The sequence below is a fragment of the Rhinolophus sinicus genome, linkage group LG03 (genome assembly GCF_036562045.2).
Source record: "Rhinolophus sinicus isolate RSC01 linkage group LG03, ASM3656204v1, whole genome shotgun sequence".
Taxonomy (NCBI): Eukaryota; Metazoa; Chordata; class Mammalia; order Chiroptera; family Rhinolophidae; genus Rhinolophus; species Rhinolophus sinicus.
Genome location: NC_133753.1, coordinates 8,039,971 through 8,314,368, shown reverse-complemented (window position 1 = coordinate 8,314,368; position 274,398 = coordinate 8,039,971). Strand labels below are relative to the sequence as shown.

At 48.7% G+C, this 274,398-nt stretch overlaps 2 protein-coding genes, 1 long non-coding RNA gene, 1 other non-coding gene and 1 pseudogene across 7 annotated transcripts; 1 reads left to right on the top strand and 4 right to left on the bottom strand.

Annotated features, from left to right (window-relative positions):
* Positions 1-28,644: 28,644 nt before the first annotated feature.
* Positions 28,645-28,777, bottom strand: LOC141570965 (U4 spliceosomal RNA; annotated as a pseudogene).
* A 3,652-nt stretch (positions 28,778-32,429) lies between these two features.
* On the bottom strand, positions 32,430-120,870 carry SYNE3 (spectrin repeat containing nuclear envelope family member 3). Of its 3 annotated transcripts, none has more exons than XM_019746262.2 (18): positions 120,552-120,870; positions 84,136-84,293; positions 76,188-76,360; positions 74,567-74,876; positions 67,223-67,384; positions 65,234-65,581; positions 62,563-62,699; positions 61,202-61,376; positions 56,141-56,323; positions 55,121-55,264; positions 54,187-54,321; positions 50,881-51,042; positions 50,555-50,727; positions 49,963-50,092; positions 48,315-48,476; positions 46,698-46,847; positions 45,608-45,646; positions 32,430-34,907 (listed from the first exon to the last, which is right to left on the bottom strand). In XM_019746262.2, exons 2-18 carry the CDS (start codon positions 84,277-84,279, stop codon positions 34,707-34,709), a joined length of 2,928 nt encoding a protein of 975 aa, XP_019601821.2. In that variant the 5' UTR covers positions 84,280-84,293; positions 120,552-120,870; the 3' UTR covers positions 32,430-34,706. The 3 variants fall into 3 exon arrangements, with proteins under 3 accessions (XP_019601821.2, XP_074183077.1, XP_074183076.1); XM_074326976.1 differs by lacking the exon at positions 120,552-120,870 and adding an exon at positions 108,268-108,916; XM_074326975.1 differs by lacking the exon at positions 120,552-120,870 and adding an exon at positions 87,418-87,534.
* An 11,309-nt stretch (positions 120,871-132,179) lies between these two features.
* On the bottom strand, positions 132,180-136,288 carry LOC141570505 (uncharacterized). 2 transcript variants are annotated; one of them, XR_012494538.1, is made up of 2 exons: positions 135,893-136,288; positions 132,180-134,804 (listed from the first exon to the last, which is right to left on the bottom strand). It is a non-coding gene; the product is annotated as an uncharacterized LOC141570505 (long non-coding RNA). The 2 variants fall into 2 exon arrangements; XR_012494539.1 differs by lacking the exon at positions 135,893-136,288 and adding an exon at positions 135,627-135,856.
* LOC141570911 (small Cajal body-specific RNA 13) lies at positions 135,077-135,351 on the bottom strand. Its single transcript, XR_012495353.1, has one exon.
* Positions 136,289-136,607: 319 nt separating the features above from the next.
* Positions 136,608-146,013, top strand: GLRX5 (glutaredoxin 5). The gene is made up of 2 exons (XM_019746277.2): positions 136,608-136,965; positions 145,349-146,013. The coding sequence occupies exons 1-2, from the start codon at positions 136,674-136,676 to the stop codon at positions 145,525-145,527; spliced, it is 471 nt and encodes a 156-aa protein (XP_019601836.2). The 5' UTR covers positions 136,608-136,673; the 3' UTR covers positions 145,528-146,013.
* Positions 146,014-274,398: the final 128,385 nt, after the last annotated feature.

Below are 274,398 nucleotides of genomic sequence, written 5' to 3'. Positions count from 1 at the left end.
TTTGCAATGGCCAAGATGTAGAGGCAGCCTGGGTGTCCGTAGATGGATGAATGGATAAAGAAGAGGTGGTACATATATGCAATGGAATATTGCATGGCCATGGAAGGGAATAGATTCTTGCCATCTGCGGTGGCATGGATGGTCCTGGAAGGTGTGCCGAGTAAAGTATATCAGACAGAGAAAGACAGATGCAATATGATTTCACTTATATGTGTGGAATCTAAGAGCAAAATTAACACATAAAACAAAAACAAACTCATAGACACAGAAAACATTTTGATGGTTGCCAGAAGGGAAGGGGGGTGAGGGGTGTGGGTGAAAGAAGGGGAAGGGATTAAGAAATACAAATTGATTGTTAAAAAGTAGTTATGGGGATATAGGATATAACATAGGGGATATAGTCAATAATATTGTAATAACTATGTATAGTGTCAGATGGGCAAGGTACTAGATTTGTTGGGAGTGATAGATGGGAAGGTGTTGGAGGGCAGGGTCAAAAAAGTGAAGGGATTAAAAAAGTACAAATTTGTAGTTACAAAATATTAATAGTCATGAGTGTGTAAAGCATAGGGAATATAGTCAATGATATGCTAATAACTAGGTATAGTGCCAGGTGGGTACTAGACTAGTCAGGGGGATCGCTTCTTAGATTATATAAATGTCCAACCACTGTGCTGTATACCTGAAATTAATATAAAATAATATTGAATATCAACTGTAATTGATAGATTTAAAAGGGGGGGAAGGGAAAGGGGAATAAGAGGTCCAAATTTCCAGGTATAAAACAAAGAAGTCACACAGATGTAATGTACAGCATGGGGAATATAGTCAATAATTGTGACAGCACAGTGTGGTGTCAGATGGTTGCTGGACTTACCATGGTGATGACTTCTTTAGGTATATAAATGTTGAGTAACAGTGGTGTACCCCTGAAACTAATATAATATTGTATGTTAGCTATATTTTTAATAAAAATCTTTTTTAAAAATGGGTAAAGAGATCACTGCATATTCTTTTTAGGGAACTGGGGCCCATCAGATCTCATCCTATAGGGTGTGACTTTTGTTGGTCTTTGTATTTTACAAATCGGCAGAGATGCTAAGTTGTAAAAAAATGGATAGGGATTCAAATGTTGTATGCCCATGGCTATGCAAATAAATGTTGTCAGGTAGAAAAGATAAATCTTTGTAAGGCAGATCCTCATGTGAACCAGTAGTAACTTTTCACTGGTTCCTCATTAATGAACGAGTTAGATAAAGTATTTGACTTGTATTCATTTTATATCTGGATGAGTCATAATTTAATTTTTTTTCAATTATCCTCTAATAATCTTCATTAACTTTCTCTCCATCACATTCTTAAGTCTAGACAATCAACAAAGCAATAAATCAAGTTCTTGTTTTCAGTGTTTGCCGATTTCTACGGTGTAAATATTCCTACTTTGATGTATTTCACTACTAATGTGAATGACTTTATTGAACATGAAGTTGGAGAGAGATGTGCAGTAGCACACCATTATATAATATTATCACCACACAGATGCAATAAATGTAAGTATCCTCAAGAGCATAGGTAATAGTAAAATGTAGTGAAATAATTAGGAAATGAGTTTTGAGTATTCATTACCTATATTTTAATAAAATTTACTTAATTAGAAGCTTATAAACCTAATTTTTATTGTATTCAACAATCTCAAAATTACTGTAAATTTAACAATGAGCTCCCTATGTGTCAAAAAACATCCCCATAGAAACAAAGAAATTCTTGTTTGTTTGTTTTTTTAAGACAAAATTTCCAAGCAGTGAATTTAAATAAAAGAACTGGGTAAAGGTGTGTACACAGCTCGATTAGGGTAACCCTTTGATCTCCACCTGATCAGAACCCAGGGTAGTGTCATTCCAGGTCTTCATCTACTGGGGACGCTTCCCAAGGTGACATGGCCAGGTGGGTGATGTCCACCTCTGCAGCCTGAACCACTCCTCCATAGCCTGGGGACTTTGGCGTAGAAAGAGAAACAGAGTCCTGCCTTGGTCTTGGGATCAGGAGACCTTGCTGGCGTCCCTTTCTCTGTGGATCTCAGTGTGCTCACAGGGGCGTCAGTCCTGAGCAGGTGCAAGCAGGCAGTACACGTATGAAAATCAGCTGGTGCCAAGATCACAGGGAGTAGAGGGCACAGGGTAAAAATGGGGTCCATGTGCCCTGCAGCCACATTCAAACATCTAAAACATCTATTTTTTTTTTTTTTTTTTTAGCAAGACTTGGCTGCCATTTTGAGACCCCTCAACTAGAGTATTCGTAGGACCCGTGTGGGGTGACACCAACCACCAGGGGAAGCCTCCCCCTTCTCCTGCCCAAGCTTCTCCTCCACATGCAGGAGCAGCCTCAGGAAGGGCTCAGGAAAGGTTTGCACACTAGCAGAGATGTAGCAATGCCACTGAACACGTTACACGGGGATATCCTCAGTGACTGGGAGTTTGCCACCTGAGGCTGTTTCAAACGGGAAACAAACCTTTGTATTAGATGTTCAGTTCCCCTCCAAACAGATGTCTGCATCTGTGGTAAGCCCCGGATAAAGGAGCTGGCTCATATTTCAGTGTCATAGGGCAGGAAAAATGGATGTCTTTAAGCTCTAGAGAAGCCGGGATGGCCAATGCTCCCACTGGGAGGGATGTCTGGCTGAGACGGGTGGAGCGCAGATTCAAGGGTCCTAACTGAACTCACTCTGTTTGCTGGGGGGAGCAGCAGGAAACACAAACGTGTCATTTGCATGCGTTGCTTCTCTCTCTGCAAGGCCCTGCAGGTGGCTTTGCCAGTTAAATGTATTTAGGTTACAGCTGCACTGTATAAGGCAAACAACCTTCCCCTTACAAAGAGTGACCTGTTAGAACTTTTGAGTACTATTATACTAATAATGTAATGTAATATGATAAAACATAATGTAATACAATACAATATAATACAATATAATATAATATGTCATATAAATATTTTTTAATCTCTTGCCAAAGACCCCCTTCTGTAACCTCAAATGTCTTCTGCCACTCTAAATTTGGACACTCATGCACCCATAGGGTTGTTACCAGATAAAATTTAGACCATGTATTTATATTGGAATTTCAGATAATGAATAATTCTTAGTCTAAGTCTGTCCCATGCAATATTTGGGAATTCTTATACCAAAAATGTTTCATTTTTTTTTGTCTAAAATTCAAATGCAACTGGGCGTCCTACGTCCTACATATTTATTTGCCAAATCTGGCAGCCCTGTGCTGTGCACACCTGTGCGTGTCCCTCCACACACAGACACCCGTGTCCATGAGCACAAACACGTGCCCCTACACACAGAAGACTGGTACTTCCAGTGCCCGTGGGCTCAGATGCGTGTACACGGACTCACACAAGCGCACACACACGCATGTGACACATCACCCTCCTCTGTCCCTGAGCACTGTTGTGTCCCCCAGTGCCTCAGAGTTGAGTTTACAACTACAGGGTCTGTGGTTGCTTCCTGAGGCTGTTCCTCCCACATGGAACCTGCAGTTTCTGTGGCCATTACTCTTTCCTGAAGTTCCCATGGATTTTACAGCCCTGGCCTAGTTGGGGAGAGAGTGTGGGCCTGGCAGCGGCTTCCCCTCGGTTCAGCCAGCCGACCTCCTCAGCCTCCCTTTCCCCGGGGCCTCCCTTTCCCTAATGGCGTCTCCATTACTTTCTGGCCTGCGGGCGGCTGGCTGGTGGCCTTTCTCCAGAGCAGGCCTCTTCCCTCCTGGCTCCCCAGCTGCTCATATCCTGGTTTACGGCCCCAGGGCAGCGCTGAGGGGCCTGCAGGCTGGATGTTGGGAGATTTTTATTGGCCTCTCCATCGAGATGAGGCCTTCCGGAGCCCCTTTATGGGAGCCGGCCTTCCAGACGGGCCGGGAGCAGCAACTTCCAGGGGAATCTGGTTTCTCTGCTGGGCCTGCGCTGTTTCCTCCGTGTTTGGCTTGGCAGAGCCCCGCTGGCTTGTTTCGGTCCTCACCTCGTGCTGGGCATTGGCGACCTGTCGGTGGATGAGGTGGTGGGGTAGCCATTCCCCCACAGCAGCAGGGACACAGAGTGTTGTGTCTGCAGGCGGCAGGTGGAGTGGAAAGAGTTCAGGCCCCTCCAGTGCTCAGGGGAAATGCTCTGGAGTTTGAAGGCGTTAAAACGCAAATAAAAACCACTCCAAATCGCCTGCACTTTGGGAACCCAAGCTCACTGCCCTTGTGAGAAGGTTGAATGGCTGGGCCTCAATTACTGCCAACTCCTTTGGGATCCGGAATAGGAAAGAGGCAGGTGGGATTAATATTCTGCAAGGGGATTTAAACTTAAAAACCCCAGTAGGGGTTAAGTTCACTGTCAGCTTTGAGCAACAGATGGCAAGAGTGTCCCTGCATGCGAGGCAGGGGAGGAAATGCTGAGGGAGAGAGTGCCAGCCCTGAAAGGCCCCTGTGGCATGTGGTTGGCCATTTGGTTGGCCCCCAAACCAAATGAACATTCAGCCTATTCTTAATAAAAGATTAAAGGTTAGTATTATGGACTGGATGGTGTTACCAAAATTTTTATGTTGAAGCCTTCACCCCTCAGTACTTCAGAATATGACTGCATGTGGAGATAGAGTATTTAAAGTGTGATTAAGAGGGCGGCCGGTTAGCTCAGTTGGTTACAGCACAGTGCTCATAACACCAAGGTCGCCGGTTCGATTCCCCCATGAGCCAGTGAGCTGCACCCTCCACAACTGGATTGAAAACAACGACTTGACTTGGAGCTATTGGGTCCTGGAAAAACACACTGTTCCCCAATAAAAATTTTTAAAGAATAAATAAATAAAAATAAAGAGGTGATTAAGTGAGGTCACTAGGGTGGGCCCTAGGCATGACTGGTGTCCTTGTAAGAAGAGGAGCTTAGGACAACCACAGGCACAGAGGGAAGACTCTGTGAGGACACAGGAAGGAGACGGCCATCTACAAGCCAAGGAGAAAGGCCGCGGAAGAAACCAACCCTGCCGACACTTTGAACTCGTACTAGCCTCCAGAATGTTGGGAAAATATATTTCTGCTATTTAAGCTGCCCGGTCCATGGGATTTTGTTATGGCAGCCCCAGAAAACTAATACAGTTAACACTAGAAAGAAAGTTACTGGGTAGAACTTTAATTTTATTTTCTATACTTGACAGATTCGAGGGGCAGCCTCATGACAGGGTGTGACAGTGGACTCTTATCTGTCCAGGGCTCAGGTGTTTAATTTTACGCCTACACAATTCCCACAGTTTTACAGTTCATCCTAGCTGTCCTTTGCGTTCATCATTCATCCACTCATAGTTTGGGTTCCCCTAGAAGTGGACCCTGAGACTTGGTTGTAAGTGGCTTTTTGGGAGGAGGTTCCGGGAAGCTCATGAGAGAATGGGGCAGGGAGAAATGTGAAAAAACAGTGAGTTAATGAGTGAGTTATTGTTGTAGGCAATGGGAGCTCAATTCTGGCGGGGACCCTCTGAGAGACGATTTGGAGCACCCCTTAGAATTGTCCCACTAAGGGGCAGGAAGCTGGAGTGTTTTTCCAGCCACCCCATCCCTCATGTTTGAGGGTTACCCCTCTGTATTTACTCCAGGGTTACTCCCACTGCTGGAGGAGGTGGCTAGCCCAGAGACACAGGAGATGGCTTATGGGGTCAGGAAATGTCTTCTTAGGGTAGACTGAGGACGAGGAGGGGCGCAAGGCCTCTGCTCTCACTGACCCCAGGACCTCCATGCGTGCTGGTTAGAGCAATGCTCTGGACCCTCACATGCTCGTAACACTTGGATCTGTCGACACGCGGTTTCTCCAGCACTCACCCTGTGCGGTCCCCCTTGACAGGAGTCCTCTCTCATGTGAGGACCTTCCCACTCCGGATGCCCTGTCTCCCCTGAGGCTATGAGGTTGTACCAGGACTAGCCCCCTCACAGGCGTAAAGCTTTTTCCCTCCCACATGTGGTGAGCGCTTACCAGGCAGTAGACATCTAGTGCCTGTTTTGTGCCCAGCAACATGCCAGGAGATACTGAGGGTTTCTGCTCTTGAGGAGCTCACGGTCTGATGGTGAGAGCCAGCTTTGCCCCACTTTCTCTGCAAATACCAGCCATCCCAGCCCAAACCACTCTGTCTTCTGAAAAGTCTAGAACTGTGCTGTCGATTCAAAGTATCTGCTGGTCACATGTGGGGACAGGAGCTGGTGGATTAAAGTCCTGCTTTGCTTCCTTCAGGCAGAGTTCCGTGGGGTGCTGTGTACGGATGCCTCTCGGAGGATCCCGTGGAATTGGGCCCCAGCCCACAGCAGCAGCGACCCCCACAGGGCTCCCAGTGTTAGCTCCTCCCTGCCCCGTCTCCTCTGCTTCCTGGGATCACCACCCAAATGAACTACAATCACTCCAGCTGCTTCACAGGCTCTGCTTTCAGAGAATGCAGTGAAGACCCCGTCGCTGTGCCCAGTGCAGGGTGTGACAGATGTGTGGCCCAGTTCTGAGTGCATCCGTGTGGCCAGCTTTGGTGGGGGAGGGGCAGTACGAGGGATGACAGCTGTGGTCGCATGGCTAATGGTGTTCTGTAATCTGGCCATTTCAGTAATGAACCTGGTTTTTCCTCCTGGATATGCTCAACTGTTTCCACATCCAAAGAAAGAGAGAAGTATGGTAAATTAGCATTTTCCCAAACTCCATTATTTATTTGTACAAATGAATATATGACTATCTTTTAACTTATTATTTTTAATCAGCTTTGTGGATGTATCCTTTACATGCAATTAAGGGCACAGTTTGATGAATTTTGACCTGAGTGATCTGAGAATACTGCCGTCACCTTAGGAAGTTCCCTTCTGCCTTATTCCACTCAAACACCCACACCCACCCAGCCTGGCAACTTCTAGCCGATTTCCATTAGCATACGTAGAGTAGTTTTGCCTCCATTGCAATTTCACGTGCACGGAAGCACATAGAATGCTTTCTCCTGTGACTGACTTCTTCAACAATTTTTTTTTTCGTTTTCATTACTGAGTCACATTCTATTGCGCAGTCATATGTTTTCATTTGTCTTGGGTAAATACCTAGGAGTAGAACTGCTGAAACATATGGTAGGTTTCTGGTTAACTTTATAAGAAATTGCGAAACTGTTTTCCAAAAGGTTTGCTCCTCGGTACCTTCCCAGTGATGGGTGAGAGTTCCCGTTGCGCCCCGTCATTTCTGGCACTTAGTACTTTCAGAATTTCTAATTTTAGCTGTTCTCATGTATGGAGAGTGATATCTCATCTCTATTGTATATTCATGTCTTGTTTCATATATTTTTTTCTCAGTCTGTGCTTTACCTTTCAATCTCTTAATGTTTTTGTTAAGAAAAACGCACAGAGCGTTTTCTTCTGTGGGTTTTCATGTAACAATTAAAAATATGTTGTCCAGCTGTCTGAGTTTTCTGACTCTGTTCTTTGCCCCAGCTTTCGTCTGCCTTTCTCTTTCCATCTCTTGGTTCCAATAGATGGAACATTCCGTTTTCATTCTTCTTCTAGCAGTTTCTTCTCAGTGTGGGGTCCAGTCCTGTGCTCTTTCTAATACATAGCTGGAAATGTGTAGACCCCTGACTCGGAATTCTCCCTGGGGATTTTGTGGACTATTTCTGCAGGTGAGATGCCTACACGTAATAACAAACAATAGATCGAAGGCAACGACTTCCCTGCATGTGTGACATTCCTCGCATGAGAAATGAGACAAACTACCCCAGAATAGGAAGGCAAGTTCAGCCGAGACATGCGGGCTAGCCAGGCTTTGACTTGAATTGAAAAAAAAAAAAAAAAAAGTGTCTAAGTGCTTTCCTTTAGGTGATGGTCTGTTCTGGAGCCCAGATTCGCTGGATTTGAATTGTTTAGGGCTTTCCACTGACACAGGCATGACGGTGCATTGTGGCTTTAAAATGGTTGCCGACCTGAGGATGATTATGGCTTCAATGATCTATTAGGCAAATACTGGGTGTGCGTCTGCTCTGCGCAGGCCTTGTGTTAAGGGCTGCAGATCTAGTGACAGACAAGACAGACTGTGTCTGCTCAGAGGAATTCCAGCCCTCTTCTCCTGCTCATAAAACTGAAACTGTATGCACATCTATTAAAATATTTCCAAGCCTCCGAAGTCACAGCGTTTGCTGTTGGGAACAATGACTCAGTGAGTTTAACCTTGTTGAAAGTGGAATCCTAACAAAAGGATACTTTCATGTCTCTCTTTTAAAATGCACACACAAAAAAACAAACAAAACAAAATATAGCATTCGCCTCTCAGTTTCTGGTTTTAATTTTCTCCTTTGGGGCCCAAATCAGATTTGCATTTCTAAGGCAGTTTATCAGTGGTGGTGGTAGAGTCGGGACGTTATTTTGCACGGACTGCTTCCATTTGAAGCCCTCTTCTTTATCGTCTGCTTTGGAGCAGATGTTTCTCTGATCTCCAAACTGGCCCATCATGGAGGCCTGACTCTATCATGAAAAGCGATAAGGGAGGCCAAAGGGTCCCCTTTATTGTTAAAGGGAATGCTAAAACTTCACAAGAAAAACATTTATTATCTGAGAACTTGTTGGCAGGATTTACAGCCCTTTGGGAAAGACGAGAGGGTCGTCCAAGGTCAATGTCTTGGTTTCCCTAAAACTAGGGAAACAGAAGACTCCAAAATAGGATCAGTTTATCAAATGGTGTCCTCTGGGTGGTTTCTGTCCTGAGTCTCTTCAATTCACTCTGTGCCAGGCACCAGGCTGCATTCTCCCAAGCCAAGACCGTCTCGTCTTTTAAAAGCAGGCCGAGGGGGGAGAGGAAATGAACGTTTATTGATTGTGGGGTTTCAGTCCTCAGAGCAACCCCAGAGATGGTCACAGGTGAGGGAATGGAGGCTCCCAGGGGCTGTCCAACATGAAGACAGAACTCAGGCCAGGCCTGTGTGAGTCCATGGCTCCTATCTAGAAAAGGCCTGGGCATGGGGAACAGAAGCCTCAGTGGCAGTCTCAGCTGTTCATAAAAATGCTGGGGGCAAATGACAATCTCACAGCAGATCCTGTGTCTCTGGTTGAAGGAGTCTGAACTACCCAATAGTTTCATATGATTCAAAGAAATTGAAGGTTGGGGGTGGTACTAATCATGGAGCAAAAAGAAGAGAGAGACCTGCTGCTTTTAAGGTGCCCAGAAGTGGGACTCAGTTTCCGTCCAGAAAACCCACTTCTCTCTTCACCTGCCTCTGTCCTCAGGCCCAGATTTTTTAGAGCAGGCCTCCGTTTTCCCACCCTGCCCTCTGACAGTCTCCTGAGGCTCACCTCAGCCCCTCCTGCAGTGAGCCTGTTCTGCCCGGGCCCGTGTGTGTCGGGAGGGAGGCTTGTCTGCTCCCCTGCCTCTGCCCCCAGAAAGAGAGTTTGCTCAGAGCTGTAATCTCCCCTCCAGCTGGTCTGTGAGCCTGGCTCTGTGCACTCAGCCTGAGCTCACCCCCATTCCTCTCTTGCACCCCTATTTCTCCTCCTGCCCCTACAAACCACACCGTTACAGCAGCCAAGGGGCATGGGGCTTGTCAAAGCATAAAGCTGATAGAGTAACACCTTGCTCGCATCCCTCCAGTGGCTCAGGCCTGGAATATGGAATAAACCCACGGCCCTCCCTGCAGCCTACAGGGCCCTGTGCCATCTCCCGCCAGCCTCCCCAAGAACAAATCCTGGAGTCCTGTTATGTGCCAGGCGCTGTGTGAGTCTCTGGGCACCCATCAGGGAACAAAACCAAGCCCCTGTCCTCCGGGCTGCCAATCCAGTATGGAGATAGAGTAACAACTGATGAACCTGTACGTTAAGGGATGACTTGAGCTGTGAAGAGAACTCCAGCAGTTTGGGGGTCTGAGGTGTGATGGCAGGGTGCTGTTTGAGAAGGGGTGGTCAGGATGGCCTGCCTCTGGGACAAGGGGACGGCCGGGCAGAAGCCTGAGGGAGGGAGGGAATGAGCGTGGGTGAGCTGGGGGTGCAGCAGCCGTCTGCTCTTCCTCAGCGGCTAAGCTGGCGCCCCCTGGGGCCCTGGCACAGCTGCTGCCTCCGCTCTGAACGCCCTCCCCCAGAGCTCCGTGAGGTCTCCCGGTACCTTCAGGTCTTTGTGAATCAGGACCTCCCCTGTCACATTCTCACAACCTGCTTTGCACATAAAAACTTAAGACTCCAGGAGGGAAGAACCCAGCCCAGGCTCAGCTGACTACAAAGCGTTTGAGCCACAATTGGAACTCATCCGGAATGAGCACTGTGGTCCCTGGAGTCCAGTTCTTGTCACCCCAGGACTGCCTTTTCTACAGGGACTTCAGGGAGCATGCCTGTGACCCAGGCCTCTGGCCCCTAGAAGCCCACCTCCCCACTTTGGCCACCTGCACCCCCACATTCCCAGGGTGGTCGTCATTTTGGCAGTCACCCATGCCCCTGCCTAACTGCTGCCTCCTATCTGTCTGGACCTCAGCCTCTGGACACCCCTTTTCCCTTCCTGTCAGCCCCATGGTCTCTCCTTGGACCCATCACTCCAGCCCCTGGGATCTCAGTGTCCTTTCTCCGAGCCCTCGTTCTGCAAACACCCAACCTCGAGTCCACCACCTCTCTGTGTTCTTTGTCCCTCCTTCGGCTGCTGAGGGCTGTCTCAGTGTGACTGGTGCCATGGAACATGCATGATCTCCGTCACCGGGGCCTCCGTCCTCTTAGTAATCATCTGAGCAAATCTCACTCCTTTGCCAGTGCTTCCAACATTCCATTAATCTACAAATTTCCTTTCCCTCCCAGCATCTCCATCGCAGGAGAAGACTTGATGCCTAATTCACAGAAAGAAAGGATGGGCTCCAGTGTGTCCCTCACACCCAGATGTTAGGCAGGGGTCTCCAGAGAAACAGAACCAATAAGACATAGATGCATAGAGAGAAAAAGATTTGTCATAAAGAATTGGCTCACATGATTACGAATCCCAGAAGTCCCCAGACCTGCAGTTGGCAAGCTGGAGGCCCAGGGGAGCCAGTGGTGTATGTCCAGCTCGAGTTCCAATGCCTGAGAACCACGAGAGCTGGGGGTGTAGTTGCAGTCTAAGGACAAGAGAAGACCAGGGTCCCAGCTCGACAAGAAGGCAGGTGAAGTTCCCACTTACTCAGCCTTTTGTGCTATTCAGGCCCTCAACTGATTGGTCGAGGCCCACCCGCATTGGGGAGGGCAATCTGCTTTACTCAGTCTGCTGATTCTAATGTTAACCTCATCCAGAAACACCCTTACGGACACACACCCAGAACATATTTGGCCAAATGTCTGGGCCCCCTGTGGCCCAGTCAAGTTGACAAATAAAATTAGCCATCACTCCTGGCCTCTACACACCTACAGCCTATGTCCAATGTTAGGTGTTGCTCCCTGTCACCTGTCATAGCAGAAAAGTCTGGGGCCATCCCTGCCTCTGTGCTCTGGATCTGTCTCCAGAAAGCAAATAAGCTAGCCCTTCTACTCCAATTACCTCAGCTGGCAGTGCAGGCAAACATGCCCAGCACGGGAGAGGAAGGTGACAGTTCTGGGAAGGCCATGTGCAGTGCAGGTCTGAGTCCTCAACTGATGGCCAGGTGAGTGGTTCTGAAAAGCCCCACCCTGAGATCTACACCAAACACCCCTCAGACAAGGCCATCCCCACAGTCCCCTGGGGACACAATCATTCTTCCTTCACGTGCTCCAGGCGCCCTGGGGATGCTCTTTCTAGAAGGTCTCACTGTTTGATCCCCTTCATGTCTACCAACCTTGTTGGGTTGAGCATGACTTCCTCACTCTGGGTGGCAGAATCTCAACTCAAACTGGTTAAAGTAAAAATGAGGATTTATTGGCTTGTGTAATTGGGAAGTCCGTGAATGGGTGGCCTGAGGACTAAAGTAATGTCATCGGACCTCAGTTTCCCTCTGTCTGTCACACACACACACACACACACACACACCTCTTCTTCCCTCTGTGTGTAGACCAAGTTTTTGCTACTGCACATGAGCTCCTTCATGCAGTGGTGGGAGAAAGAGTCATGGCTGCAGAGAGCTCCAGGTATGTCATTCCAGCTTGCCCCTGAAAGTCAAAGAGGCCACATGGAGAACCCCAGCTTGGGTGTGGTCAAACTGGGTCACCTGAATTTCCAGTATGATTCCCTTACAATGGCCAGAGGGATGGGAGGCTCTGATTGTCCAGGCCTGGGTCACGTGCCCACCGTTCTGGCCGAGGTACTGCATTGGCTGCTGTACTGGAATTACATGGATGGAGGGCAGAGCAGTTCAAGGAAGGAAGCGTCTATTTTAAGAAGACATGGGAAGGGATGCTGGGCAAATAACAACCGCAGACGACCTCCTCACTGCCTGGCTGGGCGGTGTAGGTGGGCAGGACGCCTTCGTTTTTCAGAGATATTTATATGGCTGTCTCACATTTCTATCCTCTCTGTATTTTCTCTGGCTGCTTCTGTTTTCCATCTTACTGTCCAGTAAGTGTTCTAGTACCATATCCATCTCCAGGAAAGGTGACAGGGTATAAATACAGGCAGAAATACAAAAGCAGACATTGCTGAATGGATCTCTCATGTGGGGTCCACACTGCCTCCCCCTACGCTGGGCTGGGAATACACTTATCTCCCCACTTCTGTTTCCCTTTTTCTGAAGTTGGTTGAGTTTCAGATTCTGTTAATATTAATTTAGTACCTACTAGGCACCTGATGCTTTCACATCTATTATCTCTCCTAATCCCTAGATTACAGTTGAGGAACCAAGGCTGAGAGAGGGGAATACCTGTTGTCTTAGTTTTCTAGGGCTGCTGTCACAAATTGCCACAACCTATGTGGCTGAAAAAGACAAAAATATATTCTTGTACCGTTCGGAAGGCCAGAAGTCCAAAATCAAGGTGCTGGCAGGGCTGGTTTCTTCTGAGGGCTGTGAGGGGGAATCCATTCTATGCTTCTCTCCAAGCTTCCAGTAACTGCCAGAAATTGTTGGCATTCCTTAGCTTGTAGCTGCATGACTCCAACCTCTGCCTCCATTGTCACAGGGTCCTCTTCTCGTGTCTTTCTGTCATCTTCTTATAAGGACACCAAGTATATTGGATTAAGAGCACACCCTACTCCAGTGTGACCTCATCTTAACTAATTACATCTGCAATGACCCTGTTCTGAGGTGCTGGGGGCTAGGACTTCAACATATCATTTTTGGGGGACACAGTTCAACCCTTCAAACCCACTGGGCAGTGACACCAGCCTCAAATCCAGGTCTGACTGCAGAGTTCATGCTCTTTGTGCCTGGAGGTGCTGATAATGACGGTTGGTATTTTCAAGGGGCTACTCTGTGCAGGCAATTTCTTACCTTTTGTTATTTTAAAATCACAGGAAGATAGGCATTGGGTCCATTTGATAGGTGAGAAAATTAAGGCATGGAGAGGTCATATGCTCAAGGTCATACAACTACTTAGGAGCAGGGTTGGGATTTGAACTGGTTTGCCTGACTTCAGGTCCAGTTTGGTTTTCGCTCCACCTTGCTGAGATAAGGGTACGATATAAGCAGTGGTAAAGCTCCTTGGGAAGCCGGGCTGGGCAGAGACCTCTGCTGCCTGCAGATGGGTGTGGAGCTGACGGAGGGGGCAAATCTGGAAATCCTTCCTGGAGGAAGTAACATTTTAGCTGAGTGCAGAAGCAAGGGTCAGACTCAGTTGTGCCGAGATGGCAATGAAGGAAGTTTGGGACAAGGCCGTGAGCAACAGAAGGACCAAAAGGCAGGAAAGTATTGGGGGAAACAAGAGGGTAGTTCTATCTGGCTAGTCCAGAGCCTAGATTTCCCCATGGGTGCAGAAAGAAAGATGTTGCTTTAAGACTCAAACAGAGTATTTAGTAGCCTCCAAGTCCCCACTGTTCTAGTGGAAACCCACTTCCAAAGCTGCTTTCCACCTAAGGACAGTGGACACGCCAGAAAGGCAGTGGAAGCCTGAACAAACAGGACAAGCTGAGGGGGCTCACTGTTCTTCTCCCCACATATCCACAGCCAACCCTGCCCCAAAAGCTCAGAAACCAGAGAGCTGTGGGGATGCCTGTGCCGCCTCTGTCCCCAGAAGGGCCAGCTGAGATCTGTTCTAATCCACTGAGTAAAAAGGTTTCCAGTGTGTTTACCGGTTGCCATGGTGTGCTTTCTACGTCAGGCGCTCTGTCACACATAACAATTGAATAATATTTTTATTTTTAGGCATGGGTCACTGCCTCTTTTCGTTCTACTGCTGGGTTCGCCCCCACGCCAGCACTGCAGGGAATTGGGCCTCTGGATGCCTGGGAAATGAATGGCTTCAGCGAGAAGCAGGGTGGGTGGTGTTCTGAGCTGGACACTGTGTCCTGGAGTGAGAAGACCTCATTCCAGAGGGAGTCCATTTTGTGTCTTGGCAGAGAGAGCATGGTGACTGCAGTGAGTGGTTCTTGGCCAGGACCAGGGTGCATCGTGCCCATGTGGCAAGGTTGGCACTAGGGGGGGAGCAAGTACGGGGTGGACCAACTGTAGGTGGTCAGAGCATGTCCACATGGTCAGTGGCATGTGGTGAGGGTGACAGGGAGCAGGTGGCCACTCAGGCAAATAGTCAGGATCAACAGAGAACCACAGGATGCCCAGAGGTAGGCAGCAGACATTAAGTGGAGGAAGGTACTCTCAGGGCTCTAATCAAAGGGGGGATTGAGAATAAGACCCTCATAGTATGGACCAGCTACAAATCAGGCAGGAACAAAGCTGGACCCCAGGCTTGCAGCAGAGTGCCCCCCCTTGGCACTGTTAGCATTTGGGACCGGATTGTTCTTTGTGGTGGGGGCTTCCTGTGCATTGGTGGGTGTTCAGCAGCCTCCCTGGCCTCTGCCCACTAGATGCCAGTAATGCTTCCTCCCCAGTTGTGACAACGAAAAATGTCTCCAAACAATGCCAAATGTCCCCAGGGCACGGGGCAAAATTATCCCTCGTTGGAGGCTGAATGCGTATGGGATTTGGGTGGCAGACTTAGGTGCTACAGAGTAAACAAAGATCCAATTATTAGAACCAATGGCAGCTGCTTGGCGTGCCCCTTACTGGTCAGGACCTTTGATGGCGAACAACGGAAGCCAATTCTGGCTAACGTTCCCAAAAGGCATGCACAGAAAGGCTACAATCGAGGAAGAGGGACAGTTCTCAAAAATATCAAGAGGATGGAAGAGTTGGCTTAGAAATGGGCCAGACCAAGACAGCCTCAGTTTCCTGATCTGTATAATGGGAATAATAGCACCTGCTTCATAGACGTATTATAGGGGTTAAATGACTTAATACTCATACCTGACACACAGTAAGCACAATGTAAGAACTAGCTGTTACAACTATTACTGTTGTTGTTCTATTTCTGTTACTTCCCGATTAGTGACCCGGCCGCTATCTTTCTTTCCATCTCCAGGTCTTGTCACCCTCTCCCTTGCCCCCAGACTCTAGCTGTCCTGTGGGGCCTCTCAAATGCTAAGCCATTTCACATTTCCACCCAGCTGAAGAAACTTGCAAGGGTTGTGTTTCAAGGTTCTGTTGATGTTGTCTTTCACGTGTTTAGATGGAGAACAAGCCTGGCACCTGGCAGTAGCAGGTCCCCCAGTTTGTTTCTCAGAGGAGGTGATGAAGTGTTAAATGCTAAAGAGCTTTCCTGAGAAATGAGGCGCTGCCACCGATGATTTGATGGGCAAGAGAACACCTCAGAGAGGAGGGGGGCAGGCTGGAGCCCGGGGCCGAAGCGGCATCACGGGCAGACGGAGTGGCCCTCTTACACTGGGCAGAGGTGGGTGTAATACAAGAAGACTGCCCCTCTTCTGCTTGGAATTCAGAAAAGGGAAAAGTCTAGGCAAAGGGTTAAGTAGTAAAGAGAACTGTTCAAAGCGTCCCCTGAAACTTGCTGATTGGGGAGCACAAGGAGCTCCCAACGGTGTGAGGAAACTGCGCCACCAGCACATCTCACCTCAGGATAGTGGGTGCTGACCTCAAAGGCCTTTCAGGGCGGAGAGGTGAGGTTTTCAATGTCGGCGCCACGAGTGGTGTCAGAAGGCTGCGGACAGGTACCTACCTGGCACTTGTTCCCATCAGCTGGAAGCGCCGCCGGTGAGGATACAATGAAGGACTCCGGTTCAGGACAGACGTGGGACAGCCGCCTCAGTCAGGGAGCTACGGGACCTGGATCCGCTGTGGTGTTTATTTTAAGCTTGCTTCATACTAAATCTGGGCTCGAAAGTGTTAGTCCCTGTGAGTAATTAAATGTGTATGCTCTTATTTAATAACAATTCCCATTTTAGTGAAGAAAGCTGATTTCATCAGTCCCCTGACACTGCTCACCAGTGCCTGGAGCAGGCCCCGCTTCAGGTGGGCCCAGAACACAAATCACTGGTCGCTAGGGGTGGCGCCCAGAATGTCACACAGAGGGTGGAGTTGGCCCTTGACCACAGCAGGCAGCATTTAGTGATGGATTGAGAGCTTGTGTTTGACTATCATGATGCTTCGGGGGGAGTTCTGGTTCCAGCTCAAACTTAATTTCTTAATTAGCAAACTTAATTGCTCTGAGCCTCACTTTCCTCATCTGTAAAACGGGCCTGAGGATCTCTGCCTTGTGGGGATGCTGTGGAGCTGAACCAAGGTCATGTGTTAATGGTTCCCAGACGTGATGGTATCAAGAGACATCTGGTTAAAATGCAGGATCTCAGGCACCTGAGAGTTTTCTAATGAAGTGAAATTACCTGAAAGCTCTGGGACCATCTGACAAACTTCCAGGTGATTCTCACCCCGGTATGTCAATAAGAAACACTACTGTCTGAAAAGGATTTAGTACTGAGCCCAGCACATAATAAGACCTCAGTACACGCCATTGGTCGTTGTTGTAATTATTGTTCTGTATCAGTTATCTATTACGACAGTAATGGTATGTGACAACCTATTCAAAAATCCAGCCGCTTAAAACAAATATTTATTTAGCACATGGACATGTGGGTCAGTGATTTAGGCTGGACTCAGCACAGCGGTTCTTTTGGTCTTGGCTGGGCTCACTTACTGGTCCAACACCAGCTGGCTGTCCACTGGAACCATGGGGGACGCTGGGCCACAAGTCTCGCATCCTCCAGCTGGCTAGCCTAGGCCTGTTCTCATGGAGGGGGCACAGGTACAAGTACTTCCAGGCCTCTGCTTACTGTCATGTCTGCTACCATCCCAATTGTCAAAACAAGTCACCTGGCCAAGCCCAGAGCCAAGGCATGGAGCGCAACCCAACCAGGGTGGGAGTGGGAGGGTCCTGATAAGTGACATGCCCACGGGAGAGGAGAGAAGGACAAGTGAAGGTTCGGGCCAATTAGTACAATCAATCCAACTCTCCCAAGTATCATTTTAGAAAATAGAATTGCACCTTATTTGTCTACCAAATTTCTTTCAATGAGCATGCGTTACATTTTTAATTTTTAAAACTCAGTTTTTTCCACTTTGAAACAAAAATAGTGCTTAGGAAACAGGAGAGAAGTGTTATGAGGATTAAACAAGGTTTAAATATGTCAATAGGTGAGGACGTGCATTGCAGAGTATGGGGAGCGCGGAAGGATGGGGGCCAAGCACCAAAGCCCCTCTCTCCCTTGGGCCTGCAGTCGGGTCTGGATCAGGCTAAGATGCTCAGACATTACCAATGGCGCTAGGATGAGATGGTAATGCCCTTTTGTAACCCCAGGATTCATGGCCAGTCTCAGGGGGCAAAGTTGCAACCTTCATTTCTCCTTCCTTTATCTAGGCCTTATCAAGTTATGTGTATGCTCTTGTCTCCCGCTAGACTGAGGGCTCCTCGGAAGATGGGGCCCTGTCCACCTAACACGTCATAAGAGTGGTGACAACAAAAACAAGAGCAACTGCTGTTTTTTGAGCACTTACTATGTGCCAGGCTCTGTGCTACGTCCTTTGTATTAGCTCATTTAATGCTCACAGTGACCTTTGAGTTTCCTATTGCTGCTGTAATAAACCAGCACATGTGTGGTGGCTTAAAATAACACAGATTAATTATTTTATAGACCTGGAGGTCGGAAGTCTGAAAATGGGGCTAAAATCAAGGCATGTGTGCCTTCTGGAGGCTCTAGAGGAGAATCCATTCTTTGCCTTTTCTAGCTTCTAGAGGACACATGCATCCCTTGGCTTGTAGCCCCTTCCCAGCAATGGCGATAAAGGGATGGATGGATGGACGGATGGATGGATGGGTGGGTGGATGGAGGGATTAATGGATGGATGGATGGATGGATGGATGGATGGATGGATGGATGGATGGATTAATGGATGGGTGGGTGGATGGATGGATGGATGGATGGATGGATGGATGGATGGAAATCCAGAAAGTCTTTTGTATCCTCTAGGTTCTCATCTCCATGGCTGAGACTTTTGGGAAGCATCTTTCTTTCCTACCCCCATTCCCTAGAGCTGTCATTTTTTTCTACCTCCAGCAGCATCAGGATGCTTCAGCTTCCTAGGGAAGACCTATTTATTCTCTTTACAAACCCCCTGCAGAACCAGTCCCCTCCAGTTATGAGAAAATAAGCTTGTTGCTTAATCACCAGTTATGTCAGTCATTAACCTTAAGCAAAGAGATTAGTTCTGCTTTTATTTGTTGGTACGATGGAGAGTATAAAATATTTAACAGCATTGTAATGCGGAACAGATGGGAAAGATACCGCCTTTCAGGGCCTCTCCATCTTTCCCACCTTCCACCACCAGCCAAAACCAGGTGTCCATTTAGGACAATTTGGGGGCTGGAAGGCAGCCAAGGGACTGCTTGCCTAGGGGCCTCAGGCACTGCCCAGCCCTGATAACCCTGCTGGGTTATTCATTGATGAGGATCAACTTACAATCCTCGTGAACATTGAAAATGCCAGTGGAGCGAGTTCTGACATTGGGTTCAAGCCCTTGCTAGCTTTATGCAGTTGTCAGTGTTTGGAGAGTGTTTTTCCACTAGAGATGATTATGTCATAGAATTTTCACCTGCAAAATTCAAAGCTTGAAAAACCACCAAGGAGTAGATTTTGGTCTTGTTATGTGATGTGCAACCTGAGGCAAGTCTGTCAGCTCTCTGAGCCAGCTGGAAGAGTCACTGTGAAGCCTGAGCGAGGTAATGGTTGACAGGCGTGCAGCGCTGCGCAAGCTGATCTCAGGCCACGTGGGTAAGTGACCAGGGTTAGAATAATGGGTCCACTGAGAAAGAGATCTCATGCACAGGGTCTGTGGGTCTGCACCTCACACAGAATTTTAGAATTTGTAAACTGAACGGAATCTTAGAGATTATTTAGATCAAAGGAAACAAAGTATAGGCCTATGGGCCACATCCAGCCTAAAGACACACACACACACACACACACACACACACGCTATTTCAAATACTTGAAATAGATTTTTCAAGTATTCAATTAGTTGCCACTTAAAAAAAACTTTAACATTAAAATCTGAACTCTTGCATGGTCTCAAAACTGTCAGACTCAGTACCCCACAGCTCGCATACCCACATGGCAACAACTGGACAGGGCCCCCAGACCTCCCTTCACGATATTTTTTCTGCTTGGTCTAGTCTCGCATGTGTGTTTCCTGTCTGGGTTCTGGAAGTATATGAGTTTATGGGCCCATGTTGAGAGCAAACCCCTCACTTTTATAGATAAAGAAACTAAGGCTACAGAAAGGAATCCAGACACAGCCCTCCTACCACCGCCATGTAGCCGTCACCAGGAGCTCTTGGAGCTCTTTGCTAACTCACAGCCTCAGCGTCCTTCTTAACACAGTGCTCTGGGCAGCCATTCAGGTAGCCAAGCAAGTACCTCCAGGCTAAGCGATTTTGTTTGAGATTCGCCAACTCTGTTCTATTCACTTGGAGGCCTTGTTCTTTCTTCTGCACTCAGTAGTCTTGGGGATTAGACACAGTAATACTTTTGATGTCTATTGTAAAAAAACAAATGAAATAACGCGGGTGGAGGCGCCCAGCAAGCTGTGAATACTGCATTTTTGTTTTATTAAGCCTGGTATGTATTACCCATAAAATGAAGGGCTCTCTCCCTGACTTCCCCCAACTCCTGGATATATTCGGGTTTTGATACATGTTAAAATGTAGCTTGTGGGGGTGGCCGGTTAGCTGTTGGTTAGAGTGTGGTGCTGAAAACACCAAGGTTGCCGATTCGATCCCCACATGGGCCACTGTGAGCTGCACGCCCCCTTAAAAAATAAATAAATAAATAATAAAATAAAAACTTTTTTTAAAATATAGCTTGTGGGAGGGGTTCTGACTGCTCTGACTATACATTTTGTGTTTGGGCCCCAGAATCAAGGTCGGGGACGTGCCTGTCAGCAAGAATGTGATTGTGAGATGTTTCTTTAATTAAATGCAATCTCTTTCTTTATAGCCTCTGCATTCCTGAGCCCCTCCGTGACCCCCAAAGGCAAGGCTCCCTCAGACGCTGGCTCTGATTCTCGGGCCCCACCTCCTCCTGGCCTCGCCCACCAAAGTGCTGGGAACCCACACAACCGGGTTTTTCTGTTCAAGCCCAGTTTAGGAAATGAGAAAGAAGTCCGTTCTCTCTTCCGGCATTGCTCAAATTATGCACAATTTCCAGAACAGAGAAATGGCCTCCAATTTAATTTCCTGGCTTCTGAGGAGCTGACTTAACCAGGATGAGATATCCAGGAGGGCTCACCCAGGGGTGAGCCCCAGAACTCGGCTGGGGCTCCCAGGCTACTGACCCAGTCAACAGTCGCAAAGGCTGGACAGAGAGAGCGTACGCTTGTCTGTGGGTCAGTGCATCTGTGGTGGGGGGGTGCCTCTGTGTGTGGTTTGCATGCATGGTCCTTGTGTGCGGTGTGTGTCTTTATTTGTATGTGTCTGTGTTTGTGGTGTCTGTGTGGGATGTGTGGTGAGTAGGTGTGTCTATGAGTGTGGAGTGGAGTGTGTGTCTCTAAGTGTGCGGTTCACCTGCACGGCTCATTGTCCGTGGTTCCCTGGCACTGCCCACTGCACTGTTCTCTCCACAGGTTCCTCATGGCTGTGGGAACAATGGTTTGAAGGATTGATGCTGTCGGGGGAGATCTCCAAAGTGAGTCACGTCTGAACTCCCTAATGGACAGATAAGAAATCCAAGGAGCAGAGAGGCAACTTGAGTGACCAAGAGTCACAAGCAAGTTGTGGCCATCACGGGGGCTGGAACCAATTCTCCCAATGCCCAGTCCATAGTGCTTTCTCCCCGGGCCCCTTCGGGGAGGGGGGGGGGTCAGGGCCAGCCTGCCAGGGAGCTGGTCTTACACAGAAGGACCTGGCTGGGACTGGAGTGGGGGGGTTGCAGCTTGGATACAAGAAAAGACGAGGCAGGAAATTTCTCAAGCAACCCCCGTGAGCAGGGCTGACAGACATTTCTGTAAAGGGCCAAATAGTAATTATTTTAGGCCTTTATAGGCAAAGGGGCAAAATTAAAGATAGTACGTAGGTACTTATATAACCATTTTAAAATGTAATTTTAAAAAATATAAACGTTTAAAAATAATTTTTATCTTCTTGGGCTGTACAAAGAAGGGCAGTAGCTAGCCCCTGTCCTAGAGAATGTGAGCACCAAAACAGACAAATCTGAACTTATGGAACCAGAAACGGGAGCAGACAAGTGGGTCAGAGCCAGCAGATGAGTGAATGGGACAGGGAACAAAGAAAGAGCAATGGAGGGCGTTGCATGAGAAGGTGTAACACAGTGGTCACAAATTGGCCTTCGGAGAGAGGGGTCAGAGTCTCAGATGTGTGAAGCTCAAGCACAGAGTGTTGTCAGAAGAGGGTCTGCGTCCCAAGACCACCAAGATGAGTCAATGGAGAAAAAGTCCATGGCGAGAGCCATCCTCAAGTGGCCAGGAGCCATGTCGGCCGAGGGGACCTCACCAGCGGCTGTCCAGTCTTTCCACGAGTGGGAACCTCACACTGTCTGATGCCGATGCCGTGGTCCCGTGGTAGAAGAGTGCCCAGACCTGAAGTCTTTGCCTACTGTCTTGTGGGTCACCCTGTGAGATGCACACATAGGTGATTCACACCCCAGGACACCAACACCTGCTGCAAACCCCTCCCCCTACACCCACCCCCATGGCCTCACCTGGAGGCCGCCATGACCAGTTGTCTTAGGAGAGAAGACTTTGAGCTCAGTGTATACATGGCCTAGGATGATACGATGGAACCAGCCAGAAGTATAGCACTACCGCCTACAGCCCTGCAGAAGGCTGGTGGTGAAGGGTGGTGCAGAAGGCCGGGACGGGAGTCCCCGGGAGCCGACTTGGAGCTGTACATTTGGAAGTCCATTTTTCCTGGAAGGAGAAGTGACGGGGGGTACAGTTCTACATGGAGTGGTGGGCAGGAGCCAGCACTAGAAAGCAAGCTCTGTGACGGCAGGAGTGTTGGACTTGTGTTTTGTTCACCGTTTTGTTTATACCTGACATATGGTAGGAGCAGCTCAGTAATACTCTTTAGTTAAATACTCTTTACTTAATTCTTGACTTAAGCATGGTCAAGGGCTTCAAAAGAACAAGATCTGGGATTGATAACAAGGAGTTCTGAGGAAGAGAGGTGCGCCTAGCCTCCCGTGGGCTTGGTGGCAGAGACGGCGGTGTTTAACCTTACAATTAAGTTTGCAGACTTCTGGACATCAAGTTAAGATTGTGAATGAACCAGAAGAAAACGGACAGAGCATAGAAATGGATATACTGACCAGTGAGACATGTGGCTAAGCGCACACTGTACAGAGATGGCTGCATTAGCCAAAGCTGGAATCCATTGTTTCGGCTGCCATTTTCATTTGGAAGTTTAGCTATGGAAACAGGTGTGCATGGATGCTAAGTCTCTAAAGATGTAGTCTCTGGGGCATACTACAGATTGGCTCATTCATCACCGTTAAACTCCTTGCAAGATGCCTTTCTGTCACACAAAAAGGGTTAAGCTAATATGACATCGCCCGATCCCTTTGCTGCCCAGTTCTGGAGGAGACCTTGGATTCACCCACTCAGATTCTCCTGCATGGCACTCAGTCTAGAAGAGAGGCACACAACAAGGCAGAATGACCTGCGGCCTCGGTCTAGCTGCTGTGGGTGGACGTGGAGACACAGACACTCTGCACTCAGCAGCAGCGGCTGTTTCCTGGTCTGGCAGCTCCTGAAGGGGCGGCGACCTCTTTCCCTCATGGAAAAGGCAGGGTGGTGCTGGGGCCGGAGCTCTTCCTGGAAACTCAGGCTAGCATCTACTCCTTCAGCCTTTCCAACAATTTTGTGAGCCACCTAATACCCCATAATAAATCCTTTTCTTCTTAAATTAGAGTGGGTTCTGTTGTTTGTAACTGAACCCTGACTGATTCTAGAATCTCCCTCCAACAAGCATCCCCAGGACCCTTGTAAACTCGAAGGGGACACCTGACCCCTACCAGCAGTTGCAGGGCAGAACGTTGGGCTCAACCTAAGCATCCTAGAAACTCCAAGCTCAGATGGCAAGAACCAGAAGCTCCTTCAGAATACGCCTAGCATGAGCGAGATGGGCGTTGAATACTAGCTCCCAGTTATTGAGTGTTACTATGTGCCAAGCACTGTGTAAGCCCTTTGCACTTACAGTCACGTTTATGCGTCCCACCACATCCTCTGAAGTCACCATCATTCAGGAGGATCGGAGATCTTTCCTGAAGTCAAATACCTCAGAGATGCAATGTTGCTGGGAGCCAAACACACATGAGATTGACTCTAAGCCTGGTCCTGGAACAGACTTGCCCCCATTTTTGAGGGAGCAAGGGCAAAAGAGAACCCTCACATTTTTTCTGAGGCCATAAAAAAAAACACTGAAAAAAATTTTTCTTTGGAGTATGTTAGAAAAATTGCAAAAATAGCACCAAGTTCCCATATACCCTTCAGCCAGTCTCCTCTAATGCTAATTAATATCTTACATAACCACAGGACACTTGTCAAAACTAAGAAATGAACACCGGTACAGAATTATTAATGAAACTACAGACTTCATTTGCATTTAACGGAGTTTTTGCTAATGTCCTTTTACTGTTTCAGGACACAGTTCAAGATACCGCATTGCATTCAGCAATTTTTTTATTTTTATTTTACTTTTTGTCATTCCATCACCTCCTTCCAAGGCAAAGGGGCCTCAATTATTTGCACATGCTCCGAGACGGGAAACACTTACCCGCCCTGTGAGAGGCTGCATCGCAGGACAATTTGGAACAGCTTTCCCCACTGGCCGTCAGTGCAGGAACTCTCCTGTTAGAAACTGGCAGCAGAAGGCCATGGTGAAGGGTGAGGGGAAGCTGGGAGCAGGGGCCAGGATGCATGCCAGCCTGCGACTGCAGCACGAAACCCCAGCAAGGGACACCCCAGCAAGTCAGGGTCACCCCTCTTGAAGCATAATTAAGGGAAGCAGGGTGGAGAAAGGTCACTGCAGATGCGGTGGGAGCCTGAGCTGGCCAGACGGTGATGGAAAAGGCCGACAAGGCCAAGTAGCTGAATAATGTTCTCACCAAGGGGTTTCCACGAAAGATGATGAATATCTCCAATTAAACACATCACGGCTGGGCTTGGAAGCCACAGATGAAAACAGAGCTAAGATAATTACTTCCATAACACGTCTGGCTGTGAAAAAAAAAAAAAAATCACATCATCATAAATACGAGTTAATCATTGAGCCAGGAGTAGGAGAGAAGGCTCCGTGAAGGTTTAGAAACTGCCGGTGTGTTTAATGGAACTTTCACAGTGGGTCAGGTTCCCAAAAAGGTGTGATATTAAAATGAGGGAGGCTGAGTCTAGTTTTCCCACCGAAACGATGTTTTAACACTGCAGTTCCTGACCCGAGGTTGGATGCCTCTTGTAGAAATAACGTGTATACCATGTTCGGTTACTATAAATGATACACTTTTACATTATATGGATTAAGGCTTTTTAAAATCAATTAAACAGGCCAACACTGTGACCAATCTCAGAGACACCTAAAGGGCAGAGAATCCCAGAGGCAAAGTTCTGTCTTCCTCCACAGAACACGCTTTGTTTTTTGGACAACTAATTAGAAGGTGAGGGGCCTGTGTGTCCCAGGCTACAAGATTCACAGGTAGCTGGTGCTACCCTCAGACCTTAGACAGTGGGTCCCCAGGTGCCTAGTAAACTTACTTCTTCCAGTTGCAAAATCCTTGTAACAAACAAAGGTGTTTCTTCCTGTCCTTTTGTCCTTTGACAGCAGCAGCTGTACCAGCTGTTGTGCAGATGATGTCATCACTTCACTTGCCATTAAACAAGGCTGACCAGTGGACACCTAGGACCCCTCTTGAGAGAACAGACTTGTCCATCTTTTGCTCGTTTTCGTCTGCAGAGCTGCTCCACCAACTCAAAAACTCAGAGAGCAATGTGAATGGTGTTGAACGCCAGGGCATGTGACATGGAACTGGGTCCCAAATCTAGAAGGTTCAGAGTCTTTCCCACTCACTGTTCTGGATGCCACTTAGATTAGGGCAGAGTTGAAAACTTTCTCTGCCTTTTACTCACCACTTGAGGATGAGGGATTACAGACGCATGGCTTCTCTCATGAGGGTCCTCTCTCTCCCCTCCCAAATGGTGAGCAGATAGCAGATGAATAAAAGTATTACATGTATTATTAAAATAATGGCAGGGTTTTGTTTTGTTTTAATTTGGGAGGGAATAAATTATGCAAGATGCAAAACCTTTCTATTTTAAATCCTGCTCATAGAAAGTGTTCTAAACTGAAGTGTATACTTCCATGCCTTTGTCAGCAGATTCTGGGCATAAATTGTCCTTTTCTTGGCCAGCCAGGGTCATTATTACGAGCCTGCATTCATGAGTGGCACGTCCTGGGTTCACTTGCCCATTTCTTAGCTCTCCCCACGCACATGGGAACAGTATGCCCCATTTGCCCTGAGTCTAACAGTGTCTCCGCCTTCTGCAGCTTCCAGGGGACTGTGGGTTGGGAAATCAGATCCCCAAAGCTAAGAACTGTTTGTTAAACAAATCTTCATAGCCAGGCTTTGACGCAGGGGGTTGGCAGCGACGTGCTACAAGGGCCTCCTATTATCAGCCTGGTACCTGGGTCTGTTTGGGACCGTCTCTCTACTTGGAGGGCATCTGGATTTTCAAAATCTGCTCTGCCTGCTCCTCTACCTGAGATTGTCACCCAGGAGGTCTGGGGAGACGCTGACAATGGGGTTAAAGGTGCTTCCCAGGTAATGCTTATGTTTACGTTGGATTGAGAACTGTGGTTGCCTTGAGTCCAACCTCTGCATAAACTGAGCACCAATTGTGCCCGCAAGTCAGAATTTAAAAATCAGCCGGCCTTAGTCACACGTCACCTTTCTCCTCATCACCTCTTTGGACAAACCTCTTTCTTTACTTCAGGAAAAGAATTTCCAAACTACACAATCTTTCATAGACCAAAAATATAGATTTTTATTTCCAAACATGAAGTAGACACATTCTAAAAAAACGTAAAGTAAGAAACAAAACCATCAGGCCAGCTTTGAGACCACTGGCACTTCTGGCTTGAACAACAGGTAGGGGACGATAGCATCAAGGTGACTTTAAAATACAGCACTGAGAAGAAACTGGAAGGTCCTTGCAGCCTGCCCCCCCTCGCCTCCTTGGCAGGAAAGGCTCTGGTGAGTTGTAGACTTGATATGAACTGAGATAACACATGCGTGTTCCAGCAGAGTCATTTGGCTCTGTTACTGCTTGCCTTCCAGAAAGCTTAATTTACTGCAAATGCATGTTTTACAATCACAAATAATATGACGGGAGTGGATATGGTCCCTGTGTATACTATTTATATGAGATGACATTTTAAACAATGGAGTTAGTTTGCGTTTGATGCCAAAACCCACTTATGGAGGGTACACACACACACACACACACACACACACACACACACACCACACACACACACACACACCACACACACACACCACACACCACACACACACCACACACACACACACACGCACACACACACCACACACACACCACACACACACACCACACACACACACACACCACACACACACACCACACACACACCACACACACACCACACACCACACACACACACACACACACACACACACACACACACACACACACACACACACACACACACACACACTCCCCTATGCCATTGCCTGGCTCATTAATCAGACCAGTACAGCCACATGAACAGCTGGCCTTTTGGACTTGAAATGGAGGGGAAAGTACTCATTTCTCCAAAGCTGCTACTGGACACTTGCTATTTTTTCCTGCTTTTGGCACCTTACGCGCTCGACAAATTCTATGACTGTCACAGGTCTCTAAAACACACAGACACACAGGCAGACACACAGAGCAAGAGAGACACGGCCAAGTTTAGGACACATCGAGCTGAGCCCTTGTTCACCAGCAAGCGATACGCAACCCCAAGAAAAAGAGAGGGCAGCATTCATCTCCAGACCAGGCCAAGGGAGTTTCCAGAAGGCAGAAAATCTCAGGGGTCAATGGACCCTCCTTTCATGTGGACATCAGCAGAGGGGACAGCAGTTGCTCCCATAGGAGGCACAAGACGCAGGAATCAGGGGAAACATCCTGGGTACAGAGTGGTCACCCTGAGGTGCCCACATACCACAGGCTGGTGGGGTCTGTTGTCCAGAAGCCCAGGGATGGAAGCAAGGGCTGCTCGCTTGTGCTTCTAGATGGAGGTGTACTATACACACAGAGAGACATTCACACACACACACACACACACACACACACCACACACACACACACAACTTCCGCTGTCCACTTCTTCCTTGTCAATAGAACTTCTCGAATATGCACAACCACTGCCTCTGGAGAGGAAACACCTCTTTGCCCTCCTGTAGGAGGAATCAGAACTGCGCGACAGGCAGTGACGTCACCAAACCGACGGTCCTCACCTGCCCTGCAAGAGGTGGCCTGTCTCTGTTTTTCCTGGCAAGGTAAGCACCGGCCTCCGTCCCCTGGCCCTTCACCCTGGTCTTGCCAGCTCCCGATGTCCGTGGGCATTGTAGAACTCCCTGGCGGGAGTGGGCACTGGAAAAGGACCCCACAGGGCCTGCTCTGGAATGTCACCCTCAACCAGTTACCCAGCTGCTGTGGCCCGGAAGCAAAAAACAGCAGCTGAAGTTCCATGGAGAGGCCTGGATCCTATCATCCCTGGGTTCGAGTCCCAAACAGCACTCACCAACTAGCTGGTGGCTTTCAGGCCAGCTGTTAACCCTCCCTGTGCTCAGGTTTTAGCGTCTAAAAACAAGATCATGATTCCCTAGCATGGACCTTTGGAAGGGCCCAGGGACATGTTACAGGCCCTCAGTTTATGTTCCTTCTGTCCGTTTGTCATCAGAACTGGAAGGAGGGCTGTGGGCCCGTGTCCCGGTTGCTGAGCTGAGAAGTGAGCATTCCTGAAAGGAAGTCCAGGACCCTTTGAGGAAACTAAGTTCCCTCTGTGTGATTACTGTCCCCAGTCTGGACAAGGTGGTTGGGTACCAACCTGTGAGCAGCTGTGATGTTACCATGACAACCAAAAGGCCCAGGTGCTGGGGATGCTGAATCAGCTGACTATTCAGACGGCTCTGGGTACTTTGCCATAAGATCTGTTTTCAGACCTTGAGATGTTTTTTGTTTGTTTGTTTCAATTGGCAATAATTGTGCCTCAGATAAACCTCATTGGCTATGATACTGCCACGGTGCAAAGCTGAGCTTTTGATTTTTAATTTTCTCTTAAAAACCAATTCCCCCTTCGTATTACTTTGACAGATAGAAGGCATTTCTCTTGTAATTGGAACCAAGGGAGGAACGATGGCTGGAGTAAGTCTTTGAAATCTGGCCCTCTGCTGGAGGCGCCATGGGTTCTCTCAACCAGAAGATGGGAGCCACCTGTGGCTATGTCCTCGAACTTTCCCTTTCAAGGCCTCAGTGGTCTGCTAGACAAAGGGGGGCCAACCTGGAAAAGCTCAGAGAGATTCTCTTTCCAGGATTTGTACCCAGGAGTTCCTCGTGTCCCAGAAGACATTTAAGCAAATATGAATTTCCTGGGCTGAATCCCAACACAAAGCAGGTGGGCCTACAAGTGTCTCAGGAATGGAAGGGACATCTGCAATTCCTTGGGAAGGGGGAGGGACTCGCAGGTCTCAGGGACCCTGTCAACTGGTGAGGCAGGTGGTGGGCAGGGGTGGAGGGTCACGCTCACACTTCAGCGATGAACTCCTCCAAGTTCTGCTGACTGAGCATGAGACCAAGACATGGAGGGTCAAGATGACTGAGGCAGAGACATCTAAGGGCCACCACAATCCCCTCTACCCTTCTTTCTTACTAAAAGAACCCCATTTTGTTGGGGGGCATGTTCCCAGACTCCTTGCAGATGTAGGGGACCCATGGGACACAGTTATGGCCAATGAGATGACAACGGAAGTCCGGGTGGCACTTCTGGGAAAGCTCCTGAAAAGGAGGGCAGGCTCAGCTAGCTCATCCCCTTCTTCCTACCTGGGAATCCAGATGAAAAATCGGAGGTAGAGCAAGCATCTAGGGCCATGAGGTGACCATGAGGTAAAGGAGTGAGAGATGCAGAAATCTGGGCCCTGAGGTAACGACGCCAACAACTACCAAGCTCTAGACGTCCCAGGAGAAGGGAAAACAAAGTCCCTCATTTGTTTAAGTCACAGTTGGTGGGATTCTGATATTTGTGACTGAACCTAGGGATTTCCCCTCCAGACAGAAGCCCACCAGCATCTTCCTAGACAACCTAACATTTCAGGTAGCACAGGTGTTTCCAGGACTAATTTCTCCTTTTACCAATGGTTGGGCGGAGGGTGGCAGGGAACTCACCAAAGCTGTTAACAGCAGAGCTCCATCTCCACCCTGAGCACTGAGCAGTGTCACTCTGTCATCTGATGGGTACAGAGATCTATCCCGCTTCTAGAACTAACTCGCTGAATCCACTGGGTGAATAGGTGCTGTTGGGACCTCAGTTTCCTCTCCTGTAAAATGGGCACAAGTTGGAACAAGGCAGTCTATAATAGCCCGCCCATCTCTCACAGCCTAAAAACCCCAGTAATTTAGCATTTCCTACTCCATTTTACTTCCCCTAAAAGTCCTATCTGGTAATTCATTCCAGCGCCAGCTTTTGGGGTCAGCTTATCTCACCCAGGTACTAGACTAAGGAAAATGCTTTTGAGTTAAGAATATCATAATTTTAAAATTAAAAAATGAAGAGGCCAGAAATGAGTTTTCTGACAGTAGTGGTATCAGGTACAAGGATGTCACACAGGTTTTTCGCACATGACAAATGTGATTGATTGGCAGTAACTGCCTGGAGTGGTTTTGAGAACTGTGAGGCCCATTCTGAATGGACAGAGGGAGGGGAAGAGCTCGGTGATCAGTTAGTGATGTCTGCCATGGATGCAGTCAGGTGAGTACATGTCCACATATTTAACCCTGTGCCTCTGCTCATAGCTCACAGACTCACCATCTCTCCTCTGTTGCTGACCCAGACTGGTGACAATCAGATTAGGATAAGGGAGAACGAGGAGCCCCCACTGGAGTAGCTGAGTTCCCATGAGAGAGGGAATTAGGGCATGATCCCGACTGTGCCAGGGACCCGAGAGCCGAGAGGCTAGCTCAAGGTTACTGTCCTGCTGCCAGTGAGACATTGCAATAACATATTCAAAGTAAGCCACTGGTGTCTCAGGATTCACAGAGCAGGCAGGGACTTCAGGAACAGCCTCCCTCCAGCTCTGGGGGTCTGGGGGGGGGGGTAACAGTAGGCAGGAGATGGAGAGGGGCAAGAGGTTATGCTAATCCACGGCCAAACTAATCTCTCGAATGTACACTATCAAAGCAGAGACTCTCCAGTGGGGAAAAGTAGGTTCTCAGTTTGATATTATATTTCCAACCACAAATTTTTATCATGAACCATGACTGCAGACTAATAATTGTGCTAGTAATAGAAATAACAATAAACGTCGCATTTGAGGGCTGGCACCCAGTGTGCGGGGAGCAATACACCAGGGAGCCCTCTGTTGGCAAACACGGCTCACATTCAGACTCTGACTGTCATTCTCCCTGTCCCCCCGCCCCTCCCACCCCCCAGCCGACTGCAAAGTGTCCCCATCTTCCTTCTGCTGAAGCAGCTCAGGAATAAGCACCCTGATTCTTGCTCCCTGCTGGGAACTCCACCCAGCTGCCCCAGGCAGAGGTTGCCAGGGGCGAGAGATGGAAGTGGGGTCACCCAGGACCCATTTTCTCTGTATCCAGGAGGGGAGCTAGATGTCAGCACACACACTCGCTGCATGCAATTCAACAAACCACAACTGAAGTTCCCGCCCCGTGCTCTGCACTAGGGTTACAGTGCCAGCGGCGGTGGCTTAGGACCTCACAGGACAGAGGGGTGCTCAACTCCCAGCTGAGCATGAGAAGTGACAGATGTGAAAATGACTGCAGCAACCCTTGGTGGTGACTCTCCAGAGCGGAGGGCCAGCCCCACGGGAAGCTGATGTGGAAGGCTTGCCGGCAGGCAGGGCTGCTTGCTCATGAAACCCATGCCCAGAGCCTGCAGCAGCTGCGCCCTGGTAGAACCCTCCTCCCAGCACGGGCTTCGGGAGGCAGACAAGTGTGGGTCCAAATCCCACTTCTGCAGGGGCAAGTGTCTTTATCTTTAAGCCGCAGCTTTCTCATCTCAACAATGGAAGACAAGGAATACCAAACCATGAGAGTTGCTGTGGGCATTAAATCAAATACGACTCGCAAAGTGCCTTCCAAGGGGCCAGGCAGCCGCAGCGCCAAAGAGAAGGCATTCTTTGTTTCTGCTGTGCTCGCTCCCTCTGGCCAGGCCCTGGGAGCCTCCTGGTCTCCTCTGCCACCCACACTCGCCCATCCCACCCCTCCCATCTTTTCTTTATAAACACCCTCCGGGTCCCACGTGTGTCCTTCTGCACTCAGAGATCAGACTCAGAAAAATGGGCAGGGGAGTGGGAGACAGCTAAGCAGGGTAACCAGCCGCTTTAACCATGCTCACTTGTGTCTCTCTCCTTGTCCTTCTCATCCTCCTGCCGCCTCCTCTTCCTACTTCCCTCCTCTCTCTGTCTCTCATGCTCTCTCAGTCTCTGTCTATGTCTGTCTCTCTGTCTTACACACACACACACACACACACACACACACAGTGATATTCACATTTCTTACCACCTCTCTCACACTTGGGGACAGAGGACAAATAAACACACGCAGGTCCCACCACGGCACCTTTCTCAAATGGCACTTTAAAGCTCTTTGCGGCTCTTGTTCAGGAAGCTGGAAAGTCATGAAAATCATAATTGTCTGCATGCACTTTAAGCAAAAGAGATGACACTTGAAAAGCACCAGTAAATGGGTTGTTATATCATATTACAACTGTATTTGTATGAAAGTAATGAAAATATCAGTTCTCTTTTTTAAAAAAAGCTATGCAAACGGACTCTATGGCATCATTATCAAAGTTTAAAAATCTATTTAGACCTTGCCACCTGCCAGCCCACAGATTACAATTTCTCCCTTCCCAACACCTGACACAACTACAGTCAAGGTGAACGGCTATATCCTTTTGCAGTTACTGATGAGCTCTTGCTATGTTCTCCAGTGAGCAGGGAAAGGTGATGACGGGATCAGCTGTGGCCTTGCCACGTCTTGCTGTGTGCTATGGGTAAGTTACTTGCCCTCTCTGGGCCTCAGCCTTCTCACCTATGAAGTGGAAGGGTAGGACAGAGACATTCAAAGGCCCCTGCCACAGCTCTGGCTTTCTAGGGCTGGACCCACACAACCCAGTGAGCATCTCGGCCTCACTGCCTGGACCCAGGGTCTTGGTTCACGCAGTCCCTGATTTTCCAGTAATGTGGTCGCCAGCAGGGTATGGCCTTGTGGCTTGGTTTCTAAATGTCTGGGAAAAGGTGTGCTTTCTGAGTCAGTGCCAAGTGCTCTTCTCAGCAACACCATTTTCCTACCCTGTGAATGTCCAGTTCCCTTTGATTCCTGGGAGGCCTAGGTCCCCTCCTTGAGAGCTGTGCTGAGGCAGGGCCTGCACTAGAAAGGGAGGGGAGGGTGTGTGCGAGAAAAGGGGAGGGGCATGGTGCTGGGGTTAGGGTCCTCTGGGGTCAGGGCCTCTGGGGTCAGGGCCTTCCGGGGTCAGGGCCCTCTGGAGTCCTAGTTTTCTCCCTGCTTAAAGGGCCTTTCTGTGTCTATAACACTTTATGTTTCCAAAGGCCTGAGGAACGCCTCTTGGTCTTCTATTTGTAGCTGAAAAGACAGAAATCGATTTACAAAGAGTAGGCACTAAGCATTTTTTAAAAGGAAAACTTAGTGTTGATTTAGGGAAAATATGATCCAGTTATAAAGCACTATCCAGTTATCGGAACCACTCCAGAATTCCCTGGGGAGGCAGGGACGTGTTTCCAGCCTCCAGGCCCCAGCACGGAATCCGCCCGGCCCTTCCAGCAGGTGCATAGAGGCCGACCGCCTATCCAGGCCGGACAGGGCCTGGCTCCCTTGTGGGGGCACGTGCAGGACATCCCTGGCCCAGAGGACCTGCCTCTGTCCAAAGTCCTCCTGGGAGGAGGAGGACGAGCCGTTTGGATGGTCCCAGCTCCAAGGCCGATCTCGTGTCTCTGTCTTGGACCCTCCCCCCTGGTCCTCGGTGTGGCAGGTGCTCCCCATCTGTCCCTTCACCTTGAGTTGAGGATGACAAACTCAGCCCAAGAGTGACAGAGGTGACGTATCTTCTCCAGCATTGTCAGGTGGGTGCTGCCCACAGAGTGTGCTCGCCACTCTGCACGGAGACCTTCGCACTAAAGTCTCTCTCCTGCTTTCTCCCCGAGCAGAATGCACGGCGCTCAGTCTCACCACTTCCTGAGGACTCGGCACAGCCATGGTCACTCCTCATTGGTGTGTGCTATCGGGGGCTCCTGCACACAGTACCCCCATTCTGCTGTCCTTTTCAGTTCTTTCTGGGCCTGCCTGCTTTGTGTGGTTCTTTCCTTCCCTTGATGTCACTCTATCACTTGTCACTTTTCATTGCTGTCACTGGGCCTGCCTTTGATCATCACCATTTCTGCTTCTAACCCATAGCATCTAATCTGCTATTGTTTTAAAAACTAGACAAGCATGTTTGTTCCCACTGTGCCTAAAACAAGAGTCACTAGACACTGAATGAGGACCTGGGGTGCTCTTCTGTGTTGACAACTCAAAGGCCTTTTCACTAACATCTGGGCTGGGTGTTGGCCTCTGGAGAAGAGGCTGCCATACAAGTGACATGTTACTGTTCCTGCTTTCCAGGGCTGACTGCAGACCAAGGCCACAAAAATCCCCAACTACAAATAGACGCCATATATCAAACTTTCTATATACACTGAGCATTTTCATACAGAGCGCATAAAAATTCTATACATTATTCCCTGGTCACACATAGTACACATTTAGTATAAATAGACGAAGACAACACTGTATAAAAAGTAGTTTTGTGCTGGGAACATTGGTACAGTATTTATACTGGTGCAGCTGTGCCATCCAGCCAATCCCTGTTTCCCGTTTCCCGGGAGTCCTCAGGAGGAGCCCGGGGCTGATGGAAGGTTGGAGAAGAAAGTCACCTGTGACACCCGGTGGGCTAGGTGGGCGGGGGGCCATCGTAGCGGAGCATGAGCATGAAGGAACGGGCGAAGTTGTTGGCCAGGGTGCAGCTGCGATCTTCTTCCCCCACGGGGAGCAGGAAGAGCAGCAGCAGGAAGAGCAGCAGCAGCAGCTGCAGGGGGAGCGCTGCGCAGCACACCTTCTGGGAAAGGGAGCGAGGCCCTCGCCACCGCGGAGTCTGCGGAACCAAAGCAGAATATGAGTCGGAGGCGGGGGCGGGGCGGGGCGAGGGGCGGGGAGAGGGCGGGGCGAGGAGGACGCCTGGAGCAGCCCAGGTTCTGGGCTGGTGATCTGACCTCCCAGATCTGTTTTCCCATCTGTGAAGTTTTGCCAAAAACACATATTTCTGTAGTTTACTCAAGCCATTCAAGGCATGAAAGGAAGGAAAAAATATAAAGTTCTGTACAGGCTCTGCTAGTTATTCCAGATATCTTTGCCTGGTTCTAAGAGTCCTCAATGTAAATCTTGAGAAGGTCACTCAACTTCTCTACACTTGAAATTTCTCATCTGTAAATAGGGGTAGTGATGGTACTTGCCTGACAAAAGTTGTTGTGAGGAATAAATGAGACAGCGCCTGGCACAGAGTAGGTACTCAAAACCGCTGTCATTATTATTGGGCACCATTAATACCATCATCATCTAAATCACAGCCACCACCACCATCATCATCACCACCACCATGTTCTTCACCATCACTTTCCCCTCCTCCTGCTCCTTCATCACCATCTTCATCATGAACCCTGTCAATAATACCTGAAGGTCAAACTCACAAGTCCAAATGCCTAGTGGACTTCTTTGCTACAATGTCCATGAAACCTGAAAGTGGCAAAAGGCACTTCTAAATTCTAGAGGGACTAACTGGGTTGCAGCTTCATGGGAGAGCAGGGCCAAGAGCTGGCTGCTCAGGAAAGTGGAGGCCCCCACAGTCACAATGCAGCATGGTGCCGGGCAGGGCCCAGCTCTTAGAAACCCGACTGACTATGCTCCAATGCAGATTCTCTCACACACTAGCTATGTGATCCTGGGCAAGTCCATAACCTCTCTGAGCCTCAGTTTCCTTCTCTGCAAAATGGGAATAAAACACCTACCTCCCATATGCCAGGTTGTGGTGAGGACTCAAACCAAAGTATATTCACACCAATTAAAAAGTAACTAAGGTCTTATTAATAGTACTATTATTGTAGAATGTATCTGCTGGCTCCCCGCAGAACCAAAGGTTCCCCCTCCAGAGCACCAAAAGGAAGTCGTGATGATGATGATGATGGGAATAGGGATGATGGTGACGGTGCTGATGAGGCCACATTGCTAAATGCAGGTTCCTGGGAGGTTCTGACCTGGGTCCTTCAGAATCTCTACTTCTCATTCCTGAGTCATCTCACCCATTCTCCCGCCCCAACTATCTCCTCTAGGTTGATAACACTTGCCGCTATGCCTCCAGCCTCAGATGTTCTCACTCAAAGTCCCTAGATATTGATTTTGTAAAAATAGACTTCTTAGAACCCACACAATGGAGAAACACCGCTGGCTACATTTATTTCAGCAGCGGCTTCAGGAGTAGGGGGATGAGCTGTCTGAGCATGAGTTCCCAGAGGAGGCGGCTCTTCCCACAGCCACGAGCCTGGCGCAGACCCTCCCGCCCACCCACTCAGCTCACTAGGGCTGCCTCAGTCCATGGGGGTCTAACTTGACTCCTTGACATTTCATGTTGACTTTGTCTGATTCCAAGAGGCAGTGGGAAGAGGGTGAGACAACATGTTGCAGGCCCTCCCTCGCCTGGGTTTACACCACAAATAAAAGCCTGTAAGTAATGGTCTCCCAAGTGGAGAATCTATTTACAAGTGTTCTGTTTCTGTTTGCTCCTCCATTCTCAGAGCTAACACTCTGCTGATTGAAGTGAGGAGTTGTGTCTTGGCTATGATCCTCTGGAGAAAACAGTTTTGAATGTCTAAAGTGTGTTTGCATTAAGAAGTGTTGACAAGGGGTGGTCTTTTTCAAAGGACTCCCCCTGCCTGCCCAGTGGCTATTTACTTAGAGCTCACATCCCCACATTGAGGGACATGAATTCTAAAATGTTCACATTTTAATATGAATCTCAAGTACTCAGAAAATACACACACACACACACACACACACACACACACACTCGCAAACAGGCATGAAGTACCTTCTAAGAAGCCAACAAGGAAATTGGCACGCTCCACTCTTCCCAGATCTGGGGGCGGGGGCTTCTATGTGCCTCAGTTTCCCCACAGAAAGTACTACCTGTGTTGTACCTAGTTCGAACTACCCAAAATGAGAAGGGGCCTGCTCTAGAAGTGCTAAGTTCCCCATCCCCTAGAGTACGGAAGCAGAGGATTTATAGCACATGATGTTTGGGACAGAGCAGGAGACGCTGTGTAAGGTAAATTACATGCTCAAAAGTCCTGCAAGCTCTCACACAAACCTGAGACGCTAGAGTTTTGAGTTCAGGAAGACGAGTGTGTATCACAGTAAATGTGACCTAATCTTCTGCCACTGATGAGAGGGGATGTTGGGGAAAAGAAAAGGTTTGGAATCCTGGGTTCTAACCCTGGTTCTGTGTGACCTAGGACAGGCCTCTTAACTTCTCTGAGGCTCAGTTCCTTCCCCTGTTGGGGAGAGGGGAGAATGATGCCTGCCTACCAATGTTATAAGGACGATGAGGCAGTGCATGTGTGCTTCACATGCATAGTCAAGGCTAAATAAATGCTCAGTCCCTTCCTCCTCTAACTGATGGACACTGGGACAGACGGGCAGCTCCTTTTAGCCCCACAAGCGTCCCCCTCCACCAGATGCCAGCGACCATGTACCATCAACCTCCCCGGCCTTATCAGAGAGAAAAGCTCCGCCCTCTTTAAATGCCATCGCTTGGCTTCCAAAGGACTTCCCATCCCCCAGCCACAGGACCTTTGCACAGGCGATCCCTTCTGTCTGGAATACTCACTTCCCTCCTTCTTCCAATGCACCTGCTTAGCTCCTACTGATCATTCTCATCTCAGCTGTGAGTGGCTTTCTCAGGGTGACGTCCCAGGCCTCTAGACCCAAACAAACCCCATCACACCTTCTCATGGCCCCCCAACCTTTCCTTTGGATTCCTGATCCAAGTCTGCATCCCCCTTGACACGCTGGACGTAGGGTCCACATAAATATTCGCGGAAGGACTGAAATAATGAATAAAAGCTCCTCCCCATCCTGTGCATCTGTCTGCTCCTCCTCCGGGACCCATGGAGTGACCATGCAGACTGACCACTGCCCGTCGACTGTTCTCAGTGCCCAGGTGGTGCCCAGGACATCTGGGCTCCACTCGTCAATGAATGCACTGAACACGCCCCTCCCCCACCCAGGCCCTGCGCTCAGGGCCTCTCCTCACTCATGGCTTCCTGACTCCTGCACAGCTCCGTGACATGGGTCTCCCTGTCCCCATTTCACAGAGGAAGAAACTGAGCCTGCGGCAAAGCGACCAACCCAGGGGCGGCAGACAGGCTCAAATCACCAGTATCGCTCCACTGCCCAGGTTCTGTCCACCACCCCCCGCAGCGTTTCTCATAAGAAACAATTAAACAACAACAAAAGTCACCCTGGAGCTGTGCTGTCCGTCAGCCCGAACTGTTGAAGCTGGTCACATTCTGACCCGGGTCCCAGTGCGGACACGATGCTGCATCACTGCTGGGACTCTCAGGGGCTTTCCTGGGAACTGGTTGGGTATCATTCTCTACCACAAAGAAGCTTCCAGGCTGGCACCAAGAGCTCAAGGTGATGGGCAGGGACCAGCTTTTCTCTACTGATTCAAGACGGGCCAGCCCCAATGCCCCTCATTCAACTCTCACTTAGCAATTAGTTCAGCCCCTGGAGATCCCTCTGACAGACTGCTAAGCCAGGTGCTGGCCGGCTTCCTCTCCCTGGGTTTCCTCCAGACAATCTCCAGAATTGGGGCCCACTGCATTTGCCCGACTGCTCCACGGAGTCTTCTGGCATCCACAGTTGCCCAGGCCAGGCCCTGCCCACAATGCCTTGGATATCTTCTTCCTAAGTTCTCGGCGCTGAAGCTCTGAGTTACAGCCCGAGATGCACCTCCCATGAGAGCTCAGAGGCTCCGGAGAAGTCCCACCCAAGGACAGGGTGGCAGTGGCTGGGCTGAGGCCAGGTTCATTCTATCTCCTCACTGGGGTGGCTCTGCACAGGATAGTCAGGCCACAGAACTGTATTTTTCCAGAGCCACAGAGATGAAACCATCTGAGCTGGCCTTTTGGAGATGGTTTAGTTAATTCGTGGGATGTACCTCTGGATGAAAGGATCGGAGTGAGGGGAGACCTTGTCATTACTCAAGGAGGAACGGAGCCTCACTGGATCAGATGTACGGGCAGAAGTTTGCCTTCCTTTCCCTTCCTCCCCTCCCCTTCCCTTCCCTCCCCTCCCCTTCCCTTCCCTTCCCTTCCCTGTCCTTCCCTTCCCTTCCTTTCTTTTCTCTTCCTTCCGCTATCTTTCCTCATCTGAGACCATCCATGACCAGGCTCTGAGCCTGGGACCAGAACCAAGGTCAGTGAGGACCCAAGATGACCCAGAGGCATCCAGCTTGGGAAACTGGGTGGTCATGATGCTTTTCCCTGAGGTGGGGGCACTGAGGATTGACTGGGGAATGTAATGAGGTCAGCTGCTGAGTCTGAGGGGTCTGTGGGACTCCCAAGTAGACGTCCAGCAGGCTGTTGGACCTTTGGGACTGAAGTTAGAATGAGAGATGGACCAGAGACAGTGAGAGGCGTAGAGTCCGAGGACAAAGCCACGGTGGTGGAAAGAATTGCCAGGGAGAGAATGATTCGTGCGAGGACAAGAAGCCCTAGAGACCCTGAGGATACAACCATTTAAGAAAGAGGCACTGCATGTCCAGTGTCCCCGAGCAGAGTCACACAGAGCACTTATTAGTTACAAGAGAAATAAGAGCTTTACAGGGGAGAAATCTGGCAGCCACCACCTTAATCACGTGATCAGAGTAGCATCACTCATGTTGGGGGGCATGTTGATATCGTGGGTCTCCCAATAAGATGCACTGAGAGGACACGGCATCACTTCTGGGACATTCCAGCCAGGAAGACTCAGCCCAATTCCAATCACTAGGAAACATCGGGAAAATCCAACTTGAGGAAAATCCAACTTTGGATGTTCTACAAAATGTTATGGCCTGTATTCAAGAAGGTCAAGTACAACTGGGGAATCATTTCAGCTTGGAGGAAACTAAAGAGAAGTCATAACTGAATACAATGTGTGATCCTGGACTAATGGAAAAAACAATCTATAAAAATGACTGTAGGGATCAAATATATGGTGATGGAAGGAGAACTGACTCTGGGTGATGAACACACAATGGGATTTATAGATGATGTAATACAGAATTGTACACCTGAAATCTATGTAATTTTACTAACAATTGTCACCCCAATAAATTTAATAAAAAAAAAAGGAAAAAAAAAACTATTACTGCTCTAGGAAAAAAAAAAACTGACTGTAAATGGTACATCCATACAATGGACTATTATTATTCAGTGATACAAAGAAATAAGATATCTAGCCACAAAAAGTCATGAAGGAAACTTAAACGCAAATTGCTAAGGGAAAGAAGTAACAAGACCATGGTGGCCAGGGGCTCTGGGGCAGGGGAGAGGGATGACAGGTGAAGCGCAGAGCATGCTGAGGGCAGTGAAATTCTCTGTATGATACTGTAATGGGAGACACATTATATTAGACCTTTGTCACTGCCCATAGAATGTGCACCAAGAGTGAACTCTAATGTAAACTATGGGCTCTCGTTGATAATGATGTGTCAATACTGGTTCATCAACTGTAACCCATGTACCATGCTAATGCAAGACTTTAGTAATAGGAGAACCATGGAAAAGAGGTGAGAAAAGGGGGCATGTGGGAACTTTCTGTATGACCTACTCAATTTTTTTCTAAACCTGAAACTGCTCAAAAAAATAAAGTGTATTAAAAAATAAAGTGTATTTTTTAAAAGACTACCGAGACAGTTTTAAAATTTGGAATATGGACTATGGATTAAGTAATAGTATTTTACCAACACTGAATCTTATCAACACTGATTCTGATAACTGAAAACAAAACAAAAACACACAAAAAAAACCAAAGAGAGAGGCACCCATGATGGTGTCTGAGCTACCGGAGGGGCGGCCAGATGGCTCAGTTGGTTAGAGCGCGAGCTCTCAACAACAAGATTGCTGGTTCAATTCCCACATGGGATGGTGGGCTGTGCCCCCTGCAACTAAAGATTGAAAACAGTGACTGGACTTAGAGCTGAGCTGCACCCTCCACAACTAGATTGAAGGACAAAGACTTGGAGTTGATGGGCCCTGGAGAAGCACACTGTTCCCCAGTATTCCCCAATAAAAAAATAAAGATATTAAAAAAAAACACACACACAAAAAAAACACTTGATGTCCAAGGTGTTAGCATTGACTCTTTCATAAATCGGTGATGGCCGGTGATGGCCAGTCACTTCTGGGCTTCTGGGTAGGGGGATAGACAGGGCTTCAGGGATGACGTAGCCCATGGTGGGAGGCCTGTTGCTGGCTCTCCCTTTTTGACAGTTAGAGACAGCACAGCTCCAGCAAGGCCCAGGACTTTGACCAAGGAAGAGCCAAATTGGACCAGTCCCTAAAGCTGGACCGTGACTCACAGGGGGATAAAGTCAAGTTACGTTCCTTCTGCCCCACTCTGATCTGGCCCATTGCCACATATGGAGAAAGTGCCAAGAGGCCCCTCTCCTCGCACTAAAAAGGAGAAGGTGGTTATGAGCATCAAAGACCTGACACGTGAGCTTTCCAGCACTGTGCCTAGTACACAGCAGGGATTTTTTTTAAAAATCATAGTGAGTGGGAGAGAAAGTAAATATTTAACATGAAAAACTCACTAATGCTTTGAGATTTGGTATTAGAGTATTGCATCCACTCTAAGATGCTGGTTTGTAAGCTGCACCATTGTTTTACATATCACTAAGGAAGAAAAGAACCCAACAACCAAGATGGAGCATCTGACTAGAGACCCCACATCAAGCTGAGGGCAGCAAGGGGTTGCACCTTTAGTGTCAGAGGAGAAAAGGACTAGTCCTGCCTCACAGAAAGGAGAGGCAAGGAAGTCTGACGTCCCGTCTTGGCATTGGGTGAAGGGCTGGCAACAGAACTCTTCCCTGAGAGTTTGAACCACAGGCTGGAGCTCTCAGAGGTTGGCCGTCTAAATTCCCACAATCAATGTGGTCCAAAGGAAAACAAAACAAAACATACCCCACAAGCAGAGATTTTAATGTACAGAAATCTCAGGTGGATGGTGTCCTGCGTGGTGGAAAGAAGCCAATCCATACCCTCACCGGAAGTACTCGGTTATAATAAGACACCCCAACTCCAGAGGGGTGAAAATGCAAAAAATGATGAGTCTTAAAACCTATGAAATACAGGCAAGTAAATCAAATGCCACTCTCGGCCATTCAGCATGAGAAGCTACATCCCAGAGGCCATAGTATGCAATGCATGGGACGTGTTTGCTCCCTACTCCTGCAAACCGGCACACAGGCCCTGCCCTAGCTCACCCAGGCAAACGAAAACGTTGGCAAATTTGTCTGTCAGCTGATGGTTTGTCTCAGGTAGGACGGCACCACTTCCGTGGGCCAGTGCCTGAATTTAGTTGACTCACGGCCCAACTGTAACTCTGCAAAGCAATTACAATTTCATGTGTCTGAGCACAGCAGGCAAACATATCTCGTGGCACTGAGCTGGCAAGTGTGTAGGCAGCTGCAAATTTAATAAATCTTAATTATTCCGTTTATACAAAACAAGCAGGCTGAAGCGCTTGACGTAGTTGGAGCCTTCAGTGCCTTGCACGGAGAGAAAAAAAGCATGCAGAACCAACTGCTCATAAATAATTAGCTTTGAGGCAGGTTTTGTTTTGGTTTGTTTTTCCCTCTTCCCTTTGGAATAAAAATAATATATGAAATGTTTTTCAGTTGGCAAGATTACAACCTCTGAAGACGGCACCTATTTTCTACCTGTTAGGCCTGCGTGTGTGTGTGCACACACCCCTGCACACACATGTGTACACCCCAACCAGCACAAACACCAGAACCAAACCAAAGGGAGGACCCCCACAACACAAGTGTCACTGCTCCCTTTGTTCTCAGAAAGAGAAGCAGGGGCAGGGTCTGCAGAAGTCTCCAGGGTCCACATTTACATGGCAACGAAGAACCTATGGGCCGGTTGTTACCATAAGAGCTTGCCCACCAGTAGCTCGATAGACCCTCATTTATTCGTTGGAAAACTGTGCTATGTGACTCGCCCACGATCACACACATGAATGGTGGATGCCAGATTCGCACACAGAGCGTAAAGCAGCGGCTCCTCAAAGCAAGCAGCAGGAGCGTTACCTGGAGACTTGCTAGAAATGCAGATTCTTGGGCCACCCCAGACCTAAGGAATCAAAAACTCTGGGGGTGGGACACAGAAATCTGTGCTTAAACAGCTGTCATAAATGAGTCCTGTATATTGGCCCCCAGGTTGCTTCCTTCTTCACAGTGAGTTGAGACCCGTTAGCTCAAAAAGCCAGCCAGCCAGCACCAAACTCAAATTTTCACATATCCAATTGTTTTAAACATGGCCCAAATAAACAGCATTCTTAGCCATTTAGAGCCTGCCTGCATTGCATATCCCATGAAACTATGCCCACCATCTGCCAGCCACAGACAACATAAACCCTGCAACTATCAAGACCCCCAGTGGCTCCGCCTTCAGAGCTCCCTGACTCACAGCCTGGCCATCGTGCTCAGCACGACCGGCTACACGAGCGACCCTCTCTCTCACCTCCCCCACCCCCCACAGCCAGGACGCAGGATCTACCAGCGCAGAACTTTGCTCCTCTGTTCACCGATGCAACCCAAGGGCCTGAAACAGAGCTTGGCACAGTCAGCGCTCATAAATATTTGTGGAATGAATGAGTGAGTGAATGAATGGGGAGACAACAAGTAAATACAGGGCTGTGAACATTCCACATGCACCTGATCACAGGCTGATGGGCACCTGAGTCCGCCTTGCAGGGCTAGTGTCAGCCGGCCAAGTGTCCCTCTACAGAGAAATACTTCGTGAGCACTTACTACGTGCTAGGTGCCAGGAGACGCAGACGTGGCTCCCCATGGGCTCTGGCCTGGGAGCTGCACAGATGCGGCCTCCCAACCAATGAGGAGCTTAAAGTGTGGGAGCTAGAGCAGCCCAGACACCTGGCCCTGGGTCCCCCATGTCCCACTGGGTGCCACCAGACTACACTGTGTGGGCCACTCTGCCCTTCCCAATGCTTTTCCCTATTTCATGAGAAGACCCTTTATTATTTTATATTGACGGGGCAGGGGGGAAACCAGGGCTTTGAGCTCTCTGAAGAACTTCTTCTACAGAGGTTCACACGATCTTCAAAACTAGTTCATGAAGTAAATAAAGTCAGCATTAATAGCTCCATTTTATAAACGGGGAAAGTGAGCCCCAAGAGGCAAAGCAACTTGTCCCAGGCCACAAAGCTGGTTGGCAGGAGGCCCAGAGCACAGTGGTGGTCTCGTGACCGTGCCCCTCCCCCAGTCCAGGGGACACCCATTCTCCTGCATATATCAGACATGAGCACCAGCTGGAGACCAAGAAGAAACCCTGGTGTGCAAAGCAGCTGAAAACAGACTCCATGGCACGAGAGACCAGGAGGGACGCAGAGCGCTTGCAGCAGAGCACGCTGCAGGCCTGTATCACTATGGGCAATGCCTGGCAGGAAAACAAGCCCGTTCCCTTGGAAAAGGGGCCACTGGGGACATGAGTTTACATGGGGCTTTTCCAGAAGAGGGGAGACCTGCCGGGCCCTACGTGTGCTTTCTCCAAAGCTTGTGTGAAAGGTTAAGACGTGGGCTTTGGAGTCAAAGCCCGGAGACCACGCAAGAGCCTTCCCTGAACAAATCATTCCAACTTACTACTTCTCGGTCTCCTCATTCCTAAAATGGGGGTGTCGATGGGACAGTTAAATGAAACACCCTAACCACAAATCAGCACAGTTTCTGGCACACAGTGATGGTCAGCATGTAGCATCTAATAATAGGTTTTCCTCCTTAGCATGCTGAGCAGTGCTGTGATTGCTCTGGCCTGCCACCCACGGGAGTGGCTCTGAGCGAGTCCCCGGGGCCTTCAGTGGAAACACCTGCCTGGTAGAACATGAAAGGCACAGCCGCCCCCTCCTCTTCTGTCCCCCGGAGCCCCGTGCTCCCACCGTCTACACTCGGTCTCCTGGGACTGTCCTGCTTTACTCCTGTTGTCCCAGCGTAATTATTCAGAGCGTCCTTGTTCACTCTTCACCTTTCCAAATAAAAAATTCTTCCGTGTTTCCCCGGAAATAAAACCTAGCCAGGCAATCAGCTCTACTGCATCTTTTGGAGCAAAAATTATAAGACCCGGGCTTATTTTACTATAATGTAAGACCGGATATAGTATAATATGATGCAATATAATATAATACCGGGGTTTTTTTTTCTTAATTTTTGCTCCAAAAGACGCTTTAGAGCTGATGGTCCAGCTAGGTCTTATTTTCGGGGAATCACGGTAGGGTCTCCCCTCTATCGTGGGCCTGTCACAGCCAGGTACGGTCTGCACACCCCTGGGGCTTCCTGAGAGCGAGGACCCGGGGCCCAGCACACTGCAGCCCAGAGCTGATTCCATACAACAGTTCCTCAAACCTCACAGAACCTTCCAGAACGTTCAGGAGTCCCACTCCACCATCACAGGCCCAGCAACCCTCCAGACGCCCTGCCCTCTAGCCATGTGGAGCAGATGGCAGACACCATACCTTTTGGAATCCATTCGGCTCCCCTGGAGAATTCTGTGTCTGTTATTTTAGGGAAGGAGAGGAAAAGGGGAAAAAAAAGTTAAGTGAGTGAAACTTAAATCCCAACAGAGCCTGTAATGGAATATTCATTTTGTCAGGGGAGCGTTTCTTTAAAACTTCTGGTCATCTGGACAGGCTGAGCCAGCAGGTGATTCGATTTAATGAGCTTTTTAACGCACTTCAGGCCCAGGTGGGACTCTGTCTGGGAAAGCCTGAGCTCTGGCCGGCGGCGGGACACTGCCACCTGGCTGGGGCTGGGCTGACACCTAGTGGCCAATATCGGTGTTGCGGGGCCTGCAAAGCACCACCACCAAAGCTTGGCGTCTGGGGTCTGAGGGCTGCAAGGGCCCTGGAAGGCCATCTCAACCAGCCCTGTCCTCGGGCTAGCTTCTGTGCCTCAGTTTCCTCATAGGTCTTCAGGGGATAATGACAGTACCTCCTTTATAGGGTTGTTAACGAAGACATAGCATTTAATAAAGGCCATTATTAGTTTAGCTATTATTCTTTGTAGGAGGAGACACAGGCCAAAGTCAGAAGATGCCTGCTCAAAGGCACCAAGTAAGTTAGTGGAGGAAGGGGACTAGATCCCAGGGCTCCCTCTAGTCTGCCTCCAACAACAGGGTGTGTTTTAGTGCTGGCTCTGCCTCTTCTTAGCTCTGGGACCTTGGGTGAGTTTCACTTCTGAGTCTCGGCCCCCCTCTGGGGACTGGAGGTACAATTACTCTGGCAGAGGTTTGCTGTAAGGACTGAATGGGGTGCCACACATAGGGTTTCAGCCTAGTAGGGAGCAAAGTGCTTCCCAAATGTTAACTAGGATAGTTCCCGTTGTCATTATTGGAGCTCTGGTCTAAGAGGGTGACAGGATGGCTGCATGACACCTTGCAAATCAAGCATCTGGGACCCAGGAGTCTCCCTCTCCTCTCTCTGAGTGGTCACCTCAGTCTGGTCAGTGCAGGCCCAGGGCAGATTGCATGCGGGCCCATCTATGTGTCCCAGGGGAGCTTGGGCTCAGCCATAATCCCATCCCCCCAACCCGGGACCTGTCACCCACCAGCAGCTGGCTGGAGTCCTTGAGTTTGGACTTGTATAGCATCCACCGGTAGCGCAAATCTTCCATCTCATCCGAGGTCCCACTTGCTGGCTTGAGATGAAGGAGGTTCTCAAAGAGATGCTGACCTTCTGGTACCCGAGCCTCCAGCTCCTGTGGGGAAAACGCATTGTCAAGTGCACCTTCCAAATGACCCAGATGGCCCCACCTGCTGGTAAGGGGAAGCCAATCAAATTCCACTTGAGAGAAACTGACAGAACCTATAAAGGGAGAATCCCATCTGTGCAAATTCAAGCCAAGGCTAGGCAATTGCTCTCCGATATGTTACAGAATGGACTCCTGCAAGACTCAGCAGTGCAGCTGCTCCGTCGTCACTTCCCACTCTGGCATTCTAGAACCAAGCCCTCCAGAGGACTTGACGTAGCGTGCTCGTCATTATAAAAGCTACCATTGTGGAACATCTTCCTGTTGGCATAAGTGCAGTGAGGTTGGGACTACACAGATTTTTCTATCGAAATACAGTACTGTGTTCCCCCAGGGTGGCAGCTTTTATCCTCAGGACTCCTGAGAAGCAGGAGTCCTAAATCCTAAGCAGGGCTCTAAACCCAAGAGCCTGGGTTTAAATTCTGGCTTTGGATCCTGGCTCTGCACCATTCTACTAGCTGTGTGATAAGGCGGACGTTACTCAGCTTCTCAGAGCCCCCTAAATGTGAGATCAAGGCCAGGAGGGTTCATCTGGGGGACTGCACGTCATCTCTAATATGGCTGGAGTTGGGTGGTGGTGGCAGGAAACAGGAGGCGTGGCCGAGTATAAGGTAGGAGGTAGGCAGGAAGGACTTCCTGGTCAGGGTCAACTAGGTAACCTCTCATTGAGGACAAAATATTAAAAACATTTAAAAGGCATCAAAGAGGTAACAAGAGAGTGAGGCACATTAGGGCTAAAACCAGGGCAAGGATGAAACGCAGAGAAGTAAGCCCAGCGCTCAGGCTTGCTTTGTCTGTAGGACATTGGCCAATCTGGAAGAAACAGTTGTAAAACAGACCATGCGTTTGGCAGCCTCACAGGGCTATAGAGACAAAGGTCAAAATCTGGCCCTGCAGAGGTAGAGATTCTGAAAACCATTCCCCCTTTAGCTGAGACTCCTACGTCTCCATCATCAAGGTCAAAAATGGTAAGTGCCTAGATGAAGACAATGGTAGACAGAAACAAAATATTTTCAAGAGGTGGAATTGAGGAGGGCTCGGTGACTATTTAGATGTGGGAGTGAGGGAGAAAGATTTGTGGTCGATAGATTGTCCAGCTGAGCTCAGCCAGAATTGCCAACCTTCAGAATCATGAATTAAATAAACAGGGCAAGTTTATTTGCTGTTTGAAGCCACAAACTGTTGGGATTATTTGTTACATAGCAAGGGCTCATTGTAGGCTGAATAAATGAATGAATGAATGATTTTTCTAAAGTTCTTCTAAAATATTTGAACCCAAAAGGTTTAAAAACCATTGTTTATACGCAAGCAAGAACAATTCACGAGCTATGTCTGTGCTCCTTTTTGAAGAACTCCCTGGTGGCAAACATCTCTGAGGCAAACCCTGTGGAAAGGGGCCTTTCCTTGGGAACAAACCTGCAGCTTCGTTTCTCTGGTCCTGAAGTCCTGGGCTGTAGCAGTTCTCATTGCGATGACTCTAACCAGCTTAGAATTTTCCACCTGCAGCCACTGCTCAAAGTCCCTCAGGAGCTGGGAGAAATCTTCATGGCTGCCTTCTGCTTCCTGGGGCAGATTTGCCTGCAGGAAAGCACAACGTGACCAAAGCATCAGCAGTGATAAGAGCCTACTGGCCATGTGTCCTGGGGATTCCATCTGAGGCTGAGGGGCCGGGAAGAGGTTGCCCAACAGGGGATGAGAGAGGCCTGGGGGGACGAGGAATTTCTCTACTCAAATCCTCACTGTCACATCCCGGGTCTCCGAGTGGCAGCCACCATCATCCATTAGCAAGACGGTTATGGTCATGGTTATCCTTCTGCCACTCCTGTCCCTCTCCAGCTCTGCAGCCAAAGTGATCGTTGTAGCATGCAAGTCCATTCAGCTGAGCCCTCACTTATACACGATGGTGGCTTGGTGGCTTCTCACACTCCTTGCTGTGGCCTGAGAGCCTCAGGTTCCAGCTCTGCCTGACCCCGCAGCTCATGCCATCTTCCTCCTTCTCTGAGCCCACAGACACATCTCAGGCCCTGGCACTTGTGCTCTCTCCCTCGGGTCTTTGCACACATTGTCTCCTCTGCATGGGATGTACCCATCTCCACTCCTCTCCTCACCTCCCAGCCAGCTGTGAGGCTTCCCTTGACATTTCTTTTCTCCTGGGAGGTTTTCCCTACCCCAGGAGGGACGTGACGGGGTCACGGTCACTCTGCCACAGGCTCCCCTGCCATCACATAACATGCTTTCTGTAAACCCTTATTTATTATAATTGCCTGTGTTTCCCACTTCTTTGTCCCTCAAAATGTGCTCCGAGGCCCAGCAGCAGGGGCTTGTAGAAATGCAGACTCATGGGCCCCCACCCCAGACCTACTGAATCAGAATCTGCAGTTTCAAATGATTGCTCGGCAACATGAAAGTTTCTGCACTGGATTCTAGATTCTCTGCCGGTCGGAAGTGTTTCTGTTTTATTCACAGCTGCACCCCACCTCCAGGCTCAGTCCTCAGAACACTCCCTAAGTGCCTTTTGGATGGAAAACGAAAGACTCAACGGGAGCATGAATGGAGTGACACGCTGTCTTTTAAGAACAAGGAAGGAATTTCTTTTCGATGTGCTTCCTTTTTTTTAAGGCAATCAGGGGACAGGATGGATGATACAATGTATTCAGGTGAGTTCTTTTTAACAAATACAACTTTTGGCGCACACACACAAAAAAGAATACCCATCTCGTGTGATTTCAGTTTGCAATCTGGGGCCAGCAGGACGATTTCAACCCTGACCCTCTCCTCCCTGCTGGTGCCCAGTTTTTTGAGGGGTAAGTGCCTGTCTGCCCAGGGAATGCCCAGGACCTTCTCCGGGGATCTGGGCCTGAGGTCTCTGAGTCCCTCCGTCCAGTGGCACAAGGAATGTGTGTGCTACAGCAAGGCAGGCTCACCTGAGACGGGATGTGTCCAAGCCCTGAGCTGAGCGTGTGGCCTCGGGCAGGGTGGAGGGGGGCTTTGCTGGAGATTTCCCCTCCCCAATCACTGGCCTCAGGATCTGACCCCTCCTGGAAGGCCCACGAGACAGACTCACCCTGCGGTGACGCCTGGAAACAGAATCCGTGGGGCTGATGAGGAACCCAGACTTTGGGATGTTGTTGGTGAAAATCATTCTCTTCCCTGAATCCACTTCTGTCCTCTGCAGCTGCCGGTTTCTGATGAGGCTAAGAAGACAAACAGCCAGTCAATGTGGGGACATGATGGGGACTCAGCAGGTCACGAGAGAAGTGATGGAATTGGGGCATCTTGTGGTGGGAAGCTACTTCTGGTCTTCCCGAGTCAGTGTCTATCCTTCAGGTTTGTCAGAACGGCTCCAAGGCACATGCATTTCCGGTTTCCTACATGAGACCCACGTGACTGTCGTCAAGGTGCATGTCCCGACTGATGCAGGTGCGGCCCAAGCCCGAATGGACGAGAGGCTGAGCCCCAAACTAGGACATTTCTCTGCTCCTACTGCTCCTGCCACAATGCCCACTGGGCCAGGATGGAGATGCCCACAGGCCTCTGGTGCCAGGTCTGGCACACAGCAGAACCCCAGCCATCTGGTCCATGGCACCACTGAGCTCTCCCCTGGATGGGAAGGCATATTGTCTGAGGCGAGGCTCAGAGCCAGGAGGCCCTCTCACCTCAGCAGGCTTTCCTCCAGCAGCCGCAGGGCCCGCCACGACTCCACCAGCTTGCTCAGCTCGTCCTGGACCACAGCGGCCCCTTCCAGAGAGGACTTCTCCATCACCAACCGGCCGTGTGCTTTGATCAGGGGCAGCTGGGCCTCCTTCTCCGGGAATTCAGCCAGTAGCCTCTGAAGGACACACACACACACACACACACACACACACACACACACACACACAGTGAGGCCTGGGGAAGCGGTCTCTGCTCCCCTATGTCGATACTTCGGCCTCTCAAGCCTGCTTTGGGGGATGCCACATCTCTGCTGGGAGAGCCATCTTACCTCGATTTCGGCCTCTCGGGACTGGGCATCCCACGGGCCTGTGTCCCTCTGGTATGACTCCAGGTTCTGAGTGACCATGGCGATCCACTGTCGCAGCTCCAGCAGCTCGTGGCTGAAGGTGCAATGTTCCCGCACGCTTCGCTCGCACCGGTCCATGAGGTCCTGCAGCACAGCCCGGGGGGCCCAGGGCACCCTGAGTGCCAGCCCAGGCTGAGCCCCTGGCCACCCCACCCTGCAAGGCCCCCAGACCTGCACAGGCCCCAGGGCGAGATGGCACCCAGGGCTCCCCAACAAGCGAGAACAAGAGACGCTGGTCCTCCCTTCTGCACAGTGCAAGGATTTACCCCGGAAAGACCAACTCTGGTATAAAGAGCCTCTAAGGCTATCTCACTTTTATGGAAAGTACCAAATCTGGAAGAGGGTGTGGGCAGCCAGAGCTCTCGCCCACCACGGGTGTGTGGGGGGTGTAAACTGGCACAACCACGTGAGAAAACCTCAGGTCGATATGTACTAAAACTGAACACAGGCCTCCCTATGACCCAACCATTTCACCCCTGGGTGTATGCCCATCAGATGCAAGCACATCTGCACCGAAAGGCAAGCGTGAGGTGTCACCTGCTATAGCCCCAAACTGGAAACTACCCAAGAGCCCATCAACTGTAGGATGGATGAATACACTGAACTATAGTCATCCAGGGGAATATTTTACAGCAGTGAGAATGAACAACCCATACCACAATTTAATACATTATGGATGGATTTATACCCATCATGAGGACCACACACAAAAACATTCTGTCTGGTTCAGCTTCAAGAACACAGAGAACCAGGCAGACCCAACTATATGCTGTTCCAAGTCAGGGTTACTTTCAGGTGTCAGGAGTGGTAGGTGGTAACTGCAGGGGATTGAGGGGCTTGTGGGGGGGGCGGTGCTGGTGTTCTGTGTCACGATCTGGGTGCCGCTAACATGATGTGCTCAGTTTTTTTATTATATCAAGCTGCACACTTAGCCGGTCACTTTTCTGTATGTGATTACACTTCAGTAAAAAGGATTTTTAAATCGTCTTGCTCTTATTCCCCTCCCCTGGGTCAGTCGTTACTCAGCTCTCTGAAGCTAGGGCCCTACTCTTCTCTGTCCCCATAAAAGGTGGGCTCGGTATCCAACAAAGTAGACATTCTCCACCCTGCTGGTCACCCCGCCTGGGACCCGCCCTCTCAGCCACCACAGGCCAGTCAGACCCCAGGGCCTGTCATCCCCTCTCATGCTCCGATCACTGGCTTAAGTCTTCGTGACTCTGCTGGGCCACCACAGGCCCTGCCTTCCTGATCCCACTGGCTGACACCGGCTGACACCACTGGATGTCAGGACCACCAGGAGCGGGACACATGAGAGGGTACACCGCATCTGTCCTCAACAAACCATTGACAAGGGCCTGAAAAACGCTCTACTACTCCTCTTCCCTGTGCTCTCCCTCCCACCGTCCCCTCCTGTCCCTGTACACCAGCATCAGACCCGATGGCCTGCAGTGGCCCCCATTGCTAAGTGGGGCACACGCCTGCCCCTGGGACGGGGGCGGAAGCTCACTTGGGCTGTGGGAGACGGACTTATTAGAACGCATTAGACTTAAAGAGCACTGAGTACCAAAATAATAAAAGAGGGGCAATACTTCTTCAAAGAAGTATTTAAATAATACAGAAGTATGATAGTCTTAGAATATCACCTAATGATGGTCAGTTAACGCTTCTTATTATTCTAATGATCAACTCATCATTGGATGCAGACATTGACGCTGACGTTTGCTGCTGGTACTACGGGCTCCTGAAGGGCGGGACCGTGATTCCAATTTCTCTGCTCCCCCTGCCTCACCCTTCAGACCACTAGCTGCTGATTTAGTCAATGGAAGTAAATGAATCCATCTAGGCCTTATGCGTCACTCAGACCACTGGGTCTCTCTGGGTAGAGCTGTGTTTCTTGGAAACTCATGGGGGGGTTCGATTACTGCAACAATGACGGGGTGGGGGTGATGCCAGCAGACAGCGTGAGAGCCATGGGTGCTCCCATCCACTCTGGGGAAGACAGTCCACGACACAGAACTGCCCCACCCCCACACGATTTTCTCATGCCCTACCAACACCCACGCGGTGAAAAACCTGTGTATCGGGGCCTGAGCTTAGAACCTTACTCTGGTTAACATACCAACACAAAGAGGTTTTTGCAGTTTTAATAAACACGCTGCCTTTCCAGGAACACACCTATTTTGTAAACTGACAGCAGAATGCACTCTGGTTTCACTGAAACTTTACCAAGCGCTGTTAACATTGCAGGAAATCTCATCCCTAGAGGCATTTGAGGCTGTTGGGTCGCATAGACGGGTGTGTTGTGACCACCTCCTTCTATCCTTAGTGCGGCCATCTCGGAGTACTTAAGTATGGGCAGACATTATTTTTCATAAATATTTTCCTTTTATTTCTCTGTTCTACTATAGAAAGGGAATTGCACTAAATTTTCAAACGGTGTGGGTACTTATACTATCTATGAACTTCAGAACTGCAAAGAGGGTGGTAGGAGTATTTGTTATTAAATAGGGCATGCAGGGTCCGGTTGGGTGGAGAACCCGGCCTTAGACTGAGTTTTCTTGAAGTATGGCTGCCTGAGAGCAGGCTTTGTGCTCCTGGGGCATTGTTACACACGCAGACCCAAGCCCCCATCTGCATCAGCAGCAGAATGGGGCCTGGGGCCTGCATTTCAACTTGTCCTCAGGGGATGTTTGAAGGACCCTCAATTCCCATTCCCCCCACTCAAAAGGGAACCAATCCTTTGAGGACACCCGAAAGATCCAGGTGGCCACTAGAGGGCACTGCAGATGAGGGTCCTGGCCACCAGGACAGGCTTTTCAACCTCACATTCAAGCTGCAAACATGATGAGGCCTCCTGCCCGCTGGGCCTTTGTTAGGATCTGAGCAGTCTGTGCTGTTCTTGGGCCCCTGGCACGTGTGGAATTGTATATTTACTTGTTGGCTGCTGACTCATTGTCCATCTACCCACTAGAATGGAAGCCCAGGGAGAACAGGGATCTTGGCTGTCTTGTTCATGCCGCCTCCATCCTTAGGGCCCAGGACACTGCCTGGCACACAGGAAGCGCTCAATAATTGCCTGCTGAATGAATGAGGAAGGGAAGGAAGCAAGGGAGAAAGAAAAAGAAGAGTTGGAAGGAACGAAGGAAGAAAAGAGGGGAAAGGCTCCGGGAGTGTTCGATTCCAGGGCCTGGTATCTGTCACAGCAGACGCCCTCGGTCGGTCCCTTACCTCCAGAGATCTCTGTAACGCCTGGTAGTCGGCAGAAAGCTGGTCCATTTTATGCTGGTGGTTGGGGTTCCCCTGGACGAGCGGCCTCACGGCCTCCATCTGCACCCCCAGGTCCAACCCCTCTTCCTGCAGGCCCTGCAGCAGAGGAAGGAATGAGTGGGGGGGTCCTTTCTGCCTCTCGTCATGGACGCTGATCAGGATGAGAGCTCTAAGTGGGAGAGATTGGGAGGGTCCCAGGACATGGGGCTCCCCAAATCCAGAGGCTGCACTACATGGCCGTCTGATGGCCCCATGCTCAGGGCTGGTGAGAATTCTTTAAATGAGACAAAAATATTCTGAGAAATCATGAAAATAAACTGGGGGGATAAACACATGTGGACTCTGCCTTGATGACCCTCTCTCATTACGAAGAATCACATCCCAGCTTTAGTATTAAAGCCCCAAAAGCACCATTTTTAATGTCTTCTAAACAACACTCCACTGATGTAGGAGCGAGGCTGGGTTTTTAAAGAGATCAGTGTTGCGTCATATGGATTTTAAAAACCAGCAAACTCCTCACCCAGCCAACAGTCACCCGTGAGCTGCCTATGTCCAGTCCATCCACATGTGTTTTAAAGCATTTATTCTGGATCCCCAAATTGGTTTGTTTAAGTGAAGGCCTCTGGATTCATTAGAATCACTTAGCAAAGCAACTTTAAAACAAATACCAATGTCAGACTTTGGAATCACAGGGTAAGTAAAACGACAGCTTATCATTTTATTAGGCTTGAGAATCAGCTGTTGGGAGGTGTGCCAGGAACCATCAGGTAAATCAGCAGAAATCCAGTCAAGACAAAACGTCAGTCACGGGCCAGCTGCTGCTGGGGAGGGGCGCTGCTTCCAGGTACAGCTGAGCACGGGAGCAGAAGTGACACGGACCCCACCAACTCCTTACCTGCAACCTTGAAAGCTGGGCCTGTTTCCCAGGAAGGTCCGGCTGAAGTCCGTTCTCGGCTTGGACCCTGACTTGAAGATCTGAGAGCTTCCTCTGCAGGGGCTCAAAAGCAGCCCCAAAATCTTTGTGCTGAGCAAGCAAGCTCTGTAGAGACACAGAAGAGGCAGCAGACAGATTAAGAGCTTTGCTCACAACACAGCTGCTCTTTCTCCAGCCTCTGTCTCCTCCTCCAGGAAGCCTTCCACCCCTCCTCAGTTACCATAGTGTCCCCACATAATAGTTATTCTGCCGTCTAGAACAGGGGCTGGCAAACTCCATCCTGTATGACACACCCCAAATCCCACTAGAGCTCTGTTTTTGCAAATAAAGTTTTATTGGAACGCAACCACACCCATTCATTTACAGCCGCTTTCATGCTACAGTGGCAGAGTTGAGCTACAACAGACCGTCTGACCTGCAAACCCTAGACTGTTTCCTACTTGGATTAGTGAGATTATGGATGCGAAGCTCTCAGCAGGTGCCTGGCCCCTCCTCAACATCCCATGGACCACACCTCTCACCATCCTCATTCGATGCTCAGCCAACATTTGTTACATAGAGATTAAATTGTCTGCAACAGGTCATGTTACATCTACGGTTTAATGTAGTCCTTTAGGAAAATGGGTCCCTGATATAACGGCTTCCAGCTCTCGGGTGATTAACAGCTTACATATTTTCTGTGTTTTCTCATTTGACACTCCTCCAGCTTTCCGCAGGAGACGGTTCAGTGACTACAAGGTAGAGAGGGGACTTGGGGTGGACTCAGGGCAGACAGGTGGTCAGGAGACCACTTAGAAGGATACAGACGAAGAGCCAGAGATTGTGGGTGCAAATAGATGTGCTCAGGGCCACAGAGTGGCACGTGGCGGAGCTGAGATCAGAATGCAAGGCTGCCTGCACCCCCCTCCCGCCCCTCACCCCCAAGGGTGGCCCCCTCCTCGGCTGGGCCCCAGTGCTGGGCAGACAGCAAGTAGGGTTCACCTGTAGTTTGCTTTTCCTCTGCAGAAGGCTGTTGTGTAGCAGGTCTCTGTCCCTCACGGAACTCGCCACCTGGTCCAGGAGGGCCGTGGCTCTCTCCTGGCCAAAGATGCCACTCAACAGATCTTTCTTCAGCTGCAGCATGGTCAGCTGCTGCTTCAGGCGGGAGCTTTCTGCCAGGGCCGCCTGTGGGAGACAAGGCCTCCATTAACCGTGGAGCACGATGGGGCAAGGAGAAGCTGGGAACCAGTGCCTGGAGCACACCTGTTCTGTTGCAATTCTAGGAGGCTGAGCCTTTGTGCTGGGGTCTAAGGAAGCGACAAACATAAGAAGAAACGGGGTGGCAGGAATGTGGTGGGGAGGCCCTGAATTTCAGGGTTAACTTGATTCCTATCTCACCCCCACATCCATCTTATTAGCAAAGCCTGAGCAAGAATTCTACCACCGACGTGTCTCGGAAGTCCGTCTCCTCCCCATGTCCACTGCCACTGACTGTCACACAGCCTCAGCCTCGCTCGCCTGGACCACAGCAGCTCCTGACCGCCTGCTGCCCCTCAACTGCACCCCACAATCAACCATCCCCACCGCAGCTGAACCCAAACAAATAAATTTGACCTTCTACTCAACGATCTCCTTTCACCAACAGCAGTGGGCCACCCACCAGGTGGTGTTTGGGATGTTTTGAAGGGGCTAAAAGCTTATGGAAGCACAATCAGCAGGAATTCAGGAAGGTTCCCCAGAGGAGGTGGCCCCAGAGTGGAGTCGTGATGTGTATGAGTTCACCAGGTAAAGAGGGAACCTAAAGGGCACTCAAAAGCCCCCTTGCAATGGGCAGCTGCTCCCACACAGCTAGAACTCTGCACAGCCTAGGCCCCACCTCCTCCAGGAAGCCTTCCCTGACCACAGGTCCAACCTACACTCACCCTTCCTGCCACAAAGCCCTGTGCCAAGCCTCAGGCTCCTGCTAATTAACCAGTTGTTTTGGCTAAGTACCTCTTGTTTCTCTAACAGAGGGCCCCAGGTCCTGGAGGCCAGAGGTTTTATTGTCAGCTGGCCAGAGTCCTTCCATTTCTACTTGATGATGTTACTGAGATACTGAGCTCATCACAAGACGGGGAGAGGAAGAACAAAGACCCCAACCCAGGTAACTGCAGTCCAAGGCAGAACGTGATTGTTTTCCTAAGCAAAGTTTCAATTGAGTGCTGTGGGTGTTCAAGGCAGAGGTGGACACTCCTGGCTGGGAAAATCCGAGAAGGCTCCTCAGAAGAAGCCATATTGGAAGGGCAGAGGGAGTCCCTGGAAGAAGGGCGGTATTAACATGGCTGACACAGATAGACTGGTATAACGTGTGGACGAGGGCGTGTGGTTGGTGACTGGCTACATGGAGGTCAAGCCTCTTTAGGTAGGGGGTCACCTTCACCCCCTTTCTCCAAACCCAGATGCAGTATCATGGGGGTTAAGAATTCCGGCTGAGGAGCTGTGATCATGGGTTGGATTATATACTAGCTGGGAGGCCTTGGGCAGTTCTGAGCTTCAGTTTCCCCATCTGTAAAATAGGAGTACTCACACCCCAGCTCATGGTTTGTCATGAGGCTTAAGTAAGATGATACTTACGAAGCATTTAACATAGTGTGAGACTCATAGGGAACGCACAACAAAAGAGCTATTCTCATTTATTTCCATTTAACCAGCTGTTACGGGTTGACCTATGTCCTCCCCAAAAAAAGGGGTGGCAAAAATCTCTCCCCTACTACCTCAGAATGTAACGTTCTTTGGAGATTGGGTATTTACAGAGATAATCAGTCAAAGTGAGGTCATTAGGGTGGGACCCTAATCCAGTAGGAGTAGTGACCTAGTTAAAAAGGGAAATTTGGACCATGCACAGAGGGAAGATGATGTGACGACGCCTGGAGAGAACGTGTCCATGTGATGACAGAGGCAGAGACTGGAGTGATGGGTCTATTAAGTCCAGGAACACCAACAACTGCGGCAAATACCAGAAGCTAAAAGAGGGCAGGGAGGATTCTCCCCTAGAGCCATCGGGGAGAGCAAGTCCCTCCCGACACCAGCCTCCAGAACTGTGAGAAAATGAATTTCTGTTGCTTTCAGCCACCCAGTTTTTGGTACTTTGTTTCGGTCGCCCTAGGACACTGATATATCAGCCATGCCCAACTTTGGGGGCTAAATGTTTCAGTTCTTGAGGAAGCATGCAGGTTCACAGACCTGAGGCTACAAGCAGGAGCTGAGTCAAGAACAGATGGGGCTGGCGGCTTGAGGTCTGGTGTGTGACATCCAACCACCCCCTTCCCCGGGCAGGCTGGTGAGAGTGATACAAGACGCTCCCAATCAGCAAATGACGTCCAAACATGAACAAACCAAAGTTCTGGCCCTACTTGTTCCCCTGCTGCTCCATGAAATTCCTGCTCCGGGAGTCCAGGGTCACTCTCTGGAAAGACAGGTCCTCTCCCTCCTACATCAAGAAGGTCCCGGTTTACTTTCTGCCCCCAAGGGAAGGACAGGACAGAAAAGCAATCATGACACAGTTAAGGACAGCACTTGCTGTGGAGTCAGACAGACAAGGCTGGGTCAAAGCCAGCCTTCCCACTTAAGGAGTGGGTGACCTTGAACAGGTGGCTTTTCTTCTCTGAGACTTGGTTTCTTTCCTCCACAATCAAATCAGGATAATAATAAAACTGCTCTGTTTGCCTCACAAAGCTGTGTCTAGAAACCAATGTGAAAACAGGGACAAGAACATTAGATGAAAGTCTAGAACCCACCATTCTGGCCCCAGCTCTGCCTCTCTTGAGTGGCCTGACCTTGAACAAGCACCCTAACTTCTTCCTGGCCCCAGTCCCTCAGCAAAATGAAGAGGAGAACGGCAGAAATGGAGACAAAACTCTGTGTACATAGATATTCAACACATATTAACTGTGACAAGGAACATAGGAAACAACCTAAATATCTAACTGTGGATACATTAAATAAAGTATGGCACACCCAAATGGAATACTATGCAGCCATTAAAAATTATGGCTTTTAGAACAATTTTAAATGATGGTGAGGAAAAGCGCATATATGTAGAGTGGAAATATCAGTGGATATAACAATAAATAAAATAAATAAATAAAAATTGTAATTAACTAAAGCTTCTGTCGACTGGTGACCAGATCTCACGGAAATAGCCAGATGGAGTTTCATCAGATACAAACGGTATATCTGGGATCGTCTCACATAAAATTGAGATTTCTGGCACATGAAATTCACTTTAGGGATCCCTGAGGAGTACCTCAAAAAGATGAGCCATCAGGGCAACCGGATGGCTCAGTTGGTTAGAGCGCGAGCTCTGAACAACAGGGCTGTTGGTTCGATTCCCACATGGGCCAGTGAGCTGCGCCCTCCACAACTAGACTGAAGACAATGAGCTGCCGCTGAGCTTCCGGACTGGTGGCCGGATGGCTCAGTTGATTAAAGCGCAAGCTCTCAACAAGGTTGCCAGTTCAATCCCCACATGGGATGGTGGGCTGCGCCCCTGCAACTAAAGATTGAAAATGGCGACTGGACTTGGAGCTGAGCTGTGCCCTCCACAACTAGATTGAAGGACAACTTGGAGCTGATGGGCCCTGGAGAAACATGCTGTTCCCCAATATTCCCCAATAGAAAAATAAATAAAAAAGGATGAACCATCATCCTTCGGAGCATGGGGGGAAGGGAGCCCACAGGCCCTCCGGAAGGAAAGGCCATGCACTGCAGCTTAATATGGAGAGAAAACACTTGCTCCAACCTGAGCCCCAACAGCCCCAAGTGGAGAATCACGAGGCAGACAGTCCAAAATGCAGGTGCTGGTCTATGGTCCAGGACGGTTCAGGAGTGTGCTGAAGGGTGAGTAGGGCCCAACCCTGGTTATCACCAAGTCGGACAGAAAAAGTGATGGAGAAAGTGCTCCAACATGTTATCAGCGGTTCTGTGGTTTGTGGGAATGTGAGTGTTTTTTGTTTTCTTCTTCACAAATCCTTACTTTCTCCAAGTAAGCATGACTTTCATAATCAGAATGAAAATTAATATAAAACGGGGCTTACACCTGATACTCTGGTGTGTCTCTTTCACACTCTATGTGTCTAAGAATCTCTAGAACTGAAAGCACTGTATGGACTTCGGAGCTCCAAGATACCCTAAGGCAGTGTTGACAGGCAAACAGAGCTACCATGTTGACAGGCATTTGTGGCAGACACTGTTGGCTGCTCACCCAACAGCCATTCCTCCTTCTTCCTCATCAAACAACCAGGATTTTGTTTGGGTAGCAAAGATCCCAGTTCCAGGTTCCAGGGTTATGGCCATAATTGGTACAAGCCGGTCATGGCAATCCCATCACCCTCAGTCAGTGATTGGTCCGAGGATGGTCAGATGACCTGGTGTGGCCAATGAGGTGTAAGGGGAGTCTGCCAGGGCTTCTGAGAGGAGGATTTGCCTCTCTGTTGGAAATGGTAGATGGAGAGTGCCCTTTCGCCCCCATGCTGTTCCTTCCTGCACAAGATGCTGTTCCTGTGAGGAGGCATGCTTCTGTGAGGATGCATGCTTCCAGCGGTGGCAACCATCTTGGGGCAATGAAGGGAGACACAGCTTAGAGCTGGAAAGAACCTAGGTCCTGGATGATACTGTTGAGCTATCAAGCCAGCCATGGACCTAAAGGTCTCTGTGTCTTAAGCCATCACTGGTCAGGTTTTCTGTCACTGGTCACATGCACCCTAACTACTAGATGGTAAAGGTAATGGCCTGACAGCTCTCTCAGAATTCCTCATGCATTCCCCCCACAGGAATGTCTGCAGTAGGGTCCTGCAGGGAAAGGGTATGGGAGGGTCAGAGTCCTGGGGTCACCCCAGGCACCAGGCTTTGCCTTCTACCCAAGAACTGACCATGACCTTTGTATCTGATGTGTTGACATTTCCTGGACACATAGGACTCCTAAGCCAGACACGATGCAATGAGCTCTACCCAGATATCCAGAGAAGCCAGGACCACACCTCCCCCAGCTGCATCAGCCAGCCCTCCTGGCAGGACCATGGTTACCTCCATCTGGGGCAGGAAGGTGTGAATGGAGGGCAGGTCTGGCAGGCTGGCCGTGACATCCAGGAGCCTCTGGGCCAGGGCCTTCCACAGCTGCAGATCCTGCAGAGGCCGCTGGAAACGCTGCCACAGCTCCACCCCCGTGGTGTTGCGTAGCCTGGTGCTCCTCCCCTTCATGCTGCAAGGGCCACGGGCGGGAGAAACCAAGAGAGGAGGGAGTGGGGTCAGTTCTACAGTGAGGCCTCTGCCCAGACTCCCAGGCAGCCTGGCCTGTGTTGCCCCCTGGGTGGTCCCGCTCCGTCCCCCAGGCTGTTGGAAGTGTCTGTGGGGCCTCAGAGCGCTATGACCTCTGGATAAAAGGGCACTGGAGGGACACCAGCCCTCACACAGACTGGCAGGCCAGCTTCATGAGCAGGGAAATATGGAGACCCTAGACAGGTACCGCCTGCCCTTAAGCACCTTGCAGAAGCAAACAAAATCCCTTTTTGAGTAAGATATCATCCTCCCAGGTCCAAATAATTTCTACAGATGATTTTTCAAAAACAATATCCAGCACCCAGCCACAGATAACCAGCACCTGACACCTCAACAAGAGAAACTGGAGGGAAAGGGAAACACTCGGCCACCCTGGCCCACTGCCTGCTTTGTGCACAGGTAAGGCAAGCCCACCCCAACCCGCACCTTAGCATCCCCGGGGGATCCAGGCAGCTGCTCTGAACAGGCAAAGGTGGGGCCTGAGCACACTGCGGGATGAGAGACACACAGCAAGGAGAGAGCTCCTCGAGTTCATTCTGGAGGAACCCCCTGGATCAGGCAGAGGAAATGGGAGGTGGAAGATTGTGCTGTGTTCTGAACACCTCTGAGGCTCACGTGGTGAAAACAGGGTGGATATTTGACCTATTGGTCTTTGCTGAGCTAGGCAACTGGAGACCCGCTGTGTCTGAGCCCGTGGGCTGAGGGGGAGGTAGAGGCTGGCCCCGGAGACAGGCTCAGATGCTTCTGTCAGCACCCCCAGCAGGCAGGGGCATGACGGCTGTCTACTGAAAAGCCCTCGCTTTGGGTCATTACATGATGGACCGGTCCCCAGTGCTAAGCTGCCTAAAGAGACTTGCTGGAAATGAGTGCATGATCCACTAAGCATGGAGAAAAGCATTGTTCAGTCCTCTTTCTGGGAGCAAAACACAAAATACTGTCAAAAGGGACAGCACCCGAGCCGAGTGAGACCTTGCAACAGCCAGTTGTTGAGAAGTGTAAGAACTATTTACGAGTTACCAGGTTCCTAGAGAAAGCTAACCCGCCTCCTGGAGATGGCATTAGGTGGGGAAAGAAGGCGCCGTGTCCCGCCACCGTCGGCCCCCAGGTACCTCTGGTACTCCTGGATGGCAGCCACAATGCTCTCGGGGAGCAGCTGGAGGTCGTGGGGTAAGAAGATCAGCTCCTTCAGCTGGGCCTGCAGCCGGTCCACCCGTGGCTCCTCCGCAGCCAGCGCGGCCCGAGTTGCCTGCAACACACAGATGACCCCCGAGGAGGCACGTGAGGTTCTGCGACAGGACAGGGGGGGTGTGCGCAGGGGGATGAGTGTGGCTGGTGGGAGGAGGCCAGCCAGGGAGAAAACTGTCACCAAGGGCAGGCGCTGGGGCCCCGTGAGCTCAGCCCCTGCTCCCCGAGCTCCTGTTAGTTCTGTGGCTCTCACCAAGCTGTTTTTTCTCTTTATATCACCTGCCTCATGGCGTCTCATGAGTACTCGCATCTAACAACACAGATAAGTACTATCTAGGGGACATGGCCACCACACTGAATGTTCTGGGTGTCCCGTTCTTTTAAGCCCCTCAACAATTCTGGAAAGCAAGTCTCTGTGTCCCCGTTTCATACACAAGGCAACTCCAGCTAAGTGTTTTCTGACGGACGCAGGGCCGGTGAACAGTGGACCTGACCTGGGAGCCCAGCCCTCTGGCTCCGGCTCTTTACCTGCCTCTTCAGCACCAATGGGAACAATGGCCCACAGGTGCTTTGCGATCCACCTATTGTTGTGGGCAGGCTGTGAAGACAGCCGCCCTCCCCACCAGCGCTCCAAGCGGCTGCTGCCTGCATTGTGACACTTCAGATGGCCCCTTCCGGCTGTCCTGGGCAAGCTGTGGGGCCTCTCAGCGCTCAGTCCCCTCGTCTATAAAAAGGGGTTGTGGCAGTGCCCCCGCACAGGGCTGTGCAGCACTCAGAAGGGCGTGCTGGGTAAATAACAGCCTCAGGTGACGATTCTGAAGATGAAAGCATCCCTCACGCACACAGGCTTTCTTTACAAGTTGTTCTTTCAAGCAAGGCCCTGACACACCTGCTTCCCTGAAGTTTGCCTGTTTCTCAAAGATGGAAAACAGCCCACATTTCCTTGGTACAGGGTAGGCTTATGGCACTCTTCCTCCCTCCCCACCCTGCTCTGCTGGGCCAAGGGTGCTCCCAGCCCACAGCAGATCGGCCACCTTGCAGCCACACACCTGGCCTGGTCCCCAGGCACCCAGAGGGCTGGGTTGAGCATTGAGCAGGTCGGGTGTGTCTGCTCCTATAGACCTCGTCACAAGAAGTGCAAACAGTATCTGTGCAAGCACTAGTTGAAGAACAGAAGTCTGTAGTAAGAAATTCTGAAATTCCCTTTCCTTGGTTTCGGGTGAGTCATGGCTTGATCAGAGTTGAGGTGACACCTGAATGGGGCGGGACAGACAGCCTCTGTAGGGATGTGGCTCGGCCCCAGGAAAGGCTTCCTGAAACACAGCCAGAACGGGCAAGTGGCTGTGGTGACAGCGGGATAGTGGCAGGGCTTTCCAAGCCTTCCCTCCCTGAGAGCTGACTTTCTGGCCAGTGCTGTACTAAGCACTTTTTGTTTTCACACAATCATAAGGAATGTGGGAAGTGGGTCCTATTCGCACCACACGAGCATCTGAGATGAAAGTAATTCTCCCAAAGTCATCCACTTGGGAAGAAGAGGACCCAGGCCTTGAACACAGCAGTCTGATCCAACAGCCCCTGCTCTTACCCATTGCCCACACCACCTCCGCCCCGTGCAGGCAGACAGTCCTGAAGGGGAAACGATTCCCTTTTTACGAACTTGATCATGGCAGTGGAATCAGGTCTCCTACGACGCCACGAGTGAGCCCTAAGGAGTACATGTACTTTGCTCCTACCTACACCAAAATGTCGGCATATGGGCAAAATCAGAAGGAAGAGAAAAAATAGGACAACGATACAGAGTGCAGGCAGGGTCTGGGTGGCTTGCCTTTTTCTTTTCTTTTTTTTTTTTTTTTAAGGAGGGCGCAGCTCACAGTGGCCCATGCGGGGATTGAATCAGCAACCTTGGTGCTACTAGCACCACGCTCCAACCTACTGAGCCAACCAGCCACCTCTGGGTGGCTTTTCTTTTCACTATCTCCCCAATGGAACCGACATTGAGCTAACCCATGGAGTTAATAAATAAACATAGGAGTGGGGGGAGGGTGTTTATCCTATTTTTAAATCTCTCTGTCCACAAATCAAATGTCCTGTGAATATGCATGTGGGGAGGGTGCTGCGATTGGACATGTCTGGTGGGAACCCACCCCTCCCTCCCCAGGAGAGGCATTGTCTGCTTGGCCTCCTGAGGCCCCCACTGTGTTCCTTCATCACCATCTCTACACTAAGAGCTTTTCCTCTGACCTAACACTCCCTGCTCTGTGCCTGGGAAGCCCACCCCCCATCCCATCATCGGTCAAGAGAGTGGCAAACCTGTAGCCAATCTAGCTCTGGTATTATTTACCCACCGACTCATCATGTGATCCTAGGGATGCTGAGGGAAGAAAAAAAAAAAAAATCTCTCTAGGCCTCAGTTTCCTCATCCATAAAATGGGTGCAAACACCCAACCTTAGTAATATCCAAAGATCCAGGAAAACCAGAGTGAGCGCGCTTAAGACTTAGCATGATTCTCCCACCATGCAGAGGAGCTCCAAGTGGCGACACTCCCAGGCACACTTGCCACCTGGACTGACGTGGCTTGGCCAAACATTGCTTACCGAGTAGAGTCTCCAGCGGGCCACCAGCTCGTCCTCAGTCCCCACTTTCGCCATGGGCTCCAGGCCCTCCTCAGCCAGCCTCTGAAGTCCCTTCTTGAACTCTCCCACCTCGGCCTCCAGCTGCCTCTTCTGCCGCTCAAAGGCTCCCTTGGACTTGAGCAGATCCCGCAGCCGCCCCTCCTCCTCCTCCCAGAGGACCCGCAACTTCTCCAGAACTTTCCGCATCTCTTCCAGTTCTTCAGTGATCTTCTCTGCACCCCAGGGAGAGGTATTCTGGATGACCCCCACAGCCTGTTCCTCCAGCCTCTTCAAAGACTCCTCACCCCTGGGAAAATCTTTGGCGATGTCCTAAAGAGGGCAGGGGTGATAAAAAGCATGAGGGGAAAGCGACAACACTGGCTGTGTTTTCCAGAGCCCCTGGGAACCTCATGCGAAGCACTGACTGATTCCTAGATTCCTGGGTTAGAGCCACAGGCACCTTTCCAAGGGGTGGCTTGTCTGCCTTCATAACATTGACTCACCGCAAAAGGATGCAATTCCCTGCCCACATCGCTTACTAGCCATTTCATTAAGTCAAGGAGAAAGTCGCTGCCGGGTGCTTCTCTGTCTTTCACACTCCCTGACATTTGTTCATCTTCTTTTGTAACAAAGACAGAGGCAGCTCGGGCACAGAGCCTTCAGCTGACAACAGCATGGAGCCCGACAGAACCTGATGACCCCATTTGGGTTCATTATATTAATTTGTATGGTTACCTACTAATTATGAATGAGTACTGATTATCCATTTCCTTCAATGATATCAAGTTTCTTCATCGGCTTTTAATTTTTAAAAACGTTTAGATAAACACCTTTAAATCTCTTTTATTTGAAAATGCCTTCAAAATATATTTTTTTATTTTTTTATTGAAAGATCATTTACATGGAGTAAAATATGCAAATCTTAAATGTTACTGTTCAAAGACTTTCCAGAAATATGCCTGCCCATGTAGTCTACACTGTTAATCAAAATAACATCCCGGAAGATTCTAGAACTTATCTGAAATCATAGAACTTGTTATTTTTTGAAACTGGCTTCTTTCACTCAGCATAACGTTTTTCAGATTCTTCCATGCTGCCGTGTATATCAGTACTTCATTCCTTTTTATTGTGAGTAGTGTTCCTTTGTGTACATATTCTATTCTGCTTACCCAATAGATAAACATTCTATTGGATGTTTATCTATTTATCCAATACTCTGCTGATAACAACGTGAGTTGTTTTCGGTATGGGCCTCTCGTGAATAAGGTTGCTGTGAACATTCTTATATAAGGCATATAAGATATTGTTTGGTCATTGTTTTTTTTCAGAACGTGAGTCCATTTAAACACCAATATTAATGGCACAGGTCCTAGGTAGCTGTGGCAAAAGTGACACAGTGGTTCTTGAATTATTGAAGATAAGCTACCTACTCACTTTGCAGAGGGAGTCAGCAGCTCATTTGAGGTCACAGCACGTCAGGAAGGTGAGGTGGACCTAGCTTCTCCCCACTGCAGGCCTGACGCCCACCCGAGGGCTCCTTACCCTTGGCCCTGCTGACATTTGCAGCCGGACAGTTCTCTGTCATGAGAGCTGTCACAGGCATTGTAGGATATTTAGCAGCATCTCTGGTCCCCACCCACTAGATGCCAGTAGCACCCTCACCTCCAGTTGTGACAACCAGTAATGTCTCCAGACATTGCCAAATGTCCCCCATTTGAGACCCAGTGGTGCAGACCATGCTGCTCTGGTCTTGGGTTTCCAAATGCCCTGCTGGGAGCTCCATGAGGCAGTCGAGGCCCCAAACATTTTTCACTACATTCCATGCTTCTCCTTCCATGGGGTCTGCAGGCTGTGGATGTTTGTATCTCCTGTGGCCCCCCAGCCCCACCCTGTTAAGTAAACTCTAACACAGAACCCGCTGCATGTGAGCACTCCCTCGGCAGGCCCTGGGTGGACGCACAGAGGGGTTACCTGCAGTGCAGAGAGACGCTGCTTGGGGGGCAGCTTGCAGTTCCGCCCCACACAGCTGTCCGCCTTCTCCACCATCGCCTTCAGCCACAGCTGGAACTCATCCACATCTGCCTGGAAATGCTCATGCTCCCGGGTCACCCGCTCCAGCAGGTCCACTCTGTCCTGTGGAGGGGAGGAGGAGAGTCACGGGCCATGAGGGTCCCCAGGCCAGGCTGACCTGGCCTTTGAGGCCTGCCTCTGTGTGGGGTGTGTGTGTGTAAGGGGTGTGGGATGCAACCCTCAACCCTTTTGCTGCAGATAAGTGATCCCAGACGCTCCTCTCTAACTTATTAGTAATAAGCCAAGAGGCTCTTGGCTTTGGAGACCAAAGCATGTCAGTGCTGGGCCTATCAACTACACAGCTGGGTTTCTTTCCTGCCATGTCCTGGGACTGGCACTCAAGACAGGGGCCTGGTAAAAAACAACTGCTGCTACCTAATCTACCGTTTGAGCGCTCACCAAGTTGCCAGGACTACTCCAAGAACTTTACAAACATTATCGTCTCATTGCTCTCTCCTGGCCACCCCATCCTGCGGCACCATTGTTACCTAGTCTGACAGGCAAGGAAAGTGAGGCACAGAGGGGGTGAAATGACTTGCCCAAGGTCACCTGGGTAGGAAAACACCGAGATTCAAACCCAGGAGGTAAGACTGGACCTACGGGCTTTCTGCCTCATAACAACAGTGTCCACAAGGCATGCAAAGAAATGGCAGGCTGCCCCATCTCCTCCTCAGGGCAGCAATGCCACCTGAAGGGGTTCAAATCTTCTCTGTCTTCAGACAATCCCACTGAAGTTCTAACCACACGGGGACAAGATGGTGTCCTGAGAGAGGCTGACATTTGGGAACTAGTATCCCTGTTATGACACCTACTGTGTGCCTCAGGACTGTTTTTCAAAACACACCTCTGATCACAGCACCATCTCTTTAAACCCCTCGATGGCTCCCCACTGCCCCCAGGCTTAGGTCCAATGGCGTGCAGCCCAGAGGTCAAAGGCAGGATGCCATGATAAGCACCATGGTCCAATGGTCAAGCTGGGCTTGGGAGCCCACTGCCTGTGACTCGAACCCCGGCTTGCCTCGGGCACATAATTCAGTCCTCTTGCCCAAGTCTCCCCATCTGTATGGTGTGATTAATAACTGTACACACCTCGTTGGGCTGTAGTGGGAGTAAATGAGTCAGAGCTCACGTCACCCAAGAATAGCGCCAGGCACGTAGTACGCGCTTACCAACTATGAGCCATGGCTTACTGGCCCCTGCTCTCCCCTGTGCTCCTGTCACACCCAACTGAGCAAGCGGGGGCGGGGGGCGCAGGTGCCCACCTGGCTGTGCTAACCTGCGTCCTCCTCCTCTGAAGCCTTGCCCACTGCTCCGGGCTGAATGAACAACCTTCTCTCTGTGTTGTGGCTCCTGCTCGGGGAACCAAGAGCTCCCGACAGACAGGCTGCCCCTTGTTGATTTTGTCTCCCAGGTCCAGCTGGGACAGAGGGCCTTCCATTTACTCAGCATGGACATTGTGCCTGGAACTTGCCACACAGCTGTTTCATCTTCACCACAATCACAAAACCCTCCCATTAGACAAATGTCCAAATCGACGTTGGGAGGTCACAAAACTCTCACAGGGCCTGAGAGACAAGATTTAAATAACAAGTGCCGAGCTCCAAAACCACCGCTCGAGACCAGAGTTTGGGGAATAGTAGATATTCCGGCTTTACCTGCTACGTGCTTTGGGTTGCAGGCCCTCAGCCTCCTCTGTGCCCCATGTGTTGCAGCAGCTCAGACAAGCAGCCACAGGTAAACACACACAGAGAACAGCTATATTCCAAAAAAACTGAAATGCGGACACTGAAATTTGAATTTCCTATCATTTTCACACGTCATGAAAGACTCTGCTTTTTACTTCCCCCCAATCATTTAAAACTGTAAGAACCATATTTTAGCTCAGAGGCTATGCAAAATCAGGAGGTGGGCTGGATGGAGCCCATGGGCCACAATGTGTCGGCCTCAGCTCTCAGCCATGGAGCCAGGCCACGTCCAGGAGGGTCTCTGAAGCTAAGTCAAAAGTTCTCAGCTGGGAAGGGTGGGCAGACACACAGATGCAAAAACTGCTCTGCTATCTGTATGTGTCTGCCCCTCTCTTTGAGAAGCTCCTCACCAAGTCTAGGAATAGTAATTCATTTAAACCTTTGCAACGACCATTGCAAAGAGGAGAAAATATCCCCATTTTAGAGATGGGGACTCCAAGGCACAGGACCAAGTCCGTCAGTGAAGAGCTGAGAACCCCTCACTAAATGGAGTGAGGCTCAGCGCTTCACCAGCAGCGCACAGCGGATGGGAAAACACGGTGCTGTGTGAATTCTGAAAGTGGACCAAGGGCCAGTGACCCGGCTCCTTCTTCTTGTCTTTGCTGGCTCCCCCTTTCTGTGGGGTCATCTGTATCCTTCCAGAGCTTCTTCCAACCACAGGAAAGGCTCATTTATGAAACAAAGTGGGTCAGAAATAACGAGCAGAGAATAAATGCTGGCCCCCGTTGACGCTGATGGTTATAAATGTTGTAATGAAGTGAATTTGCCAAAGAAAGTGCCGGCCGGCGGCTCTGTGTGTGTGAGCGATGAGGTGCTGGCACCCGGGGCAATCCAGAGTAAATACAAGCCTCCGTGATAGGGAGCAGGCCGGCCTGAGCAGGGCAGCCATCCAGACAAGCTCTGTGCCAGGCGTAGCGATCACAGAGCACAATTCAGCCTCTGCCGGGCTGGCCACGGCCGAGGATGACAGGGGTGACGAATGGGACAGTGCTCAGCCTTCTCCAGTTAGACCAAACAATTAAAGCATCTGTAGCCGGCAGAGCTGTCAGAAATGTCAAAACCCAACCAATTAACAAAAGCAGCGTGGATCTATTCCTCTGCAAAGGCTGCACAGACAGCTTTGATTCATGGCTCAGATGCCAGACAAACACGCCTTCTTTAAGGGCGGGAAGCAGAGAGAAAGAGGACGCTACCATTTGCCTGGCCCTTCAGAAAATGGAACGGGTGGATTAAAAACACTCAGACAAAATAAACAAGCAAGACCCTACTGGCCACCAGCCTGCTGTCTCTTCTTGACTTGCAGATGCTTTGGGCTGACACAGTATTATTGCTCACACCCCCACCCCCAGCTGGGCTACTTGTCCTGGTCAAGAATCTCCCTGCAGGGGTGGTCAGAAGGCCCCAGTCCGGAGCTGGCCCCCACAGTGCTTCTGTGGTCCTGTCCCCATCCACAGGATGGGGCTTTGCTCGTTAATATATTGGAAGTCAAAAATGGATTTTCAGAGGTGAAAATGGCCTCTTAACCAGCATGAGACAAGTTGAAATGGGCTCTTATTGGTGAAGGATGAAGTATTAATATGTACAGTATCAGCAACAGACTGAGTTGTGTCCTCCCCAAATTCCTATGTGGAAGCCTTAACCCCCAATGTGATGGTACTTAGAGACAGGGCCTTTAGGGGGTACCTGGGATTAGATGCGGTCCTGAGGGTGGGGTGGCCTTATATGAGGAGACACCAGACAGCTTTCTGTCCCTCTCTCGGCCATGAAGACACAGTGAGAAGGCAGCTGTCTACAAGCCCAGAAGAAGCCCCTCACCTGACACGGAATCTGCTTGATCTTGGACTCCCAGTCACCAGAAGTGTGAGGAATCAATTCCTGTTGTTTAAGCTCCCCGGTGTGTGGGTCTCTGTTACGGCAGCCCGAGCAGACTAAGACAACCTCCCGGGGATCCCCTGGGAACAGGCCTGGACCTCCAGGAAGCCTTCCACAGCCCTGGTAGGAGTTTGCCTGCCTGCCTAGAGGTGGCTTGCTCATGTGCTTTGACAGAGACTTTTATGCCAGGTGAGGCCTTCATCACAGGTAAAGCAGGTGACCAGGAGGCATCTGGGCCACCAAGAATCTTTGGGGGCTACTGGACACATGGTGTTCCCACCCTGCTCAGGATGGAGCCAGAGTGTTTTGCTTCTGTCCAGGGTGGGGTCCGCCCACGAGGTTGATCCCGTTTTACTGATGAGGACCTTTGGGTTGGGACCTAACTGTCTTGCCAAGGGCAATGGAAAAGCGTGCGCCTCTCAGTAGCTTCTCAGTCTCCTGAGGGTCATAGCACCCTCTGGAATCTGATGGAAGCTACGACTCTTCTGCCAGCAACATGCCCGCTCACACACCAGCTGGAATCTGACTTTCCCACCTGCCACCTCTCAGTGTCCTACAGCCATCGCTGGGGGAGACAAGAAACAGCTCCATGGGTCCCCACCCTTCTCCCCATCCAGGGCCTAACAGGCTCGCAGGGAATAAGAACGGAGCTCCCAAACCCTGGGCAGCAGGAAAAAGAGAGAACTCAAGTGTCCGTGAGCTGCAGCCAACCTGGAAAAGCCAAACTGCATTGACTCGCTACATAGGATCCAGTCACCCTGAAGATGCCAGTGCCCCATTTCCAAGTTGGGGCTCAGACTTGACCAGTTCATCTGGCAACTCCGAGGGCTTCCAGCAGGGCTGCCTGCCCCCCACCCCCATCCTCACTCGGCCAAGGCCCCCACCCTCCAGCCCTCAGGACCCTGCCAGCCAGGCTCTGCTTCCTGAAAACCTTCAAACCCTCCGAAGCAACTTTCTCCTGCCTCCAGAGGCTCCAAACATCCCACTTATTGTGTGCCCCCCACCACTGACCCACAGAAGTTGCTCACTCTCCCCTGACGGGCACAGGTGCAGTGACTACCCCAGGACCTGAGGCACGAGTGAAGGTAGAGTCCTGTAGAGCTTCTAGCTCTTTCTACTGGGCCAGTCATGTCTGATACCTGGATTTTGTGTTTTTTTTTTAAAGTAAAAAAATGGGCCCAGTCACACCTTCTCTATCCTACACCTAAGAAGACATGAAGAGACAGAAAAGATAGCAGCTGCCAATAAAAGTTGTGATTTCTTTGATTTTTTTGGATCCAGTGAAGGGAGAGTCCCCTGGGTGACCATGAAACTCTCTGGGATGATCATTTTTGCATCTGGGCCAGAATTGGTGCTCACCCGGTACCCCCGACATGCCCCCTACACACACACACACGCACACTCGCACACACCCAACTACTTTCTGTTTCCTCTCCTCCACTTGCTGCATGAAAGATTCTCCACTGATTGTCGCCTGAGTCCTGTAAAGTCATAACAAGGAGGCCATGGAGCAGACACCTTCCCTACCTGGGCCCGAGGGACACACCTGGACAGAGAATTGCTATTAAGCTTGCCTTTGCCACTCAGGGCTTGGTGAGGGCCAACTGGCTACGCCTTCCAGAGCCAAACTCCATCCCCACCTTCCCCGTCCATTCACCAGACCCTCCTGTCACTCCCCCTGCCTTTGTGTGCCTTCAAGCTACAAGGGCAGGTTCTCATTCATTCAATCAGCAGCTCTGAGCACCTGCTGTATATTAAAACCATTGTTGTTGCTGCTATTTATTCCCACTGCTACTGGGAGTACAGGTGTCCTCTGTGTTGGGAAAATGCTTGCCAGTTTTCAAAGAGCTGCAGGTGAGCTCATTCCGTCTTCACACTCCGGTTACAGGTAGGGCGAGCTGCCCCAAGGCCACACCCTGGCTTGAACCCAAGTCCCTTTCCGAGCGGACAGGGGCCAGAGTCCTGTGCCTGCTGGTGGGTTCCGAGACCTCTGTTTATTACAGAACTATTTCCCTTAACTTGTAAACATGAAGGACCCAGGAGACTTCCCGTTCCAGCATACGGGAGACTAGGCAACCTGACTCCTCTCCCATTATAGGCGGCCAGAAATGCTGGATAAAATATCACGAGCATTGTTTAAATGCACACACCACGGTGAGCCTTCGCATGCACCAGAAGCAAAGATGTTACAGAAACCAGACTGCTAAACTCACAGGTGTGCATGACGTTTTCTTCTCAGATGGAGGAGGAGGTAAGACTATGGGCCCAGAGGGGTCAAGGACAACTGCAAAAAGGCAGGACCCTCAAGGGGCTGTCCCCTCAGTCAAAGGATGAACTAAAAAAAAAATCTCCCCATCAGCACAATACAAGAGGAAGTTTGTGTTTCAGCCTGGGCTCTGGCTAAAACCAAATGAAAAAAAGTCGCCTTTCAGAGTGTGGAGCCAGGGGCCTCTTGTATAATTTGGCTTGGGGTTCAAGTTTAGAGTACCCACTTGATTCAGGAACCCCCAAGCCAATACAGTGACATAAAAATAGGAATCGTGAGGGTGAATTCCCAGAGGAGCCTGGCTGAAGCAAACACAAGCTACTGTGAGGGCCAGGCCCAGCCACGGGGCTCTGCAGACAAAGCCCTGCTTCAGGGGAGCTCACAGCTCAGAATTACGAAGCCCCCAAGGAAATGATCCACTAGGTCAGGAGGCCCAACCAGTGTCAGCCGTAGGCTCTGGAACTTCAGTTACTTGAACAATCTGATGAAGATTGTAAAACATTACATGTATGCTTAGAACTATTACAGATATAATCCATGCCTGGAAGGTGTGCAAAATGTAAGGGGAAAAAAGATACAATAAAAAAAAGAATGGCCGACGTAAAAAAGAACCAAAAATAATTTCTTTAAAAAATAATTGAACTTACTAATTCAAGGGACTGTTTAAAAATCAAGGCAAGAATGAGGTGAGGGAATGGGGACAAAGGATGAGCACGGGGATGGGTGAAGGGCACGCGAGAGCAGAGGAGGAGAAGCTACAGGGCCGGAGGAGGGGGAGAAGGAGAGAGCAGGGTGGAAGGGAGCCAGCTGCAAGTGAACCCGAGTCCATCAGTTAGTCGGTCAACACACACGTACTAAACGCCGCATGTGTACCAAGCACTGAGAGACACTGGCTGAACGGAGGGAGATACGGCTGGACAGGTGGGTGAACGGTGGAGGGGTGTGTGGAGGGGTAGATGGAAGATTGGTGGGTAGGTAGTTAGGTGATGGGTGCATGGGTGGATGGACAGGTGGGTGACAGGTAGGTGGGTGCAGGGGTAGACAGTGGGTGGGTAGTTGATAGTAAAGAGATAAATGAGTGAATGGATGGGTGAAGAGGTGGGTGGGTTGATAGTAGGCAGATGAGTAGATAGATCAACGGGTGGGTGATTAAGTGACTGTCTGCATGAACGGGCAGTTGTTAGGCTGGTGGGGAGGTAGATGGTGAGTGGAGAGGAGGGTGGATAGATGGATGGATGGTGGTGTGTGGGTGGAGAGTAGATGGATGGATAGATGGTTCATTAGCACACGGGTGGCCGATGAGCAGATAGGGGGGATCGATGGAGGCACAGAGGGAGACACAGCCCATCCCGCCTCACCCACCTGGGCTTTGGCCTTCACAGCATCGTAGTCGGCCCTCATCTTCTTCTGGGCCTCTTCGTCCACGCTGGGGTCCCCAATCCTGTTGAACAGGGAGGCTGCCTCCTCCAGCAGTCGGTCCAGGAGCACGGCCTGGCTGTCCGCATTGTGCAGCAGCACCTGGGCATGGCTCAGCTGCCACTGCTTCTCCTTCAGGCCCAGCTGCAGCTCCACGGGGCACTCCAGCACCACCGTCATCTTCTGGAACCAGCGGTAGAACTCGTCTCGGGCCAGGAGGTATTCACTCCAGTGCAGCCACACCCACTCGATGCGGCTGTGGGCGGAGACCATCAGGCAGTGAACCTCCTGGGCAGGGAGGCTGGGCCACTGCCCACTCCCCAGAGCCAGGGGGTTGTGGGAGGGGGCTGCAATGACACCCTCGCTGGGCCTCCGCGTCATCTGGGCAGCTTGTTGACACGCCAGATTCGGGGCCCTATCTCGGTCCTACTGGACAAGAGCCTCCATCTGGTAAATAAGCCCCATGGGGGAGGCTAAGGATCAGGGGCTCAGATTCTAGACCTGATCTGACATCATCAGCCTTGCAAATGCAGCTTATCGAGCCTTAGCCACCAGCACCCCAAATATGAGCCCTCAACTTCCACTGTCCGTGCACAGAAGCCCAGTCATTTCTCTCTGGTGTCAGGACTCACCACACAGACCCCTCAGGCGCTTACCACCTGCGTGCCCACTGACAGTCACAAGAAGATGCCACGCAGAGTGTGTCTAACAATTTGCAGAATAGAAGAGTATCTGTGTGCTTGTCACCCCTCAGTGGGGACAGAAGGCTGAGGGCCAGTGTGTGCATTTCAGGGGTGCCATAAACTCACTCACTGCATAACCCTGCCTCCTCATCGCCTCAGTTTCCCCATCTGTAACATGATGATGGGCTTGTGTCCAGTGAACATCAAGCCTCTTTCGACTTCCAAGTAGAAGGGTTTGAAAAGCAGAAAGCACTGTGCAAAGTCCCCTCACTCCACTCAACATGCTGGTTTTATCAAGATGGAGAGGATGCTGGCAGCTCCTGTTTACGGAGGGCCTACTGTGTGCCAAGTACTGTGCTTTGCTCCTGACATTTGCTATCCCTTCCTTCTGTCCTCCTCACAACCTTCAAGGAACATTTGAGTCTACCCATTGTCTAGATGAGCAGACTGAGGCCCAGAGAGGTCAAGTAACTTTCCCAAGGCCACATGGCAAGTAGCCAATAGAGCCAGAGGCAATCCCAGGTCTTTCCAACACCCCTCCCAATCCTCCCTAGCTCCCTGATACAGGCAGAGAATCTGGCCTAAAGGTAACAGGCCTCCATATTCCAGGGCCTTTCTCCCATTCTGCTGGAGGATGCATCCTTGGCAAGTCTACCAAGAATTAATTGTTGGCAAAACAAGATGGGCTCCCACAGTCAACTACCATCATTAAACCTGATTAGGATTAAAAAGAGGCAGGCAGGGCTGGCCAAAATCCCAAGAAGACATCCTGTTCCCAGGAATCCCAGCACTGGAGAAGAGGCTCCAGGCCAGTGTGGTGGTGGGCAAGCAGGGTCAGCAGCCAACTACAGACAAAGCCCTGGCAAGGTCCCCAGCGGCCCTACCTGTGACAGTGAGTCATGTAGGTGACTGTCTCCTCCCATAGGGCCTTGATGTCCCTCAGCCGGGCCAGGATCTCGGGCTTCTGGTCCTCATGGCAGCAGGCCAGGAGCACTTCAGCCGCCCGGAGCACCAGGTCCACCTTCACACGTCCCTCTGGCTCCAGCTGGCATATTTTCTGTGTGGACACAAAAGCCAGTTTCCAGGGGTTAGACAGAATGCAAACAGGCAGAGCCACAGACAGTGGCATGATGGAAAGAGCCAGGACTTTAAGCCCAGAGATGCTAGGGTTCAAATAGCGCCCCCTGCACCCTTTTCCTGTGACCTTGGCAGCCTGCTAATGGCTCTGAGGCCGGGAGCAAGGAGCTATGGATTAGCACAGAAGGATGGGAGCTGTCTGATGATACGAGCTCCCTCCCTTCTCCACTTAGCCTGTTTCTGGCTGGGTGAACTCAAGTTTCAATATATCCCTGGACTTGGTTTTATCATCTGTGAAATGGGGGTGTTAACAGTACTTAGCTCGCAGATTATTTTTTCAGAATTAAATGAGAAAGCACACATAGAGTGCATGTCACGGTGTGGGGCCTGCTTCTCAGGTCTATGCAGGGAGCGAGTTTGAACCAGGGCCCAGCTGAGGCCCCAGAATTCCCTCTGAGTTTGCAGTTTGCACCAAGGCCTCGCCCCCTCATCTACTCCCACCAGTGATGGAGCAGGAACACTAAGGCAGGCCGGTTCCTGGGGGACATCTGGCTCCAATGAGGGGGACTGGTCCAGGTTGCCCCACAGCCTTGACAAACTCCCTTAGAACCACAGGGCTCTCCAAGACCCTCCCCACTCACCTGGACTCAGGGGCAGACCTACATCGGGGGGACCTCCTCCCTCCCAGTCTCCCCGGGCTCCGGCCCCATTTTCTCTCATAGGTATTTCCCTAATAGACGTCTTGCACATTTAATCTCATTTTATAATTGGCTTCTTGGAGGACAAGACTAGTACACAACGTCTAACAAATAGCAGGTCTCTGATTAACATTGGCTATTGTCAATATTAACTGTGATTATTCCAGTTCTTTGGCAACTGAAGTCAGTCTCTGTAGTAAAAACATGACTGGATTTCAAGCCCAGGGCTCCTCCCTGCTACCTGTCGTGGTATTTAAATTCTCCAGGCCTAGGAAATAGGGAAGATAACAGTTATGCCCCCAGGGTTATAGTGAGCATTGTGAAATACAGAGAGGGTCATCAGACTGTCACCTGGCCCACACTACACCCAAGCACTAACGGTTCACAGTTACCATTGTTTACTTAGCATCTGATCTGTATTTACTGACAGCACAGTGTTTGCCTAAAGCTCAAGCTCCCTCCTCAGCTTGTGCGTGGGGAAGGGCAGGGTACCGGGAGGTTGAGGGGCTGGCAATCAGTTTCATAGACTGAAGTCCCAGTGGGCTGGCTGTTTCTGACCCTTCCCTGTGGGTGGGGGAGGGGCCCTGCCATGTCAAAAAACGGTCCCACTGATAGCTGTGTGACTCTGAGCAGGTCATTTCACCACTCTGGGCCTTCCTATCTTACCCTGAGATGGTGATAACAATCTTTGCTTTCTCTACCTCATAGGGTCATGATATTAATTTTTATAAATACTATTAATTAAAACATCAACATAAGTTATTGTCACTTATAAACTGTCTTGCAATTATGTAGACTCTCCCCCAACAAATGCAAATGGGCAACGGCCCCAAGCCTTTTTGTCACTTCATGTGGGGATGGTTAATGGTGACAACCACAGATTACAATGGTACAAAGGGACTTCCCCTCTTACTCGGCTTATTAAAGAGTGAAACTGAACAAGCTCCTCCCACAGACTCTCTGTGTACGTGAGGGGGTGGGGGGAACAGGCAGAGTGAAGAGCGGGGAGATTCCCCTAGACAGGAGAAGAGGTTTTGTTTGGATTTCGGAGCCAGACCCAGCAGCGGGATGTGGCAGGGCCCCCAAGGGTCACAGCTGCAGCATGGACCCCAAGTCCCCCTCAGCAGCCAGTATCCAGCAGCAATGTGAACAACGAAAGTACCATAGTGACTTTCGTGACTACAGACTACAGAGCTGAGGGCAATGGAATGCTCTGGACCGAGACAGGTGACCCACCCCCTGCCCAGAACATTTCACACCACTCAGGAGCAGAGAGCACCTTTCCTGCTGCCCACTTTGAGCTTGGGCAGAGTCCAGCTCTAGAAGCCAAGGGAGCCAACAGCTTCCACAAAGTTCGATCTCAAAGCCTGGTGTCCCAGTTGTGTGACCTCCTCCAGGCTTCTGGACTTGGTCTCCTGATTCCTGGTCAGGGAGGCACAGACTGGATGGACTAAGAGACATGAGAGACCTGAGACCACTGGCCTTGGCAGGAGAGTGAGTGTTGCCAATGAGAGAAGAGCTGGCCAGGCCCGCAGGCAGGCAGAACCCCTGGCCAGAAGCAGGAGCATGTGCAGCAATGCCAGCCAGTGAGAGGTCTGCTGTGGACCTGGGCCCAGGGTGCTAGAGGCTGCGGCGGGGCTGGCAGTCAACGTTTGAGAAGCAGATTCCACCCTTCCTCGCTGCTCTGAGGGCTGCGCCCTTTGGCTGGTGTGAGGCTCTTTTATAGCCTGTCACCTGCCAGGACGCATGCCAGGAGTGCTTGCCAAGGGACACTAGCCAGCTGGGAGGGTACTTGAACTGCAGCTACAACAGGATTCTGACGTGAAGGAGCCAGGAAGGCCAACCATCAGGTGGGGCTGGATGGAGGGAGAACCTCAGGGGGAGGAAGCAGGAAACTCAGGGGGAAGAAGAAGCAGAAGGCCAGGAAAGCCGGAGGAATGGGGTTAGTCAGGGCGTTCCCTCACTAACTAGTGGAGACCAGGGGGGCACTGTGCTGAGTACTATGCTAGGTACTATGCTGAGTACTGTGCTGGGTACTATGCTAGGTACTATGCTGAGTACAGTTCTGGGCATTGTGCTAGGTACTATGTTGGGTACTATGCTGGGTATAATTCTGGGCACAGTGCTGGGTACTATGCTAGGTACTGTTCTGGGCCCTGGAGTCCAGGAAGAACAAACATGGCCCAGTGCTTGCAGGCTATGGTGGGGTCTGCAGACAAGAGTACAGATGACTGTAAAAGACCCATGAGACCACAAAGAATTATTGGAGCTCCAGGAGGGATGTGGGGAAATCTAAGAAGGCTTCACGAGTAGGGGGCACTGACTCCAAGCCTTAGTGATGTGAAGACATTTGAAAGGGGGGCTCGAGCAAAGGAGAATCACAGTGTGTTTAGGAACAGTACACCCAGCTTTTGGAAACCAGGCCCCAGAAAACGCTAGCATGCCCCTGACCAGAGGGGCCTGGAAGCTAGTTTGGAGGCAGCCTAGCTGAGGCCAGGCTCTAAGTACAGGAGGCTGGGAACAGGAGGCTGCAGAGACAGGACACTAGGACCCAGGAGACCAGCGCCAGAGGCTCGGGCATGGGCAGGCACAGCTGGCATGCCTGTATCCCTGTATATCCAAACCACAAGAAACAACCTCCTCCCCTGGGCTGGCTCTGCCAGCATGTGTGCCCTGCGCTGTGCCAAGCACACCAATAAATTCTTTGCCTCAATTCTCCCTCCTTCCCTCCCTCCCTCCTGCAAGGTGGCAACCTTCACCTCCCCCCAGAGCAAGCTGAAGCTATGGGAGATTGGGAAACTCCCAAGTTGTTACAACCATAACAGGGATTCGAACCCAGGCCTATGGCCCCAGACCCAAGCTCTCATCCTCTGTGAGTGCTGCTTCCCAGGAGCACACTCTCTCCAGTGTCCCTTCACAGGTGACTTCCACCTCCGAGGGTCCTTGAGCCTCGACATACAAGGGGCGAGGGGCTTCTTCCCCCATTTTACCGTGGGACCCGCTCCCGGCCACAGAGCTATGAAGCATCAATGCTGGCTCAGAACTCACATTCTGGTCACTCTAGCAAACAGGCACTCGGGACACGTCTCTGAGCTGGTGGAAGGACCACAAGGGAGACCCCAGACCCTAGGGGGAGGTCCCCCGACTGGGAAGGTGGAGAGGCTTTAGCTGCTCCCTTTTACCAGATGGGAGAAGTGAAATGTTTTCTCATTGCAAAGTTGGTTTTGAAATGTCAAAGCACGTAGAAAATGAGCGGCCTGAGCCCCGTGGGAGAGCACAGTGGTGGGGCAGCCAGGACACGGCTCCCCTCTCTGAGGTTCCAGGTCCAGTTCCTGGGGGCTCACCTGATGGCAGCGCTCCCTGGGTTTCCAGGGCCCGCTTACCCTGGCCTCGCCAACAGCTCTTCTTAAGGACCCCCCTTGCCTTGCTTAAGCCAGACCCACCAACAGGAGTAAGGACCCGCCAGCAAAGGGTGCAAGGTCCAAAGGGATTAGTGCCCTAAGACAGAGAGTACACATGCGGGACAGTGGTTTTCCCAGACAGAGAACAACATGAGCTGGGGCTGGGGTGGGTGGTGGGGGTCAGGAGAGACTCCTGGGCAAGGGAGCGCTTCATTTCTCAGGAACACTCAGACCCAAACGAAAGGGCATTCCAAGGAGAGGCAACAGCATGGGAAGGGCTTAGTGACAGGAAACCGAGGTTTTCTGCCAACAGGAGGAAGTGTGTGCCTGGGCGGTGGGGGTGAGCCTGGAAAACGGCTGTGTGGATGGATAGTGGAGGACTTTTGATGCCAAATGAAGTTTGGTATTTCTTTGGTGAGGCCATGGAAGGTTTTAGAGGAAAATAAGACCATGAGACCCATATTAGGGTTGTTCCTCACACATGCTTGCGTGGCCACCTGGGCTGTGGGCATACCTGTCCCCTATTACGCCATGAACCCGAGAGCAGGCTGTGTCTCACCCGCCTCCATGGCCCAGGACCCCACACGAGGATGGCCAGGGAGGCTCTGAACTCAGCTCAGAATTCAATTCAAATTGTCCTGATTCTTTGAATTTTGGCCAGCTATGTTTAGGAATCCATTTCAGTATTGAAAAGTGGGGACTATAAAACCACGTTCACACAGCTTTTGTGAAATGAAACATGAAAGCATCCTGCAGCCTTGAGCACATGATGAGTGTTGAATGCATGTCAGTTTCCCTCTTCCGGTGACCTGGGCGGAGTTATCACTCGACAAATGCCCACTGGTGACAAAACAATGACAAAGACCAAGTGTGACGAGGCGGGAAGGGACTTTGGGCTGCCAACTGCTCTCTCCCCTCTAGGCCTGTCCTGTCCAGTCCATCCGCACCTTCCAAATGTCCAGTCCCACATCTGCTGTTACAGAGAAGGGGTCCAAGCTCCACGGCTCGGTGTCCCAGCCTGTCGCCCTCCGACCCCTGCCCGCCTCTCTGGTCTTGTCCCCTGCTTCTGCCTGACAGCTGGTGCTGCCCTAACACCAACCCTGTTGGGGCGCCCAGCATGTGCCCCAAGCAGTTCCCACCTCTGCTGTCTTTCTTACACCGTCCCTCTGCCCGGAGCCGCCTCCTCCCACCCTCACCCCTGCGTCCCCCTACCTGGCTAACTCCTCTTCATTTAAGCCTCAGCAGCAAAGTCACTTGTCCCCAGAGGCCTCTCTTGACCCCCTAGGACTAGACTGGGGGATGTGACCTCCTTGGGCTCCTCTACGTCCTGGGTTCCCCACTCACTTCATTATCCAATAGGGAAGCCTCTGACCAGATCACTCAAGAGCGGTCACCTCCTCTTTCCCGCTGTGATGGCCACTTGGGCAGGGCTCTAACCAGCACACCAGGTGTTGTTCACAGTTGTTATAAAAGGCCGAGCAGGGATGCGGTGACCTTCCGTGCTGGGCGATGTAGGCCTCTCTGCACCTACCGTGGAGGAGCAGGGCTGTATGTGATTGTGTGGCAGGGGGCTGGGCGGGAGCAACCTGAGAGCAGGCACCAGGGCCCGACCACCTGGGGGTCCTGAGGCCCTGGTTCAAGGCCTGGCACAGGGGAGGCTGGTGGGAACCTGACTCAGAGTGGAGGGTTTCAGGTCCATCAGGGTCGAGCCAATGAAAGACTGAGAAGGATGATTCTAAGGGCAAGTGGGGAGGTAGGAAACACCCAAAACACTGGCGGTGGATTGGGGAAGGGATGAAGGGAGGGGACTAGAAAGGGTGTCACTGTCACTGCCAACTCAGGTCACTTACATCCAGCTTTACAGGTTGCACAGGGCTTTCTCCTATACTAACATTCATTCAGCAACAATGCGAACCATTACTGAGTGCCCAGTGTCCCTGGCCCTCCTCATGTCAACATTCTGTAATAATCAGCATCACCCCATTCTAGGAGGGGAGTAAACTGAGGCCCAGCAGAGTCAGGTGACTTGCAGGGAGTCACACAACCAGAGCTGGGATTTGAACCTAGGACATCCGGACTCCAAAGCCTGGTCTCTCTCCAGTCCAGTGAGCTGTTCAATTAAACTGAATGTCTGAGAAAGCAGACACCCACCACTCCCTGACCCTGCCCAGGCAGAGTGTCTCCTGGGAAGCACACGACCTTGTAGAAAAGCAGAAAGCTCATAAGATGAGGAGTCAAAGACCTCAGTTCTAGGAGGGAATGGCCACCCTGAGACCTTTCAACTTAGACAAGCCGCATGACCCCTCCAAGACTCAGTTTCCCCAATTGTTAAATGCACACAATGGCTTCCACCTCATAATGTTTTGATGAAGCTTAAACCATGGACCATGAAAGGGTGATGCAAATTCTTAATTTTGAATGTCCACTTCCAAAAAGAACATTGCATATTTTCAATAAAATGCACAAAATCAGTAAGACAGCACACAAAAAAAACACGGAACAGGGTGTAGGGTCACCTTCTATCCTTGCCGGGGATCAGCTTGTGCAGGAGAAGGTAAGCCTCCCTTTAAAGCAACCATAGTTAGGTGACAAATTAGAATTGTGGAATAGCCCAATGGACGTGACCTAAGAGATGTGTACTGTGTTTCCCCGAAAATAAGACCTAGCCGGACAATCAGCTCTAGTCCATCTTGTGGAGTGAAAATTAATATAAGACCCGGTTTTATTTTACTATAATATAATAATAGTAATATATTATATTATAGTCTATAATATAATATAATATAATACCAGGTATAATATAATATAATATGATATAATGATATAATAATATAATAACAGGTCTTATATTAATTTTTGGTCCAAAAGACACATTAGAGCTGATTATCCAGCTGGGTCTTATTTTCAGGGAAACACGGTATGTCAACTTTTGCTTACAGATGGGAAACTGAGGCCCAGAGAGGGACAGAGACTTGGTTGAAGTCACACAGCACTAGCATCACATGGAGAATATAACTCGGGTTTCTGACTTTTAGTCTAGTGCTCTTTCCCCTTGCCTCAGGCCTGGAGCAGATGCCCTCAGACGGGGGCACCATGATGCAGCACCAGGCACTGGGCACCAGCACTTCCGGTCAGTGTAGCTTCATGTGCACTGAGCCCTGCTTTGTGCCAGGTCGGGGGTAAAGCTGGACCCTGCCCTACAGAAGCCAAAGGGGTCACTCCTTACCGGACGTAATCCCCTGTCCATCCTCCTGAAGGCCAACCTGGGCCGACCCAGACCTGTCAGGGACCTGAGCCCCGGGAAAGCAAGGAAGGGGGGTGGGAAGCCAGGCCTGGGCCAGCTGGGCTGAGAACTCACCTGGCTACACAGTGCCCCTGCCAGAACAGAAGGGCCAGAGGGCAGGCTCTAGAACCTTACTATGAAAGGGTGGTCCAAGGGCCAGGAGCGATGGTGTCACCTGGAGTGTGTCAGAAATGCCACATCTGGGGACCAGCTCAACCTCCTGGATCAGAATCTGCACTTCAACCAAAATCCCCAGGAGATTCGAACACATCAGAGCCTGAGAAATAGGCCATTTCACAGTTGGGAAGCCTGAGGCCTGAGAGAGAGGCACGGCGAAGGCCACAGGGCTGTCCAGGCAGTGGTCTCTGCATACCTCGGTCTCCCGCAGCCTGGCCTCCAGGGCGGCGCGGGGCCCCTGGGTGTTGTCGTTGATCTGCAGGCGCTGCTGCACGGCCTTCATCCACGCCAGGGCGTCCTCCATGCTCCTGTCGAAGGCCTCCTGGGGCTGCTGAGTCATGGCACCTGCAGGGGCTGAAGGCAGGAGCACGTGAGATCAGGCAGATGGGCAAGAATGCAGGGGGCTGCGGAGAGGCCGTGGGCAGGCTGACGGGCGGCGAGGGCGAGAGCACTGACACTGGGGACAGGCCCACAGCCCACCAGCATCACCCCTCCTGGTGCTCTGACTTGGGCGACACAGCGAGGGGCGACAGCGTCTGTTCAAGTGCCAGAGGACTGGAAACAGGCAAGGAAGGGGACAGATCTGGTCTCTCCTGTGGCAGAGCAGGGCGAGCGGGCCAGGGCCAGGGTGGTGAAGATTCTCCTTGGCTTCTCAGCTTCCTTGCTCCCCTTTCACCCCACCTTGGGACCCAGGGGCACCTCCCTTCTGTCTCTTTGGGTTGAAGCCCCCAGTAAAGAGGACCCTACAACACATACAGTCTGAGATGGCGGCGACAGGTAATGCGTCTTGATCTGAATGAATCAAAAGCCTCAACCTAAGAAACAAAATTGTTGGCACCAGCCCCTGAAACTCGCCTGAAATTAACATCCCACGTTGGGGACAGCCACGTGCGCCAGGTGTCTTGTCACTACTGCTCCACCAGCTAGGGTCCACGACAGATACTGCTTCCACTGAGTCACGCACCACCCACTCCTGGCAGCCACAGATCACCCGCTGTCTCAGCACTTGAGATGAGACTCATTTGTATGCCTGCCTCAGGCGATGCCTGCCTGCTGACATAGGCTCCCAGCGGAGCCAAGCCCTCTGCTGCACTGCCCACTGCTCCTTCACCCTTACCTTCCAGCTGTGGATGCAAAGTCTCGGCTTTTCTCATGTAACTTCCTCAATGTCCCATTAAGCTCAGGCAAAACCCTTCTGTATGCCAGTTCTTGCTGTCTGCTTATGGCAACTCTAACCTACTTTGGATTAAAGTTATTTATATCTGCATCTTCTGTGAAGGATTGTGTCTAGCTTATCCTCCAATCTCCCTTAATGCCTTGTACAGAGTACGCCGTTCGCAAATTTTATTGAAATAGCCCAGAATTGGTATAAAGTTCAATACATCCCAAACCGACAACAGAGTTAGCTAAAATGGCAAAACAAAACAAAACTAGAAACAACCCAAATACCTAATAATAGGGAGTTATTTAAGTAACGCACGGCACACTTACACTTCAGAATATTATGCAGCCAACAAAAAGTATGCTTCCAATGAATTTGTGAGGGAGAATTCTTCAGATATAAAAATGACAAAAAACGAGACAGTTGTATATTTAGTAGTCATAAGTCCACAACTAATAAAAGCAAAGCAAAACAACCACAAAAACCTGGGCTCGTAGAAAAAGGTTGGGAAGTCTTGCCATTACAGTGTCCATGTAAGCGAGTTGGAGTGAGGGGCTGTGGGCAGAATGATGAATGCCACATCCCATGTGACCTCAGGCATGGTGGCCTGGGAGGCCACTTGGTTAAGAATGATTGTCCGTGGCTGGTGGAACCACGGCTGGAGGTTTTTCTGTTTCCTTATTTTTCTTCTTATGTATTTTGTGAATTTTCCAGAAAGGAAAATAATTACTTTAAAAAAAAGACAAGGGACGACTGGTTGGCTCAGTTGGTTAGAGTGCAGTACTCATAACACCAAGGTCGCCAGTTCGATTTCCACATGGGCCAGTGAGCTGCACCCTCCACAACTAGATTGAAAATGACTTGACTTGGAGCTGATGGGTCCTGGAGAAACACACTGTTCCCCAAAATAAAAATTTTAAAAAACAAAAAACACTTTCTTAACATTGGCTGAATTGTTTGTTGGCCCTCTCTTCTCAATCACCCATTGCTTATTCCACAAGGGTCTACTGGGAATCTGGGCATCCTCCCCAGGCCTGCACTGGGCAAGTTCTGCCATCAGACTGCACAAGACAGGCCATCAGCCCCGCGTGGAAGAACACCGGCAGTGAGCGGGAGAAGCTGACCCAGAGTGGGCTTCACTCTGGGCTCTGGGCTCTGAGCCCTGGGCCCACGGGCCGTTCAGAGCTCAGTCTCCAAACTGTTGTTTTCCTTTCAGAACTATTTTGATTTTTTCTAATTATTTAACATGTTCCCCACAGCCACTCCCAGTCTTTGAATGCTTCGTTTGAAAAGCACATTAGAATGTGCAGGCGTTTAAATTGGTTCATTGTGGCTTTAATCTCTTGTCTAGTGTGTGACTTGATTGGCTTCCAAAAGCTCAGCTTTTATTTTTATAAAGCAAGAAGCGAAACTAGGCTCCCAGAGTTTCAGATGACACAAAGGGGGGGCGCTCTAATTACCAAAAGGCAGCTCGGTTTTGGACAATCCTGGCAGTTGGAAATATCCAGGGCCTGTGAGGTAGGTGCCTTGGAGACCTCGAGGTACATCAGATGGAGCACATGGGGTTCATGGGGAAGCAGGGCTTGGGGGTCCTCAGACCCACAGCTCAGCCTCAGCTGAGGGACCTAACTAATCGCGTGGTCTTGGAAGGATGCAGGCAGAATTCAAGAGACCAGGGCCTCTTGTCCTGTTCTGCCAAAACATTTCCTTCCTATTCAACAAAACACACAGGACGTAGGCACACACTCTTAGCCAGGCCTGATGTGAGGAGCACACAGGCAGTGCGCAGGCACCCCCCTGCCTGAAAAGGCTCCCAGGGGGGGAAATACACCTTGAATATGAGTGTGGATGAGCTACAAGCCGAGGGCAGGGGTCTGAGCTGAGTGGAATGGGACCCCTTCTCAGAATAAAGACTTGAACTGTCTAGAATAAAATGCAAAGAATTACAGAGGACACCAACCATATTACAACAGTTATCAAAATACTGAAAACTGAATTCATCACACACACACACGCACACACACACACTTCTTTAGGAACACATTAAAGCACAAGATCTAAGAAGGGGTCTAATAATATCGTAAGTTTGAAACAGCGATGGGCGTAATTGGCATGTCAAGATATCTACGTCTGCAGTGCAACATAAAAATAAGGGACACAGCACTGCTAGCGAGGGCTTGGTTTTGGTTTTGTCTCGTGCAGAATGGAAGGAATTGCTAGCAGCTAAAGGTGAGGAGCAGTAAGGATGTAGTTAGTTTCCTGTCCAAGTTCATGGGCCCCTAAATTTTATCTGTAGTTCTCTGTCAGTCCACTCACCGAGGAAGAATCAAGCTCTACGCCTCCTAACAGCCAGTGGAAAGGAGCCGTTTCATTATCCACCTTTAAAAGCTGGAGTTAAAACCAAATGAGCAGCTCATGAAACATCCATCTACAGTTGATTTAAGGCCCAGGAAGGCGGGCCTCCCAAGCGTTCCTCCCTGAAACTCACCAGGGCGCCTCATACACTTCCCTTTGCGGGAACCCTGGGTGGAGGTGGAGGCCTGAGGGAGACAGATGATCACGGCCAGGTGAGCCAGGCAGTGCCAGACCCTCCCTCAAAGGGAGGACAGCCAGCACCTTCTCTGATGAAAGGAGCTTGGTCTTCAATGAAGTCAAATCAGCTTCTGGCCCTGTTCCCAGCCCTCCTCCAGGCGGCAGCCAGGCGGGGCTTTCTAAAAGACCGATCCAGCTGGCCACTGCCCTACTTAAAAGATCTGTTGCAGCACGGCCAGCCGACTGGCCCCCAGCCCCCAGTGTGACCCTGTTTCCAGCCTGGCTTCTCCTTGTGCCCTTCACAACCAAGCCCACAGCACACGTGCAGTTCTTGGCATGTAGCCTCCTCGCTGGCATAGCCAAGACCATGCATGACCTCTGTCCCCTCTTCAAACTCATGCTCCATCCAACGAGGACCCCCAGAGCACCTGTGATCACCGAGCACACTTTTCTGTGCCCTGAGGACGTGTCTCCTCTCTTGCCTGGGAGCAGGGCGGTCGGTGCCTTCCTCCCTCGGCACCCAGGGCTCTCGAGCCAAGTAATCGGCCCTTCATTAATGTTGACGAAAGAGACAAAGGAGCAAAGGAAACAATGCACAGTACTGGGCTGAGCAGGACAGACGACCTTGCAAAAGGAGACAGGGAAAGTTTGGAGTCCGTGTTTTACGCTGAGCAAGTGCCTTTGCCTTTCTGGGCCTCAGTTTCCCCACCTGTACACTGTAAGTGTTGAGCAGAGGGTCTCTGAGAATCTCCAAGGTTATGGGTTGAGAGGGTCCATATTTCCCAGGACCTGTGAGCCAGGCCAAGGCCGGCCCTGAGCTGGGCCTGGGAACTTACCTCCAACCTCAGCCTGTCAGCCTGGTCTTGGCTCTGGGCCCCTTGTCTCCCCAGAGAGCCCCTCCTCAGCCAGCTCAGAGCACCACTTCCAGCATCATGGCCCCCTCTACCGAGGTGTCTTCCAGGGGAGATGGCCCAGGGAAACTTTTATATCAGTGGGAGCTGGGGGGGACGGGCATACGTTTTTTGTAAAGACGCAGATAATAAATATATTTAGATATTGCAGGCCACTTACAGTCTGTTGTGTATTCTTCCTTGAGCTTACAACCCTTTACAGATGTAAGAACCATTCTCTATTCACTGGCTGTACCAAAACAGACTGCTAGCTGAATATGGCCTATGGGCTAGTTTGCTACCCCAGCTTCCTAGACAGTCTCCAGCCAGCAGCTGCAGGAAGCCACAGCGGCCAGCAGGCAAAGCTAGCTGGCCGAGTGACCACAGGCATGTGTCCTGGGAAAGGGCCGGTGTTGAGGCCAGAAGACCTAGAATTGGTCCTGGTGTGGTCTTGGCCCCACCATTTACTAGCTGTGTACCCTCTGGTCAGTCACTGAACCTCTGGGTCTCTATCGCCTCATCTAGAAATTGGGTGTCATATTCTGCTCAGGCTTCTATAACAAAGTACCACAAACAGCAGCTGATAAACAGCAGAATTTACTTCTCACAGTCCTGGAGACTGAAGGTCTGAGATCAGGGTGTCCGCGTGGTCGGGTGAGAACCCTCTTCCAGGTCGCAGACTTTTCATTGTGGGAAGGGGCTAGGAAGCCCTGTGGGATCTCTTTTAGGAGGGCACCAATCCTATCCGTGAGGGCACCACCCTCATGACCTAACCACCTCCCACAGGCTCCGCCTCCTAACACCATCCGGGGTGGGGGTGGGGGGCTAAGATTCCAACATGTGAATTTTGAGCAGACCCCAACATTCAGACCCTAGCATGGGGATGACGCTTCTATTTGATGGATGAAACACACCTCCCACCCCGTGCCTGAAACACACTCCATAGTTGGAAACGGCTCCTTTTAGGAAACTGCATCCAGACTAAGGCATTTGTACATCTCAACCATCACCGAGTGCCGGGTGCTGAGAATGAGAGGAACCAGGTAGGGCTCTGATCATGTCTCATGAGGCGTCAACGGAAGCTCTGAAACAGGGGAGCAGTGGCCACAGTGCCACGGAGGAGGCACTGGGAACTGAGGGCAGAGGAGAAGTGCGTGGCACAGTGGGAGATGGTGAGGCTGGAGCATGGGAACGGGGGTGGGGGTGGGGTGGGGGCGGGGCAGCGGAGGAAACTGGGATGGGGGGCAAGGGCCAGATCAGAGCCTTAGGAGCTGTGTCCAGAAGGCTGGGCTGGTCCCTGGGGGCAACTGGGAGCCAGCAAGGGTTCCAGTGCGGGTGACAAGACTATTTCTGAAGTTCAGGCCGGTCACTCTGGCCAGGGTAGGTAGCGAGCACTCCCAAGGGGGTGGGCGGAGGCTGGGAGGTCAGTGCAGAGACAGGCAGCTGCAGAGACCAAGGACCACAAGGACAGGCGTGGGACGCAGCAGGGCCAGCACCGCTCTCTGGGAGGGAGGGGAGAATTCTCATCTTTGGCGAGTTTGTCCCTCTTGTACTGGTTGAATGGACATTGTAAAAAAAAAATGGAACTATGTATTTTCCAAACACTTTGGCAAAAAGAAAACAATGTGCTCAGGGGTTAAAAAAAAGCTGTTTCTATTTCTAAGTCCTTGAAGCAACCCTGGGTGGGACTACGGGTGGTAGGAACCTGGGGCTGCAGGTGTGTCTCTGGGCTGTCCCCGAGGAATCAGCCAGGGCTGGGCAAGAGGATGCAGCCCTTTCTGGTTCCGGCTGGCGTTGGTCTGATGATGAGACAGTTAGAAAGGAAAGAGCCTTGGTTTTCAGTGTTTGTGTGGTTATCACAAATGACAGGCGGAAGAGAAATGATTTTTTTTCCCTTGACAACAGACGAGTTTGGGTCAGGGCAGACAACGGAGCAGAGTCAAAACAGAGCATATGCTCAGATGAAACCGGGGTCAAAAGCCAGTGGCCTGTGAGAGTGACACATCCACAGGAGGCAGGCAAGACCCATGGGCATGGCTGGGGACACAGCTTCCCTGGGAATGGACTGTGAGGCTGTACTTTGGGGGAGCCTGAGAAGCTTCTAGAACCTGAGCTCCAAGCCTCAGTCATCACCTCAAAAGGGTGGAGCTTAATTAGAGTCACAGGGAAGGCTGAGGGTGAGCCGAGGAGGCAGAAATGTCATTAAAAGTGTGTGGTGGACAGAAAGGTGCTGGAAAACGTGACACAGACAAACAAAAAGCCAGCCAGGGATTAGAAGCTGCTAACGTTGCTGTGCTGACAGACAGCCCACATTGTGTGGGCACTTGTCTACGAGTCACCCCTTCAGTTCTGGGCACCCCTGGTCTGAGAGGTAGGTCATGGTCCCACAGGAGGCAGCTGAGAGAGGCAGTGGGGCCTCCTCTCGGGTGGAACAGGGGTGGGGGAGCCTCCACAGAGCCTCCTCTTCCCTCCAGGATGCCGTAGAGACTAACTGGCCCCCTGCTCAGAAACAGGTGCTCAGAGGGCAGGGCTGCCATCACCTTCTCCGATTGCAGACAAGAACACTGAGGCTGGACACAGAGCCCTCATGGTGGCACTCAGATTTGAACCTGGTTCTGTCGGTACCAAAGACTGTGTTTGTCTCACGGACCACACTGGCTCCAAAACCAAGTCCCACTCTGCTGCCCAATGGGGCGCTGGGCAGACGTGCCCCTGGGAGGACAGTGACTCTGTATCGATCAGGGTCCAACCTGGGTGAGTGAATCCACTGTGAGTCCAGCTGTGACCCAAATGGATCTGGCTACATGGAGGTGAAGGCTGAGAAGCTGCCAGGAGACAAAAGGGAACCCAGAGACCCGCCACTTTCCCCACTAGGCTGGAGGGACGTAGGGAGGAGGTGATAGTGTCAGACCCAGGCTGGGAGCCACTGGGCAGCAGGACCTGGGGTCCCAAAGGAGACGTAACCCCAGCCAGGACGGAGAGGCTGTTGGCTGTCAGAGAAACCTCTGCAGCCCGCAAGAACTGGGCCCGCTGTGACCCAGAGCAGAGCAGAGGACGGGAGGAATGGAGGTGACAGCACCGGAGCCAGGACGCACAGGCTGTCTGTCCATTTGGAGACTGCCAAGGGAACAGCTCCTTTTGCCCTGATTCTAGGTCCCCTGAGCAACTGGCCAAACTGCAATTTGGTCTCTGGGGAACCAGCCTTGCAGGAAAAACGACAGGGAACTGGCACCAACAGTCTCCTGACACTGATTGCCTGCCAGTTCAGCCTCAGTCCACGGATTGCCAGCGGGGGTTCAGAACCCTGTGTCCTGGGGGTCGGCTGGCAGGGACCCCTCTTCATCCCTACCCCCATCCTCTCCTTCCTGGGCCTGCAAAGCTGAGGCTATAAGGTGGAGGTCCCTACTGGCTGTGGTGCCACCAGTGAGGGGCAGTCACCACATAAGGGCCAGGTTGGAATAGCCCCCCGCCCCCCTCAATCCCTCTTACACATTTTCTGGCAATGTGCAAATGTTGTAATACTGCTTGCCATTCCGTGATCCAAAAGCTCCAAGAATCCTGCTTAGGACCTAACCAACTCCCATGAGGTAACACCCCTAAAACATGACACCAAACCCCTCCCAAGAAAGAAGGGCAAAGTTAGCCTCACAGAGTGGCTGTTATGTGGCTGGTATTATCAGTATCATTTTATGAAGATGAAAATTAGACTCAGCGAAGCCGAGAGCCTGCCAAAAGCGGTGTATCCAGGATTAAGCATAATAATTTAACAGCCAACATGTATCTGGCATTCCATACGTGCCTGACTCTATGATAAAGACTTAAAACTATTAACTTATTTATCCTGCACAGACCCAGTGAGACACTTATTGCTATCCCTACTTTATAGCTGAGAAAGCTGAGGACCAACAATATAAGAACAGTGCCCAGCGTCAGAGGTATGTTAATTAGCAGGGGCAGGACTTGAACTCAGGGCGATCTGAGTCCAGAGCCTTTGCTTTTAAACACCATGGTGCTACTGGGCTTCCATGTCCCTGCTTGTGCCCCCCAGAACCCAATGAGAACTGCTCATGCAGCGCCGGGAGCCTGGGGCAGCCAGCCCTCCATGGGTCATTTTCCATCCATGAGTATCTAAGTTCCAGGAAGACGACTCCAGGGCATAAATCTGGGCCTCAGCCTCAAGAATCTAGAGCTGGAGACAATAAACTGAGGCCCCAGCTGCCAGGTAGCCTCAGCCATGTGGTGCCTGGCCACCCCGGCCCTGTGCCAACCCCGCTCGCTGCCCACCGGCGTTTCGTTCTGGAACTCAGACGTGTTCATGGTTCAGACTCGAGGACACCACAGCTCCCGTGGCAGGCCCTGCAGGCCGTGACAGCCTGGTGTGCCTGCTCACCAACCTGGCCAGGGGCCCCCACCACACTGACCCAGAGCCCTGGCACGGAGCAGGCGCCCCATCCCGTGACTCGCTCAGCTTTCCCGTGACTCATTCCTGCCCTGCCACACACAGTTTCCACCCTTACTCGTTCCCATTGCTCTTATATTCGCAGATGGAATTTCAGGAACTGAGCGGGCAGCTGGTTTTAATCCCAATGCTTATTCCAAGTGGATTCTGGGAATGCTCGCTTTTGTTTGCTCACTGCAGACAATGCTCTGGAGAGGCCATCGCTCAGGGCTCCCCTAGAGTACAGGACGTTCCTGGCAATTCTCCCTTATGTGGCATTGGCAGAAGGGGATTCTCAGAGGAAAGCGTGTAAAAGGCAGGGAGGGACAGGAACTCGGAGCAGCATCTTTTTTAATCTTACAAAAAGCCTCCAAGATAGCTGAATCCAGAGGTGGCAACCACTGGGCTCCCGCCCATCTTAGAGGTAACCACAGGGACTGCCCAAAGCCACACACACTGCAGGGTGCCACAACCCACCCTCTGCCTACGACTTGTAAATGGTTAGACAAGAGACTCTGCTCAGTAACAGGGCTGAAAGGGCAATTTTACAATTCTACAGAAGGGACAGGCCTGAGACTATTTTCACGACAAATGCTCTGAGAGCAATTTTCAGTCAACTCTCCATCACTGATAAAACCTGTGAAAACGGCTGTTGTTGGCAGTGGAAACAGCTGTTCTCTGGCCCAGCTCCTTCCCCAGATACCTTGCCTATAAAACAGCATCTCCAGTCACTCTGAAATTAACCAACCCCAAGCTCTCCATCAAAAGGTAAAGTATGGAGGATGGGATTTCTATGTGGGAAACACTGACCTTGGCAATGCACAATCTAAGTGTCTGGGACGGGAGAGAAGGCACAGGAGCTAAGAGAAGGGGGGTGGGGGGGCAGGGAGGGGAGCAGAGGCTGGACTGTCCAGAAAGGAGAAGCAACACCTGAAGGGGCAGGATGCGTGGCTCCAAGGAGAGGGGCCTTAGCTCCAGGACTCCCTGCCATGGTCCTGAGGGGTACCCTGGCCACGGGGTCACAGCTGGCTGCTGGCAGTGTGGGTGGGAGGTGGGCAGAAGGTGGGGAGGCAGAAACTAGCCATCAGCTGCAGGTCACAGAGCGGTGGACCGGACATCAGAGAATTGGTCTGGGCCTGAAGGGACACTGAGTGCCTAGGACAGGAGGCATGAGGTTAAACAGGTCAAGACACCCCATCAGCCTCTGGTTCAGAAAAGCTGACATTAGGTCAGTGCTGCTTTTTCTCACTGTGGGTCGTGGCCTTACCCCACACCTCAGTAGTGACGATACCTTCAGGACTCCTACGTACCCTGTGGGTGGAATCTCCAAGGCCCTGGGCCCAGAGGAGAGTGCCCCATCGGGCAAGGCCAAGCCCAGGTTCTGCTCCAGCCCCCAAGGCCCCTCCCTGAGAAGACCTGGCCAGATGTGGTGGCGCCTCCAGGATGTCAGCCCCCTGTCCTTGTACCTGCCCTCACACCTTCCTTCCCGTGACCCACACCAGTGTCTGTGACAGCATGGCAGTGACAGATGTCCCATGCCTCTTCCTCCAGGCTCCTCTCCCAAGGTCTTATTGGTCCTGGGAGTCAGAGGCACCTGCCAGGCCTCCAGCCCATCACCCCTTCTCCCAGGTAGGAATCTTCCCCACAGAGGGGAACCCTGAACCCACCAGACCTGACTGGCCGCCCGGCCCAACCTTCCTCAGCATCATCTCCCATGGAACCAGTGTTCCCTTCCCAGACTGTCTGGGCTGCAGCCTAAGGGAGCAGGTTTGACCATAGCGACCCTGCACACCTGGCCACACCTCCTGTGGCCCTCAAACCCCAATAATGTGTGAGCAGACCTTTTTAAAAGAAAATTACGGCTGCACAATAATATATCCTCAGAACCCACACTTATCAAGGAGGCCCAGAGACATGACAGCATTCTACTGGATGAAACGTCTTACCATTCAAAAGCACTGCACCAAAATACCGGGCTTTATCGCTGTGTTTGTTTTTATCAGATGAAAATTTCAGCACTTAGAGAACTCGTGGTGTCCGGAGAATTCCTCAGGCCCCAATTTGAGAGACCCTGGCCTGGAGGATGAAGCCAGCACTTGCCGGGACCCTCAAGGTGGAGTGCTCACCTAATCCTACAGCCCTACGTCGCCAGTCCCGGCATGCCAGCTACAACACACTGCCGATGTTTCTAGAAGCTTGAAATCTGGGTGCTGCCTCGCCAGTGTAGTTCTTCCTCTCCCACCCCACCCCTCCACGCCTCTTTCTGGGAGTCTCTTCCCGGTTCCCCTTTTAAGGTTCAGCCTCAGCCACTCAGAGGGGGGCACCTTTCCAGCCCCCCAACACGACCACCACCCTTAGAGACAACCCTTCCCTTCCTGGGTCCCTCGCCACGGGGCCTTGTGCAGCTGCCATTTATTGCATGTTTACTATGTACTTTATGTGGATTTCCCTACGTTCTTCTCCCAACAACCGTAGGAGGTAGGTACCAATATCGGACCTGTCTCACAATGAGCAAACCGGCGCAGGGAGGGACGACGGACGAGATGAGGACGCGTGGGCCCAGGACGGGGCCAGCAGTCTGCCTGCACTGTCTGTCCTTCATTCTCCCAATGGGTTGGTACACACAAGAGGAGATGTCTACAGGAGGGCACGGTCGGGTTTATCTTAGTGACTGATGGGGACGTGGGGGTGCCCTTATTAACAGGGGAATAACCGATGAACAATAAACACATTTGCACCGCCCAGTGTGACAGATTTTGATATATGTGTCCCTAACACCGTCACCCCAATCAAGATAAAGAACTTACTCATCACCCCCAAAAGTTTCCTGATCCCATTTCTAATCCCTCTCTCCTGCCCCCACCCAGTTCCGGGCACCCGATGATGTGTTTCCTGTCACTAGAGATTGGTTTGCATTTCTGGAGGTTTTTACACTAATGGGATGAAACAGTGTGTACTTTTTTTTTGTGGTTTTTTTTTGGCCTGGCTTCTTTCGTTCAGCGTAAGTACTCTGAGACTCACCCATGCTGTTGCTCATAGCAGTGGCTCATGTCTTTCTGTGCTGAGTAATACTCCACAGTATGTATGCACAGACCACATGTTGTTTATTCACTCACCCACTGAGGAAGAGTCTGGGGCTGTGACAAGCAAAGCTGCTCTGAACACTTGTTTGTAGACATGTGCTTTCATTTCTCTTGCAGAAATACCCAGGCGTGGAGTGGCTGGATCATTTGTAGGTGTATGTTTACATTTTTAAGACACTGTCAACTGTTGTCCATTCCCGCCAGCTGTGTGCGTGAGTTCCGGTTCCCGCACATCCTCCTGTGGTCTATCTTTTTCACTGTAACCCTTCTAACTGGTGGGCAATGAAATCTCATTGTGGTTTTAATCCGCAGTCCCCAAGGGTGAACCATCTGGTCGACTTTGCACAGGTACTTCACGACCCCCTTCCTTATGTCCCGGATGCTGGCTGAGCACTTCCCAGCCACCTCCCACTAAGGCTGTTGCTGTGCTCTGCCCTGGGCCTGTTGGCTGGAGGCTAAGGGAGTCAGGAGCTGAGTGACAGGGAGACACACAGCTCACGGGAAGCTGCCCCAATTCCAAGGGCGCTGGACTGCCAGGGGACTCCTTGAACAGGCGGTTCTCTGAGGACAAAACCAGGCACTCTGCACCAACAGCCGAGAGCCTGTAAACGCAGATGAGTGAGTGGAGTCCTTTGTGTGTATGAGGGGTCCTCTGAGCCCCCAAAGAACGCTTACCATGAGTAAGGGAAACACACTGCCAAGAAGCCCTGCTCCATCAAACGTGCAGGACTGTAACAAACATGTTCTGTTCTGGCAACCTGAAGGTAATTGTGCCGCGTTACCATGTGACAACATGTACTAGCCATGGGCTATGGTAATTGACGGGGCCGGCATAGCATGCTGGAGTAAAGGCCACATTGTTCCAAGCTACAGTTCCAACTTTCAGTGCGTTGGAAACAAACATCCTACAAGGTAGGTGCTATTATTAGCCCCATATTGTAGATAAGGAGGCAAAGCACAGAGATGTGAAATAACTTGCCCCAAAGCATGAAAGCTGGAATTGAAACTGGCAGACTCATGCCCGAGGCTTCTCATTGACCACAGCACCGTACCTGCAGACAAGTGGTCAGCACTCACCTGGTCAGCGTGTTAGGTCTGGTTGGGGAGCTAAAGGAGCAAGGAAAGCAATGGCCACTGCTAGATGGCAGATGAAAGAGCTGTGACGAGTCCTCCATGGTGGTTTACCCCACAGTTCAACCTGTCTCTCTTCAGATGCCACCCAGAGCAAGTGTTCCCATTCAGATCAAGCCTGCGGCCCCATCTGCACAGCAGTGTTTTGTCATCCATCCCTTTGCACCTGCAGCCCGTGACTGTTGTTGATGTGTCTGTCTTCCCATCAGGCTGTCACCTGGAGGGCGGAGGCTGGGTCACCCCTACTCGGTACACCCAGGCAGGCCTGGAGCACAGCTGGTGTGGAGGAGGACAACAGTGGTGCTTTCTAAATGGCACAACAGCTATGTTCTCAGAGAGGCAAGGCGGGTTCTCATGGGGCCATGCCAGGATGGGGAGTTCCTAGAACTGCCCCCAGCTTTGAGACTGGCTTCAGATCTCAGGCTGCAGGGCTAGGCCTGATGGCATGATGGGGCACCCCAGGGAGCCAGCAAAGGGTTCTGCAGAAACCTCCCTGGGTCAAGTCTCAGCATGTCCCAATTGGAGTACTTCTTAAGAATTTTCTTATCTAGCTGTGCTGTTTTATAGATAGGGTGACAGACTGAGAGAAGTTAAGAGACTCACCCAAGAGCTTGCAGCAGCTCTTGTGGCCAGGACTCATCCTGGTATAAAAACATTCTATTCCTCTGACGGGAGCACCGTATTTCTTCAAAATGATCCACAGATAAAGAAACAATAAGCTCTCTTCTTTACGGACAATTAGTTTTCAACAGGGGTGCGGAGACAATTTAATGGGAAAAGACTAGTCTTTTTAACAAATGGTGCTGGGACAACTGGATATCCACATGAAAAAGAATGAAGCTGGACCCCTACCTCACGCCAAATAAAAAAATTCACTCAAAATAGAACAAAGACCAAATTGTAAGAGCCAAAACCATAAAAGTCTTCAAAGAAAACATAGGCGTAAATCTTCCTGACCTTGGGTTAGACCATGGTTCCTTAGATGTGATACCAAAAGCACAAGCAAAAAAAAATAGATAAACTGGACTTCATCAAAACTGAAAACTTTTGGGGCCGGCCCGGTGGCTCAGGTGGTTGGAGCTCCATGCTCCTAACTCCGAAGGCTACCAGTTCGATTCCCACATGGGCCAGTGGGCTCTTAACCACAAGGTGCCCAGTTCAACTCCTCGAGTCCCGCAAGGGATGGTGGGCAGCGCCCCCTGCAACTAAGATTGAACACGGCACCTTGAGCTGAGTTGCCACTGAGCTCCTGGATGCCTCAGTTGGATGGAATGCGTCCTCTCAACCACAAGGTTGCCAGTTCGACTCCCGCAAGGGATGGTGGGCTGTGCCCCCTGCAACTAGCAACGGCAACTGGACCTGGAGCTGAGCTGCACCCTCCACAACTAAGATTGAAAGGACAACAACTTGACTTGGAAATAAAAAGTCCTGGAAGTACACACTATCCCCCAATAAAGTCCTGTTCCCCTTCCCCAATAAAATCTTTAAAAAAAAACACAAAAAAACCAAAACTGAAAACTTTTGTGTTTCAAAGGACACCATCAATAAAGTGAAAAGACAACTCACAGAATGGGAGAAAATTTTTGCAAATCATGGAAGTGATAAAGGACTTGTCTCTAGAATGACAAATAACCCAATTATAAAATGAGCAAAGGATCTGAATAGACATTTCTTCAGAGTACATACAAATAGCCAATAAACATGTGAAAAGATGCTCAACGTCACCAGCCATCAGGGAAATGCAAATTAAAACAAAAATGAGGGGTACCTTTACACCCATTAGGGTGGCTATAATAAAAAAGAGAGACAATAGCAAAGTTAGAAACTGGAACCCTCATACGCTGCTGATGAGAATATAAAATGGTGCCGCCACTTTGGAAAACAGCCTGGTAGCTCCTCAAACGATTGAACACAGAGTTACCATATGATCCAGCAATTCCACTCCTAGGTAGACATATGTCCACACAAAAATTTGTACATAAGTATTCATGATAGTTTTAAAAAAATGGAAAAAACCCAAATGTCCATCAACTAATGGACAAATAACATGTGTTCTATCCATACCATGGAGTATTTTTCAGCAATAAGAAGGAAGGAAGTAATGGTGACGCTACAACATGGATGAACTTTGATAACTTTGTTAAAAGAAAAAAGCCAGCCATAAAGGACTAAATATTTTATGATTCCAATTACATGAAATGAGTACAAGAGGCAAATCAATAGAAACAGAAAGTGGATTAGTGGTTGCCTAGGGTTTGGGGGATGAGGGGGGGGGGTGTGTGCAGAATTTCTTTTTGGGGTAATAAAAATGTTCTAAAAATGGTTGTCGTGATGGTTGTACAACTCTGTGAATATACTAAAAGGCATAGGATTGTACACTTTAAATGGGTGAATTGCATGCTATATGAATTATATCTCAGTAAAGCTGTTTAAAACAAAAAGAAACAGACTCCCAAAACTGAAGGCCATTCCAACTGATCTAGTTTAACCAACCATCTTTGCTTGAATTTCCTTAAAAATGTACCTACCAAAAGGCTTCTAAGACTCTTGCATACTTCCCGTGATGAGTGGCTCACTACCTACCACAGGCAGGCTATTCTGTTATCACATAGCTCAGGCAAGAAGGAAGTTCTTCCTTCAGGGGAGCCAAAGCGCATACCTTATCACGGTGTGCAGATATATGGGAAGCTAAGTGACTGCGTGTTCTTTTTCAAAATAAAGACCAATACCTTCCACTCACTGAGCATGTATTAGGGGCCAATGAATAGGCTCCTTCCTCTCTAGGCATTCATTACGTCACTTGATCCTAAGGCAACTTTGAAGGTTGTTAGCACTGTCCCCCATTGCAGAGATAAGAAAACCTGAGGCTCAGAGAGGTGAAATAACTTGACTTTAAAGTTTCAGAGCTTGGAAATGTAATGACTCTGTGCGATGTCAGAGGGATAGTGGATGGGGGGACGGGGGTTCACACAGTGTGAGGGATATAAATAATAAACGTCTAAGTATTATTCTGTCTTGTGCCCCTGAAACTAATAGAAAGAAAGAAAGAAAGAAAGAAAGAAAGAAAGAAAGAAAGAAAGAAAGAAAGAAAGAAAGAAAGAAAGAAAAATAAAATTTAAAAAAAATAAAAGTTTCAGAGCTGTTCACTGTTACTGCCCAAGAGGCAGAGCTGGGATTGAACTTGGGACTATTGGATTCCGGAGCTGCAGCTGACCCAGCCACTTTTGCCAGACTGCTTCAGAGAGCCTGACACCATCCCAGCATCCAAATTGGTCTTGCAGGCATTATATGAATGGCATGAAATTTTCAAATCAAGCAATGGAACAAACAGAGCGCAAACGGCCCCCCAAAAGAAAGGCTGAATGCAGCCCAGTGAGATGGGTCCAGGGCTGGCCTGGGAGCAGGAGGCGTGGCCTCCAGTGAGGGCAGCACCACGGGAAGCCCGCTGACCCTGGCAGTCTCAGAGGAAATTAAGCTCAAGGAGGCCCTCAGAAGCATTCAAATAGCCTTGGGAGCCAAGGAGGCCGCATCTGGTATTCGGAATTCCTGTGAGATGCTCCTCAATTCAATTCAACAGCATTTTGCTGAATTAATAACAAAGGCATTTTTCACACTTGAGAGACGGGTATTAACATTCACGTCCATTTTACAGATGAAGGCACTGAGACTGAGAGGAGTTTCATGACCTGCCCAAGGTCTCAGCGCTCATGGCTAAGAGACAAGGAGTCAAATCTAAGACCATTTGACTTCAACATCCAGACGTAGCCGGTGCTGAGCCAGGCGTGGGCCTGCGGATGGCAAAGCTCCTGGTCTGCAGGACTCTAAACGTGGCTGCTACAGCTGTGCCAATGGAGAGACACACCGGAAGCTCTTGGAGCCCAGAGAATGGAGCAACGATGCTGATCAGGGAACCCGGGGAGGGGGGGCTCATAGAGGACGGGACACCCTGGCTGAGACGGAAGGATGAGCAGGGCCTGAAGAAGAGAGGTGGGAAAGTGCAAGGCCAAGTTCAGAGAACTATCAAAGGGAGACAGAAGGAAGCAGTGTTGGAGAAGCAGGCTCAGGGGCCTGAACAGTACCGATTCACAGGGGTACGCCGACTTTAATTTGTGGGCAATAGGGGGCCCGTGAGGGTCTGTGGCAGGCTCTAGTCAGTGACAGACCCACAAGCAGCCGGGGAAGCATCTGGTCAACCTTCTAGAAACAACGCTGGACCGGACCAGACCAAGCAGGCTCCTTACCACGTGACACTTAGGTCACATGCTAGGAAATGCCTTGTAAAGTGCCATTTAACCCCAAGGCATCCTTCTTATTGGAAACCGCTCTTCAAAAAAAAAGGACCAAGAGGTCAAGTCAAAGGATCTTTTCTCAACAACTAGTTGAACTTGCAAACCGCTGTAGAGAGCAGCGTCCATCCTCGCAAGTGTGTGTTGGAAGCTTGTCCTCTCGGGCCCTCTCTCAGCAAACACCCAGCCAGCACCAGAGCCAGTGCTGTGTGGTAGCTAACAAGTGTCCTGACTGCTTGAATCCTGTCCCCACCCCAGGCCCATCTGACCCTATGATCGTCCTGGACAGGTGTCAAGGTCACTATGGGTCTGACCCACAAATGTTAAAGGCGACTCCTGTGGGTTGGGGAAAAGGTCACCAAAAGCTATTACATGTGAGTGCCTGCTATATGCCAGGCACTGGGCAGATGCTGTGCATCTCTCACCCACCAACCACCAAAGCAGAGGTGACGGCACCCACTTACAGGTGGGGAAACCAAGGCTCAGAGGGACCACCTCTCCTGCCCAGCTCAGGCAGCCACTGAGGTGCAGCACTGGGAATAAGCCCAGGCCCAGTCTGGCTCCAGCTCTGCGCCATGCTGCAAAATGGCCCGCAAAATGAGGAAGTAAGTCAGGAAGGCGAAAGAAAGGGGGTTCCTTTTTGAGTCAGAACAGGATTTCCCATCACACACCCGAGTGACTGCAGAGACAGGCAATGTGGGGGGTGAACCCCAGTGGCTCAGACTGACAAGGTGGCCTGGCTCTCTACAGTGAGCGTGCCTGAGTTGGGGACAATCCCGAGAGGCATGCATGGCTTGGGGTTACTGCTGATGGGCCTAGCGACATCTCCCCAGTACGTTTCTAGGGTACATGGCTGAAACTGAATCAGGACAGACAGGGACACAAATCTCAGCTGTGTGGGCCCTGGGCCTGGGGTTCCAGGAACTGACAGATGAGAAAAACCCAGCTCACTCTGACTTCTCCCCCTCGTACCTTCCTCCCACCCCGATGAAGCATGAGCCTGCAGGGACCTCGAGCGCACAGGCAGAGAGCAGGGCTGGGTTCATCTCATCTTCTCACCGAGAACCACACCAGGCCCAATTTCCCTCCATCCCAAAGCTTGGGAGACACTTAATTCCTTTTAATGACAAATTTGGTTTCAACACCTGCACTGTACCAGTCCCTGTCTGTGCTCTTGGGTGACCTGAAAGCTCACTCTCCCTTTTCTCTTCTAGAAGATGGGCACAGCATTCAATCTTCTCAACAGGAATGGTCTCCCTGGCATGCCAAAGTCTCTAAACACGGCCTTTCTCAACCTGAGACCTGCCGGAATCCACCAGCTCACAAAGGTCCTGTGGGCAGTACTCCCTAAGCTCGCTTTTCAAAATGTTTCTGTGGACCAGGGATTTAAACCTGCTTCCTCTGACAATGTGTGCGCGGTCCTGAATGGGTGATGAAGGCGCCACGAGCCCCTGAAACCTTATACATTGCGTGTGTGTGTGTGTGTGTGTGTGTGTGTGTGTGTGTGTGTGCACACTCCTGGGGAGGCCTACAGGTCTCATCAGCTTCCCGAAGGCCCGCTGACTCAGGGAAGACTAAAAACAAGCTGGCCACAGGGGACCCATGGTGTTAATCATTGACATATCTCATTGTAAATGACCCAGACTATTCCATGGGGTAGATGTCACAAACTTTCCTAGCCACTTCCATTTTGCTGGACAGTTACGTTGCATGTCTCGTTGTTGTTGTTTTTCTCAGTTTAACTACAACATTTGCAAGTGTATCATCTCTTCATAACAATTGAGCGAACCCTGGGTACCTCTGGCCACAAAGCAGAGCCCCTGATCTACGCTAGGATTGATGCCCAAATGGTATTTCTGTGACCAGGCCCTGTGCCTTCTCTTCAGGGCTGTTTTCCACGAAGTTAGTGGTCACATGGCCCTCGCTGGCTGGCTTGTACCAAGGAAGACAGAAGGATTAACCAGATCTGGGTGATGGGGGCGGCTGGGCTGGGCCAGGCCGGGTGGGGCTCCCTCCTGGTGACTCACTGCCTACCCTCACACAGTCACAAAGGCCTGCCTCTTCTGGGACTCCACAGCCAGCCTTAGCTAAGTGGAGTTAACTTCTCTGCCTTCACTTTCTCATCTGTAAAACGGGGGTAATAACAACAACATGAACGTCTTATTGTTGATCTGAGGATTAAGTGAGTTACACTGGTAAAGTGCTTAGAGTAGACATGACATAAGGGTTTTAAATAATAAACTCACACATGTGACAGTTCTACTGAGAGAAAAACAAAGACGCGGTACAATAGTCCAGCAAAAAGGAAATGGTTAAGAAAAGTTTGTGATATCCATTCCATGGAATATTCTGGGCCATTGACAATGAGAAATGTGACAATTAACACCATGGACTAACAAGGAAAAAAAAGAAAGCATGTTGCAAAATTCCATTCACTAGACTTGGGATGGGCGAACTTTTTCTGGAGAGGATGAGAGAGAGAAAGTAGTTTAGGTTTGGCGTGCCATATGGTCTCTGTCACAACTACTCCAACCTGCAGTTGTATGAAAACAGTCACAGACGATATGTAAATGATGAGCTTGCCTGTGGGCCAAAAAGTTTGTTTATAAAAATATGCGGCATTTGGCCAGTGGGCTGTAGTTTGCCAACCTTTGCGGTGCAAATTATGCAAAAACTGTGTCAGAAAAAATAAGGATCTAAAGGAATATGGAAAAAAGTAAAGAGTCCTCTTAGAGCAGTGGAATCAGAGATACATTTTTTTAAGTTCAATTTCCTTAAGGTGGTAGTAACGGTTTGTGGGGACAGAGCCAGGAGTGCAGTTTCCAGGCCCTCGGCCTCACGTGGAAAGGTGCTGGCTCGGGTAGGAAATGGCCATCAACCGTGATTGCATGGCCATCAGCTGTGGCTAGTTGGCCGTCAGCTGTAACCAGTGAGCCATTGGCCACTAATATAACTGCCATGGCTACGCTGGCGGCAAGTGGGGTCTAGCAAGAAGATGGTGGCTGAGCTAGCAAGAGTGGATTGCAGTTAGCACGGCGGAGTGCAGGTTGCAGATTGCAGAGAAGTGGTCGGCAGGTTGCAGATAGTGAGGCTCCTGCTTCCAGTGTCTCCAACCCAGCCTCCAGCAAGAATATAGTGGTGTGACTCTTCTATCTATGGCCCCGTGAGTGTTCCTTTTTGGCCTCACCCTATCCTGCGTTCTTATGTGGGGAGCAGGAGCTGAGACCCCGCAGGCCGCCCTGCATGACAAATGGCACAGCGAGCAGGGTCCCCCGCATGACACAGTTTTTTAAAAATTAAAGGACTTGGGGTGGCCGGTCAGCTCCGTTGGTTAGAGCGTGGTGCTAATAACACCAAGGTTGCGGGTTCAATCCCCACATGAGCCACTGTGAGCTGAGCCCTCCTTAAAAAAAAAAAAAAAAAGTTAAAATAAAATAAATAAATATGAAAGGACTTTAAAGTTACATACATTGTAATAACGAGGTTTCCCTGTTCTACTAGACTTCCAAAATAAGTTCAAGTGAGTGTAATTCATATTAATAAAGCCCAGGTGTTCACATTATGCTCTACAGAAAAAGTTGAGACTTTGAAGTGTGGACAGTCTGGGACTGAATCTGGCTTCTCCATCTACTAGCTGTGTGACCTTGGGCAGGTTCATTAACGTCTCTGTTCCTTAGTTTCCTTGTTTGAAAAATGAGGGTAAAATGGCACCAACAAGCACATAAAGGCCTGGCACTGAGTCTGGGGCACAGTGAGCCCATGATGTGAAGCAGCGCCTCTCGGACCTACACAGACCCACCGTGGTCAGATCCTACTGACACTGGGCCGATAACATCACCAGGAAGGAGGCAGACTAGAAAACCCAGCACTCTGCTTCCAGCTGAGCAAAATGCCTTCCCATGGTTTTCAGGTTTGGTTTATAAAACGACAGAACGATTTGAACCTCGCTCTTTAATGACTAAAAGGCACTCCAGCTGTGGGAAGAATAGCCAAAGGAAGGCCAGGTTCATTCCACAAGGGAGTTCTCGCTCGAAGGGAGTGAGTTCTCGGGGCTGGACTCCCTGAACCCCAGGAGAGACCTGCAGAGCCAAATCGATGCCCAGCTCCGGAGACCTGGGAACCAGGGTGCTTCGACTCCTTCCTGAAATCTGCCAGTTTTGCAGGAGGCGGAAGGAAGAATCAGAGTCCTTTCAGAAAGGGGCATTTAAGGGCTGAGTCAAAGTCCTTTCTGACTTAAACCCTCCAGTGTTCCACACCCCCCACCCAAGAAAGGGAACAATGCTTAGAAGGACAGTGGACGTCCTTTATCCATCTCTGCAGCCTTCCCTCCTACCATTTCCAACCTCCTTTCCCTGCATCAGGGGCTCCCTGGGCCTTTTCCATCCATGCTGTTCTTTGCCTGGCTACATTTACCCATCAGCGCTGGCGCCACTGGCTCCAGGAAGCTCTTCAGGATTTTTCAGGGGATAGATGGCTGGGAACTAACATTGCTAAGTACCTACACTGTGCTAGGTATTTATACACATCAGCTGATTGAGGTCTCCCATCCACTGTTAAGAATGAGTGTCTTTTTTTTTTAATCATCAAGGTTCAGAGTGGTTCAGTAACCTGCCCAGGGTCACACTGCAAGTAATCCTGCTACCCCATTCTCCCCAAGAGGTTTAAAATCCTCCCTGTTTGGCTGGAGTGCAAGGTCCACTGAGCTATCTAGAAGAGTCCATTCTCCGTGTCACAAACCCCTACTTTATACCTGATAGCCAAAGAGCACCCAAGTCCTTCCCTCCAGGAACCTTCACCTTCTTGGAGTCCACGGTCGCTTGTTAACAGGCTGTGCAGATTATAATTAGCACATGTCAGTTCCTGCCAGGGCTTGGAGACGCCAGATTTACAATGTGTCCGTGTGAAGACAAGGGCACCTGGCCTTGGGACTGACTTTTGTTCCTCTGCTCACTGGGGTAGCAACATGAGGGTGTTACCAGCAGGAGTGAGCGAAATCCCTGTAGACTCAGAGGTGCCGCCCTAATCTCCCAACCTCAGCACCAGAGGCAGGCGGCAGCAGGCAGCAGGGAGAAGCCGACCCCTGGGGCTCTGGGGAGTGACATGCCCCAAGCACAAGCTGGCCCTTGCGGATGAGGCTGCGTCCTCCCTGCAAGGACAATACTCCATTGTCGTGTGTAGAGCGTGGAAGCTGCCCGAGCACTGTGCCCTCGCTATTCCCCTTTGACCCCTCTCCTTGACAGACCCACTGCAGGGATAATCGGGAGCTTAATCCCTTTCCCACTGGAGAACCCAGCGTTCCCAGTTCCCTCTAACAGTCCCTTAGGGGAGCCCAGGTCCCTTCCTGCTTCTGCCCCAGAAAGGTCACGTACCCAGGTGGGGGAGAGGGGTGGTCAGCAGATACATAAGCCGGTTCTTTGTACTCCCAGCCCAGGGGCTCGTGAGGGGCAGACACACGCAGCTTCCCACGTCACACACAATCACACTGGACTTTCTAAAATGTGTTTTCTCCTCCTCACACACAATGCTGGCTTTGATGGATTTCTTTGAAGGGACTGATGGCTCACGTGCTGTGCATGACAGGCAAAAGCCCCGTCCCCGAGCTGACCACACTCCAGTAAGGCTGCCACCAGCCAGGGGAAGGTGCATTCTTTCTGCCTCCTTAGGAAGCATGCCCATGTGCTGGGCCTGAGCCATTTCCCGTCCAGGGAGGGGCAACCGCCACCCTCAGCCAGCAAGCAGGAGAGCCCTTGCCTTCATCTTTGCATTTGCTTCAAGCACATGTGACATTCTCATATAGGCTTCTTTGCTTTTCGCTTGCTAGAATCATTTAGATGATTCTAGATCCTTTAGAATGTAAGTTCCCTCAGAGCAAAGGCTGCCAATCGTATCCACTACTCCCATCCCACTGCCTAGGATAATGCCTGGCACACAGTAGGCGCTCGGCAAGGAGTTGTTGGGTGAATGAGTGAGTGCCTGTCTGCTCCATGTGTTCATTCCTTCAAGAATCTTCATGGGGACTCCAGGTGTTAAGTGCAACAGATAAAAAACTAAACCTGGGACCTTCCCCTGAGGAGCGCACAGTGTATGGGGGAGAAAGACACATAAAAAAAGAAGTCCAATTAGGGAGCTGAGCACGGTTTGGTTCAGAGGGACACAGTGGCAACAGGAGACACTGCTCGTGGTGAGGGACAGTCAAGAGAGGAGGCACACTGGAGGGGGCCACGAGAAGGAAGGGCATGCAAGAGAAGGAACAGCACGTGCAAAGTGGCACAGCATGAACTAGCATCTGAGTAATTTGCCCCGGCAGGGAGGAGATAAATGTGGAAACCCTCAACCTGTCATCCATCCATCCAACTGCATTTATTAAACACTCTGTGCTCTGGGGCAGGCAGGGCTTGGCCCGAGGCCACGCATGGTTGCTGCCTTCAGGGGGCCATCAGACTTGGGGGACATCAGAGCCACTGAGTCTTCGTGCTCACGGGCTCTGGGAGCACAGAGGAGGGGCAGTCAGGTCTGAGGCAGCACTGAGACTCAGGGGAGAGCTGACCCGTTCCACTGCCCACCCATGACCCAGCCTGCCAAAAGCCATGGTCGGAGCGGCACGACTGACCTAGGGTGACCAACTCATCATGGTTTGCCCAGGACTTTCCCAGTCTTAGCCCTGAAAGTCCCATGTCCCAGAAAACCCCTCAGTTTAGGGCAAACTGGGAGCAGTTGGTCACACCTATTTCCACCTTCACGTCCTCTCTCAAACCCGCCCCCTATTCATGACACCCACCTCCCACCCCAACCTCTTAGCCACTCACAGGTGGGGGCTGGGTGTCCAGTGGTCTGTGTCAAGAGCAGCTTTTCCTCAGGTGACCAAGAGGGAGGCGCTACAGGTTACAGACAGGACAGCAGCCGGTGAGTCTAATGTCTGCGTGTCCTGCCTGCTCCGGTTAAGTCTTCACACACGGGCAAGGGGTGTAGAAACACTGGCTCGGCCCCCCTTCCTGACTCAGCCCCTCACCACAGGGCTGCAGGCTCTGATCCCTGCACCATGGCCCTTGTCTGAGCTTTATCTCCTGCAGCGTCCACAATCCAAGGTCAGGCTTCCTCCCCAGCCTTCCTTTGTTCATTCAGAGCAAAGTCCATTGTAGGCACCCAATTAGCATGGACTGGGCTCAAGCAACAGGCAGCTAATTATGACATTTCATCTCCACTATACAGACGTGGAAAACAAGGCAAAAACTAGTCAGGAATTCGCCTCCAATATTTGTTTCCCAAGAACCGGATAATTCCATTCTTCAAAAGCAGCTACCTTGAATACTGTTTTCTAGAACCTTCTAGAGCCTTCTCCAGTAGCCCAGAGACTCAGATACCATAGATGTTCTCTCCAAAGGGGACTGAGAAAGACTTAGTCTTCCCAGGCGGCTGTTTCCGGGCTGGGGCTTCTAAACCAGAGCTCCGTTCAGAGCAGCCGAGTCCCCACTAAAATATTCAGACAGCCATCAGCCTGGCACCTCCCCAGCTGCTGGAGGTCTGGGAGGTGCCTCAAGAATTTGACGCACGGCATGGAGAGTTACAAGAGCCTGGCTCCAACGGGAAAGATGCTAATGATTAAATCAACCCTCCCTCAGGTAAGCACCTAGATGAACTTGTTTAAATCTCCCCTCTGGTCCCTTGCAAGGGCACCACCTGGGAAGAATTAGGTCTTTCGTGTCACACAGTCTTCTATTTCTACCATTTATTATTAACGCGTGACCTTGGATAAGTTCCGTAACTTCTCTGGGTTTCCTTGTCTATGAAATATCTGTGCAGGGTCACTGGACAAAGGATAAAGCAGTGCCACCCACCTGTACTCTTGCACTATTTATCGAGCTGAGAGGACATAGCGACCTGCACGGGTTGCTGCTGTGTGTGCCACGTATGTGCTAAGCCTTGCACTGATTATTTCACGGATGTGGTAGGTCCCACTATCACGGTTTCTACAGATGAAAGAACTGAGGCTCAGAAGGGCTGAGCCACCTGCCCGTGGTTCCACAGCCAGCACAGGACAAGTCTTCTCCCTCCAGGTTCCTCGCCTCGTTGCCTCTAGACTATTCACATTTGTGAAGGAACGAACTGACTGACTAACACTAGGTTCTGCTTTAATCAGCAGACACACGAGTGAGACCTGTTTCAGAGCCACATTCTGAAGAACTGACATGATTTGAACAGTCACTTGCTCAAATCTGCAAGGCCCACCTTCCACCGCAGAGACGGCTTCTAGAACACGGGGACGCGAACCACAGCCCACTGCCTGTGTCTGCACAGCAATCCAGTGATGTTAACAATTTTAAACAGTTAGAAAAAAAATTAACAGTAATATTTTGTGCCGGGTGATACGTGAAATTCAAATTCCAGTATCCATAGTAAAGTTTTATTGGAACACAGCCACACGCATTCATTTAGTGTCTATGGCTGCTTTCTAGATACAATGGAAGAATTGAATAATTGCCACAGAGACTGTATGGCCCATAACACCAAAAATATTCGTTATCTGCCCCTTTACAGAAAGAATTTGCCGACCTCTGTACTAGAAGCTCCAGGGACCAACATTATTTATTGGCTCAAGGGACATACCTCACCCCAACCCTGCCTGTCAGCACAGCATCCCTCCAGGTCTGGGAATCCAGAAGATTCCATAGTATTCCTTTCAGCAAATAACACTCTGTCCCTGATATCCAAAATGGGCTGAGCAGGCAGTGTTTTCCAAATACTGAGCTGTGTCCTCAGCGGATTTGCCCTCTGAAGTTTTCCTTACTTACAGGCATTTGGGTGTCATTTGTCATTAAGATGAGGTCTTCTCTGCGCTGTCAGGGACATGCTGTTAGAGCCACCCACCATGGCCTCCAAGACAGTGCCTGAATCACGGCTGGATCCCACATTGGGTTCCACCCTCCCCCAGGGGCCATGGTGTGAAGCCTGAGTTAAAAGTCATGTCCAGTTAAAGGACAACAGGAACCTCACACAGTTACTCAAACTCAGAAAGCAGGCACACGGACAGCTGTCCAGTAGTAACAGGTGGGTGCCACCGGACACAAGCAGAAAAAGCCTGCTGGGCCAGGCAGGGTCTGTTCACCTAAAATTCTGTTTGCTGCCCTTCTGGAGAGTTTCAGATGTGGGGGCCCTTGTGGATCTGAGACAGCGAGGCCCAGGGCCAGCACTGCTGGGAGCTGCCCTGGGATGGCAGGATCCCCACTTCCCTCCGTGGCCCATGGCGGGGGGTGTGCCCATGTGCCAGTGGGGGTGCTGGGGCCCTATGGATGCTGAGATTGTGGGAGCTGCATTCGCCAAGTTTACGCAGCAATGTCGCCAGGAAAATAGCCCTGAATCCTGGAGCGGGAGCCTCCCAGGCTGCGGCTATGATCTGACCAGGCGAGGCGGAGACGGGCAAATGCACTGCAACAGAGAGAACCGGCTGGACTGGGGGTGGGAGGATGCAGAGTGTGGATGAATAAAGCAAGACTAAGGTCATCTAGTTCCACGTTTTCACACACTTTGGCCATTTGTACATCACATCTGGGGACACCCGGACTATTATTTTTTCTCATTAGTTTTATCTTTAAAGTTTAAACCTATGTGCTTTAAAAGGAGACTTTTTATCTTTCCTTGAACTAGAAAACCAGGGTGAGGCTCAATTGTCATGTTTAGAACATCGTAAGGAATAAATGCCGTTTATTTAACTCTACCTGGTGCCCTTGCTAGCTTGCACCTGAGGCTTGCTCGTACAGAGAGACGAGCAAGAGGTAGAGAGGGAGCTGTTGGAACCAGATCAGCACCACACGGAAACGTCATCTATCCTGACAAAATCCAGTGTTTCTCAACAGTCCCTGGGCGTCAGTCCCCTGGGGAGCTTTCAAAATATATAGGTAAGTGGCCTCAGGTGCGGCAACTCACCCACTGGCCCAAGGTGGAGCCCAGGTGATTGGGAGAATATCACATAATCAGAAGGGTCATAAGGATGGTGGCAGGATGATGGAGGAGGAAGTTGCTGTTCCTCTAGACCCTGAGCTGTGGCACCACATTCATCCTGCCAGTTACCAGGGACCCTGGTCCAAACTGAGGTCTGACCTGGGTTAAGCCCCCACACTGTGTGGCAGAAGACCCCCAGGCTCACCCTAGGAGTAAGACTGAGGGGACTCACATGGCGACGTGACTTTCGTTCCACAGTCATTATAAACGAAGAAAGTCGCATTGGCCCTTAGGGATGGCTGGGACCCTGGGAGGGAAGTGAGTGACCAATGTGTGTGGTCTGCGCTCTACACCCCAACGGAAGAGTCCTCCAAAGGGGACAGGCTCGGCTGGTCGGCTCCGGTCCATCACAGCCCTTGGATCTGCTGGAGCACAGGCCTCGGCCAAGAACACCTGAGCCAAGAGCTGACTCACCCGCAGCTGTGCCAGATTCAAACACTTCAAATCCTGGGGGCAGAGGCGGGCGGAAGGACTCAAGTGTCACCCGGTCACTAGCTAGCGAGTGCCTTGGGAAAGGGGGGGGTGCGTGAAGCTGGGAATGGAAGAGCCAGGAATGCTGGGACCAAGCCCCCACTTGGAGCTGGGAATCCTTATACATCTGAGACCACATCTGCTCCTGACAGCAACCCTGCAGGGAAGGCCAGTCCCAGGGTGGTTATGTGACTTGCTAAGGTCACAGCACAGGTGGCAGAACCAGGGTCCCAGCCCACACCTGTATGATTCCAGCATTCGAGGCTGCCAACCCCACACTTCAGGCCCAGAAGCAAAGAGGAACTCCGCCAAACTATATGGTGTAAGTGTCCTTTGCCCAGGAAGACAGGTGACACCTTGCTCTGTGTGCTAAATTAATAATACTAACGACCCCTTAGCTCCAGGTGGGGGGGTTGCAGTTTGTATGGTCTCACAGCACAGTGAGGAGTGTAGCATGGGCCCCCCCCCCACCTAACAGAGAAGGGAGGTGATGCCCAGAAAGACTGTGCCCTAAAACAAAATTAAAGGGTCCTTCCTGGCGCCCCACCCCAGCCCTCTGAGCTTCCCTCTTTCTGAGCCATCGTCCCCCAGGATGAGTCAGTCTGTGTAAAGCACTCACCTCCCCCACCAGACTCCTCCCACCACAAGGCGCCCTCCTCCCTGTCCACCTCAGTCCAGGTCAGCACTGGGAAGGAATGCGGTACCCAAGGCAGGAAGCTTCTAGGGCGGAAGGGCCCAGGGCCCAGCCGCAAACATGTGCCTCTCTGGCTCCCAAACCAAAGTCTGCTCCAACTAGGAACTATGTGACTAACCCCGCTACTTCCTGTAGGGGACAAATATAGGAACTTATGGGGCCACCCCCTCACCTTCCCTAAGGAGCACATCAGCAAGCAGAGACTGCCGGGGGTACCTGTCATGCCACCTCTCCCTCCCAAACATTCAGGTGGTTTTACCCAGAAGGAAGTGGGGCCAAGAGACACCACAGGATGGAATTTTTTTAAAATGGGTTTTCTAAAATCATTTTTGAGCAAAGTTGAGTTTGAAATCAGCAAACAGATAAATAGGCAAGTTAGGGAAACCAGGCTTGATTGCTGCCTGGTGCTGAATAAAGAAACTGAACCTGGCAACTCCAACTGGCTCATATCCAACCTCCAACCACCGGCTTGTGGTCACCAAGTTCTCAACAGCTAGTGAGCAAGCCGCAGATGGAGTTCCTTGGAACCGAGCGAGAAAAGGGTGTGGATGGGGTGCTCCAGGATGGGCCTGGCTCTGGAAAACCTGTGGCATCCCTGGACCCATGTGACACGGGCCATACAGAAAGGCTTTCCTTCGAGGAATGGCCTGGCAGTGTGAGAGCCATTGGGGGTGGCAGAGAAAGAAGTCGATGCCTGGGGAGGGGGCTGAGTTCTGGGTCTGCATGTGCACGCCCAGCATGGGAAGGCCAGTGTAGGCTGGTGTTACTGGCATGAGCTCTGGGGTCAGACGAACTCACTGCTAAGTAGTTGAGGGCAGGTTATTTAACCTCTCTGTGAAATGGGAGTATCAGTGTACCTCACTGAGTGTGTGGGGATAAAGAGAGGAAATGCAGGGAGCACTTCCAGCAATGCCAACCTTCAGTAAGCACTGAACAGACGCTCGCCGTTACGATGAACCAGTCGAGGGATGTCACCCCATCTGCTTATACATTCATTCATTCATCTGTTCATTCATTCATTCGTTCATTCCATACTATGCATTGAGCAGTGACTGTGGCTAGGCTCTGGGGACAGAAAAACAATCGCTGCCCTTGTGGAGTTCATGTTCTAGTAGAGGAGACAGACGATAGGTTCAATTGCAAATAAATAATTTCACGTAGTGATAAATGCTAGAGACATGGAACCTGGTGACAGGACAGAGTGGCAGGGGTGGGACGGGGCTACTGTCTGGGCAGGAAGGTCCCCTGGAGGCTGTGAGTCTGAGCTGAGATCAGGCTGAAGAGAAGGAGCAGCCACAGAAGGTCTGGGGGAGGCCCTCTTTAGGCAGAGGGAAGAGCAAGCAGGACGACCTGAGTGGGAAAAGCACGGTGTGCTCAGGAGAGAACAAGCCCGAGGCGTGAGTCCCAGGGCGGCCAAGCGTGTGCTCCAAGCTCCAGGGCTGGGCCCCGGAGGGCCCAGGAAAGGGACAGTCCCCCGAAGAGGCCACAAAGGGAGATGACATGTGTCACACCTTGTCTCCCCAGCATCAGGTCAGGACCGGAGGCCACCTCGCTTCTCTGTGTCCTGGGATCTGCCCTGTCCACTCCCTTCAGGGTGTCGTAAGACCCTATGTGAACGTGTAAAGCCTTTTAATTAAACAATAATAGTGATAATAAAACCAACTCTCTCTGGCTGGGATGTGAGAATGAATAATCCTATATCTCCGCCCTCAAGGTCACAGGCATGCCAACAGAAAATTCAATATCATGTGTCAAGTTCAAAGGGAACATGGAAATGCAAATCACTAACCCTGGAGAGGGTGGCTGAGGAAGGCTTCTAGAAGGAGGTGCTGTCCAGCAAGGTGTTGGTGGGGAGGAGCAGGGAGGCCAGTGGGCAGAGGTAACAGCTGGAGAACAGGTCTGGGGGTGGGAAAAATCAAGCTGAATTTGGGACCCCAGGGTGGTGGTGGGGAAACAGAGAGACAGATAGCCCAGGTGGTGGAAAGCATGAAATGCCAGTCAGACAGGGGGTTTGGGACTTAAACCTCAGAGCAAGAGGGAGCCATTGCAGGCAGGTAGACAGGGAGTCACCTGCTTAAGTGACCAGGCCCTCCTGGGGGGAGGGGCAGATTGCACCTACTGCAGGGGTGTGGTTCTGGGACTAGAGAACAACCAGACTTCAAGGCACCTTAGAGCTCTCCTAATTTCAACCTCCCATTTTAAAGGGCAGGAAACAGAGACTGGCCCAGGTGAAGGTCAAAGGCAGCTATGAAACTGCGAGCTCCTCCCATTGCCACAACAGGCCAAGGTCTCTGAAGCAAGGAAAGAGGCTGCTACCCAGTGAGTCAGCCTGCAGTATTATTTCAGCAAATGTCACTTGGGAGGGGCTCGGCCCTTTTCAGATCTCAGATAGAACTCTTGGCTTCATTAGAGGTTAACCAGCGACCATGGCCCACCCTATTCCTTGGTGGTGACCAGGTGGGCCTGACTCTGAGAGTCAGCCCCGCCACCCCTTTTCATCAAGGTGTACTACAGCACGAATGCTGATGACAGACTTTTAGGGAGATGGCTGGAAGGGAAAAGAGTACTCACCCAGGGACAAGAAGATACTGTCTCAAATCCCAAGGCACCTGAGAGACAGTCCAGTCATTTCTGCTTGTGGAGCCTCAGTTTCCCCACAGGTAAAATTATAGGCTCAGATGAGATCATCTCTAGGGCACCAGCTGGTTCTGACATTCTTATTTTCCACTGCAGCTGTCACTTCTAAATACTTCCTGGACATTGCACACACCGCCTGTCCAGGCACATGCAGTAAGGGTTTGTTTCCTGTCTCTGAAAGCTCCCTTACCTGTGTCAAGTTCTATACCCTCAGGTTCTCATGTAAGCCCAGCCCTGAGTGGAGGTATCACCAGCCCCGTCAGACAGATGGGAAATCATTCCCTGTGCTGAGACTGTCCCCAGGACACAGAGCAGGGCTGGCACCTGGCCCCAGGTCTCCACTGCCCAGGTGAGCACGTGTGCCATGCCCACCATGCATCAGGAAAACCACCCCCTGAAATGTCAGTCTGGGACGCCCACCCTTTGAGCTCCACACCAGGCACGTCTGTAGAGGGAGCGCCTGAAGAACACCTCTACTTTGGGCAAAGTGAAAGTGGCCAGGAATCAAGTGAACCCTGAAAGCACCAGAACCCAAAAATGGGATGGATGCCCCCTGATCACAGGGCAAGCGCCATCGTAAGGAAGGAAGGATGGTAGTTGGAGCCATCAGCCTTAAGGGCCTTCCTGCAATCTGACAGCTGGGAGGATACCACCCTATTACCCTCGACAGTGGCATGTCCCTATGGCCCACCAGGTGGGGCTGGGCTGCCAGGAGTTGCAGCTTCTATGGAGTGAAGGACGTGTTCACAATACAGCTCACTTGAAAAGCAGCTTCTGGTCTTTTCAGTTCCCCCTCTGGGTGAAAGTCCTGCTCCATCACTCACCTGCTGTGTGATTTGGGGCCAGACATTGAACCTCTCTGAACCTGATTCCCCAACTGAAAAACGGTGTAACCATCCCATGACACTAAGCCATTCTGATAACTTAGAAATCTGTCAAGCCTGTGGCTCTCTGAAGGGGCTTTGAGTAGGAAAGGAGATCCTAGGAACTGCTTGTATATTTCCTTTCACAATGTTTCTGTTCATGAACATTCTGGAAGTGTGCAGCCATCTCATGTGTTGGCTCTCTTCTGCCTTTTTTAAATTAAAATGATGACATCAGTTCAATCTCAAGTAGACCACCGGAGGACTCGGTGGCCCTCGTCACAGCGGTAGCATGGGTGTGGCAGGTGGTGTCCTGACGAGGGTCGAGCAGGTGTGGCAGCCCAGAAACACCTGTCTTCCCTACCTACCGTGTTTCCCCGAAAATAAGACCGGGTCTTATATTAATTTTTGCTCCAAAAGACGCATTAGGGCTTACGTTCAGGGGATGTCATCCTGAAAAATCATGCCAGGGCTTCTTTTCCGGTTAGGTCTTATTTTCGGGGAAACACGGGAGGTGCCCTAATGTTGTCCTTGCCCAGGTCACCTCCCTTGCCATAAAACCACCAGATTGGTCCAGGTGACCCGAGGTTCCTCCCAACTCAAACAAGCCAGGATTTTCTGATTCGGAAGCAGAAATCATTAGGCCAGGACTTAAAAAACTCCTGTTGAGAATCTAGCTCCAGAGTGTTAATATCTTCTTGTATGACTTTGGAAGAGGGAGATTACTTCATCTGAATGAAAAATCGTGTCTGTTATACCACAGGATTTGTCTGTTTGATTTTTTAAATCCGTCCAGATTAACTTTTGATCTGTGGGTAGAGTCTGAGAGCTTTGTGGAAAATGTTCCATATGATCTTTTAATTTTATTTGTAGGTAAGATCTGATATATATATATGTATATGAATGTATATGAAATATATGCAATGTTTATATACACTATATATAATATATATATATACATATTTCTATTTGTAAATGATGAAGCATAAAAATATTGAAACATCCACAAGCCCATCACTCAAAGAAACAGTGTAACGGATCCCACTGAGAGTGGAGTAGTCTCCTGCCTGATCCTGTACCCTCTCACCCACCAAAGATAACCACCTGAGTTTGCATTTACAGATCATTACTAGGTGAATTCCTTACTCACCGCCCCTCCCCCCATGACCCTCTCAATCTCAATCTCCTCATGCCCCCACCTATGGTGATATTTGACTTCCATTTAAGGTAACCACCTCCTTGCCTCTTACCATCATTTTACTTCTCATGTGTGTATCGCTAAACAACTCACTGTTAATGTTTTGATCTTCACCATTCCCTTAGCAGCTCTCTGCTGAGTCTTTCTATGCATTTCGGAGATGTTGGGACTCCCTCCACCGAATCTGCAGCCTAGAAACCCAGGCGAGAGGTGCAAGCCACACCACATGGTCACAATTACACTGGGAGGATTTGTGATAATAAAAACCATGATAACGCCTCTCTACGGTGTGTCCCCTCTCTGTGCTGTGTCCCCTCTCTGTGCTGTGTCCCCTCTCTGTGCTGTGTCCCCTCTCTGTGCTGTGTCCCGCCATAGTGGACATTCTCCTGAGCGATGTCCTCAGTTGTCTCATTTATCCTCTGGACAACTTCACAGGGAGGAGTTGGGCGTCTTATCTCAAGTTTGGAGATGACAGGCTTCAGTTGCCAGGACTGTCCCCTGGCTGCTCCCTAGCGGCTTCATCCCCAGGAACAGCATCCCTAGGTCCTGAAGCAAAGGTCCTCAGGTGGTGAGGGGCGAGGGGAGTGTCAGCAGACACTTCCCTAACTTCTATCTGCTCCCCACAGGCTCCTCTCTTGGAGACCCAGTTGGGCTACTTTTATATGTTACAGGGGAAAAAAATGTCTGGAATCCAGGAAATGCCAGTGTCTTAATGATGACCAGCATCCTGTCAGGACTGTTCTCCTGACGATTAATGTATAATGTTTAATGATGATTAATGTACAGTGTTGTCTTTGTGTTGTCTGGGCAGGCTGTGTGGTGTAATGGAGAGCCCTGAGTTCAAATCCTGCCCCTACCACTGTGGCCTCACCTGTAAATTAACCCACAATGGCAGCCTTGCCTGCTGTCAGAATCATAGGAGGTGAGAGACAGGAAATGCTTCATAAGCGCCCACAGACATATCGAGTGCTCTGCCTGGGTCCAGGACCAGCTTTCAGTGCTGAAAGGGCTCTGAGGGAGGTAGAGGACCCAAGGCTACCCACCATTTAACAGACATGGGGACATCAAGGTTGAGAGGGAAAGAGCAGAGCTGAGGGGGAGGGAACTCAGGTGTCCCAGCCAGGCTATGTCACCCCAAACGGTGACAACTGCTCGCATGTGCTGTGTTCACACTGTACAAAATGATGTTCATGGAATGTCTCATTTAACACACATGCCATGGTTCTCTCCCTCTCATGGGGAAGGAAATTGAAGCTCTGAAAGGTGAAGCGATGTCCCCACCGTCACACAGCTGGGAAAAGGCTACGGCAGGACTGAACCCAGGCAGCCTGACTTGGCCACCCCCATCTAACAGCTGGCAACACAGGTGGCCCCCCTGCCCACTGGGCTCCCAGGGGCTCCAGAGTTTTGGAGGTTGTGCTGACCTGCCCACCTGTGTTTTCCTCCTCAGAGTGGAGGTCATCATGCAGACAAGCCAGGACCCCCCAACAGCCCCGCCCCAGATTTCTGCATCAAGAGGGGGAGGGGCAGCCCAGGTACCAACAAGTCCACAGCTGCTGGAGAACATGCAAAGCACCTGGGTTAGAGGGTTGTTCCCATAGAGACAGAAGGAGCTCACACTCACCCAGATGGGTGCCTGCAGGGAGCCAAGGCCAGCCTGCACCCTGAGGCAGAAACCTGAGCCTGGATTCTCACCACTCCCCTCCGTGCCACCAGCACATCCTCTGGCTCTCTCCTCAAGACCCCCAGCAAAACATGAATTCCAAAAATAAGCCTTCCCGGCCCACTCCCCACTCCAGCTGCCCTCAGAGGGGCCTCTGGCTGAAAACCATGCCCAGGGGCCAGCAGGCTTGGCACAGCTGTGGCTGTTGGCCTGTGAAGTGCAGTCCTGCCTGAGGAATGCGCAGACCCACACACACGTGTCAGAGAGCCCCGCTGCGGCACTGTTACAGGAAACAACAAAACAGCCTGTTGGCACTGGCGGCTCTCGCCCCTCCCTCCTTCCAGTTCCTGACCCCTGGTGCCGGTTGGCTGCCTCAGCGGCGCAGGAGGTAGGGCAGGCCCTTCAAGGGAGTCAGGCTCTGCTCTTGACTGTGTGGCTCTGGGTAAATCACTCCCCTTCTCTGGGCCTGTTTCCGCTCCTCCCCGGTGGTGGAAGGAGGCTTTTGCGCCAAACTCAGAAGGGCAGAAGTTGCTGGGAGGACGGTCTTGCCTCCTCTTGCCTTCACTCCTGTGGGATGGGGCATACCCCCTGGGCACGTAGGGCTCCCCCACTGGCAGCACACGGCTGTAGAAGGCCCTAACTAGTGCTGGAGGAAGTGAATCAACCTTCAGAAGTGAAAGAGATCCGGAATCTGGGACAGGGTCCCAGGGCAGCCATGGGCCAGCGGCGCTCCAGGGCCAAAGTGACAACCTAGTGCTATTCATTGTCACCCCACCCCAGCTGGGGTTCCTTGACTTAGAGTTTTGAAGCAGAGGTCAGGTGGGCTGCGCAGGGCACTCACTCACTGCTGCTGGGTTGACCACTGGGTCACATCCACCAGGTCCACTGTTTGGCGTCAAGATCTGAAGACCCTAAGGGGAGTCAGCACCCCCTGGGGCTCCCTCAGGCCTTGCTGGAGATCTTTGGCCTCACTACCCCCTCCTTTAGAACTGTGGGATGCGACTCAGAGAAGGTGAAAGGCTTGCCCAAAGCTGCACAGCCAGGAGGTGTGTGACTGGAAGCCAAGCCTGCCAGGTGACTCTTCCCCTCCCTACCGCCAGCTCTGGGCTGTCTCCGTCACTACGGCGCGAGCTCGTGGTCGCCAGAAGCGGGTATTCCTGCCTGCGTTTACTATCCAGGCCTGGGACACGAGGCGGCGGGAGCCCGCGGTGACAGGTCAGCTCGCCCCAAGCGAAGTCAGAACGAAGATTGGAGGCGGCGCCCGGCCCGCCAGGGACGCGCTGCCCAGGGGTTAGAGGCTTTTTCTTACGGGACAAACCGCCAGGGTTGGGGAGCGGAAGGACTCGGGGATTTCGCAGGCGGCAGGGAACCGCTGGGTTTAAACTAAAAATACCCGCCCGTTCGCAGCTGTCACGCCAGGGCCCCCGCCCCCGCGCCAGGCGTGCTTCCCCAGGTCCCCTCGACTTTCGGCGACCCTGATCCCTAGGGGACGCGTCAGGGCTGGGCCGGGGGCTGAGGTCCCGACCGCCCCGGCCCCCCGCCCGGCCTCCTGGCCGCGAGCCACTTACCCTAACCCGAGCGTGCAGGAGCGGGGCGCCGCCGGCAGTTCGCGCGGAGCAGCCCTCCTCCTCCCTGCGTCCCGGGCGGATCCAGATGGGGCGGGGCCGGGGCGGGGCCGGGGCGGGGCCCGGACACACTCGCCCCTGCCCCGCCCAGTCCCCTCCAGGAGCTGATGTGGGAGCCGCCCCAGGGCCCAGCGGGCGAGAACGCTGCCGGCTGCGTGCGCTCGGCAGAGGCCCAGGTGCCTGGGCTCAGCTCCGAGGGTGTCCTATCGCAGAGTCCCCGCGCGGAGGGAGCACGGGGACCTCTTCCCATCCTCACCCTCCGCCCCGCGCCCAGGGCTTCCCTTTCCCGCCCGGAGCCCCGACTCCCTGCCTGCCTCCGCCCGGGTCTCATCCTCCCGCTAGGCAGGGAGCTGCTCCTCCCCTGGGGAAAGTTGGCTCTGGGGAGAGGGTGCCTCTGGGCGTCCGACTTGGGTAGAGGGCTCAGGGGCTGGCAGGATTGCTCTCTCAGAGCCGAGGTGGGGGTAGAGGCAACGGCACTCCTCCCGAGGCGCGAAATCCAAGAAGGAAGTGATACCTATCACCCAGCCTGACAGTCGGGGCGCCCCATCCGGCCCCTCCCACCGCACGGTCCCTGGAGCCGCCACGCGCGGGAATCTCTGGGCTCCAGGCTCGCATGGGAATCCCCAGGATGCCAAAGAGCGGAGGCGATGGGGGGTGAGCCACAAGAAATGTGAACCCTACGCCTAATCGGAACCTCCCTCAAACCGAAGGCCCAAGAATGTGCACCCTCCCTCTCCCGGCACCTCCTCCCCCAGCAGACACGTCTCCCACCCGGCCGTCCTCTAGCTCGATCCACCGACTCCTTAACCTTGAAGCAGAAGGTCTACATCTTATCTGCTTCTGTGCCTTGGCGTTCCCAGCGCATTCAGGCCCTTTGAACTGTGCTCGCCCCAACCCTGATTTTTTTTTTGTTCGAGTAATTACACCTTTGCATGATTGGTTCCACCTCGTTTGGATGGGGATGAGAGCCGCTAAGGAAGGGCACAACTTGTAAAGCTGCATGCCATGTGGACTTCTCTTCACAATTTACGTGTGGCCACGCCCATTTTACGCAGGAGAAAAAGGAGTCTGGGCTTGAGAAGTCAAGTAACTGGCCCAGATCTAAAGCTTCCCAGAAGGTGTTTTCCTCTATCAGTGTGTGTTGAATAAATCAGGGTAGAAATCAGTGTCCTGAGAGAAAGATTAAATTGTAAAACCACCAGCTAGTGATGGTGTGTGTGTGTGTGTGTGTGTGTGTGTGTGTGTGTGTGTCTTTCACACGGAGGACGAGGTAGGAAGGTGCCAAAGCCCAGAGTTAGCACTGGGTCGATGCAGCTTGAGTTAGAATGCCAGTGTCAGCCAACTGTCCTAACTTAGAACCCGTTTATTAAGTTATAATTACAGCGTTACAGGAACTACACACAAAGGGCCTTCTCCCATCCTTGCCCTTGACTGGTCCTAGGTATCCTATTATGTTTCCTTATCGTCTTGACTCCATCTGAGGCACTGCCGCACCTCAGGGTTACAACAGTCAGGCTGAAGGCTCGGTGATGAACAATTATTATACTTGGCACTTGGATAACACTCTTTGCTTTTCCACACGCTTTCTCACGTGTATCTCCTCATTAAAGCTCGGCAGAGTTTAATTAGTTCTGTCTTATGATGGACGCTAATGCACAAACAGGTCAGGTGATTTGCACGATGGCCCCACCAATGCCGCTGGGGTTGGCAAGCCCTGGGAAGTCAATTTCCTGCAGTAAAAGGTGATTGGATGGGAGTAGAGAGCTCAAGCTCTGGTGCCAAATCGCTGGAGTTTGCAACTTTCAAGGACGAGTTTGCAACTCATCCGTGGTTTCCTTTTCTGTTAAAGGGGTCTAATAATCGGAGCCTACCTGGAATGGTTTTGTGCCTGGTAGTATGAGCTGTTCTGGGTATAGTGTAATCACTACAGTTTCTGGCATACAACTAGTCAGACTTTCACCATACATTTCCTGTGCACCTACTATGTGCTAGTCCCCGGGAATATGGAAAAGAATGAGGCATAGACTGTCACGCCCAGGGAGGTCACAGTACAGTGACTCTGTGTCCAAGGGGCTGTAGCCTGAACAGGGTAATGCTGCTGCATAGGTTATGTCACTCAGTGTTCAGGCAGCACAGAGCACTGTTTCCAGAGCTGAAAGACCCAAATTCCAGTTCCAGCTCTGCTACTTAACTGAGTGAATCTTAGCAAGTCATGTAACCTCTTAGAACCTCGGTCTCATCTGTTAAATGGGCACAGCCATAATATTCCATAAGCGAGAATATATGATAAAAATATTGTATAAACTGCAAAACACCACGCAGATATTAGTAGCTTTATTATTGCTATTATTATCTTTAGCATTATAAGGTTTGTTGCTTTTCAGAACACTGTCCCGTTGCTTTTCTTAAGCCTGACATAAAAACAGGACGTTATTTTTGGTTAATTACATGGCAGTCTTTTGCCACACCAAAATAGTCCCTACAGAAAGGAAAAAAAAAGTTGAGTAAGCAATGCAGGAGAATGGGGGAGTTTACAACATGGGAGACCATAAAAACTTCAATTCAACTCCAGCATTACCCACTGCGACAGGAAGAAGTAGAAGCGAAAACTTAGCTGAAAGAAAGTTCTGGCAAAGCATGGGGGGAGAGCCCCTCGGTCATCTCTGGAATTGAGCACAGGAAACCCCGCCCCAGAGCCTCCCTTTCAGAAGTGGCCCTGAGAGGGAACCACAGAAGGCCCTAAAATTATGCCATTCGGAAATTCTGACTCATCTGGCAGTGGGAGCTGTTTGTGCAACACACAAAACGTCTCCCGAAAAGCAGAATTTTTACTGCGCTTTCCCCAAGTCTCTTCTCTGCAGCCAGCATCACCACCACTCATGAGGAAGCAGGGGCCAATTTAATAAGCCTGGGGAAATGATTCAGGTCTGTTTTGCATTTGTAGTTGGTTAGCTGGCTTCAACAGCGATCCTGTAGAAATCTTACTTTGTAAGCATGATTTTTAGTTATTTGTGTGTTCAGTCTCCACAGAAAGCTTCAAACAAAACCTGGATTGGCTCTTCTGGAATCCAATCCCTTGTTGTACAAGTATGAATGGGTAAACTGAGGCGGAAGGGCCCTGCCCAGGTCACAAGGTGGTAATTGGGGTTCTGGAAATGTATGTTCCCATTCTTCTGTCCTTGGCCTGGCTTCCCCCTTAGTAATGAAATAAATAAATGCTACTGGCTAACCAGAAATGAAAATGTCACCCTGGGGGAGCCATTTCTGGGGCGCCCCGTCACAGAAATCCTGATGTGGGCTGGAGAGCTGGTTCTCATCCTGGCTCTGCTCTCAGCTTTTCCTTTTTTTGCCAGTTCCCCAAGTTGTAGTCTGTCCTTCCCCACCGGGGTGCTATGATGTGCTTGGAGGGTGAGCCAGTCCACCAGCCTGGTTCATTAACTTCTCTGGGTAGGTGGGCTTTTCCACCGGCAGGTGCCACCTAGTGATGGAGCAGGGGCACACCTGCTGGATGGCAGTTGAGTCATGTCAAGCACTAAGCCCGGCAACTGGAGTAATTCCAGATATTCCTCTAAATACACTAATTGTGCTGCTTTTATAAAATAAAAATATAAAGTGTGTCAGAAGCACAGCACCGGATCCTGAGACGACTGGATTCTAGCTCTTGTTAGTGCTGCTCATTGGTTGTGTACCTTTGGGTCACTTCTGAGCTCCTGAATCTGTGAAACGAGACGACTGGAAAAGATCATTTCTAAGTTACTTGTCTGGATTTAAAAACAATGTGAATCTTGATTGCATTAGACAATAACATCACTGAGTATGACTAAGCACCGCTATTACTATACTGCAAGGACTAAGTACTAACAGACACAAAATTGTTAACGTACAATTGACAAACTTTATTCCTGAAAAAGAAAATCCCTCTAAACAGGTTTGTCATATTTCTCCCATCAGTGGGCAACCTAGTCTGCTTTTTCTGCTTCTGTCGGGAACACCTTAAGTGGTTCTTTTTTTTCATTGAACATTTGATTTTGAGATCATTGTAGATTATGCAGTTGTAATAAATTACAAAGACATCCCCTGTACTTGTTACCCGGTTTCCTCCAACAGCAACATCTTGCAAAATGATACAGCCCAGTATCACCACGGGGACACTGACACCGATACAATCAGGATACAGTGTGTCCATCACCTCGGCTCCTCCCTCCTACCTGCATCGCCTCCTTAGTCCCATCCATCAGTCTGTTCTCAGGTCTATAATTTTGCCATTTCAAGAAAGCTATATAAATGGAATCATAAGGTATGTAACCTTTTGGGACTGGCTGTTTTCACCCGGAATAAGTCACCGGAGATTCCTCCAGGTTGTTTTGTGCTGAGTAGTATTCCACGGTATGGGTGGACCAGTTTGTCTAGTCATTCTGTTGAAGGAGTCTGAGTTGTTTCCAGTTTGGGGCTCTAATGAATAAAGCTGCTATAAACATTTGGCACAGGTTTTTGTGTCAACGTAAGTCTTCACACTTCCAGTGCTAACTGTTATGGAACCTCTATATAATCGCATACCACCAGATTTTTCCCACTTGCTCATAGTGGTAAACACACCGCCAGGAGGTCTGAGTGTTCAGTAATTGCCCAGGACCAGGCCATGGCTTTTGAAAGCCCAACGAAAGCATGCTGTACGGTTCCCAGCATCAGGAATTTACTATCTATGCGGGACTATCGATTAGGATTGAAACATTAAAGTAACAGTGAAATAACAAGACAACTGTGTGTGTCATCAAATGTTAGACTGCATGGTACAGACGTGACTTTTAGAGGAGTCCAGAAACTGGAAGGAGTGAAGGCTCAAGTGTTTGGGGAAAGGCATTCTGGGTAAGGCCAGATGAGAGCTGCATTTTGAATGATGGAGAAAAATAAATATATTTAATATTTATTAAGGACTTATTATGTGCCAAGTACTTTCTCAGCCTTTACTTACATTAACTCATTTAATCCTCATCACCAACCTTCTGGGTAGCTACTGTTGTCATCTAATTTTACAAATAAGGGAACAGAGAGAGTAATAACTTGTCCATTATCACACAGCTATCACGTGACTGACCTAGGGTACAAACCAAGGCACTCTGGCCTCAGCCCACACTCTAAATCACTACGTATTCTGCCTGTCTGTTAGCAATAGTGGAGAACCATTTTCTGGTCATGATTAAATTCCAGTTTATTTCTTAGGTGCCAAAAAATGTATACACATTTTAAGAAAGGAAAAGCTATTAAAATTGTAATACTCAATATTTTAATACTATTAAAATATATACCGATAACAAAAGATGAATACAAGTCACGTTTGACTTGTGCAATTACAAGAGGTGCTCAAAGTGGTTACCATCAGTGTACTTTTAAACAGTTTTTACCTTTCTTAAAATGTGCATACATTTTTTTGGTACCCTCGGTATTTTTACAGTTACATGGAACCTAAATGTTAAGCTCTGGCTTCATTAACGTACTGAGTTCCTACAGGTCAAGGTTATTGATGAGAAATTAAAGCACTTTGTGAAGGACAGCACCAGTTCTGGTAACAGGTGAGACATACGCTGAGAGCGTGAGAGCAGCAGCCGGAAGGGTGTGTGTGTGTGTGTGTGCGCGCGCGCACGCGAGTTTGTGTGTGTGTGTGTGTGTGTGTGCGTGCGAGTTTGTGTGTGTGTGTGTGTGTGTGTGTGTGTGTGTGTGTGTAAACAGCAGGGCTGAACCTTCCAGTGATGTTGATGACCTGCGCATGCCTCAAGAAACACGACAGAGTTGCAGCTTTATCCATCCTGTACCGCAGAAGGGCCGGCAGAGCACTTCAGATAAGGAATGTGGTTTTGTATTCTCTGAATCGCTGTATACCATACCAGGGAAGTCACTTCCACCCCCAGCTATTTCCTTGGTAACTAAACACAAGAGATGTGCGATTACTCTCTAGTCACAGCCTTGACTGCTGCTTGCCCTTCCAGCTACACCATTTTGGCTTGAACAGCAACATTTCAGGAACCTGGCTTATTTGTTTTTGTTTTGAAACCTGAATGCAGCCTTGATAATGGCAGTGCTGCCAACCCTGGCGTGGGCGGGCAGAGTGAAGAGCTCATTGGATGGAAATCTGCCAAGGTCTCTGTCCAGGTGCCTTGTTGCCCAGCTGACTGAGCCAGGGAGCCACGTCCCCTCCCAAGTTCCACCTGCAGAAAATGGGGCCAGTTCTTGCCTTTGCTTCCTGGAGGAGCTGTCATGAGATCTCAGAGAACAAGGAGGACGTGCCACAATCTTGAAGTCTGTGCAAATGCATGCTCTTGTGGGGAAAGAAATCCTCCAATGACTGCTGTCGAGCAAAACTTCACAACAGAAACCAACTCAGGAAGAGGCTGTGAGTGAGCAAGACTTCGCCACTGAGGAGGAAAGAAATCTTGTATTGTTTTGCTCCCTGGAGACGTATTTTTGAAATGCACCGAAGTGTTCCCGCCTTGTTTTGGGCAGGCTTGGCTGTCCTGCACATGTGATAATATTAGAAACGCTGTGTGATAGGCAGCTTGCCCAGGAAGCGGGGGGAGGCCTCTGAGCCCGCCTGGCAGACTTGCGGAGGCCGGGCCTTGGCAGCCGGGGTAGAGCATCAGAACCCACACAGGCGCTTGTGCCACCCCCACCATCACCATGCAAGCAGGCAGGCTGTGCTCTTTGGGGAAGCCCACACATGGGGCACAGCTGACCCCTTTACTGGAGTGACAGGGGCTTGTGTGCATGCGTTTGTATGCAACCTGTTGCTCTGGATGGCAATTCTTGATGGCCCAAGACGCTTCTAGAGCAGTGGAGACCATTTCACTGCAGAAGCCTCCTTCCACAAAACCTTAGAACCTTGCTGTAAACAGCTGGCCCGACACACGCCACATGCAGTACAAATGCTTTCCAAACTGACAGCTGCAAGTCCTTGCAAGAGCTGCAGCTCCTAGACTCAGATTTTAAAGAACTTGAATCCTGAGTGTCTTCTTGTTGTAGAGTTGGTATGCAGAGAACAATGGCAGGTGCCACTCAAGGCACCTCCTAGCTAATTAAAAAGCCAGATTCTACAGACAGAAGCAACTGCATGTTAAATAGGCAGGAGAGAAGGCAGCGCACACAACAGTGTCCTTGGGTATGTAAAAGGTCCTTGCTGGCACTACGCCCATGGGATCAGTTCACGCGCTTCAGCAATCTGGGCTGTTTCATCATCCAAACTGAAACGTTTGTTTGTGTCACTGGTGTCTGGGCAAAAGGCCTGAGCTCTGTCTGCTGAGTTACAAACGTTAAGGTGGCCTAGAACAAAGGCGCACACACACACACACACACACACACGCACACGCGCACGCACACACACACACACACCCACACACACACACAGCCACAAGACACTACAAATCACTGGCCTGGCGCTGTCACGTTCCAGAGACCCTGAGGGGCTCAGGGAATACTCTGTCAGCCCACAGCCATGTTTACCTGCACTGCCGAATCCAGGAGACACTTGGTCCACACCTGGCCTCTCTGTGGCTCTGACATCTGTGATTGGCCCTCAGCTAGAAGCCCTTGCTCCTGTTTCCCCCTACCCGCCACCCCTTTGGGTCTTCTTCATGGCCTGTCCATCCACAGCTGCATCATCGCCCAGGTTCCTTCCCATGTCTTCTTGTTCTTGCTCTTCCTGCCTAAACTTTTTATCATGAGGTGCAGACCTGGAGAGGCAATAATCTGAATACTCACCCGTACCAGATATAACCTGATTTAGATGCTTCAAATTCCTCGAACCTCAGAATGTCCAAAAGAAATTCATGACTCACCCTTTTAACCCTCCTTCCTCTCCCCATCGGCCCTGCCTCAGCAGGTTGCAGTCTCCAGCTCTAAGCCAGAAACCTGGGGAGAAGCCTCAATCCCTCCCTCTTCTTCTCAGCCCCGGCCCCACATTCAGCCAGTCGGCAAATGCTGTCAATCCGACCTTCGAAGTACGCACACCACATACCACGCCAGTCAGAGCCCCAGAATGGTTCCATCCTACAGGCGTCTTCCGCCTGGCCTGTCGGTCTCCACCACCTCCAACTCATCCTCAGCCCTACCAGGCTCACCTTTCATGGTCTCTGCAGCTTCCACTGGTTCAGTGACCTCCCCTCATCCCAAGGACAAAATCCTAAGGCCCTCAGCCCTGTCCACGTGACTGCATCATGTGTCTCTGTGCCTCTGCCTCAGTTGTTCCTCTTCCTGGAATGTCCTTTCCTTCTGAATAGCAGCTCTTTTCCCTTCTTTCAACACCCAGTTAAAGCCCCACCCCACCTATGCTTTCCCTGACCCCCCCCCATGCTGATTGCTGTTCTCAGAGCCCTCCACCCATCCTTCTCCAGTACTTAGTGACATTCTTGCATCTGTCCCCACCCTAAGACCAGGAGGCCAGTGGGAGTGTCTTACTCAGCACAGAGCTGGTGGGTGCCACATGGCTAATGTTTCTTGCCCTCCTAGGGCATGGGCAGTTTTGTGAGTTTCTCGCCATTTGGGATTTCTGAGATACTGTCCTGTATTGTCACCATGTTATGTGTTCTTCAAGATATGTGTATTGAGCACATACGAGGTCAATTAAGTTCGCGAACTCCTCCTAGAAAAAGTGCTACATACCTCATTGCTGAATATCACTATGGTCACCTTTGAAGTACTCCCCTTGGGAAGCTATGCACCGACACCAGTGCCTAGTCTACACTTCAAAGCAATCTTGGAACTCTTTCTGGAATGGCCATCAGAGCTGTCATCGTATTACCCTTGATGTCCTGAATGTCATCAAAATATGTTCCTTTCAATATTTCCTTTATCTTCAGGTAAAGAAAGAAGTCACTGGGGGCCAGATCAGGTGAGTAGGGAGGGTGTTCCAATACAGTTATTTGTTTACTGGCTAAAAACCCTCACAGACAGTGCCGTGTGAGCTGGTGCATTGTCGTGATGCAAGAGCCACGAATTGTTGGCAAAAAGTTCACATCGTCTAACTTTTTCATGCAGCCTTTTCAGCAGTTTCAAATAGTAAACTTGGTTAACTGTCCAGCTGGTACAAATTCATGATGAATAATCCCTCTGATATCAAAAAAGATTAGCGACATCCTTGCAACAAGTTCGCGAACTTAATTGTCAGGACTTGTACTACGTGTGAGGAATAGCGCCAAGGACGGGGGGTGGGGGGTGGGGTAAACGATGAACTCAGTGGGGCTACAAGCTGCGGGTCTGGGGGGGGCAGCAGCACAAAAAATAAGACAATGTTCCATGCAAAGCCGCTGCAGGGTCGTGGTCCCCAACGGCAGTGAAATCGGGCTGGTTATACCCTTTAATGCCTGCGATTGTTCCCCCAGGTCCAACAGCACGCACAGAACTGCTGTGCGGACGGCCATCTCCAGGCCTCACGTCAGCCCAGCTCCCTCCAGCCCAACATTTGGTTCAGTTTAGAAAAACGCAACTTTATGCCAACATCATTCAATCCCTCACCACCTAATTAAATTGAGTAAGTATTTCTAAGGTGCTTACCATGGGCTAACACGAAGTACGTAACAGAAGCAGACTGAAATCTGTTTGCCTGGCATAAAGAAGGAAGCAAGTATCCCTCTGGTTTCGCTTTCCACATAACCGCTTGAAGCCCTGCGTGTGTGTCATTTTTGTTGACAATCTAACATATACTGCATTTCCTTGACTTCTGATCCAGAGCACGTGGAATAGAATTTCCTTTTCTTGGTGACTTGGAATTATTATACACAGCTCTCAGGTTAAACAAGTGTCGTGTGAGGATCGTTGGCCCCGATGTCCACCAAATGCGCCCAGAATGTCTGCTTCTTAATTTTTAAAATCTCCTGTTAGCCTATTAGTCATTGCTTCTTCCTGCTTTTAGTGTGAAGCTTTTTAAATTTACTGCTTCTGCTCTGTTGCGGCTGTAATATTAGAAAACTAAGCAAGTTAGCCATTCCCTGAAGTAAGAACAGGCCTTGGGTGAGAAATGACTCTTGCTAGGATCAGGCAAACTGGTTAATTCCCAGACACTATGTAATGACAGGAACAGCCCTCTTTGGCTCTTGCTGCCCTGCTCCCTAAGTAAAATAGACGAGTGCCCCCTACCTGCCTTGCAGGGTAAGGCAAAGGCTCATTATGAAATAAATACTCCAGGTTTCTCAAGAGACAGAACGATTTTGAAATATGTGTTAATTTTTAACATAAGCAAAAATCCCTTCAAGTAAGAGGATACTACTGGCTCTGCCCCCAGCACGTGTGAACTGGCAGAGCTGTCACCGTGTGGTATGGGGAGAGATGAACCAATGGGACTATCTCGCCAACTGACTGGCCGCCTTTGAGCTGCTCTGATAAGAGCTACTACAGGGAAATGCCCCATCACTGTGCATCTGAGGCCAGAAGCCCTGCCAATAGGGCACCTTCTCCCCAAGGCTTTTCATACAAAATTCTCCTGGTCACCCAACTAGCAAGTGAGGCTAATGCAAAGTGCTCTCTCCCCTTTTCTTTTTTTAAACAGAATAGTTTATAACATAGTCTTTCATTAAAACTCTTTGAAACCCTGGGTCACTGAAATTTGATAACAATTAACTATATCTCAGTACGCTACACTTTCAAAAAGGATAAAGTTTAGAATTAACAAACGGAATTTTTCTGGCCATAAAAGCAGAAAAAAGTATTTAAAATCCTCCAATTTTTTCCTGTAAAGGAAAATGAAAAGCTAATGTCTCATCCTATTTCCATCCCCCACCACCCCATGAAACTGGGGTGAATCTCTCTTCCTTTGAAGGCTGGAGCAATGGATCCCCATGACAGCAAGATTTAATTTTGAAGGCATACAATTATAATATTCAGGCTCAAAGGTGGAAGTACGAAATGGAATTCTGCCTCATCATAAAGAGAATTTAAGGCCTTGGCAATACATCTTAGCAATCATCCAGAGGAAAATAATAAAAATTTCTAACTGTTCGTCCGGCTGCAACTCAGTGATTATCAGAGGGAGATACAAACTTCTGCTAACAGATAACTCTTCCTAACAGCTTTGACCCCTAACAGCACTGGCTCCTTGCTTTTTATATTCTGTGGTCTAGGTGTTTTCTCAGAAGTCGTTGGAATGTAGTAATAGTTTAGAGTTATGGAAACTATCTGCTGGTAAACAAAACCAAAAACACCATAATGCAAAACACTAAAATCTTTCATTAGACAGTTGAGGAAAAGTCAACAATTCCTTTATAATCTTTAATCAAGTCTGAACATGTTTTGATTACCACTTAATATTACCTTATAGGAGATATGACTTGGGTTATTTTCCTCAGAATAAAACAAGGTTCTCAACAAAACAAAAGCCAGCAGAGGTCTCATTTTAAAGCCTACAGCCAGGAGTTCGGTCCTCAATGTGAAAAAGCCATGAGGATGAAAGAAAACATAACTTTCAGAAATGAAAAGCTATGGTTTACATTTTTTCATTGGATTTGTGGATTGAAATTATTGTCATTTTAGTTCTATAGAGCATAAAAATCGCATCTGTATCTAATATATTCACATGCAAAGCCAGACAAGATAATTCAAGAATGTTTAATTTTGGTGATGCTGATTCAGCAGTAAAATTTAAAAAGTGCTTGTGAAGGCAACACAACTTCTAGAAGAACCCAAAGTGTTCAAACCTGTCAAAAAGGTGGTATAAACAAATACTGTAAGGAGAACATAATTTGGGGGCCAAAATGTCCGAGAACCATTATCCTAGAGTTAAGGTAAGCTCCAAATGAAAGCGTGTACACAAAACCTATTTGAAGAACAAACTGCATGTTATACATGCAAGACAGTATTATTTGGGGGGTAAACATTTAGGAGCAGAGGAATGGAGTAAAAATAGATTCCTTAAAACTGCAGCATGCATATATATATATATAACATCTGGAAATAGGCATACCTTTTTGCAGATATTGCAAATACATTTTTCACAAATCCAGGAAGGGGAAGATAGGAGGGGTGGAAAATTCCAAGGAGAATAAGAAAAACCTCCTAAGTATTTAGGGATGCTTAGGACTGGAACCCAGGCCTCACACGCAGACAATTCAACACCCAGAACAGGATGTTTCTGCTGTGATACCCAGGTTCTTCATAAAGCTGCCTCGGAGAATCCGTTTTCACCTGCGGCTCCCATGGTCGGTTCAGGCTGCGCTAAGCCCATTTACAACCCACCATTTCTCTTCATTTTACCCAGAGGACGCAGGGCCTATGATACAGTGGGAGGGGCCCCGATGAGGCCTTCCTTCCTGTCTCCAGGCTGAGCCCACTTGGTGTGGGAAACAGCGATTAGCACAACTCAGGCCACTCCCATGGCCAGAGGAGTTATTTATAAAACCAGCTGTCTTTGTCAGATAGAGGTAGTAAAAATCCAAAAGGCATTTCTATCTTTGCATTAGGGATTAGCAAAGATTCTCTCCCAGGGCTAGGCACTGCCTTGGTTTCTCACACATTACATTATTTTTAGGGTAGTTGAGGAGTCAAGTTAATCCCAGGGTTGCAGTAATGCTCTAAAATTACTGGATAATGGCTAGGTGCACCAGAGAAGGGTTTCGGATTCCAGCTCAGGTCTCCGGAACTCTGGGTCACACATACTTTATATTTTAGCTCAGGAGTGTTTGGTGGCTCAACCCCTTGTTGCACAAACCAAAGTGGCAAACCAAGCAGCCACTTTTCTCTTAAAATGACACAGAATACTCAGGCCAGCGTGGACCTTGCCATTTCTCTATGGAATGTCCTGTGCATAGAAACACACCCTATTTGTCAGAATACAGCAGCGACTTCTAGACTGAAGTCAGAAACACTGACGTGCTGAGTGTTCAAATACAGCATCGTCTCAGGCTCAATAATCCTGACTCCACATTTAGGGCTGATACACAGGAAGATACTATTTCAAATTTGTCAGGTTCTTAACCATGGTGAATTTACTTTTGGAGAAGTGGGTGGAAAGGAGAAATTTTACCAAATATAGGAAAGCCTTATCTATAAATAAGCGCAGGGAAGAAAAACATTCTTAGGATGCCCGAGTCAGCATGTTTGTATATCTTGATTACTTAGTTTGGGTCTAATAATATCTCACGACCAAAATTCCAGAATTCTCCTAAATTTCTATGTATTTCCCACCCCCATTTCCCCATTAATGTCCACAGGTAAGAGATCACAAAATGATAAAGATAACTGACTTATGTGTTCAAAACATTTGACATAAGTGCAGATTCCTGACATCTGTATTTTTATGAAATATATTTTTGTCATGCATGTTTTCATTATAGAATTCCTTAACTAAAGTGCCACATCATATATAACATTTTGATGCTTTGGAAGAAACATTTTGAATACTATTTTCTTTGCTTCTTTAATTGAATCACTGATGTTCGGTGCCAATATTCCAAGAGTGGTTTTAAATCAATGACAGAAATGAGTATGTTCAACATACACATTTTATATTTTTGGTTCCTTTATTAAAAACTTAAACTTAGGTGCGTTGTTCCAATATCTTTGGTTTACATACATGATTTGTTTTCTTGCCCTCAATCATGCTATGAAAGCCATCCTACTTAGTTCCCTGACAACTGCACAAACGTGCTTTCCCATATCCTTACATTTCACATATGTTCTTATCACATTCTACTGAACACAGCAAGTCTACTTAGTGAGTTTGAAAAACACAGGCTTTGTGTTCTTCCGGCTCAAGGATTACTCTTAATCTATAATGACAGATGTGTTCTCAACTTAATGAAACATCTGACATCTGAAAAACACAATGACACTTCCGAAGCCAAGATTACACACTAGGTAAGAGATACGCTACTCCCCTCACTACTCTGCACCTCTGGATCCTCGGAACACAAGTCTGCAAATTCTCCTCCCTCTTCCAGGCAACACAAAAGCCGCATTAGTTTAGAGTAGGCAATAAACAAGTTAGGTTTTCAGGAACAAATCGCTGACATTTATTTTTTTAAAAAGAACAAAAACAACTTACTATAATAAGAGCATGAGTAAAAGTTAGGTGATTTTGGAAATAATATATTCTCTAGCATTATGTGGACCAGATGCTGGACTTCTGAAACAGCAGCTCTGCTTCAGCGTACATACAGCGTTTCCTGTGTATTTCTGTTCCTGATGCCTGTTCCTCTGATTTACCTGGAATCAATGAATCTGGGGGGGAAAAAGATCCTTTAAGAAAGCTGATCAATTTTGTGTCCCACATTGGAAAACCCCCAAATGTTAGTATGTACTTCTGAATAATGTCTTTGGTTTATTTCCGTTTACTCAGCTCAGGTTTCATGCTGGAGGATTATTTGGAAGATTCACCTGCTGACAGCACATGACAGTACTAATTTTCTGATTTCAAATTTGGGCACCTCTAAAGCATAAACAGTTCAGCTCCAGCAATAACTCTAAAAATACTTAAGGGTTTTAAAAAAGTAATTTGTAGCAGTACTTAGTGTTCAACAGAAACCACTCCATCTGTCAAACAATATCTCGACTGCAAAGCTTCTCTTACTGTTGGTCGATAGATAATGACATGGGACAGTCATGATCACCGTGGCAACAGTACCCAGGAACTGTCAGAGGAAAATTGCACATGCAACGGCTGGCTCTTGAGCAGTCATGCCTCAGCTTCCTCTGGAGTACGCTTTTTCTGCAAGTCTGGTGTGCCCCAGGGTACCACCAACCCAGGGCCGCTCCAAGACTACAGATCATGTAGCGGTTTCACTGAGTCCTGCTCTTTCGGAATCATTCGTTCCACGAACACGAGCATTTGGCACATTCCACGCACTGTTCTAGGTACTGAGGATAGAGCAGTGAATTAAGTCGAGTGACTGGGAACGAAATCAATTAACAAGCTAGTAAATACTAGAATGTGAAGGTGTAAAAACTACAACAGAAAACAGAGAAAACAATGGGCTTAGGGAGGCGTCCTCTCTCCTTTGCACCTCCTCCCCCATTACTGTGTATCCGTTTCTCGTTTCTCACCGCCGACTACAAGCTTTGGGCACAAGGTCCCCCTGGAGACCCCGTTCCGGCACCTTGGGGAGCACGCAGCAGCTGCTGGAAAACGTGTCTCAAACGAACCAATTCCCGTCTTAATTCCCGTTCAACAAACCGTTCCCGGGGCCAGGCCCATAGGGGGCTGGAAAGTCAGCGAAACGCCAAACCCAGGTGGGCTCACACAGATGAGAGCGCTTTACACACTTTTAAAATGAAAAATGAAAGTTGTTCTAGAGAGAAAAATCACGCACCATACGCGGAGCCATGGGGCCGAAGCCTGGCCCCTGCTTCCATGTGGGAGGCGGGGCCAGCGGGGGGCCGGGCCACGTGGCCCCGGCGCGGACGCGGCAGCCACAAGCCGGCCTGTAGCCAGTGTTCCGCCCGGTCTGCCCTCCCGCCACGAACGGTTTCATTTGGCCGTGGCCTTACGGAGGCACCGAAGTCGCTCACCTAAGCAGGGAAAGACGGCCCACGCCCGCTGCAGAACGGCTGCCGCCCCTAACGCAGGAACGCGGCGCCCCAAAACGGCGTATCCATGGCAACTCAACTACCGCCTACACCGGAACCGGAACCGGAACCGTCACCTGGAAGTGACTTCTTCCCGGCGTTCCGTGGAACGCCGAAACCCCGCCCAGCGCCTTCCCAAGTCTTCCCAGGCTATCCCAGCAGGCCCGTCTAACCTACGGAGGGAAGTCGTCTTTCCCTCCTTTCTCCTCTCCTTGCCTAGGAGCGTGACCCTGATGGACATCCACTCTCTCCAATCAACTGACAAAGCGGTTGCTGACGGCCAATGGTAATGCTGTAGGATGCGGCTCAAGCGTAAGCACCACCTTCAACCAGTAGGGATGGGACAAGTAACATGATTGGTAGACTCGAGTAATTGCGGGCCAGCATCCTCCAATCACGGAGAGCAATTCGGAGCTGACCCAATGAGAACTCCCGGGGGGCAGGCCGACTCGCTGAGGGGCGGGGAAACGCGCCCGGTGGTAAGCTGAAGTCCCCCGCTGTCGAGGGTTCCGGCGAGCGTGCGGGATGAGTGGGTCCCTGGGCCGGGCGGCGGCAGTTCTGCTCCGCTGGGGGCGCGGCGCGAGCGGCGGTGGCCTGCGGGGCCCGGGCGTGCGAGCGGTGGGCTCGGGTGGCGGCAGCGGCTCGGCGGAGCGGCTGGACGCGCTGGTGAAGAAGGACAAGGTGGTGGTCTTCCTTAAGGGCACGCCGGAGCAGCCCCAGTGCGGCTTCAGCAACGCGGTGGTGCAGATCCTGCGGCTGCACGGCGTCAGCGACTACGCGGCCTACAACGTGTTGGACGACCCCCAGCTCCGGCAAGGTCAGGGCCTGCGGGGGCGGGGCCGGGGGCGACCGCCGAGGCCGCTCCGAGGCGCTGGGGGTCTGTCTTGGGGTTCGAGCTAGGCCACGGGGTACCTGCTTGAGGGTCAGGGGTGGGGCGTGATTGACTTGAACTGGGTCTGAGGATCTGGGGCTCTGGTCCTGGTGCCAAACTGGGCAGTGGGGTAAGTCCTAGCGGCTCTGCGGTCTGCACTCTGAGCTGAGATAGGCGTTTCGGCGAGTGCTCTCCGGCTGAATCCGAGGAGAGTGGTCAGCAGTCTGTCCGCTCTGCAGGGCTGGGGAAGTGGGACGAGGGATACAGTAACAACCACTAGGAGGTGGCACTTTGGGGAACACTTTGAGGGGGTTGGCCTGTCTCCTGGATAAGGACCTGGTGCTGTGAACGGTCAGGCCGAGGTCGCCGTTGTCTGAGGCTGGTGAGGTCAGAGGCTGCGCTCGTGCTTCAAGGCCCACGGGGTGCGGGGCCGCCCTGTGTTGTTGCTACAAGGAGGAGGTTGGCACAGCATTTAGACTAGTCTGAGTTGGGCTCTGGTGGTGCGGGAGGAAAAGGCATGACATCCAAGGCAGGGGAGAAGTTGTGGTGGCCAGGGCTCCGAGAGGCTCGTGGGGGGAGGGACAAGGAATGACCCCCGGGCCTTAGCTAACGCCTAACCCAGGCTCGGAGCTCAACGGACCAGGGGCCACTCACCACCTGGGCTTTTCACTGGCCCAGGGGAGTGGAGGGAGGCTGTCTGCTGATTAGCATCATTTCTGCCGAGGGCAGGGCTGGGAACCTTCTGTGCACGTCTTGGGTCTGCTCCTTGGCTAGGGTGGGTGGAGAAATGGGGAAGCTGGGCCTGTACCTCCTGGAGGGTGGCTCAGGTCCCCTGCGTTCCCATTAGAGATGTGTAATGGCTGAGTCCTGGCCTCTTCCTGAGCCCAGGGCTGTTGTTTAGTTACAGGGTTCTAAAAGGAGTCTTGAAGCACTGTGTTCTGTGTTATCCTCCATGTAGAATCCACGTTTTCTTAGTCTACATTTCGGACTGTTATTCTGCGTTTGAAATTATCAATCCTAGTCATTCCTACATGGGTGAGACAGGCTGGTGTCGAGGAAAGGCTTTGGGTTGGCGTCCTTCTGCAGCCAGTCAGCTGTGCACGTTAAGATTGTCACATGACTGCATTTAACTTTTCGGTAATGGGAGGATAATAAAACCAAACTTGGCAAAGTTTTTGTGAGGAAAAAAAGAAAGTAAAACTTTCAGGACGTTCCTGTCATCTCATCTGGCACACAAAAGGCACTACTAACTGGTAGCTGTTTTATTTTTAGCACTTACTGGTTTTCAAAGTATTTTCCCCTATATTATCTAATCCTTACAAAACTCTTGGTTTTGGTGGGTAGATACAAGGCAGGGTAGGGCAGGCAGGCCAACGTTGCCAGGTATATGTAATATTACCGTGTGTTATGCTCGTGTTCCTTTTGTCTTCCTGGTCTAGAATGCCACCAGTGGCTAGGCGCTGGGTGTTTCAGTTGCTAAGGTTCTGGGTTTTTCACCTACAGTTTTCATCCAGCAGCAGCTTCTCTGACTAAAAGATAAGGTAGGAAATCTTATCTTTCATCTAGGAACTTACCACAGGTCCCCTGCAAATTGCCAGTGGCCATTGGTAAAAAGTTGTGTCATTGATAACTTGCTTAGTATAAAGTTTTGAGGGTCTTTGGTTTGTAAATTTATGTTCTCCTGTTTAGTATAACCGGCAATAGGATATCCTGGAATAGGGCTAATAAAGTAGGAGCCGAAGTAAGAATGTTTACTGAAAGCGCTATGTGTCTGTCTTCTATCTTGTATGTATGTCTGGCTTCTGATCTTATGTTCTTAACTGTTTAAACAACAACAACAACAACAATTTAATCCTTAAATTTCTTGACCATTGAGTTTTACCAGATTGTTATTTCTGTTAATAAATGTGTTGCATAAATATGTACATATTGGGGGCCGGCCCGGTGGCTCAGGCGGTTAGAGTTCCATGCTCCTAACGCCGAAGGCTGCCGGTTCGATTCCCACATGGGCCAGCGGGCTCTCAACCACAAGGTTGCCAGTTCAACTCCTCAAGTCCCGCAAGGGATGGTGGGCTGTGCCCCCTGCAACTAAGATTGAACACAGCACCTTGAGCTGAGCTGCCGCTGAGCTGCCTCCCGGATGGCTCAGTTGGTTGGAGCACGTCCTCTCAACCACAAGGTTGCTGGTTCGACTCCACAAGGGATGGTGGGCTGCGCCCCCTGCAACTAGCAACAGCAACTGGACCTGGAGCTGAGCTGCGCCCTCCACAACTAAGACTGAAGGGACAACAACTTGAAGCTGAATGGCACCCTCCACAACTAAGTTTGAAAGGACAACAACGACTTGGAAAAAAGGCCTGGAAGTACACACTGTTCCCCGATAAAGTCCTGTTCCCCTGCCCCAATAAAAAAATAATAATAATAAAAAGGCAATTTAAAAAATATATATATATGTACATATTGCACAGAACCTCCAGATGGGCGGGCAGGGTGGCGTCAGCATGTTCCCACAGTGGGGATTAGTTTAGCCAGGGTAAAACTAGAACATTAAGATTTGTCATCTCTTTGCTTTCTACACCCCTCAGTTTACCAAGAGAGACTGACGGGCTGTGTGATGCTCACTCATCAGCCAAAAGAGATGTCTGTGCACCTTTCCCAGACCCAGCGTCACTGGTAACGGAGAGGGGATCCTACGAAATTGGCTTCCCCTGTTTTCTTGTGCCAGAGAAGGCTGAGCTCTACAAAGGGCCCAAGCTCGAGGAAGACCCTGGAACGCCGTGTCCTTGTTCTGGGCGCGGGGCCCAGGGAGTGTGATGAAGAGAGGTCTCCACCTGCGAGCCAAGGACCACAGGTGACTGAGGCCGCACTGTGTGGGTGATGGGCGTGCACAGAAGAGGCAGGTCCCAGCAGACAGGTGTCCCCGTGTCCTAATCCTGGTCTTAACAAAGACGGGCCTTTATTTTCAGTTGTAAAAATAATGTGCTTATGGAAGAAACTTGGAAACACTGAAAATATGCAGAAACTGAAAATCACTTGTAATTCCCTATAAACCATTATTAACACTTGGGTGTAGTTTCTAACATATGTTGTTGCTGTTGTTAACACAGTGGAAATCATGCGTGTCTATACATAGCATTTTGCCCTCCTGAGAACAGGGAGCGTGTCTGGTGCCACTGTCTGGGCACTGTGTATGTTGCTTAGGCAGAGCAAGCTTTCAGTGTTTTAACGAATAAGCAAATGCTTCTTTTATTTACTGTAAACTCTCTTCCATGCTCTTAAAACTCTTAAATTTCTGCCTATTCAGATCACCCTTGTATTTCTTGCCTCTGGAGCAGTGTCTGTTGATTGAATAATCACTGTCCTATTTTTGAGTGTTTATCAAGCATTTGAAAATATGTTCAGCCTTTTCAGGGAATTTAAGGTGATAGTAAAAAACCTGACACTGGCAAGCTCTAAAAGCCAGATAACAAGTTGGCTGTGTGTGTTTGTGTGGTGGATGTGTGGTATGCTGCACATGAGAGTACAAAATGGTACCAGCGCTTTGGAGGAATAACTGCCAGGACCTAGTCAAGTTGAAGACTCAGCTGCTTCACTCCTGGGTATATAGTCTAGAGCGGGATTGACAAACATCCCTTGTAAAGGGCCAGAAAGTAAATAGTCTTTGTGGACCACGCAGTCTCTGTTGCAACTATTCAACTGGCGTGAAAGCAGTCAGGGATAATACAAAATGAATGAGTGTCGCTAAGTTCCAATAAAACTTTATTTACAAAAACAGAAAGTGGACCTGAAGGCCCTCGTTAGCCATCCCTTGGGTCTAGAGAGACAGAGCCATCCCTACATGTGAGTTAGGAGACCTGTAAGGATGTTCACGGTAGCATTGCTTGTAATAATGAAAAATTGGCAAGAAGGGATCTTGGTCTATTAGTAGCAGACTGGATAAGCAAACTGTAATTTAGTGATATGATGAAAAACTAAATTGTGGTTAAGATGAGCTAGATCTAGATGTATTTATGATAAGTAAATTTCAAAAAAAAATGCAACGTTCAGTCAGAAAGTAAGTTACAAAAAGGTAATTATGGTGTAATGCCATTCATGTGTCCAACTGTTAGCGCTGTGGAACCGTCCCCTGTGTTGCAGGTATGTGTGTGCAAGTAGCTCACAGGCAGGAGTGACAGGCCAGCCACAGGCCAGGGGCTACCTCGGGGGGTCAGGAGCCTGGTCTTCGGACTCCTAAAGCCTGGATGTGAGTCCTGGCTCCAGCACGTGCAAGCACTGTGACTGGTTACTTTAGCCTCCCCGAGCTTTAATTTCCTTATCTGTGAAACAGGGGTAGCTATGCTTACCGAGTAGGATGTTTGTAAAGGTTAAATGAGATTATGTAAAACACTTAAAGAGTCTGAAACTCAGTAACCTTTAGCTCAGTAGATTGGCATTTTTATACTGCATGGCATACTTAATTAGTATTGTTCCTGCATTCTTTCCCATTGCATATAATAGTTCTCAGAAAGGCATTACTGCAAAGGGTAGGGTAGAGCACATCGTCGTGGTGAGAATGCAGTGTCATATTGTACCTGCCACTGTGGGAGCTTAATTCATTTCACCTGTTTTATCTCATTTTTCTCTTCATCATAAATCTGTGAGGCCTTGGGGTTATTCCCATTTTACAGATGAGGAAACCGAGGCAAGAGATCAGCAGATTGAGCTGAGGCTACGTGTACAAGCTCGCAAGCCAAGCCAGTGCCTTGTTCACTCTGCCTCCCTGCCTTGCTTTCCTTCTGTTAAGGGCCTCCTGTTTTCCTGTAGTGCTAGGGTCATGCTCTCGGTCAGGGAAGAAGAAGAAGAAACATGTGACTCCAGGAGGAGGTGGTGTGACGTGCCCAGGGTCACAGAGCCCAGTCAGACTGTAATCAGGACGCTCTTACAATGTGTCGTCCAAACCCGAGTGACATCTAATGTTGTGAAATGTGTTGGATTCTGAAAAGTACTCCTGGAAAGTTCTGGAAAGGAGTTTTGCAGCACATGGTCTGCACTCTGGCTTGGCAGTTGGAATATTATAGTTTTTGGTGCGGCAGTAGGGATATGTGGAGCTGGTTTTGGAAGACAGCCTCCGAGCCCCCAAGTCCTGGTGTTTCCTGTTACATAACTTTGCAGTCACCATTTTCACTCCCAAATCGAATCACTACCATCTTATAAAATACGATTATCATTAAAATTCATTCTTGGGTATGATTTTCTAACTTTCAAGAGTTTCTCTCTGATTCTGGGTTATTCCAAGTGATATTTGTAAGAACTATCACTGTATATTGCAGTTTTTGAAAATTAAAATGTGAGAGAACTAAGCCATGTTTAAACAATTAATTGTGAATCGATGAAATTTTTTAAATTTTCAGCTTACAAACAGTGGTTTTTTTTTTATTACTGGAAGTTGCTCACTTCACTCCATAGGAATCAGTTAGTGGTTTCCTGAAATATTTAACCCGATACTCCGACTCTTTACAAATGAAAACAGCATACTTTTTAAGACGCCAAAGCTTTGCCTGACGTCAGCGCCTACAATACTCATTAATCTAAAAATTAAAGAAGCAGGTAAGAATCTTGGTAAATCTGGGCTGTTGTCGTAATGCCAGTGTGTGCTCTGAGGTCAGGTTCTTCTGAGTTGTTGGAATGGAAGTTACTAGGCAAGACGGCCACAGGCGGAGGGCTGTGGAGGGGTGAGCCTCCCTCAAACGTGACTGTGTGGGGTGCTCGGGGTGCTGCAAAGCCCACTCGTGGTAGTGTTGAGGATTGACTCTGGTGTTCCATCCGACTCCCCTGCTAGTCAGGACATCCGTGGTCTCTAACGTCATCAAGTTGAAAGAATGAGACAAGCCTAGTGCTTTGATTGAGTGTGGTGCTTCAAAAATGATGGATGAAAGCAAATCACTCTTTTACTCAGCAAAGATTTTACTTTCAAAAAATGTACTCTTTAAGATTAAACGTGTGGTTTTGGGTGGCCCTCAGATGGCAAATTTATTTTCATTTTTGGTGTGTTTCAAAAATTGTAGGCACTCACTATAAGCTCAGTAGATATTTATTGTCATGGAAAGCTAGACACAGTATATAATTAATTGAAAAAAGCATAATATATACATAAATGTCAAAGATATTTAAGAAAGCTTAAAAGAATTAAAAGAAGTCCATATTTATTTTAAACATTTCTTAATTCCCACACCCACCCTCAGCCATCATAAAAATAAAATAAGATTTGTGACTGGCGATAAAAGTAAAATAAGGTTTGTGACTGGCATTGCTGTAAAATAAGTTCTGATAGACCATTTTTGAGGATAGAGTTCACAAAAAACAGTAACACAACAACTTACATGCTGTCATTAACTGTAGCACCAAACATCAAAGGGACGAGAAACTTGGGTTCCTCAGGGTATGCTAGTATACCTAGATAACGGTACTGTAAAGACATTCTGATCGTCAATGCAATTTGCCCTTTATTCGTAACCACCACATACATCTAGCTGATTTTTTTAAGACCCCCCTCCCCACAGTGACTTAGAAGTGTGCTTCTCTGGGGATGCAATGTACAGCATGGTGACTGTAGTTAACAATACTGCATATTTGAAAGTTGCTAAAAGAGTAGATCTTAAAAGGTCTCATCACAAGAAAAAAATTTCCTAACTCTGTGTGGTTGATGGATGTTAGATTGACTGTGGTGACCATTTTGCAATATATACAAATATCGAATAATCATGTACCTGAAACTAATAAAACAGCATATGTCAATTACACCTTAATAAAAAAGTGGTGGTTTTTTTTTTTTAAGTGTGTTTTTTGGGGCTTACAAGATTGTAACCATTTCTACATATGTGAAGTCTGGAGAAGAAAGATAAAGCCTGAGGGTGGGGGCTTCTCCAGTGCTGTCATTTAGAGAAAAGTTGCTATTTTTTTAGAAGGCAGCGACTTTTAAAAGAGACAAAAGTATTGTATCTTGGGACTATTATTTATGATACAATTCAAATACGTAATTTTATTTGGAAAATAAATGTATGATAATAAATAATAGGGTATCAAGAACCAGTTCTTGTATTTTTCATTTGTTTACATAAAACTACCACTTGCCTATTTTTTTTTTTGGGGGGGGGGTGGCCCAGGTTTTTTTTGTTTGTGTAATATTGTATTTTGTTTGAAGAATCTGTTGGCCTCTCTGTTTATTCTGTGCTCATTTTGGCCACTTAAAAATGTCTATATAGGTATAAAAATATCACGTAATATATAGTGATTATTATAAGTCATGCTTTTGACCATCCTCTCTTTGAATATAACCAACAGACATTTTTTGGCTGGATATGTTTTAAAAAGTATATTTCATCTCAGCGTACGAGTTAGAATGGTGAGGAGGAACGTTAGAAAAGAGTGATCTTTTCTATCTGAAGATTGAGACCGCGTTTTTTTCTTACTGTTCTGTTGCAACCACTGTCCTCATGGCTCAGATGGAACAGAATAATCACATGGCTGCCCTGTCACCTCCTCTGGTGTCCTCAAAGCCATCTGCACGGAGGACCGATCCCGTGCATGCTCGGTGGTTTCTGGTTAGCGGTGAGCTCTTGAGAGCAGGTCGTGGGTGCCACTCCCCCCGTGGCTCTCCGCCTGGCCTACGACACTCCCTTCATTTAACAGTCACTGGGAGCTCTGTGCTGGGCCCGATTCCCTGCCCTGCCTCGTGGAGCGCCCAGCAGGGGCTGAATGGCTCGAAGGCTGCAGCCTGTAGCCGTAGGGGAGGGACTTTTCTCTGGGCTAAAGAATCATTCAGGACAAAACCAATGACCCACCATCTCGAGCATAAGTAACTGGTGGCAGGCATTCTCTAACCCAGACAGGCATTGGGGGGACAGTCTCGTGGTCAGTGAGCCACCGTGATGGATCCATGTTAAGTATCCACTTGGAAATGAAGCTGTGGCGTTTCTTTCAGGTTTTGTTGCACTGGAAACATGACTGGTAGATGCGTGGGAATGTGGCTTTGTACATCCTGCGTGAATTACATCAACCAATCAAGTTCTCTGCGCTTAATCCAGTGTTGATTGATTGTGTGTTAGGTGTTTTACGAGAGCATTCTTACCTGATTCTCACAAAACCCTTGTGAGGATGAAGGGTTAAGCAATAACTTGCCTTCGGTCTCACAGTGTGTAATTGGAGGAGTCAGGGTCTAACCCGCGGTCCACTTGGCTCTAATGCTTATGCTCCTCAGGCGTGGGGGAAGCAGGGAAGGAACACGGGTGTTCAGCTGGGAGTGGGTGAAGCTCCAACCATTTAAACAACACTCACGTGTCTTTCCCTCTAGGCATTAAGGACTATTCCAACTGGCCCACCATCCCGCAGGTGTACCTCAACGGCGAGTTCGTGGGGGGCTGTGACATCCTTCTGCAGATGCACCAAAACGGGGACCTCGTGGAAGAGCTGAAAAAGCTGGGGATCCGTTCCGCCCTTGTGGACGAAACGAAAGACCAGGACTCCAAGTGAGGGCGGCCGGGTCCTCCCTGAGCCGAGGCCGCACCAGCCGGCAGGAGAGGGAGCCACTGGGCCGAGACTCACTGCCAGAGAAGCCTTACCGATTTGGGTGTTCGCTGTTCAGCAACTGCGTACACTGATTCTCCGGTTTGTACGCAGTTGGGTGATTTTTGTGTGTGGTGTTTGGGCTAAGAATATTCTGTTGTGAACTTAATGATAACCACTGCACTGTAATAATTCAATATTGTATGATGAGATTGATGTAAACAAAATTTGTTCTCACATTGTGATTTGCTCTTTGCCTGATTCACAGGTAAAAGCAGGAGCTTTTGAACCATTATCATTATTCATGAGTCCTCTGCCAATATGTCAGTCTGCAAAGATAATATATCTACCCCCCCAATTTTTTGTAACTTGTGCTGTTAAGAAAAATGATGGACAAGGAAGAAAACATGATAATTGAGATGTTGTTTTTAAAATAAACAGCCAGGGATACTGTGTGTGTGAACTGTCAGTTCTGAATAGCAGCACGTCTGTGTCTTCGTCTGTTCCTGCTGCTGTAACTACACACCATAGACTGGGTGGTTTATGAGCGACAGAAATGTACGTCTCTCAGCTCTGGAGGCTGGACGTCCAAGGTCAAGGCTTCAGCAGATTCCGTGTCCGGTGAGGACCCGCTCCTGGTTCCCTGACGGCGTCTTCTCCCTGTGTCCTCACTAGGAAGCTCTCTGAGGCCCCTTTTATTAGGGCGCTACTCCCCGTCATGGAGGCTCCACCCTCATGACCTAACCACTTCCCAAAGGCCTCACCTCCTAACATGATCACTTTGGGTGTCAACATAAGACCCAGGGGGAACACAGACATTCAGTCTAGAGCCGTCTATTAGGACTTTTTGTTCCTGTGACCTTTTGTTTTTCGGAATTAAGAGTGATTCTCACACTCTGTTAAATGTGCCACAAAAATTGCTCTCACGCCTGCTTTAATTTCTCGAGGGGAAGTGTTAATGCTGAGTGGGGTTGAAGGTCCAGTTGGAGGCTTGGGCGGCCTGGCCAGGAGTGAGGTGGGTGAGGCTGGAGGAGGCAGCCCCGCCTGCCTGCCTCTGAACATCTGTGCTTGGCAAGCCCTACGGCCATTAAATAGGGAGACGACACTAACAGTCTTCCAAAGAATAGGGTCTAATGAGTATTTTATTTCTTAGAAACGAGGGCCTTTACAGGAAGGGAAATGGAGTATAGCAGCGGTTCTGCCCTGTCTTTTCACAAGGCTCACAGTTCCTCTCCACGCGGGGACTGGAGTGGAACTGCTTTCCCGTGGGTCCTGGGAAGAAAGCCCATCCAGTCCCGGCATGCCCTTGGACTCCCAGGTGCCTTCATTCATCTCCAGGGGCTCAAGCGGGCATCGAGAATTCCATCTCTACAGTGGCAGAGGTGGGAAGGAGGATGCCTTTTTTTAATGAAAAGGCCCACATGAGAAGGCAAGGATGGCTCCTATCCAGCGCTGTCCTAGAGGCCTGCTCTGAGTTGGTTGTTGCGTCTACTTGAGTGCTTCTGGAAAAAACCCTTGACAGTGGGCTTAGGCAAGGACTGACCTGTGGGATCCTCTCATAGCTTGCTCTTCCTGCTACCTCCCTCCCCCAGAGGTTTCCGGATTCCCAAAGGAAAGGAATGGAAAATGGTAGCCCCACCCCCACTTCACTGGGAACTCCTGTCAGGTTAGAGGACGGCCCCTGGCTGATCACGGAGCTCAGGGCTTCAGAGACTAGAAAAGCAGGGTAGTGTCAGAAAAGGGTTTTTTCTTACATTCTTACACACTACATTCTATCAATACCTTTGTCTGCTATGAGCCAAGAGCTCACACAGACTCAGCGGAGGTTGGAACTCAGCTATTCGAACCATGTTTGACAAGTGAAAGTGAGGGCCCTAGAAGGAAGGCCATGTCCTAGCAATCGTGCCTGTGCTGGGTGCCACTTGGTGGCCGAGCCAAGGTTGCGACCTTGTCCTTCGCAAAGAAACCGTTAACAAATCAGCTACTACTGTCCCTTCATGAATGCCAGGCCGTGGGGCACACACACGCATCTGCAGAATTGTCCCTCGCGGTCTTCACATCTGGTGTGGGGTATGGTACTTTTCCATAATGTTGCTTCTTTTGGCTTTTCCTCAGCTCTGCCTGTACACCCTTAGGGCTCATCCAGAAAGTGAAATGATGACAAACTTACCAGCCGGGAGACATCCGTGTAAGAAACCTCCCTAGAATATTAGGACCAGGGCAGTGCTGCCAAGTGAATCATTTTGACCCAGATGCTGGTGAATTCTATCAGTCACCAGCGAGCTTCAAAGTTCAAGGAGTCCCTGAGCTCTACAGGAAGTAGAAATGTTCTTTCCAGAAGTTAATTAATACTGTTTTCCCATATGCTTCACAAGTCTTCACCAAGTGGAAAATTGAAGATGTTATCTCATGTCAGTCTGAATACTTTTACTGATCTGCATAATTAGAATTCACGGTGATAACGAGAGCAGCGACACCACAGTTCCTTGTACAAACAGCAGTGCCACACGTCAGCTCTTTAAAAATGCAAGGTCTGCTTCCCATTGCGATTTATTGGATCTTTGTCACAATTCCAAAGTGCTGTGTTATTGGACCCTGTAGATAGAGATGAAGTTATTCGGGCGATTAAACATTTGTATGATGTCAAGTGGTTTTTGTTTCATAAGTGGTAGTTACTTACATCAATGTCACTACATATAAGCTGTGAGTTTGGGAGATGTTTTAGGACAAAAGAGAACTTGTAAGAAGTCTCTTGGGTTTATCGTTCTAAGCCCTATCACATTTACTTGAGTTAAATCTGAGACATCAAGCTTTCCTGTAACTATTAAAAGCACACAGGTAGCGTGAGAGGGAACTCTTGTAAATAAATTAAATAGCTTCTTGAGATATTTAGAGATAAAGGGTTATCTTGAAAGATCGCGTCCCTTGGTATTTGTGACAGGAGAGGTTGTGCTGATGGCTCTGAGGAATGGCTTTTGTGTTGGCAAGCTTTTGTTGAAGTACATTGAAGCCAGAGGTGAGCAATCTTCTCAGTGTTTCTGGGAGTTACTGACAGGAAAACATGGATGTTAGTAGATGGTCACAAAACATAGCTGATTTGATAGATAAAAAAAAAAAAAAAGATTAAACATTCTTCTTAAGAGTTGTTTAGTAAATCTCAAAAAGTCTGTTATACCTAAGAACGCTCTGCTCTGGTAGCTAATCGGAAGGAGAGTGGAGGGATGAGTGAAAGGGAAAAGAGCTGGTTTCGAGCCCAGACACAAGGACACACGGTGCCCGAGGGGGACTTGTGGGAAGTCGCTTCCCCGCCATTTCCTCAGAGTAGCATCACTGCAGGTCTTAAAGCCCCGTGGGCTTTTGTGGTCACAATGGTGGCCCAGTGCAGCTGATCTGGGAGCAGACCTGGCCCCAGTCCAAGGCCACCGATACTGCAGAATGGGCGCCTGGCTTCAGAGGTCTTTTTCCAGCCTCAGCCAGAATAACCTTCCACAAACACCCCACTGTCCATTATGTCCCTGACCTCCCACAGCCCCTTTCTTTGTCCCTCACACCAGGTTGCAATTGCTTTTCTTGGCTTCACTCGGACGCCCTATGGCTAGATACGTAGTGCTCAAAACAACAAGTAAAAAGTCAAAGAAAATAAAGTGGTCTCTTCTGAAAAAAAAGTGAGTTAAGAATTCCCCTTCTTCATTCCTTTTCGAATTAGGCACAAGAAGTACCAGGTTATATAACAGTTGACCAGACCAGCAGTCCACAGCCGTAGCAGAGCTCGGACTTGGGTCAGGCTTCCTGGAGTCCCATCCCAAGTCTCCCCGGGACTGGGGCTGACCTCAGACAAGTGCGTGACCTTTCCCTCCTTGACAACAAGAAAGTAGTCAATGTCATCTATGTCAGGCTTGTTCCGAGACTTAAATGTGAGAATCCCCATCAGTAGCCTGGCCCCCGATGAACTCTCAGGATAAGTAACCTCCACAGTTCTGTCGGATGTCATCTGGACTCTTGTCACACATTACAGGAGTAGAGGTGAGTCCACAGTTAGAGACAGACCGCCATTAGTGCTTTATGGCCCCCCGAGCATGGCTGCTCCTCTTTGAGAGTAAATGACAAGATTTAATACTTGTGATGACCTCTGGAGTGTACCACTACCCAGCCGTGCTTGGGGGCCAGACGGCCTCAGACAGAAGTCCCTGGACATGACTTCCCTAAGATTACAATTGGGCCTACTGCCCCTGAGCTTTGTTTTTTAAAAATACTACTACTGTTTTGTCCAGTGGGAAGTCTGTACTGAACTGGTAGGCGAGGCTCTTACTGTGCTTGAAAGAACACAGTTTAACCTTGAGTTAATCTCATGTATCAGTAGCAAGGGTTCTACTGTACCGAAATGAACAATTCCACAGGGATACATTTTGCCAGAAAAAGAACTAGAAGTGTCCCCCACTTGACAGGTTAGGTGATGAAGTGTGGAAGGAATTTCCAGATCACCGGTGTGTCTGTCACCAGTCCTGAGCAGCCCATGAGTCCATCTGCCCCTTTGTTTTAGATCCGACCTTGGGATTCCTTCTGCTGACTCTAGGGAGAGGAGTTGGCTCCTTTTGGATGCATGTCACCGGCTGAAAGGAACTACGCGGGGGAATTGCTGGCTTGGAGCGCTCTGGGTTAAACGGCACGGTTCGTCTTTGCTCTTTGTCTCTGGTGTGAATTCTTGTGCTTCTGAGTCAAGAACAAGCCTCTACTAATGACAGCTCCCTGGGAGCTCCAGGAGGGGCATGGGTGGCACAGGACTGGCCCCTGGTCCCATGTGCAGAGGGCTCCAGCTTCAGCCTGTGCATTTGCAGGGCTCTCTGCAGGCTGACATTGGGGCTGGGACCCCCCTTTGGTGTCGACCACACAAACCAGTCTCTTCTTCTCCTGCCCCCCGCAAAACAGCACACTGGGCCTGTGTGCAGTAATCAGCCATCTTCCCTCATGAAGCAAGAAAGGAGACCTTTGAACTTGGCACATGGGAGGGGGCAGTGAAGGCTTGAGTGCTCAAAACATGACACATTTCACAGAAAGTTCTGGCCTTTCACTGGCTCCTGGGAGAGAACCCCTGTGTCCCTGGAACGCCCGTCCGCCTGACAGGAATGTTTCTGTGCCTGAGACCCTGGGTCACGCTGTGTCACTTTGACTTCTGGGGGCTGGAGACTGAGTAGCTAAATAATAAGCCTGGGCCCCAATAAAAACCCTGGACACAAGGTGCCCCTGCTGTGACACTTGGCACACGTCACATTGTTGCTGGGAGAATTAAATGCCCCCTTGGGGCTCCATTGGGGGCGCCCCTGGGAGCTCCTGCTGGTCTCTGGGCTCCGCCCTGTGCATCTTTTACCTTAAAAAAACCTGTATCCTTCACTGATAAACCACGTACCAGCTTTTCCCTCTGAGGTGGTCTTGGGGACCCCGACACAGGTAGCTGGGCTTGGAGCCCCAACAATTTCCTCTAAGAGTGACTGTGTTTTGTTAACTTTTGCAAACCCACCAGTACCAGGCCGACCTCACGACCCAGGGGCCAGCCATGGCCCTTCGCCCGCTAGTATAGCTGGGTCAAAATTGGAACATTTAGGCAAAGACTTCTCAGGACTCAGCAATGACCATGGAGAAACTGACTGACAGATGCAGCCTACACACCTGGGCTTGCCCACGGCAGAGCCTTCTCGCAGCTCACACCCCACCACCCCCGCCCCAAAAACCTACACCTGGGTCTACCCTGTCCAGAGAGAAGCAGGTCTAAGCCCCCCTTTCATCTACCTGGAGTGAATTTCCTGTCTCCTGGGTTCCAGCCTCCTTCTGGCACTAATGTCCCCGGGATAGACCTCTGAGCCCTGTGTCCCAAGGTCACCTCATCTGTTACCCACACACTGTAAAGGGCACTGCAGGGGACTGTGTTGTGGAGTGACGTTGGGCAAGCTGCTTCTCTTCTGGATGTCTATATTCATTGAGTCAGTTGTTTAGACTTGAAGTCTACTCAAGTATTTACTTTTACTAAGGTGAGCAGGGTTGGTCAATAGAAATACTGCTTTAAAGAGACACGGGCTGAACTCAGCTGAGAACTAAGAAACGAAATGAACTCATGCACTAGTACAATTCCAACTCAAATGGAATCACTCTGTGTTTCCAAATATCAGGTGAGACATCTTGTTCCATGTTTCCCAAAGAAAGGACTTCTTAAAAAGTTTTGGTAATTAAATATAAAAGCTTTTGTGAGTGTAGACAGAACTCTCTCAAATATATTAACTATACAGGACAGCTATCTTCAATATATTTGAACATTAAAGTTTTACCAGTGAAAGCATTGAGGCACAGAGAAGTTGAGTGAGTTGCCCAGGGACACGCAGCTAAGAAAAAGTGAAAGAATTGGAACATAAGCCCAGACAAATGGTCTTAACCACTACCCTATTAATTTAGTTACACTTACATATTATCAAACACATCTATTTAGGAGTACCTAAAATGGCATGTATGTACATATGCACGTGTGTAGAGGTCTGTAGGTAGCTATGTATGTAGCATGTGTGTGTGTGTGTGTGTGTGTGTGTGTGTGTGTGAGTGTGATGGTACAGGTTCCCTTTGCCAAATGTAACTTCAAAAAAGGCAGAAACCACATCTCTCTTATTAGGTGCTCAAGCCATATTTGTTGCATAATTAACAAACAATTATTTTGGTTTTGTTTCAACTGCTAATTGAATAAAAAACCTTTGCATAGTCTCAAATTCAACCCCAAGAAGTAAAACATCAATAGGTTTTTATGTGTCTTTGAAAGGCTCTTTTCCAACTGCTTTTGTCACAGAGAGCGTCACACCGCGCATATCCAGCAGATGGTGCTGTTTCTCTGGGACTTGCCCTCTACTTGAGGGTGGACTCAACCACACTGAGACGTATTCTCATGCTCCCTGACGTATCCTCTATGTAAAAAAGCAAGTTAGGCAGATTTATATATGTCCCCAGATAGAGGCTTGCGTCCCCCACGTCCCACATTTCCTCCCACCCAAGTGGGTCTCGCATCCTTCCTTGGCACGTGAGGGGGTCGAGAGAGTGTAGTTTGTCACCAGGCAGCACAATCAGATCAGAAATGCTTAGTGTGCTTTCAGTCCATTTCTTCCCTGCAACGCCTCCTTTATCAGGCCAATATTGGATGGTTCCATGTTTTCAGGCTGAGAGCTGTCCAGGGGATGGGATGGAGAGGAGGGAATTGGGAGACGGAAGACCAGGATGAAACTCCTGGCTCCCACTTAACGCGGATAAGCCTCTTCAGCTCTCTGAGCCTCAGTGTTCTCATCTGTAACATGGAGATAATCATAGTGCCTCCTGTCAAAGAATAAAGCAGACACAGGTAATAGCATGTTAATTTGCTTCTCTACAAGGGAAACTAACAATGGCAAAGACAGGATCATATATGTGACAGCAGAGTGGGGAAAGGCAGAAGCCCTGGGCCTCGGGGACAGTAACTTTTTTCTCCCTTCCTCAGGTGAGATGCTGAGCGGCTGGCACTGCAAAGGGGCCAGGCAGGGTTATCTGCCCTGGGCCTGCAGATGGGTGGTCAGAGAAAGCAGTCTGAGTTGTTCATGGGTCTCCCAAACAGTCGGAGGTTAACTGCCACGTTCACGACAGGCTGTCCCTGTGTCTGTCTGTCCGGGTCCCTGGATCGCCCCTCTGTCTCCCATGCCCCAGGTTGGCACCACTTCCCATAGCAGGAGTCCCCATTCCTTCCTCCCAGGATGGTCATGAGGTTTGAAGAATAGGTGTGATGGAGTGCTGGAAAGTGGCACGTGTCATGTGGGAGACCCTGCTCGCTGCGCCATTTGTCATGCGGGAGACCCTGCTCGCTGCGCCATTTGTCGTGCGGGGCGGCCTGCGGGGTCTCTGCTCCCGCTCCCCATACAAGAACGCAGGATATGGTGAGGCCAAAAAGGAACACCCACGGAGCCATAGGTAGGGGAGTCATACCACTCTATTCTCTCTGGCGGCACTATACTCTCACTGGAGGCTGGATCCACACTGTCCGCAAACCGCCATCCACACTTGCCAGCCCAGCCGCCATCTTCTTGCTAGCCCCCATTCTTCCTCCCTTCTCTCTCTCTCTGCTAGCGTAGCCACAGCAGTTATATTGTGGCCAATGGCTCACTGGTTACAGCTGATGGCCAACTAGCCACAGCTGACGGCCATGCAATCACATTGATGGCCATTTACTACCTGAGCCAGCACCTGTCTATGTGAGGCTGAGAGCCTGGAAACTACTTTCTGGGGCTCTGCCCCCACAGCACGTATCACACGTATTCCATGCTATGACGAGTTGTCTTGTTTAAATCCACCTCCAGCCAGTTGCTCAAACCAGACACCCTCCTTCCAATCCAAACAGGCCCTGTTGACATCTGTCCCAGATATCTCTTGATTTGGTTCTCTTCTCTGCACCCCATTACCATGTCCCCCGTTGCCTACCTCACCTGCCCGTCCACTCCCCACGCTTACAAAACTATACACATGTATCTCACCTGGATTAAACTCTTCAATGATTCCCAGAACGCCCCTTGCAGTGACTTCTGAGGCTTCAGGTTTTTTCCCCTGAAACCTGGGATAAAACTAATACCTAAGAGGGGGTTTGTGAATTTTAAGTAAAATAATGTGCTTCTATGGTTTGAAGGTTTTTGTTCCCCTAAATTCACATGTAACGCCCAGCCCTTCTCATTCTTAACTCCCAGCAACAGAGCGGAGTGTTTGTTCAACAACTAGGAATTGCTTTTGTTTAATCCAGGCCTTTCATCAGTGTTGCTGTGTCAGCAAATGGGGGAGAAGGGATCCGACACCTTTGCTCCACAACCCCACCTATCTGGGATTGGTGTCGGAGTTTTCAGTGATTCATTCATCCATCAAAACCTTTTTGAATATATATTCCATGCCAGGTGCTCGGGATACGGCAAAGAGCTAAACCCGGTCTGGCTCCTGCCCTCGACCGCTGGTGGGAGAAAGATTTTAATCAGATCATCCCACTTACTTTAAAAGGAAAGGAGGCTGTTTTATGAAAGAAGCCTAGGGTGTGGGGGGCCAGGCAAGACTTCCTGATGCTTTAACTGAGCTCTGAAGAACACATAGTGTGGGGACAGAGTCCCAGAGAGCAGTTTCCAGGCTCTCGGCCTCACGTGGAAAGGTGCTGGCTCGGGTATCAGATGGCCATCAGCTGTGACTAGTTGGCCATCAGTTGTTACCGGTTAGCCATTAGCCACTAATATAACTGCCTTGGCTACGCTAGAGGGTTGGTTGGTAGGCAGAGAAGCAGGTGGCAGATTGCGGCTCCTGCTTCCTGTGTCTCCAACTCAGCTGCCACTGAGAATAGTGGTATGACCCCCCTATGGCTCCGTGGGTGTTCCTTTTTGGCCTCACCATATCCTGCTTTCTTGTGCGGGGAGCGGGAGCTGAGACCCTGCATGACACATAGAATGAATGGAAGGGACTTTGGCTCAAGGAGAAAGAGGAGGGCCGGACCCTGCAAGACCTTGCAAGAGTGGGAACCACCTGGGTTGGGGTGGGTGGGGTGTGCCCTCCGACTCTGGGCGCCCTGTGAGCAGGACTTGTTTCACACCAGGGACAGCAGCCCAGCTCTGCCTTGACCCCAAGAGCTGAGGGGAGACCCTGTCCCTTGCAGAGAGGGAATGGGGACTGCATTCCCAGCAACAAAACTGGAGGGAGGTGCCTTCTGGCCAAACACTCCTCTGGCCCATGTTGCCCCAAGGCTGTGGCAGTCCAAGAAGTAAGGGTCACATAATGGAAGACCTTGTTTTTCTCAGTTCCGACCTGGACCCGCTGAGGTTTCCCCAGCGTTTTAACACAGATTCGTGTTCCCAGGAAAGGCACTGGATTGCAGGTCATCCACCTGGCCGTCCCGGCCTGTCTCTGTTTAGCCTACGGCCATTCCCTAGGAGCTCGGTACCTGCCAGGGGGTCTGATTTGCTGTTCCCCATACCCAGCACAGTGCCAAGCATGTGAGGAGCTGGATGGTGTTTTTTGAAAGATTAAAGACAGTGCTGGCAGAGCCCACTAGAAAACGTGTCACCCGAGAAAGGATAGGTACATGGTCAGCCTTTCACCAGGGACCTGAGCTTCCACTGCCTCCTTCAGTGTTACTCGCAATTCCCAGCGAGGCTCACGCCAAACACGCTGTGTAAAGGAGCCACCTCCCATCACTCTCGAGCCCCTCACCCGAATTCATTTTTCTGCAGGGCGTTTATTACCACTTGAAAGAGGTATCTATGTATTTTCTATGGACCTACTTTCAAGTTCACTACTTTTGTGTTCTGCTGAGTCCAGACTGCTACCGTGTTTCCCTGAAAATAAGACCTCGCCGGACAATCAGCTCTAATGCGTTTTTTGACGCAAAAATTAATATAAGACCCGGTCTTATTTTACTATAATATAAGACTGTGTATATATAATATATGTAATATATGTGTATATATATAATATAATATAATATAATATAATATAATATAATATAATATAATATAATATAATATAATATAGTACCGGGTCTTATATTAATTTTTGCTCCAAAAGACACATTAGAGCTGTTTGTCCAGCTAGGTCTTATTTTCGGGGAAACACGGTATTAAACCCATCCAATGACTTCTCAATTTCAGACAACGTGTTTTTCAGTTTTAGAATGCTGTTTAATTTTTTTCATAGATTCAAAATTCTTGATTAAAACGTTCCATTTCATCTTTTGTGCATCATTTCGTCTATATTTAACATACTAATTATAATTATTTTTATATCCATGTTGGCTAACTCCAAAATTTGTATCATCTATGGGTAAGCTTCTATGGTCTTTGTTTTTGCTTTGTTTTGTTTTTCTGGTTATGAGTGATGATTTCTTCTTCTTTGAATAGCATGTTATTTTTGTTTTTTATTATATGATATTCATTTTATATAAAAGTTCCGTAGAGGCTGTGGATGATATTATTTTCCACCGGAGTCCTCGTTCCTCAGCAACTGAGCGGAATTGTGGCTGGTGCGCAGGGGAGGGAGGCTCAGTCCCCTCTGGTTTACACCTGGCTTCCAGCACGGCTCTCCTGGACTTGGAGAACCTGAGCTTCTCTGTTCCCTCAGCTCTCTGAACGGCTCCACCCTCTCTGGAACTTTCGCTCATCTTGTACTTTGTTGATTCTACAGTTTTCCAGCACCATTAAAGTAGAATTGCTGTGATTTTCCCTTTTTTTTCTTTCCAGCTGTTGCAGCAGGATCCCAGGTTTCCATGACCTACTGTCGTGCGGGAGACCCGGCGGGGTCTCTGCTCCCACTCCCCATACAAGAACGCAGGATATGGTGAGGCCAAAAAGGAACATCCACGGAGCCATAGGTAGGGGAGTCATACCACTATATTCTCTCTGGCGGCACTGTACTCTCACTGGAGGCTGGATTCACACTGTCCGCAAACCACCATCCACACTTGCCAGCCCAGCCACCATCTCCTTGCTAGCCCCCATTCTTTTTCTCTCCTCTCTCTAGCGTAGCCACAGCAGTTATATTAGTGGCCAATGGCTCACTGGTTACAGCTGACGGCCAACTAGCCACAGCTGATGGCCATGCAATCACAGTTGATGGCCATTTACTACCTGAGCCAGCACCTGTCTATGTGAGGCCGAGAGCCTGGAAACTACTTTCTGGGGCTCTGCCCCCACACCTACTTACATTCTATATGGAAGCGGGAGTTGGGGGGACCATTTTTGTTGTGCATTGTTGTGGTGAAGCACTTAGGAGAACATTTGACACATTGTAGGTACTCAAAAAATACTTGCTGAATTGAACTGAATTTTGTCTAAGTTTTAGGGCATATGAAGTTTCTTCATTTAGCCTTAAACAACAGAGAATTTCTTTTTATTTTCCCCAGATATTTGGGGCCACAATTGACAAATAAAATTGTATATATTTAAAGTGTTGTTGTGCAGGGCGGCCTGCGGGGTCTCTGCTCCCGCTCCCCACATAAGAATGCAGGATAGAGTGAGGCCAAAAAGGAACACCCACAGAGCCATAAGTGGGGGAGTCATACCACTATATTCTCTCTGGCGGCATCCGCCTCTCTGCAATCCGCTCTTGTTAGCTCAGCCACCATCTTCTTGCTAGCCCCCATTTTTTCTGCTAGCGTAGCCACAGCAGCTATATTAGTGGCCAATGGCTCACTGGTTACAGCTGACGGCCAACTAGCCACAGCTGATGGCCATGCAATCACAGCTGATGGCCGTTTATTACCTGAGCCAGCACCTTTCCACGTGAGGCCGAGAGCCTGGAAACTGCTTTCTGGGGCTCTGTCCCCACAAGCGTACAATGTGAGTATTTGATATACACTGTGAAATGACGACCACAGTTAAGTTCATTAACACACCCATCATCTCACATAGTTACTTTTCTCAGAAATGTGTGGTGAGGATGCTTAAGTCCCACTCTTACCAAATATCAAGTGTCTAACGCAGTATTAACTTCAGTCACCACGCTATGCGTTAGCTCCCCAGAACTTACTCATCTAATAACTGAATTTATTTAACACCCCTGAGATGTAGTTCTCTCATCTGTAATATGCGGATAATAATATCCACCTAAAGGGTTGTGGCCAGAATTTAAAGAGAGTGTGTGTATAATGTACTTAGCACGGTGCTTTGCACATAGGTGGTTCCAAGTCAACTGAATACCCAGAATGTCCCGTATGCTACTCTGCCGTATAGTCAAGTCATTTGAGTGTCTTTGATGACCTTTAGTGGTGGCAGTGGTGGTAGAGAACAGTGAAGGCTTTGAGAGATACTTGGAAGGTAGAATTGGAGACGCTGGGATAAGGGAGAAGCGGGAATCGAGTACAGAGCTCAAGTTTTTGCACCGTGGCCTGAAAGCTGGCATTTCCTGGGCCAGTCAGGCCCGTCATGGGGGTCCAGACTTTTCTTCTGTCTAGGGTTTCCTTCACCTGATGACAGACACCACCAATAGTATAAAAATGTACAAGCAATGGGTCATTTCCCATTTGCGTGGGTGTGGCAGGGAGTTGGGGGAGACGTAGAGAAGAGATAAACCCTGGCACCTTTTTAAACTTGACGTGGGACCCATGGAGTGTGTGGATGTGAGAGTCAAGTGCCATCAGAGGCCACCAGGAATGATCCATCCACTCTAGTCATGTGAAGGGAGCTCAGAAGCCCACGCAGCCTGGTTGCCAGGTTCCTAATGGCCACTGGTGTGTGGAGTAGATTTGCATTAGCGCAGATGTTGTTGAGGTCTTTGATCAATCCTGCCATTTGGATCCAATACCTGACCCAACACCTGAGATGCTCCAAACCCTAGTAATAAACGGCAGGGAGGAGGGGAGGCTTAGAACTAAGTGTTCGTGGTTCCGTCTCAGGTTTGGGATAATACAGCTTCTTGCTGAATGCAGGCAAGTCTTCTTGTGTACTGAACAGCCTGTGTGAGAGAGAGAGAGAGAAATCATTTTCAGTTGCGAGTGACTTATTAAACAGCATTTCCCAATTAAGAGATGTCTTCCAATCAACCATTTTTGATAGAGAGATCACACTTATACCAGCATTAAGACAGGGTTTCTTAGCGATCTGGGATAGTTACTAATCATTCCCACAGTATTTCCCAGGGACTGGGGTTTCTGCGACCGCTTTGGAGGCGTGGAGGATCTCATCCCCAAAACCCTTCATTTAAATGCCTTCTCAAAGCACTTCTGGGCATAGGTGTAGGTATGTGTATAGCTATAGATGCAACTGAATCTGTCGTCCTTGGAGGGCCTTTGTCATCTCTGGACTCAGCTTTCTCAGCTCCAAAATGGGGTTAATAACAGTCGGTCTCTACCGTAGGCATCTCCTGGGAAAATGACATGAGATATTATAATTTCACATTCCTGGCGGAGTATCTGTCATTGCTCATGTCTTTCTTTGTTTCTTTTCCAAACTTCTCTTGGCTATTCTTTGCAGCATTCTTTTCCGAATGAGCTTTCTAATCATTTTGTCAACAGATTCTCTTTTTAACTTTTGCTCACCTACACAGATTCCAGACACTGAAAAATAGCTGCAATTTCAGCCTGTCCCCAGCTCTGCAAAACACAAACTCTATTTAGCAGATGTTTCCTTTTCCACCTCTGAGAGCCAGGGGTCACTGACCTCGCCTCTGCTGGCCCCTGCAGAGCAGGTGCAGGAGCACTTCCTGGGGCCTGGGGAGGATTTGCTCACCTCTCCACCAGCCTCACCTCGCCACCCGGGTTTCTGCTTCTCCTCTGGAAGTGCAGGGGCTGTAACCTTTTCTGTAAAGGGTAAATATTTTTAGCTTTGGCCACATGGTCTCTATTGTATCTCCTCAACCCTGCTGCTGTGTGAAAGCAGCCACTGACAATATATAAACACACAGGCGAGGCTGTATATGATTAAACTTTGTTTACAAAAACACCTGGAGGGCTAGATTTGGCCAGACTGCTTGGAGTTTAATTCTGGCTCTGCCACTTTTTATCTCCGTAGCCTGAGGTCAATTATTTAACCTCTTTGTGGTTCAGTTCCTGTGATGGTTCATTTTATGTGTCGCTTTCTCCAGGCTAAGGGATGCTCAGATAGCTGGTAAAGCATTAACTCTGGGTGTGTCTGTGAGGGTATTTCTGGAAGAGGTTAGCCTTTGAATTGGACTGAGTAGAGATCACCCTCACCAGTGGAGGTGGGCACCATCCAATCCTTTGAGGGCCTGAGGAGAACAAAAAGTCAGAGGAAGGGCAAAGTAACTCTGCTGGTGAATGGGGACGTCTTCTGCTTCAGCCTTATGACATCACAGTTCCTTGTTTTCGGTTTTTAGAATCAGACTGGGTCTTACTCCATCGGCCCCCTGGTTCTCAGGTCTTCAGACTCAGAATGAAATACATCACTGGCTTTCCTGGATTTCTAGCTTGCAGACGGTGATCAGATTATGGGACTTCTCAGCCTCCATAACCCATAAGCCAGTTCCTGTAACAAATCTATCTATCTATCTATCTATCTATCTATCTATCTATCTATCTATCTATCATCCTCCATCCATTCATTCTATTGGTTCTCTTTCTCTGGAGAATCCTAATACAGTCCCCCAGTATCCATCCTCCCCCTTTTTATAGTAGGTGAGTTTTTAGCTGGGCACATGCCATTCCAGAATAAAGACTATTTCCGGATCTCTTGCAGCTATGTATAGCCATATGTCTACATTCTGGCCAATGGGATCTAAGCCAAAATGTCATGTGATCGTTTCAGGGGAGGCTTCTGTCAGAGACAGCCCCTCTCTCTTGTTTTTAAAATCCCTTCTGTATTGTGGTGCTGCCAGTGGGGACCCAGTGGGGACCAGGCCCACAGTGGGTGCTCAAAAAGGAGTGGACAGAGGGCAGTCCCCCAAGTCTAGGCTCCTGATACTTACCAGCTCATGTAACCCTACAACAGCCCACGGGGAAGGTGAGGGCCATCCCCCAGGGACAACAGCAAGGTGATCTATGAGAACGTCATGGAGCAGAGCCTCCGTAGGTGTCCGGGTGACTGCTGGCCTGTTACGTGAGAGAAACACAATTGCCACTGTTAACATGGCGTTTGTGCCACTCACAGACCAACCTAAATTAACTAATGTACTCACTGAGCCTCAGTATTCTCTCTGCAAATGATAATAACAATAGCACCTCCGTTGGGGTTTGTTTTGAAGATTTAATGTGTCAGCACATGTCAAATGCGTAGAAAAGTGGTTGGTAAACAGTAGGTATTCAGTAAGTGTTAGCTATTGTGTAACCACATAATGACTCCATAATGACTGGATTAGGAGGTGGGGTTCAGGGATAAAAGTTATGATTATATTCGTCTGCTTTAAAAAGAAAACACATAATTAGTGGCTTAAACAAAATAGAAGGTTATTCTTCCTTGTGTAAAAAAAAAGTCCAGGGTTTGTGTGGCAGGCCCCCAAATTCTCTGATCCCCAATCTTTTGGGTGTCACCCTGTGCCTCATGGTTCAAAGTGGCTGCCAAAGCTCCCATCGTTACATCCACTTTCCAACCAGAGGATGGAGGAAGGTGCACAGAAGGGTGCCCCTTCTTGTCTTGAAAGACGTGATGGAGGTCACACTCAACACTCTGCCTACCTCTCATTAGCCACCTTGTACGTACATTTAGAGGCTAGGAAGCTGGGGATGTGGTCTTTTAGACCAAGTAGCAGCTTCGCCTGCAATGAATTGCAGTCAGGATTTGACTCCTGGACCCACTAATTCTAACGTCCGTGTTCTAATCCACTGCCTCCCCATTGCTTCTCACCTTGATTTGTCCTGTAAGTTTGTTGTGGAAAGACCATGGGCTGAGACTCAAACCCAAGCTTTGTCACTTATCAGCTGCGTGATCACCGACAAGTCACTGGAGTTCTCTGTGCCTCATTGAAAGGCAGAGGTCATACATACCTACCTGTGGGCTGCTGTAGAGTTACGTGAGGTGGTCAATATCAGGAGCCTCTACTTGGGGGACTGCCCTTTGTCCGCTCCTTTTTGAGCACCCACTGTGGGCCTGGTATCCACTGGGTCCCCAGAGATAGAGAGACAAACAATGGAACACCAATGTGAGCTACTAGGGGACATGCACAGAGGAGTGATTACTTGGACACGATTACACGTGATTTTCCGCTCCTCTTCCTTTGCTACAGGTGGGCAACAAGCCCACTTGGCTTCCCCAGAGAGCTGACCTGTGCAGGCTTCTCTGTGGACGAGTCCCCGAAACGGGCTGGGAGTCGATGCAGGAGGGTCGGGCTGAGGTGAAGGGATGAGTCTCTTGGTAGCGCCAGCTGGCACCCCCATGCACACTGGTGAAGCCTGGGGCCCCCTGAGCCTTGCACTGGCAATGACAAGTGGGTGCCAGCATCCTGAGCAGGAGCCCAGCCCACTGCGTTCCAGTGGTTCCTGGAAGTGACCTTAATGAGCTGGCAGGGAGAACTCCTGACACACAGTGACATCCGTCCAGGCAGATGCAAAGGCAGGGAGGGCTTTGGTCTTTGCTCAGGGCTTAGTGTTTCTTTACTGTACTGAGTGCAGGATCCAAACCCTGGAGCCAGAAAAGCACAGGTCCCAGGTACCCTGGTATCTGGACTGATTCGGATCGCAAGGAGTCATATTCTTCCATTCGTTTTCAACATTTCACAATAAATACAGACATGGTCTGTTCTCCAAAAATACTCCCCCCGCACAGTTCAGAGCAGGGTTGGCAAATCTTTCCCTCAAAGGGCCAGAGAGAGTCACCACTTCAGGAGTGTGGGTCGGACGGCCTCTGTCGCCATGGCCAACTCTGAACGAGTGAGTGGGTGTGGCTGTGTTCCTGTAAGACTTTGCTTTTGGACGCTGGGATTGGAATTGTAGAAAATTTTCATTTGTCACGAAGTACTATCCTTTAACATTATTTTTTTCAACATTAAAAATGTGAACACATTCTTAGCCCGTGGACAGAACAAATGCAGGCCGTGAGCCGCGTTTGGTGCTCAGGCCGTTGTATGCACTGGCTTACAGCCGTGAAGATGACGGCTTCCGTTTGCACAGGATCCCAAAGCACTTGGAGGCCTTGGCTACCTGGCCGAGTCTCCCCTGGCAGCCGTCCCTGCCACTGGCACGCCAGCTTCTTAGCCTCCTTCCTCTGCAATGTTCCATGTCCTCTGTGCCCCTCCTCCCTGACTCTCCTTCTCAGACTCCATCGGGCAGTTCTTTTCCTCCACCTATGATACTCCACTGCCTGCTACTCCCCAGAGGTCACCAACTGCCACCAGGATGGAGGATGGAGTGACAACCCCTTCCCTCATGGCCCTGCAGCCTGGCCCTGCAGCCTCCTCACCTCCCCGTCCAGTTCTCTGCTCTGCCTCACTGGCCTCCTTCAGTTCATGTCTGGGACGGTCCCTCTCCCTCCTCTACGCCTTCCTGTGGGCTGGACCCTCAGCCTGGGCACGCTGACCCTCACCTTCCCTGGGGGCTCACTCCCATTCCCCCCAGATTTCAGCTGCAAGTTACTTTCTCAAAGCTGGCCTCCCCACTCTCCATTGGGCCAGGCCCCACTGCACCTCCTGCCTGCAGGTGATGTCCTTGGGATTGTTTACCACCTGACACACCTCAGGAGACAGGACACACCTGTCTTGCTACACTGCGGGGGCACACAGTAGGGGCCGGCCATTGACTGCTAGAAAGGCTGCTTTCCCGGTGTTTCGGTGTTTCCCCCTCAGCCCTTTCTTCCCGCCACCCCCACTCTTGCCCCCCTCCCCACTCCCACTCCCGTCTGGCCAGCTTGCCCACTCCCAGACCTCAGTGTCGTCCACTGCAGAGCTTCTCACACTTCCATGTGCATCAGGATCACCTGGGGAACTGGTTCCAACGCTGCTTCCTGAGGCCCATTCTCATCAATCAGCCCTGTCAGGGCTGGTGTGGGCCCCAGGCATCTGCTTTGCTCACCAGCCACCCTGACACTCCCCTCTCCACATACATTCAAGACCAAGGAACGCTCATGGTCAGCGTATGTGGAGCATGCTTCCTGTTGGTCCCTGTCGGTCCCTGAGGCTGAGCTCTGCACGCCTGCCCACTTGCCCCACAACAGCGTCTCCTGCCCCCATTTTAAAATGGCTTGGGTTTTTATTGTATTTGGCAGCTTCAGTCAGAAATGTGAAGTTCATGGATTTAGGACCTTTGGCCAGGAAACCTCAGAGTTTAAAGCCCTGTGCGATGGCCTCTTCCAAACCCTGAATTTCATAATCAGAGGAGATGCTTGGGTTCCTGAGAGTTCAAGACCTGACCCAGCTGTGGCTCTCCTTTCCATCTCACCATCCTAGTGATTCAAGACCATGGATTTGCAAACATCCTGCCTGGAGTTTATTCTCAAGTTCTGGATACCTCACCCCTACTCAAGGACCATAATTGTCATAATAATGTCTCAAGGATAATCTCGCTATAAATTTAAACCAATCTATTTTCACTTCCCTCTTTCAATCCACTTTCCTTGCAGCTGCTCCCTCCAGGGGAGCCAGAAGGCTTTTTGCTCCAAGGCAAGACAGGCTTTGCAAGACCTAGTTTTGAAAGCTACGAGGAGAGATGTGCTAGGATTCCTTCTTCTTCCTCATTAGCATATCAAGGGCAAAACCAGAGGCTTCCAGAGACCCCCGTGGTCTGTGTAGGAAGGGCCGAGCCACCTTTGAGCGTGGACTCAGGGAGAATGAGATCCTGAAAAAGTAAAAACAAAAGAATCAGTTGCGGTTTGCTGGGCTGGAGGGTTGTGGGAGAGCGAAAGAAGGAGGCGTGACAGGTTGGAAGCCAAAGGAGTCAGAAGTCTGTTTTCTGGCTTTTGTTCCTGGGTCCAAGAGGTAGGGGAGGGTGTTACCCTGTTTCCCTGAGAATAAGACCTAGCCGGACAATCAGCTCTAACGTGTCTTTTAGAGCAAAAATTCATACAAGACCCGGTATTATATTATACTATGTAAGACCTGGTCTTAAATTATACTATATAAGACATATAAGACCCGGTCTTATAGTAAAATAAGACCGGGTCTTATTTTTGCATTAGAGCTGATTGTCCGGCTAGGTCTTATTTTCGGGGAAACGGTAGATTTGGGAGGGTGTCAGAAGGGCAGACAGGGGACTAGTGACTGCTTCCCTGGTGCCCACCTTCAAAAAGCTGCCACAAGGATCAGCCAATGGGCAACCTGAGTTTGTGCTTTCTCCTGAGTGGCACTGAAGCTAAATGGACCACTACAGGGCTGGCCCTGGGCAAGGGAAAGTGACACTCAGGTGACATTCAAGCCAGTAGGCTGGCTGGAGGATGGCAGCCATGGGCAATGCAGGAGCAATCCTGGAGCTTGGACAAGACCCCCCCCCCCCCCAAACCAGACGTGAGTTACTCTGCCCACCGGAAGCTTTAATCTTAGAGGTGACCTTGGAGACCCATGAACTCCGGGGCACATCCATAGGCCTAAGACAGGTTAGGGTCTCTACCCCCCCCCCGTCTCAGCCCACTCAGGTTGCTGTAACAGAACACCACAGACTGGGTGGCTTATAAACAATGGGAGTTTATTTCTCAGCTTCTGGAGGCTGGGAGTCTAAAATCAAGGTACCAGCAGATTCAGTGTCTGGGGAGAGCCCACTTCCTGGTTCATAGACAGCTGTCCTTTCACTGTGTCCTCACACAGTGGAAGGGACCAGAGATCTCTCAGCGGTTCCTTTTATAAGGGCACTAATCCTATTCATGGGGGTTCTACTCTCACGACCTAATCACCTTCCTCCCACCTCCAAAAACCATCACATTGGGGATTAAGTTTTAACATACATTTTGGGGGCACACAAAAGTGCAAGGAGGGAAAACCATGCAGGCACCACGATAGTCTCTTTATAAGAATGATCGGATTCGGTCCTCAGGACAGTGCTATGAGGTTAGATATCATCACCCCGATTTCAAGGACGGGGAAGCTGACGCTCATGGGGAACGTGGTGGAGGCAGAGTTTGAAGCTGAGAACGGAGACGCATTTACTAGCCTGACACTGCGTCTTGTCCCCAGCCCCTGTCACTATACCAGGCACAAAGCAGGACTTGGTGAATGACTGCTAACTTAAGCCTCATGTATAAACACACGTACACACAAAGTACATGAAACACACAAATACACAAAACACACGGCTCAGGAGATGCCCGGGGTTAGTGGACTGGTTGCAGCCAGCAGACTGGTTGATGTGGGGTTACCATACTAGGATACTACTGTTATCATCTAACAGGAATTAACTTTTTAAAAAGGTTTTATTGGGGATGGGGAACAAGACTTTATTGGGGAACAGTGTGTATTTCCAGGACTTTTTTTTAAATTGGGGAACAGTAGTGTGTTTTTCCCAGGATTCATCAGCTCCATCCAAGTCAAGTTGTTGTCCTTTCAATCTTAGTTGTGGAGGGCGCAGCTCAGCTCCAGGTCCAGTCGCTGTGTGAGTTGCAGGGGGCACAGCCCACCATCCCTTGGGGAGTTGAACTGGCAACCTTGTGGTTGAGAGGACGCGCTCCAACCAACTGAGCCATCTGGGAGCTCAGCGGCAGCTCATTGACTTCATTCTAGTTGCAGAGGGCGCAGCTCGCTGACCCATGTGGGAATTGAACCGGCAGCCCTGTTGCCCAGAGCTCGCACTCTAACCAACTGAGCCACCCATCCGCCCCTAATAGTAATTAATTTGAACTGTTTTTAGCAAGAGGAGATAGAATCACGGAACATTCTGAGGGTCAGATGGAACCATAGAGGTCACTTTATATTATTGGCAAGAACCCTTTCCACATGTCCTTGCACCTTTGGTGTCCCCCTCACTCCCACCCAGCTGCCGTTTCCTGTAGCGTGACAGGACCTTCCCAACACCTGGCCTGACATTGGCCTTCTTCAGCCTGGGCCCCACTGCCTTGTTCCTCATCAGACATTTAGGAACCCAACTCTCACATTAACCCCTGTTTTTAACGGTCTCCTCCTGAGACTTCTTCCCAGCACATCGCACACCCCTTTCCCCAACAAAACCAAGCAGGCAGATCCTGGGAAGCTGCAAGGATCAGTGTCTCTCTTATATAAAACATTCACTCAATCAACCCAGAAAACCCACACGACAGAAATGGACAGCGCCGACCTCCTGCACCTCACCAACCCAGAACTGCAAAATAAGGCCAGGCCCCGCTTCCCACCCACTTGTGGGAAAAATCCACCCCTGAATTTCCAGGGCCTGCTGTGTGCCAGACTCCAGGCAACACATTTAGGATATCAGAGTAAACAAAACAAAGTATGTCCTTCTCTTGCTGAACTGAAGTCAGACAGTGAGGCAGCAAAGACAATAAGTAGAGTGAGGGGAGGGCCAGCAGGTGGGGTGGAGGTCAGCCAGGTGGCAAGTCTTAACGAAAACACAGGGACCAAGTTCATAAAAAAAGGCACAAACCAAGGGCAGAGGGTCCAGGCCTTTTTCTCAGACTTGAAGTTCAGCAGCTGAAATTTCACCTGTGTGTTTTTGCCAGAATCCGCTTTCGTGAGCGACATCTCACACGAACCAGGAAATAACGGTGGCGTGCAGCGTGCTGCTCACAGAGGCCAGGACCCACTGTCCAAACGATGTCATCACAGACCCTGGTGAATGAGTTCAACAGAGAGTGAGTGAATCTGCCTCCCAAACTCCAGCAGGCATCAGGCTTCTCCAGGAGAGATGCAGAGCCTGGCTTCCCTAAGGCCCGCAGCTAATGTCATTGGGATTAGAGGCTAATCCAGCTGCCATTCTGCCTGGAGCACACTGTACATGCTGGCTGGAGGCATTTAAACTCTGTGGGTGTAAGAAGAGCTGGCGGGGCTCCCAAGGCAATCTAAATGCTGGTGGATTGAAACCTTCAACTATTCTACTCGGCTAACAAGAGGACTAAGTGACCTCTGAGAAACCAATTACAGATCCGTACTAGCATCCTGAATACTGAACCCCAAGTCAGATAAACCCAGGCAGGCAGTCTAACAGACTGTGACACCCGATCCATTCCCCTTGGCTGATTAAAGAAACATTGATGGAGCGCCCCCCACAGGCTGAGTGGGTGCAGGACCGGTTGCTGAATAAGATGAAAGGAGGCGGGTTTGTTGAACCTTTGAAGCCAGCGGGGTAAGAACGTGAAATGGCTTTGTTTTCTTCCAATATTTCCCTCAACCACACTCACTCACTCCCAATGACCTCTTAGCAAATCCCCCGGCTTTCCAGTCACTTCTTGTTATTAGTAAGTCTAGCCCAGTGCAATTTAAAATTTCACCCTTGTATTTACCTTCCTGCTTTCTTATGCCCAAGATACTTTGAGTGGAACTCGGTTTCATCTGCCCCATAAACAAAGAGTAGATCGGGGCTGTCCTGGCACTCCAGAATGACTACTAGTCCTCGAATTGGAAGCTCAGCCCTGGAACTTATCAGCTGTGTTACTTTGTGGAAGTAACGCAGCCTCTCTGATCCTCAAACCTCTCTTCTGTAAGACAGGGGAGGTATTATTGGCTCTGTCCACAACCCAAAGTTGTGGGGAGACTGAGGTTGGTAACAGGTTTTACATGTCTGTAAATTTCACATGTCAGTTACCATCCCTGTCTCTCATTTTGTCTCCTCATCAGAGACCTGTCTCCTTAGCTGACAGCACCCCAAGCTTTGTGCTTTTCCCACTTACCCCACAGGCTGGGCGGCACAGAAATCATGGTCATGAACACTGGGGTCAGGCTGCTTTGATTCACATCCCAGCTGTGTCGCTTCCAGCCCTGTGATCTTGGGTAAATCCCTTAACCTCTCTGTGCCTCAGTCTTCTCATCCGTGAAGTGGGGAGAAGAGCAGTGCCTCTCTCCTGGTCTATTGTGAGAACTAAATGGGTTATTGTGCCTGGAGCAGTGCCCTGGGTGTAGTGAAGTTTCTACTTCTTACTGTCACTGAAACATGGACTTCTATCAACAAGAACTTAATGAGCACCTAATAACTGCCAGGCGCTGTGTAAGGCACTCGGGATTCCCTAGGAATATAGCAAAGTCCCTGGCCTGGCAGAGCTAACAGTCAGGGGAGGATACAAACAAAATGACGGAGCAATTACGAGACAGTGTTGCAAGTGCTGCCCACGGTAGGTGATATGGAAGCAGGTAGAAAGGGCCTCTAACCCAGATTGAGGGATCACAGAAGGCTGCCTGGAGGAGGTGACACTTCATTGCAGCTGTAAATGATGAGTATGAGTTACCCAGGAGACTGGAGGCAAAGCAGGAGAGTGTGGGGAGAAAGAGGCTCCAGGAGACGGAATGAGCCCATGGGCAGGGAGGGGAGGGATGAAGGTGGAGATGTGAGAAGGAGCAGCACGGATGATGGGGTGGAGGGGATAGATGAGGTAGGAGGGTACCCTCGTGGTGCAGACCAGGGAGATGGTGTGGTGCTGGGGACCAATGTGACAGGTCCGTGAGGGAGCCGTGTCAGCCATGGTGGGTGAGTGACATGGCACTGGGGGGTGAGTCAGGGAGAGGGAGGCGACAACAACGTGGGTGGAGAGGGGGCCAAGGTTGAGGGTGGGGTGACAATGAGGGGCGAGAATGGGAGGGTGGCTCTGGCTCACCCTTGGGGCAGCTGATGTCCCAGAGGACATGGAGAAAGGCAGTGAGTCAGTGTGGAACATGCTCGAGGTGCCTGTGGGGCATTCAAGTAGCTCTGTCCTGTGGGCGGGGGCATCAGGGAGTCCAGGAGATGTGGATTTGGCATCAGCGCATTGAGGGTGGCTGAGGTCGCAGGGAGAGTGTGGGAGGTGAGAGCAGAAGCCTCCAGGGCAGAGTCAAGAGGACCACAGACATCCAAGGAAATGGACAAAGAGTAACCGTATCCCCTCCTTGCTGGCATTTGAAATTTAACAGAGGGCAAAGCTTTAAGCAGAAGGAGGAAGTCCCTCACAAGGGACACATGATCAGGTAAAACAGGTGAGCGGTGTGGTAGGAAGGGGGGGCAGGGAAGCGGCCCTTCACGCCCCCTTAGCGTCCCACCAAAGTGGCCACGTGTTCAAAAGCCCCGTCCCAAGGACAGGCACCGGAATGTGATTTCAGTGAAGCTGGACCCCAGCGTCCTCGATGAATTACGGAAGGACGCCAGTAACAGAAACCCCAGAAGACAGCTGTGGCATCTGCGTTCTCCTCATTCACACTCTGCTCTGTTCATTTAGCAGCCGGCCAGGAGCGCAGCTTGTCAGCTTCCATTCGTCTCATAGCTAAATCAACGCTGCATCTTTCCGTGCTGCGGTGGTTCTGAGCCGAGCACCTGGAAAGGGTCATGAGCATACCATGGGCCGGCCAGCCAGCTTGCGGGAGCTAGACGTTGAATTTTGGGGAATTTTGCGAACTGGCTGTTAAAACAGCCAGTATTAAAAATTAAATTACATACACTTACAATTAAGTAAAATATTTTAAAAGCAAAGTAATATTTATATTCAAAACTCATCACTCCCTAATTATTTCACATCATTTTACTATATTACTTATGTATGCTCTTGAGGCGATGTCCATGGATTGTACCATGTGGCAGAAATACTACCTAGCAGTATGTTACTGTGCCTATTGTTCCCTGTTCTGCAGCTTGAAATCAGCTGTGATAGGAATATTTACACCACAAATACTAGTAAACACTACAAACCAGGGCTTGATTCTCCTCCCCTAAATCAGGGTACGTTGGGAGGAAGAAATGTAGCATGTTTTCCTAGGCAATAATGTCCTTTCTATAAAAATGTTACAAAGGAAACATTTATTTAAGATTACTTCTAATAACCACTTATACATAAAACAATGAAAAATTTAAAGAAACATTAACATCCAGGCAACATCTGGTGCTTTTTCATGACTTTAAACATTACTGATGTCATCTTAACCCTTTTTGGGGTCTCTCTTAGAGGTTAAGTAAATAAATCTAATCTGGTTCCTAACCTATTTTGTGCCCTGCTCTCCCAGGACAGTCTGATGAAATTTATGGTCTGTTCTCAGAACCAAGGTTTCACATGCACAATATAAAATGCATTGACTTCTAAAGCTATATTGAAATAAAATCATCAAAGTATAAAAATATATGCTATAGTTACTAATACACATTTCTTTAGTAGCACGCTAAGTAACCAGATCTAGCAATGGAATCTAGTAACTATTGTAATTTCAAACTAGAGCTCATTGTATACAATATTTTGAGGCATCTGCAACTACTGAAGTGTGAGATGAAAACATCTGTGATTTCTACTGATGATAAATTCAGTTATTGATGATACGACTATACTTTGTTGCCTTTATTCTTTTTTTAAAAAATGTAAAATTGAGGTATAATTGACATATAACATTATATTAGTTTCAAGTATACAATATAATGATTTAATATGTGTATGTATTATGAAATAATCATGACAATAAGCCTAGTAACATCCGTGACCACGCATAGTAACAAATGTGTTTTTTTCTTGTGATGAGAACTTCTAAGATCTACTCTCTTAGCAACTTTCAAATATGCAATAAAGTATTGCTGACTATGGTCACCATGCTGTACATTACATCCCCAGGATTTGTTTATTTTTTAACCGGAAGTTTGTATCTTTTGACCATCTTCACACTTATATGCTTAATTGGGAAAAAAAAAAACACGCTAAATTTCAATGAGGGATTCGAAAAACATGTAATTTTTTTCCCATCCAAGTTCACAGGCCACCCTGAATTCTGTTCATGGACTCTCATGGGTCCAAAGACCCCAGGTTAAAACCCTTGCATCTGGACCTCTGTAGAACCTCAGAGGTTTTCCTAAGTGTATGTGCGATTCTGAGCGGTTTGGCCTCAAAAGCTCTTCCAGTGCCCTTTTTGTAGGTGGAAGCTTTAACATAAGTGGGTTTGTTTCTGAAAGCCTTGCTCCCAGCAATACACTAACAATTGCTGCATCGCCCACAAAATAGTCTATTTCTCAGTCAGACAGCTGTAACCATCTCTGGCTCTGATGTGTACATGTGGCCGGTGCTCACCCAGATTCCCCACTCACTCACAGGTAGGTGGCATGAGATGGCTTCTGGTTAATGGGTTGTGATGGGCAGTGATGCATGCCACATTCAGGACATGCACCGAGAAGCCCCTTCAGACACCTGCCCTCACTGCCCAGCCCTGGTAACCCTGAAATGACGTTACAAGGCATCTGCACAAGAGGGAGGCGCCTCTGTCCACCCGGGACCCTGAGTGACCAGATGGAGCAGAGTCCCTTCTGACCATGGTTCATGGGCAATGTAAGTGACAAAGTAACCTTTGCTGTGGTAAGCTACTGAGGTTTCAGGGTTACCTATTACAGCAAGCTACCCAGGCCTCTAGAGCCTTCCTCCACAGTATTCCTAGACGGGTACAGTCCATGGTCACCTTCCCTCCCTGACAGCTTCGGCACCAAACCATCTGGATGATGGCACACTCTGCCCTAACTCGATGTTTGTGTTTATTGCAGGGATCCTTAACTCCTCACTCCTCGTGCTTCCACAGAGGGGTGGGGAGTCATCCCCACTCCCAGGAGGGAAATGTGCGCAAGGAACACTCCCAGCCTCTCAGTTACTCCTGAAGGGAGGAGCGGCTTCTCAGGTCATGGAGGTGGGAGAAGGGAGTGAGCACGTGTGGCCTGCCTGCACCCTCTTCCCGCCAGAACAGCTAGATCCTGTGTTCCCACATTCACGTGCTAGGCACAGAGGCGGCCTGTGTCCCCTGAAGTGAGAAAGCCTGCACTTTGTGGGCCGGGGGCCGTAGATCACATTTGGCCCTAGGTCATCTTTAATCAACCGTCTTGGTAATCAGGCTGATCGTTTGATCTCCTTTTGTCTGTCCCATTTCCTGCTTCTCGGAAGGCAAGAGAGGGCAGCAGAGGGTTATTATTTAGTGCCCTTGACCCTCAAAATGTCCTTTCTCCACCCCCACCTGCACCTGTGTTAAATGGAGAGCTCCTTGAGGGCAAGAGTCATTGCTTATTTTTCTCCAACTTCCCATTATCTTGGCCTGTGGCCTGGCCATTACCCCAGAGTTTACTAAGTGTGATGATATGACTGAGGGTAGGAAGCAATGCTACACGTGCTCCCTTAGAGTCGCCTAGTGCTGACAGGGAGCCCCGAGGGTGGCGGAGGCCTCCGGTCCCCTCAGCACAAGGACTGCTGGACACCCCAGGGCACTTGCTGACACAAGCAGGGACCGACCTTTTCTCTCCAAAGCCAAAAGGATTTGTGGCGTCATTTTCTGCCAGCTCTGCTGGAGGGCAGGAGGGTGGATGCACCTCTATAAGGCAGCCTGCTCCTATCACGAAAAGCTGTGATTTTTAAAGAGTTCATCCCAGGTCGGAGCTGAAATCTACCTTGGAGTAAGTTCTCTCCTTGCCCTTCCATCCCGTCTCTGCTTCTGGAACCACATGGAACAGATCTAAGCTGTCTGTCTGTATGAGGCTGCTTTACATCAGCCCGCTCAGTTCTAGAGTCCTAACCAAGCTGTCTCAGACTTTGGTACAGAGTTCAGCTCACGTTAGACCTTTACAACGGCCTTTTAAAGTGTATCTTTCAGAAACTATTTACCAGTTACTATTGGTCAAGTATCAAGTCCAAGGAATACAGTAGTGGAAAGACAGGGAGCCTTCCAGGCTCTGGAATTCAACACTTCTGCGGGAACTTGGAGGACCTACCCTGGGCGGCTCTGTGCCAGGTGTGGGGATGCAAGAAGAATCAGCAGACTTGCAGGCTGACCCCGTCTCACAGCACCTTGAGGCTTGATGAGACAGGAACACCTGCCTTTGTTGGCTGGGTTTATAGTGGGGCCCTGTTTAACTTAACTTCCCCATTAGACATGCATTGAAAACGGAGACTCCATCAATCACCAGCTGTTTGCACGGAGCTGGTGATCAAGCGCCCTTCCCTTTGTGCAGAGCAGACGCCGGGTTCCAGCTCTGCGGGAGGAGGAGGAGAACGCCTCAGTGCTTAGTCTAAGACTGAGTCCAACTCAATCCAGCAAATGAGTCCTGCTAAGCACCGGACACAACTCCATCTGAGGGACCCCGTGTTCATTTATTTAGAAACATTAGGTCAGGATGCAGTCAAGAGAAAAACACAGTTTAGTTCCAGGCCAAAAGGGAGAGGCGCCAGAAGAGACCTACAAACACTCTGGTGCAGGTTTGAGGGCGGCAGCTGGTTCCTGAAGCTGGAAGGACCAAAAAGCATCCTGGAGCAGGTGACATTGTCTATGGGCCTCGAAGGACATTGCTAGGCAGAGGTGGGGCTGTGTGTGTGTGTGTGTGTGTGTGTGTGTGTGTGTGTGTGTGTAGAAGGCCCTGCAGGAAATAGAGTCTCCTATGTATCCAATATTGTTGGTTTAATTCGTACAGCAGAGTTCCCCTACCTTTTAACATCAACATTGGAAATTGCTTGGGGAATTACTTATTCTGCAAACATTCTTTAAGCAGGCACCACGCGCCCATGCTGGAATAGCTGCTGGGGATACAATGACACATCCCTACCATGTTCCAAAGTCACAGGCTAGTGGGAGGGACAGTGAAGCAGAATTATCAGACATGGCGATAAGCACAATAGCATTAGCGGGTGTGCACACATCCCGTCTTCCCATCCATTCTCAGGGACGACCCTTCCCTGCTCTATTAGAGTCGAAGCCCTCAGCTCATGCTCTGAAATATGCCTCCCTGGTCTTTTCAAGGACTTCATACAAGCATCCCATAGCTCCCCAAATACTTAACTTCTCCATCTCAACCGACCAATCCCAATCTGCTCTGATGTCATACAAAACAAAGTAATCCTCCCTTGACGCTAGCTCCTCCATCAGAAATGCCTGCCTTCTCACCTCCCTCTCTCTAAAGAACCTGAACAAGTAGCCTGGGTCGCTGTGTCTTACCTGCACGTTTTGCCATCTGCAGCCGACTCTCATCCATCTCTAGCCACCACCCTCAGAATCTGCTCCTGACAAGGGCAGCAGTGACCTCTGTATTGCCGAATCCGATAATAATTCCTCTGTCTTCACAATTTTCCACATCTCAGCAGCATTCGACACGGTCAAGTGTCCCTCCTAGAATTTCTTCCTTCTCTTGGCTTCCACACTTTCCTGTTCTTCCTGCCCTCGCCGTTGGCTTCTTTCATTTTCCTTTCCTTACGTAGCTAGCTCCTCCTCTGCTTGGCTTCCAGTGGTCTCGTCTCTTCCCTACACTCTCCATGGTGAGCCCATCCACTCCCACCTCCCCTCTATATGCCAACAGCCCCCCAATCTCTATCTCCTGCCCTGACTTCTCTTTTGAACGTCAGACATGCACACCCAACTATGCAAATCACAGCTGCACACCCAAGTCCAGCAACACCTCAGATGTCACAAGTTCCAAGCTGAGCTCTGAACGTCCCCACTCCAGACCAGCTCTTCCTTCCTCCTTCCCTAGGCAGCCACCACCAACACCCAGTACCTGGAGCCAACACCTGGGAGTTGTTCTTGACTCTTCCCTTTCCCTCACCCATTCAAGCTCTTGCCAAGTTTCGGAGATTCTTCTTCTAAACATATCCCTAAACAACCAACTTCTGTCTCAATCCTCCTTCAGCTCTATACTCCAACCAACACCGTCTTTTGCTGGATTATTGCCTTAGCCTGTGAACCGTTCTGCCTGCCTCTTCTCTTGTCTCCTCTATCATTTCATTTCCACTCAGCATCCAGAGTCATCTTCTAAAAACGTAAGTTAGATCATGTCACACACACCTTCCCCTCCCCCGTTTAAAACTTTCCCATGGCTTCCCAGTAAAACATATTTCAGGCCCCAATCCCAGTGTATGAAGCCCTCTGTGGTCTGAGACTGGTTTACCTCTGTGCCTTCGTCATGCACTCTCCTCCCACCCTCTCCCTGGAGCTCACTGGTTTTCTTTCTTCTCCTCCTTCCTGTTGAGCTCTTTCCTGCCTCTGGACCTTAGCCTAGCCTTCCTATGCCTTGGACTGCTCACATGACCTGTTTCTTCCCTTCAGTTCACTATCACGTGACCACATTTTGGTTCTCTGTGTCCTCTGGATCGTGCTTATTACTCTGATAGTTTTCTTTTGCTTGTTTATTTGTATACCTGCCCTTCTCCACTAGAGTACAGCTTCCATGAGAACACGCAGCTCACCAGTTGGGTCTCAACTAAATTCCCAGCACCTTGACCAATGTCTGGCGCATAGCGGGCATTTAGCAAATAATTGCTAGATAAGTAGTGTAATGAATGCCCTTGCCAACATCTCTCGGAAAGCCTCTGCTGTGGACGACCGACAAACATGGTTACAATACTTCTCCTGCCTGTATCCATGCCCTTGAATACGCCTCTTCTACGCTGATTCTGGACGTGCTCGTTGGGAGACTGGAAAATATGACTTGAAAAGTTTTAGCCACGGTGGTCGTGGAGAGACCACGAGAACTGCCCAGCCCAGACTGGTTGTCGGAGGCGTTCTGTGTCTCCCAGGGGTGCCGGGCCTGCCTTAGGGTCCACGCCGTGAGGGTCCATTGGAGGGGAGTAGCCCCAGGCCATGGGCCTCAGTGCAAACCTGGCAACAGGACTCTCTGCACTTCCTGGACTTGTGTGTCTACGTGTATTTCCTTCACCAGGTTAGGGAAGTTTTCAGTCATTATTTCTTCAAATAGGTTCTCAATCCCTTACTCCCTGTCTTCTCCTTCTGGTAGCCCTATGATGTGAATGTTGTTACTGCCTGATGTCCCAGAGGTCTCTTAAACTAACCTCATTTTTTCAGATTCTTTTTTCTTTTTCCTGTTCCAATTGGGTGTTTTCTGCTACCTTGTCTTCCAAATCACTGATTCAATCCCCTGCGTCATCTAGTCTGCTGGTGATTCCTTCTAGTGCATTCTTCATTTCAATTATTGTGTCCTTCACTTCTGACTGTTTTTTTTTATTTTATGATTTATATTTTCTTTTTTATGCTTGCTTTCTCTCTGTTGAAGTTCTCACTAAGTTCATTGAGCATCCTTATAACAATCGTTTTGAATTCTGTCTCTGGTGGGTTGCTTGCTTCCACTTTGTTTAGTTTTTTGTTGTTGTTGTTGTTGTTTTTTCCTGGAGCTTTCTCCTATTTTCATTTGGGACACATTTCTTTGTTTCCTCATTTGGGCTGCCTCTCTGGGTTTTTTTCTATGTATTAGGTAGGGCTACTCTGTCTCCCAGTCTTACCAGGTGGCCTTATGTAGTAGGTGTGCTGTGGGGCCCAGAGTCCCTGGTCACCTGAGCCAGGTGCTCCAGGAGTGTCCCTTGTGTGGGTTGTTTGTGCTCTCCTGTTACAGTTGAGTCTTGATTGCTATTGGCATGTCAGTAGGTGGGATTGACCCTCAGGCTGGCTGGCTGTGGGGTTTGGCCACATCCACAGCTTATGGGCTGCTGTGCAGGAAGCTTACCCCACTGAATGGGATTTGCCTCAGTGGGCTGTGGTGCTTATTGAGACCGCCCTTTATGTGTACCACTTGTGGGGCTAATTAGGTGGTGCTCTGTTATGGTCTGAAGCCAACCTCCAAGTATGTTGGTTCTGGGGCCTCTTGGGAGGGGCTCTGGTGCAGGCCCAGGTCAGCCACTGCCTGTGACTGGCCAGGGGCTACCTGGTAGGAGCTACAAAGTGATCCATAGTTGTTCACTGCCTGTGCTGGACCTGGAGGCATATGGGAGAGGCCCCAATGCGAACTGAAGATGGTTGCCACAAGTACTAGGTCCTGCAAAAAGCTAGGACACCTAGGTAGTCTGCTGCCGGCTCCCTTAAGGTTCAGTCACTGATAATGCCTCATGCAGTTCTCGAGTTGGGGGGGAGGAGCAGGGGCAGGGAGACACTAGAGAGGGAAGAGTTGTAGTCACCAGGTTAATGTACATTCTGGTTTGGTGCCAGTGCTGAGCCTGGAGCAACTCAGCAGAAGTCTCAGAGCACACTGAGGCAAGTTGCAGCCCACCTGGGGCCTGCCAGACTCTTATAATTTTCCAAGGAAGAGTGCAATGCGGGCAGGGCTGGCTGCTCATGGAGAAAGTACTTCCAGCTATGCTCGAGTTGAGTGGGTCCCAGTGAGTCAGGAGGGCAGAGCAGCAGAGCTCACCAGGCCAATCAGATTCAGATTTGGCCCAAGGGGGCGGGCTCAACACAGGAAAGATGGCGGCCTCCTGCTGGCTGCAGGGAACGTGGACCTCACGGGGTAAATGCCAACTGTCCTTCCGAAGCCACACACTTCAGTCTGCCCCTGACCCTGTATGTCTCCAAGGCCCCTCGAGTCACCATCCCTCTGCTAGAGCCCAAGGTAAGTGCCTGTGAGTGAGTGAGTCTGTGCTTGGGCCGCTTAAGAAGACGTTTGGGTTTCCCCACAGCCTTCCAGCCCATCTGAATCCCCACTGTTTTTCACAGCCAGATGTTGTGGGGGCTCCTCTTCCTGGCATTGGTACTCTAGGCTGGGGAGCCTGATGTTGGGGGCTGGGGCCACCAAGTTGGCCAAGATATCCCTCCTGATTCTCAACCACCACACACAAGTGTGGGGTCCATTCTACATCTCTGCCCCTCTTACTAGACTGGAGGTGGCTTCTTATTTACATTTTCAGTTATAGGACTTCTGTTCAGCTAGACTTCAGATGGCTCTTGTCATGCAGGGCAGCCTGCGGGGTCTCTGGTCCCACTCCCCACATAAGAACACAGGATATGGTGAGGACAAAAAGGAACACCCACGGAGCCATAGGTAGGGGAGTCATACCACTATAGTCTCACTGGAGGCTGGATTCACACGACGTGCGACCTGCTGTCCACTTTTCTGCCAACTGACTGATTCTCTCCTCGACTTCCTCTCGACTCACTCACCAGCCCAGCCGTGGCAGCTATATCAGGGGCCAATTGTCTAACTGGCTACAGCTGACGGCCAAATAGCCACAACTGATGGCCATCTACTACCTGAGTCTGTACCCCCCGACATGAGGCCGAGAGCCTGGAAACTGTTTTTTGGGGCTCTGTCCCCACAGTTCTCCTGGTTGATTGTTCTATAATTTAGTTGTAATTTTAATGTGTTCACAGAAGAACGCAGGCACAGTCTTTATCTACTCTGCCATCTTGGATCTCTCCTTCTATTGAAAGCACTTAATACATCTGTCAAATCACTTTTCGGAAAGGCTGTATCCATTTATATCCCCACTGGCAGTATATGAGACTGCTCATTTCACCACATTCTCACCTACACTGGACATTATCATTCTAAAGGGCATTTGCCAACTTGATATCGGAAAGAGGACATATTGTGTAGCTCAATTTGCATTTCCTTGAATATTTCAGAGATTTATCTTTTTTTATATTTATTGGTCATCAGTGAGGCATCTCTTCTCATCCTTTTTGAAACCAGTTATAGGAATAATGCCTGTGTCTCATGTGTTTTTTTTGAGGGGGTGGCAACCCAGAATGACTGCCCATGCTTTTGTTGGCTTTGCAAGCAGTCCCTTCATTTCTGTGGCAATTATCAGCCGATTATCTCCCTAATGTGCTCTTTTAATACTTCCATGGTTAACCCCGTGGCTGGAGGGCTGCCTAACGACAGTTTTATAGCCTGGTGTCGCTCTGCTCCATTAATCCCAGCAATGGCCACAGCAGGGACTGCCCGCTAATCAGCCAGGAGTGGGTAGTGGACCGAGGGTCGAGCTGGTCAGGGCAGAGGGAGCTCATGTGGTTCCCACAGAACGAGCAGGTGAAGGAAGCAAAAGCTCAGAGAAGGGAGGGACTGTCTGAGGCTGAGCTGCCCGGCACGGCAGCCAGAGGCTCGTGTGAGCACTTGAAATGGGGTGAGTCCGAATGGAGACGTGCCACGAGTGTGGAGGGATCGGAGAGCTCAGAACATAAATTTTAAATGTGTTCAGTTACACAAAATATATTATTAAAATTAATTTTACTTATTTCTTTTGCTTTTCCTAATGTGGGTACTAGAAAAATTTAAATTATATGTATATGGCCTCCATTATATTTCGATTGAGGGGTGCTGGTCTAAGGTCTCAAAGGACATCAGTGGGATGGGAGTGTGTACATATATATGTGTGAGGGTGTGTATGTGATTGTGTATATGTGTGTGAATATTGTGTGAATGTGCGCGTGTGAATGTGTATGTGAGGGAGGAACGGGGTGGGGGCAAGAGGGTGAGCTTGTGCAATCACAGCCTGTAATGCAGATCAAAGCCCAGGACAACTTAATGTTGCCACCTTATGCTCTGCGTGTCAGGCACACCACACACACGATCTCATTAACTCCGCAGGAAAACGCCAGGACCTGGGAAGTACCATCCTGCCCCACACGAGGCCAGAAGGGCTAAGGCACTCGTCAAGGTCAATGGCCAACACTGAGAAGTGGCAGGAACGGAACGGGAGGTGATGGCGCTCCCAACCATTGTTCCCTTGATGGCACAACCGAGCCCTGCTTTGCAGACAGTATCAGTCGCTACATCACACCTGCCCTCCTGCAGAGGCCGGGACAGGGCGAGGGAGGGGGCTGGAAGGAAGCATTTCAAAGTGAACCTGCATGTTGCTGTGACCTCAGTACAGGGCCAACGCACAATCAGCCACCATCCACTCACGTTCTCTCCTCATGATCACACTGCTTCAGTGATCAGACATTGCACTTGGCCTCAAGATGAAGGAAACTGCAAAGTTATCCTTGCCTCTTCCGTCAACATTCTGTAGAAACAAATGCTTACATGTTAAAAGAAGAATATCCATGGGTGTATGAGGCAGACCTGGGCTTGGATGCTGGTGATATCTCTTGGTAGCGGTGTGCCCTGTGCCTCGGTCTCCCCCTATGAGTGGTGAGGCCATATGCCTACCTGTGTTAGGAGTATGTGAAGCGATGGATGCTAGTGAAAAGCTGGGCACAGAATAGATGCTTAGTACGTGTCACGTTCTAGTCCGTTCTTCTTTAGAGATTTCTGTTTAAAGTTTTCTAACTGCTCAGATTTAATGATTCTCAGATGATTTCCTGGACAGGCCTAGATATGTGACAAGCAAGCAAATGTGGTCTCTTAGAACAGTATTTTATCTATAGCTGCTACATTTTACCAGCCCTGCATCAAGCTTTTTAGATGTGTTATCGTGTTGGACCTTTACAATAACCTAATGTATGTGTTTGTGTGTGTGCGTGCGAGGGGAAGGAGGACACAAGAAGCCTGCCTCTGCCTCGTCAGCCTCGGCAAGGCAGTAACATTTTGTGCTGAATGGATGCGATCGTCTCTGTCAAGGGTGGTGAGTGGTGACCAAGTTCTCTCACAGATTTGGACCAAAAGAAAAGCAAGGGTACGTGACAGTGGACACCAGAGTTGGGTGGGCCTCAGAGCCCTCCAGTTTAACAAGGAGCCGTCCCAGGACCCCAGGTCTCTGATGCCCTGACATGTACATGCTAACACTCCAGGGGCTCTTAAAGCACTGGACACTCGATAAATGTGTTCAATGAAAAACGGAAGTCAGGATGCGTAAGACAGACTAATTAGGTATGAACTTGGCAATGCACTTCCTGATCATATGGGGGCTTGGGCCCTTTGGAGGCTGCATCTCTGGAGAGTCACCATGCCCTTCACTCATGCTGGTGGGGTAAAGGCAGAAGCAGGTCCCACACTCACTCACAGTGGCTTGGGTAGGTCGGACTCGGCAGCTTTTGCTCACTCTATCCTGATATGCAGTTTATAGGGCAGATCTGATTAACGGCCAGAAAAAGTTCTCTCCTCAAGCCCTGAGGGAAACCAGGAAATGCTGTTCATCCTGGAACTTCAGACGAGTTCAGACGAGCTATGCATCCTGGAAGTTCAGACGAGCTATGCAGACTGACAGAAGGGTTCTAGAGCCCCATGGATTCTATTCTGCTAGAACAGGGGTCAACAAGCTATGGCCCAAAGTCCAGATCCAGCTTGCCATCTCTTACTATACAGCTCTCGGGCTAAGAATGGTTTTTACAATTTTTAGAAAATTGTGGTAAAAGAAACTTAGCATAAAAATTACCATCTTAACCATTTTTTAATTTTTATTTTCCAATTACAGTTGACATTCAATATTATATTAATTCCAGGTGTACAGCATAGTGACATCTTAACCATTTTTAAGTGCATAGTTCTGTAGTGTTGCATATACTCACATTGTCGTGGAACAAATCTCCAGAAGTTTTTTATCGCAAGATAAACTGAAACTCTGTACACGTTGAACAACAATCCCCATCCTTCTTCCTACAGCCCCTGGCAACCACCATTCTACTTTTTGTCTCTCTGAGCTTGAATACTGTAGATACCACATATAAGTGGAATTACACAGTATTTGTCTCTCTGTGGCTGGCTCATTTCACTCAGCATATGTCTTCAAGGTTTGTTCATGTGATGTGTCAGAATTGCCTTCCTTTTGAAGGCTGAACAATATTCATTGTGTTCTGTACCACATTTTCCACGGATGGACACGTCTTATCCTCTGTGCGTGCTGCTATAAACATGAGTATGAAAAGATCTCTTTGAAATCCTGTTTTCAATTCTGTGGGATATAAACCCAGAAATGGAATTGCTGATTCGATCATCATTCTATTTTTAATGTTTTGAGGCACCTCCACACTGTTTTCCATACTGGCTTCTCCACGTCCTTATCACCACGTGTTATTTTTATAGTAACCATCCTAATGGGGGTGAGGCGATGTCTCATTGTGGTTTTGATTTGCATTTGCCTGATGGTGACTGATGGAGAGCAGCCAGTCACGGGCTTATGGGCTGTGTGTATCTCTTCTTTGGAAGGATGTCTACTCAAGTCCTTTACCATTTAAAAAAAATTTTACTGTTGTTAAGATTTACACCTTTTTAAATGGTTAAAGAAACAAAAGTAGAAGAATATTTTGGGACTTGTGAAAATTATATGCAATTCAAATTTTAATGTCCATAAAATTTTATTGGCACACAGGCACACTCATTTGCTTACGTTTTGTCTATGGCTGCCTTCTCACAATAATGGCAGAGTTGAGTTTTTATGACAGAGACTGTATGTTCTGCAAATCCTGAATATTTTACTATCCCATCTTTTACAGAAAAAGTTTGCTACTCCTGGGTTAGGATGTAAGGGGTTAAGAGAAAGTCTTCAAGGCCCAAAGGGAGGGTGTCCTTGCCTCTTACAGACAGAGGGGGGCAGCAGAGAGCTGTTATGCCGGTGGAGATTCCATGCTGGTCCTGCTGCCAGAATCCCAGAATGGGTTTTGCCCAGGGCTCTGGGGCTCATTGGCCTTGTGGATAAAAAAGGGGCCACATACTAAACCTGAAAAGCTCTGGGGAGGTCTGCATGGTGGTCCTTACAAACTCAGAGACCAAAAGTAACCACACAGGATGGTTTTGACATACAAATTCCTAACTAAAAGCAGGTCATGGCGGGTAGTCACATCCTAGGCCTGTAGCTTCCTTGACAAAGGTCAGTCTTTACCCCAAGTGAGCTTGTCTATTGTCTGTGTGCATCTAGGATAACATACCTTTGAAATGTCAGATTAGTTGTCTTTTGCAGACCCCTCAGGGCACAACTTCCCACCAGAACACGAGACCACAGAATTCCCATTGTTCTCGTATTGCCCCATGCATACCATCGCTCTGTGCTGTAAATGTTAAATACTAACTATCCTGTACCCACCAATGTAAAAGCAGTGTGTGTCTCTCCATTTAGCTTTTTATCCAATCCCACAGATCTCCCGTTTTGCTTTCTCCCACCCCCTTAATCTACTACCAATGGATTCATGGCGTCCTCCTTACGTCTTCTCCTTTATTTCTAATGTATAAAATAAGCTGCAAAACTGCCATTCTCTGGAGCATTTTCTTCATCCACTGATTTTGCTTCCTGGCATATGTCGTTAGTTTGGCTCAAATAAACTCATAAAAATTCTCTACAGGTTTGGATGTTTCTTACGTTGACAGCTTGGAAGGGTTGGTGGAAATCACCAGAATGTGTGTGAAGGGGACCTGGGAGAGAGTAGACTCCTCTGGAGTCTGCATGCCCCACTCCTGCCTTCCCATCTGTCCTTTGTGTGGATGCCAGCCTGTTCCTAATATGCAAATCTGGCCCCACCCCTTCCTGCTGAACCCCCTTCATTGGCTGTCTCTGCTTTCCTTGGAGATCAAGTCCAAGCTCCTTCAGTCTGGTCCCCAAGGTCCTGTTTCTCTTTGCCTTAATTTCTTGTTCTTCATTGCTTGGCTCCATCAGCCTGAGATGGATCTGAACCTCATGCTCCAACAATACAAACATCCTGCTCCCTGCACCTGGTGGTGTTTCCTGGCTTCAGACCTTCGCTCACACCATCTGGTGGGGAGCTCTCACTCTCACCCCTTTCACCCTGACAACTGCCCCTATCCTTCAGGCTCAGCTCAGGATCCACCTCCTCCTGGAAGCCTTCCAGGACCACCTACTTCTACCTCAGACACAGCTAAGTACCACTCTTCCGGCACCTTTAATTCTCAGTGTTCACCACCCTCCTAGTACCTCACACATGGCAGCATCAGGATCTAGCTATCTTTGGGAACATACACACCTATAAAAGGTCCCAGCACATAGCAGGCATGAATGAATGAATGAACAAACGAACAAACATAAAGTGCCATCAAGAAAGGAGTGAGATCCCTTTAGGTCCAAAAACTGCTTTAGCAAAGTTCTTCATTTTCTAGGTGAGATTGGATCTGGGCAAAGAAGGGATGCTGGACAATTTTATTGCATCCATGTCTGGCCTCTGCAGATTTGTGAGCTGGAACAGTTGAGCAGTAAGGTTGACAGCCTGAGGCTCTCCCTGTTCCTCTGTGCCTTAACAGTCTCACGCATGGGGCATTTGGTACCTGAGATGGATGGGTTCCCATGGTCCCACAGCTCTCTGGAGCTGAGCAAGGGAGTGATATTCTGTGATGATCTGTGAACACCAACTCCCCAGTCCAGGGGGAAGAAAGGATCAGAGGCACAGTAAGCTAGAGGGTTCTCCTCTAATCTTGTCCCCCTCCTTGGACTGGAGTCCACCAGCTTGGTGCAGAGCTGAGCTGGAAAGAGCACTGGAGGGAGTGTTAGATCACCTGAGTCTGAGGCCGAGCCCTGCTGGGCAGTGTGGCTGTGTGACCTCGGGGAATCCTTTACCCTCTCTGGGCCTTGGCTGCAACCTCTTGGGGTTGCCAGAAGACCACATGAAGATTGATCTGCAAGTTTTTCTACAGTGTCAGTGGCTGTGCAGATAAGCAGCTGGCTCCTGGGCAGGCCACACAGGAGGCTGTCACTAAATACTTAAAGCCTCTTTATCTGCTGTCCAGAGTTGACTGAAGGAAGCAAATCCTTAAAAGTCCAGCTGGGTTCTCAGATGCACCTCTAGCTCTGGAGGCTTCCCAAGTCCAGTCCTACAGCTCAACTCAGAAGGTTCGAACTCATTTTAGCATTAGCTGGAGGAATTACTCACTATACAAACAGACATTTTTTTGTCAGAGGCAACTGTAAATATCATTTACAAAAGGAAGTCAAATAAACTTTCCCAACTGACTCAGGCCTTGGTGTGCCTGCCCCCGTGGCCCAGCAGTTTGTCGCTCTTCCTAAAGAGGTGTGTGGCTTTCAGGACTAATGTTTTGAGAATTCTCCTTTCCTCTATTAATTAGATACAATCTAGGTTGGTAGAAATCTTTTAAGATGTCAAGCTCTTGCTGCTGAGCCATTTTCCCTTAGAAACCTGGTTCTTTATTGGTTTGTTCATTTATTCAACAAATGCATGCAATCTGCTCATCTCTTCCAAGTTTGTGCTTCAATCTCACCTTCTCCATCAGCTTTCACCAACTGCATGTTTAATGCTGCAAACTGGTCTCCCCCAACACTTCTGATCTCCCTTTCATTGCTTTCCTTCCCTGCTCCCGCCCCCCACACAGATCTTACCACTTTCTAACAGACAAAACAATGTTATACTTATTATTTATTTTCTGTCTCCCTGACCAGAAGTTAAGCCCTGTGTTACCAGGAATCTCTGGCTACTTAAGTCACGTATGTACCTAAATGTCAGGGACAGTACCTGGCAAATAGCAGGTGATCAATGAGTAACTTTTAATGAATGAAAGATGAGTTATGGACTTGTAGGAAAATCCCGGGGCTTTCAGGGTCAGAGAGAAAACAGTGACACAGGCTGGTAGAAGGAAGAAGGGAGGAAGTCATGTTTACTGAGTGCTCTCTGTGGGCTGAGCCCTTTATATAAAGGATCTTTGTCGTTTAATCTTCACAATAACCCTATAAATTGAGTGGTGGTTCTGTTTTTCACACAAGGAAATGATTGGCTAGAGAGGTTAGGCTACTTGCCTTAAGGTCAAACAGCTGGTGAGAGGTGAACTCAGGCTGCAAACCCAGGGCTGTTTTACTCTAAACCTCTGTGCACTGCAACATGTACAAAGGAACAGCAAATGCACTGGGGCTCCAGGGAGGACTTCCTGGAGGCAGTGGCATCCATACCCCCTGGAAGACAGGACACAGTGTGGGCACACAGTGATAAGGCTCAGGGATTGTTATTTGCGGTAGAGAAAAGGGTGAGCTGGCAGCCCTGAGAGGGGGTCGTCCAGGGAAAGGACAGTGACTGGGGCCCAGGCCACATGGGAAGGACAATAGTGGTGAAGAAGGTTGGAAAGGCAGATGGGGTCAGGTGCCAGTTGAGACTCAGGTTCAGAGCTACCACCTTAATTTCCAATTTACAAAGCTTTCAGATATGCTTTTGAAAGATGTGTCATGTTCTCAGAAATCCTTAAAATAGTCAGAAATCAGCATTTCTCTGCTTCCCATCCCCTCAAAGGAGGCAGATCCAAGATGCACTGAAATAGAATGGAATTTCTTTTGAGTCTTAAGGGCCAAAGAGGTTATAAAAGTCCACCCATTCAGCTAAAAAGTCCAGCTGATACCAAAACATTAGAGAGAGAGAGAGAGAGAGAGAGAGAGAGAGAGAGAGAGAGAGAGAGACCCTCAATTGTAATGAATACCTAGTAGGAGCTAGACATTTTGCATCTACTATGTGTGATGTAAATGCTCAGAGATGGGCGGTACGATGGTCAATTTAAAGATGAGGAAATGGAGGCTCAAAGAGATGAAGTTCCTTTTCCACAGTCACAGGACTAGTGGGGACAGAGGTAAAGATCCCATCTGTGCTCACATGCCTGATGCCGCGTCTGCCCCTGAAAAAGCGCATGCAATCTCCTTAGAAACACGGCATTCGTGATTGCCAACAGGGTGTTGACTGTGAAAAATAATTCATTTTCAATCGCTGTGCCTCGTCCTCTCAGGGAACTGTGGCCATGGTCCCCGGGAGCTCAGCTTGATCCATTTGGCTGGGAACGTCCTGCAGAGCTGAGCAGATGAAGAGAGCGGGGCACCTGTGCTTCTGTCAGCACTCTCGTTTGATGCTGACAGTCTGGGAAAGCGAATGCCGAGGGAAGCATCACTTCCAAGACCAGAAACGTGCACCCAGCTTGCCCTGCCAAAGTCAGAGAGGCTTCCCATTACTCATTCCTCCACCTCGGAGCAGGCACTGGGCTAGGTTCTAGGACTGTGATGATGAATAAGACACACAGTGGGTCCCCGCTAGGAGTGCCCAGTAGCGAAGGGGACATCAGGCGGGACAGTTCCGCCCAGGCAGGGGAACAGCATCCAAAGATACTCCAAGGGGAGAAATACAAATTTTGCAAAATCGGCAGCTTTGAAAGTACCACCCCCGCAGTAGCCCTGGTTCTGATCCATTACTCCGAATGGCCCCACAAGGTAGCAGGATGGTGTGAATTTCTTCCCCAGCTTCCGTTTGGAGAACAGTATTATGTTCCTGGATCAGTTTGTATCTATGCACCGCATGGGCTCTCCATCACAAACCATAGTCTCCCAAAAGGGCGTACAAATGGTGTGGGGACCCTCGAATCCTCAGAGCCTCCCAATCACAGACCTTCCCACTGTGATGCTGCATATTGTTCTGGTGTGAGGGCCTCGTTAAATAACACTTCTCTTTCCCTGTGTGAGGTCAGCAGATGGAGAACAAAATGTTACCTCTAAACATTAAAATGTATTAGCTAGTTTTACTTCTTAGTTTTTTGCTGCATAACAAACAATCCCACCATCTCAGTTGCTTATGACAAAAAAATAGCCCAATTTATTTTCTTATTCATGGGTCTGTGTCTCCGAGGGCTCCCCTGCTTCAGGCTGCAGGTGGGGTTCCTGTCTGCTCTGCTCGGGTCGTCTCTGATTCTGGGACCAGAGGATACGATGGCATGCTCTTTGTATGGCAGGTAGCAGAAGTGCACGAGGGGCAAGTAGACACAGGAGATGCCTCTAAAAGTCTCAGCCAGGAACTGGCACTTTTGCCCACGTTCCATTGCCCAAAGCAAACCACACAGCCCAGGTCAGCATCAGAGGAGCAAGTGCGCCCACAGAGAACAATTCCAAGGGCAGGAAGGAAATTGTACTCTACGTGTGGCCATGGCTTAGGTGCATGGAAAGGAGACATTGAACCGTTTATCAGAAGGTACCCCCTACTGCTCACAGGCATAGCTAGACCGCTCCTAGCATCCCCAAGTGGGGGCTGCTCCTGTAAACCTAACACCCAGAGAAGGGCAGCCCCAAGTATACACTTTCTGTGGGAACCTGGGTACCTGAGGAGAAGGAGGGGCTGAGCTGGGGCCATGCACCTCCCCTTCCCCTAATTCGAATTCACAGAGGGAGCGAAGGCTTGGCAGGAGGCCAAGAGTGCTACCTTAATGGGTGTCCCTCAAAACGGAAACACGGAGAGCAGAAAGCAGGTTCCCTCCTAGTTCATGCACGTGCTGTGATACACCTTGGCACTTGGCCTTCCATAGCCCACCAAAGCAGGCATACATGCTCCTTGCAAGGATGGAACCCCACAGACCACTATTTGTTTAGAAGGAAATGAGGGTTGTGTTGAGTTGTTCACTTGACACCCATTTAGTGAATATCTACTATGTGCCAGCACCATCCAATATGTTTAAGAGCTTCGTGGGCCTTAGACAACCTCCCTTAAGACCTCAGGATTCCCCATCTCTCCGCATAACAAATATATTAAAATGCAGCCATCACACATTCAAATTTTTCTTCCGTCTTAGAAATTCTGAAAGGCTTTTTAAAGCCTCGGTTTTACTTTTTGAAATTATTTGGATGTGAGTGATTCACTATGATGATGGTTTCTCAGCCATCATTGCGTACGTGAGGAATTCTTGCAAAGAGAGAAAACCTATCCGAGGCATTGTTTTAAAATGTAATGACATTCTCATGAACATGAACTTGAGCAATTAATGAAAGTGATTTAATGTTTGGGTTCATAGACAAACACTAATTAACTGGATTTTGCACTTTTTTTAGTTCAGATTTGGAGCTATCATTTTGTCAGGTCTCCAACATTTTTTTTTTTTCTCTTGCACGTGTACCTGTCCCTAAACACTGTCTTATTTATCCCTCAGGGTTGAGAGATTGCCAAACACCCAGCAGGAGGCAACAGATAAAGGGACAGAGAAGGAGAAAGTATTGCCTTCAGGAAACTTAAAAGGCGAAACCGAGGTGACAATATGAGTTACAGTGCGTGTGAGAAATGGGATCATAGGAACGAATCCTGGGTTTGCTGGGGACAAGAAAGGGAAGGGGGCAGCCTGGCAAAGGCTTGTGGAGCCAAAGAAGCTTGGCTGTGACCTGGAGAGGGAGTAGGTGCCCCAAAGATGGAGAGAGGGTGAGCGGGCTTAGGGGAGGGCAGAGGGAAGATTAGGAAAGGTATTCCAGTTTTGGGAAAGGAGGTGAGGATAAATGAAGAAGCATGCAAGACTTGCTGGGGAAACTTGGAGTAACTCATTATGGCTGCAGCACAGAATGGGCGGGGAATGTGGTAAGCGTGTGGCCACCTGGCATCTTAGTAAATGGGGACCTGGCCAGGCCTCATGAGTCTGCTTCCTTGGCACCGTGATACGGAGCTATAACTTCTGATGTCTGGCATTTTTCTTCTTCTAAAGTGTGGATGATTGCTTCTGTACCATTGATGTTGGTTTCTTTGTTAACCTTTTTATTCATAGGCTAAAGCCTTGCCCTTGCATTTCTTTTAAATTTTATTTATTATAAAAATCCCTCATTTATACGACACAAAAGGCCAGATGAAGGGCTTGTTTTTAACTCTTTCCATTTTCTCTTTCCTTTTCAACTGGAAGTGTGAGCTAGAAATCTGTGTTCGTTTCTTAAGGCTGCTATACCAGATTATCATGAGCTGTGGGGCACGGGTTTAAGACAACAGAAATGTATTATCTCACAGTTCAGGAAGCCAGAGTCAGAAACAGAGTTGTTAGCAGGGCTGTGTTCCCTCTGAAGTCTCTTGGGAGGAACCCATCCTGGCCTTTTCCAGCTTCTCGTGGCTCCTGGCAACCCTCAGTGTTGCTTGGCTTGTAGCTGCATCGCTGCAATTGTGAGTGGTACCTACTCACAGCGGTATTTGAGGATTAAATGAGAGGTAATGAATATAAGAGGTAGACACACTGTTGGCTGGATGCATGATAAAATTCTTAGTAATAGTAGTAGTTATTTTAATTTTTGTTGCAATTATTGTTATGTTACCAGGCCCCGCAGATCACACACTCTTTGAGCAGAGGCTGACTTGATTTTAAGTGCTAGCACGCCCAAGCAGCAAAAGAAATGCATTGCTAGGAGGTAACTTTTGTTTTCTGACAAATGAAAGCCTATGGAGTCAATTAAAGTTAGTTTAATTACCAAGGAGTAATTAGCCTATTAATCTAGGTCTCACTCTCTTTTTTCTCTTACTGTGAGAATCCCCACAAAGAGTGAGCTTTGCTAAGAAAATCTCAGAAGCAAAACCAAACCTCCAGCAAGTTGGGAACTGCAGCCCCCTTTCCCCCCAACTCCTCCAGGGAGACGGGACCCTGGGCTGGGCCCATGCAGTCCTGGGTCTTGTACCCATGAGACTTCATCATTTGGCAAAGTCTTCCAGGCCCTCCTGCTTGGTTTTCATTATTTTGTTTACTGTCCTTACAGTGTAGAAATGACTATTTGTTTCCCTAAAGCACCCTCACTGCAGACAGCCAGCCCAGGGCTGCAAAGCCCCCAGCTACATAAAGATATAAGATGGCGTTTAGGCATTGCTGGGCTCTGTGACTTGAAAAAATATCTTGGTAGTACCAAAGATGGCCTTGTTTTCCGCTCTACCTGAAGCGATGGGTTCCTTCACTTGCCTCCCCTCTGCCCGCAAGACTATAAATCAATCTGAATAACTTCACCAGTGGAGTGTCAGCAATATCTCACTTTCCAGGTGGTTCCAGAAACGTCAGCGTCATTACCGGTGCTATTTTTATTATTGCCCAACATTTCCATGTCTTCCGTGGTCTGCGGGGATGGACATACCACCCAGGGGTGCGTGGGCCTCACAGAGCTCCGCAGAGGCAGCTGTTTGTGGTGCTTATCCCATCCTCCCTGCCTGTCCTACCCTTGAACCTTCTTCCCTGAAGCCCAAGCCCTGTCTATTCTGAAAGGCACACTTCAACCATCCCCCCGGCAGGAAGTGAATGCCCCCTCTCCTGAGCTTCTGCCATGTTTTGTCTGAATCTTTGGGAGGCAGGTGCTGTGGTGCTAGAAGTTCTTCAAGGTCAGAAGGGTCAGGCTGTCCTCTTGTAGAAGAACATGGCAGAGTAGGAAAAGCAGATGGTGCAGGGAAAGGGGGCTGTCCTTTGGAATGGGAGTTTGAACTCTGGCCAGGTGACTTCATGAGTAAGGGTAGAAAAATGAACAGTTTCCTCCCCGGAGTCTCATACTCCCAATGTCAGAGGTTGTGGGCAGGAGGCAGTGAGATACATTGTACGAGTGTTAGGGGTCTGGCACAGGAGCAGGAAGAGTGGGTAGACCAGGAAGGATTGATTCCTCTATTTTCTTCCTGCTGGACAGGCTGAGGGCACTCTTGGAAATGCCTATGGATGGAAGAGAGAAAGGAGAGGAGAGAGAAGGCAGGGGAGCAAGAAGGAAGGGACTGGAGTGGTGAGGAAGAAAGGGAAGGCAGGGAGGGATGGCAGCAGAAAGGTAGGTGATGGAATGCAGGACCATCAGACATCCAGGAAGTTCCTGTGGTTGGACCTTGGAGAGCTGGGTCTTAACTAGGCTAAAACTTTGGCCAGGCCTGGCCTGCAGGATCAGGTGAGGCGGAACCGGAGGTGTGGCAGGAACATAGTTGCGACAGCCTCAGCTACTGCTCAGTAGATAAGAGGCTGGTTCTGAGCCATCCTGGGCGGAGTTCAGTCAGACAAAGTTCTGGAGAGAGGCCAACCTCTGGCCCCCTCCTGGTGGCTTTAAAGGAGGAGCCCTTGTGGTCAGGGGGCCACAAGCTGAGCTGGCACCACCCAGAGCAAAACACTGTCTTAAAGGGCCAGGTCTGTTACCTGGACTGGTTCCCCAGAGACAAGGGCTGCGCTGTTTAGGGTCCCAAAGTCCCCTTGTCTTCATTCATTGAGCATTTATTGAGTGCCTACTGTTTGCTGTGCTAGGTGCTGAGGGTATCATGGTGAGCAAGACATTGCCCAGACTTGAAAAAGCTCCCAGGCTAGTGAGGGGTCACAGATACCAGTAAGTGACAGTCCCTTCCATTTCAGAGTGATAAGTGCTGGGCGGGGGCTAAGCAAAGGCATGGATGGGAAGGATGTGTTTGTCAGGGGACACAGAGAGGGCCCCCAATCTTGCCCTGGAGGTCAAGGACAGTTTTAAGGAAGAGATGACATCTGAGCGGAGTCTTTTGCTTGGCCAAAGAGGATGGAACGGTGTTCCACTTAGAAGATGCAGCATTGCTGCTTTTGGAGACATGAGAGTGTGTGGGGCCTGCAGCTGGGGTGTGCTCTCATTATGACACTAGTAGAGCTTACGGGTGAAGGATGCATGGATGCCAGGCTAACGCCTTGGTGTTCTATCATGAAGGCATGGAGGGGCCTGTGGTGGGTGGGTTTTGGCCTGGGCAGTGAGTGCCTTGGTCCGGTTTATATTCTGGAAGCATCACGGTGGGACGTCAAGAGCGGTCAGGAGCACACCTGGGCCTGGGGACCAGGGGTGAGGTGATGGGAGCCTGCTCAAAGGTTCGAAGAGTAGCGGTAGAAAGAGGGAAAGGAGAAGAGATATTAGGGCGGCAGAACTGCCTGTCTTTGGTGACACCGCAGGTGTGAGTGTATAGAAAAGAGTCGAACTCCCGGGGTCCCAGGGGCTTCAGGACGGCCTCTAGGTCTGCAGGGGAGATGAGCTGGGAAGGGGGTGACTCTGGAGAAAGCCTACCCATGAGGTTAGGAATGTTGGGCCCAGACACACTGCTGGTCTAAACTAGAAGGGTTGTGGTGCCCGTGGAGGGAAGGGCCATGTTTCCAAACTATTTGGGAAAATTCTTCCGCCCAATGAGCTAGAAGCCACCTCTCACAATAGAAGTTGATACCAATTACACGTAGTGCTTGATTTCCCAGGGCCCTTTGCATTCAGCTGTGGGCTAGGACCCAGGCTTCTGCCCTTTGAGTCAGAAGTTTGTGAAGAAGGACGGACATCCTGGAGAGGGAGGCATTAGCAGCAGCAGCTGCTTTGGATGTCTGGGTCCGTAGCGGCCTGGTCCAGGGTCCAGCCCTGGTACTGGTGTTGCAACCTGGCAGCGTTGGCAGCTGTGTCTGCACCCAGCCAGGTCTGTGGGCGAGTTTGGGGTGTCAGCCTGGCTGTGTAGCCTCCAAGCCCCATTCTTTAGCCCTCCCCAAGCATGTGATCTCCCCAGTGTCTTTCTTAAAAAATTTTTTTTTAAAACTCGTCGTAAACTGTACATGAAATTTGCCATTTTAACCATTTTTACGTGTACAGTTCCATGGCATTAAGTACACTAACAACGTTGTGTAACCATCATCCATTCATCCCCAGAATGTCTTCATCTTCCTCAAACTGAAACTCTGTCCTCGTTAAACACTAACACCCTCTTCCCCACGCTCCCCAGCCCTTGGCCACCTCATTCTACTTTCTGTCCCTTTGAGTAGTATTTGCCATTTTGTGACTGGCACATTTCACTCAGTATAATGTCTTCCAAGTTCATCCATATGGTAGCAGGTATCAGAGTTTCCTTTCCTTTTTAAGGCTGTATAATACTCCATTGTAAGGATAGGCCACATCTTGTTTATCCATTCCATTATTCTTAAATTTTTAAATAAACTTTTTTGTTTTAGAATAGTTTTAGATTTATGGGAAGGTTGCAAAGATAGTACAGAGGCCAGTGTATGCCTTACCCAGGTCCCCCACTGCTAGCATCTCACGTTAACACAGTACATTCGTCAGAACTAAAAGCCAACGTCAGTACATTACTATTCACAAAACTTTAGACTTTATTGGGATTTCACCAGATTATACACAAATGTCCTAATTCTGTGCTACAATCAAGTGCAGGGTCCAATATTGCATTTTGCCCAATGTCCCTCTAAGCGGACAGAGCAGGTTTCTGTTGCTTGCAGCAAAAGACCTGCCTGATTGAGTGTAACACCGCAGGATTCAGTTGGCTGTGTGCAGGAGCTTTAGGTTTGAGCCGCTGAGTGGATGGTGGGCGGGGTGCTGAGATGGGGAAGGCTGGAGGGGGAGGCTGGAGGGGGAGGCTCGGTGGGGGGAGGGAGGGAGGTCGCCAGTGACTTTGCAGAGATGCGATTCTTTCCAGCCTGTTTGAGCGTGTTTGGGGGCTAGCGCAGGATCACGTCCTGGGAATTACTCTAGGAACCCAAAGCATCAGCTCTTCTGAGTTCCTCCTCTTTCAGGGTCTGCCGGGAGCAGACAAGACACACGCAGTCCAGAGTCAGGACCTACCCTTGCACTATTCTTCCAAGATCTGCTGAGTAGTTGGGACAGCAGGCCCCACCTTCTTCCTTCCCCAGCCCCACTTTCAAGAGTAAGCATCACCTCCCGCCAGTTATTTCCCCTAGAAACACATTCGTGCCCTCTCCGCATCAGCGTTTTACCTTAAAACCTGCCAAAGCCTGCCCAGAGGAACACTTAGAAAATACTTCAGTAAATTCTCTGCTTGTGCTTCTCTCATTAAGGAAAACCTCTTTGGAGGCTACGAGCACTGACTTGGGAATGAAGATGCCCTGGTCCAATCCTGGCTTTGTAGAGTTCTCAGGGTGGCCTGGCTAAGGCCCTTCCCCTCTCCGAGCCTCAGTTTCCCCATTGGTAAAATGAGAGGACTGCTGCAGAGCAGTGATTCCCAACTCTCCCCCACCAAGATGTTCTTTGCTTTCTGCCCTTAAAGGACACCTTTTTGAAAGATAGAGCTTATTTAATAGCGTGTGTTTTCCATGTTTTATTAAAAGCATCCATAACTTCCCACCAGAGCTTCCGGTCACAGTCTAAGCCAATTGGGTTGATGTCATTTCATGCAAATGCCGGTGTGGCCTCATCTTGGCTGGGAGTGCAATGTTCCCTTTGGAACGTAGAGATATTGAAAATCATTCTCCTCTCTCCATCACTACACCTGGGGACCCAGGTTCAGTACCACTGGTAATGTGGTAAGACCAGGTCCCTGGCTCTTAGAACCAGGTCTGTAATTCTGTGAAGTGCAGAGACTGTGAACTTTGGAGTCAGAGAGCTGAGGATGGTTTTTGTTTGCTTTGTTTTGTTTTTCATTTCAAGCCTTTTGCTTCATCTGGTGTGATCTTAGGTAGTGTGACAAAAGTTCATAAGTTCCTTGTCACATCTCTCTTCAGAAGGTAGAGCTCAGACTCCCTCTCCTTAAGTGTGGGCTGGCCATAGTGACTGACGCTACAAGTAGAATGTGGTGGGAATGCTGGCGTTTGACCCCTGACGCTGGATCCCCAAAGGCGTTGTGACTTCCTCCTCGCTCGCGCTCTCAGGTCACTTGCTCTTGGAGGAAGACACTCAAGCAGTGGAGGGAGGGAGCCCTTATGGCGAGGAACTGAAGAATCCTGCCAAAACCATGTGAACCATCTTGGAGGCTGTGTTAGTTTTCTGTAGCTGCTGTAACAGATTACCACAAACCTAGCAGCTTAAAGCATCACAAACTTATCTCATGGTTCTGTAGGTTGGAAGCCCAACATGGATCTCCCTGGACTGAAATCAAGGTGTCAGCAGGGCTGTGTTCCTTTCCAGAGTCTCCATGGAAGGATTTATTTCCTTGTCTTTTCCAGCTTCTAGGCCTGGGCACATTCCTTAGAGTGTGGCCTCCGTTCCTCCATCTTCAAAACCAACAATGTTGTATCTTTCTGATGCTGCTGCTTTTGCCGCGTCTCTTTCTCTGACGTTCTCTCCCATCTCCCTCTTTTGAGGACTCTTGTGATTACATTGGGCCCACCTAACAAGCCAGGGTAATCTCCACACGTGCTGGTTAGCAACCTTAAATGCCGCCTGTAGACTTAACTCCTCTTTGCCATGTAACCCATCATATTCACAGCTTTCAGGGATTAGGGTTTGGACATCTTTGTGGGGCCACTGTTCTGCCTCCCACAGAAGGGGATCCTCCAGCCCCAGTCACACCTTCAGATGATTGCAGCCCTCCAACGTCCTGACTGCAAACCTCAGGAGAAACTCTGCTCCCTAATTCCTGACCCACAGAAACAATAGGATAACACACATATTTTGTTTTAAGTCTCTAGGATTTGAAGTAATTGTTATGCAGCAATAGATAACTACTACAGGCAGATTACCTAACTTTTTCCAGCTTCTCTCGCTTATAAAATGGGGATAGTTTCTTGCAGAATTGTTGCAGTGATTAAGTTAACATTCAGAAAATATCTACTATCTAGCAGATGCTCCATAAATGTTAGCTATTTTTGTTTTCGTAGTTTCCCTCTTCTTTCCACAGGGCAAACCCCAGCCAATGACAGAAACTATAGAGTAGTATTATGCCCCACCCACCAATCTCCATAATTGTGTTAGTCATGCAAATTCAGTGTCAAGACAAATGCCCAAACTCAACTTCCAGCCAGAATGTCTCCCCTAAACCTCTTCCACACAGAAATTCTGGTCACGGTTGCCCTGAGGCACTTCTGGGAATCTTATAAACCCCAGGGCACAGAGACTGAAAACCACCGAAAGACCCTACTTAGAATATTTATCTTCCAAACAATGAGGTGGGTGTGTCACATACACACAGATTTGGAGGGTGTGTATTAATAGGTAAAGAAGAAACAAGTGCTCTGGACCTTTGTCTGGAGGAGTTCTCATCAATAACTCACCAGACACAGCCTCTCAAGGTAATTAAAATGATTTTTGGTTTCCTGTGAAACTTGACAACTTAAGATAGTAATACATTACCAGGAGTGGAAATGTTTAAAATATTGAATGTCATTGTGAAAAAATGGTCCCTTCTTCCCAAAAAGGTGATTGTAAATTTAGGAGAGACATGTGAGGAAGGGAGCTAGGGCGTGGGTGTGGATTTGTCTGCATGAAAAAATAAATGTGCCATCTTAAGTACTTTTTAAAGACACAGCCCTGCCGATGGGAGTGATTTGCTTATTGAAAATGCACATTGTGCAGCCAGATACTTGGACCATGCAGGGGAGAGGCCAAGATGAGAAGACAGGAGGCAGACTCAGGAAAACCAGGCGGGGATGGGAGGGGCGGTCTGAGGACCGGGGGCGGGAGAAGCCGGCGTGACCCAGGATGGCAGGCTCCGTGCACTGGGGGGGACGTGCTCTCAGAGTAGCCAGTGGAGGAGGAGGACAGAAGTCAAGGCAACCATCTTGGATTCCCTGACAAGACCAAGGGAACAGTATTTCCTGGGGCTCAGGCTGAAGAGAGGAGTTGGAGATACCATAAGAAAGGCTGGGGTGAGAGGGTGAGCCACAAGGCAAGGGCCAGAGCGGCCGGGGCCAAGGAGAGAGGACAGAAGGGGAGGGAAGGACAATTCTTGGGACAGACGGTTTAAGGCTTTTCGTGCATCCACCCTTCTGTTCTAATGATTGCTGGGCGTCTAGTGTGCCCAGGCTCCCGGAGAGGTAAGGAGGGTGGGGTCAGCAGAATAATGCACCCCTCCCAAAGGTGTCTGTGTCCTAGTCCCCAGAATCTGTGAGCATGTTAGGTTACATGGCAAAGGGGAATTAAAGTTGCAAGTCAGTTGCCCTTTAAATAGGGAGAGTTTCCCGGATTATTCGGGGTGGGGGGCCCAACGTTATTAAAAGTGTCCTTTCAAGAGGAAGAGAAAAGCAGAGTCAGTCAGAGTAAGAGAGGACATGCGACACCTAAGCAGAGTCACAGTGATGCTGTGTGAGGACAGCCCACAGCTGCGGACTCTGAAGATGGAGGAAGGGGCCAGGAGCCAAGGCACGTGGGCGCCCTCTAGAGGCTGCAAAAGCCCAGGGGACAGATTCTCCCCTGGAGCTTCCAGAAAGAATGCAGCCCTGCTGATTTGTTTGGTTTTTTTTCAAAGGAGGGTGCAGTTCACAGTGGCCCATGCGGGGATTGAACTGGCAACCTTGGTGTTATCAGCACGATGCTCTAACCAACTGAGCTAACCGGCCGCCCGACGACACCTTGATTTTAGACCAGGGAAACCCAGGTCGGAATTCTAACCTACAGAACTGTAAGATAATAGATTTGTGTTGTTTTAAGCCACTAAGTTTGTGGTTATTGTTACAACAGCAACAGGAAACTAATACAAAAGGGAAGGTGTATTTTACATTCCATGCCTGTTTGTTCGTTCCTTACACATATTGTGTACTATAGGCTGTTTAAAGATTTGTGGAATGAATGAATGCATGAATGGAAGAGACAGAAAGACAAATGAGTCCGGGTTCTCCAGTAAGTATTATGGAATGCATGACTAGATATGCTAAGCAGATGGCGGTCTGGTGGGGGAGACAGATCTATAAAGAGCCCCTGGAGTGTGAGGGGTGCTGGCTCACCTCTGCCTTGGGGAGGGGAGTGTCCTAGGTCTGCTTCCCAGCAGTGGGCTCCGAAAGGGAGGCTGGATGCAGAAGGTGTGTTGGGGAGGGAGGGAAGTGGGTCGGGCAGAGAGAAGAGCAGCTGCTGCAGGGGGAGCTCTGGATGGTTCTTCAGAAGAGTCATGAATGGAGGCAAGGGGCCTTTGCCAGCCCTCTCCCGCCCCCCCCCCCACTCTGCCCTCAGCCCCACTGCCCATGTTGACCATGATCAGGCAGCCACCTTGGGAAAGGAAGGTCCCTTTGGCAATTCCTAGGGAGGGACTCAGCCATGAGCCATCAGCATCCAGCACTCTCAGCAGCTGGGGGCTGAAGGCCTCATCCTGGAGGAGAGTCTGGACCGCCCACCACAATACCCACTACCGGGTCGGTATGTGGCTTCCTGGGCCACTGTCACTGTGATTCTGAGTGTCCCAGCAGGATAGGGCCAGGCCTTCCCTGTCCAGCCTCGGCTTGGATCTTTCCAGAGCTATCTGGGAGCTGCTTCCCCAGCTCAGCTCCTGGGCTCATTTCTGCCAGCCCTGGAGAGGCGACATTATCATATAAATGAGAGAAGTGCTCCTTAATTGTCCACTGAAAGCTGAGCGGAGAGGAGCTGGGGCAGTTTCCTCACTGCGAGCCCAGCCTCATTCCTCCAGGATTCTGAGCAGCGGCTCCACTCACCTCACTCCCTCAACACCGCTGAGGCAGCACCGCTCAGGCAGTGCCCATGTAACACCCCCGTGTTCGTGCATTAATTTCCTCAGACACTTCAGAGACTTTCTGGGAGCATCTGGTGCATGCAGGCCCTGTGCTGGACTGAAGCATCGTGCTGGTGCTCAGTGGCACGACTTACTGGCACTGCTCTGTGGCCGGCACCACCTGGCACCACTCAGAGATGTGCCTGGTCCCACCAAGGCTGGGATTCCAAGCCTCCAGCACCCAATGGAAGCAGGCACTGTTATTATCCCATTTTACAGATCGCACCTAGAAAATCCACGGTAATTCCTCAGCTTCACCTAACATCCAGTTCCTATCCAAGTTTCCCCAAATGAGGGACCAAGCAGATTTGACTCAGAGCCCCTCTCCATTTCACCGAGCTGAGCCAGCAGCACAGCATTTTCAGCACTGTCCCTGGACTGTGCCGTTCATAAACCAGCATGCTGAAACTGCTTCCAAGATGGGGTGACGGACGGGTCCAAATGCTGCTGACAGGTCACATAGGAAGAAGACTGCAAACTGAGTATTTGCACCATGGCGGTCATGGCATGGAGACGTTCCAATGAGAGCCCGGCTGGGAGGGGATTGGAGGAGACAATTGTCACACAAAGCTTAGTGGCACAGAATGACAACAATCATTTTATCTGTCCTGGTTTCTGTGGGTCAAGACCTCGGCTGGGCAGTTCTGGCTTGGGGTCTGTAGTGTAGGCTAGGACCACGGTGGCTGGAGCTGGGACAGCGGGGTCTGACCAGGCCCCCACTGTTGGTGGAGTTTCAGGGCCTCTCCATGAAGCCTCTCCATGTGCGCTAATTTGGGTGTCCTCAAGCAGGCGGCCTCAGGGCAGTCAGTCTTATTGGAAAGCTTAGAAGGGCGCATTCCAATATTCCAGTGAGCAAGGAAGAGGCGTTCGGCCTTTTGATGACTCAGCCTCAGAGTCACACGGCATCTGTCACTTTTGCCCTACTCAGTTGGTCAGAATACAGAAGCCCACCCAGTTTCAAGTGAGGGACGTAGACCCCCCAGCTCCGTGGGAAGATGCCAACGAATTCACAGATATATTTTCAAACCACTCTATCAAGGAGTTTTACAGTAAAAAGGAACAAAGAAATGGGGCCACTCCTAGAGAGAAGTGTGGGGCTGAGAGAGTCTGCTCCTTTCCAAGGCGGGAGGAAGTCATTCCGTGTTTCTCATGGGTGTATATGAGTGTGTTTCATGGATGTACCTGATTACCATACTGACTCCGCATTGCAGGGACCCTGGGCAGACAGGAACCCCGAGTCTCCTCACTCATAAACAGGAGACCACGGAGGATGTGGGGCCCGGAAGGGCTCCTAGAGGATGCTTAGTCCTACATCTTTCTCACAGATGGGGAAACTGAAGCCCAAGTGAGCCATGACGAGCACAGGGTCATGGAGGGGGTGAGAGTGAGACGCAGAGCCAGGCCCCGAAACTTCCAGGCCAGTGGCCCTTGCACAGAGCCCCCCATGCTGCTTCCTTACTTGGTTTCTGCAAGGACCCGCTGCAGCGCCTGGGAAGAGAACAGGTACACTGCAAACAGAAGGGCTTGTTATTAGAAAGCCCATCCCTACTGGTCACTCCCGCTCTTAGAGGGAGGATGTGGCCTGTGTGGCAGGTGGCATGGCCTTGTGCTTCACTTGGTGTGAAAAGTGGGACCCTGGGGGCAGCAGAGAGGCAGGTGCTGCAAAATTTTAATCTCCTAATGGCACCGGGAAGGTAGGAGCCCCATGCAAGCATTGTGGGTTTTAAATTTAAATAGAAAAGAGAGAGAAGCCAAAAGAAGGATCCTAGGGCATTTGAAAGGCGAGCCCAGTGCCAGGCAAGCTTCCAGAGTAGACCAATTATAAAAGAGGAGAACAGGAGGAGGGGAGGAGCCTACATGAGGTGATCGTGCTAAGCCTAGAATAGACCTTAATCACCCCAGGGAGACAGAAGGAGCCGGGTACAACCACGCGGAAACGCCGGCCTCATTTAAGCCCTGGGAGCCGGGTTTTCCTGATTCCATGTTACTGACGAGGAAACTGAGGCTCAGAGGCAGTAAAGCCTCGCTCCTCAAAGTCCAGCCCGTGGCCTGCGGATGGCCAGGGAAGTGAGTCTTGTCACATCAGCATCAGCAGGGAGGAAATACAAAATCTGTGAGAAATGGAAAACCTCAGAGCTTGTCCCAACCTGCCTAAACAGAGCTGCATTTTAAGACCCCCATCTGAAGGATTTGCCTAAGGTCACCCAGCTGGGAAGATGGTTAGAGACCAAGGTCTGTCTAACTCCAAAGGAAGCATTCTTTCCATTCGTGTAGTTTTGCTCTGAATAAAGCCCCTGGGGGGAGCTTTGAGCAACATGAATTTGATTACCACCTCCCTGCTTAAATTCTTCCATGGATCCCCATTAGCTTCAGACCAAGCCCAAGCCCCCAGCCCAGCATGGCCCTCAAGGTCACAACAGGGTAAGTGACTGATCCAAGGTCACACAGCTGGACTGTCCTCCCAGAGGCAAGAGAATCATTGGGAATGGGGTAGGAGGTGAGGGCAGGCCCAGGCTGGTTCCTCGGGGCAGCAAGAAGCCCCTGAACACATGCCACATGCAGTGTGACTTGTCCCTCCCTCCTACCCCGGGGTCTCACTAACACGTAGAAGGGTGCCCTGCGTACAACAGGTAAATAGCGTGGATCATTGAATGCGATGGCCCGTGGGTACACGCGCTGTTCTTCCCTGACCAGCGAGATCCGCTTCCCTGGGCGTCGGCAAGGATATCGCTCACCCTTCTCAGTGCAGCCCTTGCCTGCAGGGGACCCAATTTCTAAGCACCCAGTGTTGAGGATTAGACTCTGGACTGTGAGCCCTGGACAGGGAGGCCTCCCGGAGTCAGCAATGGGCCCGGAGCTCACTACCAGCTTCCCGGGCCAGGGTGCTTAGTTTCTCACCCATTTCCTGAGCACCTCCTGTTATGGGCTGAGTGTTTGTGTCCCCCCCCCCCCAAATTCATATGTTGAAATCCTAACACCCGGGATGATGGTATAAGGAGGTGGAAACTTTAGGGAAGAGCATTTGTAGCAGAGGGAATAGCAATTGCAAAGCGATTAGGTCACAAGGGTGGAGGCCTCCCGGAATCGGCAATGGGCCCGGAGCTCACTACCAGCTTCCCGGGCCAGGGTGCTTAGTTTCTCACCCATTTCCTGAGCACCTCCTGTTATGGGCTGAGTGTTTGTGTCCCCCCCCCCCCAAATTCATATGTTGAAATCCTAACACCCGGGATGGTGGTATAAGGAGGTGGAAACTTTAGGGAAGAGCATTTGTAGCAGAGGGAATAGCAATTGCAAAGCGATTAGGTCACAAGGGTGGAGGCCTCATGAATGGGATTTGTGCCCTTATAAATGACAGGAGAGAGCCTGCTTTTTCTGCTCGCCATGGGAGGGCACGGTGAGAAAACGACCGTCTGCACTCCAGAAGAGGAGTCTCACGAGGCCCTCACCTGGCCTCTGATCTCAGGCTGCCAGCCTCCAGAACCGGGAGACATCAGCTCCTGTGTTTGCCAGCCCCCCAATCCGTGGTGTTCTGTGATCACACCCCACGCTGACTCAGCCACCTGTTACGGCATTTCACATGCGTGGCCTCTTCTACCTGTCCTGTGCTCACTGTTGAGGGGTCTTCAGGTGGAAGGCCTGCCCCGTGGGCCACGGTGCCACGTGCTGCAATATTGGAAAGTAGAAGAACAGGGGCTGGCTGTCTGAATTACCCAGAACAGCTCTGTGGCCCAGCTCCCTAAGCCTCATTTTGAAGTGGTCTATAATTTACTTTCAAATCAATAGCTCTGAAATCTGTTATTTATTAGTTCATTGTGTGAGTCTCACTGGAACAACAGGAAACTCCACCAGAGCTGGAGCTGGTCTGCTCACCCCTGTGTGTGTAGCCCCTGCAATAAGTGCCTGAAACACAATAGACATCAAAGTGTATGTCTGAATGGATGGATGGATGGATGAATGAATGAATGAATGAAGTAGTCATAGGTGTGGGGACAGACAGCAAAAGCTGCCGGATGTCTGCAGGATCTCTCGGACACTCATGAGGCTGTGGAATTAAGAGTTCAGATGAGATTTAACGGGGTCTGCTCAGGGACAGGGGTTAATGAGTTGTAGTAATAACTCATTTTCTCCACTGCAGTGCTCACTTCCCCATGACTGTCCATCAGAGACTCTAATTAGCCTGTGAACACTAGTGTCGCCTTGTTAGGAAAAACAGCAGCCTCCTTCCTCATTTGGAAAGGAGTGGCCACACTCTGTGCCTTTACTTGAAAGTTGCCTGTCCATTTCCGGGTTGACAATCATCATAGTCAGGCCGGTTTCCTGGGCCACGCATGGGCATTTGAGCTCACTGAATTCTCACATCAGCCCTGCCAGGGCAGGTGTGCTGACTTCTTCTTCCAGGTGAGAAACCATCTCAGAGGGTTGGAGTCGCACAGCTCAGGTCAAACCCAGGGCTTTCTCTCACACACCGACTGCTCACTCAGATCTGCAGGAAACACGCCCCTGCTTCTCTGACGTTCTGTGCAGAGGGAGGACGTGGATGGAGAGCATCCCCACCAGGCTTCTTGTTTCTGCCCCCGCTTCCAGGGGTTTGCCTGGGGACGACTCGCCCACGATGCAGACTGCCGTGGCTGCAACATCCCACCCCTTCCTCCCAACTGTTTGCAGGACTTGCTGAGTCTGAAAGGTCATAGAAACGTGGGGAAGGAGAGAGAAGTGCTGGAGAACGTTCCTGATCTCCTCAGAAGGCAGTTCTCACGAGTGGGAGCCATGGCCGACTTTTCTGGCTGGGGAAGGCAGAGGCAAGGCTGAATGGAGGTGTAAATCGTGTCCTACCCTTCTCCCAGGTGATTCCTGGGTCAGGAAGCAATGCCTAGGCTTGTCATTGTTCATTCAGCCCCTTTTGTCTTAAAATTAGTGGAGATAACCCAGCTTCTGGCATTAAACCATGTGTCAACTTAAGTGTGGGATGGTATTTCAAGTTTTCAATGTATGCTGTGTCTCCAGAGGCATTTTAGGAGGAAGTTAGGAGAGAATCCATTGCAGCTGTCAACCAGTTGCCATTTTAAATCAGGACATTCTGGCTCTTAAAAAACAATTTTAAAAATTAAATATTAAATGTCATTAAATAAAAATGGAAAACTATTAAAATTATGAAGCAGAAAAAACGAATAGTTCTACGACCTAATGAAAATTGTTGACATTTTGCCATATATCTTTCAGAGTAATTTTCCTCTTCATGTTTACATTTAGTTATGATCATAACTAAGTGGCTTTAAATCCTGCTTTTTAAAGCTTTAATATATCACATGCTTTTTGCATATTACTAAAATCTTTTTGTAAGTGGCACATAATATTTCATTGAGTGGCTTTACCATAATTTCCCTGAACATTCCATAATATTTTTCATTTAGGTTTTTTCTCATTTTTCACTACTATAAATAATGTTGTTAGAATGTCTTTTTACATAAATCTTTGCAGTTAGGTCATCTCTTTAGGATGGATTCCTGGAAATGAAATCACAGGATCAAAAAAATACAAACATCTTGAGGCTCATAATATATAGTTCAAGTTGCTTTCCAAAGAATGTCCTGGTGTTCACCCCCATATCACCAACAGAAGCGTGAGTGTCTCTTGGTTGATTTTGAGATACATGTGCTGCCTCGGAGACTTCCGGAAAAGGTGGCCCCACAACAGACCAGTCAAAGGAAACCCAAGGAGAGTCCTACTTTCCTCCAACATCAAGAAACAGTCAGACGAAGACAGGATGGTGAGACTGGCCTTTCTGTACAAATAAATAAATGGCCTCTTTGGCCATAGGTTTTCATCCACAAGGTGCGGGAGGAAAGCATGCAGTAGGTAGCGTGCCGATTGCAGGGAAGCCTGGTGGAAAGCATTGCATTGGCCTTTTTGGAAAAGCCACAGTGAAGAAATTCTTAATTGTAGGAAGCAGAAAAATCTATTTCAGTTGGGACTATGCAATTTACTCACCATCCAGGGTAGAATCTTCCTTTAATATCAATCTGTTGGTTCTACGAGGTTCTGTATTAATGCCAAGTAATGGCCTGTGGCATCACCGCTGTGCTGACCTGGCTGTGGGCAATACTGCTGAGCGACAGGTTTTAGTCGTGGCTGCCCCAGGGGCTCATAGCTGGCAGCTCAGACAGATCAGAGAGGGGATGCTAACGGGCATCCCAGTTGGAGATCACGGGTTGATGTCAGAAGAGAAGGATTAAGTAGGTGCTATGAGGGCAGGTAGGTAAAAGATGAAGTCTGGAAACATTGTTCAATCATTGCATCGATTCCTTTAGTCAGTATTTACCAGATGCTAGATGTTTTGCTCTCAGCTAGTTTTCTGATGGTGTGTCAATGTAAGAAAGGCCTTGCTCTGTCCCCAGGATGCTCAGAGTCTAGTGGGGAGAGAGACTGTAAATCTTTACCATACAGAGTAAGGATATGTGCTGCAGTGGACGTGTGCGGTGCTGTGAAGACTTGTCTTCACGCATCCCCTTCACCTTAACTCATGATTTTTCCTGGCTGATTCTTACCTGCTCAACAGTCACTTCCTCCATGGGCGATAAAGAACACATCCTGCCCTGGGCAGTTGGCACTTCCCTTTTGTGTGGCCTCATGGCTTATTGATTTCATTGTTAAGTTTTCATAGAGTGGTGGCAAAGAAACACAGTAGACACAGGAACCAGACTGCAAAGGTTTCAGAATGAGTTTTTTCCCACCTCATGTAGCCTCAGGAAATGGGGTTCAGCTGCTTAAAGGGATGTAAGAGAAAGCCTGGGAGAGAAATACAAAAGAAAGGAGCCCTGGGGCTCAGGAATCTGGACTTTATTCAATATGAAGGTGACAACAGGAAGTTGAAGTGACCAGTCCTATGTTTTAAAAGGCTGATAGGTCAGCAGCCACGTTTAAAATGGACCAGAGGAAGGACGTATGTGTGGAAGAAGATTCTAGAAGCTCTAGAGACAATCCAGATGAAGATAAGTGAGGGGTGGTACTTCTGGAGAAGTAGAGAAAATAGGAAAAAAAAACTGGTTTCATTTATTTGAAAGTACTTTACAGCCTCATCCAGTTAATCTAGGCATGTATTTCCCCCGTTAGAGCTGGTTCTGGGGATCTTTTTTCTCACTCCCAGGAGGCGCTCACAACTTCCGGTTTTCAGGCTCAGCAAAGGCTCTCAGGGCAAAAGCAGCTTCCATTCTCCCTTTCCTCTCCGAACCCCTGTGGTGGTGAGTTTCATGTGTCAACTTGACTGGGCCACAGGGTGCCCAGATATTTGGTTAAACAAATCTTTGCCTCAGTTTTCTCTTCTCTGGAACATGGTCATATCAGGTGTTAGACTGGCTTGATCCTCTTTCCTCTCATTTTCCATCTCTTTGTCTTTTCATTCTACTTTTCTCAACTCCTGGTTGAGGAAATTTTCATCCTGGTTGTCCTATTCATTATTGTTTTTAAATCTTAGAGTCCTGTCTTGTTCCTTATGTATAGCATCCTCTTCTGGTTTTGTGTATGGGCGCTCCCATTTTCTTATCTTTCTGAGGATATTCATTTTAATTTTTGAAGGTTAGTTTTTCCTTCTCGTTTTAATTATCTCCAAGTGTTCTCTCTCTCTCTCTCTCTCTGATTTCTTGAGTTAATTTGGTTTTCCTCTTTTCTCTAGAAGGCTTTCCTCAGTATTCCCTGGACCGCCTGTTTCTTTTTCAGAGCAGGCATTCTGTATGTGGGTGGGGTGTCACTGGCGAGCTTCACTGGAAGGTGTGGGATGATGAGCTGAACTTCTCTCTGGGGGATCCCCAGATGTCAAAGGGCCGTGTCACTGCTCTGTCATGGTCAGTTTCTCTGGAGATGAATCTTTCCATCTCTGTCCTCAGCGGGGGCTTATGGACCTGCCTTGTGGGGGAAGGGAGCAGAGGCTTCCAGTTTAGGGTGTAGAGTTGCACTGGACACCCCTCTCTCCATTTTCAGCTGGGAGCCCACCCCTTCCCTCCCCTGTACCTGGTGTCCTCAAGGCTGGACGTGTGCAATTTCTCCACACCATCACCTGAGAAAGCAGGAAGAGGGGTGTGGTCAGGTGAAGCAGGTGGGGGCAGGCGTTCAGGGGTTCTGACCACGAACTTTATACCAACTTTCATACAATCCCATGCTTTCAGCATCGGGCTTCTTGGTCCTGGTGCCTCCAAACCCGTGATCTCTCTGGGAGTCTCTGTTTCTGGCACTCACCCTACTCCCATCCCCCACCTTCCTTCCTGCACCCCTCCCGACCTTGCTATGTACCTCCCCCCACTCTCCTAAGGCTGCTCCCCAGGGTGGTGGCTCCTTCTGTCCTTGCCTGAGCTCCTGCTCTCTCGGTCCCGTGGGTTAGCAGCGTTTCCTTTCGCCCTCATTGTCATTTCCGTGGGATCACCCTGGGCAGCCCTCCCACCACGTTTGCCATGCCGCTCTGTTTGTGGGGTCTCGGAGGGTGGGGGCAGCGCTGAAAGCTGCTGGCTTCTCAGACGTGGGAGTGCCACACGAGCAGGAGGGAAGGAGGCTGCTCAGGTGTGCGCCTCGAGCAGATGAGGGCAGCGTGGTGGACAGTCGTGGATTCTATTTGTTTTGATGGTTGATGAGTGGGAAGAGGGAGGGGAGGAGTTGGTTGAGAGGATTTGGCTCCGGTTTGGACACAGAGCAGGAGGAAGCCAGCCCAGAGGATGTGCTCTGGCTTGTGCAGGACAGAGCAGGAGGGGCAGTTGGGGCCGCACTCGACTGGGCTCCTTGGGCGTTTGGAGCAAATGCGCAGGTCCCTGGGAGTGACTGATGGTTGGGTCATTTATACAGCCTGGGAGAAATCACCGGCAGAATGTCTCCAACCAAGCCAGGCTGCAGGTGTTAGAAATTTCTGTGGGAGCATTTTCTGGCTTCTCTGAATAGCTCCCGTGGGTGCTCACACATGCGCATACACACTCGTATGCGCACACGTGTATGCGCACACTGACGTATCCTGCAACCTGGAACTTTCCTTTCAGAGCTGCCCAACCAAGATTTCCTCGCCATGTTAAAATGAGCCTCTCCTTTAGTATAATAGAACGTGGCACTTCTAGATAAAAATAGAATGTCTACTTCTGCATCTACACCTGGTAGGCTGGCTCCCAGCCTCATTCTTTCTCAGCTTTCCACGTTATTAATTTTTAGTGCCAAAAGACAGTTCCATGGCTCCGGGCCTCCAGCCTCAGCTCTGCTACATTGGAAGGCCTTAGCTCAATTCCCAGCACCCCAGAGCTGGGAGAACGCCATCCTGCCAGCACCTCAGTCTTTCCTCACCCCGAGTCTGCTGCCTCCAGCCAATCCATCTATTCCTTACCTATCAGGTGTGACCTGTGCCCCTGGCCCAGCCTTCCTGGTCCTGGCACCAATCTCAGCCTATCATCCGGGGCTCCTCTGGGCCCAGGAGGTGACACAGGGTGGACACAGCAGCACCAGCTGTTTGCAGGTACTGCCCTTTCGTCCTCGGGTCCTGGTCTTCCTCATGCCTAAACTACGTGGGAAATAAGGAGCAGAGGAAAGAGTCACCTTCCAGCCTGGGGCCTTGGCAGGAAGAGTCCGAGTCAAGGTCTGGAGCCAGGCGGAGGTTGGCCACGCCCCTGGGCCCCAGCCAGCCAGGTGAGCAGCACAGTGTTAGAGAAGCATCCGAACAAGAAATGGTACTTGCTCAAATGAGCCTGTTGCTTGCCTAGGTATGTGTCTCCAAATAATCAGACTGGCGAGAATGGGAAGGGGAGCCTTAGACTTGCAAGAGGAGGACATGACAGCAGATGCAGGCAAAGCGAGTTCGAAACCTAGGTGGAGATGACTGTGCAGTCTGCCTCCTTAGTTGTCCCTGCGCGCTCGGGCCTCCAGCCTCCATGCCTCCGTCAACCCAAAGGTCCCCCGAGGAGCTGGGATACTTAGATTTCCTCAGGAGCTCCTTATCTGCTGATATTTCAAAATTGTCTGGCTGTAGCTTGCTGATGTGGTAGCGGCTGCTGCACAGCTCTGAATCCTCCCACGTGAGACGCTCCACAGAAAAGTGTAAGGAAAACGGTAACTGTGGGAGACCCACCCCAAAGACAGCCATCGTTCACATTCTGCAGTGTTTCACCTTGTTTTCCTTTCAGCTGCCCATTCCTCCCATTTTTTTTATACACAGTACAGCTCAAACAAGCTATACTTCTCAAAATCTTTTGTTCTATTTATTCTATGTCACATCCCAAGCATTTCTGTGCATTCAAAAGCTTTGTGACATCCTCTGATGTCACATGCACAAAATCCTCGGATAATGGTGTATGATAAGTCACTTAATTGTTCCACATCTGAAGCCCAACCTTTTGCCGAACTTTCCCCTTAGATTTCCTGAAAGCTAATGTGCCAGATTCAGGCAGCCCTTCACTGGGTCTGTTCCCCCCCCCAGATCTGGGAAAAGCTGGAGCAACCATGTCGGTTAGTTTCCTATGGCCACTTTGCCTTCAAACATCACATGTTGATTTTCTTACGGTTCTGGGTGTCAGAGATATAAAAATGGGTTTCAGTGGGCCCAAACCAAGGCAGGGCCAGGCCCCCTCCGGTGGTGCTCAGGCAGAACGCACTTCCTGGCTGCAGCTTCCAGAGCTGCATTCTATGGCTCATTGGCTCCCTCCTCCATATTTAAGACCAGCAGCACAGGGTATTCCAGTCTCTCTGCTTCTGTCTTCACATCACCCTCCCCTTCTGTAGTCGGGTTTCCCTCTTCTGAAGACACTTGTGACTGCCTTTGGGACCCCCCTGGATCATCTCCATCTCAAGATCCCCAATGGAATCACATCTGCAAAGTCCGTTCTGCCACATACGGTAAGGCTCCCAGGTCCCAGGGACTAGGCTAGTCATATCTTTGGGGGACCATTCAGTCACCCACACCAGCCTAGGGGTCCAATTTGGAACCGTGTGACTGGTGAGTGTGACCTCAGTGAGCTCTCAGCCTCTCTCCACTCTGTCCCCTGTGTTTGCTGTGGCTGAACCCGGGGCTGAACGCCCCCACCGGATGGCAGGATATTGAGGGTGAGGTCAATGGTCTGACCCCGTCTCCCTCCACCTCTGGGTCCCAGAACAGGGTTTGTGCCTCATGAGTAGACGCCACAATGTTAGATAAATGAATGAATGAATGAATGAATGAATGAATGAATGAATGAACACATGACTGATCAGAGTGAACAGGGCAGGAAATAAACCAGACAGTGCCTATGGTTCCCGAATCTTAAGTCTAAAACCCCGGTGGACACTAGCCAGCAGCGGAGGGGTTTGTGCAGCAGGCCCGGGTACTGCTGAGGACAGACAATCAGGGCAGGGCTGCAGAGGACAGGCCGACCCACGCCCACGCGGGAGCCAGCACAGCAGGCAGTGCGCGCAGCTGCAGCACCTCCGGCTCCTCCCCAAGCCTCTGAATGTGAGAAGAATGTGGCTGCCGCTCAGCCTAGCAAACCTCGTGCTCAGTATCTCTTGGGGCCATGCTAACCCCAAGGGAAAGAAAATTCTGGAAAGTGTGTTTCCAGGTTAGCTAAGGTGACACGGTACAAATCCACACAAAATAGTGGTCGTCCCTGGTTTGGGGCTGGGGAAGGAGCAGCTTCAGGCTCAGATGTTCCCCCATGTCCTGCTACGAAAAGTTCCGTGGCCACAGCAGCGGGACTTGAAAGCTGTTTGCTTGTCACTTCTCTGGGGCCCGATTGCGGTTGAAACAAATCATGATTCCACACTTGGTTTTATTCTTATTTGCAAAGTGAATACTTCCATGAAGAAAAATGACTTTCGCCATGTTCCTTTCCTACAGGTTGAGTTGATTGAAGCCGAACCTGGGCCATGGTGGTGAGTTAATTAAATTACTACCAAGAATGTTGGGTGGAATCAACCACCTGCTTTTTCCGCTGAAAGTGAACAAACATGTTTTGTTTTGTTTTGTTTTTGATGCAAACTTTGTAGCAAATGTGGTTTCTACTGGAAACATTCTACTCTCGGGTTATAAGTCAGTAGTCCGAGGGACCATTACAACAAACCCCACAACATTACTGGAAAGATCTTTGTCCCTTTTAGCAAGTAGACTGGGAGACTCAACTCTATGATGCCAAGATACAGAATACGTGTATATTAATTTAAATCTTAGGCTCACAAATGTGCTAGCTTTCCTTTGCTATCTAATAAGGTGCAAAGGCCAGTGCAGGGAGGTCATCTCAGCCACCTGTACCAACCATTTCCTGCCTTTCCAAGTTCCCAATGATGCCCTCAACCGAGGTCTGTATAGTTTCCAGCCAAGAATGAATTACAGCATATGGGGCATCTCATTTTCTGTTTCCATTCTAGTTACTTTATTCTTGTGAGCTGGTGGGCTCCACCTGCCCCTCCTCCAGGCACATGTCCATCTGACTTCCATTATAGCCACATAATAACAATACTAGGAAGACAACAACAATGACAGTAACAACGTAGAACAATATTGACCATCATGGAGCATCTGCTATGTGCTCCTATCTCATGTGCATCGTCTCTAATTATTAAAATAAAGTAGTATTGTCCTTCCCCTTTTAGAAATGACAGATTGGAGATCAGATTGGTTGAGGAGCTGTCCAACATTAACTTAGCATCGAGGTACCAGAGTTGGAATTAAAACTCAGGTTGTCTGTCTCCCCAAACAAAGGGCCCCTGTCCTATCATACTCCCTTGACACATTTGTAGCTGCCGGGAGACTGCACTTGCGGAGAAAGACCCTCACTAGACTCCGAAGAGCAGAGTGGGGAGGAGCTTAGTGAGAAGCCCCCCTACAGAGGAGGAAAGAAGGCCAGAGAGGGGCTTGCCACGTCCAAGGTCACAAGGCCACGTGACATCGTGCAGCCCGGCTCCTGCTTCAGTGCTCTTTGTGCTGCCTGTCCATTTACTTTCTTGCTATGCCTCTGAACTCAGACATGGGATGTTCTGCGTGTGTGTGGTGCTGAGGCAGGGGACGGTTTTGTACTTTGTGGTTTATTTCCCGCCACATTCTTTTTGGACTTTATAGGAATCTTAGGTGAGTAGCAATCTAGAGCTGTATCAGGCCCTTATTAGCTTGTGCTATTCTGGGGGAGGTGACACAGGGTATTTTAAAAGACAGAGCAGGCCAAAAACTTTTCATAAAAAAAACCAGCTGAGAAAAAAATTGAATCAGAATATCTGTCCCACATTTGGGCAGAGCACCAAACAAGCTTTTCACCAAATTCGGAAATGCACCAAATAGGTGTAGACTTGTGGCATGGAGACTGAATGTGGGCCTCTAGGTGTCTGGCCTGGCCTTGCAGAAACTGGGGAGTTGCAGGGACCAATCAGCTACCATACATCGGGCAGGAGTACTTTCAGCCTCAGGTAACTAGGGAACCTGGCCAATATGTCTGACACAGGACTTATTTTTATTACTGAATAGAAGCTTCTGGCATTGGTTCATTAGGTCAGGGCACTGAGCTGACATCTCTGTGATACACTTTTCCTTTCTTTCATGTCTGTAAGATGGCTGTCACAGCTCTGAGTATCAAGTATCTGTGCCATGTGCAAGCATAGAAGGGAGCGGGTGGGAAAATGGGGTCTCCACCAGTCCTCTGCTTCTCCCTCCTCCTGTGTCCTCAAGTGGGTTTTTCTCATGATAGCAAAACAATCCCCACAGTACCAGGCCTCATACCCACCCTACTTTTCAACTGTTGGTTCTATTGAGACTTCTTTCCAACATGTATTAAAAGTTCCTTCCAAGCTGTTTCCCAAACACATCACTTTGCTACTTCCTGGTTGTATCAGTTAGCTATTGCTGTGTAACAAGACACGCCAAAACATAGTGGCCTAAAGCAACAAGCAATTATTGCTGCTTACAAGTCTTCACATCTGTGGTTATTCCATTCCAGGCCAGGCTTAGATAACCTTGACTGGGCTTGCTCATGTGTCCAGGGTCAGCTGGCAGGTTGACTGGGAGTTAGGGGATCTAGAATGGTCTAGATGGGATGAATTAGTTCTTCTTCCATGTGCTTCCCACATCCATCCAACAGGTTAGCTGGAGCATGTTTCAGTGGTGATAATGGGGGTCCAACAGGGAGTAAGCCCAATCATGTAAGAGGGCAAATGGAGCTGTGTACTTGCCTTCAAGACTCTACTTACATCACATCACATTGGCCAAGGCAGGTCACAGGGCCAAAGCCCAAAAGGGGATTGGAGGAAGACTGCAGAGTTACAGGTAGAGAGTGGATGCAGGGAGGCCATTAGTTGAGGTCATTGATACAGTCTACTATATTGGCTGGATGACTTTGGGCAGGTTAATAACCTCTCTGTGCTTCCGTTTCCTCATCTGTAAAATGGGAGTAATGATAGTACTTACCTCGCAGGATCACTGAGTCATTACATATAAAGTACCTGCCTCTCCTTCTCGTCTCTCTAGGCTGGTACTGGCTCATCCTTCAGGTCTCAGATGTTGGGTTGATTGATGGAGGGCGTGAGGGGCAGTGACAGAGATGATCACTGGACCAGAAGTTCAGAATTGTGGTTCTAGATGCATCTTTGCCATTAACTATTCAACATTAAGGGCCTTAGTTTCCTAATCTGTAAAATGGGATTATAACTATCTCTTTGCCTCATCTCAGATCTTCCTTGTTCTGTTTTTCATTAGTCAGGGCTCCCCATTATCCAGCTACACCAACATGAGCCATGAGCAGAGGAGCTGTAGGCACTCATTGGATCTTTGCTCTTGGACCCAATGGAGCAACCTCGGCCACATCTCAGTACGTGGTACCCGTCTTTGGACTGATACTAATTGTATTAGTTGCCTGTTGCTGCTGCAACAAACTACCACAAACTCAGTGGTTTAACACAACACAAATATATTCTTTTATAGTTCTAGAGGTCAGAAGTCTGAAATTGGTCTTCCTGGGCTAAAGTCGCGGTGCTGGTGGGGCTGCATTCATCTGGAAGCTTCAGGGAAGAATCCTTTTTTTGCCTTCTCCAATTTCTGAGGGCTGCCCCCATTCCTTGACTTGTAGCCCCTTTCTTGTAACCTTGGATGAGGCAGAGGTAGGACTATCATGTGGGAGACCCTGCTTGCTCCGTCATTTGTCGTGCGGGGCGGCCTGCAGGGTCTCTGGTCCCGCTCCCCACATAAAAACGCAGGATGTGGCTAGGCCAAAAAGGAACACCCACGGAGCCACAGGTAGGGGAGTCATACCACTGTAGTCTCACAGGAGGCTGGAGCCACACGATCCGCAACCTGCTGTCCACTTCTCCGCCTGCCAACCAACCGACTGACTGACCAACCAACGCGGCCGCGGCAGTTATATCAGTGGCTGATTGGCTCACTGGTTACAGCTGATGGTCAATTAGCCACAGCTGACGGCCATCTACTACCAGAGCCAATACCTTTCCACGTGAGGCCGAGAGCCTGGAAACTGCTCTCTGGGACTCTGTCCCCACATGTACCTTGATCTACTGAATATTATGCTCATTGCTGGTTCTTCTCAGCAGTCCATTGACCAATACCATTCATGCATCAAGAACCTTCTGCAGGCCAGGGGCTGCTCTTTGCACCTTCATTTATTGCCACTCGATCCTTACGGCAACCTGTAAGGCAAGCCTTCTTATCCCTTGTTTATATATAAAAGAGTGAGACTCGGGAGTGATAAACCTTACCCACACAGACACGTGGCTCCAGAGTCAGAATTCACACCCAGACCCCTCTCCCGTTATGTGGTCTGGGTCTGACTGCCGTGGACAGCCCATATAGTTCACTCGTTAGTATCTCCAGGGGCCGGGCATTTTGCAGAGTTTGCAGAGTGGCTGAGTGACGTTACCATGTACATCCCATAATCAGTCACTTTTGTCCTGTGTTTTTGGGTTAGAAGCAAATCACAGGTCACACCCACTCAAGGCAAGGGGACTCTGTAAGGGTGTGACCATCAGTGGCCAGGACCACTGGGCACCATTTGAGAAGCTGCCTCCCACACTTTCCACGTTTCAGCTACGCTGAGCTCCTAGCGGCTCCCTGAATCCTGCCAACTCCTTTGCATGCGTCGTAGGCTTTCTCCCGGTCTAGAATTCCACCCCTTCTACCTTTGCCATCTAAAGCCTCTGCTTAGATGTTATTTCCTTTGGGCTCTTGCCAGCAACACCCAAATAGGTGTTGCTTTCTTCTATTATAACACATACCACCCTGCATTAGAATTTTGCTATGTACTTGTCAACCCCCCACTCCCACCCCAAGCTGCCCCTGCCAGTGCCTAATGGAGAATCTACACAGGACCTGGCACACTGTGGACACTCAATAGACACTTGCTGAATGATCAGATGAATAAATGAAGTAATGAGTCCCAGAGTGGAACCCAGGGACTCCCACTGCTGGTTCTGCTACCCGTCCACTGCCCAGGGCTGTCTGCTGGGCCGCCTCTCCCCAGAGTGCCATGTCATCTCAGTAACTAGGCCAGTGCCGTGTCTGACTTTCCCCAACTTTGAAATAACTTTCCCCCTGCAGTTCCCAGGTGCAGTTTCCTGGAACCTTTCTCGCTGTTCTTTCCCTCCCTCCTCCCCCTGTTCTTTCCCTCCCTCCTCCCCCTGCCTTGTAACTCTGTGGCCCTGCCAAAAATGGGAAGTTCATTATTAAACCAGGAGCTGTCTCTATTCTCCCAGAGACTCCAGGTGGAAAATATTAGCTTCCATCTCAACTGAGGACTGACATAGGAAAGACTCCTTGAGCTGTTAGCTGTCAAGGAGAGGAATAAAAGTTTTTCATCTGCATGAGTAATTGTTTCCTGTGTTACCAGAGAGACAATGGATTTACATCCCAGACGCACTCACAGCGGGCCAGGAGCAGCTGCTGTTGCAGAATGTAGTCACGTTGTTTTCCTACCTCTCTCTCCCTCTTGGTTAGAGGAGAAGGTGAGGAGGCCAGGGTAGAGGCGAGAGGAGAGGGGCCTCTGGAATGTGTACACTGGGAGGAGTGGACCCAGGAGGGTGCTGGGGCAGAGATGGAGGCTGGGCCCAGTGGCTTGGGAGGAGGCCAGGAAGACTGGCACAGCATACGTTGGTAAGCTGTCCTTCCTCTCTTTCTCACACCCCACCAGCCGGGCCTATCAGCTTGACCTCCAAAATCCAGCCGACACCAGCCCCACCTCAGCCCTCCATCTCCGCCACTCTAATCCAGACCGCGTCTCTCACCAGGACTTCTGTAGTGCCTTCCATGTGGTCTCCTGCTCTGAAATCCTACTGTTTGTTCTCCACACAGCAGCCAGACTGAGCTTTTAGTCTGCAACCAACTCACATTTCTCATAGCCCTTGGAGGAGACCGGGACCTGTGGGGCCTGCAGATGCCCCATCCTAATCTCATCTGAGCTCCCTTTTCCCCTCTTCTTACCAGACTTTCTCAAACACCCCAGGCTAATCCTGCTCTTGGGATCTTCACACTGTCTGCCTGTCTCCGGGAACATGTTCCCCTGATCGTACAACCGGCTCCTTCTCAACACATGCGTCTCTGATCATTTGCCTCTCGCCGAGGTCTTCCTTGACCACGTGGTCTGACGTGGTGTCTCCCCCCACCGCTCTCTAGTCCACTACCATGCCTTATTTTTCCCAGAACACTGCCCACCATCCAGAATGATATGCACATTTTTGTTTGTTTGTTTATTATCTGCTGCCCCACTAGGATGGATGTTGATGAGAGCAGGGAGATAGATGTCTGTCTCATTCACCGTTGGACCCACAGCACCCAGAGCCATGCCCAGCACCAAGCAGGGGCCCCATAAGTCATTACTGGATGAATTAATAAAAACCAGGTGATAAAAGGCCAAGGGAGGGAGACCGGCAAAGAGGTACATTTGGCACCTAAGCAGGTGGATGACGATGGCTGTCTGAGAACAGCCCATAACAATAATTACAATGACAATTGCTACGATTGTGTTTTAAGTTCTGAAATTGTCTGAAGCACTTTTTTCCACAGAGGCTGGTTCCAAATCACCAGAACAGGGAGAATCAGCAGAGGAAGTTGTTCCCTCAAAGGCAGAGGACTTGCAGTGCTGGAGAGCACAGAACCCTGAGCAAGAGAGACAAGAGGAAAGGGAAATTAAAACACTGCGACACAAGAACAAATCTTTCTGTTCACGTGCTAAGTGATTTACTGTTCAAACTCTCAGTAGTCTTGCCATGTTTTATGACGTTGTGCCATAAGGTAAAATGTGTTTCATAAAACTTGACATCTACACAGAACATAGGGTACTGATCTATATTTTTAAAAGAGACAAAGACAGACTCTATATGATGCTGAGCTCTCTTGCATTCCTAGGCTGAGTGTCAGGAAGCTTAGGGAGAGTGAACACCCAGAAGAAAAATCCGAGTGTAGGAAAACGCAATCTGAATGGAGACCTTGGAGTTTCGTTCTAGTCGTCTTTGTCACCCAGAAGGTCCTGCCAGTATTTCAGAGCAGAGACAACTTTTTTGCACTGAATAAACCAAGGTCCAAGTGATTGCTTCCTAGTTTAACTACAGTTAATTCATCTCCTAAAGGAAAATTTCTATTTCTGAGTTATTTTTCTTCTCAAAGCGGTGTGGGGAGAGGAGGTTACAATACTCTGTGTCCACACCATCACTCACCAGAACAACCCTGGCCAGGCATTATTTCAGCACACACTTCCATATGTCGTCTTTAATCCTTACAAACTGGACGAAACCGAGGCTCAAAGAGGCTGACTGGCGTGCCTGCCATCCCAAAGCTAGTAGGTCTCAGAATGCACATTCCAGCTTTGGTGTGCGCTCCATTTCATCCCCAGGAAGTCTCCTAGACAAGTGGGAGCCTATCACGCCTGAGTTGAAATAGAAGATGGCTTTTGTTATGAGGGAGCCACTTGGAACCGGGCCCCAGTGCCCCACAGGGATTAAGATTTGTCAATGCAATTGAGAGCTTTGCTCAGTTCCTGGGGGCTTGTGTACCCTGTTCCCATCAATCGCTGGATAGCTTGCAGAGTGCCCACCATGTCTCTGTGGAACCAGACACACTAGGGTTGGGGTTTAAGCTCCTCCACTAACCAGTTCTGTGATCTTGGCCAAATGGTGGTAATTTGTCAGCTTTGGTTCCTCATCTCTAAAATGAGTGTGGGGACAGAGCCCCAGAGAGCAGTTTCCAGGCTCTCGGCCTCATATGGAGGGGTGCTGGCTCGGGTAGTGGAAGGCCGTCAGCTGTCGCTGCTTGGCTGTCAGCTGTAACCATTGGGCCATTGGCCACTAATATAACTGCCTCGGCTATGGAGTAGAATTGAGGAGAGTGGAGGAGAGTCGGTCGGTTGGCAGCAAAACGGACAGCAGGTCGCACGTCGTGTGAACCCAGCCGCCAGTGAGACTGTAGTGGTATGACTCCCCTATCTATGGCTCCGTGGGTGTTCCTTTTTGGCCTCACCATGTCCTGAGTTCTTATGTGGGGAGCGGGAGCAGAGACCCCGCAGGCTGCCCCGCGCGACACCTGTGTTCTTGTGCAGGGAGCGGGAGCAGAGACCCCGCCTGATACACCGCACACAATGAGGATGAGAATGCACGCCAGCTCCTGACGCCTTAGCCTTTCTCCCCTCCTCCCAGCCTTTGATTAGATGTGTGCTCTTTACAAAGACCCACTTTCTTCATCCTAAGGAGGCTACTACCGGGCTTCAGGGAATGACCCACTTACAGCCAATTGCTTCCTTCTGAGTCGTTCTGATGGATTAAATGAGAACCATTTAAAACTACAGCCCAGAGAGCCTGCAGGCAGAGACTGCAGAGGGCCATGCAGGTGGAGCTCCCGGCATGCATGTGTGAGGAAGCTTTCTACCGCAGTCAGGAAGAGCTCCAGGCGCACAAGGACGGCGTCACTGCCAGTCAGATTGCACGACCCACCTCCGCAATTGTGTTAGCCTAACTAGGCCAGTCAGAAAGCGGACCTTAACTAAGACATAATTATAGAGACCCGGGGGCCATCTGTGCTGCCCCCTGCTCGGTCTCTTCTGATCCTTCAGACCTTTCTTATTTCACTGCAACCTCTCAATACCCAGGGTCTCTACCTGTTCTGTGAACACATGTATTTCCCAGGACACTTCCTCTGAGGCATTTGCAGGAAGAGAGTCTCCCAATGAGTTCTATTTCCAGCATACTTCTGGGTTCATGTTGGACTTGGCTGGAGCTGTTTTGAACCAGGAGACAGTTTGACTAAAGGACTTTTCAGTCTACCAACTATTCACTGAGCCCATCCTATGTTTTCAGCACTGGGTCTGATGCTGGAAAATATAGATGAATAAGAAATGGTATCTGACTCCCATTTCCCCCACCAAGTTAATAAATTACCATTGACGGAGGCCCTACCATGTGCCGGGGGCTTTACAAACTATTATTATTCCTTACAACAACCTAATAAGGTGGATACTACACGTTACAGGTGAAAAATAGGATGCTGAAGAAGGTTAAATTAGGAGCTCAAGTTCAGGCAACTAGTAAGGACCGGACCTAAGCTTGAGATTCAGGGATGCTTCACAGCAAACCCCTTATGCTTTCAAGTATTCCAAGTTACCTTTTTACCAGGGAGTCAGAGTTGAGTGGAGACACATATAAAGCTTTAAATACTATCCAGGTCATATAAACCCACATACTATAAGTCAAGGCCAAGTGAGACTGATGCTAGAACAGAAATCTGAACAAAGGTGGGAGATAATCCATTCTGACTGAAGAGGACGCTGGCTTCCCTGCCACTGGCTGGATGCTGAGTGCTCCTGCTTTCCTAACTCATTTGCAAATGGAAAATAGTACTATCGTGGGATTGGCACCCTTGCCACCCTCTCTTCATTTTTATAGGGAAGGAGAAGGAATGGCTGGGCTAAATGAATTTAACCCTTGGTCCTCCAACAAAGCTCTGCCAGGAGAGATAAGTGTAGCTCTGGAACAGAGAAGAAATCAAAAGCCACTCTGATGATAATGGAGACCAAAGTTTGTGGGAATAGGACAGGCCTTGTGCTAATGGAGAAAGGGTTGTTTTCTCAATTTGGCTTTAGTCTGTCCTGTCCTATGGGGGAAAAAAAATGTCTGTCCTTGGGAGAAATGCCAACTTTAAAAATCTATTAATAAAAGAACTGGCAGCTCACAGTTCTTGCCAATGAGGAAACTCAAATTGGAGAAGCCAGGCTCACCCTGGGCCAACAAACTAGAGCCCATTAGACCAACTGCACCCTCCCCCTTCCTCAGGCTTGTGTGACTGGGTGGCTCTCACCTGGCTGCGTCCTGCTGTGGAGTAAGGACCATACCAGATGGACACTGTGCAGGGCGAGGGAGAGGGCAGTGGGGAGGGAGGGCTCACCCGTGGGCAGGGGTATAATCAGTCCAAGTGAGAGACTTAAGAAATGGATGCTTGTGAGGTGGGCCGGCAAGATAAGGGGCTGGAGGATAGTCCACTAGGGAACCTCTCCTGTGAAGCCTAAGTTCCTTGGTGTTTTGTCTGCAAACTCGAGGGAAAGTCTAAGTTCTCCTAATCTCTAACATTTGTCTCTTCCACATCAAGATTTTCCTTCTGAAACCAACCAATCTTCAGTAAAGAAACCTGCATTTACCTGCCTGGCCTGGTGTGCTAGTTTTGTGGAAACTGATGTGGGGTGACCTGGCTCCATCTCACCCCCTCCTAGTGGAGAAGGGGCCTGGCCAATAGGCAAAGTATACCTCTTGTCAACATCTGATATTATCAAGTGCTTTATTATTTTTATTTTTTTTGCCAATACTATAGATTTTTAAAATGTATCTCATTTTAAAGTTTGTTGATTACTTGTGAGAGTATTTTCTCATACAGTAATTGGCCCCTTGCATTTTCTTTCCTGTGAATTTATTTGAGCCTTTCCCTATGTTTCCACTGGATTTTTTTTTTTTCTTATTGATTTGCAAGAGTTCTTTGTATATTCTGGAAATCAATACTTTGCTTCATATTGTTACTATTTCCTCTCACTTTGGTCATTATTTTTTTACTTAATGCATTGCCACAGAAATTATACTTTTGGGCATCTCAAATTTACCAGTTTATTCATTGCCTTTTGCTTTTTGCATCATCTTTAAAATGGTCATCCCTACACAAGATCATAAATATGTTCTCTGTGATTATCTCTTCATAATTTCCTGTATTTATTTTCTAAGGTCAGGTCTTGCTAAGCCATTTGTAACTTTATCCTGTGCAAGGTGGAAGAGGGGAATTTCCTCTTGCCCCCACTGATCTGAAACCCTTACGCACATCTAACACTGCGTCTTCTTCCTTCCGGTTAGAATGGAAAGAGAGCCACACCTCCATTCCAGGACAGGCCGTCCACCTGGCTCTGCCTCTGTGCCTTCCTTCTTCAAGAACCTCCTTCCCTTTACACCTTGCCTGCCACTGTTCCTTCCTTCTCTCCTGCATGATTTCCATTAGTGCAAGACATGGTTTAATTGCTTCCGCCTTAAAAAAATAACTCCTTCTTTCCTTTGGGGTAAAATAGAGTAGTTTGTAGGCCAGTGCTCCTGCCAAGCTCTAGAAAATCCAGATAAAAGTAAAAATTGTATTGTCCTAAGCATCAGGGAGCCATGGAAGGACCAAAGGAGCTAAAATTCTGGAGGAGGGAGGACTGCTCAGAGGTGAACATCTACAGATACTTTGCCCTGCAAGTCATTTGAGGATTCTGGGTGCAGGCTGGGGGCTAAAATCTGGGCTGGGCCCAGTCCCAGTCCTGCTGTAGAATGACAAAACTGGGGGGCTTGAGGGGCCTTGAACACCCTGCCAGATTCCACCTTGAGACATGTGTCGAATTACGAAGCTGTATGATATGAAAGGCTGTAGACCGCTGAATAGTCGAGTGGAATTTTCTGAAGTCTCTTGAGAAGACGAAGACTCACCAGGGGTTGGTGCTCCTGAGAACTCCCTGGCAGGCGCTGGGAGCACTGGAGGGAGTGATGAACTGACACCAGCCATCGCCTCCTGCAGCTGATTTTTCCCCCTGAGGATACTTGCCGATTCTGATGCAGCTGGACAAATGTGGAGACTTGAGGAATCTCACACACAAGGCCAGTGCCCTCCCCACCGAGGGCGTTTAACAAATGGAAGCAGCTCAGGGAGAAAAAATAATAAAAAATGCAAAATAAAACAGAGCACAACATAGGTGGCATGGTATACAGTTTAAAAGATCTAACAGTGTATAATTGGAGCCACAGGGTATAATTGGAGCCACAGGAGAAGAGAGACAGAAAGAGATAGGAGCAATTGAAGATACTATGGCTGAGAATTTCCCAAAATATTAGAAAACCTCAGGGTTAAATGAATTTATCCAGATGTTTGGATACCAGATCAATGTGCCAAAATCACTTGCATTTTTCTGTAATAGAAACAAACAAATATGATGCAGAATTTTAAACAATACCACTTAAAATAGCATCAATCAAATACCTAAGGAACAAATCAAATAAAAAACATAGAGAAAAATTAAATGACACATAAATTATGGAGAGATAGATATACAATGTTTTGAAATTGTGGGCTTCAATATAAGAGAGAGTTACTTCTCTTCAAATAGACCTATATATACAATATAATCCAAAGCAGAATCCTAGCAGGATTTTGGATGGAGAGAGGTGAGGATTAACGAGCTAATTCTAAAATTCATATAGAAATGCATCAAGTATATGGTGATGGAAGGAGAACTGACTTTGGGTGGTGAACACACAATGGGATTTATAGATGATGTAATACAGAATTGTACACCTGAAATCTATGTAATTTTACTAACAATTGTCAGCCCAATAAATTTTTTAGAAAAAGAAATGCAGAGGCTAGAGAATAGCTGAAATAATCAGGGTTGTCCAGAGAAACAATCAATAGGATATATGTATATACACATGTATGTATATAGAAAGAGATTTATTATAGGGAATTGGCTTATGTGATTATGGAGGCTGGCAAGTCCAAAATCTTCAGTGTGGGTCAGCAGGGTGGAGACCCAGGAAAGCAGATGGTGCAGATGAAGTCTGAAGGCAGTTTTCTGGAGAATTCTCTCTTGCGTTGGGAGGTCAATCTTTTTCTTCTAGTCAGGCTTCAACTGATTGGATGAGGCCCACCAACATTACAGAGGGCAATCTGGTTCACTCAAAACTCACTGACTTAAATGTTAATCTCATCCCCAAACACCCATTAAGTTTAAGTTAACCATCACAATAGTCAGAGCAATCTACTAGAAGAAGAACAAAGCTAGGGGACTTACACTATAAGACATGAATACCTATCTTAAAGCTAGAGTGATTAACCATGTGGTATTGACACAAGGATACAAGAACAGAATAATGAAAGAGAAAAGAGAGTGCAGAAACAGGCCCATACATATAGGGTCCCAGATTTATGACAGAAGTGATAATACAGCAGGAGAGAAAGGATAGTGTTTATTAAATGGTATTGAGTTCATTGGATATTAACATGGAAAATGAACCTAGATCCCTTCCTCACACCATACACAAAAATCAATCATATAGAAATATGAAATGTAATACAATAAAACCTCTAGGAGAAAAATAAGTATATCTTCAATGTCTTGGAATAGAAACTTCCCTAAACCCCCATTCCTCAGCTCCATGGCTGGGTCAAGTTTCTTTTATCATCCTGCTAACTTATTCTGTTCACTGTTTAAATAAGCAGTGTTGGAACTTGGATCTTCTTGTTTGTATTGTTACCCATACCATCCCCATCCAGTCTTTTTCTAGTCGTCACTGATTACTGAGCCACTCTTGGTTTATCATTAGTTCAGACATTTATTAGGTGCGTATTTATATTATTCCCTTCCGCAAGCACTGTCACTGCTCCTGACCAACCTGGTGAACGCCAGCAGGTTTGAGAGGCATTTTAGATCCTTCCAGTGGAGAATTGGCTCCCACCCACCGACCCACCCACCCACCCACACGACTACATTCTTATCCTTCATCATCTGAACCTGCGTCCTCAGCACTGGATGATCCTTATTATTCCCTGATTTCCAAACACACCTTGACTTTTTCTTCCTCTAAGTCTTTAGTCATCATGTTTCCCCAGTGAAACAGCTCTCCCAATCCCCACTTGTGTCATTCTATCTCCAGTGTCCTGCCTGCTTTGGACACTTTGGGCTCAGTCAATGGGAGGAGCTGAGCAGAGCATCCAGAGGTCTCAGTGACTCTCACCCAGCCTTCCAAGCCCTGCTCAGTGCCCCTTTATATGTGCTCTGGAATCATCCCCTTATTGCCCAGGCTCTAGGACACCTGGGCTTAGGGCTTGTGAAGGGCTCCCTCTGCTGGGGGAGGACAGCATTGGGTCCACACATGATTACACCGTAGGAGAGCAATCCTGGAGAGATCAACGGCTTCTCAAAGATTTAGGTGACACCCACCCCAGAGAGGGAATCTTTTAAGTTATAGATACCAGAGATGGACAACTTGAGCAGGAGACATTTTCATATCTCAGACATAATATGCACAAAGGCCAGCTGAAGGACAAGGGTTGAAACTTCTGTTCTCATCGCCTTCCAGGTCGTCTTTCTTCAGTGCAGGTCTAGTAGTGGGAGGTGTGGGACATGGCAGGAGGAAGGTGATCAATGAATCAGTTTGTTCCTTTTGGCCTCTGTGCTCTCTGACAATTTTGTTCTTTTTGCTCATGGAAATCACTACTTACCTCCCAACCACCTACTCATGAGGAGGTGTTCTTAGCCTCCACCTTGGACCCCACCATCATTTCAGCAGCACCCACTGAAGCTCTCCCCACTCCTGGTTCTGCCTCTTCCGTGTAGTGAGCCAGACTTGGCCAAGGGAGACAAAGAAAAACAGTGTTAGAGCCGGGAATAACTGGGTTCACATCCTTCCTCTGCCACCCACCTTATTTGGGTAAATGGCTCAAGCCTCAGTTTCTGCATCTATCAAATGGGAACAACAGTCTGTAGCAGATGGAGTTGTCGGAGGATATAAATGAGACAACATATGTAAAATACCTGACTTAGCATAGGTGCACTGCACTTATTAACCAACTCCTCCCACACCCTCACTTACAGTCACGCACATCTGTTCATCAGGGAGTGAGGTTGAGAATGATAAAAGTGAACTGGCATCTTAAGATGATTAACCATAGAGCTGGGAGGACTATGGGTGGAGTTGGGCCCCTCGTTAACTCTCTAGTCCTGACTTCCTGTTAAACTTTGTGGTAAGTTCCAGGGAAGGGATCCAAATAAATATAGAGGCCATCTTGGGAATGCTCACTTTTGCACGTGTGCCACCATTTGGAGCTCCAGTTGAAGTGTGCATTCACACACTGCTGGGGTGGTCTTGTTTCTTTTTCTTTTCCCGAATAAATCACTCTTTTGGTGGATTTTCTGGAGAGTTATTTTGGCCAGTCGACAAGAATATCGATACATATTTGCGATATGGAGTGACAGAGATAAGTACTAGTTTCATCAGTGTTACAAGGGTAGGACTGATGGATGCTGCCCCGGGAGGGGACTAGTCTGAGCGCTAACTATGGCCCAGCAATTTCTGAGTGCCAACTATGTGCCTGGTGCTGCTGTTTATACACAGTCTTATTTGATCCTCATAGTAACCCAATGGGGTTGATACTTGTAGTGAACAGGCTCGGTGGGGGTGTCCCCATGGTCCCCAACTCCTGGTATCCACAGTCTTGAATAATCAGTCCCCTCCCTTTGCTTGCGGACAGGACCTACTTCTAACCAATAGAATATAGTAACAGATGTGTGTGATCACATTATACAACACTGTAAAGCCCTTCATCCCCTAGGGCCGCTCCAATCCCACACCAGATGGAAAAACACCAAGGAAGGAGGTAGAATTGCTGTGAAAAACCCTCAGGCCTCCACAGAAGCTGCCCAGTGAGCCCATCAAAGATGGTCATCCTACCTGCCTTTTCACTAGATCGGGAACCCATTCAGAAATCACTTTTGAGAGTTCCCAGAGGAATGCATCATCTCAATCCTCATTCTCATGTGAACTGGAATAATCATACTGTGGTTTTCAAAAGGAAACTGGTTATAGCCATGGTACCTTCAGACGAAGCGCAGGTGCTTACCGCATGGGCCTGCCTCTTCTGTGGCTTCTTGGCCAAGCAGTGCTCCTAAGATGACTAGGCCAAGTGAGCACTCGGGACCAGTGGCCGAGGTTAGGACGGGCAAGAGGGCCACAGGCCCTCAGTGCTATGGCCTTGTCTCTGCCACACTTTATATGATCTCAGGTGTCCCTGGGGCACTGGCTTATTTTCTGAGGAGAGGGAGTCTGATTTGCCCCAGAGGTGCCTGGGCCAGGGGCAAGAGTCCACTGAGATGACAGCCCCTACCCCCATTCCCTGTGGGGGATGCCTCTAAGCTCAGAGAAGGGTCCCCACGTGAAGTCCTGTTCAAGGAATGGCCACCGGGTGGAAGAAGATGGGGACAGTCCATACTAGCCCAGTATCTGAGGCAGGAAGGTTTGCATGAGGCCCAGGGCACAAGCCCCAAAGCAGAGTTGCCGGGGACATTGCCTGTGGGAAAACAGGGAGGGGGCCGCAGAGGCATCATCAGAGGGGAGGTGGAGTGTGGGTCTTAGGGAGACAATCCAGCTTGGGGTGGGCGCAGAGGGTCCTGTACCCAGGCCTTTCTGCCTCTTGCAGCTCCAGGCCCAGTCCCCGCGCTGCAGGAGAGCTGGCCGAGTTCAGCACACCCCTGCTCTTTGACCTTGCTTCTGCCTGTCCCCAGTGGTGGGGCTGCCTCCCTCCTGGCTGGCCCTGCACCTCCCTGCAGCCCCTCCCACTGCTCACTGGCCCCGCCCCCCGCCCCCTGCCGCACCACCTCTGTTCCTTTTCCTTGGAACCCAGGATTGCTGGCCCTGCCCTCCCACTTAAGGCAGCACTGATGGGCCTTGCTCCACATGTGCGTTGAGGCCCGTCCCAAGCACACATTGCAATGGCAGTCCGAACTTCTCTGCACCTTGGGGCGCTCCCACACTTCCTTTGGGTCCAGAGGCCTGGCATCTAGGAGGATGCGACGGGAAGGACCTGGGTCCGCTGTGGTGGTCGGTCGGCTCAGCCCCTCCCATTGAGGTCTGGGCAGGGGCTCCCTGGGCAGCGCAGTGAGTCCTGGGGCACAAATGGAGGCTATGGGAGGGCTCCCAGCTCTTGTGGGCTGGCACATTCTGCAGTAGGGCCTGGGAAAGAGGTGAGAGGGGGCCGGGCTTACTTGTGCTGGGAAACTCAGCCTGTTCAGGGTCTGAGCACAGCGCTGGCCATGCTGACCCTGGTCCCAGGAGCCCCTGCCTGGAAGGGTCACAGGCGTGAGTTCATGGGTAGGAGATGATGCAGTCAGTTGTGGGGCCGCCAATACAGAGGTCGCTCAGGGTCCTGCCCCAGTGCATGCTGGGAAGCCTTCACAGATGGGTGGCCGTTTTGTTGGGCTCTGCGGGATGAGAAAGGAGGCAGGACTAGTACGAGCAAAGGTGTTGCAATCTAGGGGGCAGTAGGTGGGCCAATAGTGTAAAAGTGACATTGATTTCATAATCTTCAAAACGGGCATAATATACCTCCGGAGTTACAGACACACCTTGCCATCTGAATGGCCTGGGGAAGTGTTTGACAGGTAACACATTCTGGAATCCTACCTCGAAAATTGAATCAGGAGGCTGGGTGGAGTCTAAGTAAGACCCTTTCAGTTTTCAAAAGTTCCCCAGGTGATAAAGTAATCACTCAGATTGGAAACAGCTGCAGCGAGACAAGAGGTCAGCCATAGACCGTCTTTTAGGGATAACTATACATCCTCAGTGTGATGTGGAAAAAGCTTATCCAGGTATCGAAAATGTTATTTAGACCCTCATAAACAATTCAAACAATAGAACACATTTCCTAGCAATTTTCAAATTGGTTACCCAGAAAATTTTTGGTGGAGAACAGCAGAAGTCTTTTCTATACCTACACCAAATAAATCATGCGAAAATTCTGGACAAAATATGTTAGTACGTTTTGTCAAAGCATAAAGAAGTGTTCAGTAGGAAAAGAATGGATTCTTCAAATAACTTAGCCATGGGTGGGGTAGGGCAAGCTGGAGAGTGAGTATCATTTTCCTTATTTAAAATGTTTACAGCAGTCCTGCCTTATCCACACGGGGTATGTTCCAAGACCCCCAGTGGAAGCCTGAAACCTCGGATAGTGCTGAACCCTATATACACTATGTTTTTTTCCATACAAACGTACCTATGATAAAGTTTAAACTACTTTTGCTCATTGTGGCAATTACTAAGTATTAATAAAATAGTAGGGGTGACTTGAATACAAGCACTGTCATAGTTGATTTGATAACCAAGATGGCTACTAAGTCACAACTGTCAGGTAGCATATACAAAGTGGATATGCCACCAAAGGGATGATTCACGTCCTGCGTTGGACAGAGCTGGACAGCAAGAGATTTCATCATGCTACTCAGAACAGCATGCAATTTAAAAATGATGAATTGTTTATTTCTAGAATTTTCCACTTAATAGTTTCAGACCGTGGTCAACCGTGATAACTGAAACCAAGGAACGTGAAACCATGGATAAGGGGGGATAACTATTTCTTAATGGTAGGTCTGTATTTTCACATGCAATCTTCCGATAGGAAACAGCTTTCCGAGCATGACAAAACACAAAGCTCAGCAAAGTTTCTGTAAAGGGTCTGAGAGTAAATACAGCAAGCCTCGAATAATGTCATTTCATTCAATGTTGGTTTTTCAAATCTTTTAAATATTTTTTCAATTAAAATTTCAATTACAGTTGACATACAATATATTAATTTCAGGTGTAGCTTCAGCATTGTTTTATTATAACATTGATAAAATGCAGTAGGAATGTACCTCTTGTTTCTATCAAGTAGCCTGTAGTAAAATTGGTTTTGTTATGTGTTGTTTTACCATAGTTCTGAGAACATACTGGCAACATTAGTAAGTGAGGACTGAACTGTATTTTCAGCTTTGCAGGTCAAAAGGACTCTGTAGAACTTCTCAGCTCTGTGCTTGCAGGGTAAGAACAGCCAAACACAACACACAAAGGAATGAGAACTTGGTTATTTACAATAAAGTTTTATTTACAAAAACAGGTGGCAAGTCAGATTGGATCTGTAGCTCCTACTCTATTGTCACCCAATCTAAAGCCAGAATCCACAGGGAAAGACATTTTGCCACATAATTAAAAAAAAAAACAAAAAACTCTCCTGCAGAAACAGCCCAAAAAAAGGACGATAAACTGCAAAAAATTATTTGCAACATGTGTGACTGATATAAGGCCAGTATCTTTAACTCATAAAGGTGATCATCACAAAGAAAAGACACATACTCAGGTAGAAAACTCTAAAGAGGTTTCCATTTGGCAGAATACGTAACACATGGAGCTTTGTTTATAGTTGTGTGGTGACGGTCCCAGTCGCTTTTATACCTGTCTGTGTTGGCTGAATTTTGTTTCATTTATTTTTGTTTCATGTCACAATAAGTATGTGAAGGCCATAGTCAGAACTACAGTATATTTTTTGGGGAAAACTCAGATTCTAGTCTTTGGATACCTTATTTTTAAAAAGAGGATTTAGAAACAATGAAAATGGCTGAGACAGAGGCCCAAGGGAGTAGAATGCAGGCATAAGGTTGCTGACAGGTGCAAACCGTGGCTAACTTTTCAGGGGTACCGTGGGGTGAGGTGGGGTGCAGGTCAGTGGGAGGACTATACAGAGGGTGAGGCAGGAGAGACTCAGTCGTCCCAGTCCAGAAATCCCCAAGTGATGATGGCATGGCTCTAGGTCTGGGATTCCGAAACATGCACATCTGACCTCTGACCCCTGGCAGGCCACCAGCTGGGCCAGACACCTGGGACCTGGGTTGTTTCTACCAACTACCAGGGGAACCCTGTCCGTGATGTGCCCCCTCCTCTCTGGTCTCTTCAGCGTGAACCCAGCATCACAGTCCACATGTGGCAGATGCCAGTGTACCCCCAGGAGTCCATGTCCCCCAGCCAGCTGCCCCTGTCCCAGCTGCTCCTCATGTGGCAGCTCTACCCTGGGAGAAGGTACAAAGCAATGGATTCCAGGCTCTGAGGAATAGTGGCTCCACTAGGCAAGGCAAGTATGTGATGGCCCCAGGTGAAGGCGACGGGTGGCAAGTGGTGATGGCACCTGTACAAAGTGGGGTGAGGGATGGAGGGATGCCTGGGCTACTGAAATCCACAGACCCAGGTTCCCATTGCTTCAGCTGGGTGTCCACATTTCCCAGGGTTTCCCAGGGGCTCTGATCGCTGCCTCCTCTCCTGCAGATTGCCTTCAGGGAGCAGCTGATCCTAACACAGCAGCAGGTGGCTGGGAATAGGGTTTCCAGGTCGGAATTCCCACCCGTTCTCAGGAAATCTTTTCGCTTTCCCATTCCTGAATCCTGAGATATAAACTGCTTTCTGTTCTCCACGATGAATCATTTCCACAAAGTGACCGTCGGTACTTCCAACCACATGGGTTCAAGGAGCTGATTTTCCCAATTTCCCGACCAAATTTTCTTGGGATTCAGGAACGGGAAAGCAAAAAAAAATTCCTGAAAATGGGCGGGAATTCCCCCTGGAAAACCTAACTGGGAATGACTGGCCAGGAATGACTGCCGATGGGGAGTGGCTGATGGGGCTGGTATGTCAGGGCCTGGCATCTCAATATGGAGATCAAATGAAAGCAAGGAGGCCTCTGCTCTCTACAGGAAGACAGTGCTGGTCTCCTTCCCCTCATGCTGGTCCCTGAGCTTTTCTCACATAGCCACACCATCACCCCTCCTCCCCTGCCCCTTTGGGTGTGATTTTCACTGCGTAGGATCTCACCGAAGAATTGTCATCATTTAAGCCTCGCAAGAATTCTGTGAAGTGCATAATGTGCCATTTTTACAGGTGAGAAAACTGAGGCTCCAAGGGTTGGAATGATTTCCGAAAGACTACCGTGTTTCCCCGAAAATAAGACCGGGTCTTATTTATACTGTATTTCCCCCAAAATAAGGCCAGATCTCACATTAATTTTTGCTCCAAAAGACACATTGGGATGTATTTTCAGGGGATGTCTTATTTTTTCATGTACAACAATCTACATTTATTCAAATACAGTCGTGTCATCTTCTGGAACATCGTCATAATGTACTAAATGTGTCCGTCTGGCTGACGATCTTAACTGGGGCTTATTTTCGGGGTAGGTCTTATTTTTGGGGAAACACGGTATAGAGCAGGGGTGTTCAAACTGCAGCCTGCAGGACAACTGTGGCCCGCAATCCATTGTTAATTGGCCCGCAGCAAATTCCAAAAATATATTTAGTTTACTTAAATAAACCAGGTGAGGCAATACGTACTTCACCTCGAGTGAGTGGCCCGGCTGTTTGTGTGTTTTACTGCATATGGCCCTTGGTGAAAAACGCTGAAAAAAGTTTGGACACCCCTAGTATAGAGCCTGGAAATAGGGATCTAGCTCAAATCCGGTGAGCCTGATCTCCAGGTCTGACCATGGTATCGGGTGCCACAAGTCAAATCAATGACAGTGGCCTTCAAGGACCCCATACAAACGCAGAAGCCTTCTCCCTGAGACTGGCAGCAGCTTGAGCTGGCCAGGGCAGGGTCTGGAGCACTGGAGGGACTAGAGCAGGGGTCCTTGCCCTCCCCCTTGGTCCTGCTGGGACCTGGTACTTCCGTGGCTCTCTCTCCTTTTGTCTACTCCCAGGTCTTGCAGAATCTTCAGTGAGGATCGTTGTGCACTTGCCCTTCTGTTTGCACACCCAGTGTGGCCTCTTTGGGGGGCAGGAGGCCGCTGGGCTCCTGTCCACTCTGCTCTTCCCATTTCCCATAGGTTAGCAGTCCCATTCAGCTCTGCATTCAGGGTGACCTGCCGGGGTGGGCCGCGCCAGGGGCCCCCGTTGGTGTGCTGGGCTGACTGCCCCACTGGCTTGCAAGCCCTGGGTTCTCTTCCCCTTTGTGTCCCTCTTGCTGGTCTTTCAGATGTCCCTCCACCCGCCCCCGCCCCTCCAAGCCCACCAGGCCCTGCGGGGTGGGCAGGGGGTGGGAGGCGTGCAGCCCCTCCCACCTCAGGGAGGGAGGGGCTCAGTTTAAAAGGCCTCAGAGGGAGCCAGGTCTGGACGTGGACTCAAATGCCCTGTGGGCATCAGTTCTGCTAACACTTGGCCTGAAACACAGCAAATGCTGGGCAAGCTGTCAACTCCTGAGTCTCAGTTTGCACATCTGCACAAGGGGAATATGAGGCGTGGATTGGGCCTGTGGTTTTCCTCCTTATTGCGTCATTCAGCTCATGGAGGGGATTCTGGTCTGTGAAAGTTACCTCCCAGGACTGGTTAGCTAAACATTTTGGCTTGTTGTCAACTTTTGTGCTGAAGCAGAGTTTATCTTAAACTGGTTGCTAGTGTAGCAAAGCAGCAGCTGGCACTTAAGGTTAAGGAAAAATTTTAGTCATCCATTTAGTATTTTCCACACTGGAAAGGAAGTTGTGATTGGCGCCTGTCAGCAGCAGGACGGCAGTGGAAGGCGAGGAAGTGCAGACCTGTGTGTGGGCCCTTGGTGAAGCTGTGCTGTGAAAAGGCAAAAAAGAAGGCCGTGGTAGGAGGAGAATCCACAAGCAAGGGACAGCTTTCACAGCTGGACCAAGCTCCCACGTGCCTTGGAACAGTCCTTGGGTAGGAGGGGTAAGCAGAGTCTGAGAGCTGACCCGGTCTTGCCCTATAAGCAGAGGGAAAAAGTGGACAGTGTGACAACTTAGTGGTGGCGAGAAGAGGGACCTCCTCCCCTGACATCAGTCACAAGAAGAAATGACCAGTGGATTAAAGTCCTAACCTTCAAAAATGAATCTGAAAAAGCTTTAAAGAAAATACAGGGAAATATGTAGATGGTCTTGGTGGTAGAAAAGCCTATAAGGCAAACAACTTGTTCAATGTAAATATTTTCTGTATGACCAGATACCAAAAATCATGGGTGGAACATATTAGGACTATGCATAAAACACTAGAATGCAGCAGACTTAGAAACTCCTAGAAACCTTGAAGAAAAATGGGCAAACACCAAGAATTAGCTGCTCACAGAAGAGGAGACACCCATTCATGGAGCGTGGGGAGGTGCAGACATCAAACTTCAGAAATTTGTATCCTTGATGTAGAAGTTAAGTCTTAATGTGATTATGTGTTGTGGGCGTGTAAATTGTTAGAGTGATTTTGGAGGTTTGGAAGACAACTCAGGAGCATTTATTAAAATTTAAAATGGTAAAAAAAAAAAAAAAAAAATTTAAATGGCACACAAGGCCCTTACCTAGCGTATTACTGAGAGGAGGGTTTCCAAGCTCTGCGCTCTGGGCATTTGGGATCCAGTGATTCTTTCTCATGAGAGGCTGTCTGTGCACTGTCAGGTGTTTGGGATCCGATGGTTCTTTCTCACGAGAGGCTGTCCGTGCACTGTCAGCCCTGGTCTCTACCCACTAGATGCCAGGGAGACTTCCTGTTCCTCCAGGTTGTGACAACCAAACATGTCTGCAGCAATTGCCCAATGTCCCCTGGAGGGCAAGACTGTCCCCATTTGAGAACCACTGTCCTAGAAAAACACGTGTACGTGTGCATGGACGTGAGAAAAGGGAACACCGTGGTAACAGCTGGAGTCCACTATGGAGGACTGGTAAATAAAGGGCCACCCATGAGCAGGTGCTGGGCTGAGCCCCTTCCACTTAGAGGCCTGACCTTTTAGAAAACCCTCCTCCCTCAGCTCGCCCTCCCCTCCTGCTGGCCTGAGACGGGGCTTGCGTGATTGGCCCATCCACAGTCGGCCTTTCCTGTATTCCACCATCATGGCTCTTCTTCTGTGCTGGAATGTGTACTGTGAGAGTTCTGTGTCTGAGGCACAAAGACGGAGTTGAATAAATGAATACTGGGAGCCAGAAACAGGACAGATGCAGGCAACATCTGGGCCACACCACTTACTAACTTTGGGCAAGTGACCGTATCTCTGAGCCTGTTTCTTCACTGGGAAATCGGGGATAACAAGTATTTCTTTGTAGGACTAAAAGGGGGATAATCTATATTAACCAAATATCACACTAACTTATACCTTGTCATTACTTTTCTTGACAGAGGAGGTGACTAAAGTGCAGAATGGGCCGGTGTGACTTGTTTCTGTAGCAAGTTAGTAGGCAGTTGACTAAAACCCAAGCCTGTGACTCTGCACGGTATCACACACCTTCATCCTCATTGCCAACTGGTGGGCAAATTACCTCGAGAGCCTCTCTGAAATAACTATGTACATTTAAAAATACTAAAAACTGGGATTAGTGAAATTCAGGATATGGTATTTACCAATCTCTGTCTTTCAGGAAAGGATTATCCAGAAATAGAAGAATGAAAATGCATAATAGACAAGTTTTACTTTATATATAAAGATCTTTGTTTTAAGTAGCTACAAAACTAACAATACAGTTCTCATTCAAGTTTACCTTTTACTTCTGCAGTGTGAACACCTGGATAAACTCATTCCTAGGAGGCCTGGAGCAAACGGGGATGGGGGTGCTTGTCACCCTGTTAAACACTCTCCAAGGAAAGTAGAAATGTGGATGAAAGGCAGCTGTAACTTGGAGCAAAAATCGACCTAATTATTTGTGAGTATATGTCATGTTTTTTAGGGCAAGCCCCTCAAATAAGCCAATTGTGTGATTTTTTTAAAAAAAATACATTAAGTTTTAAATAGATCTTCTGCTCTTTAGCCACAGACCAATAGTCATTCTTTCCCTCTTGTTTAAATTATATTAATAAAAACAAAAGAGCAGTATTGGCATTTGGTTTGTCCCTCAATGCTTTTTGTGTTTGTTTGTTTTTGTTTTTTAACAAAGTAAAATAATTTTTTAAAGTTTTATATTTTCCCCTTTAAGAATGCTGTTAATGATTCTTTCCATGAAATACAGGAGGAATATTATAAAGGAGGAATATTAACATTTATTGAATCTACTATGTGCCAGACACTTTACTTCTGTTAGCTGATTTAATATTCAAAGAGCATTATGAGATAGCACCTGTCTTATTACGGGTGAGGAAACCGAGGCTCTGAGAAGTGAAACACTTTGCTGTGGGTCTGAGTAAGAAGTCGACTTGATTCCATTCAAGTGTGTTCATTTTCTAAGTCCGTACAGTAATAGTGTGCTGAGAGCAGACTCTACCCAGGCTGCCTGCTATAATCCAGGCCTGCTACTTACTGCTATGTTAACTTAGAGCAAGGTCTGTAATCTCTCTAAGCCCGTTTTCTTATGTGTGAAAGAGGCATTATTATACTAATACCTCCCAGAGGGGTAGGTTCTTAGAATGGCTCTTTCTTAGCCCAGCAGGTTGCTCTGTGTTGGGCCAGACTCAGTTCCTTCCCTTGGTCCTGTCCATTCCTGGAGGACATCCTTCAGCAGACCCACCCCACCCGACTCCCAGTGTGTTCCTCCATGAGTCCTCTTCATACCAACCCTGTCTCCCTTCTTCCATCCCAACTCACATCCTGAGCAGGTATAACAGGAAGAAAGGGCAGGAAGAGAAAGAACTGAGAACCCACAATAGGTTATAGCAGCTCAGTCTCCTAGGAGAGAGACAAAATAGTTTCTCTTTGGAATAGTCTTGTTTAGCAAAACACATTGACCTGACATTGAATCAAGAAAAGCTAGCCCCAAGTCAAACAGACATAGTTGTTTGCATAATAAAGTATTTCAAGGATTAGCTGTACGGGGTGGGGGAGGGGTGGAGAGGGTGGGGTGGGTGGGTCTGTGCAGTTTGGAGGAGCCCAGATGGGCATCATGGGGAGGGGAGGGGTGATGCTATAACAATGGCTCAGGGACTTTTCCAAAATGAGTGCCTAATGTTCCACTTTAAGGCATAGTCTGAATGTTAATCCACAAACCTCCCCAAACCCTCAAATGTAACTCCAAACTGCCCCAGAGTCTGTCACTTGCAGCCCTATGGTGAAGGAACCAGGGAGACACCCAGGGTGACGTGGGGTGATATGTATGGAGCACGAATGACATCCATGGAGAACATCCAGAAACCAAACTCAATTAGTAGGTGCTGGAGCTTTGAAGCAAGGAGTGAAGGGGAGAAGTGTGAGACACCCCCTACCCCGAAATCTCTGGAGAGATAGAGAAGGGTGACATGGAGGTGGTGGGGAAGGGGGTGTCAAGCGAAATTAAATCTTGTCTAAAAGGATGGAGAGCCCTAGCTGACAGATGTATAGGGCACAGTGAGTCCAAGGGATCTCACGATGAACCAGATGGGATCAGAGTCTGTTATTCTACAAGATATGCTAAATCTGCCTGTGTCCCTTTCAAGGTTTCCCATGGTTATCCATGACCCTCAAGGGTTAGAGGTCCAAGAGAAATGAGACAGATATTTTACCCAGTACAATTCAACCAAAATGGTGGTGTAGACATGGCTTCTTGGTGTCCGTGGTCGGTGGGCTGATGAGGCCAGATTGAGGGGAGGAGCCATCAGTTCAGAGCAGCGCCAGGCAAATTCCCTAGATTTCAGCCTTTTGGGCCCTCGAAGCCCAGGGGCTTAGGTAATCGGCATCTTAACCTGTGAACCTGCGTGTATCATATCAAAGTGGAGTTTCTAAGTTTTATGACTGAGAAGTGCAAAGGGTTCTCCCATATTAATGAAATGTTCAGTTTAGTAGTTTTAACGGCTGTTGATTTTTCATCTCAAAACCATGAATGGTCATTATAGTAAAGTATTTGGGAGAGCACTTTCTTGGAAAACTTTCTCTCTTAAATTTATAAATTGTGTTTGCCACAGGTTCACTCACCCACTAGGAGAATTTTCTCCCTGACAATGACTTCACTGGCCTAACGCAAGCTAACTCCTGTGGTATAAAAAGATAGGGGAAAATCTTTTAGAATTAGTATATCTCTAGGGGCATTTCCCCTTTGTAAATGAAGTTATTTTGTAAGCAAAATACAACTAACAAAGTAACTTTAAAACACAATAAGGCTCTGGGCAAGATGGTGACAATGGCATTGTTTTCCAATCTACTTAAATCCCTTTACAGAGTGACCAGGAGAGAAAAAGGGGACAGGAAGTAGAATCATAAAAAAAATTAGAAGAAAAACATCAAAAGGATTTAAGAGAATAATGGATATAGAAGGCAGGCAAAGATCCAATATTTCCATAACAGAAGTACCCCCACACCCCCGTCAAAAAAGAAAGTAAGGCAGCGGAGAACAAATATAAGTAACTATTAAACTTTACTGAAAACAAACAAACGAAATGACTTGGACACAATGTGCCTGGGAGATATGACCAGAACAGTCAACTCCAAGACATAGTCTATTAAAATTATTATAATTTATAGAAGTCTTTCAGGCACAAGGTAAAATGACCAAGTAACCTATATGGCATTAGGTCTTTACAGGATATTTTCAAGTTAAGGTACAATGGAGTAGCATAGTACAAAGAGCCAAGAAAGAAAATGTGAACCAAGAATTTTTTTTTTTTCAGCCAAGTGACCTTTTCACCATCAGCCCTAAACTTGCTACCAGTTACCCTGTTCTACATAAACCGTGTCACGTGTGGGGCTGATGCTTATCTGTCTAGTGACGGTAGGAAGACTGAGATCAGAGAATATAAAATAGGAGAAGCAGCATTTTTCTTATACAATTCTTTTTTTTTCCCTTCTGCAATTCTTATTAGATACTAACAACGTAGACCTCTCATTACCCTCACATCTCTCCGTGGTGAGGAAGCTATGGACTAAAGTCACACATAAGTGGGGAGGACCAGTATTCCACACAGAATAGATTCATCTTACTGAGAGGCATCCCTTTGCCATGGTAACCAGAGGTTCGACTTACCTGCTCAGAAGGTAGAGGTGAGGCAGCTGATCTTGAGAAGGAAGGAGGCGGGACAGGGCACAGGGGGTCTGGCCTGTGACTGCACATCACTGGGAGCTAGGGAAGGGACTCTGGTTGGGGCTTGGTGGCTGGGGACAGTTTCAGGGAAGAGGGACTCCTGCTGGGATTGGAACTGCCCATGTAAGGACCTCCTAGTGAGTGCCAGAGCAGGGAGGACGCAGCTGGCTAGGGCAGGAGGGTAAGGAGGCAGGACCAGACAGAGGGTCATAAACACCCAGAGTTGCTGACCCAGACTCTGAAGTCACTTACTCTAGTGACCTCAAGAACACTGGGGTGTTGAGCATTTGCAGGGAAAAATAATCTAGGCTAAGCTCCAAAGTCAAAGTGGGGCACGAAATTCATGAGGGTTCTTTCCATTTCAAATTTTCTTATTTGGTGATGCCTGTTCTCGCTTCTCTACACTACAGTCTAGGTCAAGGAGAGAAGCTAGTTCAGCACAACGTTAGATGAACTGTCTTATATTTAATCAATGAATATTACAAAGTGTTCATGCACCATACAACCTCAAAACATCCAGGTGTGTGGGAACTTCTAAAAGGAGGTACCTCCAACCTCTGTCCTACAGGTGGGCTGAAGGCCCATCCACAGTGCTCGCTTGCCTGGCTTCCTGCTTTGTCACGGGCCGTGGACTCTCATCCAGCAGGCTTCTGAGTCCTGAGCACAGACCAGGGCGTCTCTCAAGTCCTCCTGGAAACTGAATCTGAACCCGCTTGGCATGTGGGGCTTCTGTAGGCATGGTCACGTGCAGGCCTGCACCATAGAAGAGCTGGTCTGGGCTCATTGGTGAGTAGGTCCCATTGCCTCGCACCAGAGGTATACGGAGCTGAGGTGACAGGATGAGAAGCACCTCTGAGTGTGCAGCACACGACACTACTTGCTGGGAGGGACAGAGCAGACAGACAGACAGGCTGAAAAGCAGCAGGCACTGAGAAAACCAGAGGCACAGGGATAGCCAGGCATCCGGAGGAAGCCATACCGACCCAGGTGCTCCCCAGTGCCAATCTGCCGGGGGGAGGCCGAGGGGACTGCGGCAGGTCCCGCAGGCCCTGGGGAGGGCCCATCCCCTGCCCTTCCGTCCCCTCCCGCACCCGGGGTTGGCAGAGCAGAACACACAGGGCTGGTTAAAAAAAGGTGAACAGAAGCACGAACATCCCCACTGCAGGCCAACAGCACCGGGGCTCAGGGAGGCAGGAACCGCAGGACCTGGGGACAAGACAAAGAGAAGACAAAGTCAAAAGCAAAGGGACGGACTGGGTGGGGGCAAAGGGTGGGGGGAGAGGGGGTGGGAGCGGAGCTGCTGGGGCGAGCCTGGACAGGGAGCTTGGTCACCGGTGCTGGTCCCCAGAGCTGAGGCCTTGGGTCTGAGCCAGGGGAGATTATGAGCAGAGCGAGGGGCTGGGATCAGAAGATCTGGATTTGAAACCTGGCTCTGATTTGGACAAGCGCTGTATTTCCTCCAAACTCAGTTTACCTATAAAATCAGGTAGTAACTACCCTGTTACCCTGAAAATAAGACCTAGCCGGACAATCAGCTCTAATGCATCTTTTGGAGCAAAAATTAATATAAGACCCGGAATTGTATTGTATTGTATTGTATTGTATTGTATTGTATTGTATTGTATTGTATTATATTATACCCAGTCTTAAAATGAAATAAAACGCGGTCTTGTTGTATAATAAGACCATGTGTTACATTAATTTTTGCTCCAAAAGACACATTAGAGCTGACTGTCCAACTAGGTCTTATTTTCGGGGAAGCACAGTGGCTAGCTCAGCTGATGTGATGAGCCAGTGACAGGGCCCGAAACCTGTGAAGCACTGTCCAGATGTGTGCCCCCATTAAGGAGGCTCCCTAAAAATTACTGGCTTCCACGGAGGTAAACGAGAAAGCATGGTCCCCAGCCCTCAGGACCCTGGACGGGAAGCACAGTCGGGTGGGGGTCAGCACTGCTTCGTGAGAAAGGGTGCTCCTTCCTGCCAACCTGGCTGCTCTGCACTAATAGACATTGGGCCCCACAGGCACTCACCTCATCACTCACACTCCGGGTCTGGCAGCTTCTCAAGGAGCAAGTCCTCTGTGCCGCTGAACTGCAGAGAGGAGGGGTCAGTGACTGGGGCGCTGGGGTCCTCCTTCCAGTCCTGGCTCCCAGCCTGCCACCAGATGGGAGCAGCAGGCAGGACCCATGTGAGGGGATTCCAGGGGCCCCTCTCCCACCAGCTTCAGCCAGTGACTGCCCACCACAGAGGTGTTCCTGCGGCTGAGGGGGCTTCTGGTAGAGGCCTCACAGGGTAGTCCGGCCATTCACTTCTAACTTCTAACACAGTCCTTTCAAAATCTGCAGTTGTAAATTCCCTCCATTCTTTTTTTTTTTTTTTTAAGTGCAGAAAAGGAGGGAACAGATACACTGCAGAGGCCAGACATGGGGGAGGGGCAGTAGGACTACCCAAGATGACCCAACGGGTCCCTGGCAGAAGCACACACTTGCCTCAATGTGGTACACTATGTGCCAGAAACTGGAATCTGAGCCTCGGTACCGTCTGCCAGGGTAGAGCTGCCACATCAAAGGCAGCGGGCTTGGGGGCAGCTGGCTGGGGCGCATGGCCTCCCCCCGGGGGATGTCTTCCTGACGTAAGAGTACTCGGAGGCCATCTTCTGTCTGAAGAGAAATGAAGACCAGAGCAACCTTCAGGGTTCCCCCAGGAACAAATAATCGGATTCCTTCCTGCCATTTGCCCGGCTGGCTGGCATCTGAGATTCTAGGAACCACCGTTCTAGAAGCTCTATTCCTTAAGCCATGCGTGCTCTCAGGGACTCTGGCTGGGCCAGGACATCAGGACAGGCCCACAAAGGCCCACTTCTTTCTGACAAACTTCTAGTAGCGAGGCTATGCCACGGGGCCCTTGAGCTTCCTTAACTGCGGTTTGGTGCCTATTTCAGCTGATGTAGGATTTTGTTTATTTTGTCATATATCTTTTATTAAACAAGATATCCCTGGATCCCAGAATCAGGTGACAGCCCACTTTTGCCATCCCCATCTGGACTACTTCGATGACTTACCAACTTGCCGCCTGGTTGGTCTTGTACTCCACAAGTGTCAGTTCTCGGCACAGCAGCCAGGGTGTGTGGCTAACAATCACGTATGTCACTCCCCTCCCTGTTGGACACGCTCCGATGACTTCCCATCAGAGGCAGAATGAACTGACATCTTTACCACAGCCCACAGCCCCACGTAGCCGGGCCTGTCTCCCTCCTCTCCACCGTCTGTCCATCACCTTCCACCCTGTACCAGCCACACAGCCTCTTCACTATTTCTGGGACGTGTGACACTCCCAGTAGTCTCTTTCACCTGTTGTCCTCTGCCCGGAACATTCTCCCCTAGGTCTCCGCGGGACTCACACCCATTTTCAGGCAGGAATCTACTCAAATGTATGTCTTCTATAAAGACAAATTTCAGCAAAATCCAATTCTATGATATACACAAGAGGCATAACTAAAACAGAGGTTCCAAAAGGTTTCAAAAAAAATGGGCAAAGCATGACAAGCCAACGCAAATTAAGACTCCCTGGGGGTCCTGCCTGAAGACCCCACACCCCACTGGTTTTGTCTCTCATTCCACCTTCGTTCTCCTATACAACTTAACACCGACCTCAATTATCTATGGCCCTTCTCCCCCAGTAGAATGTCAGCTTCACAAGTAGTGGGATTTTTATCCCATTCACTGCAAACCCCCATGGCCTAGAATCATTCTTGGAATATAAACTAGACACTCATGTGTGTTCAACGACTATTTTTCCAAAGTGGAAATAGCTTCTAAAAGTTTCCTGTCCATGAATGAAAGTAGAACTCATGGTTAAAAAATAATTCAGATCATTCTGCGAGGAGTAGATGTGGAAATCACCATTCTTGTTGTGTTAGTACGTCGTCTTCCATAACCTTTAACCATTTTTAGTTTGCTTATTCATCTTTGGCTTGTTGATTTACATATTAAGAGTACGTGTCTTAGTTACATAAGGTAAATCCTGCCGCACCGTTTGCTAATGCATTAAGTTTTGTGCAGAATTTATAATGATTATGTGAAAAACTCTGCTTTGTGGTTTCAGTCATCTTGAAGAAGATATTCCCCAGCTAGAGATTAAAGATAGTCACTTAAATTTGTTTCAAATATTTGACTTAAAAAAGTAAATATTTTACTTGATTTTAAAAAGTATATATATATATATATATACATATATATGTGTGTGTGTGTATATATATACACACACACACACACACATATACCAATAAAGATGCAAATTTAGATGGTGGAATCCCAACCCCATTATCTAACTAGCTATTTTGGACAAATTTACATTTTTATAGCTCAGTTTCCTCACCTGTAAAATGGGGACACAGTCACTACTCAATTACTTTTTGCTGTTTGCTATTACATAAAGTTCTAATATTACATATTTTAACTTTGCTTTTATACTTTCTTACTTCGGTTTACATATGGAAAGTTTCTGCATTTTCCACGTAATTTTCTTTGAGGCAACCCATGCTATGATGGAAAGTACTTAAAGAGAAATAGATTTCTTTTTTAAAAAGTTATCATTAACTTAAGTTCCACCTTAAGTCATCACACATAAAACAAAGTCAACATTTATTCAATACTGGCTTTTATACTACTATATTATTTATATAAGTTTGTGAAGTCTGTTTACCCCAATCCCTAGGGCGGTGGTTCACAAACTTGGTGATCATATCTATTGAGGGTCCTTTTAAAACACCGATTTCTGGGGCGCACATAAGGAGACTGTGATAATCGGATGCACGTCTGAATCATTTTGGAGAGATATTATTCCCATTTTATGGCTGAGGACCCTGAAACCCAGAAAATTCCTATTTTACTCAAGATCACATTCACACACTCCCCAGGCACTGGGTCCCCATTCTTTGGCCACATATCTTTTCCCCACACTCCTTCCTGGCCTGGAGAACTACTGCTCCTTAGAGCCCAGCTCAAACTGGTTTCATCTGTGCGCCCCGCTGGTCGCCCCGAGCGGATCAGGCCTTCTGAGCCTCCCTGCCGCCGCACCTGAGGGCCTCCTGGAAGCCGTGCACAGCCTGGGACGTCTTTGGCACCTAAGGGCTGGCCAGGGATGGTGACACCCATGCTGCCCTGCCCAGCCCGGCCCCGAAGTGGCTGTACCTTGATGGAGATGGGCAGCCAAGTGCGCTGGTTCTCGTCTACGTAGACGGCCTTTCGCCAAATCCACAGGTGGTCGGGATGCAAGGCCGTCTGTACGCGGAACGGGAGCTCGCCCATGGCGCCTCGGGCGGCCTGAAGCAGAGCCAGAGCCTCCGGAGGCCTCTCGCTTGTTGATGGGACGCAGGACCTAGAGGCTTTATAGCGGGATGGCGCGGGCGCCCCCAAGCGGCAGGGCGGGAGGAGACTGGGAAGCAAGGCAGGCGGAGCCCAGGACAGGGTAAGGCAGCTGCGCAGGGCAGGATGCGCCAGGCACAGGGCGTGGTGGAGCGCCCCACCGGATCCGGAGCTGCGCCTGCGCCGAGTCCTGAGTTGTGCCCTGGATCCTGGCAGTGTCTGGGAGCACAGACCCGGGAGTCCTTCAAGGCCAGCCAGCCTTGCCCTCCGTCCCCAACTCTCCACTGATAGGGAGGTACCCTGGTCTGTAGCCTTGGCCCTTGCTTCTGTCCTGAAGCGCTGGCGCCCTCCTCTAGGAAGGACCCCACTGTCCCATCAGCCACGGTGTGTGGCTCTTCCAGCCACACCCCAGACCGTGACTCACAGCCCACGCCAGGCAATCCAGGGCCAGCGCCCCCTCCATGTCTGCTGGGATCAGAAGGGACCCTTGCAAGCCTGAACAGGGCCTGGACTCCCCCAGGTCATGTCATCACCTCCAGCCTGTGGGTTTGGGTGTCAGAATCAATTTCCTCCGCGAAGTTCGACTTTTGAAGCCCTCCTCCCACTCCTACCCAAAAGCCATGCATTTCCCACAGCTTTCATGCTGCTGAGGGCATCTAATAGCTATTGTGAAACGTGGTGGTGAAGAAACATAGGGTTTTTCTCTTTATAGGCTTTGACTTCATTAGTGAAAATGTTCAAAATCAATACTTGAAAAGAAACCCTTCCCTCCACTCCAAGAGTCCAGTGGATATGAAAAGTCCCTGGGTTATATGACCAAACTGTCTCTCTGTAAATTACAGCAAATAAGGAAAACAATTTTACTTAATTTTGCCATAACACGTGTCCATCAAACCAATTAAGAAAATAAAGTGCAAAATAGAAATGTGTAAAACGCACTCCAGCCTCACTCCTCCAAAATCACCACTGGTAGCAGTTTGGTGCCTCATCCAAGCTCTTTCCTGTCACTCTGACTAGGCACCTAGAAAATAATTTGTGGTCTTCTTAAATGTCATGAAAGTGAGGTGAATATCTGATCCCCAGGCAGCAAAGATATGTATCTACTTCTCTGCCTCTCCAGGCAGCCCAAGAAGGTGCTGTGGTGGCCTGCAGTATTAGAGGTATAATTGGATTTACCAGGAATGTAAAATGGAAGACAAAAGCCAAGTAAAACTGGGAGCCGAGGGAGGAGAAGCCAGCCCAGCAAAGCTTTTTCCCAGTGCAGCCCCTAGTGGTGTTAGTACTTAATAGTATTCAAATTTGTAGCTTTCAGGCTGATTTCCCTGGGGGTTGTTTGTACTTCCAGATCCATATAGCCCCTGGCAGCGAGACTATGTGGTAATATGTTCTGTGGGGAAGTCTCAGCCGCGTCCTGAGCTTTGAGGCTGACAATGGTAACGAGGTCAGTTTAAGCAGTACTGCTGGTGTGGCCTCTTGTGGCAAGGGAAGTGGGCACCCAGGAGCCATGTGGCCACTGACGCAGCCACATCCATGGCTCCGGGACCCGGAATGCCACCGGGTCTGTTGATTTCATTAGCAGTTGTTCTGCTTTCTTAAGACGCCACAAAGGAACACATAATGGGACAAGAATCAGACCCATTTGGCTGGCTGCACTTCTTTTCTGAATGTTCTGGGAACGTGATCCCTGTCTTTGAAAGAACAATGTACTCCTTCAGTTTCACACGAGGGCTTCTTACTATTGCGTTAAGAGAATGCATCATTATTGGGAAGGATTTAGAAAATCATTTGAGAAGGGGTTCCAGAAAATTAAAAGTGAAAGAAGGCTGACTGAGGAGCCTTCTCTATGGCATTTCATGAGAGGGGAAACAACGTCTGTCGTGTGGTCTCAGAGACAGGGAGCCTTTCCAGCATGTTCTCAGCCCCATCTTAGGGCTCTTCATCCAGTCAGTCTCGCTTTAGAGTTCTGTATTCCTTCCAACGCTTTGTTTATTAGTCTGCCAGCTCCCTGAGAATAATCAAGTGGCTGTTTCATGCAGAAAGTAACACAAAGCGATTATTTTGACTTTTTAATTTTTTTACGAATTCTTAATTAATGCTGTTGTGTCCTGACTTGGATCCAGTTTGGACTTTGACCTGTGAAATTTGCCATCCTTTGCCATCTCATTGCCACACTTTTGTAATGAATGGGCCAAGCTAGGTGTTCTCTAAGCCCATTTCTAACTCAACAGACCCTGAACCTCTGATAGAGTTGCCTAGTGGAAGGAGGGAACGGTTAACAGAAAATAAGATTTAACTCGCGACCTTATGTGGGGACAGAGCCAGGAGTGCAGTTTCCAGGACTCTCGGCCTCATGTGGAAAGGTGCTGGCTCAGGTAGTAAATGGCCATCAACTGTGATTGGATGGCCATCAGCTGTGGCTAGTTGGCCGTCAGCTGTAACCAGTGAGCCATTGGCCACTAATATAACTGCTTTGGCTATGCTAGCAGAAAAAATGGGGGCTGGCAAGAAGATGGTGGCTGAGCTAGCAAGAGCGAATTGCAGTTAGCACGGCGGATTGCAGCTAGCAAGTGAGGTGGGTTGGCAGAGAGAAGTGGACGGCAGGTTGCGGATCGTGTGGCTCCTGCTTCCTGTGTCTCCAACCCAGCTGCCAGCAAGACTATAGTGGTATGACTCCCCTATCTATGGCTCTGTGAGTGTGCCTTTTTGGCCTCACCATGTCCTGTGTTCTTATGTGGGGAGCGGGACCAGAGACCCCACATGACATCCCGCATGACACCTTAGTTCAGGAAAGCCTATAGTTTTGAGCACAGTGGTTCTGGCTATCAAGGATCCCCGTGGAATTCATTTTTCCTGAGTGAGGAAGCCATCCTTCTTGTCTGGGTTCCAAAGAAGGTGCTTGAGGGTGAGTCATGGCCAGCAGTAGGAACCAGAGCCTTGCTCCCTGAAGGGTGGCCCCTGGACCACCTACGGTAGCATCACTTAAAGTTCGTGAGAACTGCAGGATATCAAGCCCTCCCCAGACCTACTGAGTCAGAATCAGCCCTGTAACAAGACCCCCCAGTGCTTCATGGGCACGATACAGAGGCGGGACCAGGAGGGAGAGGTGATAGGTGTCGGCCTCATTCCACCAATTCCCTCTAGATTTCTCTAACTGTGACCCAAGAGCTGAATATGTGTTTCTGTATCATTTAGTTCTAGGTTATCTTATTTTCTGTTACAATTGCTGCTGATATATAAAGTGTTTTCCTTTTTAGAGAAAATCCTGGTAACCATCACCCATGATTACAGCAAGCTGTAATGGGCCTGTAGAGGCATCCAGGCCTTTGGGCCCTACAATGGCCCCAAATCATTAAGCTAGTGGATGACATCCCTGACTGCTAATTAGAATCACCTAGGAAGCTTTCGTGAAACAACTGCGCTTGGACCCCACCCCAGACCAATGAGGCCAGAATTCCTGAGATGCAGGCTTGGGTATAACTTTTCTTTTTTCAGGGTCTCCTCTGGTAATTTAAAGTGCAGCCAGGTCTGACAATCACTTCTCTATGATTTGAATTACTGTTTTAAAGGTGGGAACAAGATTTATAAAACAAAATAACTGTGAAAATGTTAAAGCTATTCTTTCTACCGTCAGTTCTCATTGTAAACCTCACCCCAAACCTGCACTTTACTTCTTTCCCTGTGCCCTACTTTTAGTTTTCTGCTTCCCATTTCGTGTGTGCAGGGGACCATAGCACCAAGATGATTAGAATTGTAAGGGTCTGAGATCTCACCAACATGTAAAACGTAGAAACTCTGATATGTAGATATCAAGGCATCCATGCTGGTCACCTGGAATGGTTTTTAAATTGTTCCTAAGTCTGGGTCATATTTTAGATAATTAGGGCGGATGATCAAGGGAAGTCAGGGTAAAAAGGAAGTTACAGCTTTTATCCAAAAGGATGAAATTTAACCTCTCGATTAATGGAGAAGCTGGGACAAGGATATTGTACGTAAAACTTGGACCGAGCTTGGCTTTACCCACAGGTGGCTACTATTGCTCTCTTTAAACTTAACAGAGTTTTAAGTTTTAAGCGCTTCTCAAACTTTACGGTGTGGGTGGAGATCTTGTCCAAATGCACTTTCTAATTCGGAGGGTGGGGTTGAGATACCACATTTCCAACAAGCTCGAGGTGAGGCTGATGATCTGGGAGCCACCTCTAAGTCCCAAGACCTGATATTAACCCAGTACACACACCGCGCACAAATGCAAAAGCCAATGCCCCCATACCCCCTACTCAAAACGCACCAAAGGGGGTGACCCGACAAGCTGGTAGAGTCAGCAGCATGTAGTAAACTTGCAATGGACACTTTGAGCTGGAAATGTGGCTCCCATGGCCCAGACACACATTAATGTTCACCAACATTTGTATCAGATGCGTTTCTCAAACCTAGGATTAGTCCACACTTTGGGGATTATACCCACAGTATTACTGGTGCTGCAGCTCAGCTTGGTTCTTGTTGTTCCACCCGCAATTCGTCTTTAATTTGATTGCATTCATTTTCCCCGAGAAAAAGATTGCATATATTCTTTATTCCTCCTAGGAAATTGGCTTGTAACATCATGCTTCTAACATATATAAGCGGAGGTAAGTAAATATGTTGACTTTGTATTGCTTGTAGATTTCCCACTGAAAAGGTCCTCTGAAGCATTTCTGCAGTATCTCTAGACCTAGCTTTTCAATTTTAAGACTATTCTAATTGGAATTCTAGTCAATTGACATTGTGTGGGACTTAATTTTTTATGTGGGGTATATAAATACAGTATACTATATACTAATATGTATATTTTATATCCTAGGTCAGAATCTAGTTGTATCTTAATTTTTTAAAATATTTAGCCAATCTCCCAAACACTAGTAAATAATTTACCTCTCCATGTAAGATTTCTGATACCACCACTATTGAATACAAGTTCCCATGTAGAAATGGATGTGCTTCTGGGCTCTATTCTGTCCCATTTGTCTGTTACTATGGTAAAACCACACATTAAAAAATAGGGATTTGAAATATTTGGTGGGGTAGGTCCTTTTATAAAATCATATTTCTGTATCTCTGTATCTTTTCTTCTTATTTTTGGGATTTTCATTGGCATTTCATTGAATTTGTACAGTTGAGGAAAACCTCTTTTATTCTTTAATAAAACTTTATAATATCTCCCATAAAAGTATTGCATATTTTATTTAGCTTACTTCTAGATGTTGTATAGTTTTGTTGTTTTTGTGAATAGTGTTTTGTTTTTTTTTTTTAAATACTGCTTTCTGGCTTAAAAGAATGCTGTTGAGTTTTGGTGTTGACTTGATACCCGGCATCCTTGCTAAACTCTCATATTAGTTTTAATGGTTGGTTTATCAGCAAATGATAGTTTTTTCTTTCTTTCCAATCCTTGTACTTCCCTATGTCTGTCTATCCATCTCTCTCTCTCTTCCTCTCAGTCTCTAGCTCTGTCTTTCTGTCTCATGGACTTTTTGATTTTTGTTAAAATACATTAAATAAGAGGAGTGAGCGGTGACACAGGCTTGCCTGTCTTGTTCCTATTTTAATGAGAATTCTTCTAAAGTTTAACCAGTAAGCATGATGTTAGTTGAAAGTTTTGGTAGATATGCTTTATTGGTTAAAGAATATCCTACCATTTCTAGCTCAAAGCTTTTTTACTGTGTGTGCTGAATTTTATTGGGTACCTTTTCTGCATTTATTGAAATGATCTACATTTGTAGTGAAGCACACACAGCAGGTTGCCTACCCAGCACCCATTTCCCTCTTCTTGCTGCAGAGACCTTGTTTTGGGGGGTTGGGGGGGAACCCTACCCCTAGCCATGAGTAAATCCTAATTTCTCTAAGACAGTTATTGGTTTGGGGTGGTCACATGCCTCGGAGCTGGCCCATGAGACCCAAGTTGGTTTTTCTTTGGATCTAGAAAATTCTCAACTATTATTTCTTTAAATATTGTCTTTTCTCACTCTGTTTATTTTCTTCTTTTGGAATTCTTATAAAATAGGCGTTGCTATTTCTGCATTCATCCTCCATGTCTTAGCTTATTTTTATTCTTTTCCTTCTCTTGAGCTGATATATCCTGGGAGATTTCCTTAGACTAATTTTTCAGTTCAGTAATTTACTCTTTAGTAGTATCCATTATGCGACTTAGCTTATCTGTTGAGTTTTTCATTTCAGGAATTATATTTTTATAGCCATACTTTTTGTGGGAGGTAGGCAAGTGAAGAACACAATTTTCAAACCATTGAGAGAAAAGCATAAGAATATTTTTTATGACCTTGGGGAAGGAATATATTTTTAAAAACTAAGGCATGAGGCCCAGAAACAAAAATAGAAAAAAATAATAAATTGGAAAACTTGTTTAGCAAAACACAGTGAACAGTTTAAAAGACAAGCTACATTTTCTCTATCTCTCCTCAAACTCTAGATATTTTACAAAGGTATTCTAAAACTGACTCAGGGTTTATGAAAAGGAATGGTGAAAAAAAAAAGGATTCAATCTAAGGAGTAAGAGCAGTGCAGCATGCCTACAGGGAAGTACCACCCAAATTGAGGTGAAAGTACCTAGCAATATGGGAGTCCATTCTCAGTGATGGTCACACCTAGTGGGAGGAGGAAGTGGGTGGCCACCAACAAAAAGATTAACTAGAATTTGAGAGCAGGAGCATTTGTTCTCACCACTACCTCCACTCCTGTCACCCCAGGTTTAGGGGGAAAATGACATTTGCTTTCTGAGGGAATGGTACTCAGGGCAGGAGTCAGATCAGTGCCCTGGAGGAATGACAGTGGAGAAAAGAACAGAGAGTCCATAAATAAGCAGAAGGACCCCACCCACTGGATACCCAACCAAACTCCGTATCCCTGGAAAAGAGGAGAAATAAGCCCAAGAAAAGTTCTGCCCATTTCCCAGGTCGATTTGCAAAGGCAAGACAGCGGAAAGTCTCCCAGGGAGGTACATCTTCCTAGATGAACTCACAGAATGGAATCACAGCAGAGCAGAAGGACACACACACCATGAGAGAGGCAACAAACAGAAGAACTTACACCTGTGGGAATGGAGTTGTCAGAGCTGTAAGAACAGGTATTTAAATCAAGCATATTGATATGCCTAGAGAAAGTAAGGTAGTGTTTTATGGCAATAACACAAGGATAAGTGGTTATAAAAACAATCATCTCCTGGAGAAGCAGTCCTACAGGGATATGAGCACAGGCTGTGGAATCAGGTTGCCTGGATTCACATCCCGCCAGCTACTTACCAAGTCTGTAACCTTGGGCAAGGCACTTACCTTCTCTGTGACTCAAGTTTGTTGTTTGTAAGTGGGAGATGACAATATTATATCTACTTCATAGGGCTTTTATGAAGATTAAATAGTTAATGTTTATAAGGTATTTAGAATAGCATCTGACATGTAGTAAATACTCAGTTATTATTTTCTTTTACTGTCTTGGAAACAAAAAATATAGTTTTTGAAATAAACTCACTGGATGTGTTGAGTAGCAGAATGGACAAAACTGAAGCCTGGAAGATTGGCTGGGACGCTTCCTGAACGCATCAGAGATGGTTAGAAAGGTGGAAAGTATGAGTTAACAGACATGGAGGATAAATTTACAAATTCTAAGATCTCTTTAATAAGAATTCCAGAAGCAGAGAAAAGAGAATAAAAAGGAGGCAATATTTGAATAAATAGTTGAGAAATTCCCAGAACTAAAAGATTGATGTCATCCGAATAGAATAAGGGAAAAGGTATTTAAACACACTGTAATAAAATATTAAAGATAAAAAATTTTAAAAATCCTTTTCAACAAGAGTAAAGAAACCAGATCATAGAATTCAATGGACATAGATTTCTCATTGACCACACTGACTACAGTACAAAAGTGGTATCTGTAATGTGTTTAAATCCACCTAAACTATATTCAAATGTGAGGACGAAATGTGAGCAACCTTTATTCCTTAGACACTATCTGGCACATAAAAGTAGCTCTTCAGCAGGGAGGGAAAATACACCAGAAGAAATACATGAGATACAAGTAACAAAAGGTCAAAAACACCCAAAATACTATATTGTTAAAAAACAGTTTGAAATTTCTTTCTTAAAATATGGAAATAAAGTTCCAGATAATGTCAATATGAAATGGAGATGTGGATCAAAAGAATGAAGAAATGTAAGTAAATGCCAGGGTTCTTTTTTTAAGGGGAGAACAAATAAACTAACTTTAGAATATTTTATGAGAAAAATACCTTCACACGTGTAGGTAAGTTTAGGTGAACCAATAGAAGGGTAAAAGCAGAGTGTGTAGAGCTGTCCATTTTTGGCAAGACAGGATGAACTAGGCAGTCTGAATAACCCTTTGAAAATTCCAAATAAAACACATCTTTAAAATCTTTTTAAATGCACCACTGAGCTACCAAGAAAGTAATAAATCAGAGGCTAAAGCAAATGAGGTCAGCAACTCAAAGAGTAATGGACCACCCAAGTAGTTTTCACCCGGGGATAGAAGCTGAACCTGGTGGTACTGAGATTTCAATTTACTTTTGGACATTTCTTAGACAGCAGTACACTGTACAAATATGAATATTTATTAGCCCTTACTTTGTATATAGTTTTCCCCTTTCTGTTTTCACTTCTCAATGGCATGATCCCTGTAAGAGCACTTTCTATAGTAAACTTTCTGAGGATGTGCTATCCAAGATGTAGCCAGTATTTGTATGGGGTTATTGAGCATTGGAAATGTGGCTAGTCTATACTGAGATGTGCTGTGATGTAAAGTACACATTGGATTTCAAAGAGTTAATATATACATGTACAGACAGACAGACAGACAGACACACACACACACACACACACGAGAGAGAGACAGACAGAGAGAGAGAGAGAGAGAGAGAGAGAGGAAGCAGTGCTATCCTTGCCCCCAAATATGCCAGCCTCCTTTATTGCACTTTGTAAATTTTTGCTTTTAATTTTTGTCAATAAAATGTGATGAATTTCTTAAGACTCTGTGTGTAATGTGCAAGCTAATGGGCTCTGAGCAGGACCTGAGAGCCTCCTCTAGGAGCAGAAACATAAGCTGTCATGTGTAGACATTAAATTATCCAAAAACTTCACAGAGAACTTTTCACTGACTCTTGAATTCTGGGAAGTCTTCTGGATAATTAAGCCTGCTGCTCAAGTGAGCCCTGGGCACAGGTGTGGTCATGGTATCTCCGTGTAAAGCAGGAAATTGGTTTTACATTTAATAAAGAACCTGAAATCAGGATAATTAGAGCAGAGCTTGGGTATTAATCATAGTTTGACTGCCTCGTGAGTATTATAGGGTTTGTATCTCATCTACCTTTTTGTTTCTATTTTTTTCCATTTTTCCATTCTGTCTTCCTTCTTCCACCTCATGCTTTTACTCAATCAACCGTTCCACCCAGCATAAACAGGAAACAAACAAAAAATCCTTTAATCCAGAAAAACACTTGATCAAGTTAGGAAAATTTCCTTGCAAGTCATAGGAAAGCAATCCATCAAGTCAGTTGTTCCTTCATTTGATTCAGAGAAAGTAGCTCAGACAGAAATATTAGGGGGCGCCTGGGACTTGTTTGACTACTTTCAGGGTTTGGGATGAATGATGAAAGAAATAAGTGTGGGGATGGGATGATGTGATGGTTAATTTTATATGTCAACTTGGCTGAGACAACGGATACCCAGAATGTTGGTTAGACATTATTTCTGAGTGTCTGTGAGGGTATTTTCTGAAGAGATCAGTATTTGAATTGGTGAATTGAGTAAAGCAGATGGCCCTCCCCAGTGTGCGCAGGCACAATCCAATCCATTAAGGGCCTGAAAAGAACAAAAAAGGAGAAGAAGGTAGAATTCACTCTCTACCCTACTCTCTGAGCTGGGACATTGATCTCTTGTTCTTTTTTTTTTTTTAATGAGTTTCTACATATGGTTTATGTACTGAACTTCGCTGATGTATATCTTAAGTGTTTTTTATCTGTACTTTCTTTTTACTTTTTCCTTGCAATTTATTTGTTGAGGAAATCAGGTCATTTGTTTTACTGAGCCTGGATTTTTTTTTTTTTTTTTTTTTTAGATTTTATTGGGGAAGGAGAACAGGACTTTATTGGGGAACAGTCTGTACTTCCAGGAGTTTTTTTTTTTTCCAAGTCAAGTTGTTGTCCTTTCATTCTTAGTTGTGGAAGGTGTTGTTCAGCTTCAAGTTGTTGTTCTTTCAGTCTTAGCTGTGGAGGGTGCAGCTCAGCTCCAGGTCTTAGTTGCAGGGGTCGCAGCAACCAGTGGGAGTCGAACTGGCAACCTTGCTGTTGAGAGGACGGGCTCCAACCAACTGAGCCATCCAGGAGCTCAGCAGCAGCTCATCTCAAAGTGCTGTGTTCAATCTTAGTTGCAGGGGGCAGAGCCCACCATCCCTTGCGGGACTCAAGGAGTTGAACCAGCAACCTTGTGGTTGAGAGTCCACTGGCCCATGTGGGAATCGAACCGGCAGCCTTCAGAGTCAGGAGCACGGAGCTCTAACCACCTGAGCCACCGGGCCGACCCGATCTCTTGTTCTTGATGCTCTTGGTTCTCAGTTCTTCAGAAGTGGACTGTAATCTACACCATTGGCTCTCTGGCTCTCAAGCCTTTGAACTTTACCACTGGCCTTCCTAGGTCTCCAACTTGCAGACCTCAGATCATGGGACTTCTCAGCCCCATAATCATGCAAGTCAATTCCTCAAAAAAATAAATCTCTCTCTCTCTCCACACAAACACAATGCCAAAAAAGGAAAAGAACTGTATTAAAATTACGCTCATGGTAACCACTTTGAGCACCTCTTGTAATTGCAGAAGTCACACGTGACTTGTAGTCGTCTTTCGTTATTAGTATATATTGATTATTACAATTTTAATACAGCTTTCCTTTCTTAAAATGTGCATACGTTTATACCACTGATATATATATATTGGTTCTGTTTCTCTGGAGAACCCTATGAATACAGATGCAATCTTCAGGGTGAAGGCAGGATGCGGGGGTTCAACATTGAAGTGCACCTGGTCAGGAGGTGTGCTGAGATCTGGAGACATAGACCTGCAAGGATGGGAAGAAGCTGAGAGCCAGTCAGGTGTCTTCAGTGGGTGGGGCCACCCCATGGTGCAGTGAATAGATGAATACATATACTGGCCCTGTGTAAATTACTCAGCAATGAAATGGAGCTGGGGAAGATTAGCCAAGATCACACTATATTTATAAACATGGATTTTAAGCACATTATTATTAAGAACTATAACCACAGAGATGGCTTCCTGGAAGGTTCATTAACTTTGGCAAAGTGGAACTAAAATAGCAACACTATTTATTTGCATTGCTGGGAAATGAGTCAGGGTTTGCAGTTCAAAGCTAGACATCAGGGTCCTGGAATTGTATGCACAATTTTGTTTATATGTAAATATATGACTATTTTTCAGGACAGGGTCCAAGACTCTAAAACTTAAAAGCTATCAATCATATGACTTGTTTTCTTGATAACTAAAGTTTTTCTTCTTCTTTATCACCACTTAGAAGCATCATTTTTCTGGTAAAAAAAAAAATCTCCCTCCAGAGTATGGTATCTTTCCATTATCCATCTATAATGATAGTAGACTACATATAAATAGGGCTTCTCTTACTGACTCTGTCAGGTAACACGACTGCTTATATTATGATTTGGAAATGTTTACAAGGAGTCTTAACACCTAAGCTGATCACCCCCTAATAGTTAAAGACTGCACTCCCCCCAACTCCTGTGCCTTTTTAGTTCAATTTAGTCCTCAAGGTGTTCATTTATTGTCTCTTCTCATGAGCCACTACTTTCTGATGCCCTCTGTGTATTTTTACTCTCCTCTTCTTATCTGGATGAGGGGTTAAGGATGGCAAAGGCTGCATAACTGCCATTTGTCTTAAAGCTTATTGGCCTCACTAAAATTGTTTTCATTTCCCGGTTTGTGTTTGTGCCAAAAGACTGACCACTGGATTTGTCTGAGCATCGCTATATTTTGTTAAAGCTAAGCAAACCAGTTGTGGCAATAACCTTTGGAGATTGGAATGTATTTTTGGAATATCAAGTCAAAGAGTTGCTGTTTTTTCCTCATTCTAATTTATAACACTTGCCTGTGGGTTTTATCTCTTCCCTGGTTTCTGAGCGCTGCTGGAGAAGGTCATAGCATCTTCTGATTTAATACATTCATCACGTCTGATCCTAGCACAGCCCACTCAGCAGATTTGCTGATTTATTATTTTATTTATACTGAGGATTTCAGACTTATTCTTTTTTAAATTCCCCCCTGGAATGTAAGCTCCAAAAGGGCAGAGACTTCATCTTGTTTCCTTGTATCCTGAGCACCTAGGAGAGCCTGGCACGTAACAGGCACTCAAGAAATACTTGGACAAGAGATCTGCTGTCTAGAAAAATCCTTATATTGGGAAGGGCCTTAAGCTCATTCTCCTGTCCACTGTTGGGCTGCCCACAGTGGGAAGTGGAGCAGCACAAGGAACCAATGCACTTGACCTTGAATTCTCCTTTAATAACAATGGTGAATTGGATTTCATGAAATTAAGAACTTCTCTTTATCAAAGAGAGTAAAAACCCATAAAATGTTATATTTGCAACACACAGACTGGCAAAGGTGCTCATGTCCAGAATATGTAAAGCATTCTAACATTAATAGAGGAATGGGGAAAAGACTTGAACAGAGACTTCACAGCAGAGGATATCCAAATGACCAATAAACATGATGAGATGCTGAACCTCCTTATGCATCAGGGAAATGTAAATTAGGCTGCAATGAAATCCCACCCACAATGAGTAAAATGGGAAATGTATCCTAATCCTTTATGCTAGTGTTGTTTGCTTAAGGATTTCTTCCCTATCCTGATGTCATAAAGATATTTTGTGAGATTTGATTCAGAAAGATTAAAGTGATGAGTGGGCACTGAATATGGTACAGTTTATTGTTCTATAAATAAGCCATGCATTTTTTAAAAAAGGATGCTTTTAACAATCCAGAATTAAATATCCAAAGAATAACAACACAATCCTGAGGCAGTAGGTTAAGCAGCATATAAGTGCATCATTCCTAAAGTTCCTGTGTTGGTTGGAGTCAAGTAGTGAAGAGAAGACATAGATATTAATAAGCTTTAGCAGAGATTATGGAAAATTAAGCAAAGGTAAATAATTTAATATGTCAGCAGTAACAAACAAAAAAGCATAATAAACTGAAAAAAAGCCCCATAAAAATCCCAGGAATGCAAGGTTAGTTTAATACTCAAAAAGCAATCAGTGTAATTCACCATATTAACAGACTGAAAACAAAACAAAACAAAACAAAAATACGATCATTTCAATAGAAGCAGAAGCTGCATTTGACAAAATCAAACATCCACTTCTGATTAAAAAAACAACAACAAAAAACCTAAGCAAACAGAAAACCTCTCAGAAAACTAAGAATAAAAGGGAACTTCCCAATTTGAGGAAAGGTAATCTATGAAAACCCACAGCTAACATACTAAAATAGTGAATGCTATTCCTAGGTACATACCCAACAGAAATGTATATGTATGTCCGCCAGAAAACAGGTACTAGAATGTTCATTGCAGCATAGTTCAAAACAGGTTCAAACTGGAAGAGACTCAAAAGCCCACCACTTGTTGAATGGTAGTCATTCCATTGTGGTTTATTTACACAATGGAATACAACTTAGCAATGAGAATGAACAAAGTACAGCTACACACAACAAAATGGATGCATTGCACACACATAAGGCTGAGAGAAAAAATAGCCATGGACGAACTCAAGGGCATTTTGTGGGGAAAAGAAGTCAGACTCAAAGGGGTATATACTGCATGACTCTATTTACGATTGCATTTATGGGAAGTACAAAAAGAAGCAATGGTAATCTGTAGTGTTTGAAGTCAGGAGAGTGTTTACCCTCGGTGGGGAGGGGTAGTGGCTGGAAGGGGGCACAAGCGGAGGTCCTGGGGGTCTGGTCATAGTCGCCTTTTTGAGCTGTGTGCTAGTTGCTCAGGTGTGTTCAGTTTGTATACATTCAACATGATCTATTTTCCCAACATTTGCACTTCACTGTATGTATATTACACTTCAGTTGAAAAATATTTATTTTTTTTAATGTCTTCTTTTTTTTAAATTTTATTAGTTTCAGGTGCACAAGACAAAGCAAAACTTAGATGTTTATCATTTATATCCCTCACACTGTGTGAACCCGAAAAATATCTATTTTTAAATAAAACTAAAACTAATGACCAGCAAGTGTGTTAAACAATAAAGAAAGAGAATTAATGGAATGCTGACAATTAAGAACGAAAGGATTGGCACAGGTTTAGATGCTTTCAGGGCTTGGAGGTAGGAGTGGCCAGTGCAGCCTGGAGTGGTCCCAGGGGTCTTCTTGGGGAAGTGGTGCAAGAAGGACCTCAAAAGACAGGCAGGTTTGGGATTAAAAGGAACAGGTCTTTTGGCTCGAGAGAAAAAAATAACATTTGAAAAGTGGGTCAATGATTAAAGACTGTTATTTCTACCCAGAGACATCTTTCTGACCATGCCAGTATAATTCTTGAAGAGAAAGATTAAACAGGAATTTCAGCATGGTGTCGTGGGTATGAAGAGAGGCAGATATAACTGTATGATCTTTTGTTTCTTTAAGTCTCAATTTCTTCATTTGTAAAATGGAGAAAATAATGCCCCTTCAGAGGATTATGGGAGCTAAATATAGTTGGCATAAAAATGTTAGATTAAAATAAAGAGGAGCCATAGATGGTCTTTATTAGACCCTAAATAAACAGCGTATTATAGTTTGGGTTTAACCATAGACAAGCCCTTTCTGGACCTCCTCCCCTCCAGGCGCCTGTGGGTGACAATGACAGATTTCAGCCTTCCTGTCCCCCATGTTGGAACTGCTGTGAATCAGCGCAGAGGCTGAGGGCACTGGGGCTGGGATGATTCAGAGAGAGGGCTAGAGGTTGTCTAGGCTCGTTATGCAGTTTATTAATTTAATTCCCTTTGGCTGCTCCATGCCTTGCCTGCAGATGAAGCAGCACTTTTATTTGAGGACAAGAAGCCAACTCACAGTGGGTTCTCAAGTCCCCGGGTGCCAAACGTGCTTGGTTCATCACTCTGTGAAGTTACTCTCTCCCACTGAAATCCTGGAGGTGCAATGTCATGAGTTGCAGGACACCCAGTAAACAAAATGTCTGTTGCCAAATCTTCTGCTTCTTCAGATTTGACTGCCTCCTGCCTTGGCGTCTTGCAGCAGTCTCCTAAATTATCTTCCTGCCTCCAGACTCTCCTTACCACCTTGGCTGTCAGAGTGAGCGTTAAGATCATGCTACAGAGCAGACTATGTAAGATTCTCTGAGCTCTAGCCTTTTTGAGCGCTGGAAGAAAGCAGACCATCGTGAAGGTTGTTGTCTGCTGTGGGAGCGATGATGATGGCAAGGCAGACCGCTGGGTGGTGAGACATGAACTGTTGAAAAGCTATTAAGGAAGACTCAATAGGCAGTAAAGAAGAATCAACAGGAAATAAAGAAGAATCCACAGGAAGTAAGGTAGATTCAACAGGAAGTAGGATAGAATCAACAGGAAGTCAAATTGAACCAACAGAAAATAAAGTTGAATCGACAGGAAGTACAGTAGAATTAGCAGAAAGAAAATCATCTGGTTGGATGTATGTATGGGGTGGGAGGAGTAAAGATGGGAGAATCTCTCCCCAGATTCTTTCCTGAAACCAATGTGGATGAGGTTGCCATTCATTGTGATGGAGAACACGGGAAGAGGGTCCCCCAGAAACAGAGCCTAGGAGAAGGGCTCATAGTGGGTTTGTTTATTTAACAATGTAATGCCAGGAAGCAGGAATGCGGGCCTGGGGAAGTGAAACAGGAAGGAGAGAACACAATGCAAGGAGGTGTCTTTAAACTGGCCACCGCCATGAATGACTGGTTCCTTGATCCCATGAACCTTTTAAGTCACTTATTAAATGCTTCTCAGGACTATCTCTTGGGTGAAGAAAATGGTGGGGTGAGGGGGAGGTGGGGCAACAGCTTCTATTCCATTGGTCAAGAGCTGCCAACGTGAACTTCCTGCATTTCCGGTTATACAAATATGACTACCCAGGAGTGTGACACCCGTGAGAGAAGCCCTGGGACAGGGTGCAAGAGGAATGTGGCCTGAAGCTGAGACAAAGCATCTGCACACAGCTGGTTGACGCTGTGCAGAACTGGCCATCTCAGCAGTGGCTGGCAATGGGTGGAAGCTGAGCGTGAGAGCATTGTATTCCATCATGGAGAGTGTGCAGGAGGAATCCACACCCAGTGCAAACACGAATGTAGTAAAACTGAAAAGACATCTCCCTGTGCTTGAGGAGCCCACAGTCACGTGGGAACGACAAATCAACTGTGAAATTACGCGACACGGTGGTGAGTGTGCTGTTCCTGCTAATCACTGTCAAGCTCCATCTGCTTTGTGTCAGGCGCTGCTCTGAATTAAGTGCTTTCCCATGAATTTGCTCATTTAATTCTCACAGCAGGGAGAATTAATCCTGCAGGGAGGTCCTGTTATCAACCCCATTTCACAGGTAAGGAAATGATGATGCACTGTCCAAATTCATAAGCTAGTAAGTGGAAGAACGAGGAGGCAAACTTCACCTATTTAGAATTATCAAAGGAAGTCAATGCTGAGTTCGATGGAGTTGAGGGGAGTTGGTTGGAATACCATCCCTTTGTATTTTTGCAAAGTCGCTTATATCCATGCTTTAATCGATACAGGGTAAAACTCATCATTATTATCTTCATTTTACTGAAGAGGAAACAGAAGCCTACAGAGGTGATGAGTCTTTCTCCTGGTCACCCAAAGGATCAGCAGTGGGGCCATTACAGGACATGGACCAGATGACAGCTCGTGCAACCTCCTACCCCACCTCCGCCCTATGAGTGGGTGGCCTGTTTGCACAGAGGGATGACCAGACTGGCCTGGGCTCATTGACATGCCAGGACTGTCCCCAAGTGAGTCAGGCACCACAAAACAGACTCAATTTTACTTTCCTTCCATGAAGATTTATTTTGGGCTACACGAAAAATTGATTCCTCAAAGTTGAAAGCAAGTGCTACTCGCAACAGGGCCCGCTGATTCCGGACACGAAGGGAAATTGTTTTCCTTTAGACCACATCTCCTGGGTCTTTCTTCCGTAAAGCCAGCCACAGGACTGTGGGCCACCAAGTTGATGACAGCAGTCACACTCCAGATAGTACAAGACATTTGTGTGCCCTTTGGTTTGAGTCAAAAAAGAGAGTTTTCCTGATGAATGAAGGAGTCTGGATACTCATTGTCCTGAGGGCAGGTGGTGCAGTCCTGAGGTAAAACCATGAAATAGATAAGCATTTATGATGAGGCATTTACCAAGAAAGCCACTGACCTGACCTCTGAGGACCTGCTGTCAGTTCTGTCTCTTCTACTCACTCACTGCAAAGCCCCAGAGGACTCATTTCGTGGCCCTGAGCCCCAGTTCTCTTGCCAGCATAATGGTTAAGGGCGTGGACTGTGGAGCTAGCTCAGTGTGAGTTTGCATTCTGGACCAGCTGAGTGACCATTTTTCCTCTCCTTGCTCAGTTTCCTCATTTGTAGATAGGACATGACAATAGAGGCAGGTGGACACAACCCATCTGACTATTCTTCCGGTGATTTGAAGGTTATTTCTTCTAAAACAATTTGCAGCGAGCTTCACTCTTTGGACTAGTGGTCTTCTAGTGCAATATCAGGGATTCAGACTGGGGCCAAGTTTCCCAGGCACCCATACCTGCCTCTGGAGGAGCCAGAATAAATTACTCTGCTTGCATCAGATGCGGGGGACAGAGGGTGGAGGGAGCCTTAGGAAGAACCCAGGTGTTTTCATCTGGACTCAGGAGGTTGCTTAAGAGTGAAGCCTTTGGAGTCACACCTATTGCTTCCAAGCTGATGACCTTGGGCAATTTGAGCCATCCCCTTAGCTTCCCCATCTGTAACTTGAGATGATGCCTGAAGTTCTTGTGCTAATAGCCCCTGAGTCTGACCACTGTCTTCCAAGCACCCCTTGCAGTGCCCTTTAGATCCCTAGGGCTTCTTTTCAAAAGCATGGAGCACTGCGGGCTGATTCTTTGATACAACGTACATTGCTACAGTGAGGACCCAGGTAGTACTGTGTTCCCCGAAAATAAGACCTACCCAGAAAATAAGCCCTAGCATGATTTTTCAGGATGACATCCCCTGAACATAAGCCCTACTGCGTCTTTTGGAGCAAAAATTAATAAAAGACCCAGTCTTATTTTCAGGGAAACACGGTACCGTTTGCTGCACTAAACAAAAGAGAAGCACAGTCTTTTAAAAGATTTTTTTCAGAGGAGAATAAGAAAGGAGAAATACCTTGGTAGGGTGTTGACTTTGTCTTCCTAATTACATATAGGGGAGAATCCTTGCTGAAAAAAAATGCCAACAAAACGTGTCTCTGAACTTGACTATGATCACTGAATCAACACTGAATGAGTAGCATCTTTCTCCTCTGTTCCCCTGACTCAGATAACTTTTTTTTTTTTAGTCAGTTATTCATTCTCTCAACAAATGCTTACTAGGCTTCTACACACTGTCCTGGATGCTGGGGACTTGGGGGTAAAGATAACAATGATGGGTAACATCGGGTACCAGGCCCTGGGCTAAGCATCTTCATGCACCATCCTGTTTAATTCTAGGAGGTAGGTGCTCTTATGATCCCCATTTTATAGAGGAAGAAGCCGGCGGAGCATGATGAGGTAAACTGTTTAATGTCACAAATAGTAAATGGCAGAGCTGAGATTTAAACTCCATTTTTACCCTAGGTCTTTAAACTGCTACGGTGGTCTGGTGATGGGGGGCTCCTTACCCTTTCTTTGAAGTGGAGCAGTTGGCATTTTCTCGTTTGTATATGCTGTGTCTGAAAGCATGTTTAGAAACTCTTCTTATGTTTGGGTTGGGAGTGAACCCGTGCACTTGGTGACCAGCACAGCTTCAAGACAAGTCCCCCACCTCCCCTCCCCTAAGCCCTGCTATCAAGAAATTCTGTGGCAACCACTGTAGGACCCAAAGAGATAAATACATTAGTGTAGCATTAGTCCACAAAGGTCTCTATAAAGCATAATGGGACCACAAAGGAGAATCAGTTCCTCTTGAGGGGATGACAGAATACACAGCTGGTATTAGTTAGGACAGGTAGCAAAAAATGGCCCAAATTTCAGTAGCTTAGCACAATACAATGCTAAGCTGGGCATTCTAGCGGGAGGTGGTCTTTCTCCAGGCCATCCTACGGCCCTTCCCTATTGTGGCGATGCCATTCCCTAGGGTCTTGGAGTCCTCTGCTGGAAGAAAGGGGAGAGGGGAGAAGCCAAGCACAGGAAATTCTCATGGGCTAGGCTGGGCGTGAGTCTCATCACTTCCGGTTCGCTGTGGGTCCCTTGTCTAGAAGGCAAACATGCGGGCATACTCAGCTGCACGGGAAGCTGGGGAATGGAGTCTAGCTGTGTGCACAAGAGGAAAGGAAGCAGGCGTGGGGCTGGTCAGTCTCGACCACGTGCCTCCACACCAAACCCATCCTGCCTCCCTGTGGGTATGTGTTCCCTCAGGAGTATGCGGCCCTGGAGAGCAGAGTGGCTTCTCACGTGAAATTCCATGCCGGAGCAGGTCTTGGGCATCAGAGGGGCTCTGCGTGTCTCTGTTGGCAGATTGAACACCTAAACCAGGGCTTCAGTTAGATCCTATCTGAATTAGTATCATTTTGAACTAACATGGTGATTTGCAAATGCAACACTTAGTTATGTACATGAGTGTGAAGAGTTCTAACTTGGCAAAGAAAAAACCCTTTGAGTGTGAAGGATCTTTATCCCCTGGCAGCCAACCTGTCCTGACCGTCAAATCGTCTCATCACTGTCCTTCCCGGGATAGCAAGTGAGGCCGATGGCAGGCAGTGAGCAGGATGAATTAAACGAGCCTGTATGTTATTTTAGCTTGAGTCTCATAAACCCTGGTATAAAATAGGGTAGCAAACCTCATAATTCTATGCAAAAGAGACAGTACTTTCTTTGGCAATAATTCTCATTACTGGGCTCACATGGTAACCATGCTTCGTCAGGACCTCCCCTTCCAAGGGCCATTTGCCATTAAAGAAAGATGGGCAAAGCCTAGTGGGAGTACCAGCACCCGCCAAATGTTAACAGAAGTCCTGAAATATTAGACCAGGGCTCCTCAATTTCAGCACTATTGATATTCTGATCATTCTTTGTGGTGGGGGCTGCCCAGTGTATTGTAGGGTCTCCAGCGCCATCCGTGGTCTCTACCCACTGGGGGCCAGTTGCGACCCCCAACCCTCAGCTCTGACAACTTGAACTGTCCAGACATTGCCAAATGCCTCCTGGGGGGTAAACGCAGATCCACTGAGGTTGAGAGCTTCTGATCTAGGGAGTTCCTGACTGTGGGGACAGAACCAGGAGTGCAGTTTCCAGGCCCTCGGTCTCAGGTGAAAGGTGCTGGCTCAGGTAGTAGATGGTCAACGGCTGTGGCTAGTTGGCCGTCAGCTGTTACCAGTGAGCCATTAGCCACTAATATAACTGCTGTGGTTAAGCTAGCAAGCGTGGAGTGTGGATTGCGGATTGCAGAGAAGCAGATTGCAGTTAGCAAGTGAGGTTGGTTGGTAGAGGGGCAGATGGCAGGTTGCGGATCATGTGGCTCCTGCTTCCTGTGTCTCCAACCCAGCCGCCAGCGAGAATATAGTGGTATGACTCCCCTATCTATGGCTCCGTGGGTTTTCCTTTTTGGCCTCACCATGTCCTGTGTTCTTGTGTGGGGAGCAGGACCAGAGATCCCGCATGACACTGACAAAGAATGTTGATGCGAGGGCCACATTTCCTCATTCTTTTCCCTCTTCTGTAAGGAGCGGCACACAAACCACCGGGCACTATCGTTTCTGACAAGATGTCTGCATGCACCTCCATTATGTGTAAGAAAAACATGGCTGTGGACTCTATCCGAGCTGGCACCATCCTCCGGAGCAAGAGGTTGGGCTGGAAGGATGGGGCAAGTGGTCCAGGCTGCCTCAGATGGGGCTGTTCCCGCAAGACTGTTCCATGAGACATGTCACACTAGGTGGCATCCACAGTCGAGTCCATCCTGATGGAATCTAAGAGGGTCTATCCGGTGGGCCTTGGTCAATTCCAGCTGCTGGTACAGGGAACTCCCCAGCACCACGAGGCACAAAAGCCATCCTGATCTTTCTTGGGCACCAGAGCTGCTGGAGGGGTATCACCTGGCTTCTTTGCACCCACTGTCCTAACTTAAAGAACAGAGAGCTCTGCTCGGGGTGACTCCCTACCTTAAGTAACAGAGCTTGGGGAGAGGTTTCTGGTTTCAGTTTAACAATAACCCCAGAAGGTTGATAGAGTGGAGCTCATCCGCCCTATTTTACAGAGGGGGAAACTGAGATTCTGGGAGGTTGAGTGACTGTCCCAGCAAAGATCCAAACCTCAAATCTTCAAATCTCAAGGGATGACCATCTGAGTCCAGGTCCAAGGCCTATTTTCTATGTTTGCACAGCTGCTGTTAGAAAGGCAAAGTTAGATGGAAATTCTGAGCTGCTAGGTTCCCAAAGTCACTTGCTAGGGTGAACTTGGGGGGGACACAGGGGTTCATGCCACATGTGGGGGTGGAACATAAGCTCCGGGGTCAGAAGGTTGCATTGAAGTTTCAACTCCACCAGTTCTAAGCCTTCTCACCTTGAACCCATCTGAGCCTCAGTTTCCCCATATGCAAATTGGGGATAATAATAGTCACTACCTCCCAGGCTTGCTGTGAAGATGACATGACATGCAGTACCGTCCAGCAACTGTCATGCTCACTACACGTGAACTGTGATCGTTCGTTGCCTGTTTTCTTTTTCTGCCACTCAACACAGCTGGCTCTGCTCTCCATAAAACAGAAATGAATCCCTCGCAGGAGATGGCCTTGTTTTTGAGACACGTAATTAAACTCTGGAAAGAGTTCACACCATTCTGGAGAGCAGATAAGCCCTCTCTACGTGGCTTGCCACTCCCTCATGTCCATTGTATCTGACACTTTTGAGTCTGCTGTTCTTTAAAGGATGCTTCCCTCTCCCCCACAAGAGTAATTAGTATTTATTAGTTTAGCATTTTTAATGAGACAGGCAATTAGGACTCAGCAAACTGGCACCATAACAAGCAAACAGAGGACACAGAGGGTGGGGGTCCAGCCCAAAGAGCAGCTGAGGGGTCACCCCATCTTTCAGATGGTTGTGGAGCTTCAGGAGGAGCAGGACCCTGGACCACATGGATGAACCCAGAGAGTAAGGGCTGGAAGGGACCTCTTATCAGCCTGGAGTTGAGTTGCGGGCAGCATATTTATTTCATGTTGAACCCTCACAACAACATAATAATGAGGAACGACTTTCCAGGGAGGTCTGAAACCTCCAGCCTGTCTCCACTGAACTCAATTTCATATTTATTGGCTTTCTGGTGCTGAGGCCCTTTCATCTGATGGTCACCAATTTTGTGCTTTGTATATTATTATTCCTATTTGATAGATAGGAAAGTTGAGGCCCAGACTAGTGAAGTGCCTTAAACTTAAGTAAAGCAGCTGCTTACTGGCAGAGCTATATGGACACCTGGGCCTGTGTCTCCACCTTGATCAGAACAAAGTCGGACAACCAGAAACGAGATAGGTCCAGGCTACAGGAAAGTCAATGGCATTTTGCTGGGGAGATAGGTTGCGGATGCATTCAGTGGAGAACCAACATTGTAACATTTTGCATTTTGCATTTTGCATTCCTCTCATCACTGGCAGTTCAAGGTTAGGGAGACAGGGCTAATTATGATTGACAGGAAACAGAGGGGTTGAGTGGAGGCAACATGGAAAGGAAGCCAAAAATTGGAAGGAGAGCGGGATTCTCAAGGAGTGGACAGCTGAGTAGAATGGTGGGCATCCCGAATACACAGTGAGAAGCAGACATAGAAACTGAATATGTTGGTCCGAGCAGCTTCCTGACTAGAATAACCAGTAGGATCTCGGAGAATGAGAAATGGCGAGTGACGTGACTTTTTGTAACTCAGACCATGATAAAGCTCATCAAAATCTTTTGAAATCCAGTTCTCTGAACACCCAGAAAAGGAGACCACCTGAATCCCTATTTGCTTTCTGTTTCTAGGCTCTGTCATGTCTCTCTTCTCAGAGCAGCCAGGAGAGTTTCAGAAGGCATCAGCTGTGTTAATTAAAGCAGCAGTCCACAGCTTCTATTTTACCTTTTGGATGCACTTAAGTGGTCTGTTTCCCTAATATAATTAAGCCTGAGCAATGTTTCATGGAAAGAAATCATTTTCTCTATCAGGTTTTCTACCTTGGTCTGTAAAGGAGAACTGTTATTCTTTTGGGATGTTGGAAAGAGGCTTCTATCCTTTAGTCCACGCCTATCAATTCACTGCTCCTGGAAGTAGGAAGAAGAACTTAACTGGATTAAAGGGATGGGTGAAGAGACTGAACACAGGTGCCTTGGACCCTTCTGAGCTCTTTCTATTGGCATATCCAGACTCCAGAAACTGTGCCTCTCCTCCCTCTCCTGTCCTCCATGGGATGAGCTAATGTGGGCCCAGGTGAGTCTTGGAGACTCACTGGACATTCTCTTGACCCCTCTACGATGGACAGGGCATGAGTTGGTCCCGATTCTCCTCTAGCTGCTTGACTCCCCCATTGCATGTACCCCACGATCCAGGCTTCATGAATTTGGTGACAACCATGTTTAGATGTGAAGAAGTATTAGGAATTAGTCAAGTGAAGATGGACCAGAAGAACAGTGCAGGCAATACAGCGTGAGCCGCAGCAAGAAGGTGACAGACACGATGACAAGGGCAGGATTGCGTGTGTGTCTGCAATGTCCACAGCGTAGGAGGCGAGGCAGGGAACTCGGAGGAGTTTAAGACCAGAATGATCAGTTGGGAGGACGTGATAGGACTGGTTGCCCAGCTCTGGAGCTCTGACTTTATTGTGTAAACCCCTGAGTTCTCAAACATGTTTCTTAGAAAACTTGTCCTGAGGTCCAGTCTGTCTGGGTAATGTTTTAGAGATTCCCAACAGACAGTAGCACGTTAGGGAGTGAGAAATCCTACAGGGAAGCAAACCATTCAGTTTACTGACTGGTTTAATTTTTAACGCTCTGAAAAGCCAAATTTAAAAATTTGGCAAACACTGTTTATGGGCAATCAAGGAACTTTGGAAGATTTTACAAAGGAGAGTGATTCTATAGGATTTATCTTTACTAGAGTGGATGAAGGATTTGAAGGAAACAAAGCTGGACATGGGAGACTGGTGAGGAGAGGGTTACAGGAATTCAGGGGAGAGATGTAAGGATATATAAAACATTGGGAGGTATTGAGGAAGGGAACGGTTTCAGAAATATCTAGGAGGCAAAATAATCAGAACCAGGAGATCTATTGGATGTGATGGATAAGAAGAGAAAAAGGGAAGGGTGGCTTCCAGATTCAACCAGGTAGATGGTCATGCCACCAACCAAAAATGAGAGAGAGAGCACTTTTGGACACGAGTTTGAGGAGCCAATTACGTGTGGAAGTGGCAAGGATCCGGTATGCAGATAGATATGGAAGGAGTTCCGGCTGACAATACAGTCTTTGGAGTTGTCAGCATTTAGTTGCTAATTTGAACAATGGCACTGAACAAGAGCCTCCAGGCAAAGGTGTGTGTAAAATTTAAAAAGGCATGAGCTGAATGTTAAGGAATAACCTCTAATGAACGGAGAGAAAACAAGAGGCCCGTGAAAAATCCTAGGAAAGAATGAAAATAGTATGAGATAAGCCAGAGCTCAATGAAGTGGAAGTCAGGGGAATCAGAGATTCAAGACAAACCCTGTGGTCAGTGGAGTCAAATCTAAGAGCCGCACATAGTGAGATGAGACACGTGTCCCCACTGGTTCTAGGAAGCTCACTGTGGGATGCTCGCTGATGACCTTCCCAAGAGCAGCTCCAGAAGGGTGGTGGAGATAAAAGCCAGTTTTAATGGGCTGAGAAGTGAATGGCATTGAAGACAAGTCCTTTGACAATTGGGAAGAGAAAAACAGGTGAGAGATTGGATGATAGCTGAAGTGAAAGAGATCTGAGCCAGTTGAAAAGAGGCCATTGAAGATGGGGGGCGGGGGAAGAGGGGACAGTTTATGGAGCAAGGAGAGAGGAAATGGAAGGGGGAAGGGAACTGAAAAAGAACAAGTAAAAGGTTTTGATGAGGACGAGGTGGCCTGATGGAGTAATGACCGTGAGTTTTTAGCAGACAGAATCAATGCAGCTGCAGGATTTTCCTCCTGTTCAGCAATCTAGCACAGGAGCTAAGAAGAAGGTGGGATTGCACTGATGGGGTCTTGCCAGCTGTGTGCACTGCAGGGGTAGGCACAGGGAGTCAAGTATATTGATGAAAGAGTGGCTTAGACAGTCTGCCACAGAGTAAAGGCTGGGAATGGATGAAAAATGGGCAGGAGGGAGCCCAAAGCCTGGGAGAAAATAGAGGTTGTAGGAGGAAGAGTACCAATGAGGCCTCCAGGGAACTGAGGGCTTGAGGAATGGGAAGGTAAGATCAGAGTGGGGAATACTAGACGTTATGGCTTCAGAAGGAGGTAGGTCCCAGGGATGAGGAAATAAAGGTGGGTGTTGGAAAGTCAGTGACATTAAGGGAGTCAGTGAATTGAAGACTAACGTGTCTCTGGGTCTGCGCTGGGGCTGGTGAGGCTGGAACGGGTAATCTCCAAGGCCTCCACTGGGTCTGTGGTGGGATATGTTAAAATGTGCTTCTTACCCAGCATCTTCAGCGCTTGACACATACGTCTACCTACCTACTGGACATTCCACCTCGATGCCTCACAGGTGCTTCAAAGCCAACTGGACAAAGACTGATCCCATTGTGTTTTTCCCCCCGCGCAGCTTTCTCCTCCTGGGTTTCCTCTCTAGTTGATGGCCGCACCACCTACTTAGTAACTCAGTCAGAAATCGCTCTCCCCCAAATAGCTCCTATTCCAGGACTCTTTTCTATCCTCCTATCCCTGTTATCATGCTGACCTCACATCCCTTTGCTCTGTGATGAAAATTACAGCCTACCCAGCTTTCCTGCTGGGGAGAGCTGCCCCCTCCCCTTTAATTCAGCCATCAAGGTGCTGCTTGCGTGATTTTCTTAAACTGCTATTCCAAGCATGTCATTCCCCTGTTCAATAATGGAAATTCAAACCCTTAGCCGAGCATTCCAGGCCCTTCGATATCTGTCTCTAACCCCATTCCCAGTCTCATTTTCTGTGTTGTGCACTCATGCATCCCTAAGCTCCAGCCTAATGAATCTATCTCCTGTTTATGGCTCTGGAGTGTTCTACCTCTTTTTTTCCCTCAGGCTGTTACTCTCTGCCTAGAATGCCCTCCACCTCCCTTAATATGGCTTTTAAACTCCCACCCCCTTTTCAAGGACCAGATCAAACATCACCCTTTCCATTAATCTGATCTCCTTTGTCCATTTTTCCACTGAACGTACTCCGCTCCTCTTGTGACTTCTTAAAGAACTTTAGTTCAACCTCTTAGTACAGTTGCCATCTGCCTTTTGTCTGGGCTTCTGGTCAAGACCATGCGTATCTGGTCATCCTTGCTTGACTGTGAGCAATTGTGAGTAAGGACCAAGTCTTAACCTCATTCCCCGTTGTTCCCCACAGTGCACCTGCGCAGAATGGGAACTTTGGAGGCAGTTCCAGCCGAGGGGACATCCAGCCTCCCCCGTTTGTGACTTGGGGAAGTTTCTGAACCTCTCTGAGCACCAGCGTCCTCTCTAAAACTGGGAGAATGACACTGATCTTACAGTGTCACTGTGAGAATTAAATGAGGCAACAAAAGCCACATATGAGCACTTGCCTGGCACATTGCAGATCTTAAATAAATACTTTCTTTTCTTAAATCAGAGCTTTGAATATGTCAAAGGAGAAATGGAAGGGAGTGAGTCTGATGGTCCCCACGGCTCTATTTCCCAGATGATCTGTTTCCTGGGCAAGGGGTGAAAGCAAGGGGCTGGGACCAAAGGGGATTTCTCCTCCCTTCCTGCATTTCTTAACTTTCTTTAATGAACATCTTTTATGTTTTAAGTTAGAAAGCTTTGTTACAAGTGAGGGTGCATGTATAACTTATGTTGAGAAATGCAATTTTTCACTGACCACTCCAGAAATTTTTCGTGCTGGCTCTTGACTGTTTCCATCCAAAGACTGCCAGCTACGCCGGCCATAAACCGATCACCACTCTGAACAATCCTGAAGTTACCCAGATCCCCTATGGAATTCTCTCCCCCCATTTCCCATTCAATTTCCTTTCATGTGTCTCCAGGGTGACTCCTGCAATGAGAAGTTTTAATTGTTATTCTCCACCAGGGTTTGAAAGGGCACACGGGGCATGTTTAATAATTTGTCTTTCCTGTTGGAGTGGGAGATGAATGAGATGCACTAAAGTGGTATTTCCTCCCTGGATCATGTTGCCCCAGCAGTCCTGTCCTCCTTGAGGTGGGACAGCCAGCATGCCAGGGATCCTGAGACATGCAGCCCCCCGCCCCAAATCCTGGAGGAGGAGAGGTGCTGGACAGGGGCACGGCCAGTGTGATTCCGAAGTGTGGTGCCGTGGAAAGAACACAGGATGAGAAGCTGGGTCCATGTGCGGTAGGACCAGCTCCGTGGTGTCCTTGTTTTGTGACTTCTGGCAAATGCCTTGTTTTGTCTCTGGCCCTCAGCTTGGTGCTTGGGAATGTGAGATTACAAATGCATGTGTGCGTTTGTATGTGTTTATTAAGGACTGGTTACAATGTTGTCTGACTCAGTTTGGGCTGTGATCACAGAACTCCATAGACTGGGTGGCTTATAGACAACAGGAATTTATTTCTTACAGTTCTGGAGGCCGGGACGTCGAGATCAGTGTCTGGTGAGGCCCTGCTTCCTGTCTTCTTGCTGTGTCCTCACATGGCAGAAAAGATGAGGGACCCCTCTCGGATCTCTTTTCTAAGGGCACTAATCCCATTCACGAAGGCCCCACCTTCATGACCTAACCCCACCTCCTACTATCATTGGGGATTCAGTTTCAACAAATGAACTTCATGGGGACACATGTACTCAACCTACAGCAACAAATTTAAGGCATAGCTCATACGTACAGAGGTTGTCACAATTTACCAAGCTCTCTCCTGTCTATTATCTCTTCTGATACTCTTGCCTGTCCTGTGATAATAGTACTATATCCTCTGTGTTTTACAGATAGAGCTAAGAAAGATCAAGTGGCAGGTCCAGAGTCACACTTTAGTTAAGGGGTAAGAATGGGAATTCCAGTTTTAAGCGTATGATTTTTATGGATTTTGACAAAGGTGAATAGCCAGGTAATGACTGGTAATAATTATTCATTAGAAATTAGTTAGGAATTCAACGCACGTCCATTGCCTTGTCCTATAAGTGCTGGGGTCTTTGAGAGTAGTTCATTCATGACACGCCTTTCCTTGTCCAAAAGACAAGGTGGATGGAACACCAAGTTGTCCCAAAGGCTGGTTGGAGGACGTGGCTTATATCCTTGGTTAAGCCAAAGGTTTGGTAAAATTAAACCCTAAAATTAAACTGACGTAACTACAGTCCCAGCCGCTGGAGTGGGACAGGGCACTGGGTCCTATGGCGAGGCTTCATGTTAGAAAAGGCAAGTCCAGGTCAGTCCTAGGACACGGAAGAGCGGAGGACTCACACTCGGTGGGCAGGCTACCTCTCAAGATGGAGACTGGAGGAACTCCCCTGAGCCTGCCTGGTTTATTTTTCCATATTTGCAATCAGTTAAGTCACTTCAACCCAGGATGAGTTGAAGACAGGAGGCTGAGAGAGGCCACTAATGAAATTCCCTCCCTATGGAAGGAAACAGGGAACATTGGGAGTTACATTAATCATGTTCCTTCCTTAACAGTGGAAACATCAAGAGAAGGGAAGAATTGTTCCCACACAATGATAAGAATCACTGAAAACGCTGGACCCACTGTCAATGTCAGATTGTTGCAAAGAAAAAGTTTATCACGTCCGACTAACCTCAGAATGTCCACGAGAATGCCTCTGGTGACGAGGCCACACTTCCCCCTCAGTGCCATTGAAAATGATTCTTTCAATTTCCTCTCTGGGCATCTGCCCAGTGAAGAATGTGGCAGAGAGTCAGGTAAAACTTTTTAGTACCTCATTAAATGTGTTGAAAAGTTAAAACAAGGGCTTTCCTGTAATTAGCAGGAAGTAATTATAGAAAATAATGGCTTTTAAAATTTGAAATACAAAGCTACAAAATACGAGAAAATTCTTAGAGGGGGTTTTGGATGGGAAGCTTGTCTGAAATTTCAGAATTTGTCAAAATTTCAGCCTGAGATGTGTGTCCTGAAGACAAAAATTTAAATAATATAGACAAGAACACTCTACACCTATGAGTATACTAGGTTAAATTTAGCTCACAATAATTGTTTGAAAAATACCAACTGTTCCTAGGTGTTTATACCTTTTTAAAAAAATCAGCTTTATTGAGATATAATTTACATACTATAAAATTTAGCAGTTTTAAGTGTCTGAGGGGGTTGTGCTAGACCAGCACAGGAGAAGGATCCAGAGTGATTTTCAAGAAAAAAAGTCTTTTGCTGAAGCCTAATTGTGGGGGTTTTGACAAAGGTAAATAGCCAGGAAATCACTGGTAATAATTATTAGTTAGAAAAATATCTAATTCTTTATATAGCACTTTATGCTTTTTATAAATCTTCAAGGAATCATTCTTTGTGCTCTAGGACTTACAACTTATCCAATTTCATATGGAATTACATTTTTGATTACGGAAGGGAGTGATTAAAAATTTCCCTAGCAGTCAGCATGTACTTTTAAATTGAAGCCGTGTAGCAGAAGCAGCACAGTCTGCTGCGAAGGAAAGGTCTTCAAAAGGGGAGGGGAAAAAAAACACATTCGCTTGACAGCACAATTTATAAACCTAAATCCACAAATGTAGCTGGAACCGCGGGAGCAGACATTGCTGTTTTTCAGCTCTGGAGTGCTGCTACCCAGACTCCACCGACACCCTCCTCTCAGGGTGGCTCGTACACTGGTCTCATCTCACATTTATATAACACTTTACAGTTAGAAAGTGCTTTCACAACCATTTTACAGTTTAGAAAGTGCTATTGCATCCATTAACTTATTTAATCTCTTCCTGCTTGCCCTGAAGCTAAACAGGCCC

What these genes read in the sequence shown, in the direction of transcription:
- GLRX5 (XM_019746277.2), top strand. Translation starts at nt 136,674, where the DNA reads ATGAGTGGGTCCCTGGGCCGGGCGGCGGCAGTTCTGCTCCGCTGGGGG. An exon ending in CGACCCCCAGCTCCGGCAAG is followed by an intron (nt 136,966 to 145,348) that starts GTCAGGGCCTGC and finishes CTTTCCCTCTAG; the next exon opens with GCATTAAGGACTATTCCAAC.
- SYNE3 (XM_019746262.2), bottom strand. Translation starts at nt 84,279, where the DNA reads ATGACTCAGCAGCCCCAGGAGGCCTTCGACAGGAGCATGGAGGACGCC. An exon ending in CCAGGCTGCGGGAGACCGAG is followed by an intron (nt 76,361 to 84,135) that starts GTATGCAGAGAC and finishes GTGTCCACACAG; the next exon opens with AAAATATGCCAGCTGGAGCC. An exon ending in CTGGAGGAAAGCCTGCTGAG is followed by an intron (nt 50,093 to 50,554) that starts GTGAGAGGGCCT and finishes TTGTCTTCTTAG; the next exon opens with CCTCATCAGAAACCGGCAGC.